At 38.3% G+C, this 288358-nt stretch overlaps 4 protein-coding genes and 1 long non-coding RNA gene across 12 annotated transcripts; 2 read left to right on the forward strand and 3 right to left on the reverse strand.

Annotated features, from left to right (window-relative positions):
- Positions 1–5098: 5098 nt before the first annotated feature.
- On the reverse strand, positions 5099–127310 carry LOC139133036 (heparan sulfate glucosamine 3-O-sulfotransferase 1-like). 5 transcript variants are annotated; one of them, XM_070699426.1, is made up of 4 exons: positions 127136–127310; positions 92844–92921; positions 54782–54948; positions 5099–15996 (listed from the first exon to the last, which is right to left on the reverse strand). In XM_070699426.1, the coding sequence occupies exon 4, from the start codon at positions 15934–15936 to the stop codon at positions 14905–14907; it is 1032 nt and encodes a 343-aa protein (XP_070555527.1). In that variant the 5' UTR covers positions 15937–15996; positions 54782–54948; positions 92844–92921; positions 127136–127310; the 3' UTR covers positions 5099–14904. The 5 variants fall into 5 exon arrangements, with proteins under 5 accessions (XP_070555527.1, XP_070555529.1, XP_070555528.1 ...); XM_070699428.1 differs by lacking the exon at positions 127136–127310 and adding an exon at positions 99313–99457; XM_070699427.1 differs by lacking the exon at positions 54782–54948.
- Positions 127311–127561: 251 nt separating this feature from the next.
- LOC139133037 (small ribosomal subunit protein eS12-like) lies at positions 127562–134518 on the forward strand. The gene is made up of 6 exons (XM_070699431.1): positions 127562–127660; positions 127792–127828; positions 128950–129081; positions 129651–129753; positions 130886–130987; positions 134309–134518. The coding sequence occupies exons 2-6, from the start codon at positions 127812–127814 to the stop codon at positions 134369–134371; spliced, it is 417 nt and encodes a 138-aa protein (XP_070555532.1). The 5' UTR covers positions 127562–127660; positions 127792–127811; the 3' UTR covers positions 134372–134518.
- Positions 134519–139959: 5441 nt separating this feature from the next.
- Positions 139960–152390, reverse strand: LOC139133038 (uncharacterized). 2 transcript variants are annotated; one of them, XM_070699432.1, is made up of 4 exons: positions 152135–152390; positions 147781–147896; positions 145670–145757; positions 139960–144421 (listed from the first exon to the last, which is right to left on the reverse strand). In XM_070699432.1, the coding sequence occupies exons 2-4, from the start codon at positions 147797–147799 to the stop codon at positions 142387–142389; spliced, it is 2142 nt and encodes a 713-aa protein (XP_070555533.1). In that variant the 5' UTR covers positions 147800–147896; positions 152135–152390; the 3' UTR covers positions 139960–142386. The 2 variants fall into 2 exon arrangements, with proteins under 2 accessions (XP_070555533.1, XP_070555534.1); XM_070699433.1 differs by lacking the exon at positions 152135–152390 and adding an exon at positions 148219–148327.
- A 2529-nt stretch (positions 152391–154919) lies between these two features.
- LOC139133039 (MAM and LDL-receptor class A domain-containing protein 1-like) lies at positions 154920–173315 on the reverse strand. Of its 3 annotated transcripts, XM_070699435.1 has the most exons (11): positions 173179–173315; positions 172277–172392; positions 169283–169429; positions 168218–168489; positions 165763–165838; positions 165422–165574; positions 163720–163982; positions 162418–162502; positions 161259–161396; positions 159164–159257; positions 155491–155880 (listed from the first exon to the last, which is right to left on the reverse strand). In XM_070699435.1, the coding sequence occupies exons 2-11, from the start codon at positions 172356–172358 to the stop codon at positions 155622–155624; spliced, it is 1569 nt and encodes a 522-aa protein (XP_070555536.1). In that variant the 5' UTR covers positions 172359–172392; positions 173179–173315; the 3' UTR covers positions 155491–155621. The 3 variants fall into 3 exon arrangements, with proteins under 3 accessions (XP_070555537.1, XP_070555536.1, XP_070555535.1); XM_070699436.1 differs by lacking the exon at positions 173179–173315 and having other exon boundaries at positions 154920–155880; positions 165422–165571; positions 172277–172493; XM_070699434.1 differs by lacking the exon at positions 173179–173315 and having other exon boundaries at positions 172277–172443.
- Positions 173316–182951: 9636 nt separating this feature from the next.
- On the forward strand, positions 182952–256724 carry LOC139133056 (uncharacterized). Its single transcript, XR_011552522.1, has 3 exons — positions 182952–183345; positions 252654–252985; positions 254943–256724. It is a non-coding gene; the product is annotated as an uncharacterized lncRNA (long non-coding RNA).
- Positions 256725–288358: the final 31634 nt, after the last annotated feature.

Consider the following 288358-nt stretch of genomic DNA (forward strand, 5'->3'; position numbering starts at 1 on the left):
TACTAGTTTGGTTGCCTAATTCGCCAAAGTAAGCAAGGTAAATTACTAATCTGTGGACACTGTCACCAGATTATCACCGAATTAGCTTTGACAAAGTCAACAACGAAACAAACCTTTTGTTACACCACAGTCCCTCTATAGAGGGACTGTGGTTATACCTTGCTGGCGCGTTCGTTGTGGACTTTGTCAAGTGTATCCAGTGATAGTCTGGTGACAGCGTCCACAGATTAGTAATTTACACTTGTTTACTTTGGCGAATTAGGCACTCAAACGCTTCAGATAATAGATGCAGCATGTTGATAAAAACGTTTACGCAAGATTGTCAAGGGCAGTGCAAGACCAAAACACTAACGTTTGGTAGAATAAACCTTTATTAGCAATACAACAAAACACCTACCCGCCCCTGGGGACGAACACGTAGGTGACCCCTATGTTCGAACACATGTTCGAGTCGTTATCCTAATCACTCGCTTCGCCATTCCAACTATTTACCACGCCATCAACGTCGATTGAGTCCGAAGCAGAGTAGGGCCCGCCGAGCCAAAGATTCTGACTGACGCTGGTAAATGGGAAGATGTTCGTTGGATTACCATGTGCCAACGTACACTCTTCGGACCATTCCTGAGCCATAGCTGCCAGATCATTGTCCCATGACTGACAAGGCAACTTTCCATCATTACTTTTTAATTAAGTACGAAATTTCTTATCCATGATTGGCTTGATCACAGATTAGCTCGATAACTAATCAAGAAAACCCTGCAATAATGAACAAATTAACGTTTTCTGTTATTTTAATGCTTCCGCCAACCTAACTCTCTTCATATCCCTTCAACACGACTATTATACATAAACAACGATATTAACTACAACAACAACCATACTTCTGGGTCCCCTGTGCAACATGTGTGCATACACCTGAAATACTGTGTTCTGTTTGTACCGACCTCGTCATGGCAACAATTCCACGCTATCCTTTGAATCAAAAATACAAAATTACCAAACAATGTAGAGCTTGTGCAACTGAGCCCTGATTGTAGAGAGATTAGTTCATTGATGACTTTTACAAGGATAGTTCAATCTATTGTTTTTACGCACATGTATTGCACAGTATTTTACTCAACTTTTTGTATAATAAAAAATTACTTGTCATCAAAAGGTTAATTTCTTACAAAATCAACCTTATGATCAGTGCTTTGTGACTAAATTTACCCCAAACGTGCAGGTAGAATAGGAGTTTTCGAATAATGAAATATGGGTAACTTGAATAGGACATTTTGGCAGTCTCTGTGTTATATTTTCATATGATTTCTTACCAAAAAGTGAACGAAAAATAACATAAGGTGAACCGATGACAAATTTGGACCAAGCAAGAGCATGTGCTAGGGCACTGTTTTCAGAACATCGACAACGTATGTCGACATATTTTTGATCGATAGAGGGCGCCTTTTTAGAAAACTCGTGGAGACAAGATTTGAACATTTCTATATGCACAAAAGGTTTATTTTTTCTGTGGATATATGCATTGGAAAATCAAGTAGACTTTTCTTTGGTGTCGTGTTATATAGGAGACGCATGTAGGAGCCAGTCATCCATATCATTCGGGATGTAAACCAAATAGAAGGCCACTGCAGTATGTGTCTGCATGGAAATGTTAATTTTCAGGGGAAATTTTTTCACAGGGTAGGGGAAAATCGACAGGTTTTTTCATCTCAGGGTAGGGTAGCTTCATGTCTGCAGGGGAAATGCATCACCATAGACAGAAGCAACGATATCTATCCATGGTATCACATAGTATGCATTATTTACCGGTATTTTCATTCACTTGACGTAGGTCGATAAAAATAAAATTCTAAAACTTGTTGCCGATTAGGGGGGGGGGGGGCTGGAGGAATCACGACTGAAATCTAATTTTTTTACAGATCCCACCTCAATACCCTAAAAAAATTCAAATGCCCCCCCCCCCCCCTCTTTGTTTCGAGACGGAATGTTACAACACTGACAAAAGATTATTTTTTCCATTGAAGTTTGTAAACAAGGGGATTGAGGAAATCAACATCAGCAATATTTTTCACAATAAGCAAGTTTAATATTGATAAGATTCCAATATAGTTCAAATTTCAAGAACCCCAATCGTTTCCTATTTATACAGTAAGACCATTGGCAGGAAACTTTTCAATTATAATAGGGTCTTGAAGAACTTGGATACCAGCAATATTAATAACACCACTTGCAATTGTATGTCATCTCCCTTTGTTACGAACCTCTTGTTCATGTAATAACCGGTGACTTTAACATCATTGATATGATCAATAAATGTCTTGTATTAAACTTCTTTTCATTATACAAGCCTTACCTGTGTCTAGTGTGTGCCTATTACTTTACGCTAGCTATCTCTGTATAGTATTTCAAAGAAAACAGTCGAGTCTATATTTGTTAATTGCCCTCCCTAATCCCCTTCATTAATTTGTTCTGCCGATCACTGACGCGGGGGGGGGGGGGGGCTTATCGCTCTGACGCAATACTCGTTAGCAGCCCATTAGGTAGCTTATGAGCTGCTAACGAGTTATTTGGTCAGGGCGATAAGTCCAGCGTCAGTGATCGGCAGAACAAATTAATGAAGGGGATTAGGGAGGGCAATTTATTGATCATATTAAGACATTTATTGATCATATTCATAACTTCCACACTTATAATTGTTGCCACGCCCTGTGGATTCCCCCACCGTCGACACTCTACTCTTAACAAGAGTCTAACAGTTTACGTCCTCCGTGTTGTCACAGTGACTATTGTCTTTCTATTCAAGATAAAGAGATCCTGTAATACATTTTCTTCTCCGAGAGCTTTAACATCCTTGTATGTATCTTTAATTAGTAAGAAGCAGATTAGAGTACTGCTCTGTGGTCTGGTCTCCAAACTGTCAATATTTGTGTGATCATGTTAAGAAAGTCCAAAAAAGCTTTCTGAAATATATGTCTGAAGTTTATGTGGTACTATAATAGTGATTACAAACAGTCCTGTATGCATTTTAATCTCCCTTCTCTCTCGCTTCGGCGGAAGGTTTTAGATCTGACTTTTTTAAACGGAATAGTTTCAGGGAGATTTTCTTGTCCTTATCTTTTATATCAATTGCCATTTTATGCACCACTAAGACACCTCAGGGCCCAGTCTTTTTCAAGTTCCACGTTGCAGGTTGAATCTTAGAAAATATGCTTTTATCCCAAGGTCTATTACACTATGTAATGACATTTCTGTGGATATTTTTTACCTGGTACTGCTTTTAAGATGTTTGTGTCCAGATATTTTTATTCTTAGGGTCCTTTCTGTGCATATTGTATTTTTGTTTTTTATTATGTTTGTTGATATTGTACTGTTTGCTTGTTTTGTTTGTTTGTATTTATTTTCTCGGAGTCTGTTTTTGGGCCTTCGGGCCTTGGCCTGTTGACCCGTCAAATAAATAAATAAATAAATAAATAAATAAATTCAGAAAATCCGTACCAAACAAAGACCTGACACTGCACAGTGATGTTTATTATTTGATCTCCAGCAGAGATATCGGACAAAACTCTATACCGTCAGCGATAAACCATTCTCGCGAGCCAGAGCAATAATTTCCGCTCCACTGACCTACGCAAAAATCTTTACGGGTAGCGCTGAGCTGTTGCCGTAAAGAGGCGCGTGGTTTACGACGATGCGATAAACCAGAAAAGTACACACTACCGCATATCTGCCGTAATAAGATGTCCTAAGAAAATTTGCACAGAAACATCGACGTCGACGAATTTGTGTGGAGTTCCTCCACCAATGAGTCGCCTAAGCCTCAGGCCGCAAAAAGCTGCATGTGTTGTTTTTTTGTCAAACCATGTCTTGGCAACGAAGCACTGTGGCCCAAATATACCCATGTCAGATATACCGGTGAAAATTAGATCAGTCACTTACAAGCCATTTAATCTGCACATAAGCTTTAATACGTTGGCCAATGAAGCGAAACGACTGCTACTAACTGTTGATGATAATGATTAAATAATGAAAGGGTTCACGATGATTAGTAGTAATTCTGTTAACGAAAATGACTCTAGACACGTCTTTAGCCCCTGTCCGACGGTCCTGTTGCTACCGTGGCAATTCCTTGCTTAATTGTATTCTAACTCCCCGCATACGGGATGAGAACACCGCCAGAATTATCTTGAAATCTTTATTTAAACTTAGCTCATATTATTATTCCATTATTTGGTGATAATTTTGTCAGTATTTGGCCACTATTATGCAATTATTTGATCATTATTTGGATATTATTATGACATGACTATGAACTTATTTGGTAATTTGGTTGTTATGACATTCGGCATTGATGTCTTGATTTGGAACTTATTTCATCATTATTATGCCATTATTTGCTGATTTGGTCATTTTTATGTCATTATTTGGTCTTTATTATGCCATTATTTGGTCATGATTATGACATTTTCTTGGCATTATTATGAATTTATTATGTTAATTCGGTTCTTTGCCATTATTCGGCATTGATGTCGTGATTTGGAATTTATCTCAGCATTATTATGGCATTATTTGGTGATTTGGTCATTTTTATGTCATTATTTGGCCTTTATTATGCGATTATCTGGTCATGATTACGAGCTAAGCATCCCTGGTTACAGACTGGAGGGATGCTCAACACACCATGGGTATGCCTTCTCCTTCATTCTTGCATTTAACACTGTAAACTGACCTTTAGTTTCAATCGCCGCGTCTACTGAGAATAAATGTATTAACCCCATTGAGAGCTGTCATTCTTCCAATCAAAATATTTGTGCAGTGTACATTTTACCAAATTCATGTATATTTCTATATTTTTTAAACATTTTGGACCAATGAATATCACTTTTCATTGGGTATAGTTTTTGATCAAAATCTATGGAACAATCCTGAAAAGAAATCGTATGCTATATTTTTTTCAAGGTGACAACAATTAACATTGGCACTTACAGGGAATTCTGCTGCAGTAAGACCTTGAACTTGGCAATGAGCTGAGCACTTGTGTTCATACAAACTGACATACATCATGCACACAGCTAGACAGAAACACGGAAAATAAATAATATTAAACTTGAAAATAAATGTATTTTATTTCATTTTTTAATCACTAATCTACACAGGGAAACAAATACTGAATTTTTAGAATATTTTTGTCTTTTTAGTAAAACACCACCTGAAACAGAGACGGTGATGGTATATGTAAAGTGAAGACCTTGTTACAAATGAGATGATTTTTACAAAATAAGAAACCATTCATCACGTGCAGATTCTCTCCATTTTGGAGATAAATGACACAACTTGAGAGGACTAGCTACAAAACTTGATACAAGCCATAGTTCACTTTAATCGATACAGTCTCCTTTATCCTTTGACACTGACCCTTCACCTCATTTGCATGAACTTGTAGTGCACAAACACTCACATTACTATTGGGTAGTAGGCTGTTATGTCACAGAGGAAGTGACCAATCAGACACTTACTTGAGACAGTGATCTACAAAGGAGAGGGCAAAGTGTACAGAAACTATTTTGAAGTTGGCATAAATTTGAAATTATAATCCATATCGTGATCGACCATTCAAATCTACAAATTCAAAGGTCACTGTGCCAGTTATTACAAAGTTGAAAGGTTATCATGGGTAAAAGTGCACTGAACTTGCCTTCACTGAAATGAGAAGACTACACATATAAAAATCAATATATACAAGTCTCTCCATCCTAGTTGTCATGGCGACAAGGCAACCTGCATTGACTGACAGAAATTATAGAATGGATGGTTATATTTGGCAAATGAAAAATGAGCTGGTGTTCTTATATGAGGAACTTACTGACATTTGTATGGTACCCTGAGAGCCACTGAATGACAAAAAATCTACAATTGCACCAATGTATGGGCTTGGAAATACTGCTTTGAAGTTGAACGTTGATTTTCCTCTCTCTAAAACCTATCGATGCTGCTGTCCACTTTTGGAAATTGTTTTATTTACAAAATATACACGTACACTGACTGGCTTAGCATCCTCTGTCATTGCCTATACTAAACACAGATTCAACAAAATATTTATTCCTCTGCAATTCATGGAAGAGCTCATCTGTGCAGAGTACAGTCAAAAAATACCATCTTTGAAACTGTGTAAAATATTTAAACCGACGCATTTGGCAGAGGAATATCACAACAATAATAATCTATGGCACAATTTATCAGCAGATTATATGCCAGTACCGAATATTTGATTTCTTAACATCTGGTTCTTGCAAAAGAGACTGAAACATCTGTTTAACACCTGTACACTGGCCACACATTCACAATTAACGGACACCCTATTAACAAGTCACTGCTTACAAGTACAGCATTGAAAACCAGAGAAATGAAAAACATGTTGATGCTCACATTGCTGGAAAAGGGAAAAGCAATGAACAGAGGTTGCTATCACTAGTTGCTGATAAAATTGATCTGTTCATTACAGAAAAGATACACTTGAAAATTTGACAATGAATGCTGCCCTCATGAGACAGCTATGAGAATCATTGCAATTCACATTATTGGCGAGTGAAAGTTGGTTGTATCATGGAGGTGCCACTTCTGGTACCTCCATGGTTGTACATTCATTTGCTTGAGATCACTTGGAAAAAACTGATCATAAAATCAAATTGCAGAATACAACTAGTGTCATGACTTGATTGAAGACATAAAGTGAGCAAACCAATTACATTACATGAGGCTTCTTCACAGTGAGAATGAAACTGGAAAAAGAACCATTGACCTGAATTTAACGGCATTACGTCTGCCAATTGATACAGCAAGTGGGATACAATTCATTCGGGAAGCAGTATTTCACCTCTATTTGGAACAAAATTACCTTGTAACGAGCGCAAGTAGCAATGAGAATGACTGATATATTTTTCATCGGTAACAATAGTATTATCCTTGGCTTAAAACCTCTGTACACAGCCATTATGTGATGTGTTTCACTTCTGATTTGATTCGAAAATGGGAAACTTCAAATGTAATGCACAAACTTGGGTCAGTAATATTTTGCTGTGACCATGACAGACTACATTACATTGTCTCTGAAATGACAAAGGTAACACAATGCAGTACACACATACAGCAATGCACTGTACGTAAAATGGTACACTTATAGAGCTGATATCGACTTTACTGTCTCGGTTTCACCAGCTTTAAAGTGGAGATTTTTTCTTCCCTGTGAAAACATTTCTAAGGTGTTGACAGTGGCTGACTTAATTTATGTGTATATAATGCAGAGCTGTACTGGGGAATACTGGGTCCCATATTCCATAGAATGAAAATCAACTTGACTAGGGCATTCATGATACACCCAAGTTTGACTTAGAAATGTAATACGGCTGAGTCGAACCCAGTACTCATCAGTCTTGCTGAACACTTCATTTACATTACCGTGTTGCAATAAAATCTTCATGAAATGACAGAATATTTGTAACTTTTCTGTTCCAAAGCCTGGCATCAAGACACATTACAATCTGGCAATGATACATAACTAGGAGGTGAGAAATGGCTGTGAAATGCATTATTACCAGTGACTGACAGACTGACCTTTAGTAAAAACACTGCCACGCATATACATCAAAACAATTAGCAAAACAGGTATAAACTCTAGAACAGTGCTGATAAAACAAAATATTGTTTCTAATACAACGAACTAAGTGCTAATAGCAAAAATGTGCAAGAATTCTTAATAGGTGCATTTAATGTAAAGGAATTTGCCATTAAAATAAAACTCTGCAGTAAAAAGGCGATCTCTTATGATTCAAAGCAGAAATGTAATGACAGGATCAATGCATGTCCATGAATTTGGACCAAATCATCTTGCTGTGGTTAAGATCTAGTGCACTTTTACCAGAGAGGGCGCCCTTCATAAGACTGTACTGGTGAGGAATTTACCTGTACAAGTCTTTCAGGTTATCATGTTGACTTCTGAATCAGTTCGTACTTGACTAAAAGTGAAATATTTCAACAACATATGAAGATGGAAGTCAAAGTTCACACTTTCTATCCATTTCCATTCAGCAGCTCTCCAAAAATTATACTATTTTTCAAGAAATGGCAAAAAAACATACCACAGCAGTGCATTTTTAAGCTTACAATCACTAAATTCTATCACAAAATATTCTTTACCATAATGTCTGTGCAAAAGGTTACTTTGTGGTTGGCAAAGAACATCACACTTCACATAGAGAGTCAACAATGAACTTTGACACTGTGACCTTTGACACCTTAAAAGTTCATGCAGTGGGTTTTCCATGCATCTCAAATTTTATGCTATGTTTCTTCAACTAACAGCGATAACTTATTCCAGTCATATTTGATCACACCATTTCTAAAGAGTACTTGCTGCTTGAAGGAAGAACCACAAAAGGTGTACACAACAGAACCAAAAGAGTCAATTGCCTTCAACCCCCTTTCACCATGAATGGTTTGGTCCAATCTCTATTGTTTTTCTATGGTGAGGCTGGACCAACTTGCAGAGAAATGGGGGTGAAAAGGGGTTACAGTTACGGGTCTTATGATGCTGGGCAGGAGTTTCTTTTCATTATAGTCTATCCTCTATCTTGAACATGCAAAGTATAGCAATCTAAATTTTACACACGATTTGACTAAATGCTGTAACACATCGAAGAATGTGGAACCCAGAAGTACATTTCTACTCTTTGCTATATTCATATAAAAATACATAAAATGTTTTACCACGATGTTGTTGTTTTTTTGTATGTACATGTGATCATGAAAAATAACTTTGGAACAATTAGGACTGCTGCACTTTTGGGTGTGAGTTCAATGGCAGAACAAGTTTGGAAGGTACAGATGTAATGACATTCTCATTTTTGCAACAGTCCCACCAGTTCTGGAGCAGATCTACAAGGTCTCCCAGAGAGGGCGTCTATCATTACTCACAGCAGACAGAGTCATCTGTGGCTTGCCAGTTTCCAGGAAATGCTAGGGAACTTTTCCAAACTAAATCTTGCCCAACAGAATGACTTCAGCTCTTTCTAAGGGAAAAGTTGACACCAAAAAGTGCAGCATAAAGTGTTCATAGGCAATGGCTGCTCTCTGTCAACCTATAAACTAAGTTGGCAACAAACTAATTTTACCATTTTGAATGCACCTCTGTGACCCACTGGACTGTCTTTGTGTACATCTTGAAATAATTTGCCCTTCATCACTGTGAGAACACAGGACTATCAGATTACCAACCTACTCTAACCCTGTGACCGCTTGGGTTCAGTTTGAACCGTCTTGTACTATCCAGGTGAGTCCACGTTCAGGTAAGTGGGGGTGGTAGGCTACCATATCATGAAAACAAGATGGGCAAAACTGAGTCCCACAAAGGTGGTACCATATCTTGTGAAGACAGCGATATTGCATTACATTACATGCACCCAATAGTAAACTACAATACTCTAGCAAAATCAGAGTTTAAAAATATAAAAAAATATATCTGGCATGTTAAAACAGACTATGCAGTGTATTTGGAGGTGCCAAGCAACTTGTTTTTGCAAAAACTGCTAACACACATTGAAACATCCAGCACATCAGCTTTATAGACTTTCTTTCTGCATGTCATTAAGAAATTTATCCAGATATTTGGGAAATAGCATAATTTATATATCTTTTAAATTTGCCACAAATTGTTCTGTCAACACAAAGAATATAACGTAGACTTGCATGTGACAGCTCCAATACAGACAAACTGTGTGATACAACACGATTTCTTCACAAAGCCATATTACACAGCAAAATTACCAGGACAAGTCTACACAGACATTGCTTGCACAGTCAAAAGAACAGCCCTACCCAGAAACTGAACTTCTTACATAAACCACTGTGTTGGCACTACTGTCGGGGGCTTACGTTCCTTGCATATAAAAGCAACGCTCTACAATCCAATTTTATCTTTTTTTTTTTTTTTCAACCGATTACCACACACAAACCGTTATATCATTGCAAATTCCCTGAATGTTCCCATACAGTGATTTCAGGTCGGCACCGAGGCATGAAATAAAAGATTTTTTTTTTTTTTAAACCCCCTATTTCATGATAAATTGATTCTATAATACTGTTTGATACCATATCTGTTCAGTGTACACCTATAATAAACATTCTATGAAATACCTAGACTACTTCCATACATTTGAGTTGAAGTATATCAAAGTATGATTCCCTGAAGAAATAAAAATACAAGAAAATACCAAAACAGAAATTGAAACAACATAACCATATAATAATACCTGAGAAGTTACTGTATATCAAATAATATTCAATGCACTACGTAAAATGTAGTGGAGTTCATTCATCTCAATCTGAGATAGGTCTGAAACATGTGGTACTCTCTGATTAAAAATTTCACAGTAACAATATGTCTCTGGCCTGGATTCAATTCTCAATGCTCTGATGGGTCAAACCACTTTCTTTCTATCTACATACACTGAATTCGACACAATTTTTTAGGTACACTTATGCTATATAAAATTTCAAATTGATCAAAACACTGTTACAATATCTAGACTATTCTACAGCAAAAAAAAATTCAAATATATGAGAAAGAATTTTTCAGAAGGAGTTGGAAGTGGTCATTGGCAAAAGATGGCACTTGATCTTTATATTGGCAATCTTTGAGTTTGGGGACCAATCAGACTCCAGCTGATGCTACTCATTGACCAATGAGAATCAAGCTCATTTTACTCATTGACCAATGACAATAAAGCTAACACTATTCATTGACCAATGAGAATCAAGCTCATGCTACTCATGACCAATGAGAATCAAGCTCATGCTACTCATTGACCAAATAGAATCATACTGACAAATCAATGCCTACTGCATATTCATGTGAACAATTTAAACACCATCTCTAAGAGCATTGTTGACTTTACCAAAGCTTGGTCATATATGCATCTATAATGCAGCAATACTAAAGAGCATTTTGAAAGTTCAGAGTGGTTGAGAAATGAATCCAAGCAAATGGGACTCCAATGAAAAACAGCTGAAAGTGGTAGTTTTCAGTCTCTTCTGGGCTGTTATCAGTTTGTACATTGTAGAAGAAGCAAGCCATGGTTATGAAAGATGCATTATAGAGATGCTTGTGATATGACATAGAGAAGGGAGAATTATTTGAAGCTAGATTTGGGTGTGTACAAAGCACAGGCCATAGCCAAATCATATGAACATTGATATTGATAAAAATATCGCAATTTGAAAAAAACTTTTCAAAGACCCTTAACTAACAAAATTACACACTGTACCAAATTTTGCATTTGAGGGGTGTTTGACCTTTGTCCTTTGACCTTGAAGGTCAACAGAAATTAACATGACATTGTGATAATACAAATCAAAATCAACAACAGACAATTGTAGTCTTGCTTTACACCTCAAAAAAGTTGAAAGGTTGGTAGTCTTTTCCATCACTACAATTTGACACAGATCCATTGGTTCAAACTGACGGAAGGATCAGATCTGTAACTGCGCTGTCCTTGTCAATCAAGACTGAAGCAGTCTTATACACTGTAATGTTGTAATTAGAACACACACAGAAATGTTTTTGTAATAATCTCTGCAGTTTGTTTTTCTCTTCTAAAGTGTTTCTCTTGCCCAGACAGCTAGATAATATGCCTTGTCTGTTGTGAATCTGATATGGGTTTGTGCAGTCAAAGGTCAATCTCAGCTAAGTGTTAAAACCTGACAACTTTACGGATCCCTGTGAGATTATCGTTCATTGCCTCTTCCTTTCTGCCAACGGAAAGCAATCTTTTCCAATTTTTCCTTGCTGATAACATTACCCCTTTTTTTTCCATCTTTGCCCTAAGCCCTCACAAGTGAATACTGACGATAAGCTTCTTGACTCGATGAGTAAAAATAGCTCTGATATTAAACAATTCACGCAACATGACATGGTCGGAAGCATTTTGCGAGAGTTATTTTCCACAAATGTCAATCAAACCCTAACGTAAACACGTCACTTCTGCAATTTCACTGGATCCAAAAAAAATACTTGAAAAGCGTGCGCAGTATCACGTAATTCCGTTCAGAAACAAGATTGGACATGGTGAGTATTTTGTGTGACTTGCTCCAAAACTGTCATGAAGGGGAGTCATATCTAGAATGACACAAACCAGCTTAAAAATTTCAAACCTTTGTTTTCTCTATACTTGAGGTAAAAAATTAGCACACAGTGTTCTTGTCTTTACGTTAGGTACACTATAAGCCAATAAAGAAACTTGCGACACCCTTGGTGTAATATTGTTAAAAATTTAGCTCTTTGGTTAGAAAATACTCCAAAGTGAAATATATTTTTTTGCATTTTATCAGATTGTTGGCACATCGTTAGTATTTCGTCTGTACAGCTGTATTCTATTACTTATATTTTTTTAGTTCTTTTTCTTATATTATCAAGACTTGGCTGAAAATAAACACCTGTTCTGATTGGATAACATGAGTCATGTGACCACAGTGCGACAAAACTTCAACTAGAGAATAATGGTATACAACAGCACTATAATGATTGCCAGCTGATATCAACATGAGCCTCTTTGAACAGCCTAAAAGAGCTAGGCATTTTGACAGTCTGAGCAAAGTTAGGCATTTGGACAGTCTGAGCAAAGTTAGGCAAAGTTTTAGCAGTTAGGCGTAATTGGTTAGGCTGAGAATGGAGAGAGTCAAATAGTGAACAGACATCAATGAATAACCTTCATGGAAAGATTTTCAAGTTCAAAGAAAACTCACTAATGGCAAAAGGATGCAAAGTGTGAATTTTAGCTTTCAGTATGGTTGCGCATAACTTCATCTTTGGAATGAAGTTTGTGAAATTTCTGCATGAAATCAACCTGATAAACCTGGTGAGAATGGTTTGTGTTCTCTGTCCTGTATGTAACTTTAACCTGTTCACCCAACCCTCTTTCCCTGTAGACATGTCCACACTCACCATTGAGAACAATGGTTTAGGACCAAACCATGGTGGTGGAAGGGTGACAACATTTATGATTTGACACAGCCGGGGTCTGAATTCGCCCCAAGGGATTCCTCTGCATCAAATACCTGGCAAGGCCAGATAAACACGAAAGTGGCAACACACTACCCTGATTAGAATCTGGTCAATGTTTTTCCTTCAGGGAGGTACGGAGTTATGGAATGATGCTGGAATGACAGATAAAGAACATTGCATCAAGTGAAGTGTCAACAAGTATTTTAGGCATCAGCTCTAGAATTTGTCTCTTCATGCAAAGACTGATCAACATGACAGTACAGATGGTCTAGTGTCTAGTCATCGGTTTTGAACTCATGAGATTTCAAAACACACGGCTACTAACTAGACTACAGTACAGAGGGATTTGATGAAACTTGATGAAATATTCTGTATTTCTCACCAGGATTTCACCAGACGGCTCTTTATTATGCATTGGAGTGGAAGCGCTTTCCACTAGGCAGAGCAAACGCAGAATTAATTTTATATTTTTTTTTTCTTTTTGTTTTTGTAGGAAATTTGTGTTTGCACCTTAATGTACTGGGAATGCCACAAGAGACATGGCCAGAACACTTAGATGCAGCGTTTTTATTCTATATATTTCAAGTTATAAATATTTTGACAGAAATGACGCATCTAGTGTTATTTCATGGAAATAGTGGAAAAATTAGACTGAGGTACTGAAACCACAAGACATCATAAAAACCCTAACTTAACAACCAGACTTAATTAAGGAATGATCTGTTCAAAGGCAGGGCATCTCCACTGCTTGTTCTGAATGTGATTGGCAGTTTGTGGAGACTGGTTTAATTTGCATATATATGAACTGTTAACCTCTGGACAGGGGGGGAGAAACAGTTACCATGGCAGCTGAGTGGGATACTCTGTTCTTCATCACTTCCCGTGGAGTTGTGATGTCAAATATTACGTCAATTATCAATGTTTCAGACTGCACGGATGCATATTGCCCAATGACCTATGTGGGAAAGTATCCTTTTAAAATGAAGTTTATTGAATGCCGCGTGAGAGCTCGGAGACCAAATTGATGTATAATTGGACTGCTTTCTTTCATTTTCTTAAATGGCACTTAATTTTTTTTACACAATTGCCTTATAGCTGTTTGGTGACGTCATAAGAGTGACTGCTTTGATTTCAAAATTTGAATGCAGATACCATTACTTTCATACAAGACTGATTTTCACAATTGTAAAATCTGCCTGTGTCTTGGAAAGCCCTATTTGGTTGACTAGCAATGCAATGTGCAGAAATTTTCTTGGAAAATACTCTTGTAGAATTCGATTCAATTTTCACAACAAAGATCATGTTAGAAAGAGCATCGGAGAAGACTGGCACGGCTTAGGCAACTTTAATTAAAACGGTATTTTTCCAGTAAGAGTGGGGCCAACCAAATCTATGGAGCAGACAGCTGTCAGTAACGTCTATTTTTTTTGCCCTATTTGGTAGGCCCATCATGTTTCACCCGTTCCTCTGCAAGTGAAATATCCCATCCCATGAACCACACAAAATGGATTATTCCATTGCTATTTGTACAAACAGGGGGGATATGTGGCCATGCAATTATTGTTCATATATAACAGTTGGTTGAGGCCAGAAAGATATTGTACCTGTGATACGATCTATACTGATGGCTACACTGGTTTACGATTTTTGCAGAAAAATGTGAATTTGAAGAATGTTCTTACTTTTTCTTCTCAAATCTAGCACCACTTAATTGTCTTGTAAGTACAAGATATGGGTAATACCCCAACAACATACCCCTATAACACACCCCTCCCCCTCCAACATGACACTGGGGGAGAAAGTGTCAGGACCAGAACCAATATTAATAACTTTGCGATGGCTGCTCCCACTCATTATGGCCAGTCAAATTTTTTCCCGGTCATTTCTTCAAATTTTTCATTGAAAGGCTGGTAGAATTCCTGGAGTTTTTGCATAACTCTTGGTTCAACATCCGGATGCTTCCGGCCTTTGCTGTCAGACAAGCACTTGTTAGTTCTTTCATCCTTCATACAGTAAAATCCACGGGTTTCGTTAAAGTAAAAATTACTGTACGAAATTTTGTGTTCCAGACCTAAGAAGTCTTCCACCTCTTGCAACTGTGGTACGGGGTCTCTGATCAGTTTGTCCCCGTCCACAATGTGGATTTGCTGTTTGGGAAATCTGCTGTACCATCTTACCAAATGTTTGGAGTACATGGACGTTCTGACGGCCTTGTACTTGGTGTTGATGCGGCTGCCGTCGAGCACCAGCTCCTCAAAAGATTCATGCGGCTTTTTCCTCTCAACTTTGTTCGTATGAGTCTGTGTGTAGTCAGAAAGCACCCGTGTCGCTGGGTCTCGCACTATGAGCAGTAATTTCACTGAGGGATCCATTTTGTAAATTCTCTCTGGCACGTCGTCAGTTATAAAATAGGCAGGGCTCTTTTCCATGCTGATTTGATCCGGATACGAGTACGGCATGTGCCGCCGGTACCAATCCAAACCCCTGCTATAGTTTTCATCACGATCAAAGAAATGAATTTCCGCCGAGGCAGCTTGGATCTTCGGATGCAATTTAAGCATTGCCAGCAATGCCCGTGTTCCACATTTCCGTACTCCAATAATTATGGCTTGTGGGAGTCGTCTTTTCATTCCTTTTGCGTGAAAGAAATCCATGGAATCGTCATCCTCCAAGTCCAAAACGCCCGTGAGTCCATCGCGGGTCTGATACGCCGTCAGTGGCTTTGGTCGCATGAAACACAGTATATCTTGATTGGTATGGTACAACACATTTCCGACAAGCGCGAGCACAAACAGGCTTGCCACGACGCACACGACGAAAAACTTCGTTTTAATTGTCATTGTTTCAATCCCATAACCTGCAGTGCACCATGGGACACATGTCATAGGTCAATTCCTCTGGACATTGGCTGTATCACCGCCGGCAAACAGATGCTTCTCTAAAATCTGAAACAAACAAAGCAAAACATACCAGTCAGTGATATTGTTTCTATCTGAACGAACAGGCAATGGCGCATCTCTCTGTACTGAAACGATTGGACTACGGCAGCTGCGTCGGAGAGAAGACAGAATCGCCTGAATGGAAGCAGTCTCTTTATCTGCAGACAAGCTGAGAAAACTGTCTGCTTCCGTGCAAATTTCTGACTGCCAGATATATGTTGTGCTCATGAAATGGGTCAGGTACAAGCCATTTAATTTATGGCTGTGATTGGACGATACAAAAACTATGCTGATTGGTCGATATACTTTTCAGGAAGCTGAGAATGCAATGTATTACTAATTGACATAATGTCTTCAAAATATTATGCTTTTATATTTTTCTACTTCTGTAACTCTTCAATTTTCCATAAAATTCTATTTTTGCTATCTGATTATACCACATGATAGGTATGTTGCTGCTCTTAGTACAACAAGATTAGAGACATGTGCCTGATGCCGTTCTTGAGCAAAGCAAAGCCAACAACAATATGAGGCAAGGAGAAACAGAAGATGAGATAACGTTGAAAAGACACAGGTACCACTATGCCCTTAAAGTTTTACGATTTTTTGGTTATTTGAGCCAAATCAAGAATTTCTTGACCTTTCTGGAGCCAGCCCTTTACTCATACATATATAATATGGCACAATGTGCTTGAGTCATAGCAAGGTCTTGTGAGTCAGTGTGCTATTAAAGTGGCTTGGAGAAAACTGTTCGGTGTCGTGTTGTTGCAACGATGCTATACAGCAGACAGATTTGGCCTTAAATTTTCAATTTTTTCACAAAATTGTAAATTAAAAGCTAGAAATTTTGATCTCCTTTCAACTATTTTGCTTCAGAAACACGTTTCTCAATCTGCTCTCAAAATTCACGTTAAAATGCATACTGTTTAGCTTATCAACACAGCCTCTGTGAATGCCATGTGCAACGCCCAATGTTGTTGACAGCAAAATTATTATACTGACAAATCTTGCACAATGTACAGTGAGATCTTTTGGCAAGGCTTACAGAAATACTTTGTATATCAATACATTTTTGGAAGAAGAAAACGTGCGTGTTTTCTGAAACAAAAATGATAAAAATATTATCAAGACGTATACCTATTGCCCTTCTATGTCATAATTCATATTTGAACCTCTCTGTAAGGAATGCCAGTTGCATGCATCCTTTACAGCTCAATGGGAAACGTAATTCCCTGTCAAGAGTGAGTTGTGATGAGTATTGATAGCATATACCTGCACACGAGGCCTGCCGGTGTTCTCAATCAAAATTACTATAAATATTGGTTTGAATTTACATGAAGTGAAGGACTATTGCATGGAAAACTACTGACAGCTGATAAAGCCAGGCTTGGCTATGTGCAGATAAGATATATATACCCACTTGGCAAGGTCACATAAAACCAATTATGCGTGAATAAAAATCTATGATGGTAATCGTATGTCAATGGCATTTACAACTGAGCTGGCACATTCAGCCTGTGCGCCAGTTTATTTGTCCAAGGCTCAAGTATGTCGGACCGAACGGATGAATGACTTTGTCAAAGACAACATGAACCCAGTATAGCCTCTAGGGATGTTCTGTGGGTGACCACACATTATTCATTTTGTACACTTATTCCCCTACATGCTGCTGGAAAAACGCTGCCCACCGCGCTCCGGCCCTCTGGGCATTGGCCGTCCAGAGTGTCGCAATCCATGAATTACAATCAGCACCCTGCATGCAAAAAGATGTGTTTGCATTGAAAAGCTGACCAACGGCAAGGTGAATTTTCTCTGCTAAACTCAAGGTTTCACTTTTACAACTGTGTTCTGGTTACCAAAAGTTGTGCGTAGACAATGCTAAATATAAACAGCGCCCTCAATGCCAGCTGTGCCATTCAGTTTGCTGCTATTTTGACTTCTGCGTCTTTTGACATATGGAACTTCAGGAATATGAGCAGTACACAATTAATCACAGTCACTTTGAAAAGCTAATACATTTGTATATATCAAAAGCTGACCAATATATTACAACTAAAATACTGATGTTTATGATTATCACAAATGTCCATCCATAAAACATTCTGTATTTGACAAAACACAGGTACAACCACAGAAATTGATCTGTTGATACTCATTGCAACTGTTTCAAAAAAGAGAGCAGAAAATTTGCAGACAAAGAATTTACATAATTACTATATACATCAAAATTCAAAGTAACTGCCAGGTTGTCGCTACCTACTTAATTACCATAAAATTGATACATTCAAGACTTCTTCTGTTTCATTTGGCTAGAATTACAAACAGTACGTCATTCTCACTTCTTCTCTTATTGTTACATAACTGGACAAGTCATCAACCCCACACAGAGATTACCCTAAAGAGTACAAACTAGAGTTCTCGCTCATAAAACCTCACGCGAAAACAGCTCAGCTATGCCCTGCTCAACTCATTTTCAAACACCTCTGAAACATCAATTCCACACGCGCACTGACCGATCACATTTAGTTTCTACGTCTCTGATAGCCTGTCAAGTCTATTGACACACCAGTTCAAACCAAGCTTTAATTATATTCCACAGCGTCCCTGAAGCAACTTTATTTTTCTTTTTAATTTGAACCGGGGTGAACTGGCGAGTCTGTATCAGCTTCCAATGTACCGTTACAGAACAGATTAAATTAAACTTCTTTTCATTGAGAACAAAGCCGAATAGAATACCCAACAATGTCAATTCAACTCAATTTAGCAATCTTCTTCATCTCGCTGGTAAGCTGCAGCTGCTACTGGCCGTGCCAAGCTTTTGCTGGGGCGAAAACACCGTCGCAAAGTTTTGCAATTTCATTGAATTACAGTTTCCACCATTTTTCCAAAAGTTCCCCTAATGAAGGAGGCTTCAGTCTGTCCTAATTTCTCAACTTGATTACATTAACAGCCGTAAAATGACTGTTTCTTGCCTAAACTGTGACCGTAGAAATGCAATTTGCTCTCAGGGTGTTGCCATCATTTATGTAATTATCACTTGTGAGGATGCATGGCTTTTTTCTAAGACAGCTTCTAGACTTGTTTGCACTGGGGCTGGCTTTGATGTCCTGACATCATACACACTGTTTTGCAGAAGGCTCTAGTATTTCTCCTTTCAACTAAAAATCATTATATGAAACCAATTTCAAATTTTCTGTAAATTTTTATACTTTTTTTCAAAAGGTGGAAAAGAAATAAGTGAAAATCAAGTTCAACGTTGATGAAAAAGCTACTTGAGGTGTATCCTTAAAGTCGAACTGTCTCTCCTTGACTTGACTTGAAATTCAATATTGTTCCTTGCCATGAAAAATTTATCTGATATTGAAATAGAGATTGTCTTCTCCTGAAAAAAATTACCTATAAAGCTTTAATAATTTACAGAAAATGTAAAGATTCCATGGCTGAAAACATGGTCGGCTGCTTGCCTTACGGGCGCTGTGCCACATCAAGCATTCATGATAGAGACTTGTGTGTGCAAATTGAAATCAACTTTCAACAATCCTCCTTGTCGTCATAACTGGATCTTAAGTACACTTGCGATGGAATATTACGACACTCATCATACACCAAGAGGAAATGTACAACTCCCTCCTCCCATGGGGGGAAAACCCCCCCTATCTCCTGGGTTATCAAAGAGAACAAAATCTCAAATTATATTACAGAGAATAGAGGAAGTAATTCAATTTCCTGGACAAGCTTTTAACTCATTGCTCACTCGGATCGACTGCATGCAAATCAGATGCAGAGACACGCCCGAGGCAGACTCGCATGTGCCAGAGTATAGGAGTTGGACCATGATAAGCTATACAGCCAAAAAAAAAAGGAAAACCTTGAGAATACCATGAAAATCATTGTGGGACTTACCCCCTCGGGAGTGGGTTTTGAAATGACAGATTTTCATTAAGCAGATGTGTGGCTAAGTTGCAGTGTATTAACCCGACCTGATCCCAGGGTTGTACATTTGAAAAGACAGCCTTGTGATAGCACTGCCTAAGCTTTTATAGAGCTGGTATTTTCCCATACAAGGGTCATATCATGTTCAGGTAAGGTGCAAGAGAAGACAATTTGGACAAAGTCAGCTTTAGATTACCGAGTGTGATGATCGAACTTTCCCATTCCAAGTCTTAGTGGAAGTGTCTTTAACTCGCACGTTTGTTCTCTCATGATAAATATAGTCTGTTCAGAAGAGCTACTGTGATCATGCGGATAAATCCCAAACTGGCAAGAACATGTTTTTAGCAAAAACAAATTAAGACACTCAAGGACAAACTAAGGTTCTGTAAATTTTTCAGCAATCGAAGCCATCTGAAGATAATCAAAATATACCAGAAATAAATTATAAAGATATATAGTTTCTGTTTTGTTTCATTTTAACATTAAATATGTATATGAGGATGCAATATCTCAAGTTATGTTACATATATACACAAATGTAAATATACATACATACATGATACATGTACACTGTATATACATACACACATACATACATCCATGTACATACAAAAAGACATACATACATACACAGATACACATATACATATATACACATACATATAAACATACGTACATACAACCATACATACAACCATACAACCATACATACAACCATACAACCATACAACCATACATACATACATACATACATACATACATACATACATACATAAATACATACATACATACATGTATACATACATGTATATATACATACATACATACATACATACATACATACATACATACATACATACATACATACATACATACATACATACATGCATGCATACACACACACAAACATACAGACACACACATCCATCCATCCATCCCTCTATCCAGCGTGAGGAGAAATGGATTCATAGGACCGACCGGAATTCACTATTCAATACGAGACTGAAGAGATCCCTTCAAAATTTCACAACTCTTAATATCTGACAGGAAAAATTACAACAAATGAATGCAAAATTAGCCATGTCCTCTTCATAGAGTGTAATATCTGAAGCAATTTGCAGAGAAGCTGATTCAGACTCTCAGAGGCAATTATGCAGAAAAATCCACAGTTGGAGTAATCTGTGCAACAAGACAAAAATCCTGTGAAAAACTGTCTATGGAGTTCCTGTAGAAATCAAGAAAATGAAAATGGGCTGAAATACAAAAATTACCATGACACAATATTTGTTCACACCAATAGCATATCATGGAATCATTTGAGTTTTGTATGGAATAGAAGTCGCTATCTCAGAGTCATGGAAGATATTTTCTCATTATCCTCATCTGGTGTCGGTTTGTGTGCTTTAATAACACCTACATACCAGTGAACTAAAAAGTCATCATTCCACGGCAAAGACAACCCGATGCTTGTTGAATAACTTTTGTAAGAAAATCGGAGAACTTTTGAGCAAACGCTTTTCAGACAATCTGAAACTGCATATCAGGTGATTGGCAGCGATACTTTGATGTGTTGTGTTGCGTTACTTATTTGGCTCGCAGTGAGCTGGCATTCTTGGATTTCACGACAATGCAGCGGCGGCAAGCTTTTAGATTTTCCATCGTTCGTCACCCTCCTCAAGAAATGCTTCTACAACCACTCCTTTGAAACAACCACCTTTCTCATCCCAGTTTTTGATAACAGCCAACAGGGACATGGTTAAGTGGAATAAAATTCAACATTTTGGAAACCACAACAGAGAAACACCGCTCAAGGCTTTTACTTTTATTTTAAAAAAGTTGAAACGAAATTACGTATCACCTCTGCACCAGAGACACATGGTTAGTACAAGGCCAAAAGCGTCCTGAACACCTAGGCCCCATGCAGTTGTAATTGTTCGTACACTCTCAAATGGAAACACGGCCGCCTGAGCTCAGCTCTTCATTCACATCACTGTCCACTGGTCTCTCAGGTCCCAATTACCTTTTATTGGCAAAATTACTTCACAAACGGCTCAGTAGGGTATCAGGTTTCTCTGCTAAATTTGTTTGCTTGCCCTCATGTTTGGCAGCTTTGTCAGAATCGAGAAACTGAAAGTGTGGTTGGAATTCCTCAAATCCTCGTCTCCCGACGGTTTCCTAGCAACAGACGGTAGTTGGAGCGGTGGCAAGACACTTTGTCTCACCAACAACGCTGATAACGGCACACTCTTGCTTGTTAATGAACGCAAAAGTAGATGTTTTGTGCAAACACTTAGCGCATATCAGATAGAAGACAGTGAAGGGGGCCGATAGTTTCTAAAAAGTAAGCCCTACACAATCTGTTATCAAAAACACTTTATCCACACTGCAATACAGTTTGTTTTGTACAAAGTGAAGTACCGCCTAATATCAAGCAGGATTTTTTCTTTATACAGCTAGCACTACACACACTGTTTGACAGAGTAAATGAACGGTTATTATCTGAACATGTCAAGTTTTTTTACTACGTATCAGTCCCTCTACATCTGGTGCATTATGAAACAATTCTCCGTACATAACACCAAACTACGTCAAGCTTTCTACAAGCAGAAGGCTTCTGAATGATATGATAACTGTCCTGGCTAAGCTCTTTATACAGTCATGCACTTTGGCAAAACTTCTACTGCAGCAAATTGGTGTATTATATTCAACAAGTTATGGGGTCTGCTTTACCCTGTAACAAGTCATCGTTGATGACAACAGTCCCCGCTTGTCCATTTGTTATAATCTTTGGTGTCTAGGTAGCTGTGGTCTAGGTAGCTGTGGAATGACATTGATGCAACAGGTGCATCAGGCCTGTGACTTGCATAATAAAGTAATCTGAGGAACGTTCAATAAAATGACTCATCTCTGCCGGTAATGACAACTGAAGGAACTTTTGATTACATCACACATAACGATGCCCTCACTGCCTCTAGTGTCATGATGGCACATACTATACACATGGTTTGGTGGAATTTTCGAAATGGTATGGGATCGGTATGTTGTTGTAATCAGCCATTTCGGATCATAGAATGAAACAAATTAATGTGCACAAGAATGCAGCCATAGTATTTTATCTTTGTATCACGTTTGAACAAAATCAGTCCATCGAGGGACAGTGACCTATGTTTATGTTTTAAAGACATAAAAAAATCACACCGAAATTGAAATCAAATGGCTGTCTATTGACCATATGGATCATAGCATAAAATTAGTAGACATGCATATGTATGCCATAGTACTTTATCTTTGTACCAAGTCTCAACAACATTGGTTAAGGAATATTTGCATATGATTAAGCCTAAAAGACATGAAAAAATCCAAAAATGACCATCTGGCAGCGATATTGGAAAAAAATGACAATCTGGCGGCCATATTGGAACATGTCACGAAGTAAATTGACATGTATATGTATGCCATAGTGCTTGATCTTTGTGCCAAGTTTGGACAAAATGGGTGTAATGACCTTTGAATTACGCTTCAAAGACATGCAAAATTCCAACAAAATGGCAGTTCTGCAGCCATATTGGATCCTATAACAAGGTTAATTGATACATGCATATGTATGCCATAGTGCTTTGCCTTTGTGCCAAGTTTGAACAAAATCAGTTCAAGGATGTTTGAGTTATGGTTCAAAGACATGAAAAATCGCAACAAAATGGCCGCCTCATGCCCATATTGGATCGTATCGCAATATAATTTGACATGCATATGTAGGCCATAGTGTTATGCCTTTGTGCCAAGTTTGAACAGAATCGGTTCAAGGATGTTTGAGTTATGGTTCAAAGACATGAAAAAATCGCAAACAAAATGGCCGCCTCGCGGCCATGTTGGATCGTATCGCAAAATAATTTGACATGCACATGTAGGCCATAGTGTTATGCCTTTGTGCCAAGTTTGAACAGAATCTGTTCAAGGATGTCTGAGTTATGGTCCAAAGACATGAAAAATCGCAACAAAATGGCCGCCTCGCGCCCGTATTGGATCGTATCGCGAAATAATTTGACAGGGATATGAAAGCTATAGTGTTATGCCTTTGTGCCAAGTTTGAACAGAATCTGTTCAAGGATGTCTGAGTTATGGTCCAAAGACATGAAAAATCGCAACAAAATGGCCGCCTCGCGGCCATATTGGATCGTATCACAAAATAAATCGACGTGCATCTGTAGGTCATAGTGCTATGCCTTTGTGCCAAGTTTGAACGAAATTAGTTTAGCAGTGTCTGAGAAACTGTTGATGACGGACGACGGACGGACGGACGGACGGACGGACGACAGACGGGACCCAATCTATAAGTCCCCGCCGGACTTCGTCCGCGGGGACTAACAACCACCATTTGTATCTGCCTATCGTGTTTTCAATTGTTCTGTTGGACCTGTGCACTGTGACGTAGGTGTCATTGGGCAACACAAAGGATGGTATAAATACCATTTTTTATTATCAATAGCGTTGGTGGCGATTCCGGGTTTGTTACTAAATATAGCTGCACACGCGCGACTTTCGGACAAATAAGCTGAAATTTGGACAAATTTTGTCATTGTATGCGGGGCTGTTGTTGCAGCTTGTAGTCTCAGTCATCAATTCATACGAATAAGTGTGACGCTATATAGCCAATTCTAACACTCGCAGGTTTTATTTTCGTCGTTTACGCAGAAAATGCGGACAAACTATTTATTTATGCATATTAATGAGAGAGAACAGTGACGTCATTTGCGATCAGCGCTGTTAAGGTAGAATGCACCCTGAGGACAGATATTTGGACTCTCAATTTTTTTCAATACTTAAATTTCTGGTCTACCAATCGTGGGGATTCATTTTAAAGCTGTTGGAGAAAGAAAATATGTCAGCGTCTGTTTTTTACAACAATAAAAATCATATTTTTTCCCCCGGAGTTATAACAGGGATGGCTGCAATTTTGAATTTCAATTATCAATAAATGATAGGCAATTTGTTTTCTCTGTGCACAGCGATCCCTGATTTTTATTATCGATTTGGTAAGAGAACGGTTGAAAGTTTCATTGAGAAAAACGTGCCAAAGTTTAATGAAATTTCCAGTCGCTGATTACTTTAAAGAGAAACAGTCATTTCTTGTTTACAAACAATGTATTTCCTGCACGATATCTAGATGCAACTCATCATCATTGTAACATTTTAATTATACCATGTTAATTATGACAGAGATGTTTTCACTTTCATCAATCACCATCGTACCTTGGATACAGTGTTTACATTGGTCTTATGGGTCCCACACAACCTTTAAGCACAGTTGCGATGACTGTATCCCTTTAAGTGTCTTTTTCTGACATCTTTTCAAATCCTTTGAAAGTACCAACAGTGGTAGTGGGGGCTAGGTCATCCAGTATTGTCTAGTATTTGAATACGGTAATTCACTGCTTTTTGAACAATTCAACCTGACTCCCAAACAGCCAATCCGAAAGAGAAACAGTATTCAATGAAAAGCAAATTTACTGATTTAATAACTTCATCGGGTCTTTTTCATTTACCACTAAATCATATGAATAATGCTACAGATAATGTTTGGATGACATTTACTGTATGAAACACGCATTCTTCTTGCTCAACTTTACCAGGTGTAACGATCATTAACGGAAAAAGGATTTCTATAGCTAATATCATATACGGTATTGACAGGAAATGCAAAATTTATCTTGATAGTCCAATAACTAAAGAACATTTCGCTGTCTGACGCCAGGAAATGAGTTTGGCAACAAACAGATATTGATGATGAGGTGAGCGACTTCATGAACACTTTGCCGTAAATGTCAAGCAACTGATATATTAGCATGACCTATCTTTTCAGATGAATTATTCCCCTGATAAAAGAATGTCACAACACTTGTTTGACGCTTCCAATCATGAAATTTCAGTACACAGTTTTCAAGTGGCCGTTATTATCAACTACGCTGTCATTACGATTTCCGTTGTGTACACCCTTCCCTCCTAATCATGAGGCAGATCTCCCACAGCATTGAGAAAGAAAACATGCAATTATCAAATTTTGAACTTTGATGTACACCCAGTAAAATTGATTTTGATATTCCACAAACTGAAAGGCTGTATTTCTCTTACACTAGTATGAAGACTGCCATTCTCCATGTGCATGACGGAACTAATCAAACCAGAACTCTTCTTATTTGCCTATTATTGCCACATCATCAGCTCACAGTTCGGTTTCTTTCTTGTCGCTGTCTTTGTAAAGAAATCAGAGATGAAAAAATTGTTCTTGTTTTATTCTACTCAGTTTGTGAGAGATCCTGGTTTCCATGGTTTCAACAGAGTACACTCTTTGGCATCTGTTGCTGCGCATGGCGTGATAGACTCCCTATTAATCTGCTCGGTATTCTTTGTCTAAATTGCGAAAAATATGAAAAAAAACCAGCCAAACAAACAGATCGTTATCTGGTACTTCTTAAGTCAATCTTGATTTTCCCTGTGTTACTACAGACTACATACTTCCACCAAGATCAGGGTGGGAAGTGATGGGTTGTGTGGGTCGATATGGTGAAGGTTAAATTTTCAACAATGCATACAGCTTTTTCTCAAACCTATAAAACACTATTCAAACTGATTTACTGGTCCCCCACTTGTTTATATATGTGTATAGAACCAATATTGATGCTATATTCAAAAGTTGCTATTCAGAATATTCGTTATTGGTTAAAACATGGCAACACTGTAACTACATATTACATACATTGTTTTAAAAAAGGACATAATTTATGACAAAGTTAATAAAAAGTATAACAATTTAACCAATTCAGATTATGCTGTCATATTAAATTTAAATGACAATAGTTTTACCCGAAGAAGTTGTTATGATTTGTGCAAGAGCGCCCTGCACTGTATATCGCTCAATTCTTTGTAAGTTGTGTAAAAGCAATACTACAATTTATGTTTGATATTATGCCAAACAAGATTGGCTGTCATGTGAAATACCTCTCCTCTGAATGTGTAATCAGACGGGTGAAAATGTCGCCAAAGTTGCTAAACGGGGAGGATTATCCAATGAGAGAGGTCGTCTGCACAAGCGTAAGGTCACTGCCCACATAGCAGGTGTGTCGCTTCAAGTTGTTAATCACTTTTACAAGGGTGATAGCCCATCTGGAGCCAGGTGGACGCCAAATCATGTCTCCGTGAATTAGAGTCTGGCACTGCACGTTCCTGAGCTTTTAAATGTGAATACTTCAGCGGGCGCACATAATAAATCTTTGAAAACAATAGGCCGGAGTGAAACTCGTGCAAGAGGAACAAGTCTATGTCGCATTTATATTCAACCCTCTTGGGTAAACAACTAGCAAAACGAACAACTTGTAAAAGCTTCGCTCTAGATGGTGCTCCTCCCGCGGGTGCAATACACACTTTGAAATTCCAGTAAAAAAACTAAAATGAACTGACTCAATTCCTACCTCTAATAGTCTGACGATCGAAAAGACCCGATATTTTAACCTAAAGACTTTGTTTTTCTCCCCCTAGTGTCCAGAGCTCACCTTTGTAAAGTGAGTTTAACTGAAGAATGAATCTTACAAGTTAGCAGTGCCATAAATTATGAACCTAGCAATCTAACGTTTGAATTGGAAATACACACATTTTGGTAATGGGAATGTGTTTTTTTCCCTTTCCAGAGTCTTGGAGTAGCAAGGGAGAGTCTCTTGGCTAATCCAAGACAATTTAACGAGGGGATGCTATCTTTCTGTGTCTAGGATGGGTAATGCCTTGTCTGATTGTGGGATCAACAGAGGCTATCTCATTCTCAACACACTCTGATCTCCCTTGAATTGCTGCGTCTTGCACTGTTCAGCAAGGTGTTAGCCAAACTCAGAATTTAAATCTCCCATTCTGTAAATATCAAGGCCTTGTGACGACAAGCAGGAACTTATCCCAATTTCAAGTCCACATGCATATATGTAATTTGCAACAGCAAATACAGAAGAAAGTGATTTGTATGCATATGAACTGGATAGTGGAGGTATTTCTCGATGACACGGCTTAACCTTTCGGGGTCATGGGTCGTTAAGTTAATGACCAGGAGTCTGCCCTCATCCATTTTTTCCCTGCTGAAAGAAACAACCATGAAATTGATGAACATTTCTGCAAATTGGGCTAACAGCACGGCTGACAAAACAGAGCCACTCAAGTCGACATAACAACCTCATCAAAGGCACTGCAACATGCCAGTGCAGATATCCGAGGGGCGAATTGAACACCTGTCCTCGGGAAATCGATGACTTGCTCTTTGACAGTCGTGAAAACAGCAGTAAAGTTTGCATAAAATGAATGTGTTAGGCACGCATTCATTCACGAAAGAGATCTGAGAGCGGAGTCGCATCTTGGAGGAGTGAAAAGTCTGCATGTGTACGTCTTGCTGAACTGCATACATTGCTTTTTTCTATGCGTACATCTGTCAATCAGTGCCAGCGTAGTATCTCTGTATGAATCTCACTGACGTTATGATCCAATGGAATAATCAGAGTCATCAGTTGAATTTCAAAATAAAATTCTAATCAATCTTTAACTATGAGTACAGAAGCAAGAGTCAAAACACCCTACAGAATAACAAATAAGACGACACACTGTACACTTGATCAAATATCTACGCTGTTTTGCCAACAAAAGATATTCCTTTTGTGATGAAGGCATGCCAAATACACAGGTAAAGAAATGGCAAGTTTGCTATGATGAGTGAGGTGACGTCTACTATCCACAAAGTAAGACAATTTCTCCAGCTTTTTAGAACATCTTCTCATCACAATGTAGCGCAATGACCATCGTATATTAGTATTCGTGAAGTACAAACCCCTATCCAGGTACGACTCATTCCCCATTTCATTATGCTCCATTCAATACTACTAGTCATATTTTTTATTCGCCAAATGGGTGCTAGAGAATGCGACTGCCTGCTGAATTCCAAACCAATCCCCTCTTACAACCGAGAGTAGGCTTATATGGGGATGAGCCTGGTAATTATGTTGGCGTCAAATCTCGTAACGATAAGTCGTGGACAACTGCTGTTTTTATAGGACGCCGGCGTAAGTGCGCAAGTGTTTGTTCACATTTGGTGAGACTGATATGTCAAGTCCAATGACTGTGCAACTGATATTGGCAATTTGTCCCCCTTACATTACAGACAGAACACTGACTTTGCCTTGTAATTAATTGGCTGTGATGAAGAGAGAGAGAGAGAGAGAGAGAGAGAGAGAGAGAGAGAGAGAGAGAGAGAGAGAGAGAGAGAGAGAGAACAAAAATGGAAATAAAATACATTATAGCATCAAATATGTATCGTTTTTTATTCTTGTACAGCATAGAGATATTCATCTCTCTTCTGAACATGGCTGCAAGCTCAACAACCAATTCATCTCCAGCCTTACAAGCTAGAACAAGCTCCTTGAAGGAATCATTGTTTTAGTATGCACGGCCTCACTTCGGCAATAAACATTCAAATTTGCCATATTCCGTGCCGAGTCTGTAATACAATCTTATTGTTAATTTCACACCCTGAAGAAGTCTTGCAAGAACTCATTTGAGGAACAAATTACTCCTCAGGTTGAAATTTGCATAGATTTTTCAGCGTAGTGGAGTCGCCGTAAAATTGCCAGCCCTGGGGGCCTCGGCGGTTAAATTCCAAACAACGATAAATAAGATTGGTATAAATAATTTCCATCGGGATTAAAAGGCAGAAAATTACAAAAACGACATTTGGCTCAAAATGTCAAAGAAAGAAATATACTGGATGCAACATTATTAAGACAGATGGCCTGAATAAGGGCCCACTTTACTCCGACTACGACTCAATTAAGTTGGTTGCAGAGAATGAGAATACAGTACACTGACATTTCATGCAGTTGTGGGTAATCTCATTCCTGTTTTATGGAACCCAATAAATTAGCATATATCATAATCTAAATTGAATTTCATTCAGACATTTTGGGCAATTTAGCCTGTCTGCAACCGCCAAGGTTCCTCAATGGAGGTGAGTGATTTCCACCAGTAAATAAATTGTCGCATTCGATGAGTATTATTGCTGAGATTTAGTCGTTACGAGTTTGTCTCACCTGATAGGGTGTTTACTACTGGGAAATGAATTGAATGTAGAAGTTTATGAACTTTAAACAAGGCATTTCACAGATGAAGACCTTTTAGTCGCTCCTTTTAATGAAATGGCATTTTGTTATCAGCCCAGTTTTTGTAAGGTTTTTAGTAAAAACATGGCTGCATAATTTTATTTTTTCCAATTTACACAGGAAATTAATATTATCTGTTGGAAAAGAAACTTGTTGATTGTACTCTGGAAACTTTTTATGCAGTGTTTGGTGAATAAAGCAAACATAAAAGCATCCCTCAGAAGAGATATTATCACTTTCATTTTATCCTTCTATACAAATGCTTTTTCCGTTCACACCAAGTCACGACTCGGCACCAAAAAAAAATATATGTGTCCTCAATTACAAAGAATTCAGAACCCACTTTACATTTGAGGTTAAGTCTCCTATAATATTTGTGTGTGCGGGCAGATTTCAGAATTCCACAAAGCCAACGACGTTACCTATCAAAAAGCTGAAATGTGAGTTGGCATGGCGATAGCACCACGGGGCATTTATGCTAACAAAGTTTTCACATGCGATATTGCACCGGTCCGGCAGCGGTACAACGCTTGATGCAAGGCAGCATTGGAAATGAAGCAAGAAAAGCAATTTCTGGAAAAAATCTTCAGTGCACTTATATTGCTGCTGGTAAAACATCAGTGAGCGCCAGCTCCATGAATACAGTCATTATATGTTACTCTTCTGAAAACACATTTTGCCTGAAATATTGGATTTCTGCGACTTCCTAGGATTTTGCCTTCCTTTTTCTCACCGATTGATCATGCCGGTATTAGAGGGCAACAGAGCTATTTAATGGCTTCCATTATCACAGCAATCCGGAATGGTTACTTTACTTCCATGCTTGACTTTCGGTGTTTTCGCTTTTGGAGGGAGTTTTCAAGCTATCCGCCGAAGAACCAGAGAGGGTATATTAACAGAAAGATTCAACAAACCCATGGGAGTTTTTCAACAAATTAAATTCTGCCTATTTTTGAAATGTGCTAGCATTACATATCAACACGCTCTATTATTAACAAAATTTCCTGCTTGTCTCTTATGAACTGAAATGTTCGTTGACCTTCCTAAAATCCTTTATTGAAAATTATAAATGTTAAAATTAGACATGATAATTCAAATGTTACTTTGGTTCTGGGAAGATCAGCATCATAAATTTCTTTTCTCAATGCATGATAACGACCAATCTGATTTATTCTCTGCCATCGTTGACGCCACAGGCTCTTAATCTTGTCTTCCACGCCACGCAAATTAAGACTGCCACCTTGGCCTATTCATAACATGAAACTGCTGATTCACACAGAGGGGTAATAATTTTGAAACGGTTTGAAGTTGATGTATTCAACATCTTTACCTTTCGCAGTTGGACAGCGGACACCTTAGTGGTGTGACATTTCGTGCCAATTGCAGCTGACTGGTATGGTTGCACACAAGAAATGATCTCAGTTATAAAGCTGTTTCTGATTGGTCAAAGTCTTTTTTGCAAGACCAAGGTGTGAACAAGGTGCAAGAATGATATAATGCTATGGATTTCTACCTTTGGTAACAGATGTGCAAATTGGCTCAAAAACAAGACTTCTATATAGTTTGGACTACACATTTGCTTTGCAAATCCATACTTCCAGCCCAGTGCATGCACTTCTGGTCTTCCATCCCCCTCCGCGGTCTATGGTTCTGGCAAGGAAGACAAAACCTCGTTGCCAGACAAAGGTAACTGTTATGTTTCTGCAGTCTAGGTAGTCGTGAATATTCATGACCATGGCACACGCCATGTACAATTTATGAAAAGTAACAAGATTAAAACAGAAATCCTGTTTAATATCGCCAGAGGGTATTTACAAAACAGACAGGTCTACTGTGTGACTCATATCATGTCTGGGTGTTATATAACCATGCAAGTTTATCATTATATATAGTCTTGGAGTAGTACTGACACTTTGTGGATGACAGCAAGGTAGCCCTACGAGTATGGCGAGAGTGTCCGGCTTTGGGTGGGAGGCGGCGTAGCCAAAGCCGGACACTCTCGCCATACTCGTAGGGCTGACAGCAAGGATGATCAATGCTTTCATAAACCAGGTACAAATTCCAACTGTAAGGTTGCCTGTGTTTGGTCCATTTCTTCATATTGTCCTATTGGCACATGCGCCTCATGGCAATGAGATTTTTCCTTCCATAGCACTCTATATCATGCTCCTCACATTTATGATGATGTAAAACAGTAGATAGGTATGGCTTATTATATACAAATTAGAACGTCTCCACATGTGAAAATACGCCCAAAAGAATATGGGAATTACTGTAAAAATATTACACTGGACAAAATGGACAGGTAGAGCATGACCTTGATGAAATTAATATAAATGCAAAAATAGCAACACACGTTATAGAAAACTCATCTGCTGATTTGGTAGACGGTCATTTTTCTTGACTTGCTGATGAAAACTCAACCATTACTTGCACTTCATATTAAATCAAAAAATGTGACCCATGAAATCAATTACAGTTAGAAATGATGGCAGAATAATCTCCGGCTGGCAAAAAAGCAAATTTTTTTTCCCCTGGAAATCAAGATTTCCGATGAATTTACTGGATGTGAAATCTATAGTATGTAATGACAATACCATGTAAAAATCACATCTGATTTCCCAGTGCACCTGAAAAAGACAGGAGCAATATAACGTTTCAAGAAACATATTTTGAGAATAATCCACTGTGGAAACCTTGAGGCATATCATTGGATTCTATGGTCTTAAGTTTCTTCAGCCAAAAGTACTGAAATATGATATCCATGTTTGGTGATTGCTGAGAAACGACTCAACCACTCCTACGTAAGCTCAAAAGACGGGATAACATCCCCTAATTCTTGAATCAACCACTGGATAAGCTCTTAATCTCAAGGAGACATTGCCTGTCCAAACTTTTGTTGCAAAACACTGACAATTTTCCACAGCAAAACACACCGATCACCAAATTGAATTTATGAGAAACGAACGGGTTGTAAACTTTTTAAAGAGCATTTCTCAAAGCAAAAATGAATAGTATTTCATATTTTATGAGTCAACTTGGTACCTAAACAGTTTATTGAGTATTTAATCATTTCTCAATAGAAATCCATTCATCAACTTCCAACATGGAATATTTATTATTCAATTACCGTATTTAGAATTTAATGAACTTCTAGCTTCATGACTGCACTTTGATGTAGTAAATACGCTCCTAGCAACAACAACGTTTTAAGTATGAAGTCATTTTTTTTAAGCAAGCACTGGAAACATGACTGTGATATACTGAGCTCACGTGAGACCTTAGACCCAACTGCAATTCAACTCTACAGTAGGGTGTAAATTTCCATTTTTTCAGACATCCTGAGACCAGGAGATTACCACAGACCTGGAGTTTACCACAGTAAAACCAATTAAAGCCCCCTCCACAATACCTGCTTTTTTGCATTTACCACTTACATTTAGCATCTACTTGGTCTTAGTCCTTTGTTTTCCTTGTGAAAATTTTCATCAAGTTAAAGTTATCCATTGCAATTTGAGATAAATCTGACAAACCACTCATCTTTTATTCAGGTGTACTGTCACCTGTTTCAATTTTGCCACAGTTACCATGGAAATAGAAAATCTGACCAATCACAGATTTTAAGCGGTGGCCGCTTTTTAAAAAACAGTGCCCTCAAATGGAAATTTTGAATACCAAGGAACGCCACTTTGACCATATATGGGCATATTTAGATTATAGGTGACTGTATACCATTAAGGTAGAATGCGCCTCACGCACAAAATTCGGACTCTCAAACTGTTACAATATTATTTTGGCCTACCACTTGTGGAGTTCATTTTGCAAGCTGATGGAGTAAATAAATTTTTTACTGGCTTAATTTTGTGAAAATCAGCAATTTTATTTTCCCCCAAAGAGATAACACAGGGACAGCGGTCATTTTGAATTTCAAACATCGGTAAAAGTCAGGTAGCTTGTTTCCCTAGTACCAAAATTTGCACCTCCGATTTTTATTCTTGATTTTGAAAGAGGATGGTAGAAAGTTTGCTTGAGGAAAGTTTAAGCAAAAGTTTAAGTTTTTCATTTTTGGGGAGCAAACGACCTACATCTTTAAGAGCCCCTCATTAGAGAATCATACTGAATTCCCCCCTGGTGGAATAGACTGGCCCTATTCAACAATGCAGCTTGTCGATTACATGACTAGTGTAGGGGGGTTGGGGGCGTGGATGTTTATCATGACAAGCTGAATTTAACTCAATATTACAAATACTAGCATTGTGAACAGTCTGGTACTGTCAATATAATTGATTATTGGGCAGGTACGCTCTATGTATTGATGAACAATAATTCAATTACTGTCTGTCTAATGAAAAGAAAAGTCTGACAGACCCTAACTCGATACAGCTACAAAATTCCAATAAAAAGTGAATCCCTTACTTGAGATTTGAGGACAGTACAATGTAAGTTTTGTATTCCCTCAATCAAAGCTACGGCTTGATTCATCAACAACTGGATTTTTGAAATTCAAAAGGTATGAAAAGGTAAGTTGAAAATTTATTAAGCTTCAGAAAATGCAATAAGTCACCAATATTCACTCCAATTTTTTGCCTGTAATTGCAAATTTGTTTTTGACGCCACTGAGTATAGACCCTGATCTACATTAAAATCTTTATTCACAAATCTTTTCTTGGAGAATATCATGATTAGAATATCAACAGAGAAAATACCATTTGGAGGTAATACATCGGTAACTGTAATTTTGACTTTACAGAATGAGACTAAAGCAAATTACTTTTAAACTTTGTCAATACTGTCGAGTTGGAAAAAATCACTGATTTTCACCAATGTTTGGGTAATTTTCAGATCGGCTTAAGTCAAATATATTACATCCTTCAACAGCATAAGCCAATGAATTAATTTCAAACACCTTCAGTAACCCAGATTGTAAACTCCAGTCATGTCATACAGAATGCCAGAGAAACTTAAACTTTGACATACATGTATTAAGGATTTTCCTTTCAAAATTTCAATTTACGTCACAAGTCTGAATTTCACACATCGTGCGAAGGATTGGTTGCAATAATTTTTTTGTGGTTTCTTACTTCGGAAGTTTTGTAACAATTATTCAAAATATAGTAGTTTTTCCTGATGAAACATTCTGAGGTATTACACATTTGCACACTGTATGAATGTACAATCTCAAAATGGACCTTCTCGTCTGCAATACATCATTCTTGATATCCTACGTTAAACACCTCGTCGTCATAATTTTTGTAAGGAGACACAACTGTAGTTGATGTGTGAAGTATGGACTAGAAATGTTTTTCAAAAGTATACAGTTTAAGCAATAGACATTAAATATTGTTTTGAATGTGTGTTACAATTTTACCTTCACAATAAAATTAATCATGAAGAAATGACTAACAAGCCTGTGTTTTCACTGCAGCAATCAGGTGTATCCATGGCTACCAAAGATGGTATACCACAGATCGGCAAAATATGCAAATATGCCATATTAGGCTGATTGCTCATGTTTATTCTTGAATAATTGAACAGTATATTTTCTCCTTCCTGCAAAAGTGTAATATTTGCAGTTCTATTGAACAAAGTGGTGTCCCTGTCATTGTCTTTGCCTGATTACTGATTAAGTAGTAATCAATGACTATGAAACTGATATCTTAATCAATATTTTTTATCATCATGTTTATCGCTTACTTCCGCACCAAGTAAACCAGCTGCCTTACATCTTGCTTTATGCAGTGATACCAAGTCTCAATACAGCTTTCTTATCCTGTTCCTTTCGTTGCCTGTGGCAACCACAGGTAAGTTGTAATTATGCTACACTGTGCATTACAGATGCACTCTGACCTTTTGACCCCCATGTGACCTCACACTCCCCATTAAGGAGACTGCTGTACAATGCAAGACAATAGGGGTCACACCAGACACATGAAAGACGAGGGCGCTGGGGTTAATCTCGCTCTGAGCAAACAATCTCTGAAAATCAAGACTTTGACATCTAGCTACTCATTCCTGTAATGAAGTGATGGTGGGGAGGCACTGGTAACCATGGCAACCCCCTTGTTCAGCTATATCACAGTTTTGCCTGCAGGATAAAACAAGGTTGCTATATTATTCTGTTCTTCAAAGATAAATCTAAGATTTCCCAAGCATAAGGAAAAGGGGCTTTGCATTTTTTTTTCCAGAACTGACGTCCTCAAGTCATTTGGGAATGAGTTTTACTGTGTAAGGCAGCCAATCCAAGCTTGGCCAGATTATCTGTCATTTGCTCAGGCGAATTCTTGGAGGAAATCAGAGCAGTACCCCGTACAACAAAATAATCCATTAACATTGTCAGAATTTCATAAACCGCAGAATCTGCGAGTAATGACGCTTTCACGTACAACAGATTTTTAAACTGGTACAGGAAATCCGCTTTAAGTTTGCTTATTCCCAGGTCCCTTAATTTTTGTACGGCAGAGTAATGGTGATTGTCGTCGTGCAGTGCCTGCTTTACTGAAACATGCCTATCAACTCTTTCATCATTACACGTCTTGGTATGACCGTATTACTTGCCGGTATTATGTTAGACCTCTACGCGGGAAAATAGGGATGTGCGGATTTGGAAACCAAAAGACGGCAAGGAGATCAGACAAAAACACTCTGGATTCGCAAATTTGAATGTTGAGTAGAGTGTTAATAGACAGTGAACTTCGGTGTCAAAACTGTTATCAAGACGGCTTGACTTTTACATCTGAATGCATGATGCTTGGCATTTAAAGGGTAACTCACCATCAATTAGAAACAACTTACTCATTTTTATTTTACATTTAACAGTTTAAGATTGGTATATTTTTTACACCCATAAAGGTCCGTTGGGCCAGTGATAATGACCATTTTAGTCACACTTCAAAAGCCTCAGCATTGCTATTATATTCTTGTTGTCTGTTTGAATGGCAAGGGGCTAGGCTAAATAACACTGATCCCACAAAGTTCAAATCACCATCAGGTCAAGTTGATGAAAACTAGTGAGGCATAATATATGTCTCACATGTTTCATGTTAACACAGACTTTTACATTTGAAGGCCTCTGAAACATAGATACTGTACAGTGCGCATGGTTTTTTCTTGACTAAACCTACTACACCATATCATGCCCAGTTAAGTTGAAAATACTGAGATTTTTGCCCAATACTACCACTTTTCCTGACATAGCAGATATGAAAAAGTGATACTGCTTGCCAGGATAAGGGTTAAGTAAAGCTGTGCATCAAATATACATTTATACATTTTTAAGTTTATAAACATGGAATATACACCAATTTAAACTCGGACCAGTATCCTCTAATGGTGAGATGCAACAAGCACAGCATGGTAAGCATAAAACTGCAAGAAAACACAGGGAAAGTTTAAAGCCAGATGCAGTGCTTGTATTCACTGCACCATCGGTAAAGCAGGATGGGGGCCTTCCTCTCCTAAAACAGAAACTTTTGAAAATTTGACCTATTGTCATGTGGTTTCGTTCAGCATTTTTTGAGCAACCCCCTTCAGCTATAAATAATGATGGCTCCCTAGTAATACCTTACACTATTGTCAACATTCTAATATTTATCCTAAGAACAAGATGTGCGATCATGAGTCATTTGAACATTAATACTCACACAATATTCATTAATTCACTGTGCATGAGTGAACACTACGCATCAGTTCAGCATTAGATACCAAAGACACATCATCTTAACAAACATCACGAGATATTAAAATGCACTGAGAAGTGAGGAACTCTCGTTCTGAATTCAAGTTGATCACCTTTGTCCTAAGGGATTACAGTTCGCAGCCGGTGCGTTGAATTGAGTTCACAGTGAGCATAAAATACTAAATTAACTTTTGTTGAATCTAAGTACTATTCACTGATTCCATCATTAAACTGACATGGTTTCGGTTGTTTTAAAGTCGCATTTGTCATATCGGTTGAAGTGTCTTGGGCATAGACAGGTGTTTGATGAGATCAACTCAGCCAGACGAAGATTGAAGTAGGGTGTCCTCGGTCATTTGGTGATCATCACTTCAAAGCGACTGAAGTGAACTCTTGAATCTGCCGACTGCAAACATGCAGAATACGACACTATGAACGATGCGACGGGGGTTTCACAGAGCTGTCAAAAAAACTTTACGATACGAAGCTGACCGTGTGCCCTTTCATCGGAGATAGCTCCGTGGAGATCCGTCACATCCGCCGGGAGAGACTTCGGATGTATCCATATCCATGACATGCATATGTATTACCTGTCTTTGTGCCGGGCAAGGTCAAGGCCAAGTTTGACGGATCTATAGGTAACAGGTGTGCAATGTGACATGTCATGGAATTTTGAAGCATGGGAATGTATTACCAAAGTTTTCGGCACGGAGAACACAATCTGACAATAAAGAAGCGGAATTATGTATGCAAAATAGTATGCCAGCTTTATCATACAATACTTTTGAATTCAATTGTACTCCACATTGTTTATTCATGATGGGGATTACGGCATTTGAAAGCTATATAAATATTAAAATTTAACAGTATGTCTGTATTGCATGGAAATAATCTACAACAAAATATTTTCCCTGAAATTTAATAATGTCATTGTTAAACACTGGTGGCTGGTTTGTGGATACGAATCTCCACATACGTCAGTCACACACAACGTCACCATTACGTGCTCCTGTTCTGGTTTTCTGATGCACATGGGCGGCATTCACGCCTCTGTGAAAGATACACTACCATCTTCTGAATACATTCTGGACAGCAGACCATCACTTGAGATATGTTAAATCTAACTCTTCCCAAGGACATCAACAATCATTGCAGTCTATGATTTCGTTAATGACGGTACACGTGGCTGCTAATACCGTATTCAAACTGTCGTGATCTCTTACTATAACGGCACAACTCACTAGGGATTGTTGATATCCAGTTAATCATTCTCTTAGCATATCAGAATTCCCCCAGTACATCAAAACACTGACGTAATATTATAATTTTCACAAATTTACCAAATCTATATTTCATGACTTTCAAGAATTTTTTTTCTCCCCGCGATGGCAGCTGTGTTGGAAGCACACAAAGGGGAGAACCTTAAGTATAATGGATGAGCCATTGTGGAACCACTGGCATCACAAAGTCTGTGCCCCCACTTCTGGAAATCAAATTTTGATTTATTGTTCCATGTGAGTTATGGAGTCGGGTCGGGGTTGGGATTTGGATGGGGCCATGTCGCGCAATCCACTCATTAGGAAATTATCTTTAAGGAGACCTTGAAGATGTGATTACAACCTAAGAAGGGGATTGGGAGGAGGGTAGGGGCTTATCAAATATTTATCAAACAAATTTTCCTTCTGGGGCATGTTACATCTTGAAATGTGAATCACACAATGCTTTCCTTTATGGCCAGGCGGGGTTTGAATTTTATTAGCGGTAGTCATCGAATTCATTGCAAAATACTGATTGCAATTCTTTCTTTTTTGATTAATAAGACAAGAAGCACTCATGCTCGCTTGTTGCAAGCCAGAGATCTTTTCTTTGCTGTGTGATAAAATTGTAGTATATGGCACAGAATATCAATTTTTCATTGTGTTATCACAACAATAGTACCCACAAAGCCTTTTTGCCGTCCTTTTGGTATGCATCACCAGACAGATCAGACATGACTGTTGTTTGAAGTCAACGGCTAATTCATATTCATGAGAAGTGTGACATCACTTACGATCAACGCCACTCGAGCAATCTGACAAGTAATACTGTACTCACTTGTACGGACGTAGATAAAAGATGATATCTCTCAAGCAATATATGAATAATGCTCGATACTCGGACATCTCAGAACTTTCATTTGGAAAGCCCTCTGGAGCAAAACAACCATAGTGCATTTTATTGGACAGCTCAAGTGACTCCAAGTCTTGACAATTTCTCAAATATTTCTGTTCCATCTGTAAAGCACTGACTTATTTTGTTTTATTCCTCGCAGCATTTGGGACACGCAGCACTCAGCTTGTCAACACAGCCTGTCCCTGTATTCAGGGCCTTCCCTTAAAGACTCTGTGATGTGACCCAACCCTCTGATACACAATACACATCAAAGATGCTGTGATCTCATATTCTCGTTCTCAAAGGATACTGGCTTGACTTGTTTTTGCTTATAATGTGGACAAATGTTGCACACAGTGTGAACAGAAGTCATGAATATTCATATCCACTATGGCTGTTGAGAAATATGCAGTTACTCGAATTTGGTGATGCAGTGCGATCTCTCGTACAATTCTATGCCAGCTCTAAGCTAGAGAGTAACCTGGCCAGGTACAGTGACTGTGTATTCTAGCCTTGTTTATAAATGGATCAACTTTTGTGCAGAGTTGAACTGAATAGTCGACAACAACAGTGAATTTCACAACAATCATACACTTGAGGTCAAATACTTGAAGTGTTTCATCATAATCTGTGTAGTATTAGGAGATGTGTAAACACATAAAACACAAATTCTGAACAAATCATCCAAATTACAGTTACCCTGGTTTTTATTTTAACTTCCGTTGCACACAATCACCAAAGGAATACCTAATGTCCATGACACGGGTCTAAAGGAATCGATGGGTTGTCAGCCACAATAAGTAATTAGATCAAAGATGAAATATGAGACACTGGAGACATGATGGCATTTCAGTACAAACTAACAACCACTTTGCCTCACTCAGAGGTCAGCATGTGGCATAGGTAATCAAAATTGGATTTTGTGTGAATATAGCAGGAATGACAAATTGTTCGACCAAACTTACAAATGAATAAAAAATTTTCTGATGATGCAAAAAATGGTTACTGTGGGCCACAACAATCTCAATACCTGCATGGTTTTCATGTACAAAAAGTGCTGATTTATTTTTCAACTTTTGGCTGTATACATGTATTTTCAATTTCAACACCGTGTAAAATATTTCTCTTACCTACGACAAACTAATCCATATTAGACTAGACACTGAAAAATACAAGTACACGTCTTTAAAAAGTGAATAGGGATCATTAAAACATCCATACCACAAAATTTTGATGTAGGCAAGCCATTTTCATTGACATGTGCTCTACAGTGAAGAATATGTCCAGAGGTATGGCAAAGGACAGTGTAATTGCACAAACCTTGCATCATTTTTAAGGTTCTTACAAGGATTGGTGTAGACAGCTTTTGCCAGATTTTACAAAATCATTGAGATGTGCTTTGGAAAAGTACAGCCAATTAGACTTAGACAGTTGGGTTTCACGTACCAATGTTTAATGCTACCAGAACATTTGCCTTGGGATTATCATGCTAATGTTTTGATATTTTACACAGAGTTTACTGCTTATGGTACGGTAAAACATGCTTCAGAGACAGATATTTAGACTAAAATTTTTTCAATTCTTTTCTGATCTACCACTTGTGGGAGCTTGTTTTAAAGCTCTCGGAGTAAGAAACATTTTTACTATCTTAGTTTTTCAAAAAATTAAAAATATAATTTTCCACTGTCGAGTTGAATTAGGTATGGCGGCCATTTTGGATTCAAATATTGGTAAATGTTAGGTGATTTGTTTCTCTAGTACCAGACTTTGCATGGTGATGCCTGAGTTTTACTAGTATTCTAGAGTATGGGTGAATGTTTGAAAGTTTAATTTAGGAAAGTTCCAGCAAAAGCCTTTCACTTTCAAGGTGCATACTACCTTATTGCCTATTCCATTATATATGTGAACATCATCAATCATGCATTGTCTGAAAACATCTGTGACTGAAGTGGCAGCCTACCAAAAAATACATAATTTTGAATTGGTAATATGAGCCAGTCATCCTACTAGCAACTGAAACTGCAACATTGCCTGCAATGCAAATATCTGTTATTGCCAAATCTACACACGTGACACGCGGGAAAGGATTAATGGATTGCTGAACGGATGAATGTGTGGAATAGATGTAGATGAAAGGACATGGTGATGACTGAATTGCAAAGTGGCTGACTATATTGATAACTACTTTAAATCTTGATTGTATATAAAATGATAATTAATATTATAAATATTCATAAATATCAGGAACTTTCTTAGACATGAATGTCAAGATTGAAGTAAAGAGGCATCTCAATGAAATGTACGTATTGCTGGTCTCACTCTACACACACTTGTAGAATGAAATCTTTGGTATCCTCCAGCAGCAATTACTGTTCGGTGACCCACAACACTTTAAAAGTCTGCATGAAAATAGTACCATGGTGGTCCACTACCTCCGTGGTTTACTTGGGACTCTGTCAGTGTCAGTAATTTTGAGTTGAAATAGACGCTAGCCAAGAAGAAACATGAAAGATACTGATCATTGTCATACACTACAGGTCTCGTTACGGCAGCAGCTACTCGCATGACCATTGATATTTTTTTGTGTAAGTTCATGGAGCAGAAAAAAGTCCGGCTTGCAGCAATGATACAGATGGCTGTTCAGTGGGACAAACACAGTGAGGATAATACGATACACCCGGTGATTGGAGAAACTTTTGATTTGGGCCAAGTTCAGGGTCATCAGCACCAAACTTGTTTCTGGGACAGATACTGCTAACACCCCCCCCCACCCCTCACCCCCAATCCACTTCCATAGCCAACCAAACACTGACCATACCCTATCCCTAACACGATATCCAAAACGTCAAAGTTGAAAACGTCCATGGAATTACTTGCACAGCACCAAACTCCATAGTTTTGCAATATTTTTATCCTACAAAATGAGCAAACAGGGGCTTTGTTTATGATCAGTTGAAGGCCTGGAAGGCAATTATAAGAGTTGCTTCCCGAGACAAAAAACATATAAATTACATCAAAACTGTACGTGCAGTTTGTCTCTGAGTCCACTGCACTTAGAATAGGGTAACAGTATATCGTATATTTAAATCTACCATACATACATATTGTGAGCACATTTTCACAGTTTTGAAAATTTTTGATAATATTCTCATAAACCTGTGTATGCATTTCATCTCAGGTTTTGTTGTTCTAAAACAATGGTCGAAAAAGGGACATTTCCACAAATACTTTCTTTGCAAAAAATATATCAAAGTGATCTTCGCTGAAAGGGAACCCGGAGACCAAGTATTGATTGGTAAAAAAAATATGAACAACAGTCAATGTTGGAGACTGGGAGTGGTTAAAACGCAGATAATATTGACACCAGCCTGCAGTAACTGCAACAAATACAATAAAAGAGTATTCATGAACCGGCAAGCAGCTGCGGACATAGGGTTCTCTGCAATAAGACAGTGTGAATGCGCTCTTTCCTGTTTTCCAGATTAGGTTTTTTGATACAGGGTAATTTTTCACATGCTGCTTGATGTATATCGGTTGATGATTGAGCTTCTGGATCTCAGAGGGATGCCCTATGTTTCATTATGATAAATTAGCCATGATGCACACAGCTATGTTGCATCTGCAGAATAATTTACGCACAAAAAATGTTTCAAGTATTTTTTACCTTTTATCGCAGGTATTCACTACATCATGATCTGATCAGCCCGATTTTGAGCAGAGAGTTGAAAGATAAATTACATGCAGCCACTGTGTCTTTGAAAAGAAGATTGAAACTGTTTTATCTCACCACAAGCTGAGGCGATTAACACGGAATCTATCAGATCGGATGACTTCCTACCTTCAGAGAGATATCAGTCCAAGGAAATTACAAAAAGGGTCAGAAAAAGCATGTGAAGAACTTCACGGTCCATGTTGCTGTCTCGCATAAAGCACTAAAACACCCCATGTGTTTGAAAGGACATCTGGCTAACACACTCGGAGCATGATATCATTGAAAGGAGAAGAAAAGAAATTGGCAGACTTATAAATTATTAGCCAATTTCCTTAAAAAATACCCGAGTCTGGGCCAATCTGAAAATATCTGCCTCTGGCGTGTTGCTATTCAGAAAACATTAAAAACATAGTTCCTGCATTTTACGGAGCAAGCGCCTGTCGTTGAGCTTTCTACGCGGGGATTATTAATAAATGAAATTCTTTGAATCAGATATCCCCCCTCCCCCCTCCTGAATCCAATACAATGCACAGGGTTGAGCATCGCGTGATAAAAAATTTATGAGGAATAGCAGGGATTTTAACATGAATGAGCTCCATTGATACTGCCGCAGTTTATCAGGAGTTATCTCAGTATGAAGTGACCAGACTTCTTCACTTTAATGGTCCTGCAACAAAAGGTTGAAACATTTAGATGGAAATATCAATGCCAAAGCACTTGAGATGCGATCAGCGAGAGGTCCTGGAGCTCCCTAAGTAAGCCGGAAATAAGACTCCCTCTCGCACTGAGCACGGCTTTCTGGAAAATAGCAAAGCTTTAAATTAAATTACCTGAAAATATACATGAAATACTGTCAGCTGAAGTGAGCTGTCAATTTGTTGCGCCTATTAAGGTTGTATTACATGAGAAGTTCATTTCCTTTGCTGGTGGATTTGCCGTGACCTCTGTGGACGAAGGTCGCAGGTAATAACAAGTTTTTTTAAGTTTCAGGTTGTCATGGGAATTGGTTTCTGCACTGATTGTATTGTTAATAAAAAAGTTATATGGAAAAGATGGGTGAACAGTGTTTCTACTTTTGTAAAGAGTGATTTGCTCACACCATTAGTCACAAATATGCCTCCAAGTCATATCTGAAATACCCTCTCATGTTAATATTCTCTGAACTTAATTTCTAAAAGGGGCACTACTTCACACTTCACTGTAAACCATTAACATTTACCAAATATAAGAATTTGTACCTTCAAATTTTCAGACATGGAGAATGTTATTAATGGACAAACATGCAATTTTTTAAGACTGATGCATTCTGGGAGTTATTTGATACTCCTGTTGCTAGGAAACCAGGAAGAACATATTAACAAGTTACAAGCATTCTAGGTTTTAGTTTATTATAATTTCATGAAGTGGCCTTTTACAATCTGCCACCAAATCCTGCACAGAAGGTTTTCAGTCTGCCAGTTCAACTACCACACACTGCAGCCAGTGGTCTGCTAGTTCAATTACCACACTACAGCTTGTAATCTGTTAGTTCAGATACCATACTGCAGCTTGTAGTCTGTTAGTTCAGCTACCGCACTGCAGCTTGTAGTCTGTTAGTTCAGCTACTGCACTGCAGCTTGTAGTCTGTTAGTTCAGCTACCACACTGCAGCTTGTAGTCTGTTAGTTCAACTACCACACTGCAGCTTGTAGTCTGTTAGTTCAGATACCGCACTGCAGCTTGTAGTCTGTTAGTTCAGCTACCACACTGCAGCTTGTAGTCTGTTAGTTCAGCTACCACACTGCAGCTTGTAGTCTGTTAGTTCAGATACTGCACTGCAGCTTGTAGTCTGCTAGTTCAGCTACTGCACTGCAGCTTGTAGTCTGTTAGTTCAGATACCACACTGCAGCTTGTAGTCTGTTAGTTCAACTACCACACTGCAGCTTGTAGTCTGTTAGTTCAGCTACCACACTGCAGCTTGTAGTCTGTTAGTTCAGATACTGCACTGCAGCTTGTAGTCTGCTAGTTCAGCTACTGCACTGCAGCTTGTAGTCTGTTAGTTCAACTACCACACTGCAGCTTGTAGTCTGTTAGTTCAGATACCACACTGCAGCTTGTAGTCTGTTAGTTCAACTACCACACTGCAGCTTGTAGTCTGTTAGTTCAGATACCACACTGCAGCTTGTAGTCTGTTAGATCAACTACCACACGACAGCTTGTAGTCTGTTAGTTCAGCTACCACACTGCAGCTTGTAGTCTGTTAGTTCAACTACCACACTGCAGCTTGTAGTCTGTTAGTTCAGATACCACACTGCAGCTTGTAGTCTGTTAGTTCAACTACCACACGACAGCTTGTAGTCTGCTAGTTCAGCTACTGCACTACAGCTTGTAGTCTGCTAGTTCAGCTATGGTTTATGGTATTTTTTCAATAAATATTATTTCTGAAGAGAAAAATGTATGCTACGGCATGATTTATTTATTATTTTTCTTTTTTTCAACATCTTTACCTATCTGCTGATCATATCTTACACTTGTACATTATCTAAGCATGCAACTCAAAAAAAACTTACAGAATGTAGGTTCATACTGATAAGGCAAGATGCCTTTTGAAGGTATTTCAGTCTGATTCTGTTCTTTGCAGACGACAAGTGAAACCATTAGCGATGCGAAAAAGCTGAAAATCCCAAGCAGCAACACACCAGTGTATGAAATAACAGCCTCACGGGCAAGAAACTATCCAATTTCCTCGAAGAAATCCCGGAATAAACGTCAAAATTGAACAAACGGGAACGATGAAAGAACCTCATCTGATCCAGGTCTACTCGAAATCCATGTTTCAATTAAACGATAACCCTGTTTAATCTTTCTCTTTTATTTGTGAGGTCTGATACAATAAATCAGTACAGCCCACTCTCCATATGGGATTTTTTTCCCCCCAGTTGCAGGCAATAACAGCATTTTCTTTGTGAATTTCTCCAATCTACAGGAACTGGAACTCCAGTGAAATTAAAAACCTGTATTGGATGAATACCACAAAAAATAACAAGCAAATTGAATCGAAGAATTTCTACGGACATCATCCGTCAAGAGACCAAATAATTGTAAACCAAGAGGACCCTGTATCAGATTACTGTGTATATCTAGATGAATTTCTTCCTAAAAATTTTGATTTTTCAGAAGAAGAGATAATTGCGATACGATATTCAACTACCTTCTGGCGATTGCTTCAGTCATTAGAAAGTAATAGACTGTACAGTTAATGAAAATGTTCTTCCTAGATAGAAATCATTCTTTTCATCAATGTTGATATCCGAAACTAGTCCCCAGAAAAAAATAATCATCAACTTTAATAACGTGGGCTGGTTTCTCCATGAAATTATAGAAGTGCTTAGAAACTTTTTACCAAAGTTTCCTGACTTGAGGGTTTCCAATAAGATCAAACTTCATAATTATTGCAATCTGTTTGGTTAGCACAAGTAATAGTGTATATTTTATGCAAGTATGGAATTACATGATTAACTATCTGCTAGATCTCAGATCTGCTAGAATTTCAGCAGTGACGACATAGAAAATGTAAGTCATGTAATTTATAATATCTCTCTTCTACCATCTGATTTGTCAAGGGATATCTTGACAAATGGCGTTCCTTGTCTTTAAAAAGTGGGTATTTAAAGTACTAAAACATCTCGCGCATGAACTTTCCCTAACCAGCAGGAAAGTTAAGTGAGCAGAATGGAGTGCCACTGTTCCTAACTGATACAGCCAAGCTGATTGGTTACTTTTCCATTATCAGTAGAGAGACTACCAATCAGAAAAGAGCACCACTGCACTTAAATGGTACGGCTCAGTTGATTGGTCACTTTACCTGCAATGTGATTCTTCAAGCGAGTTTTTGGTTTGTTGAAGAGTAGAGCTCTGTCAAAGCAGAGATGACTTAAAGATGATCAGACTCAAATCTGGAATTGAGAATTGCAACTGCTGTACAGCGTGACTTGAGAAATAGCTCACCAAAAGACTGAAATTTCACACCCAACATCAACAGATGCATCTGAAATTTAATATGCGGAATACTCTTAGCATGTAGCAACGCACATTGTAGTTTCGTTTTACCTGTCTCACCCTGCACATTTACATCCCCTGCCAAGTAAAACTGCATGCAAGACGAAAACAAAATCTGGCAAAAAGTTTTTTGTGAACTTTGGTAAAGTCGGCAGATATAATATTGCTTTCTTTTCTCATTTAGAAAAAAATTTCCCTCAACACTGGTGCCACAGATGGTGGGAAATAAACAGGAACCAGACAAGCACCTAAGAACTGGTGCACTCTGGCACTAAAACATACAGATGAGAATTGGAAAGTCTGTTGTTGACAGAGTTGAGTCGACTGGCTCCAATAATGTCTAATTAATAGCGGTATATAACCCTGCGAAAAAGAGGCACATAATGATGAATTGGGTACCATCACTTGAATAAACAGCTTGACTGGCAATGAAACCTCTCCAACCTGTCAGAAACGTGTCCACCTTCCAATAGCATCATTCCCTGGGATGGAACGGTTTACTCTAGAAGGGAAATAGGGGTGACCTGGGGTTAACGACTCTGCAATATAATTTGGAGAAATCAGACATTAAAATGTCGGGAAATCTGCGGTTACCTAGCAAAGCACTCACGCAATGACAGACGTGGGAGCTGCTCTGGAAGACCAGCGATCACATTTTTCATGGCTGGTCTCTTTTCTCACATAAATTCCTAATCCCCATACACTACTCTTTTCTGACTTCTCTCATCGCCGTACGCTTTGATCCAAGAAACAGAAAACTGCACCCATATGTGCTCTGCTGAGATGAACAGAGCAAATGAGAGTGGTGTAAATGCTTGTCTGATCTGCAAACACTACTTAAGTCACCTTTTCATATTCACTTCAATTTCAAGTTCAATTAAATACACCTGAATATATTTCAATGAAATAAGTTTAATTTTCCTGAGAAGACAGGACAGAGGATGTTCTTAACACATCACTTAAACCTCCTAAAAGCTTCATCTGTAATAATATCGTGTGGGGCAGCAAGTCACCTTGGCAACAGGAGAGCATTATTCCATGCCAAACGAGAACAGACAGCAAATCTTGTAAAAGGAGACGCTCACTAAAGTTCCCTTTCTGAGATTTGGGGCACATTATAAGCAGGATGAAAACGCATGTCAAGGACGGTAAAAGCAAACGATGTTTAACCCGTTCTAGCTGAGAGAAAACCAGTGCAACAACCAATATATACATTTTTGATGGTTTCATAGAAGTCGCATTGCCATCTCTATAGAAGGAGACATCAGAACAAATGCTGACCTGAACCAACGGCGGCTTTCTTGTTTTCTCAAGCATCAACGGCCGTACTTCAAACGGAGAGAACGCAGACGCCAGGATCGGTATGAAGTCATTTGTCAAAAGAAAGGAGAGACTTGATGATTCAGCCTGACTCTGCATGATAGCAGCAGAGCTGACTTCACAGCACCAGTTACGAACCTTGATCGTCACACCAAATTACTCCATTTTATCTCCTCCTTTGCATCCGATTCTCAGAGACGGTTGTCATGGATTCAAACGCATTAGGATGGAGATGTTCTTCCTTCCTCTCTTCGCATCACTTGATCCCACAGGCAGGGTATCGGTCATATCATCCACAGCACCTCTTTCTCATTGACAAATGCAAGTCATCGCGATACAACCTCATCACTAGGAGAACCGGTTCAGGCACAAGATATAAACATACAGTAAAAAGTTACTAAAATAAAATTTTGCTCAAATTTGGAAAAAATGAACTCAGCACCATGACATTTTCCATTTCACGGTATTCCTCCAACAAAAGATCACAGCTGCTTACAGCCCCAGAAGCTCAAACTTGACACAATTTGTCGAGGGTGGGTGGTACTATCACCAAGGCAACACATAAGTGAATCTTCCTCTGACGGCACTATCACTTCAAACTCACGGTTCAAGGTTAGCATACTGGCCTTCTGCTAGTCTATGAATATTCATTATGCCTACCTGTTTTCATCTTACAAAGGTTGGTGAGTATACCAAGTACAGGAACGCTATCCATTCCTCTTTGTTTTACGAAAAAAATACAGTGGAATAATCGAATAATTTGCACTGAAGCCTCAACTAGACCACATTGTATCAAAGATTTTCTTTCAAGGCCCACCAAAATGCTTGCAAACAAGAACACCTCCCGTACAAACCTACTTCACTCTTGTGAGAGTCACAACCATGCCTTGTTCTCTCATAATGGACACCGTGTAGCTTACACTTCGGGAAGCACGATAATGTCTCGCGCAATTAAGCCATTAAAATTGCCATTATCATCGTCACTGCCGTTCACAAGCTCACAACGGACAGGCAGAGTGTTGTGCCTCACCAGCCAAAAAAAAACATCACTACACCTTCGCTGCCACTGTGCACATTGCTTGAGGGTGCCGGTGCCTTCAGCCATATATTTCCATGCAGAGGTTGACAATAGACACACAAGTAGTCCCGACAGTTCCATTAAAACCTATGGATGGCATCATTTGCATACTAAATTGAACTGACTGTTGACAATTTGACGACAGTCTGGTAGCTCTTCCCAGACTCCTATTGGTTCACCGACAAACTGACACACTCTCAGCTCCCCAAACATCTGTTCCTGGAGTTCTCCATTGTAGAACTAACACGGAAAACATTCTCTCGAGCAGAAAGAAATTGCTAATGAGGAGGCCGACTGTTAATTTTCTACCTTGCGTCACTTTAACGTGATTGCCTCAGCGAGTGTGCGTGAGTTCAGATCCAATTTGCACCAATAAACCATTATACAGATGCACAGGTAGGCAAAGTGGTTATTAGCAAAACCAACATTAGCCCAGAAATACCACGGCTACAAAAGCGCAGATAAGTGTTTCAAAAATGGGTATTCTCATCATCTTAGCAAATCGATGGTGCAACAATACTGAAGAGCAATTTCCCTTCGTGATTTAATAAAAGACGACATTTCTTTGCAGCCTTTAATTCAGTATGCTTAACCAGTAGAACTAGCATTAAATAACGAAGCATTTAATCTGCCTCACAAATTTTAAATCGCTGATCGAGTCTGCATTGACTGCCATCAATTTCGCTTTTTTAGCATGACGCAAGAAAATTAGACGCACGTGAATGGAGGTCTAATGTCATTTCATTAATATAAAGCCCTGACAAGTTCTGAAGATTGTGCAGAGGAGTTTTTCTGATAAATGCATTTGGAGGATAATGGAACACATTTCACAGCTGACTGTAGCAGGAAGTAGACCAGTGATGGATAATACGGCTATTTCGCTGTGGGGTTCTTATCAAGCCATTTTTAAGTAGATCTGGATGTGTTCCTGCTATATTAACACACTAAACGACGGATATACTAACATTCCGAGGCCAGGGGGGAGGTAGCAGGGAGGTGGGGGGTGTGTGCATGCGTCAGATACAGAAAGATCATTGTTCACAGCACCTTGTGGTATCGCTCTTAACTTAATTGCATTTGGGAAGCAAGCCTGCATTCGACAGAGAAAATTTCAAATTTACCATCCATTAGTGCTGTATCAAATTCATTTACACAGACTAATATTATACAAGTGATGATTAATGAGGTAGTCTTATTATCTTTTTTTTCAGAACCAATTTTCAAATACATTTAATGGCTGGGGTGCCTCCAATGTTCAATAACATATATGCAACCAGATTAAATTGGGAATGGCCTTTAAATATTATTATAATAGCCAGCTCTTTTGAGCTCTTTGTTAGCAGCGTGTCACGGCACAATATTAAAACAAAGAAAGGTGGCAAATTTAAGTAGCGAGAAGGTTACACGAGAAACAGGTCACAGCATCCTGTGCAATTAAGGGATGCACATGTAACTGCTTTGAAGAGGATAAGCTGAAGAACACATATCAATCAGCAACATTTAGAAATTACGTTCCTTCTTGGTTTAGAGCCTGTCTTTGTTTGTACTGCATTAGTCTGAGTATTACAGAGGCCGAGCAGAGCTCAGAATGAAAGGTCACGCTTAATGCGGGTCACAGCCCTCCCGAAACATAAGAAGTGTTATTATTTGGAAGATGTGCGGATACTATAAACTGAAAATATACCTCTAATTAGGAGCTGAGCAAATACAGAGTTGGAGTCCTGAAGATTCAAAGTAAACACTGGAGTATATTAGAGTTAATGAAAAACTCCCTGTTAAAACTGTGATTTCTAGCTTTCACCCCCTCATCTTAGTGTAGTAGTCTAACCCATCAATTAGAAACAATACTGGTCTGATCCATCAATTAGAAACAATAGGACTGATTAGAAGACCGATGAAGTAATGGTTTCTATTGTAGTTACTATGGAATTAATATGTTTCAAAATTTTGCCTAATAGAGCAGGCTCTTGACATTTTAATTAAATATCACATATTTGGTTTGTCATTGCTGAGCAAATACATGATGTATATCCTAGTATTTGCTCAGAGTAACTTCTAATGGAAATTCAATATTTGTCATACAATAGGAGTGAAATTGATGTTTGACTTGACAATCTTACGCATTACGACGTGTGTCTATTTATCACGGCAAAACGATGACAGTTTACGAACACAGAAATCTTGGGCAGGCTTCAATGTTGCCCTATTTGTAGCTTTTTAATGATTAAACACGGCCACATTTTGAAGCTCTTCAAGTGAAAGATGCATATTTCTTGTATTTTTGTGCTCAATAGAAATTTACTGCGCTGTTTAACTATCCTCAGCAAGACTCTCATTCTGATTAATTCTAGATATGTCCTCTGGTAATATTCTTAAAAAGTTCTGAGAGATAAACTCATTCTCCTGTACAAACACAAGGAGGATTTGTAGGCATGATCACTGCATCACCATGACTAAAACCAACCAAATGGTAGATGCCAAACATCACGTGTTTCTCAGAGTGTCGGTTGCTGCTTGCTAAGGGAAGGCTGACCTTCAACGTGTCTGCTTTCACCATTGGTACATTTATTCAAGGTTTTTGGCTGAGAACAAACAGTGTTACCAAATATTGATGAGTATACTTGCGAATGTTGCGCCAGTATTTTCACAATGTGGTAAAAAAAGTGGCCCTGTAGATAAGAAACACTAACAACCTTACCGCATGACACACGCTTACATGGTATCTTCAATGTACGAAAGCCAAAGCACTAGACATCACCCGCCACAGCTTGGCTATATTGCCGCATGAACCGGTTCACTTGTACTTGAGTCTTGCTATTAATGAGCTTCTAATGGTGTCTCACCTATTTAACTTGTTTAGTCCGGAAGCACAATGCACATGGCTGACCACTTTCAGACTGTTATGCAACACACCCAGGCCATGCACTGGGAACAGTGTGAAACACGAAAAAAGTCCATCCTTGATTGGAACATCTGGCCTCACACTAACTGTCCTGCCTGGCTCCCTAATGAGGCCAATGAACTCTGGTTGCCATGGAAAGCATCACAAATTTGTTCAGGGAATTATGGGTAGACCTCCCATTGTAGTCTGTCTGAAGCTGAGTTCTCCTTTTGTTCTTCTTTGATATTTAATGTGTACCTGACTACATAATAAGACTGGAGAGTCCCTCTCTCTCTCTCTCTCTCTCTCTCTCTCTCTCTCTCTCTCTCTCCCATTAGCACACATACGTACAACCACACACCCATTCAAGAGCTGAAGTACGGTATGTGATCTCGAAATTACATCACCCACACCTACATCTCCCTCTTTGTGGCAGTACCATACTCACACCTGCCAACTGAATGAGGAAAAACACCAAACACACCAATATTGACATCCTATGTACACAACTACAAGAAAGGCGAGAGAGAAAAATTATGATTTTAAAGACGTTACAGTTCACAAACTCTGGCAATCACGTCAATATCACGATACCAATCAGTGGCGTGATTTCAGGATTACAGGGAGCATGACAGATGGGCCAGAGTGAATGAGATTGAAATTGACCATGACGTAACAGACACATGTCTGTCACATAGAGTTACAACAGCCTTTTGTGTCTGGTTTGAAGGTTCTTAACCCTTAGAGTACAGCAATTTTCCCCCAAATCTCAGGGCAACATTTCACTGATTTTTATAAATTTTTCCATGATTTTGGACCAAATGCACATAAATTTTCATGTGCTACACCTTTTGACCAAAATTTTGGGAAAAGGTCAGAAAAAAAATGTCTAGATATGAAACAAATTGTTGGAATTAATATTGTATAAAGGCAACAACAATTGCCAGACTTTGGCACTCAAAGGGTTAGAGTGTATACTGGGCACTGCACACACAACCAAAAACATTAGAATCAAAGTCAACAACATCTTTAGAACTGTTCAGAAAAAAAGTCAAAACGCCATTGTTGATCTGGGTAAACAGTCTGGACTGAATAAACCAGTGAAAGAAGACAAGCCGGGCAACACATTTCCCATGGGCCACTTGATTTGTATGCTGGAGCACGGATTTGGAGAAAGACAAGAGATATGAGTACGTTGCTGTGATCCATGGCCCGACGAATACCTCGCGTGTGTTGTGTTGAGGAATGGAACACAGCTACGGATCATAGCAAACGGGTGTGCTGCTTGGGTGTGCTACGTCCAGTGTTGAATTTATGTACATGTAGGCAACACAGGGCTATACATACATCACGACAGTATACATTTGACAATATACATTCAACATATACCGCTATACATTCACCTTCACTTTTCTTGCTCTACAAAGAACTTCTTTAGTCTGCAGACTACAATTCAACTCAGAGGGCACAAGAGTATAACAGTATGTCTATGTAAGCGTCAATGTTTTTGTTACGTGGAACACAGGTTCACAGTCTGATGGGAAAGTACAGTAACAATTCAACTGATTCTGTTCCCTAATTTGATTGCTTTGGTATACAACACTCCGTTGAAATGACTGGGCTACCCCAGTGAAATTTTTGGACCTACCGCCCAGGACAAATAAACTGTCCAATGCTTGCACGAATAGTCGTAAATACACATGAATGTATGTGAATGTACGAGAGGCTGTTTAACAAACTAAACAGCCCAAGCTTGTTCTGTGCCGTCACAAGGGGAACGGTAGCTACTTGAAGAAAAATGATGAGTAAATAGAAGCAATTCTGACCTTATAACCCAAAGCAGCTTCTGGGATGTACAGTGTCAATGACCCGATGACTCCTAAAGAGCTGCTCTATAATAACAGTTCTTAGTGTGGACAGACACACGTGTACACGTCTGATATTGCTGCTACCCACCAGTGGATCTCACCAACAGCTCATTCAGCCCTGTAGCCTGGAATGTAGAAATTTTAAACAATGTTAGAAATGTCACGCTGGCCTACCTCGCCAGTATGTCCTGTAAAAGGAGACTCATTAGTGATTCATGAATGCGTGTTTTTAGTTTTCAAAATAGCACGCGATTTGTCAGTGTCTTTTGTTGACGAGCTAAGAGAAGGCATGTGCTATGTAGTTTTGTTTTTGTGGAGAGCTACCAAAATAAACTCTTCCGTGATTTCGAACAAAAACCAGTTTCCTGTAGATACAGGTCATGTCATATCAACAGGTGTTTTGCAAAATTACGTTTACTTCCAACATTTCTGTTGTGTGTGTTATCAAGTACACAAATACATAACATTTTTAGTAAATGTACTGTCAGAAGTTGTAATTTCGGCTGACTTCCCTTCCATCATTTCAGAAATGCTGCGATGGATTTTTTCCAGTTGTATCAGCTGCAGCATAGAGCATTGCAGACTCCATTTGTTTACTGAACTCTATCAAAGCAAAGACAACACTGAATTCAGACAAGACTGAAGAATGCTGGGGGCCTTAGCCAAGCCATATTACAAATCTACTCTAACCTATAGGGTATGTTTCTGAAAGGCATCCCCAGACAAGCAGTAAAGAGGCTTGGCTCACACCACTCATAAGTACCTACTCAGATCTATTTGATGTACTGTATCATTGACACAATAGTGATATCAGTGACTCAAATTTTTAAACATTACATTTTTTAGTAGTGAGCTGAGACAGTAAACTTCAAAAACATTTCAAAATTAACTCAATAAATTCACAAATTTTACAAATTCAGAGTCAACACTGTTCACAAAGTGAACTGAAATTCATTTGCCACCAATGATAGGACAAAATAAATATAATGATTTTACAAACTGAATATCAGCGATGATACAAGGGACAAGAAAATATGTAATGCTGGAGATCCTATCAAAAGTTTCAACTCCTGCCACACTGGTCTCATACTCTCCCCTCTAACTCCAGAAGACTCGGAGCTATAATTGGAGGGATGATATCCCCCAATACACTCCCTCAGACAATCAGCTCCCTTATGTGATTAAGTGTAGTCCATATTAGCTTGACTTTTCACTAATAAACACTCTATTCACGTGCACTTAACTGTATTGATGGCGTGGAAACAATATCCCATCCATCTTATTTGCCCTGGCTGATCTCACCCTGGATATTACAATGGTTTGTCTCTAATTACAAACTTTTGCACAGACGGCTGACTTTTATTGACATCCAGTGACTAATGGGAATATATTCCTTTCGTCATTGTCCTCTTTCAATACAGCAATGTCTATTTAATCATCTGTAGAATGGAAATTTCATTTTTATGATAATTTTTCCTCATCAGTAGACATCTTTGCTCTATTAAAAATTTGAGTTAATTACATCATGCTCATGATGAAAAAATGTACATTTATCCAAAAGTTGCCAATGACGATATTTCTACGTGGAAATACGTGACCATCATATTTGATATTTATCAGGATTATACTCTTAACTGACTTTTTCTCTGTAGTTGCATTCATCAATTCCTTTTGAGAGAATTGAGTTTACAGACAAAGCTTGTAAAGTAACCCTTTTCCTGCCAGACAGTATCACTACCCCATCTGCCAAGTCAGTAAAATGCAATATCAAACAAAATTCACATGTATTTTCACTCACTTGGTTTGGTCTCTGGTATAGCAGCAGTAGTCCGTAAAAATCATATTTATAAGAATCTGTTTTCATGGGCCTTCAAATGTTCAAATTTTTGTTAACACTTTGAGCCCCAAAGTTAATTTTTGTTGCATTTATAAAATTTACTCCAATCAAATTTTTTCAGATTTTTGCCAAAACTTTTATGAAAACTGTACCCAATGAAATGTGATGTCCGTTTGATCCAAAATTATCAAAAAAATTACAGAAAAATTCACAAAAATTGGTAAAATGTAGCACTAACATTTTGGTGGGAAAAATTACAGCACTCAAAGGGTAAAAAGAACCGTGCAGGACACGTTTTGACCAACTTGATCTGATGGTGAAATACATCTATGAAGGCAAAGTTGAAACAAAAGTACATATTTGACAATTTTGCACAGGCAGTATTCTGTACAAATATTATAGTCAAGCTGTTCAAATCTGTGGTTTAATAAAATTACTAAGTCAATGATTTAAGTGCTTGTCTCAAGAAGCTATTTGTCCAGTTTAATGTTCAGAGAAGACATTCAAATAATTAATTTTGGCTGTTGAGATCTATCGTAATAATCGGTCTGACATCGATATTGAGTGTGCTATAGGAGATTCATTTCCTGGTTGGAAACTTATGCCTATCATGGCTATTTCATTGCTTTCATCTGCGTGACGTGGTTTTTTAGGTCACACAGGCTCACTGCAAGGAAACAGAATTTCCCCAAGCTGAACTGAATCATATGCGTATAGCATGCAAAACAGTGAAATCCAGCCCTATACTACTCCCACCACCATACTGAAGTAACCCATTTGTGTTCATATTTTAGAAAAGCCAAAAAAAGTCACGACCTTTACAAAGGAAAATTGGGTGACAGGGTTAAGATAATACAGAGACCAAATTTATAAATATCAGTTTGTGGACAGGTAGTCATGCTATTTTCCAATGACACATAAATATCAGCATACACATTCCGTATGTTGTTTTATATTGATGAAAGAGGCTGTTCTTTACAGAAATACTTGCCTCAGTTCAACAGATATATCTGGAACCTCTTTGCCTGTCAATGACAAATATAATTCTTTTCCACTGCCCTTATTTTCATAGAGATGTAAATTCATGCGGGATACCTTTCCTTGACATGATTGAATGCATGCATTCTGAAGGTACAGGAGGTTCCGTGTTGTTTATGTGGAAATGAAAATCAATTTATCAACATGACGAATAGCCCCATAGAAACTGAAGTTCCGATACAGATTCATATATAGAATATTTTATTCAGAAACATGAGACATTTGCTGAAAAACATGCACGATTCAACCTGGAATTTCCATTTTGCACAGGTTTTCTTCTCCTTTCATGTAAAGGTGTGCCTACAGATAGGAAAACAGGTCAAGCGAAAATTCCCTGATAATAAAAAGTACAAATAGTGTACTCTATGCCATTGCTAAATGCTAAATTGTCACGACACATGGATTTTCTGAATGCCGTGATACTGAGGAACTGCGCGATGAATATTTGTGAAAAAATCATGCATCAACTTCACATACAATCTGCATGGCCCTGAGTGAAGATTTGCTTGCTTGATAAGAACTGCTTGTAGAAGTTTGCAATTGTTTTGCAGCCTCTGAGGAAATTTTCAGTAAAAAAAATTTCAGTCAAAAAAAAGAACTTATCTGTGTAGGCGGATGTTTTATATTTTGATATTTTTAAAAACATTTCTGCTGGGGACAAAATCATGAAGTAGTGTGCATTAACTGGTCATAATTTCACAGCATTAGGAACTGTACGTGGGGGGTTTTAAAATGTTGCGGTAACATTTTAGAGAAATACACAATTCAGTGTTGACTAGCTATCTTTCTTTCAAGTATCACAGCAAAATGTATTGTATGTGACATCAATGAGAGCGATGCAACAATACACGGTTTATTCCGCTCGAGTCTCTTCTGGGAAAGGCTTGATACAAATGCGTATATAATTTGACAAAAGATGTCATTTATAAGATGGCTGGCGCGACGCAATCAATGAATTCCACACGTCCCAGGTGAATTGTGGAGAGCCCTCCAAAGTAACAATCCAGAGAGCATTTTTCTTTGAAGGAGTGATTTCCCTGACGCAGTGTCCACTACTTGTCGGCTGTTTACCACCGCTTCAAGCGACACATTACCGTGTTCTCCTCCTCGGCTCAATGGGGGAGGCTTCACTACCGCCCCGGGTGCCGGCCGTTGTCGCAAGAACAGACAATATTGCGGACAATGCGAGGTGTTAGGAGAAGACTAAACACTTCGGGGTTTCACACTGGGAGGCTCGACTCTTGGAAGAAATCCATCGCTTTGCAGGTGTGCCAAACAGGTACTCGTCGATCTACTTCTTACCTCAGACAAGCCGAACCCAGAAGACACAAACACAACATTTAGGAGCTATACACAGAGGGGAAATTCACCCATTATGTGTAACACTTTACTCATTCACACGTTTACTCATGCAATTACCAAAGACACCTTTCCTGGGATGCCATTTAATCGTTCTGCTATTAAACTCTGTCTGAACATTTTACAAATCACATTGCAAATCGAAAATTCCGAGGAATTAATCGAAACATGGCAGGGATGGGCATAAAGCACTGCTTTGATTAATTCAATTACATTTTACTCGTGAGACATATAAAAATATCATGTTTCGTTTAACTTTTTATGTGAACTATATATTTGATCTTTTTCTTTGCTATTTTCTAAAATTTCTAGTCAAAGGCACTCGTAAATGAAATTTCATGAATAAAAGTCATCACCAAATACAGGCATGGAATATTTCTCACATGAGGCTTATACAGCGCAGTAAAACTATTTTAGAAGTTTGATTTTTATTGCATCTTAAAACACTACTCTAAAACATGGAAAATACGTCAATGGTGATAAGCTTTAATTTTATTTGGCAGGAAATTTCAACAGAACAGAGTCTAGTGTGTTGGAAATTTAGAGGAAGTATTAACTGATTGATTTTTGATTTCACAAAATAGAAGTGAAGATTGTACCACCATAAACTGCAATTGATCAAGTAGCTTGCTAAAAAAACTCAAGTATTACGGTTAAAAATGTCTTTACTGGCTCACTGTGGTAAGATTTTACAACACTAAAATCTGTGTGAAGACAGTAATTTCAAAGTACCGATATATCATCTAACAATTTTTTTTGCCTTGCCTTCAGAACTTTCCTAAATGTCAGTTCAACCAGAAGCTTAGAGAGGAAAGCTTCTGAAAAGTACAATACTATTTACCTTTGTCCAATCATACGTCAGAAGTTTGCATAAATGTCATGGAAACGCCCAATCAGAAGCACTGACCGAACACATGGCTGATGACACTGCCAGAAATTAGCAAAAAAGTCATAACGATGCCCAATCAGATACCTTGCCTAAAGCGAGTCCGACGATAGTGACAGAAATTTACATAAAATGCCTTGACAACGCCCAATCAGGTGCAGCGCGCAAAATCAGTTGGATGACGGTGCCCTCCTAGACATTATAGATCAACCTGATCTCTTTGATAGAACATCTTGATGCCTGATTGTTGCCAGGAGTTTGTTTCCCTGCCTGATTTCAAAAGATACCAATCGCCGATAGTTATTTCAAAATTACAGTGGCTACGGCAAAATCTGCATCCCGAGGCGACACTCATATGAAGCACAACTCACTCACATCAGCTATCGTACAATCCAAGCTGAAGTGAGGGTTACAGAAGCACATGGTATTTTTAGAATTGGATATCAACTCGGTGGCTTGTTCCCGAGATTGTAATTTTCAATTATTCTGCTATCTCTTTCAAGGAAATGGCCACGCGGAGAGGTGGCCTTGTTCCAAATGTAATCCACCAGCAAAACTGCAGGTAATACAACATGGATTTCCTGTTTGAGAATACTACAGATCTACCACGTAACTCACTCTTTCCTGCCTAAAAGCTCAAAGGTTATGCGTAAATAAAATTGTGAGGAAATTATTGAGAAGAACCGTACAACTGCATTTAAAAATAACCTTCAATGAATTCAAAGGTATTTCTAGCAGAGCGGGATGTTTTTTTAATCAATAACAGAACAGCTAGGTTTGCCCCAGTATTTCCTATACATGTACATCATCGCAAGTTTTCCATCGCTGTCACGGTGCAGCCCTGTATCTTGATGCGCACGTACTACCCTGGGAACGGCACGCAGTAAAGTGTAAACTGATAGATACAGCATACCAGGAAATGCCAGTACATCAGGGAAAAACCCCTGTTTGTTCCAGCCTTTGGTTGTATTTCCTTGGACCAAGAGAGAGATATGATATTCACTTGAAAGGAAAAGATCTTATGATCCCAATATCTCTGTGTCTCTTCAACACGGAAAAATGCGTCTGTCGTCCAGTAAAACTGGTTAACAAATTCATAGACACACATGCACAGAAATTCTTAAAATAAATTGGCCATAAATTGAATTTAATCCTGTTTATCAATTTGGGTAATTTATTGTCCTGAACAACTGCTAATTATCTCTTCCCCAAGAGGTTACAATTTTAGCTTGCAGACAGAATTTTAATGACTGACTGTGGCTCCCAGTATGGTCTCATGACATAAACTCTCTCTAAAGCTTCATTTAGTCTGATGTCCACGTTCAGTGCATAAATTATCATAAAATAATTGTTTGAAATATGAAAAACAATTTTATTTGTTCTCAACTTCAACTTGGGATATTTTTGAAAGCTTTCGTTCATGTGAGAGGGCTTAACAGGCTAATCCTGAATACATGAACATGATCCACTGGCCCTCATGAAAGACAACTGAAACAGCTGAATGTCTAACCCTTTCACTATCATGGTTTTGCCAAAATCCATTATTATCAATGAAGATTGTGGACCTGTATACTAGGAAATGGGGGTGGGCTGGGGTGGGGAGAAAAGGTTAAGGTGAGATACAATTTACAGCATTATGACATGAAATCCCAGTGAAATACAGTGTTCACAATAATTGACTGTCTGTTTATTGCAAGCAAAAAACAATGATAAATCCTGGCCAATGAACACCGATTGCCCTAAAGATGTATCCAGTATCCAAACCTCTTAAAAACATTGAAATTTTGTACCAATTATGTAGATAGATTCGAAATGACTTACAAGATGTGGTTATTACCCTTCAGCAGCTAATTACAGGTACCATTCAATTGAGTCCACAGCTAAACTTTACGACTCAAAATCTCATTTGTCAAAGTCACGAATGCTGAGAAATTTCCAACAATAAAATAAAACACGACTACTAAACACTGCAAGGAAAATTTAATCTCCGGTATTGCAAAGTAAAGACTAAATTTATCTTTATAAGAGTGGACACTTTTATTTTTTTCTCACTGAGATAAATGTTTTTTTTTTTCCCTCTTCTGGCTTGAATTTAACAGTGAATCTAAACACAGTGTTTTATTGACTGTGTAACACTTAATGATCTTGCGGTTTTGCAAAAGTGAATTCTACGCATATACATGTGTAAGTACGTGCTAACTGACACCTTATCGGTCATTTGCCGTCCACGCCACTGATTGGTCCCCGCTGAATATGGCCTTGATTACCGCATGATGACGAGGCCACTTTCACTCGCAAAATACGGCGATAATGAAGGGGGCACAAATGCCCATGAAAGATTCAATTCAAATATTTATTTGGGACAGCTTGCCGGAGCATGCTTGATTAAGTGCGCGAGGACGACATAAGCCACGTCGAATTAATTATTCATGCAAATTTCATGACACCCAATGGACTTCACTGAAGTATCGGTTTATCTTGACTTTATAATACTCATGTAAATACTCTTCATCCCCCAGCGGGATTCATATCAGCCTTCATAATATTACTACATGCATACTATATTTACATTGGTAAAAGCTGATCATTCCCAACTGTCAATGTAATTGTAAGGTAATTGGTTGACAGCAATGCAGAGAACACCTGGTGATGGTCTCAAATGTGTCTGGGCGAAATACTAACGACCAATGAACACATTCCAGAAAGAAGAAATATTCTATCAGTACCTCAGATTGAACGATTCAATGATGTGTGGGCACTCCTGGGCTTTGTGACCTCTGACCCTAGTAACACCCAGGAGTGCTTGAACATGACTACATCTTTAAATCTATCAATCTATTTTTTTGCCCTACTCAGTACAATGAAGGCACAACACTTGTTCATTTGTTTTTTTCACATAGACTTGCAGACACTTTCTATCATTCTGCAGTCACCAAGGACAAACTAACTATTCACACGTAAACAACTTCTAAACCATTAATTCTCATACTGTCTGCTGTCACTGTGTCAGTATTGGTATTATAGCAAAAGAAATTAGTTTCACAGAACGCTTATAAATCTAATGAATCATATGTAGTGTTGAAGGAACAGCTTCAATTTCCAAGCATGGACTACAAGTGCAGTATAATCTTTTTGTCCGATTTAGAGCTATAACATCAAAAACTGTGGGGTCATGGCTAAAGCATGTATTGGAGGAACAATTTTGGACATAGTTCATTTTTTCAACCATTAACACCCATACTCTGGTTTACAGGCCGACACTGTATAGTATGATTCATATATGATTTTGTACATATACAGTACAGATCCTGTCACTTTGCAGATGTACAGAATGGCTCCTACAGAGTGTTTGCCAACAGTACAGATCCTATTCAGTTTACATATGTACTGTGTTTCCTCTGCCACTCTCAAATTCGTAAAATTACTAATTTTTTAGTTTTTTTTGTAGATGATTTACTAATTTTTTTCATTGTTGATTCGTAAATATAAGAATGCAAGGAAGCAGCTAGTTGATTGAGAGCTGAAGGCCCCAAACCTCAAAATAGTTCTGTCTAAGCACATGTTGTACTTAATTTGAATTTGATTGAATGATATTCCGTATTGGAACGGTTAAGTTGACTTATGAATTTCATAATTTACGAAAAGTTTCAATACCCAGTTCTTAAATTTACTAAAAAAATTTCAGAAGCCAGAGGAAACACAGATACAAATATATGTACTGCATGGCTCTTATACAGAGTTTGCCAAATGTGCAGCCAGATCCTATACAGTTTATAACCCCTCACAACACTGTCCCTATATCTTTATTACAAATCCTGTGTACAAATTTGACCCATAGTATGGATCCTTGAAAAACCTTGCCCCTAGAGTGCTTAAATATTCTTAATTATGGTTACAATATTTTTCATAATATATTAAAGATCCATTAGCTGTAACTTTCGTCATTTTTAAAATTTTGTTTGTTCTGTGTATCATCTGCAGTGTCTAGTTTGAATCCCTGAACCATGGAGAAATTCCTAATATTTAGCTCATAAATATACCCTATATGAGTATAATCTGCATTGTTATTGTTTAAATTTTGTATTCAGGTCCGGACTAGAATACATTTATCAACAATAACAATACACAGGCTGTGTTGGAAAGCAGGACACCGGGCATTGGTCATGATGATTAGATTATAGTAAAATTCTGTAGTTGATACATTGAAACAGAGTAGTGAAAAATTAGTCAAAAGTTACAGCTAATGTCCCTTTAATTGAGATTAACCTTCAGCAGAAGCGATGCGTCTTTGTTCAGGCTATCATACAGTTTTCCAGTTCATACAGATGACATAAATGACGGTAAATTACAGCAACTGTCTCCTGTATGACTTCACATCACAATGGCAGTGAGCTGAATTATACTGTGTAAGTTTCATGTTAGCCACGGTGCAAAGTACTGCTTCTATTGTATGCCTACATGGTAAATCGCAGAACACAACATTTTTTTTGGTCCTGTGCATTGACCAAAATATGAAATTGTGCAGCAAAAAATTGCATTTGAGCTATTGTATAAAATTTCACTGTCATGCATTTATGTATGCATGTATGACACCCAAAGACTTCAGATAATAACTGATGATTAGAATAGAAAGCACTTGGAACACGGACAAGAAGGATACGACATCAGATAGAAGAACAGAAAAGAGGCCATTCTCTGCATTGGAAGACAGTGATCGGTGCACAGAGCTGGCATGAATACTGCAACGGAGGTGTTCATACATTTTTCAGAGGATCAAACAAGCCCACATGCATCACTCCTATCTTCACAGTTCCCTGAGAATAATTACCATAATGCACCCTTTCCATTCCCTGACCTTTGACCCCATCTTCCACCCGGTTCCTTTAATGGAATCGTTATGAATTATTGAGACTTTAATTTTCGGCAAATTTTATCAGGAAAAAAATGAGCTAAATTATAAATTGGTGATTGCTGACGGCTGAAAAGTCAGTGGTGATAACCAATTTCATGTGATTTCAGTTCTATAAACTGAATTACCGCTTGTTAATTCTTTCCAAGTTTTCATTACGGTGGGCTATCTTGCTTGACAATTTTTATATTGCCTGGCGTTTAACTGTTGGCAAAACAGCTAGCAAAAGATGAAACTATAAAACCAGATTGGATAGAAAAAGACAGAGGTAGTTTTTTCCTATGATATTGGAGAAAGACTTATAAAATTTTATGTGGGGCACTTCTTCCTATCATAAGACTGTATTCCACACAAAATGCTTTAGACTTTGTGCAGTTTTCACCTCTGGCCAATTTTTACATATTTGCTATTTTCTCCAACATTGCTGGGCATTACTTTGAAGCTGAAGGTCCTAATCTGCTTTTTTTCTTTCCCTGTTTTGGTTTAATTTTTTATGGCACTGCGAGTTAATATTGCCAGTAAACAGTCTGACACAGCTGAACAGCACTGAGTACCATGAACACTTGTCCTTGCTAACCATTCACAGTGAGCACTCCTTTCAATGAACCCTTACACTAATGTTGACATCTGAACAGACCTGTGCATGGTGAATGGTCTTCCTTACAAACTAAACACCCATGGTGAAGTCTGGAAGGACCTGTATTAACGTGAACACTCCTTTTAAAAATAGTCGATCAAGTTCACCCAGGACAGCAAGATTGCTTGCGCCTGAACTGAACTAAGCAATATGCATCCCAGCGTTCTTAATGTGTGTCACTGATTTAAGCCAAACAGACAATAATTTTGCAAACAGGTGGAATTGAAATCACAAACTATTCCTTTCAGAGTAGTTTATTTCCAAATTTGCATGTGAGAATGTCTTGAAGTCAGTATGTATGCTGCCCACTGCACTGACTTGTCCTCTTCAAATAGGACATGTACCAGGACTGCTTTTTTTTACAAAATCTTGAATTCATGAATGGCGGTGATTACAGTCTTCAATTCCACTGTTCATTTCATCACAAAACTCATGCTGCATGCACAGGTGAGATAGTCTCCCACTCTGACAAGAACACATCTTGATGATAGATTACAGACCAGTCTACAACAAGACACTCCCTTTTCACTAACCCACACACCAATGGTGATTACTGGACCAGTGTTGCCACCAGGACGCGCCCTTGCGACAATGTCCCCAAAACGGAACCCGTTGTCCCGCACTCTTGCGTACTGTGGGTCACCTCGGGCGCACTTGTGAGTCGACTGTGATGGGTGTAGTCTACAAGTAATATCTGTTACTGACGATAATCTTTGTTTTGCATAATTATTTTGAGGCTTACACTTATGTATTTTCAGAGCTAGCTATATGATTAAAGGTAATTAAAACACTGAACTTGACATCATAATTTGCTTGACTGTAGTCCGTCTGAGCTCTGATTTGCGGCTGATATGGTATACTGCTTCAATTGCCTGAAATTCAAGCATAGCGACGCGGTCCTGGTAGCTTGAATTTTGTTTAGTGAAACTAATGTGTTATGAAATAATGCAAAATTTGCTTGTTGTCCCCAAAATGTACAAAATGTCCCCAAAATAAATGGTAGTGGGACACAGTGTCCCCTGATCTAAAATTCCTGGCGCAACACAGCTGGACCTGTCAACGGTGAACACTATTTCTCACCAACCACAACCCCACCATCTATATCTGAACAGACCTGTATACAGCTGAAAGTTGCCTCTACATGTTAATTTCTAGTCTCCTCATCACCTTCATTTCATTGAAAAAAATAACTGCATCACAGAACTCCAGTCGAAAAAAGCTTACGGGTGTTGTGATGGGGATTTACCCTTCAAATAAATTGACCACCTCTGTACAGCTTACTTGACGCAGGTCTCAGGTTTGCTAACTCTATGAAGAACAAAAATCCCCTAATCCGCACACCCAATAAGTTACATTTCTTTACAGACTGCAAACCTTACCCTTATTATATTTGCTGCATTCAGAAGCTCAACCGTAATCGAAAAACGCCAGTACATACACAGTATTAATGTGTCTCAATCCAACGCTAATCCCTGAAAACATACACAATTTGCACTGGGATTCCATGTACAGGCAATGCGGTATATGACCTATGTCTCTGAATGGCTGAGGCATAGTGCGCAGAAACTTGGCATTTTGTGGTGAGTTTCCTCAGCTCTGTTTCTGTAATTAACTGCTGATTTCTCAAGACAGGTATCTCAGATAGATTTGCACATCCCACCTACCCAATCCAGGGCACGTTGGAAGGTCCGGAGATGGTCTTGAACTGCATACAGCTCTGTCGGCTGATGCAGATTTCTTCAGACATTGAGTACAGACCTACCCATCTAAACATGACAAGTGAATTTGAATCTGTCGGTTCACATTTACTCAAGAACTCTCAGTCAGTTTTCATATCTCGGCCTCGGCGACGTCTTCGCAGACCTGGGTGAACTGCTGACATCATTGTTATGCGCGTCAGGTTTCTAGCAATCACGCTTTGTTCTGGATCAGTTAAGTAACTCTATACAAACTCGGCAAAGAAAAGCTTTCAGTATTACAAGTCAACCTATTACGGCGCAATGACTTAATTAACAAAGTGGGACAATTTTCCTTCTCTCTGAGTTGTTTTCTGGTTATACATAATCATTACCTTTCAGTTACAAGCATGTTGCATTTTGGCATGAAACCTATCTCTGGATCAGGTTTGGAAATGCGACAAAGGAACAGGGCGAGCAACATGTTACCTAAATACCTTTCTTTTAGCTGCATTATCACTCCACAGCTGGAAAGAAGTGGGTAGGCTCCCTGCGTATTATCCCTCGACAGCTACGACCGTTCATGCAGTTACAGCAGTGGAAGCTTTTAATGAGCTTTGGGAGGTGGCAGCTGGACCAATCAGAGAGCCTGTTTGAATCAACCTCCACTTGTTGATACTCTGCCAGGGCTCAAAAGACCATTGGGTGAATGTGACAGCGCGTAGGTGGGTGAACCGTTTTGACCAAAACATCCAGCGAACATTACATCCCATTCTCGCCCCCAAAATAAATGGATTTCTGAGAGTCGCGTTCACTTGGCTGCGATTGGCAAATATTCATGCTGGATCTGAAAGTATTTATTTTTCACGTCTGAATAAACATGGAAATTGGTACTGCATCTTTGGAAAATCCGAGTTTCATCAATCACTCTCACACGGCATTGCTAACTTCCCCTACTACATTTACCTAGATACGTTTGTCCTCATTTGCATATCTCAAGTGCACATTCACAGATAATAGTTTCTGATTATGTATCTTTCGGCGCTGCATGGTTTCAAATTCATTTCCGTTTTGAGCTCCCATTTCCCCGATGTTTGTCTGTGTTTACTACACTGTTTTGGCAAAGGATTTTGAACAAAGGTAAATAATTTTAGAACGCAGTCATATTACTCTCTCTATTATGACTGCATTGATATACAAAGGGTAACTACTAACTATGACAGGCAAACCCTACGTACCTCCACGGATTATAAGCAATCAATGAGCACTGTTTGTTTCTCGCCATTATCGAGAGCATGTTCAGAAACATTACACATGTATCACACCATTTCTACACTTTTTTGCTCACAAAAAATTTCATCAAACCATTTCTGGTCAGTTTATATTTTGTGTACTATTTCCACATAGAGATCATTTTGCTTCATGATCCAATTCACTAACTCGTGTTTGTTCTCCATGTGAAATGTATGGTCTATCGTTTATTTCTTCCCAGTGTAGTTTATTTCTGTTTTTGCAATAAAGTATACCAGGACACCATGATTGTTTATTATTTACGTCATCTTTGTTTTTGCTTATTCCTACTTGTCCTTAGTCAATCCCTCATGTGTCTGTGGCTTACTTGGCATTTATCTAACTAAATTCCATTCATCCAAGATTTATTTATATTTGCCCCAAGTGCACTTCATGTTTGTATGTTGCTTATTTCAGTTTATGTACAGTTCATTGGTGGTATATTATGTCTTTGTCTACTGGGGGTATTTTCCATTTCTTGACAAGGTTATCCAATCAAGCTATCAGGACAGTTATGTTTGTGTTTTCAAGAGGTTGAATATACACCGAGTGTTAAAAACTGGTGGGTGACAAATTCGTGCCTTGGGATTGTATGTAACATTTGCGAGTCTGACACTGCAGTCACACCGACTGTTCAGAAAGTGTCAATTCTCTGAAACGCAGCAGCTTAGCGAAGCCTTTTGACTGTGAAAAATAAAGCAAGCAATGCCATTCAGTTAGCCGATGATGGATTTTTCATGTCACATGCTGAGAAGACGTACCACTGAGATGTTCCTGGGCTGTATGTGTGCAGGATGGGCATAGCACAAGGTGATATTTCTTAACGGCCGTTTTCCCGTCTGCTATTATGAGATTATAGAAGGCAATTTCAGCACTACCAATGCTACTTCACTTGAAGTCTAAGTCAACTTTCTGCAGTTTTTACAGTAAATAGGGAGTTCTTTGTTGTGGTTGCTTTCTTCACAGCTTGGAAGCACTACCATGCTGTGTGCCTATGGTCAGTAAACTTGTTATCTGTCTTATTGAAAGATCTCACATCATTTCTCGATGATGAACGACACCTTTAACATCCACGTCTCGAACTCATTTTAACTTGTTCGACCAATTTCCCAGTCATAAGGTCAACAATTGTCATTGCTAACAATGGATCAGGGCCAAACCATGGTAGATAAGGGGAGTCAAATGTTCACTCCCATATCCCTCCAGAAAGATTGATCTCTAAGGGTGAACCTCTATGACGGAAGATAATAAGGCTGTACACCAATTTGTTGATGCAAGGATAGAACGAGATTTGTAGTGTGTGTATGTGTGTCAGTGATTTTCAGTCAATTGCCTTACGATGCATCTCTACAGTGAAATTGTAAAAAAAGGATATTCATTGTACTCTGCAGCATGCATTGCTGTTTTCTATTCTTCATACATTATAGGGCCAGTGGTTGTGTCTTTTGATGAACTAATTTTTCACTGTTTTTTATTTTTTTGTCGACCATCATCTCTAATTCTACTCCCTTTTAGTTTTAAAAGCATGTTAAGGTACACAGTATTCAGTTTGTCATCTCATCCTGTACATGTGTAGACTTCATTGTCATTGTTGACAAGTGAATTCTGGTCCGGACTAGAATTTAAATGTAAACAATAACAGAGTTATAATGTACATGTACACATACAGACTCTGTGTGGACAAATAATGGGCGTTTCAACATGTTTTTGGGAGTAGAAAAAGAATTTGTGATTGACATGCAAAACAAAAATTTTTCAACAAATCCTAAAAGGTTACAGCTACTGGCCCCGTAAGCATATACGCCAAACTCTCTTAAACCAATTGCCAGACACGCTTGTTAGACTGTACATCAGAAAGAAACGGAAGTTGTACCAAACCATCTAACAGCAAACAGATTGAAGAGCCAGAGACTATTGACAGCTTCAACCCATACAACTGAACACTGACGACAACTGTGTTTTGTAATCTTATCTGCAACTCTCAGCAATGGAAACTTATCTGAGGGCGGTGTGTTGATGGTTTTGGTATCGACCCTAAATATCTGATATCTTATTAAGACTGAAGACATCACACAGTAGGATTGACAAGCTCTCTTCAAGACTCTGAAAGTAACCAATAAAGCCACCTATACTTTGATATAACAACACTTTCATTCAGTGACACAAGAGTCACACCCTAATCCCTGAAAAAAAGACTTATTGTTACGTATTTTTGATTAGTTTGTTTTGTCAAATAAAATTCCTTGTTCTCAGAAACTCTTCAAATAATGTCAAAATGTCTGATGTTCAGTGAGCCAACATAGCCTGTGTATGTACAGTACAATGTTATTGTTGACTTAATTTTTTTGTAAGGATAAGAATCCATTTGTCAACAAACACATATTGTACACAATATGCATCCTGTTTTAAAGGCTGATACTCAGTATTTCAATATAGTTTCATAAGTACAAGAAATTGAAGTTGTTTTCTGGAAAAAAAATAAATGAAAATGTTGCAAGTTATGGCTAGTGTCCCTTAAAGGGACCTTTCAAGAGATTTTTGTCAAAAAACTTCAGTGGACGTATAATTGTGTCAGCAAATAGCCTTCTACACCATCAGCTTTCAAAGTCTTAACGGAGTATTCCCCTGTTTGTCACCACAGTTCCTGAGCTATAATCCCGGCACTTAAAAACAGGACCACTCAAAAACAGCTCCCCCTGCCTATCTCCCTTGCAGCAACCTTCTTAATCTTGGATAAGCAAGGCATCTGACGCACAGTAATTGGACAACATCCTTGAACGCAGTCCCTCATTACTATAGTTAAACGCTGCAGCCACCTAAAGCCTTTACCGCATGTATGTAGTCTGTCTCCACGCGCATTTAGAGCGCTGCAAATATACACGGCGGACCTAATATTGCTGACTGTAATGATGAAAGTAATGATATGACGCCTTTAAATAAACATAATCCCCATTAACAGCCACTTACATAGCACAAACCTGATGAGTCTATTTCACAATCGGGACTTCCAATCTAGCTTCCAAGCACAGACATGCTTTTCCAATTTAAAGCTTGGTTCCTTCGAGTAGCGAAGACAAGCTCACAATGCTAATATTTTTTTAATGGATAAGGCTACACCACTATTTTGTTTTTTTTCTATGTTTTGTGAGCTAGCTGGTGTTGACCAAAATGATATAGCTTTGAGTATTCAAATCAATAAATTTCGTGTCAAATAAATATGGTTGGGAGAGATATTTTATCTTTTTGAATGGGTATGTTTTTATATTTAACCTGTTCACCCCATTTCTCTGTAAACAGGTCCACATTCACCATTGATAACAATGGATTTGAGGCAAACCATGGTGGCGAAAGGGTTAATGAATGGACTGACCTTGCCCACGCTGAAAGTACAGAATTGTACTTGGTAATTGTTCATCTTACCCAGGCACAATAACTTAACTCTGTCAGACTGCTTGGTTGGTTAGATCAGTTGGTTTTCTGCTTGTTATACTGTTTGGCAGTTTGAGACTTTCACTTTGTTAATGCTAGGTTGGCTGGTTAGTTCAACAGCTATCTGGCTTGTTGGTTGGATTCAAGACTGGTTTGTTATCTCGGTACCTGTCAGTATTAGCTTCCTGGTAGGGTTTTAGCCATCTACCTGTCCAGCTGACTCATTCATTTCCTGTCTGTTACTGAAACACACTTTGTTGTTAGCAGCCTGTGTATCACTAAGTTTAAATTTTGCAGCAAGCTGCCTACCTGTCCATGTAAAAGGTTGGTTGAAGGTAGAATGTGCCTGGGGGACAGATATTCGGACTCTAACATTTTTCCAATACTTTTCCGGTCGACCGCTTGAAGGGGCTTATCTTAGTAAGAAGAAATTCAAACATCCTAGATTTTTGAAACTTGAAAATTTTATTTTAGGGCTAACACGGGCAGCCATTTTGAATTTCAAATATTGATATTGAAATGTTGGGTATTTTGTTTCTCTAGTACCACACTGTGCAAGGTGACCCCTGATTTTTATTCTCAACTTGGTAAGAGACTCAATGGTTGAAAGTTGCTTTGAGGAAAATTTGAGCAAAAGTTTAAGTGTTTTCACTAACTTACCAACCTGTTTGCCTCCCTGCTTCCTGCCTCTTCAGGCGTTCTCATTTCACGGCTCGCTATTCTCTCTGATACCCTCCCCTCTTGCTCCTTACCTCTTGCTCCTTGCCTACGCTGATCTCTCTTCATAACAACCCCATTCTTTCTCATTCACGAGAAAGGTCAGATCTCCAACACAGTCTACCAGAGCTGCGTGCACGCCCCTGGGCCTAGGATGATTAAGATATTTACTGTTTCCACACAGACCACAAAAATGTGCAAGGTGTGTTTATAGCCAATCTCATCATCTACAACTGACGATTGTGTTCCACAATGATCAACATCTATTCCTTTATTTGCTCCACTCATCCGTGTCTACTCTATGGATCCCGGAAAGCCACCATCCATTCTCATTCTTTCTCAGGGGATGTGTCACCTGATCTGCCGCAATTTTGGTCCTGTCCGCACCAAAACAACCAGGTTAATAAAGATAGCAAGGTTTATCATGGACCTTTGTCAGTCTTGTGTGACACCGATTTGAAAGGCACATTCAATACTGACTGAGAAAAGAATCCTTGAGTAAAAGACACAAGATGTTCATTGATGTATTGTGCATGTGAATCTGACACCTCGGTGAATTTCTGTCACATTTCCCATCAAGAACTCCGCGACAGTAAATTTATCACCTTCGACAAACTGTCAGTATTTTCTGTCAACAAGTCATTCTCTATTCCTCTCACAGATCGAAGTGTGAAAACAGTCAAGCCATTCGTATCTCCCGCAAGACCGTTTCAAATATTCGTATCTCCCGCAAGACCGTTTCAAATTTCTCCTCACTTACTTTTTACAGACACAATAAGATGTTTAGGAGCAGAAATACGACAAAACTGCCGGCGAGACGCTCGTCATTTCACAAGATTATGTGTGATTAGGCAGTTTATTTCACTGGGACAAATGTCCTTATAAGATACTAAACATTGGGTGGTCCTCCTTATGAGCCAAAACCTTGAGTGTATGATCATAAAAGAACTTTCCCAGTTTAACAGATGTAATAGCTGTAATATCAGTTGGGGGATATCAGATATTAAGTGCGTCATGGTGTGTCATTATTGCCAAATATAGTACATATAAATTGCCAAATTACCTGCAGTCTTTCCAATAAATGTCAACTTGTTTGGTTAGTTGTACTGCCAACCAGCTGACCCTTGTAAGTTCAATTAGCAGTAACTTTAAATTGTCCACCACTTTTTGTTCTGTCGGTAAAATTAGGTATCTTTTTTCTGCTCAAACGCTGTCGACACTGCCCGCACTGGTGTAATATTTAATGTCAAAGTTGATGACTGAATTTTAGTCCAGACTAGAATTCATTCATCAACAATGAAATTGCACCTTGTACACAATGAATGAATCCATTTGGCAGGCCTAATACTAACATATTATGCCGAAGAGAACCCGAAAGTTGAACTTTTTTCTAGAACAAGAACCATGAAAATATCATGAGCAGTTACGGTTGTGCTCACTCTGCCTTCTTAGAAGTTTTACAAGCCTTCCAGTGTTGTTCATCTATCCACGATAACATGGTTTAGTGAACTTTCACTTCCAAAATTTCAGTAACACTGACAAATTGCATGAATATCTTTGTCTCCATGTTCAAAAGAAATATATAATTGTTCAGTGTAGACTGACGTACAGCATGATATGCTCAGTGCAAATCCATACACACAGATTTAACTAACATACCTAAAATACAAAGACAGGGGAGATGAAAAAACATACCAACACAGTGTTGCTTCTATGTCTGCACTTCTATCACTAGTTCTACAGTTTGAATATTTAAGTAAACTGCCAAATTCTAAAAGTAAATTTGGCATTGAAAATTTGCTGGAGCTGTAACTAAAACTACTGCTGAGAACTTTAAAACTTCTGTAACCGGCAACTTCTTAAAAGTAACTTTCACTGGTAAAAGTTCAGCATAAAAAATCACATCGCTATTCTAACTCTGCCACACCAGCTTTCTTCAGTCTGTTACACTGACTTCACGACAGTAATAGTTCAACACGGACACTCACTGTGCACCTTGACTGATCTCAGTCGCAAATGACGTCCAAAAAACAGCAGTCTCTAAAAACAACCTCTTCTATCTCTCTTTTCGGCTCAATCACACTACCAGAGTTCATTAATCATTGTCTCACATGGCTCCATCTTTCTCTCTCATCTCCTCTCCCAAACAGCTTCTGCATGATTCCTGCAAACTGACCTCCTATCCATCAAGTCTTCCCTTTCCCACGTTCGTCATCCAGGAAGTGCGTCCCTCTATCAGCACATCTATTGGTTTTATCGCAATATTCATCGGGTTGGTTTTATCGCAATATTCATCGGGAGGGCTGTTTTCTCAGAATAAAATCAATCACACAAAATATACTTTGCCATCTAGGGATGGATTCAGCTCTTTTCTTCATGTATTACGCCAGTGCCTGCATGTTCATTGGAGCATGAATTATCACTGCATCACACGCCTCTGGCCATGCGAGATATTATACCAGCCTCAAACATCTCCAGAAATTGTTTCTAGTTCTGAATTTTCCATGATGTGCCTTAAATGAAACTTGGGAGTTGCGGGGCACATGAAGTAAACCAGCGTTAGAATTCCACTTTTTGAAATGAGGCTTTGAAACATGCATGAGTCCGAAAGAAACAAGTGGCGGCATGTACCTCGCGAAAAGCAGCTCGTGCAGGGCATTCGTTCAGAGATGGCAACTGACAATACATCACCATACCTGTGTTGAGAAACCAATTACAAAATGCTTTTTCATTGATAGGGATTCATGATATCCAATTTGCTTGCCATCACTTCATTTCAATGCCACAAAGTAACCTGTATAAGCTACAGCACCAACAGAGCCTCGCATATACCACAATACTAACCTCATCTATACTGTACTGCCACCATCTTCTATTGTGTGGGCTCTCTATACACCTATTGTCATCAATATTTCTTGTGTTAACCCTTTCACCACAATGGATTGACCTCAATTTATTGTTATCAATAAATAGTGATCACGAACATGGGGTAAACAGCTTGATTTGAAAATTATCTCATTGAAAAATATTTCAAACTTATGTCAAAATCTTACTGTACATAAAGCCTGTTGACTTATCAACTGATTAGAATAAATAAATAAATAATTTATTCATTTTATATGGTTGGGATGCACCGTTATATTTCTAGATGGTGTTAAAATTTGATAAATAATATCTGTTTTGGTGATGATATTTTGAAACCAACTCAGGGTGTTTGTTAACAGTGTAGATTGTCAGTATTGATAATGTGCAGCTTTTTTGATAATATATATACCTGGCATATACGTATATTATCAAGCTGACCTGCTCTAATAAGGAATCATATATAGTTTACATCAACAGGTGGCAGGGAACAAAATGCAAAATTGCTAGCTGCAAAAATATCCACCACTTCGAATCTGTGCCATAGTCTCCATGATAAGAAGCACCACATCCAGCATGATAAAACTCAATTACTCTTGGCATAAATCCCCTTTCAGATGCTACGGAAGCATCCGTTTAATACTAACTGCTTCACTTACTCTACGATTATCGGTACATGCGCAGGTAATGAGCTTCCCTGACTTCAGAAACACAGCCTTCACTCTCAAAACGATCTCTCTTTATAAGTTTCTGCCTTTTTCAACACATTTGTCAGCCCACCACTGGAAGTGGCTCAATTCCTCTTTCACTCAGCATCTCCATTACCACAAACTTATCTTAATTTTTGTACAAGTCTCCGAGGGATTGCGTTTTCCAATTTTTTAATAAACCAGCTGAACGTCTCATCTTGTTCCTTAATCTGGCCATACATCTCAATCTATCAATATCGCATCTCCTTCTTTCCAATCGCCCTACTTCGGTGATCTCTGGCCCTCGCTGAGGGGGCCTCCAGCTCTTCACTAGCTCCCCCTTGTGACCTGTCAATTCTGTTGAAAAGCCAAGTTAGGCAACACCTATTTAAACACGGCAGCAATTTGAATGATGGGCAAGCCACTATCTGCTGAATCCGTTTTTAATGAGCCCGCGTACATGACGTGTTCAATGCTATCCATCTAGAAATCGGAATCGATTCATCTTGAACCAATTCAGCCGTGCCTATCTCAAACTCCGTCCTCCTTGTCGGATCTCTGTGGACGACTCTCTTTTCCGTGCACACTTCCTGCAGGCGTTTGGGCAATTTCTTCTTGAAAAGCTCACATTTGGTTACGGCTACTTTTCTTGCATCTAAACTCTAGCCATGTTTGCTTCTGATTTTCCTCTTTGTTGTCCTCATTCAAGTGGCCAGTGGGGAGTTCATTTTACGACCTTGTGCCTTTGAGTGACGTTTCTAAAAAAGATTCCCCATTCACTACACTCAGATTCAAACGACACCACACTATACAAGGTATCAAATATTTAGTGTTCCATCATCTTTCTTGATACTTGTCTGACTACGCATGTCAACAACCCTCATTTTCTTTAGTCGGAATTTCAGAAACTAGTAGTGAAGTCAGGTTGGTTTGGGATAACATTGATTTCATCAATGCATAAAATTGGCTGCTGTTCTACAGTTTTCCCAATACAAGCAACACACTTATAAATAGCACATGCTGCATACAAATACCAGTAAACACATTCACAAACCTGTTTTCTCGGTACATGACTGGTACAGGGAAGTGTACAGAGATCCCAGGGACCGACATGTGCACACAATAGTACTTGTATCCTGTACAAATCTGACCATCCTTCCAGTGCCTAGCCTCAAACCTCAGCCAGCACATGTAAACAACACCGGCATGTAAATTTGAGATGCCACTTTCAATGTTTTTGTTTTTTTCCATGGAAGTTTGATACATTGCAAGGGGCTTGTTTCCTTGTGGATCATATTTTATGTCAAAAACCATTGAAACTGTCACCTTCAATCATTTGTTTTGATTTTGTATCATATTTAGAAATCACGCCAAGAATGAGAGAAGTAAAACACCGAATTTGATACTGCTCCCATGAGATATGCTATAAGCTACCCTGGAGGCATTGCTATCTCTGCTTAGGACGTGTCTCGCTCTTTAAATCCTTGAAATCTCTTTTCCTGAAATCCCAGAACAAGGACAGGGTATTGGTTTCCTTGCCGCGAGTCCATCCACATTCTACGTTTCAACAGAAACTGGAACAAGGTTCAAATATTCCCACAGAACTATAAGCGGATACGGTCTCTCAAGTTGTGTGAACAAGTTCAAATTTCAAATGCTAATCACAGTTTGTAGAAGGGACTCCGAGAGTTTTTCTATAACATGAGATGATACCACATTTCTACGAATAAAGTATCTTATTCATTGTTTAAATTATTTACAGTAAAAGTCGTACATAATTCTGGACTGAAGTCGTGCCAACACTTTCATATATCAGTCGCCAACATACCAGATACTAATATAATTTAGGTTTCAACAATTCATAAACATTTGAAACCTCCGTTTTTAATGACACTTGCCCTTCTCTCCTTACACATACATGTATTATATTTTCAAAAGTTTGAATATTGCAGTTGTAAACTATACATCAAGTGTTCCGATATTCAGGCCATATGAATCAATTGCGATTGCTTTGATTCTGAACTGTTTGTTTATCGAAAACGACAATTAAAAGTACAATTGAATGAACTTTGCTCTTGAATTAGCTTAGCATACCACCAAAGATAAATATTTTTGCATTCATGATACAACATTACTGGATGCAGCAGTAAAAATATCGCCTGCAGCTCCCCCAATGTATTCCTATGGAGAGGAGGACTTTTTAAGCCCTTCCTACAAATACCAGGATACTGGGGGAAAGCTGCAGGCCACATAATTGCAGCTATACTGCATAGAAAATACACAAAATCAAACGTACGTAAGACGTCGAGTAGAAGAACTTTGACACCGTGGTGGCATGGACCGTACATCACATCGAAGACTTTACGAAGTGATTCATTGAACCTAAGAGATACGTCATTTTGTGAAAGATCACACGACTGACAGTAACTCACTGTCAACACAGATGCAAATCTAAGGCTATGATAAGCTACAGATCACTTCTGTGTGACCCTCTTCCAGCTATCCACAGCAGAGAAGCAAAATGCACCTTTTTGGAACAGAAGGGGGCAGAAGATTGAGGTAGCACTGACAAGACCAAGGTCATTGACATCATTGCCATGAGCTAAATTCAGTACATTTGATGCGTTTGTTCAGATCACTCATTTCATACCCAAAGAACAAATTTACAGATTTGCTGTTGAAACAAATACACTGTAATCTATCACAGCTCATATATTTATCAGTTCTGTAATCTGTATGTCATAACAGAAACTGTTCTCCAGGAAAAATGTTGCTCATATCAAAATAAAACATATGAAAAATCTTGTATGTATGGCTTCACAATTTGTGTGCTAGACAATATTCAAACAATTTTCTCTGTTAAATGGACCATATCACTTGCAAGTAAAGGGGAGCCGGTTTACTATGAGGGTGTTTGTGAATTTGTTTTACGACACTAAATGGAAGTCTTCAATCTTTTTTTACCTACGTGAAGGAATTCCAATGGCGCATTTTAGACTCATAAATAATGTCACAGATTTGGTTACGCTAGCAATGTTGGGTCAGACAACATATTTACATGTATCAGGACAATTGCTTTTTAATTATATTTTTGTTATATTTGTTTTAAAATAAAACATTTTCTAACACTTCCTCCTAAAGTGTGTTTAAAGTACAAATCATCAGTCTTGTAAACACACTGAATGGCACGCAACATACAATGCTATTATTGACGCAGGAATCCTAGTGTGGATTAAATACAGTCGTCTAAAATAACACTGGAAATCCCTGGGTTGATATGTTGAACACACATGTGTGGATATCAGATTTTAGGAGAGGAATGAGATTCTATATTTAACTGACATCACAACAACTAAAACTCTTCAAAATGCTAATAGATAGTGAAGCTTTGATTGGAATAGAAGCTTCAACCATTCAATCTAACCCTTGGAATGCTGTAATTTTTCCCACCAAATTTTATATGTAACATTTTACCAATTTTTATGAATTTTTATGCACTTTTTAAAACACTTTTGGACCAAATGAACAACACTTTTCAATGGCTATAGTTTTTTATCAAAATTTTTGGAAAAAATCTGCAAAAAAATACCTGGTTTGTAATTTTAATTTTATAAAGGGGACAAAAATTGACTTTGGCACTCAAAGGGTTAAAAGGCACAGTTGATATCTTACGCCAATTTGAAGCACTTCTTATTGTTTATTTATCATCCATTATTTATTTACTATCAACTCATTCATTCATTCATTCATTCAATTAAAGTCATTTTATGAGTGATAGAAGCATTAGTTTTTCTTGTTGGAGCAAGATGGAGGCGTCCAGTGCCCATTAAATTAATAAAGTTCATAAAGATTCAACCCGTGCAGATGTGCCGTGAATTTTGCCAGAGGAGCTCTGAGCACGACGTGACCTTATGTCACTGAGTGACAATAAAAATACAAACTCTGCATATAAAGTCTTGTTTTGACAAGCTGAACACACTTGGAATTCAAATACAACTGAGCAGAACGAGCAAGAGAACTGCAGTTGATGGTAAAAAATACCCCACAAAAATTACGGTTATCTCTGTTTTGAGACCTCGACATGAAATTCAACAGCACTGTTGTTTCTGAATACTTACAATGTACCCACATGATTTGATCATTGCAATATCAACATGGGGTACAGACAGAATTGGCAATGCAATGAATGAAAATTCTGTAAGGTACTGATGTTCTCACAATCCACATCGGCAAAATACTTTTTAAAGAACAAAAGGATTCAAAGTTGCAATGTAGGTGTTCACTCGGCTGAAATGTGTGTATGCATTTCCCACCATTTTTTGTTCTGAAATGAACCATTTCCATTTTCCTGTTGTACTCCAAAAATTGTACCAAAATGTGTAGGCAATGATGTTAAACTTGTCACTACAGCATATATGTGTACAGTAACGTCCACTGATATTTGTTTATGGTTGAATTTTGGTCCGGACTAGAATTCATTTGTCAACAACACCACTGCGCACTACGATGTATGTGTAGTTTTCGCCCAGCTTCTAACTTTGCATTTTACAAAATATACTCCGGGGACATGAGTACGAGAGTATGGTTGTTTTATGAAGTGAAAATAATGAAAATATCATCAAAAGTAAGTTAAGATTACTCTTCAAGCAGACATTATTGATATTAACTTATGATTCAAACTTCTGGTTGAAAAATGAGTGGGACAAAAATACAGTAACATAAGGGATGCGACCATTCAGCTTACTCAACAATCAACCATCTTTCATTCCAAAATCTCCTCTCTCTCACTCCAGACATCTTCTCGGAATTTGATACTCCGGCAAATTATGATGGACAAATCAAATTAGTCATGTGCCCTCATCCATTGCTCTTACCTATGCCATATGGGTTATGATTCGCAGTCATTCAAGTGGACACAGATTTGCACTCGCAATAAAAATGATTTTACGGCGTCTGCATGTTGTGCAACTTTGAATGTTTGAGCAAACACTCTTAAATAATCAATACTGACAGCGGGAAGCAAATCCCATCAACTGATATGTACATTTCCATCTTATCCATTTACAAATATTAGCTCACAACTTTATTTTATTACCATAAATGCTTTCTCTTTTTTTTGATCCAGCCTTCCCTATTATCCATTTTTATTGTACTCACTGAATTGCCAATTTGTATATCATGCGCTGGGCTTGATGTTCAGATGGAACCTCAATGCATGTCTTGTCGAATCATTTTTTTTTCTCTTTACCGATTTCACCGCTGAAACACGCCGCATATTGCTGCAAAATACGATACTGCTTTGATGCCCTTTTTGTTTTAATATGAAATGTGCACATCCCCTTGGCAACCATGTGTTTTAGAGTGTTCCTCACCGAGTTTGACGTCATTCAACTGTTCAAATCTGAAGTTGGACGTTTGCTCTGCACATGGAAAGTAATGCACGCCTGGTGGCCATCAACGAAGAAAGACAAACGTTAAATAATTTTCCGTCAATGATTACCATCTACCAACCTGGATGTTTTTCTTTGACATTTAGAATTGAATGGAAAACCCGTCTTCATTTGGAATCATATTCCCAATCAATACAGTGTAACAAAACATTAATATGACTATGTTGAAATTTATTGACTCTTAATTCACAGAAACATATTAGACTATAATTGAGTACATAATGAATTTAAGTAAGAGATACTCAGGTATCGGTATCCGGTACTCAGGTTATCATTAATGGAAATTGTGTTTTTTCTTCATATTTAGAGAATATTAAACTTTCACTGACTGGTTGTCCTTCTCTATATACCCTTACATCTGCAAAATAATGAGACCTGATTTTCATCATGTTTATTTTTGAGAAATGACATCGTTTATTTTTTCAGTTCGTGTGAGTATGCTGTCCCTATGAAAACAAGAAAACAAGAAAGTTTATATGTGGTGGTAATTCTGACATGGAGCACCATGCACGATGGCAATATTACACAGTTCAGTCAGGACTGTGCACGCAGTCTGCGTGTGTGTGATTGTACAGACACTGATATTTTTTGTCATGTGTAATACACACAACACAATCAATTTTTCAGCACTACATTTTTTTCCATGCCACTCTGGAAAATGACCGGTGTGACTAGTCTCAATATTCAACAAACCTGAGAATGAGAAACTACCTTTTTTATTTTTTGGCCCAAATGTGTCAGACTGACAACTCTCCTTTTTTCCGAAAGTATTGCTGCTGACATTTGAAACCTGCAAACAGAAAAATATACTTTCTGATATCATCTCAAATTTCAGCGACAGACACATAAGCACAGATTTCACTTCTCCCACAATGCATTGCTGGATGAAGTGACATGGTGTAGCTCCAATTTCTCATTTGGGATTCGGAATTCAAATTTCACAGACACCAAAAAAAAATTTGTTATGATTGATTTCACAAACTGTTTTGCCAGAAAACACCACGGTGGAAAATAGATTAAATGAAATAACACAACGGACAGCTCTGGCGACATTTGCTGGTCATAAAATGGAAACTAAATGTATTATAAATAATAATTAGTTCCTGTTTATTAGACTCAGGGGACTGAATACAACTCGCCTCAAAGGCAAAGGACATGGAACGATAAATTTACGACAGCAGCGAGACATTTTGGAATAAATACATCACCGCTTCATAAATGTTTAGACCAAAAAATGAATAGTGCAGTAGGTTGGTTTATAAAGAGCATACAGACCACTTTGCATATACTCCGCTACAATCTTTGCAGTAGTAATAGTAATATTATGAAATGTCAAAGTCTTTTATTGCATCAGACAAATTTCAGCTGCACCAAAATCTATGTATTTTGGTTTATGTGCACAGTAATTTCACTGTTTATTGTCACCTATAAGTTTTTCTATAAATAAATGTTTCACAATCGCCACACTGAAAATGCATGTGACGGTGCCTTGTTTCATATATATTATGCAACAAACATATTTCACTACAGACCTAAATCAGATTTGCGGATAGGTAAATCTTGTACAAGGTCTTCATGGGTCAAAAAACTTTTCGCAAATCCATAAAGATTTTGCGGACGTGCAGAAGTAAAGCAAATTATGGTAAAATGACGAAATCACTGGAGCTGTAAAGCTGTTACTGAACATTTTCTGATGAGAATGTTGCAATGAAGCATGTCTGTTATGGTTTACAAAGATGCTTGCTCACTGTATTGAGGTACATTCTGTTAAAAAAATTGACCACAGATATGGAACAAATATTTTGTTTGTTTCAAAACTCTGCTCCAGTCTTTTGAATGAACACATTTGTTTTATAGGAGATACCCTGACTCATAAAATATTGTTGATAAGAAAGATGGACCTGAGAAAGCAAGAGAATGCACTGAGCATGTCAACTAATTCACTGAGCATGTCAACTAATTCATTACCATTATTATAATGACATGATCTGTCTCTTTTTCATAACAATATTAGCTTTTTCATTAAGTAAAGGTTGGTACATGAAGGCAATATGTTTCACAGCATAAAACTCTAGAACAGTAACTTATGATGATTTTTTTACAATTTTTGTTTTTAATATCAACTGCAGTTTCTTGTTCTACTCCTTGATGCATGCTGAGTGTTGGCATTGTCAACTCAGCCTGTATAAAGGTATAGACTGCATTGTTATTGTTGACAAGTGAATTCTGGTCCGGACTAGAATTCAAATGTAAACAATAACAGTGCATTTTACACGTATATAGACACTGTATTGACAAGCTACACGGTGGGTGTTTCAATATGTGCAGAGGAGTACTGATATAACAAGAACATGGAATAGTAAAAAAAATGATCAAAAGTTACAGCTACTGGTCCTTCAACTGTACATACGCATAAAACTATAAGTTAAAACAATATTTCTTCAAAAAAAAGCACTGGATATAGGTAAATGCAAATTTTACATTAACCAAGATATCAGCGTTCATCCGTCCGCTTCTACTGCGAATATATGTGCTGTGATTACTACAGCAAACAGATGACTTAGTTTGAATTCTATTCGTGATCTGTGTATTTGTCTTGTATTTACACAGCAGAACATTAGTTTGCTTCAGTCAGCAAATAAGTCTATCCTATGCGCCGGTTATTACATCCAAGCTGCCGATGTAAAAAGCGGGCAGGGAATCGATTTTCGATCGGAGAAGTGTAGATTTTACCTGTGCAAATGAACTTATTGTGTTTGGACTAATGTTTTATCAACAATTAAAGCGCTGACATCGGATATACATTTCCTATACCACGTGAAGGAAATCAATTTCTGCCGAGTGTGAGGATTCATGCAGCATCGTTCCCTGTCCTCAAAACGTGTGTGGGGTGAACATATATGTGTGTGTGTGTACACTGCTTGTATCTTTGTTGAGATGGACAAGGAGGGGCACTCCTGAAGGATTGTGTTTGTGTAAGCTGTTTATAGAACCCATTTGGAATTCTTGTACATGCGGGATACAATTCAATTGATCTGAAAAGCTCTTTCACTTCAAGCGGTCCTTTTTTCATTGCTGCAAACTTGGCATGCCATCACAGACTTGGTTTACAGAGCGGTGTGACCCTGAAACACAACGAAGCCACTTCCGAATACTTTCTTCCCTCGTTTGCATGTACGCCGGTGTATACACAAATTCCAACTGGGTCGACTTGTACACATGTTTCACTGAGGGAACAATATTCTCACCAAATGTTTCCCAATTTGATCTCTGACACCCTGATGTACTTTACGCATAATTCCATGCCATAAATTCCACGCAGCCTGTTCCCGCTCAGTCCAATTTATGCGCTCTCGCTTCCTGCCTGGCAGAATTATAATACACAGACTACCGGTACATCATGGTGCACTGACAAAGCAGTCATTGACAATCAGCACTCACAAACTTAACTGTCCCTGCCATCTCTCACCTTTGGCATGACCCTATATTATTTCCAGCGGTAATGTGGGACCAAATACCAGAAAACAGGGGTGGGGCGGTCATTAGATAAGAGAAACTGATAATTTTTCACAAACTTCTATAAACTTTGTATTCGTTCGTGTGGTAAGTAAGAGAGGAATTAACGACAAGATAGCAAGCTTCTTGATGACTTCTGTATTCTCATATCCAAAGGAGGGCAGCCATTTCATACACATGTATGCAGTCTAGAATCACACTTTCATTAATGGCTTTAGTAGGGATACCTGTGTTTATGATTCACGGAGCAAAAAGTGATGCTGAGAGATTCTGAACTGTCCTATACACTGCTAGTCTAGGACGGCTCCTCGGATAAGAGTTTACAACGCTCCCCCCAAATACCCTCCCACCAGAGGGTTTCAGTGACAGCATAGTGTACACCATAACTGAAGAGAGGTTCTAGAATAATGCAGTGCCATTAAAGGATGAGTAATTTCCAAGAATTGCTGAACAGAATCTTACTGAACCAAGACCCAGCAAGACTATCAGACTCCTCTGTGTAATGTACCATCCCTATAAATTTTCACTTTTTTTGACAAGCATGCAAGGAAAATGATGAATACACGGAAGACTTAGAGGAAACGACTGCCAAGGAAGATTTGCAGCTGGGTCTCCAGTGGCACAACACTTGCAGAGGTGTACATGCTGACCTTAGTAAGACATTGCCATAATGATTACGTTGGCCTATATTTAAAACTGCAGGGAAACGAGGGGGGATGTCATAAATTTAAAAGTATGCAGTTCGTGTTTCTTGCATATCATGATTACTGTAAATTGGATACAATAGTGAGATCACTTTACATGTAAAGGGACAAAAGCTGGAACTTTTGGTGATATTTTTGTTTATTTTGGTGTTTTGAAACAAGTACGTTTTCTGACTCCTGAACAGGATGCAATAGACAGCATCAGCCTTGCAAAACACACTGAACAGTGTGCAAGATGCAATACTACTATAGACAAGAGAATTCTGGTCAGTACTAACAATTCATTTGTCAACTATGGTATTTGGCATCACACATGTACAGGCTGTGTTGACAACTTAAACACTTGCGTGTTTTACCGTGAATTGAGGAGTAGAACACGTAACTGTATTTCACAAACAAAACAAAAATCTGGAAGACATATATTAAAGTTACAGCTAATGGAGATTTACAATGTACAGTACCACTACGGAGCACAGTAAGAGTAGGGCAAAACTTATACAGTTTAAAGGTTACATACTGAATATTGACAAATTATTATCAGGCTAAGCTGCTGCTTCATTGGAGGAAACATACAGTAGTTGCTAAAGCACACCTGTCGAACACTGGACCACATCCTCTCTATGGTACAAATCAATACTTGTCTGAGGGTGCCTTCAATGGTGAATAAATATATACACACCCCTAAGATAGCTTGAATTGTACACTTTAGGTTAGCACAAGTCCAGTATTCTTAAATCTTGCCCATTGTGTGGTTCATGGCCGCAATTTCTACAAAATGACCCGTGTGTTTGATGACGTTGGGTAAAGGTCTGTGGCATGTACCTTTATACAACGGTACTGTGCTACAGTACATAATAGAAAATCCGTCTTAGTGACAGATCTTTTTTCGCATGCTGGAGAAAATCACACACTACACTCTGTACATGTTTGCCTGATCAAAGGCACAAAGAGAGTGGAAAACGGGGAATAGAGACACCATTAGTATCTTTGATCGCAATCACAAGCTCTGTACACAACCTGCACAATACGCTGACATGCAGACATTGTGTGGACGTGACATGTAAGGTCAGCTGCCTTTGCCAGCTAATAGCCTTGAATGGAGGGCGGTGGATGATCTAGCCCTAGCAAAAGTCAATCCCTGGGTGTTACAAGAACCCACATCCTCCTCCTCCCACTGCCTCCCTCCCACCCGTCAAATAGGGTAAAGAACACAGTGTCCTCTTTTTAACTGAGAAATACCAACATATAAACACCACAATGACAAAGTCAGTACAATTGTTACATAACTGTTCCTTTCCTATTTTCCAGTATCCGAGTCCAACTTATGCATAGAAAGCAACTGGGTTGAACCAAAACTCTGCTGCTGATGTGTAGCATGCTCGGAAGGTTATATCTGATTGGTTGATTGTCACTATTCACAGCAACTTAGGGAGTCTTTTTGTATTATTTTATTATAACGGTAAGATTCAGCCACCCAATTGGATATCAGCTTCCAACACGCTGCACATCAGCCCAAACTATGTGGCGAAATGGTTACATAACCTGGCTGGCACTGATACTTACCACGCCATCAATTTTGACAAATCCTGTCTGTGAGAGAAAGCACTTCTAATCATCCCTAAGCCTAATGCTGACAATTCTGAGCGCTGGATTGAAGAAGTCATAATATCCTGGCGCCATTCTCTCAACCTGTGACAGATTCAAAACTGTTTTCGCCTTGTTTTGGGTTCTTTTTTGTAGAACAGTCGAAATAACAAGGTGGGTTGTTGACCGTGGTGGTGCATTTGCGTCTTTATTGCTTGTCAAGGAAATTTTACAAAAAAATTTTTGTGGGTCGTTAAACACTAGCATCAATTTCCTTTTTGGGAAAAAGAAAAGGGTCAGACAAATCACATGATGTACGACAACAGACACACAGACAATCCCTTTGCTCTCTTGTCTAATACACTAATACCAGACAAAAGAAGGTACTAGAAATAGCGAGGGAAAACGTGGTCACTTGAATTGCTGTCTGCAGACATAGGTACGTTGTAAGTTAACTATGCTTTGCTGATGTTAATTAAAAACCTGACTAAAAAATCTTGTGTCCTATACTGATCCCTGCCAGGGGACACATATTTGTTTTTGTTTCAAGTCAAATCTGCCTGTCATAATATTGAGATTCAGAGTTAAGTATTACCATTGCAAAAATAACAACTTTCAAATGAAAAAAGAAGTCAAATTTGTCAAGACCGTGTTGTCCTTATCCAGTTTTGCTTTTATGTTTATTTTAATGCTACATGGGAGAGAAGTGAAATTTGCCATGAAATACTTCGAATGCCAATATTGCATAAGTTCTCGGGGTAACAAATAATATATTCTACAAACCCATGAAATGTTTTCCTACATATTACAGCTCATCTACATGTAGCTATGTTTTCATTTTCCGCAGTCCTGTATTTTCTTCACACACGTGTGTTTGCGTGACGAGCCTCTGTGTTACGAAGGCATTTATTTTCCGTATGAAAAGATAGGAAGTGTGTGGGAGAAAAAATTCCATTTTCACTCCAAGAATATTCCACAGAGAAAAAAGTAACTATTGATCATGACCCGCAGGTAAAAAATGTTTCCACAAAGCAGTTGGGAGGAAAAAACAGCGATTCATGCAGGACCAGGGAGAAGTGTGTTTTCAGACTGCCTCCGCATTCCTCTACCCACAAACCATGATATCATACAGTCAAGCCCTAAAGACGTGATGCAGCTGTTCCAGGAATCTAATAATGCTGATAATACTAATTAGGCAGACATCTCTCTCAGAGTTGCACTGAACTCACTTTCGCAGAGTAAATTTTCTATAATTTCCTTGGGGTGCTGCGGTGTGATGATAGAATTTTTTAAGTGAAGGAATGGATTGTGCGGTTATATCTGAAAACTCTGTTTCGTGACAGTAATCTCGCTGGGGTTGGAAATGAATCATTAATATTTGACAGTTGCGACTTTTACGGAATCACCGTTACTGGTGTTTTTCCTCATCCTTCCAAACCATCCTCCCTCCCCCTCCTTCCCTCCTCTCTGTCTTAGCCGTGGATCTAAAGTCAGGCAATGAACGCTGGGTATCAAATATTGAACGGTTCTGCCAGCCCACGGCTACGTTACATAATAGCAGAGTTTTTCAAAAGTGGAAGCATTGGGGTCCATACAAACGCACCGCTGGGTGATTATCTTGCTGGGGCGAAAAGCAGCGATGGAGTCTTGAGAGCTGCAATGTGATTTGGCGAGTACAAAGACATCACACGGGTGCCGACCAATTGGCTGGTGAAGTAGCCAAGGGGTGCAGTGCACACACCAACTGGTGCATTGACACAGGCTGAAAGGAGCCTGAGCCTGGCTGATAAAGCCGTGTCGTACTCTGGGAAAAAAGACACAAAAAGGTCTGGTTTACATCTGCGGGAGTTTCTTCCTAATCTTGATTCTGTCCCATGGCCGTACATGTATTCACACATCACCATACAATACCTCGCAAGAGTCATTACAAATTTATCAGAACGGGGGTGCTAAAAATAACACAGGCCGTATTCTCTCCCCCGATATCAATTTACTCACGTTTAAAATGGCCGCCCTGTTCAACCACAGTTTAAAACACTTCTAAATGCCGCCTGAAATAAAAACTGCATAGGTGACTAAAATCTCATAAAAAGCCAATCTACAAAACAGGTGATTTACACAGCGTTATGCATTGTTCGAAGGAATTGGGCGTTTATGTCTGTCTTCGCGTCAAGAAGAAAACTCAATTTATCTTCATATGGAAATGACATCTTTAATTTCATTTTGATGTATTTTGCGCGCAATACAACAGACTGAATGTGATAACAAAGGAAGGTTGCCAGTTAACCTTATTTACCTCACAACCCCTGTCTGGGATATCACTTCTTTTTCCATAAATTGCGAGTTGTGCTGGCTTTGCTACAGGGAACTGAAAAGGTTACATGATCGAGTGTGTTTTTTTTCCACTTTTTTCACTAACAAGTCATCGTTGATGACACAGTCCCCACTTGTTAATCGGTATTTTGATTACAGGTCCTCAAAGAGGATAGAGTCCTCTTCATTAGGTCTGTGATAAAAATACTTTTGAATGAATTCGCTTGATACATGTCTGAGTTATGGTTCAGGACATGAAAAAAATCGTAACAAAATGGTCGCACAGCGGCCATATTGGATCGCATCACAAAACAAATTGATGTGCATAGCTATGACATTGGTCGATGTCCTTGTACCAACTTTGAATAAAATTGGTCAAAACATGCGGATATGCCTGAGAAATGGCTCTGTACATGAAAAATCGTAATAAAATGGCCGCCTGGCGGCCATATTGGATCGTATCACAAAACAGATTGACGTGCATATGTATGACATAGGTCAATGTCCTTGTACCAACTTTGAATAAAATCAGTTGAGATATGCCTGAGTTATGGCTCTGTACATGAAAAATCGTAATAAAATGGCCGCAGAGCGGCCATTTTGGATCGTATCACAAAACAAATTGCCGTGCACAGCTATGACATTTGTCAATAAGCTTGTACCAACTTTGAATAAAATCGGTTGAAACGTGCCTGAGTTATGGCTCTGTACATGAAAAAATCGTAATAAAATGGCCGCCTGGCGACCATATCGGATCTTATCACAAAACAAATTGACATGCATATCTATGACATTGGTCAATGTCCTTGTACCAACTCTGAATAAAATTGGTCAAAACATGCCTGAGTAATGGCTCTGTACATGAAAAAATCGTAATAAAATGGCCACACGGCGGCCATATTGGATCGTATCACAAAACAAATTGACATGCATATCTATGACATTGGTCAATGTCCTTGTACCAACTCTGAATAAAATCGGTCAAAACATGCCTGAGTAATGGCTCTGTACATGAAAAAATCGTAATAAAATGGCCGCCTGGCGGCCATATTGGATCAGATCACAAAACAAATTGATGTGCATATCTATGACATTGGTCAATGTCCTTGTACCAACTCTGAATAAAATCGGTCAAAACATGCCTGAGTAATGGCTCTGTACATGAAAAAATCGTAATAAAATGGCCGTCTGGCGGCCATATTGGATCGTATCACAAAACAAATTGACGTGCATCTGTATGACATTGGTCAATGTCCTTGTACCAACTTTGAATAAAATCGGTTGGAACATGCCTGAGTTATGGCTCTGTACATGAAAAAATCGTAATAAAATGGCCGCCTGGCGGCCATATTGGATCGTATCACAAAACAAATTGACGTGCATCTGTATGCCATATAAAGTAATCCTTGTATCAAGTTTGAATGAAATTGCTCCAGGCATCTCAGAGATATCTGCGTGAACGGACGGACGCACGGACGCACGCACGGACGCACGCACGGACGCACGCACGGACGCACGCACGGACGCACGGACGCACGCACGGACATGACCAAACCTATAAGTCCCCCCGGACGGTGTCCGTGGGGACTAAAAAGCACACCTGCATGCAGATTGATAATTTTCGTCTGCCATCTAGTAATTCATTCAAGATCTTATATCGACCACGGTGATATTTCTGTCAACCTGCGGACTGTAATGATTGATGGGCTGTGCAACAAAATATCAAATTCGCTGCGTGGCAATCTATCAACAAAGTTTCTTCAGGTGTTCTGGTATTGATCAGCATGTCAAATTAAAATAAATGTTTGCACTGAGGTGTACTGGAAAAGTGGTGAGTAAAGCAGACCGATGGTAAAAAGTTTTGATTTCCATCTAACATGATGACTCTGCTTTCGATACTATATTGCAGTTCTGACGCATCAGAGTCATTGGATTCTGCCTTTAACCCTGTAACCACCATGGTCTGGCCCAAAACTATTGTCATCAATCTTGAGTTTGGACCAGTTTACAGGGAATAGGGGTGAACAGGTTACAACTTTCATCAAAGCAGTGCCTTTTCACGTTTTCGGCATCCATTTCACTTGTAGGTCCACCTACATGTACCCTACTGAAAACACTGGGGTAACAAAACCATGGTAATTGGAGTTAGCTCTTTCATCACAATGGTTTGGCCAAAAACCCACTGTCATCAATGGTGCTTGTGGACCTGTTTACAGTGAATTGGGGGTGAGCAGGTTAAAGCATGGCATGGGATTCATTCAGACCAACATGGTACATATGGAAATACTCATGCATCTGTCTGAACTGCATCGCAAGAGAAGTTTGCACAACTTGGGCGACTTTGCATGACTGTTGTGTTACATGTTAACCATCACGTAAGTTGGTCTTCAGAACAATAAAGAAAACATAGTGTTGGAGGCCAAACACGTCCTACAATCATTGTTACAATGCAGGCCTTTGGAAAGGGAAGCCTTACCTTGGTTCAGTTGAACAGAAAGGACATGGGGCTTACCTTTCTGCTTGCAAAAAGAACTGCCAATGCTTGAACTTTCAACGACAGCAGATGATGAAAAACACAAAAGTCCCTGTCATTCAGAATCAGGGGCAAGGGAAAAGCAAGGATGTCAGAGAAACTACATGATGGGAGGAAGGGATAGTCTAGAACCTGTAGTTTTGGTGCACAGTACAGGTTCTAGACTGTGTGTGGTGGGGGGAGAGAGAGAGAGAGAGAGAGAGAGAGAGAGAGAGAGAGAGAGAGAGAGAGAGAGAGAGAGAGAGAGAGAGAGAGAGAGAGAGAGAGAGAGAGAGAGAGAGAGAGAGAGTGTGTGTGTGTGTGTGTGTGTGTGAGTGTGTGAGTCTAGCCTCAGTCTAGATCCTAACTGGTGACTATAGCTTTGCAAACCAAAATTGTGCAGAGTCACATCATGACTGGCAAGATTCTGAGCTCCAGAGCTCTTGAATCACGCCAGTCATTTTCAGTCTAAGCTGCACACCCCCAAAACATTCTCAGAGCCACAAAGTTACCAGCTAGACCCTAGACTAGACAGAGATGGACAAACGGTGATACACAGACAGAGGATAGACTGGTTAATGCATTACATAGAAGACAGGAAGATTCACAAACCTGAATTGGCAGCCAGCTTACTGTGGTTCCTGGCTATCTTGGCTGTTCTTCTTGGATGCAGTTAGATGGAGCGAAAACCTGTTATGCAAATAAACAAGAAGAAGTCAGTTTACAGTGGTAAAGTCATTACCTAACCATCATTGGGAGAAATATATCACAGAACTTACAATACAATACATTGTTGGTGCATGCATTTGTATATAGATCTGCCATCCTGCAATGTATCTGGCGGACCTGTGTGAACCAGCCATGAGACACAAACCACTTTTCAAATGCGAGGGCATGACAAGACTTTGTTCTGAATGCTGTTGCAGTGAGATACGGTATCTCCACATGCACACTTATTGCATACACATACACGTAAAACATCCTGAGGACAAATTTTGCAAAAAAAAACGATGAAAACTTTGGATTTTTTCTGTAAGAGCTTGATGAAGAGAAAATAGCTGACCTGGTTTTCTCAAACATGTCAAAGAATCTGCCGACTGAATTTGAGCTTGATTTTGATTGGCTAGAAATGTACTGTATGATTTCGTTATCTGCAAGTTCATATATTTGTAAGCACTATGATTCATGAGACCCTATCCTTCAAGGCCACTGCTTTGCATATTTGATGAGGCTAACATCTTTGCAGGGCATTGCACCTGAACTTGCCAGCTTTCCAAGCCTTCTAATTGGCTGTCTGTGACTGCAGTACATTTCCATAGAGGTACAACCCAGCCAGGCACAAAATACAATGAGAATTGTGGAAATTGTCCAAATTAGGATCTACATGTAGGAGATATTTGAATTCGTACAAGTAACATTTAACAAAGTGTATTCAAAGTCAAACTTAGTATTAATGTTGGTACAGTGTACTTCAGATATTTTTGCTGTTACTCTATGTGTAAAGTGTACGCATACATACATGACTAATAAAGGTACGACATTTGTCATTAATCGTATTGTATCTGATTGCTACAATGCAAGAGATCTGATCAATGCCTATACACTTTCCTATACATACTATTTCCTTCATAGCACAATTTTTTTCCTTTTTATATGTGAAACCTGCAAACTGAAAATCTCTTCTTAGCATTGTCTGAACTTTTGGATAGCTTCACAAGAAATTGTGTACCGTCCATGAGGAAAGGAACAACCTGGCATTTTTGACAAAATGTTCTCAAAGCCAAAGGATTTAAAGTGACTAGACACCTAACAATGGTAAACTCTCCACAACACTCTGTTATACCTGTGTTTCATGAGCAATCACACTGACTGTGCTGACACGAACAAGATGAGCTTGCAGTTTTGGTGAAACCTGACCACAACCATCCTCTGCACCTCACATCAAGTCAAAACACGAGAATGGAAGTGTACGGCTGATTTACAAAACCTTTCTCTCTAAGGTAGTATCAAAACCTTGGAAGAAAAGATGACGTTACCCTGTTTCCATGACAACCAAGTCGTCATCTCTCTTCCAGGGTTAGAGTTTTCCCATGGCGGTAATGAAGAAGTTTTGCATTTTGCAATCTGGTTGATATTTTATCACCAATCTGTGGCAACACCGCGCCGAAGAACATTCTGATATGAAAATTTTATGATGGAAGCAGAACAAGTCACCCGAGACTCAGAGGGGTACTATGTATGTATGTATGTATGTGGAATGGTTCAATACAACACACGTTACATGTACATCACTCAATGGGCTCTTTCTACCAGCCTGTACAATTTTTTTCTATTTTGTAATATTTTTTTTATGGAAAGCCACATCCCTCATTAGAATACTGGTAGTCCTTTCACTTACAAGATGAGACAAAATAATTTTACAGAATCTCACATATTGTAGTATCAAGTTTCACAGTCATGTAATGCTTGAAGTGCAGTAAAATAGTATTCATTTATGCAAATTGTATCATTGAATATGCAAATGAGGAGAAAATGACTCATTGTTTGTGATAAATATTCATGTACATGATTATGTAGTTACATAATCACAGTGGGGTGTCATTTTTCAGTCGTGTACTTGGAAATATCAAGGAGAGACAATTTTTCTTGGTGTGTGCACGGTCCCTCCACAAAACTGTGGTGTGTGTGACAAGTGATACACATAGTAGGCTGATATGTAAATGTAATCAGGGTATTCTAATTTTTTTGCAAATATGTAGCAACATATGATTGATGGACGACCTGGGTCAGGCATGAATTCATAGAGGGCATGCGCATCCCCTCCTTGGATGAGAAATTTTGAGGCAATTTTTATGAAGGAGAACAGCAAGCCCTGGTACATGTACATGCATGTTCATATACAGTAAGTGAATATGCGTATGTTTGGCTCTCAGCCAGCTAAAAATAGCTGTCAGCCAGCTAAAAATAAACACTTTGTAAATAGAGAAATACTTTAATGATGTGATTTCTGGTATTTCACCTATAACAGAGATTTGGTCATGAATCCATACAGTACATTGGTGTGGTCCATCCCCAAAACTTCAACAAATATTTTTGACAAGCAAGTACTAACCACAGTTGTGAGGGCAATTTTGCCCTTTTTTCCCAGGTTTTTCTTTCTCTGAGTCAATCATGATGTTGATGACATACATTTTATATTTAATCCTTTTCCAAACAAAATGTTAGTGCAACAGTTTTCATGAAATTTTCTGTAAGTTTTTGATAATTTTAGACCACATGGTCATAAGTTTTCATTGGCTACTGAAAAGTTTCTGATAAATTTTTTTTTGGAAAATCTGAAAAAATTGTCTGGATCTAAAAATAAGTTGTCAGTGTTGTATCTTCAACAGGCAACTTCAGCACTCAAAGGGTTAACGAATATGACCTTTTAGTCATGGTGTGGTTTATGCCAACATTTGTAGTTTGTCAGATCGACAATCAGCTGTGTAGCATGCATTTCTGGTAATGTCTGTGCCATCTACTGTGTCATGGTATTCTTTTGGTTAGTATATATATTGTTGACCACTGCCTCTACAGCTCTCACAGTTCAGACCAATTCTCACTACCACAAATAGCTTTTGTCTTGTGCTAAGAGGCAAACTACAGGATATTGAAATGCATTGTGGGTAACAAGTTGATTTTTCACCAAGCTGCAAGAATTTGACATAGTGATCTAGTGAATACTTTTAATGCAAATGTATTCATTTCATGAAAGGGAGTTCTGTTTGTTCATGAAACTAGCAAAACTCATGCATCTTTTCAACGTTTTTAGCATTTCTGGTATGAAATTCCTGTATATCCTTGGAAGTTGGCTTCTTTAATACTATATGTGTTTTGCATGTAGAAATCTGCCATATTGTAAATACGGTCAACTGCCTGAGACTTTTATGACTCACGTAGGCGGCAAAATCATATTTAAGGTATCAAGAATTACAAATTTAATGACTTCTCAAATAATACAATATTGCTAACAGTAATGAAACAAAAACAATGGCTTTGCTCCTTGAGTCATTGGGATAACACTTTTGCGCAATGAAAAGAACATGAGAAGATGGCACGTTTTTCCATTCAGTTTGACACCCCTTTTTTCTGTGCAGAAGACCATCTTTATGATGAAAAACAATCGAATTGGACCAAACTATGGTTGGGAAAGGGTTGCATCCCAGTGCGTCTGAACTAAAACAAGACTGACGGTCCAAAAAATCTGTAACATCTGTTTTAACAGTCAAGAGCTTCTATGTCAATTTTATGAGCCAAGATTTGTCCTCATTTTATGTACACATCCACCTCTCCACTATTGATCAAAGATGCTTCAAAAACTCTATTTGATCACTGCAAGCACATCATCGCATATTTTACAAATATAAATACATGCTATAAAATCGAAACACTTCTGCGATCAATTGTTCAGTTTTAACGAGAGTTGTTGTTTGAGAGAGATGAGCTATTTCCTGCGTACCAGTATCAAAAGATGCTAACTTTGGAATAATGTCCTCATTTCAAATATATTTTGCTTATCTCTATTGGTCAAAACTGCTTTTCACACGCGATATCACAACTAGAATGATATGGGGAGTTTTGATATATATTTCATATACATGTATAGCTGTCATAAAACCCAAAGACTTTCGATTCAAATTCATTACACTACGTTTCATGGCAGTTTATACTGCGGCTTGATGAAAAGAGACTTCCTGTTTACCACATTGAGGAGGCTGTATTGTGGGTGCGAGTTTTCACAACTTGCAGCAGTCCGTCCAGCCACTCTGTATCAAGATAACCTTTACAGTTACCACTTCATCAGTTGATGGCTCATTAAGTAGCTACATACCTATTAGACACTTTCAGATTTTTATTTTTTTCTCAATTGAACACGTCCCAAACCCCAATAAAGTACACATTTTCTGAAAGCCCTGATATAGAGCTATACGACCAAGCACAGTACACGGTCATTATTTGCATAAGAGTCACGTGACAAGCGTTTTGCTGAACCTTCCAAAAACCGGTTTTTCCCGCCTTATGCGAACACGCTGCAAGATTTCCGGTTGGAATTTCTTCATTGACAAGCCTTGACAATATCCTTCAAAACCGTGTCTGGGATTTTCTTTATATGGCTTTGTTTTTTTTTAATGCGCTCTTAAAGGTGTTAGATGAAGGTGCTTTTCAAGGAATTTTAATTATCATGCCATATAATTTGAATGGAGCCTCCAGGAAAAAATCGCAGACACAGTTTTGAAGGATATTGTCAAGGCTTGTCAATGAAGAAATTCCAACCGGAAATCTTGCAGCGTGTTCGCATAAGGCGGGAAAAACCGGTTTTTGGAAGGTTCAGCAAAACGCTTGTCACATGACTCTTATGCAAATAATGACCGTGTACTGTACTTGGTCGGATAGCTCTATATCAGGGCTTTCAGAAAATGTATACTTTATTGGGGTTTGGGACGTGTTCAATTGAGAAAAAAATAAAAATCTGAAAGTGTCTAAAAGGTATGTAGCTACCTTAAGCAGCCACTTTGACCGTCTTCCTCTTTTAGCCCTCACAGCAGTTAAACACAGGGTTGCTTTCTTTCACAAGCAATGGCCTCGGATTCTTTTTTTTATGCCTTATTAGTCGGCAAGTTATCAGGGCCTGGCCTTGAACAAAATGGTGCTGACTGATTCCTGGGCTATGGCTTCAGTTTGCGCAGGGTGCAAAGGTTACAGATCTTATTCTTCTTACTATAACTCCATCACCACAACCTTTATCCATCGTCACAACGGAATAAGATTTTCAAATGTTGTTTGAAAAAAAAAATCCTCTTCAAAACAGAAATTTTTCATGTTGGCTTTTAAGAACTTAAGCATTTTTTCACTTATGATAGTTAAAGTGTCATAGGGACAATAGTTAGCATTACCTGATTTATTTGTGTCACCCCCTACTTTGAAATGGTACAGTCTACCAATCCAAAGAACACACTAGGAGCACAGTGTATTATTGCTGGATTAAGGGGAGTGCAAGCAGTAAACAAAAGTCAAAAGTCAACGAGGAAGAGAGATCAGACATCACTTCACCAGAAAAAGCATTGACAGATAGTGTGCTCTCTAAGTTGTGAGATTTTGAAATTCTTTGAGACAATCAAGGAATTTCTTGAACTTTCCTTGAGTAAGTTGTGTACCAATACGTGTGATCTGCAAAATTTCTCTTGAATCGTCAAGTCGTCTCCCGAGTCAATGGTTAGTTAGGTACACCAAATTGTAACAAGGTACACCGTTGAGAGATATGCCTTTTAAAAATATCACCAGTACAGCCAGACTTCTGGAATAGTTCATAACAGAAGTATGAGGAATGGCTACCCTTTTAGTCTTCTACTGTCCATCGATTTGTCAAAACACATTCCTGAAAGGCAAGTTTCTTGTCACTCGCACAGAATGGGCCTGCAGGGTGATGACATAAATGACACTTGGACCGACGTGTGATGGATTCGGGTACAAATTGGAAGCAGTGCTGATGCTAAAGGTCTGTCTTCACCATGTGCAGTGATGACACCAACACATGTCTTGCACTGTTACACTGTGACATTCACAAAGACAGAGACATGACCAAAACAAGTCATCGGAAACACAGGGTCGGACAGTTTAGCAAATATGTGAAGCAGATGCCCGAGGCCGAGGTGAGACCATTTGCCGACTTCAGAGCACATCAAAAACTGGTGTTGACACTTAATCATTAATGGCTACTACCTTCACAAAACTAGTTTTGACCACAGCATCAAGGAAACCCACTTGATTATAGCCCAGAGTAAGGCTACATGTATCTTGAAATATGGCATAATATGATATACACATGTATGGACAGTGCAGGTGTGGTGGGAAACGGCCGTCAAAGGAAAGTATCACAAAAACAAGTCTAGTAAACAGAGACAGCTGCTGCACACACGTCATGACTTACTGGGTAGTGGTGGTGTTCAAAAGATTAACATGCCAACACACAATCTAAGACAACAACAGTCGTAATATTCTGTTTACCAACTCCACAAACACGCTTCTTTCAGCTACATTTTACCTGTATTGGTATTCAGCCACATTCCACACAGAGATGATGATAAGAGAAATGGTTACTCGGCGATAGCCCTGCACCTTCCACATCCCTAATGGCAATCACACCACCAGTGAACTGTGACAACACAGCATTCACACTGTGTTTGTCTGAAAAGTTAACCTGGTGAAGGGTCAAAGGTTACCGCAGCCTCACATGAAGATGGACAACTGGATCCACTGTGCTGACCAAATCTTTGTTACATTATACAGCAACATAGGAATGAGACACTTGGGGCAGAATGGATATCTAGACAATAAAACTCAACCGCCATGTTGAGGTAATTTACACAATTTCACTCCCCCCTAAAGTCACAATCCATATGATCTGCCCAGGCACTGAGTACAACCACTGAACCCTGTCGATGTTTGCTACTGATCGGCTCTTCGAGAGTGTCTCCATGGTGACCAAAAACTTTGTCGTCACTTACTGCTCAGAGTTACCATGGTAATTGATATGCCAGCACTGGCGATGCATCCCGCTTCCTGTCCTTTCAGGCTGATGGTAGGATAGCAAAACTCACCAAGGTACATCATCTGATAGGACTCAAAAAAACCCCAGGAAAGTCTTGCAATCGCTGTTCTACAATCACGACTGCTGACGATAAATACGCCCTCAGCCACACCCACATACACCTCGGCTTGAGATCAATCCGTCTACTTCAGAGCATTATCAAGAACAATCCAACGTCACCGAGAAAATGGTTCCACCTACAACGACATATTTCCTACAGGTGACAAAACTCAAAAGAACCGACATATCTGATAAAGACGATGCCGATCTGCTCGCTTGTAAAAATAAAACGATGAATGATACTGGAGTCTGTGATTTATGGAAAGGTGCTTCATGAGTTCATGACCTCTGATTTTCTAAGACACATAGTTCAATCAAGATGTAAGAACTGTTTCCTGCCAAATTACCATCATTCATACTTAAAATCTTCTAGTTTTATTTCTCCAGTGTAGAAACACAAATGCCATTTTCACAATATTCCATAAAATTAAAAACAAGAAATCACACAGACAGACTGGAATCATTTAGGTTCTTAAAAGCATTGGCGTCACAGGTTTCATTTTAATACAATATTTTCATGTTAAAAATACACACGCTATCTGTTTACAACGGTAATATCCAGAATGCTTTATTTCAACAGTCTATGGTCTCTCCAGTGCCAGTAATTTTGGGGCACCAAAAATTCAGTGTGAGAGCTCTTCAAAACTCTCTCTCAAAAAAGAGTTCTTTCACACAACTATCTCGGAGATTTGACAGTGGCAATGAGCAGTGGTTTTATTTTATCATCATCATGTCAGCACATAAACCTTACAGACTATTACAGAGAGGAATTTTTATATACGCGTGTATTGTTTGCGCATGTTCTCTATAAACAAATTTTACCATACTCTAGGGGGTACACGTAGTGTAGCTTGGCTGTCTTGTGCCAGAGGCATGCTTCAAATGGCTCTGTGGAGGAAAGTTTTCTTTTAATTATGTCATTTCTGAACTGTGGATAACAGGCGGTCGGATCAGGTTGACATATTACCGCCACGCTTTAAACCAACAACTACTCGGCGAAGGCACTCCCTGGTCAAAGTTGGCGAAAGCTATTCAAAATAAGCCGGCGGGGAAAAGAAACCCATGAATGGCATTCCTCAGGGTGCCAAATCCACATGCTTACAAAAACTCATACCAACATCTCATACGGGTTTGGGTACAACGATGTCAACATGATCTGATGTATGGTCTATTACAGGGCTTGTGGCACACTGTTGAGATAGGTTGCACAGGTCCCCGGCACAGAAAATTTCCTGCTTGCAATGCTCATTCATTGGTTAATAATAATGTACCGATAAACTAGAGATCAAATTTTTACCAGATCATAAAACACCCCGGAGGTAACAATACAAGCAGCCATATGGCTATTTACAAAGCATTAAAACTAGCGCTTTTCAATGAAGTATCTACATCATCAGTGTCTAAATGCTCCAAGTCTAACACATTAGCATTCAGTGTACAAAGTGTACAGTAAAGGGCCAGTAGCTGTAACTTTTGATGATTTTTTTTACTATTTTTGTTTCATTAACTGCAAGTTATTGTCTACTCCCTAAAGCATTGTGATACACCTGCTATTTTCACTTTAAACACAGCATCTAGGCATGTAAAATGCAATGTTACTGTTTACATTTGAATTCGAGTCCGGACCAGAATTCACTCGTCAACAATAACAACGCAGTCTACGAATGTACAGGTGGAGTTGACAAGTTGAATACTGTGTATTTCAAACATGCTTCGGGGAGTACAACAAGAAATTGAAGATGACATTAAAAAACAAAAATAGTGCGTAAAATATCAAAAGTTACAGCTTCTGTCCCATTCAAAGGTCCATGAAACTGCACCTAAGTCTAAAAACTGTGCACCTCACAAACCTTTGCAGATATTATTTTAATCACACCAATACACTAATGTTGACTTTAACCATATGTGTATATACCACTACAACAATAATTACGTATTTGTGATAAAAACAGACCTGAAATCAAACAATTTCCAGTTTATCTTCAATTTCCTGCCATTTGCAAAAACCTTGATAGATTATGAAGAAAACGGAGAATATGACACCAAACTGGACGACATTCAATCCAATATGGATGACACTGTGTTGTGCTGGTTCTGTGAAGATTCCAATCTGTGTGTGCACCATCTACTTTGTCTCTGGTGCTATTGCACAGAGCCAGCAATATTAACTAATAATCTTGTGAAAACTTACATGTATGCATGTGGTTCCATTCAATAATTTACAAAATATACATCCTCAAGTAAATACATGTACAACTATAAGAACTAATTTCGTTTTGAAAGTAAATCAATGAAAAATCATGCCATCATTAGCAGTCCAAGTGTGTTGTTAAATGTCAATCATAGACCCTAAGAAATCCATGGCATTTAGCTACATATGGACATTATCAGGATAGGAGTGGAGAAAATTCATGTACCTGGGATCTTGCACTACATACATAAGAGCGACTATTTCTCCGTGAGTAATGCCAAATATCTTGGGCCTTATGCCAACCATGGCACTTCGACTACTTCTCTCTGTCTGCCAGACCCTAACTCCATTTCACAGCAAAACATCCTTTCAGTCTACCAATTATCCAATACTGTATTTTCTTGGGTGTATGCACTGCTAAGCTTCGTTACCTACCCATGCTTACTTCATTATGTATTTCTCATGCATGTTAACTACCGGTACTTAATTTGGTTACTGACACAAAACAACATAAATGACTGACTGACTTATCACTTTATTATATAAAAGCATTTGCTACATAATCTGTGCATTTGCTACCTAATCTGTCTGAGAACCTGTGCAAATATACTTGCTCACTGGGATAAACACAAAAACTATTCTGTCATCATTGGTTGCAACCTTCGAAAATTCTTCCAAAAATTGTGTTCCAAAAATGACAATTTCTCTTTTTCCTATTTTAGCGTTGAATACAGATACATACAGTTCAGAACAAAGAATCCTCTCTATATTTAGTGTATACACGTACACTGTATGCTCACAGTGGCAGCAATCTGGAGATAAGTGATGGATTCTGGCAGGAAAGGAAAAACTTCTTTGCTGAGCAAGTCATCTGATAATCATATATCTCACGTTTTATGCCTTCCAATGCAAGTCAAAGTTCACCTCATTATTTATGTGAAGTAAGAATGGAGTGCGATCGCTTTGAGATCTGAACATATGCCTGGGAAGGTATTCCCCCCTCATGCAAAAGTAATGTCACAATTTGTCCAGTGTGTATTCTCTGACATAGCCCAGGGCCAGCGGTGCGCTCTCAATGCCCATGTGTGGGTGGATTTCTTAAAAGGCTAGACTCGCACCTGTGCCTCCGTTGCAGACAAAAACCAGCGACGCTCTAAAAACCTAAATACGTTGTTACTTCATGGGCTGATAATATCAAAGTTTGTATATTTCTTGCCTGAGAAGCAATTTTATTGGTTAAGAAACAACATGAAGTCGATGGCACTAACTATATGCAGTCAGTATCTGGCTTCTCAATGAGGGGATCTGTACTGGCGGGCCATCTTTTTGTTTTTGGAGCAATATATTCCACAGAAAAGAACACATCTTCATTACAAAAGAATATGCAAATTGTGTATTATTATGTAAATTGGTCATCTTATAATATTCCACACTGAAGGGAACACTAAGATTTGCTGCAATATTGATTTGAAATACGTATTTTCCATTTCAGATGTCCACCTTCATTCAAAGGGAAATAGTCTGAACCTACTCCGTATTGTACCATGTTGAACACTATGTTGATAGTGAAGTTTGGATCAAACTTATGAGAAGTCCAGGTACGATGGGGCAATAAGATATATCTCCCAAAAATTTTATCGTCGCAAAATTTACTGTGGAAAAACTTCTTTAAGTGACGTACATTTTGTTAACTGTAACTATGTGTATCTAGATATACCATCTCTGGCACAAAATTCACTGTGGTGGTGCAATATATTACCTATTTCACAGCAAACAGTAAAATAACAAAATTTTACACTTTTACAGCCTACAAAAACAATGTCGTCGGGTGCTATGATATCTTGGTCAGGATATGAAATTTCACAGGAAAATCTGACGGAAAAATTCTCTAAAAAATGTTGCACATTCACTAACAGGGATGATCAAAATCAAATCTCTCTGGTTCAACATGGCTTCCAATATTTTATCTTTAACGGTTGCATTGCATGTCTTTTCACCATCACCATAAATATTCCTCAGTTGTCTACTAAATAGCATTCGTCATGCAACAGCACCGGGGATGGGTAAATATTGTTTTGCTGACCCAACATATAAAATGTGAAAAAAGATCAGGAATAGCGATAGAGGAAGAACAATCTGTGCTTTGTGTTTGTCCCAAGGGGCGGCAATGACTTTTGAAATGTGCCCGACAACCGACAGCAGGTGTGCCATGGTAATCAGGGCAGCTTGGAGGAGAAAGAATTACTGAGCTAAACATGGGGTGAGTGATACAGTGTCAGACAGACAGACAAACAGACACAGACAGACAGACTGAGCCACATCAATTCAGACTTTATATTATAAAATGGTATTGGTTCTATGCATCACTGAACACACCGTGACTTTTTTCCAGGCAGGAGCTCCCCGGTATCCATGGAAACATCTCATCCAATCAGAATGCTGAAGCCTACCTTGTCATAAATCAAGTCAAACAGAGAACGCACACATGGGGTAAGTTTTGGATTTTGACTCCAGGTTACAATCTAATCAGCACGGGCTGTCATCAAGGGACGTGCAGTCTCTTACCGGGAAACTAAAAGATGAAGAATAAACTCCAGATTCATGATTTCGATTCAGCTTTCCTGTATCGCAATATTTGATGCTGTTATCTCCAAACCGTTCAACTTTAGGAGAAGCTACATGGAAACGTTACACGAGAAATGGAAAAGTTCTGCTTTTTTCAGTATTTTTCTTCAACTCTCTCGCAATTCAATAAAGCTGCTTTCCCATAAAACCTGCATTATATACATTTATACATTTCAGTCACAGAGGATCAGCGATGACAATCTTGACATAAATCTAGAAACACCATAATAAATATTGTCAAATGCTTTTCAATTCCGGTGATAAGGGATTTCAGGTTTCATTGGCATTGTAATATTCTGAAAAACATTGCAGATAAGTTAAAATTGAGATAAGAGCACACAAAACATGGACTCAATTCCGTATGACAGAATAATATACCATACCCTACTTTTGAAACGAAAATACCATTTTATTAACATACAATTTGGGGAAACTGCCTTTCTCTATTTCTTCGCTGAAAAGGTCTTAAATAAAATATTTTATCACACAAATATCGCAAAGAGGATTTTCCATTTCACATGGGAAAGCTCGAAGAGAATTCAGAAGTCTAGGCTCTATCTGTCGTTCGGTAACCAAACAATGGATAGATCATAGATTAAGGGTTCAGAAAAGGTCACTGATCTGACAACATGAAAATTGGGTGCAACATTTATGCTATCTGACTGAGTGATTTGCAATTCTCCATCACTGACAGAATGGCTCTGATCGGAAGACCTTCAAACTTTACCAAAACTCAGTGTCAAAAAAACTGATGTGCAGAGATTCATGTTCTTGCGTTCTGCATGTCTGGAGTGGCAAAGATATCTTTAATCTTTGCTGGCCAAGTAGTGTTATGGAAGCTTTACAAAGGTGACCATCATGAGCCAAGCCATGTGGGCCAGATGATAGCCCCTCCCCTTTCACAAACAACTATCCTCTACAAGTAAAATGCGCAGGATCATGTGAAAAATCTTTGAGAAAATTTATAAAGAGCATCTATAGGTCCTGCATTACCACTGTACTTGAACTTTCCCGTACTGTACATCCAAACCTTATGAAAAGTAAGATTCTTTCTGATTGTAACTAGACAAAGACTTTGGGAAGTATCTTTCCTGTGAGATAAATAATTTGTTTTGTAACAGAGAGGCAAAAACGTGTTTTCTTTTATTATTATATTAAGTCAAAACAAGTACAACAGACCCCAGTTTTGTTTGTGGAGGTTGGTTTGAAAGGAATGGTACAGAAGTTACTGTAATAACAATGTCAAAGTTTGGTAATGGGTCAGTGGCTTCAGTCATAGCTAGTCAGCACATTCGTCATATACATCTGAAACTTGTATTCATGGGCACACAGCTACTGCAGAAACTCCTTGCCGAGTCAACTGACAGCAATACACCAGTTCTTCACATGCCAACCCGCACAAACATCTTGTTGTCTGTTGAAATCTGCGACACCAGTGGTCGTGTACAGCAACAACTTATCCACAAATGTCTCAGTCTTCCGTGTTTTGTCTTTTTACCTTTCTGAACCACAACACCACCAAATCAGAGAAATAGAGAGATAAACATTACATGGCGACAGGCTTGTCTGAAGTAGAAAAGTACAAAAGCTTTAATCCTAATTGACTTGGCGGATTTGATCTTAAAAGTACCACTCGCTGGAAACACGACACTAAGAAATACCTCAGGATCGGCACACAAATAAGCAAAATATTTTCTTCTCTTTGGCCTTCCACAAGTACCACCTGTGTTGCCAGCCACTTACAGGGAAAGATGATACCAGTCTAAAGCCGTGGGGAGCCCTTAGCATTTCATTAAAATCATGAGATCTTGCATGCGACCCATTAAAGGCCCGGCACCTAATTTATCCTAGCACATCTTGACTTTTTCTCTGTTATGGTTCACAGATCTCTGGCTTCTCCTGCAGTCATGCTCTGCTGGTGGAGAAACTGAGGAAAAGCAGAAGAGCAGTGACACAGCAATGATAGGAAACCCTTTGTAGCAGTGTGTCCGGAAATACTATTTTCAAATTTCTCAAAATCCCTGTGTGTTGTTATTGGTCCCTCTCACTGCAAGTTTCAATTGAAACAGCTACAGCATTAGTAGGGACTTGTGTTTATGGACGATTGCCAAACGTTTCATTTGACAACATATAAAATCTGTAAATACTTGTATTTATGGACAACTGCCAAATTATCTTATTTGAAAAGTATATAAAATCTGTGAATACTTCATGAAACCACTAATGTGCTCGATATTGATCTCCTGAGAAATGGCGGCAGGTTGCAATAAAGCCATGCCATGGTTGTGATTGGCGACTCTCCTTTACACTGCCCCTTCCGCTTTGTCTTGTTTACATTTGCTGACCTAATTCTGGTCAAAGGATGAACACCATACAATTCTGACACCATTCAGCGGTTCGCATTACATCTGAATGACCCCTCTGCTGTATCTAAAAGACAGTTATCACAACCTTAAACTGGAAGGTCACTGAATTCCACATTGGAAATTTGAACCAAGGTTTCCACCTTCCTTATGAAGGGAGGAACCAAAGTGTGTTTCGAATCGTGCGAGGAGTAAATGGACATAAATAAAAGTCACTCGTTGTATATTGATTCGGGTAAATTTATTATTGATTTTCTTTCTAAAACATACAATGGACTAAACAAGTATTTTTGTAAACGGCAGTGTAAACCTGCAATTGAAATGCTACTTGACTCCCCATTCATATTAGAGTTCTCCTGACAACTATTAAAGCATAATCATACATACACTGTACACGTATTGGGACAGTGTTTCTGTGATTCTGAGATCAGTACAGTATATAGTCCTCAATCTTTACAAAAAATATTGTTGTTAGATGGTTGCATCTGGAGGATGTAGAGCAAACATGACCAAAAATTTTTGTATTTGTCAGCAGAACTCATCATATTAATACACAAAAGTCGATATTCTGTTGAAATAGCTTCTCCACTTTTTTGGTATTGCTAATATCTTTTGTTTCATATTTTAGATTTTCATGGATATATGATGATATTACCATATTTAAGATGGTTTTTTTTGATATTTCAAACACATAATGACCTAAGCATTCAGAATGAGTCAATATATGATAAAAAATTGCCCAGGTGAATGCAGAATTCCTGTGTTTTTGCCGTTTCCTCGAGCAAAACAAGTATGCCTATTTTATCTACACCAATCAGCCTGCAAGGTTCAAGAGAATAGAATATCTACCACACTGCTATAATCACGTCGTTTCATGAAGGTCTTCAGAAAATCAATCTTGTGAACAAAAAAATGAAAAAAAAACAGACACAGAGAATGAATGATGGCTTATCTATCAGTTGTTGGCATACCTTTTAAAATTTTCATAAAATTTGACTCCTGGTGAAAGACACAAAGCCTGCTATTGGAGTATGAGACCATATATCTTGATAATTTATTTTAACCTACAAGGTACGCTAGAAATTCTATTATTTTCCATCCTTACCCAATCACGAGTGGTGCCAGGAATCTGCGTGCTAATAATGGCCGCATATTTCACTGACAAGTTCCCAGTTCTAATTTGTGGAGAAATTTCCCTCGACTTCGCCAGCAGCAACTCAGCCTTTGAATGCAATCACAGATGCATTTCTACTATCAATTAGATAAGAAATTTATCTTATAGTTGATGACTGATCTTAATTGCAGAGACTGTCTAGTTGTGATCAGGTGACTACCGTACAACGACTTTTCAACTGACTACCTTTATTTTAAGACTGCTACCTAATCTACCCCGTCCACGGCTCATAAATTTCTGACACTGCTAATTTGAGCAGCGCTTTCAATTGACAAGATAGATTTTTTTACTGTTGAGGAACTCCTGGTGAAATTTATGTTGAAGCCTTTATTTCAATTTGAACAGCATGCTGCTAATTCGCACCGTTTTACGGTACACCGTCTCCTGCATACATGAATAGGCCTTCCACGAGGCCCATCCTTCACCGGAGCTTATTCAAATTTGCCTGCTCTACCCAAGCATCTCGTTGTAAATCCTGGGGATCACGGCTTACTCCTATATTTACATTACCTATTTACATAGTTTTTCTCTCTTTTTGTACATGGAAATTGTAAACAAGTAAATCAATTGGCTGTCAAGCAAGAACTGAAAATTAAATGCTCAACCTTTCATATAAATCACGGGAGAATCTTTGAAAGATTAGGGATGTGTGTCAGTGCAAATGGTATTTGGTGTTTATTCAGAAGGTAACTAAACACTAGAGTTTCACACAAAGAATGTAAAATGTAGTTTCTTATGTACATGTAAAAATGGGGTTTGCAGACATCTGTAAAGAAAAGAATCGCAGCAGTATGTGTAGCTTTGATACCTGTGTTGATTTGACAGCCAGGGTTAATGACCGGACAAACTCCGATGCGAAGTCCGTACCATGCTGATACAGGCTTTGCACACAACTCCTCATGTGAAGGCATTTGACTTGTTTATTTATAAATCTGTTTGTTTCAGCAGCTCATGGAGCAAACAGCAAACACTGCTCAGCCGATGCACAGAGGGCAGCATCCGTCCTAGTTGTAACTGTCACTTGTTCTTTAAGTACGGTCATGACAATTACCTGGCTCCTACATACATTTGCATTTCTGGGTCAACTACTGTGGACAGTATGTACATGTAAGTACCTGGGTTTCCCAGACTGAGAAGACATTTGTAATCAGTACAACACACTCATTCTTGTGACTGTTTAACGTGTTCATAACAACTGTACTTTCACCACAGTGAATGAAACATTTCTTGTGAGGTATTATGTGCCTCAGGGATACATGATATTTGGACTCTAAAACTTTCACAATATTCTTTTGACCACTTGTGGGCATTTATTTTGAAGCTTATGGAGTTAAATAAAGTTTTGACCAGCTTAGTGTTGTGAAAATTTGGAATTTTATTCCCCCGTCGAGATAATATAGGGATGGCGGCCATCTTGAATTTCAAATATCACTCGGTACATATTGGGAAACTTGTTTTGATAGAGCATGACCGAAAGTTTACTTTAGGAAATTTGTGCAAAAGTTTAAGAATTAAATTTCGTTACTACCTTAACCTGCATGCATCTTGCAAGTCCACAAACAGTTTCTCTGATGAAAAGAAATTGTACTCAACTACATGCATCTTGTGTCTTGGTCATATTTGCAGCACAAAACTGACTGATTTATGGAAAGAACAAAGAAAACATAAGAAAAAATATTCTTGAAGAGAGTGTAAAATAATCTATAAGTTGGAAAATACATCAACAACATTTTTCCTTAGATTTTACATGTATTTTTATGATTCAGTATATGTACCATCAAGGACAGAGTTACAATGTATAAGAGATTTGTACGCCGGTTATATATGAGGCAAACACATTGATAAGAGCAAGACTGGAAAGCGATCAGATAAGCATTACGAAGACTTGAAATCCTGCCTTCAATATGACACTTTGGATTCAAGACGTGCATTTCCAGGCTCTTCACAGATCAAGAAACACAGAGAATGGAAAAACACATCTGTCTGCGTGATGACAACTATGAATTATCTGGTGTTCCAGATGCAGCATCTATCCAGCCAGTTCATTAACTTGCAAGATAATTTATGGTGTCTTTATACGTAGTTATTCAGCTAGCTTGCTTAACTTAGAATGTAATTATATATACTGCGACACTGTAATTACATACATTGCGTTCTCTCTGGTTCCAAATTTGTGTTGGAGGCAGCAAACAATGGGTGTGTTTTTCTGTTTTATGATACTGACTCGCACAGACCCACACTCAGAACCACCCTGTACAGAATCTACACCTGACACACTGAAAAACCGACTAGCTACTTCTGACAGTAATTCAACACGCAGGGTTCCACAGCCTTATATACATTACATAGTGCTCTCACAATTTTCATCCCACATGTAATCTATGCATACCTGAAGATAAGAGATGACTTTCACAGCAAATCCTGACAGCACTGTAGATACACATGCATTTGAATACCAGACCACTAAAAGTACTCACGGCTTATTGGCAATATCTGTTTCACCAAAGTACACATGAATTGACCCCTGGTGGCTATATCTGTGGTGGAGGTTACATGTAAGTTTTCCACCACACATCACAGTTGCTTGTGGTTTGCTACACAGTGAATGCACATTTGAAAGTAGTGCTGCTTGGCTATCTCCTGTCAGTGCACTACTTGTGGGAACATTTGAATTCGGATATGTTGATTGAGCCAGTGAGTGTACAATAGCTGTGGTTAGTGAGGGTGCATTGATAGAACGGGTCCCCTCAGAAATTGTACCCCAAAATGCACAGATCTCAGTGATGCAAACAAGACAGACAGCATGTACAGATTTACAGGTGTAGTGTGAACCATAGATGCTGGTTTATTGAATACATATTCTTGTGCCTTTTAGTGAGGGAAATCCGTCTACCAACTAAACGATACCTGTGTATTGTGGCCATTTTGTTTCCATACTTCCAATCTTCCTAATGCATACAGCAACGTTCGAACAACAAGCAACTGTACTATAAATGTCCATCGTATATACCCCCGGTAGTATAGTATTTATACACCCCAACACATAGAAGTAACTTTATTACAAATTTAAATATGCAATATTGTAAATTATTTCACAATAGTTCATTTTGCATTCAAAATGGAAAATAAATTCAAATAAAGCCATAACAAGAGAAAGGTTTTGTTTTTCATCTTCACCATATTAATTAGATCTGGCAAAAAACAACCTTGTTCTCCACATTCACTCAAAAATTTAAATGTTAAAATGGTACTGCACTACACAACCAGCAGAAAATGTCTGTATCTGAAGAATCATATTATTAATTGAACACACTATACAGTTCTGAACTGATAATTTACCATCATCAGTTCACCTTGCACTTCAACATTCCTATTTTTGTTATCTCTGAGTTAGTAGTGGGATCTTGTTAACTAACAAACACACAAATGCAGGAGATAATTGCAACTCAACAATTTTTGTCAGACAACTATCAAATCTAAAACAAAACTTTTTGTGGGGGCCTTATGAATGTTTGGCAAGATTTAGAATACAATTGTGTACAATGTGCTAAAAAACTACAGTTATTATTGGGGGCATGGTAAATTTGGTAGCACTTTATGACCAAAGACACAAAGCTTTTACAGGGGAGAGGAAAACACTTCTGGTGGAGGTTTGACAAAAATGTAGGGTTAGGGTTTATCGCAAAGTTCATGTACAGCCGAGTAATATCTCCATGTTTACCAAAATTCTCCAAAGTATAGGGTTAGTGTTTCAAGTGAAGTACATCTCTATAGCACGTCTCCTTTGTCTTGAAAAAATGTGACCGACTAAAAGTGAGATATCATTAAGGTATTCCCTGCTGTGATAAGAAACTGCTTTTGCAAAGTCTGTTCATTGTTTCTGTGAGGCAGGATTTGCCAAAACCTTGACTCCTTCTTTCTGTTCAGTCTGAGAGGAGAGTCCACAGATGGCCGACTCCTTGTGTCACTGATTATGTAATTCAAGCGACCAATACTCTGCAATTCCTGATTCTACAAAGGGTACTGTATTTTGAGATGTATTTCTTGTTAACTCTTTTGATGATATATGAATGAACTGTTGGTACAGCAAACTCTCTGTAGCTTATATATTTCAAGAAATCCAAAGTCCTTAAAAGACTCAACAACATGTCACACATCTCCATACGGCACACAGTCCATGTAGCCGACAATTAGATGCAAATAATATGCAGTTAAGGTCTCCTCAACTAACTTTCAGCTGGTTGTTCACTTTCTACTATTTTTATAGTATTTTATACAAAGGCACAGACTTATTCTACCTGCAACTTAAAACTGATAGTGATTTTGTAGCTCATTCTTTACCATTTTTCATAGTTTTCGGTAGCCGGTAACAGACACTTCGTGTTCGTGTCGGCTACATGGACGATCTGCCCTCCATACGGTAGTGTAGACCTATACTTTGTACAGATCATGTGCATTATGACCAAAGGTAACTTTTCTCTAGTACATGTGTATCTTGGAGAGCGTAATCTACTAGACAGGAAGATGTCATTCTATTAGACAGGAAGATGTCATGAAAATCCCATGCTATTTGCTATTGAAACATTCAATGAAAACACATGTACATTTTATCTGCAATGTAGTAGACAGCAGCTATATTCATATGTATATTGGGTATCGTTTGCAATTTACGGTCATAATTACGGGAAACACTTGTCATCAATTATCATTGGTGAAATTTAGGTCATTCTCACAATTGACCTATATCACTTCCCTTCTGTTCTGTCTTCTCTTTTTCAAAACTAAAAAATATCAAAATGACTGATGAATCCAACACTAGAATTCTTCCTATTTTTTTGTAACAGTAACAACAGACATGGAGTGGATGTGTGGTCAGTGAGAAGTGATTTGCATATAAATTCAAATCACCACCTGGCTGTGATCAAATCAGGATGCAACAATACCGTGTTCTGCTGACCAATAGGATTCCTCCCTGAGGAAGAAACTTTCATGCCTGATAGCGAGTAGCCTGGAATCTTATTCGTCCGCTTGCCTCCGTACCTCTGACTACGGAGGCAAGCGGACGAATAGGATTCCATGCCTGATAGCTAGCACTATGATCTATAAAATGACTCAAAGAAATTTGGAAAACTCTCCTACATGTCTCATGTTACGAGAAATCCTGTTGGTTGTACGGTATAAGACATATTAGCATGGAAAAAGCTGACCATGGGTAAAACAGCTTTTATATTTGTTTCAGTATAAGTGATGGTAACATCTGCATACGATCTCAATGTGATTTTGTCAGATGCTCTTAATGTACACTGGTTTCTTGTTGCCAAATTCATGGATAATTGCGAACCACTTTGGATGATACAGGGTAATATCCGCCTTAATAAATCAGGCAAGAAGTATTTTCCTCTTTGCTGTGATGTTTCAATTTAGATAAAACACGCTTTTTATTGAAGCTATTTTACTGCGTGTTCACTACTAAACCATGTGAACATTTGCATTTCGTATCGACAAAATATGTGCTTCGGTGACTGTACATTCACCTCTATCATACAGGGTACCCAGCAATTTATGAAGATGAATTTCTCTCTCCAGCCACTGATCAGCTGCAGATCGTAAAGGGGGTAGGATCAAGTCAAAGGTCTGTCACTCTAAATAGTAAAAGACATCCAGAACACAATGACCCTATTGAAGTATTGTGCCACACTTTGTTACAGACACTGTTTTTCATCCCGGCGACAGGATAGGGGACAGGAAATAACTGAAGGAGTTCACGCATAATAAGTATCTGGGTGGAAGTTTCTTTCAAAAGAATTAGCCACCAGAAGACATATATTACGTTTGTCTAAGAAAAGAAATTACGCCTTCTGGTGTGGTCTTTTCAGAAAGAGATAGTCAACACTGTCTGTAAATTGCAATGTAGACGGTTATTTTCAAAGCAAACCAGCAACCGCGAGGTACTGTGACGGCTTGTTTCAATATTCTACATGTAGTTGGTTTATTAATAGGAGATGTGTTCAAATATTTTATCCACATGGTGAAAGTATTGATGACAGTGATGTTGGTCCAAGAAACATTTGTCCTATAGCTGCTGGTTACAGCTTGCGTACCACTTAAAAAGGCACCACTGTAAGATACTGTATCTGTGATATACGTGTTGCGTAGCGTGCACATTCATATGTAGCAGTCTTGGAGCATGGTTAAACCAACGTTCAAAGTCATCATTGAAATTTTAGTTTACCATATAAATCACAGGCCTGTAATAATTAAACCTTTGGTTTGAGAAGTGCAATTGAGAAACGTTCAAAATTCAGTTTAACTAGTAAGAAATAATAAATGCTCCTGAAAGAAAAGTAAATGGACATGTAATTGACTGCTTGATTATTGAAGTGAAGTATTCATTTAATTAATGCGAATATTTCAAAAAACATCACATTGATATTTGTGGAAACAACAACAATTTAAAGGTCTCTACCTAAAAGTTTTGCGTGTTTCGCTCGGCGATCATCAGATGAATAATCAAGTTGTACGTTAAATGAATTTACACAGCTCACAGCCTCAGCTGAGGCTTTTATCAATACTATTTCAGTTGTAATGCTCAACACTTTTGAATCAAGCACTTTCCTTCCCTGAAATGGCACTTGAACCTTATGTGTATGTCACTCTGCAACTGCTTGCCAGAATGTCTTCCTTATGTCTATTCTCAAGGTCTCTTCTTGTACACATCCTGATCAATGGGTCTGGGTCTGACTACCTCATTTCAAACCTTTTAAACTCAGAATGGATGCTGCAGCAGAGTATTTGTAACGTACTTTAGGGTTCAGAAAGGGCCATTGAGAAAGGAGTGGACGGGTGTAAGTTCTAAACAATACTGACCACAGTGGCAATTTGCCGTTGTTTTCCTCAAATACATGTACTGCATTCAGAACAACTTGGACAAGTCTCCGCATAGTGTTGGCAATCAAATGCATACCTTTCCACAGTCCCTGTGCGACAGTCCCTGCAGGGGAAGGGTAGAACTTCACTACGTCCTGTACTTTATACACACTGTATGTGTGCTCTGCAGTGTTCTTCAGCTTGGAAAAACTGAGGAACTGCCAATTTACATCAAAATGTGCAAGTTGTGAAGAAAGTATTCCAGCATACATGTACATGTGACCAGCAAAACAACATACATGTAAGATTTTGTGCGTATTATCTCACGGTCACATTGTGATGAAATTCTACATTTTTTCTCTGGAAATGAAGCAAAGAAATAACAAGGCTACTTTTTACTGGTTCCTCTTCCTTGTAAGACTGTGACATTTCAGTTTCATCCTTTGTAACACGGATTCACACGATACATTTAATCACTCTATATAAAAGGTCAATCCAGGCTTCCAATGCTGGCACAAGGTGTCACATCCAGGTATGCAAACATCTCCAGCCCTGTTAATCATGTGTCCATCTTTTAAGACTGCAGTATGACTTCAGCTTGAAATTTGAATAATCGATGCAGCGGGGGGGGGGGTTCTGAGAGCCATGGTTTGTCAGCTTGAATAAGCAATGGAAGATGCTGTCAGTTAGTATAGAATTTTGGGTGAATTCCAATGTAAATAGTGATTCAAATTTTTACATTTCGCCAACTATGAAAGCTTGAACCCAATCAGTGTCACTGATGTTTGCGCACCTGATACAATGTGATTTCCTGACTGACAATGTGCCTTTTCGGCCAAAACAGAAAGGTTTTAGTTCACATCTTCGAATATGTGTCGATCTACATGATCAGCTATCTACATGTAGTTCAGCTGTATCAGCCATTTCTTCAGTGTTCATTTATAAAACTCAATGTTTAAAAATTTGCGGAGTGTTGCAAATGGTAGAAAACGTCGGTAGTATAATGAGATTGTAAACAGTACATGCATAGAACAGTTCTCTGCAGTGAAGTTATCGAGCCATCTTGCTGCATGTCACATTTACCGATGTATGTACATATTCCTGTTTTGTAGTTGTTGCAGTACAGTGCATGTACAGTAGTGGGATCTCGTCAACTCATAAAACAAATGAACGCCACATTGTTGCATCACTTTGGTACGAGTCTGAGGATGAGAAATGAAAGTATTCTGGGAGGTCAGAAAGACTACAAATAACCCTCCAACTACCGACACATTGAAGCAAACTCGCACATTATTGTTTTAATTACATTGACAAATATCACAATAAGTACACAATAAGTACACATGATGATAGAGGGGTTACATTAGATTCATTTAAATCCAATTAAATTAAACCTCGCTACATTGAAAACCCACTTGAATACACTCATTTGAACTTTGACCCACTGCATCAATCTCTCTGTACAGGGGGTGTCACCCTAAATGGAAGATTGAAAGTTCTGACAAATGTGCCGTGCTTGAAGGAAGAAATCATTTCCTTCAGTCAGAATGAAATACTGCAGTGATTTCACCTAAGTACATATCCGGAGGAACTAGGGTCAGAGGTCACTCATAGGAACCACTGCAAACCATTATTTTCTGCAAATCCCTAAAACAAAGTACATATTACATAATTCTTCAAGGAAAGACATGTCCAGGAAGTTGGAACATCATTAACTATGTCGCCGAAGGAAGGAAACATCATTTTTCAGTCACGACGCGCTCCCCCAGTTTCATAACCCATTCACTGCAGTATTTGTACAAAAGAAAAATGCCTACCCAGTCATGACGACAACTGTGATAGTACCATAGTAATACATTTTTTTCCTATACTGACAATTGTACTTTACAATTACATGTTTCCCCAGTCACGACAACGAGTACTGGTTACACAGCAGTTTTCCTTTCAGGTTTGTCACAGCTACAATAACACAACAGACAACTGCCAGATTGTAATTTGTAAATAATGCCAGAAAAAAAACCAAGCGAACCAAGGATAACATTCATTTGCATATACCTGGTCTGCTGATACATTTGGGCTATGGAAAACATGTATATGTATCGTACATCCATGGTATTTTCCGTGATCTTTGCCAGGTAATACTTCCATAACACAATGTAATCACTGCGTTAATGATTTTCGCTTCTTTTGTCTGAATAAATGATCAGAAATTGTAGGTTTGCACTCTGGTATTTTTCGTGAAAAAAAAAGATGTGTATCACAGAAACATAAAAGATGTCACAGATACATGCATGGCTTTCTTGGAATTCAACCGTCTTAAAAGGTTCAAAGTGACTCAGTGTTCTCCAAAGCTTGGAAAAACCATGGAGGTAGGAAAAACTAAGGGGCGGCCGATTTACATAACAATGTACAATTTGCATATTCTGTTGTTGTGAAAATGGAGTCTTTAGTACAGTTATTAACATGTGCATAAATTGCTCCAAAAACAAAAGGATGGCCCACTCCTGAAAAGTCCCTTGTTGAGAACCCTGTGACTACAAATTTGGCAAGAAAAACTTACTTTTCTTAACTGTAGGGGTGGGTCACTACTGTGTTCGAGATCATTTGGGATTATGTTGGGTTGAATTAGCTTGAACGAGCATAGCAAAGATGTCATTATTTGTTGCACGCCCCCCCCCCTCCTTCCCATCCACCCCTCCCAAGCCAAGTCCCACAGAAAATGTTGAACTTAAATATGCATGTAAGAGTCTAAGCTCTTTGTTAAACATTGTTGTCAGGGACTACAAAGAAAAGCTTAAATCAACATTAATGATTTGTCAATTTTTAAAACACCATTAGGTGTATTCATAGGCTGCATGACTCATGCTTCCCCCCCCCCAACCCCTAAAGTCATTAACTCTAGCTGAGAGCGTAATTACAGGGTTATAGCGCCAGTCCAAGTCAGTACCAGCTACTGTAAAGCTTAGCATCCTACTCTTCCTGCCCACCTAGTTTACATGTTTGGGCAGATCGTCCATGTAGCCGACACGAACACGAAGTGTCTGTTACCGGCTACCGAAAACTATGAAAAATGGTAAAGAATGAGCTACAAAATCACTATCAGTTTTAAGTTGCAGGTAGAATAAGTCTGTGCCTTTGTATAAAATACTATAAAAATAGTAGAAAGTGAACAACCAGCTGAAAGTTAGTTGAGGAGACCTTAACTGCATATCATTTGCATCTCATTGTCGGCTACATGGACTGTGTGCCCATGTTTGAGCCAGCTCCCACACATTTAGTATTTCCTGGACAAATTTCCCTTGAAATATAACCAGCAGTAAAATGTTGTATACATGTATGAATGTTTGGTACCTGTAATGGCTATGTGTAGACTTAAGAAAGGCACCACATAGAAAATGCTGTGTTTATCTCATGTTTTTGTAAGTTTCAAGATGACAGATGCTGCATAAACAAGTAACTGTACACCATGAAACAAGTCTTTACCTGGGCTATTTACTGAAGACCTTTTCAGGCCAAATCCAGCAGTTTATTTTTCTTGGTAACCATGGGTACCCTGCTACACAAATGAAGGAAGATTATCTGAAATTCACAATGTTTTCTCGCTGGGATTCAAGAAAAGGAACAGAATACACTTCAACTTATCTTGTCGTTTTGTGCAATGAGAGAAATACATAAAGACCTTATTCTGTCAAGCCTATTTTGTGGCCTTGCTTGACCTCGTTGTACTATCATAACATGTAAAATGTACCAAGAGATCAGGGGAAAACACATTATGGCGTTGTCTCCAGAGCGCTGAAAATAGTTCCCGTCGTGGATCAATGTAAAGTTAATAATTTGCTGAACATGTTGTAGGTGGAACTCATGAGTGGGCACAACACACCTACACATACAAGGCTATTCAATGGTAGTTAAGGGGTATCCCATTACGACAAAGTCAACACTAAAAATATGAAAATAATTGCTCGCTAAGAAGATAGACAAACATGTTTGTGTTAGAAGAGTACAATGTAACATGGAAACTCTTGAGCACGCTGACCGGAGAGCATGGGTCACCAGATACTTCTCTTTATCCCGCCACAGAAGCAGAAAATGCGGCCATACACGTCTGATTCAACTAGGGAGCGTGTGGCAGGAAAAGTCATTTGTAATGGTGCGTCATACAAAGTCCTGCCAAAACTTTCCACAACTTTGAGTTACACTTTGTGCTATCTATGGATCAACTTGGCAGTGGCCACTGTGGATTGGACCACTTTGTTACACCTGGCTAATCTTTACTTTACAAATTGTTCAACCGAGGGAGGTGTTTTACAATGTTTTAGGATACTGCAAAACGATAACCTTTTGCCACTTACTAGTGGTTCATTTCACAAACGTGGAAATTTTACTGGCAATGGGAAATTTGAAATGACCGGATTGAAGGCAGATTAAGTTTTATCTCAGCTCATCTAGAACGTAAATTGGTCTGGTTCAACGTCTTCAGGTGGTAAAATTTGCAAATTTCCAACAAATATCTCTCATCTCAGTCAAGATCAGAAGTCTGTTGGGAGTTGTGTTTCAGCACCCTGATGTGATTGGTAATTTTTTCTATTCTGATGGAATGGCATTGATGATTTATGTGTTACGGACTCATGACACGTTTTGAATTATTGAAACGCTGCACAACTTCCATGCTTGTAGTCAGCAGTGACAACAGGTCGCAACACAATCTTTCTCCATGACAATTTTCATCTCAGGAGTGTTCTGAACAATGGCAATCCTTCGACTAATTTATGTGATATTTGGAGGGAGAATTTATTAAAAGTAATGATGCCGTCGTGTTGCTTATTAATCTACATCAAGCTGCCCAAGAGGGTTGTAATTAGCTTTACAACTGGAGTTCTGATTGGCCATTTATAAAACAAGTCTATAAGGGATTGATTACTGCCATCATATACGTTGAAGGGAAACACACATACATTGTTCACACACTGCTATTTTCACCAGTACAGTATACATGTAGCACCATGGTTTGGCCCAAACTATGTGATATGGACCCTTTTCACTGAATAATGGGGGGGGCAGGCTGACGCTGAACAGCAGGGGGGAAAGGACTGGCTGTGGTGTGAGACACAGAAGGAAAAGACTCTTTCTACACTGAGAATTGCCTTACTGATTCCCTCTCTGGCCTTGTTTGTTCCAGTAGCCATTACTTTCTTCAAATTGTGTAAATTATCTAATAAAATTTCCTCCTTTCAGACAAAACATTCACCGATGTACAAACCGCCACGCCTGAGAACAAACTTGTTTATCTAGACTTTCACAGTTTCTCATAATTCAGCCTTGAATACTCCAGTCCATGCGGTTTTGGCAGAAAACATCTCAATGCCTTCTTGACTGCTATTCTTCCATGGCCTTCCTTGACAATATAATAGATTCCCAGACCTTACTATTAAGATGACTGAAAATCTGTTCAGCCTTCAATACAAAATGACTTGCCCTCAAAATGAGAAAAGAAATCCAAAAGTAAAAAGAGAAATACCTTACTGCATTTTTCTGTATGGCAACAGCTTACCTAGCAACCAAGTAACTATGTTGGTCGCCAAAACATTTTGAGGTTCATCATTATTTGTACATTTGAGGTTGAGGCGCTGTCAAAAATTCCCTCATTGTTGCTGTTTCCAGAAATGTTTTTAATCAGCATTTGAGTGTACAGTGGTGCTTTTGTCCTCGCATCTATTATCTGATACTTTTTTCTAATTCTTTGTAATTTCAGCAGGTTTCTCAAAAATAAATCCAAAAAATATCATATTTTATCACATATCAAGAACAGTGCCTTGGACCTACATTTGTATTTACGGTAAAGGGTCTTCACAAGGATGTACATAAGAAGGTTTATCAGACAGCAAATTTTTACACTCCCGTGGTTAGGAGTCAGATTTGTCACTTGTTTGAAAAGGCAATCTAACTAAAAACTCTGACCACTATTATTATTAGACTCTGAGAGAAGCAGAGTTGGATGTGAAAAGTTCATTTTCCCAGGCTTTTACATAAATGTCAGTAAAAAAGATACCCAATTTTTGATGCGAGAGCTCTGCGGAGAAAAGAACTTCCCCTTTCATGGTCGCTTGAAAAGACTCATTACTTCACCGAGAATGGCACAATCTCCTGAATGAACTCTGAAAGTACTTGGCAAGCTACAAAATGCTTTGTTTTTTACTGAGTTTTACTATCTAAAGGAAACAGCTTCTCCATTTCATCTTTGGATGGAGGCATTTTGCTGAAAAGATACTTCACTTTCTGGGATGTTTTCGATGATCCCTGTTTGGAGCAGTGACACGCTGATGACATCAATCATCTGCAGCTCTTTCGCTTCCTTCAGTTGATTCACAAAATATACATTGACACGCGGTAAAGCAGCTCAACTAGCTTGGGTCTTTTTGTGTTGGGGTCGGTGCAAAATTTGCCGAAATACACGAGCAATTTTAACAGGAAATTAACATTTTGCAGTGAAAAATTTGGTTAATGAGTCATTACCTCTGTGGAAACCAGAAATAATTGCATAAAATGACTTCTTTCAGATGAGCTTAACTCATTATAACATTGTTTCATTCTTCTAAGTAATGGCATCAAAATGCTTCCGCATTGTGAACACGTGTTTGTCAAATTACAATCTCAAAATTTTACTACCACTTGCCATTACCATCGTATTAATTAAGATTTACATTTGAAGACATTATGCATTCCTTATAAGATTACACAGACATAAAATTACTATGAACTATGGACAATGACTTGGAAACCGCGAAGGCTGTAGCATATCAAAAGATAGCCCTCTTTAAAAAAAAACGATCGATAGAATTTCCTATTTGTCCCCGTTGATTTAATTTATAGCTTCACTTTCTGTACCACAATGATATTTTCTAGGATTAAAAACAGCCCAAATGTGAATGATCGAGATTGACTGGTATTTGTATGCAAATTATTTCAATTAACTCACCTTTGCTTGAGTTCGTCCTAATTAAAACTCGATCTGTGTAAAGGTAGCATTAAATACCAATTTGAAACCCATTGGGCAATTTGGACTGAACCATTATACATATGCGGGGGTTGACAGACACGCAAATCCCTCAAACACTGAGGGCTCTTGTCTTTTTCTTTTTAACTTGACAACCAGCCAAATATCTCTCTTCAATTACCTTTGCGACTTGGCTTTTGTTATCTATTTAACCGCAATTTCCAACTGTATTGAGGGAAAGAATATAACTTAGAAACCCCCCCCCCCTTTGAGAAAAAACCTGAAACGGGGCAAAAACATTCCAAAAATGCTTAGATGTAGCAGGGCTCTCCTCAGTGTTTGTGTTAGACTGTCCGACTGTTATTTTGACTTGTTCTCCAGAGCATAAACTTAGCACTGCAAAGTTTCAAGTTTCTGCGGAGTGAAAACGTTGAGTTTATCCTCTGTACGATATGGTTCAGTGAATTGCATGTGGCAAGAAATCTATCCATCAACGGAGCATGGCAGCTTTACATTTCACATTTGACTGACGTGAAATTTTTGCACTGGACTAGTGCTATTGCATGGTGGTACACAGCTTTCATGAGGACATTATCACTGTGAGAGACAATCACATCTACTCATTGCATTCAAAGTCAAAACTTCACAAGGTCTCATTCTCCAAAACATTTTGCTATACCATCATAACCACAGTTATGTTTGTTAAATCACAGATGACCTTTGGGTACCCAAACAACTTAGGTATGACATGTTTGTATTGGATAAGCCAAAAGCAAATGTTTTGTCTAATTACATGTAAGGAGGATGTGGGTTTTATAGGTGCTACCTCAGGTCTTTGTGTCTGCACTCTGTTACATAATCAAAGCCGGAAAGCTGCCTGAAATTCTATTAGGGACGGAGTTTCATTGCACTGCAGCTCTATGCATGGCTTGAACCATTCTATTTTTCTGATAACTGAGCCTGTCCTTTGATATAATGATCACCCAGTCTTTCAAAAGACACTCAAGATATTGTGGTATAATTGAAACCCTACAGATGCTGAGTTCAGTCCACTTGAACACAAGGAAGTCACGCCCCATGGGGTTGCATTGTTCTGGTATGAATCAAATTTGGGAAACAAGACAAAAATTGAAGAGATTCTTGGTTACATGTAGCTGGAGCAAAAGAGGTCACTCTGCCTGTGTTTCAACTGTAAAGAGTTGTGCATGAGAAGTGGAAGTCAAGCACATATTGTGATCGATGCTTTCATCTGCAAAATAGTGGTCCATCAATGCTTGGGAATTTGAACAGACCTGAAAAAATAACCCAGCGGTGAACAGAATGGCTGGCTGGGGCTATTGAATTGTGAGGCACCCCACCATTGATTGGCCCATTCTTCATTGCTTTTCATAGGCAGCCCAAGACACTTGGCCGCCTTCCTAGCAGGCCTGTGGCTCCGTGTAGAAGACAACACATGACGGGGAGACTACAGGCAAAATGAAGGAGGCCCACCCAAGCATGGTTGAATAATCTCGGCAGGGGTTGTTTATCGCCCCAGAAAACGCAGCAGGGACTAGAAGTCGCATTACACTGCCAGCTCCACTGGTGCACGAACACTGGCCATCGGTATCTCTGAGAATTGTCACCCATCCCCTCATCAAGAAAGCTACACACGGAAGATGCTCGCTGCCCTATCACTTTAGATTGGAGTTATCAAAATTATAACTCCCCTCTGCCTTCGCGATTGCCATCAAAGTTCACCCCATTTTGATTCTACAAGAACACTTGAAATCTCTCCACCTGAGTCAATTCTCGCTTACACCATTAGTCATTGCACTAACAGTTAGTTATGTGCTTTCCCATCTATTACTTCACTTTCACTCAAGTGAATTTTCACGCCGCTCATGTTAATTATAATTCACTTTTCTTCAGACAATCTTTTCACTGATACACGTTCAATATAAACCAATAAACCAAACATCATTAATGCTAGAATTTCACATTAACAGATCCTAAGTGCTGGTTATTTTATTTGGCCTAACAAAATCTATCTGGTACATGTATGACTCAAGGTACTATGTTGTGCATTAAATTTAATTTCCTTCAATTCCTCCACCCCCCCCCCCCCTCCCCAACCACCACAATCTTGGGCCATCTTTTGTTATAATTGCCACTACCACAATTTACACCACATGTCTGTCCAACCTGTCTAGCTTCAAAGCCACAACAAAATAATCGTTCTTGTCAGGATTTTCTGTTAAAACTGTTTGGAGAAATACCACTTTTTGAACAGGCATGTGTAGCCTCACTGTATGCCTAACAATTGTTAATGGGGGCTGCAATCCAATCAGTTTTATTTTGACATCCCATTTGCCAAATACCTAGCAAATTACATTCCAAAGGGACCCTTAAACCCGACATACTGAAAAGGAAAACAAAGCAGATATTCAAAAGACACTATCTTCCAGTGCTATCTGTCTTGTATATCGCCATTGATGGGGTGGAAAAGTCATGACTCTGACGGAGAAGATGATTTACTCTGTCGCCAAAAGTCTATAAAAAATTATTCATGAACTCCCTAGCTGGTGTTCTGACGAGAAGAGAACAAAGCTCCTTGCATATCGGAGAATTACGGCTGTAGAAAAGAAAGAGAGAGCTTCTTGGGGATGTAGAGAATCTTCCTGCACTGAACTGTGCAGAGTGTCGAAAGCGTTATTTTGCATAAGCAGAGGGTATCACAATCCACGGCTTTTCCATTACAGATCACAGTGTGAAGAGCATGTGAAATTCTTAAGTAATATCGTACAGGGTGGGGGAAAAAAAATACTCTGTGTGAATCACTGATGCTACCACAGAATGTGTAAATCAAACCGTTTGATGCATAAATGCATTTTGAATTCTAAATCATGGCAAGACTGCTTGGGAGTAGCCCTTCTTGAACTCCGCATCTTAATGTCCTTGAAGCTGCAGTCATTTATATAGCTCTTGTCACGCATGCATCTTTAATTTTCAATATTTCTCTTTCTATTCATAATTTTCTCAAGGCGTATTACAGCAAGTACCAATATCACTTGGTGCAGAATGGTGTGTGTGTGTGGTTTTCGCAGAAATGAAACTGTCATGTGCCTGCTTCAGCTACATTAATTTAACCTAATTTGTTATATAGATAAGAGCAGCTGTCTACATTTTATCAAATTTCCTCCACTTTATGAATTTGTGATGATTGAGAGAAGAGAGGAGATGAATTGGCTCCATTGTGTCTGTATCCTTCCATACGCTTGCAAAACAAAACCACATGAACCTGCAAAATATCATCCTGGGCAAGTTCTATATCATTTTAACACTACCAAAATCCTCTGGCCTCCCACATTGTGTTTCTGAAAGCTCTTCCAAATAGTCTAAATTCCCCTTTCCAGCTTTTGGTCTAAACTAGTAATGATATTTCCTATCCGAGAATTCATCTACCCTCTTCAGATATTTTTGCAACAATACGTTCACTCAGTGCAACTGAAAATTATCTTTTTGTTGTAAATGCTAGGTCAATACAGAACTTACCATACCATATGAAACATCATTTTCTCTGCTTGATTATCTATCATTAGGAATACTTCATACTAAATTGTTGCTCCTAAAGGACACAAACATGCGCATATATATATATATATATATATATATATATATATATATATATATATATATATATTATATATATATATATAAACAAGCATACATTATACACAAGCATCGTATATATATATGTATGTATATAAACAAGCATACATTATACACATGCATCATATATATATATATATACATATATATATACATGTATGTATATATGTATATATATATGTGTGTGTGTGTGTGTGTGTGTGTGTGTGTGTAAACAAGCATACATTATACGCATGCATCACATCATATTTTACAATCACAGTGGATGCCCACCTTCATAAATGCCCCTACTACCCCTCCCCCACCCCCCACCCCAGTACTAAATATGTTTGGGATGGAACATGAGGAAATGTCACCCGTAAGTCATACGACTTTATTAGCTACCAAACACACCACTTCCTTGAACTAAATCACAACTCTCTCATTGCATAGTAATATTTCCCTACTCGATGGTCCCAATGCAGCATTTCGGAAGCTGTGCTACCACACTACGGTTCTTCTTCACTCATAAAAACAAATCATAATTTTTGAGTAGGGAAGTACATGTACGAAGCGAGGTTCGTCGTGATCGAATTTTTCGTGGTCTCTCTTAGCGACCCTACAACCCTCTTTGAACGGCGTCGTGGGGTTACACTGTACATGTATCTGGCTGCCTGTTTTCGGGGAAGTACCGAGCTTGAGTCACACTATATTACGAGTCCTACGACAGGAAGAGGAAGCGCTAGCGACCGAGTCTCGACAAAACCCCGTGTAAACAAGTTTCTTCATAAAACCATCGGGTATACATACTGTAATATAGGGTAAAGGGACCGTGTTTTCGTTTATCCACTCAACCCAATAAATGTTAGAGTTTGCTAACCACTTGTCCTTTTCTAACTCATGCTTTTGGTGGTTTATATTCTTTTTAGAAAGGAGGGAGCGTAAACAGTGCCCTTACGTGTGTTATATATTTGACTACCTACTGACCGTACAACACCGTGCGCGATCGCGATCAGCAACTGATGAAACGCAGGCCTTTCACGATGAGGAATGCGTCCGTCTCGATTAGAACTTGACAGTTCTCAGTTGTACACAAGGCGAATGGCCACGATCGAGAATCTACGAGTGTACGAAGGATATATCCTCTACAACTGGACATAAAGCTCCGTGCCCGATAACGAGAACCCTCCTGCAGTAGTAGGCAACGTGATCTCGCTGAACATAGCACAGCGACAATGCAAAGATTGTGGTTGGAAAGGCCACAGTGCAGATTAGCGGCCATGTACATAATGTACACAACTTCAATAATAAAGTTTTTGACTGTCGTGACGGCGTTGTTCATCAGTAGCGGAGTATACAACTTTAACACTCACCTGCCGAAGATGCTTTGGCGCTGTTTAATATTCCCTGTGACTATAGCAATCAGGCGATTCAAGAACGACGTAGAAGTGCGCACAGTTCCACGTAAACTTCACATGCACTCGTGATTTCCGTGGTACTGTTCAGTCCACCGATTCAACATGGCGTTACAACACTCAGATAATTACGCCCATATTTGGGAAGGTCATGAATACCAATTAGGCAGGAACTACACTTACCAAAAGTGGCGGGAGTCTATTTGATAAAGGAAAAGGCGTACATGAATTAAGCCCTGTTTCAAGAATCAGAGCAAAGGATAGTGAAAAATTATATTTTATGGGTTTGCTAGGGTAATGAAGGTAGTTGTGCATGCACAGCGGTGACGAATTCGCATGAATTCAACATGACTTATGTTGCATCCCCTATTAAAAGACCTATAACCCCTATTTAAAAAATCAATGACTTCTGATTTACCAGAATGCAGTTCGAGCAGCCATATTGCTTCCTTTCCTAACCTGTGTGTTTTGAGGGTGATCAATGTAAGTGAAGGCGTCCGCAAAAATCAGTCGCATCTTTGCCCCAAATTACAAATTAGTGTCTCTTAAACACGACAAGATTTAAGTATGATAACTTTAGACTAATTATGTCTGTTTTTTGCTTTCATTTATAGCGAGGACGTCCGCTTTTAACATGTCTGACGCGGAAGGGTAAGTCAGTATGTATGTGTTGAATAAATAAAAACCTGCGTTAGCCGACAGTCGCTCTCCGGTGCAGAATTTTGAGATACGGTCCGAAAATGCGTATCGTGACAGTTCGGACTCGATGCGACGTTCCGACTCTGTCATACACATTATTCATGTAGTGCGATATACGAGGTCATAGCATCCCCGTAGGCGCTACCTGGATCCGTGAGGACGTCTGACGCCGTGCCAATAAAGTCTGTCTGCTATTGATGAAAGTGACTGAACTTCCGTGGCGCCAGATACATTCTCATTCAGGAGAGGAGAGGCAGTTAGAGTGATGTTTTGAATACCTACAAACCCTCATGGTAGCCACAGATTGTTTCAAAAATAATAGTTTACACCCTTCTAAATATCCTACAATTACACGTGTATCGATTATTGGGCGCAATACCTAAAAAATAGCGCCCTCATGACACTGGCTGGCATCAGGCCCCGACTTCCGCAAGCCGTGCTGTTATCAATATTTCACCAGGACAAAGTTCAAGTAATTTTCACCGTATGAACTTTGAGTAATAGCTGTCACATAATTATAGTCATACAGAACTATCGATTACAAATATCTAGCATAACATTACTGAAATTTATTTTGAATTTGAATGTTTGCCATACTAGATTACTAGTATTTAAAGTTCCGAAAAGTTTTTTAACTACATTCGATAAAAGAGGCTTATTTTCTCAGAAATAACCATCTGCAGGGATGAGCCTATACTTAAATGCCTGGCAAAAGTTGATATTACCTTGGTAATGAAGTACTTTACCCCAAGACAAAACTTCAGCGCCCTTCTCAATCCCAGGTTCTCGCATTAGCGAATATGTCACTAGCCCATTAACAGTTTGTCATTCTTTTGTTTTCCATTGAATATCTCATCAAGTAAATAATATTTATATTAGGTAAATCTGATAATTGAAGGGGGCTTTAAGGAGGCAGAAGGAAATTTATATAGTATATAGATGACCAGGGAGATAATGCTATAATCAAAATTTGACAGAGTGTAGGAAATTCCATACTATTATGACAGGGAAATAAAATCCATGTTTGTGTAACATAGCTTCTAATCACTTATATTTTGTGTGGATCTTCTCAGAGATGACACACCCGTTGCGGCCGTTGGGGGTCCTATGTCCATTGAAGACGCATTGCAGAAAGTGTTGAAGACATCACTGGTCCATAATGGTTTAGCAAGGGGTCTGCACGAAGCAGCCAAGGCTCTTGACAAGTAAGTCAATACTGTCTGCTCACCACTCAGTTACAGCTTTTACCTGCCTCAGAAGGGTGATGTGTTGACAGTTAAAGACTCTACGGGGAAATGGTGTTTTAGAATGCAGACACACAATAATTTAGGGTGGCTAGTGACTGGCATACCTATGGTTCAGTAAGCTCACCTTTGTTCAAAGCAACCTGTAGCATTTTGAAGTTTTGTGTTGAATGAAATCGATGGTGGGGGGGAAGGGGAGGGCAGGGCAGGGGAGGTTGCAGCTGAATTTTATCGTTTTCAACTAAGCATTATCCAGGTGTTCCGTTAAACATCTCTTCATGTCTCTGACACTTATTTACACGCCTGTTCCATTGTAGCAGATGCACAGGGCATGTGCCATCATAGTCTAGAGAAACCTTTGGCAAAGTAGACATAAATTATAGTTGTTTGCCCTGTGGCAATTTCACACCTGTTTCTTTGACATATCACAGTTCAGGCATTCCCTGTCTGTAACAGACATAAGTCAGAGTTGATTGATTTTGTGCAGAGCCTCTTTCATTTGTTTGTTTGTTCTATCCATTCATTCTCAGACGTCAAGCACATTTATGTGTTCTGGCTAACAACTGCGATGAGCCGATGTACGTCAAACTGGTTGAAGCACTCTGTACAGAACATAACATTAACCTACTCAAGGTAAGAAATCATACTGTTCCCCTCTCCTCATTTTGCATAACTTGGGATAACCCTTCTTTATTGTCATATCTATTTTTGTGTTCCTGGCAAACAGTACAACTCACAATGAAGATCAACACATACAAATTCCAAAGGGAGGTGGTTGTTGAAAATGCACTCAAGGGTCATATGAGACCCAAATGACCGATGTGAACACTGTGTTCAGAGTAAATTGTCTATTGATCATGTCGAAAAATTTTTGTCAAAATGATCATGATGAAATTTGAATTTTGTGGGTATGTTGACATGATACAGCGTGATAGCATGACTGAAATACAGTGTTTGTAAACAACAAAAGTTAGGCAGCCAGAGTTCCCACAGCCACCTCCCTCTAAATATTCACGCCACTTTTGTCCTGAGTCCTTGATTACTTTTCGAACTACATTGCAATTTTCTGAGATAAGCTGTAACAAAAACACGAGAGCCAGCGGAGATGTGAAGAAGGGAGTTGTATCAAGTTCTCTACAAAAATACAGCCTGTAGGAGCAAAATACAAGGTGTATTCGCCTGTTACATTGAATTGAGTTCAAGGATATAAGAAAATACAGTGGGTTTCAATTCGGTGCCGCAATAGTTTCAGCTTCAGCAAACATTTTCTTACTTTCAGCTCTAAATGTTTCTAAAAACTGCTATGTTTTGGATCAAGTGCAATCAACTGTTCAGCTGTTGGTCCAGACACAGTTGCCCCATGTTTGTTTACTGTAATCAATGAGTGAGCAACTTTGAAATGTGTAGTGATAACCAAGCTAATCATTTGTGTTGTACATACAATGTGACTGTGTCATATACAAAGTTGTGGAATTGAGTTGAAACCCACTGTAGAGATTTTTATGCTCTCTCTCACTATGAAGCAGGGATGTAGAAACTTTGGTTACAGGTAGCAAAAATAAAAGTACAGGGGGTTACAATTAGTGTATGTGCACATAAAGATGGTGCAAAATGTCCTGATTTTTAACTTAAACTAAATTTTGACAGCGGGTTGTTTTTGCCAGCTGCTGGCTATTTTTCTACATCCCTGTGAAGAAAAAGTATTGAATTGACGGTGTCTAGGACACACATTTTTGAAACTATTTGAACTTGTGTTCTTCTTCAGGTTGATGACAATAAGAAGCTTGGGGAGTGGTCTGGTCTGTGTAAGATTGACCGTGAAGGCAAGGCCAGGAAAGTCGTTGCCTGTAGTTGTGTTGTTGTGAAGGTAAAAGTTAATAACTTGTCTAGTCTCTATTGGCTGCCAACCTCCCCTTTGATTGTGTCTAAGTTACCCTCAGTATGCCAAGGCTGTCAGAAATTCTACTGCAGTAGCTAGTCCTAGTGTCTTTATTTTCAGTACTAGCAAAAAGAACCCAAAAATAGTCCACCCTTACTGTTGTTCTCTAACACTACAACTTTTGAAAATGCACATCATTGGTAGGCTGTCAGAAAATGATGTGAAACTGTCACTCTTTTTCATGTCCCATGAACTCAGTTTGAAAGCTGAACATCAAAATTTCAGAATTCCATGAAAATATATGATCTATGTGACTAGCTAATACTGATAAGGTGAATGGCCAGCTACCCTTTGTGCCATCAAACCAGAGGAATTTATTTTAAAGTCTATCAAACAAATGTGAGCAAAGTTGAGACCAACTATTATTGAGATTTCAATTAGAGACAAGCTTCAGGTAATGAGAATATTTTAATAAGATGTTACACTCACAGTAAGTGGTTTTAACAGTAAGATTGTCAGATTGGTCGAGGAAGAGATATAAAAACACAAATTGAGAGTTTAACTAGGAGTGTTACTGTGCTAAAAGGTAAACCATGATTGTAAAGAATGGCAGCAATTCTGATGGAATTTCATTGTTTGTTATTGCATGCGTGAAAGCAAGCATTCTCCCCAGACTGTAAATATCAATTTTCATTTTTCATGCAAAGACTACATGCTTGGTTAAGATCGTTTAACCCTTATACTGCCAACTTCACGTGGGTCATCATGTCAAGTTGGTAGAAACCAGTGAAGCGCAACACATGCCATATGTTGCATGTTAACAAGACTTGAATATTTCAAGGGTTTAGAAAACACTGACATTGCACACATTAATTTTACTGACTTAACAGGCTATGACATACTGTCTCAAGTAGGTGAAAATATGTATATTTGTTGGCTCAATACTGCTATTTTCTGACTTGGCTGATGGGCAAGTGATAGGCACAAAGCTTCTCAGATGATCAGTGTACATGTGAAATTTATCTTCTTTGTGAATCTAGTCACTTCCACAATAACAGAATCATATATTTTGTCAGTGTTCTAGAATGGCGCGTGACAAAAAGCTCTGAACAGTAAGACTTCCTGTTCTTGGTTGAGTATTGTATGTTTGTTTCACATGCTTGAGGGAGCAATGCTAGAGTATGTGTAAGCTGCATAAAATGCCTTGGTTAAGCCGTCAATTTAAAAGCAAGCTTTTTGCGGTTCACGGGCAGTTCCTGAGTTTTTCTGCCCTGCTGTACTCTGAATCCAAGATCCGAGGAATCCCCAGAGGAGGGCTTGCAGATCCTCCCGCAGTGCAAGGCCAGCATGAACGACGAAATCGTGGCTCCAGCAACTCTGCCGAGCGACTCACCTCGGGGATTTCCTGCGGCAAGGCAGACGAATGCTGATGCAGGAGTAGGGCAGACCTGTGGTTATTTTACCCATCTCTCTTGGGCTCTCCCCGACCAGCTCGACTCCTCCAACAGGAAGCCCACTCGCTGTAATCATTCAGTCCTAAAGAAGTGCAGGAAGTAAACTTGGTCACTTCTTGATAGAGTATTCATGCTCTGTTTCAGTGTGCTTGTTACATCATAAGTGACTGATGGGCCTCTTCTAGGAAATTTCTAGACTGACTGACCACATATTGTCCTTTCTATGATTCTGTAGGATAAATGTGTTTTGTATGAAGCTGTTGCTGTCCCACTGTTATTGCATTTCATGCGTGCTGAGTATGTTACTTTAAAGTTCGAAATTTGCATTTTCTGTATACAAGGGGAAAGTAGATGAGCAATGTGGCCAGGCAAATGTTGCAAAAATCAGCAAAGTGTTCAGGCGTTATGATTCCAGTATTGGCCATTACGGGCCAACTGCAAGTCATGCGTGATTATTGTTAGCTGCCCTTTGCTGTAATTACAAGGATATCCCGCGCTGTTTTCCATGGTTTTAGCAATTCGAATATTGCAGTCTGTATCCTTGCTTCTGTATAGTTTCTGTTGTGCGATAGGTGTGTTGTATGAGAGGTTTTGTACTGACTAACATGTTTAGCTGTCACTCAGCAGACTTGAGGCTTTGCCTCTGTATGCAGGCCAGAATCTTATTAGAGCACATTACAAGAATAAGCACACAGTATGTGTAAAGATTAAGGATACAAAAAGCTTTCTGACGGGTTTGCACTATCAATAAGAGAGAATAAGGGGTATCCTCGTTGGTATATAAGTTACTTCTGTTTTCTATATCGTTTCTATTTTACACTTTTGATGAATTTGCAATGGAAACCCAACATGCCAGTGACTTGGGCTGTAAATGCTATTCAGCATTCTGGTTCAAATCCATAGTGTGTTAGAGGTAATCATGCAGTTTTTAACTGCAATGCTATTTCTAGTCGGAAACTTCAGAGAAAATCAATGAGGCATTGATTAAAGCTCTCTCGGATCAAACAAGTACCACAGGGCCGATAGGAAAAGTAGACTCGCATTGTCCCGGCAGCCAAGTTTTGTCAATAAATGTCTTAGAATGAAACTCTGGTGATTTCAGTACCGGTTTTAGTATCGAGTGACAAATGTTACCAAAAACACATGTTCTGAAAAAAAAGTAGTGTGTAAAGTTACAGGCATTAGGATGCATAGCATGATATACAACACATTTAAAAAGATACCATTATCAGTTCACATTTGACATTTCATTCTATTGATTCAGCTTTGCAAGGAGCCAGAGATACGCAAGAAGTCAAATTGCTGCTGGTGTGAAATTACTATATGAAAACTTTTTGCCTTGAAATTTTGCATTTCAATGTTCCTCACGCTTATAGTCATCGCTTGTCAAAGACCGAATTGAAAAAAAAAAATGAAAGGATTGCCCCAGCCTCCATGTATAGTGCAAGACAGAATGTGATCTCGTGGCAATGATACCCTTTACTTTGCTAGTGTATACAGTGTCGTATATACCAGCAAATAAGATGCAAAAAGGCACGTGATTGTCTATTGGTCCTTTCTGTTCCGCATTACCTTCTCAAAATCAAGCAACTGAGATACCGTTGATCATACACCTGTGGCAATCTGAAATTTCCCATAGCAACCAGAAATTTTGTCATTTGTATCTTTCACTGTAACTGGCTTGGCATTGAAATCAAATTTCTGTCCTTTATCTCCCTAAACATTTTTCAAGGCTTGCCTCTCACATGCAACTTCTCTGATACTGCTTCATAGTCTCAGGTGGTGTCAGTCGCACAAGAGTTTGCCTCAATTCTCTGACAATAATCCTGGCTTTTTATCTCTCCATCTTTGACAGGATTTCGGCAAAGAGAGCGAGGCACTTGATGTCATCAACGAGTACTTCAAGTCCAAACGATAAGCAGTTGGAATCCAAGTGTGTCAGACCGACAGTGACAACTTCTGCAACAATGAAGAAAAGAACATCAAGCAAAAAATGACATCTTCCATGCAATGTAAACAATGTTGATGATTTTGTCACTGTATTAAAATGGTGTGAACACCGAAATTGTTGTTTGCGGTCTCGTTTTTGTGTGAACAGAATTTATCAGTGCCCAAGATCAGTATTTTTCTGTCGCATCCAGCCACACTTTACAGCATCCTCTATTGTAGTTGCTAGCCAGTTCTTTCATTTGCAAATATTAGAGATGATGTACAGATATTGCTGGGTCAAATAAGGAACTATTGATCTCAACAATGATGATGGCGATTGCCATGGTATCGCTCCTGGTGCAAGATGTGAGGTGGATTAGTATTTATTTATGCAAATTACATCAATGGTATTGCTTTTCGTATAAAAATTGTATGCTAATGATGCTTTATCAATTGAATATTCTTATACCTCACATCTTGCATTGAATATATGTTGATGCTGGGGATGTAAACTGGTAAGCGATATTTTATTTATATCTCCCACATGGACGTTAGGGCAGCGTGTGAAGACATTTTCATTCTGAAGAGAAAATGACACTCATGTTTACCCATCTTCAAAACATTCCATGCTTTTGAGTACGTTTGCTTCCCTTCTGAGCGCAGGGTGGGCCCAGATGAGTGGAATGTTCCAGTACTTCCAAGGAGATGATAATAGTTCATGAAGACTTGTGAAGTGGGCACAGAAATGAGAGAGAGAGTGAAAGGCCCAGTACTTCAATGGAGATGATAGGTCATGAAGCCATGTGAAAGTGTTCTTGTATTCATTAGAACAACACATTCAAGGCCATGGTGATCCAGCTGCCAGAAGGGGTAGAACCTGTCCAGGCTTTGCCTCAGATTCAATGTCGATTTGAAATTTGCAGGAGTTCGGATGAATGTAATCGTACATATTTGCGTGATTTTTGCTTTTTAACATGTACAACATTAGTAACTATGCAATGTTTGTTATGAAGGCATTTGCAAAATATTATGCACGTTGTGGAAACCAAGCTATAGGCACAAAAAATATAAATTGTGCTGTTCGGATAACATGGTTTTCAAAAATAGGGTAGGTAGGTCGGCAGTAATTTTTTTTTTCAAAAATATTTTTATTGATAAATATGCACTTTTCAGGGGGTTCAGGGGCGGTCAACCACTGGCTACAACATTCCCAGGAAAATGTATCGTACATATAAAAAGAAAAAAAAAACAAAGACATCCTTGTTCAAGCAAAATTCAAATGTCAAGTAACGAACGCGTGATTTTACGGTTTCTTTTTTTCAGTTCCGTGTTTACTTAGCTCTAAAAAGTTTAGGGTCGGCAGGTAAAAAGGGTAGGTCGGGTTATCCGAACAGCACAATTTATTTTGTTCGGCCTATTAGAGATATTTCAAAGTAGACTTGATCAAATAAGTTGAGCTATTCACTGCAATCAGTTGAAGAAACTTGCCTCTTTTGTTGCACTTATGGTAGAATAAGATGAATTACATGGCTCATCTCAATTTTTGCAAAATATGCCAATATTTTGGTTCCAAGGCTGTGCTCTGTTCATAAAAAACCAACAACATGGTCTTTACAAGCTTTCCATACATTGGTATCAACATTTTTGTCTGTCTTTTCTATCTTTTCCGTTAGGTTTGATAGTAAAGCACCAGGGCATGTAATATACAATCCTCGCATCAAAATTACATGAAAAACTGTTGGGCTTTCCTGATATAGTGTCATTGTAACAATGAAGGCAGAAATATTTGGTACATGTGTAAACAGCCACTGGCACATTTAAGTCCGTGAACCATATTTGGGGGGAGGGGGGCTCATATGGAATCACAGGCGCTTGTGGTCCGATCACACAGCGAAGGCACCGGTAAGCATGAGAAAGATCCAGTTTTTCTAATGCACACAGGGGCCTTTGCCATATGTCAACCCACAAGCTCTTGTACATTGAAAGGGATCGCGGAGAAAAAGATGGAACTATCGGAAAGCTTGGCTAGACCACATGCAGGATTGGCGACCAAGTTCCACCTAATTTATTCCGATATTAAAATTAAGATAATAGTGAGCGCATCCAGACGATCACTATAGAAACATGGACACGTCCTGTCGTCTCACCGTATCGGGGAGCTTGTTTCGGCATCGCGAAGATAAGATATCGATCGGAGATGCCGATCTTGTATTTGTTTTGTTTTGTATTGTTTTGTTTTGTTTTTTCAAAATGATCACTCAAACAAAACGGCCGCTCTCTTACTGAACATTGCGTAAGCAGTGATGCAGATTCCCAGTATTTTTAGCGGAATAAATTAGGTGTAGTTGAATTTATACAGCAGGCGATCTCAAAACAAGTCATTGAAATATTTTAGGACCGTCAGAAGTGCCAATAGAGTCCACATCGTGGTTTAAATGTCGGCTGACATGTCAAAATATATTCCTGGACACCATGTCGGTTCACGGGGACATTAATTTCAGCCATACTTCCTACCAATACCTGATTGATCTTGATACCAATCTAAATGCAGTTTAGTGTTCCTTACACTTATGTATTAAAATCTGCAGCCGACAACGTTTATAGGTAGGCCCGAAGGTAAATTGAAATTTGCCGCAATGCAAATCTTTCGTGGCAGTCCCTCTATGATAAATCTCACAATCTCAGCGTACAGTAATTTATTACTACTTTATTATACTTGCAATATGCTTAAGGTAGAAAGCGCCTCGGGGACAGATATTCGGACTCTAAAATTTCTACAATTCTTTTCTGATCTACCACTTGTATGAGCTCATTTTAAAGCTCTTTAACAAGGAAAACTTTCCCCATCTTAATTTTTCGAAAATCCAAAATACAATGGCCGCCATTTTTAATTTTAAATATCGCAAAGTGTTTGACTAGTTCTAAACTTTGCGCGGTGACCCCCGATTTTTTATTGTTTATACTTGGTAAGAGAATGGTTGAAAGTTTCATTAGGAAAGTTTGAGCAAAAGTTTAAGCTTGAGTCTTCCACCTTCGCGGTGCATACTGCACTTAACCCATATTACAGCCTATACTGAAATATTTGCTGCATCTAATTAAGTCATTAGTATTGAATCCAATAAAATTAATGTTTATACATAGCTGTTGATTTTTCGTTATCCCAAAGTCGCGAAGATATGAGGGCACCTCCGGAGCTCCCCCCCCCTTTTAAGGTTATAATAATGGACGGCTCTGACAACGAAACATGTTATACAAGAAAGCATGCGAAATAGAATTTTCAGTTTCTCATATCGACCAGTGAGAACATAAACAGCAAGAAGGGGTTACTTTATCAGTAGTAATAATACCACGAACAGCACTGGGCTAGCGCTAAACCCAGAATTCCGAAGAAGGACAGTACATACAAAACCATAGAAGTACGTGTATTCGCCTTCGCGATTTTTTACACGAGGGGCTTCTCGGAGGTACTGAGTCTGTTAGAACACATCACGTCCTCTTTATTTTGGAGTAGAACCATTACTGAGCCCCCAGCTCATAGCGTGGTCGATGTTCCATTGCAGTGTAGATGATTTCCTATATCATTGACAACGAGTCGCCACTCCTGTCTGTACAGCAGTCCTGCCAATACTAAACGTCAGAAAAAGGCAAATACTCGACAACTCCCAGGCAAAAGCTGAACAGAAATAAATGATTACCTGTGAGCATCAACTTTTTAATGAAAAAATTGTACCAGAGAGATCGAAAATGGAAAATTAAATGCTAGCTGTTGACGTCACCTCACCAAGCATTTCGCTAGATCTCATCCATTTTTTTGGTAGGTTTGCCGTTCTATAATGCTATCTGCAGGCTGGCCGATTCGTGTATTGAAAAAAAGGAAAGTCGATATTGCGAACACCCTCCAGTATTGTCTAGAGACAGGATATCTGCTATATAGTCAAACGAATATCATGCACAGATGTTGGCGAAATCAAAATTTGTGAAATTCTAAACGATGGGATTTTACTGTCCAGTTTCGGTACGAATATTTCGCCAAAACATCCCTGAATCATCAGTATAACCTCAGAATAAAGAAGAAAGCATTTTTGAATGCTGTCCATTTTGTTCAAAGTATGGTTTTATAGTTTAAATGGCTGGAGGGTCCAAAACTGAGAAAGGTCTGGAACAGACAACGATAGCACAATGGGTCGATTGGATGAAAGAGAACGACAACGTTGGAGAAACTGGCGCCCTCAAACAGCGATGTTATTTTGCAATGCATGTGCACCAAATTCGATGCAACTGCTGTTGTGTCGAGTGTGAAACTGCAATGGAAAAAGTAAGCAGAGAAGAATCCGTTGTAGACAGAAAATTCATGTCAAGAGAGGATAGAGCCATACTTTGAAACAAATACCTTCAAATCGATACGGCAAGTTAACCACAGTCAGACTTTGCCTTTACAGTAAGGGACTGGCCTCTTAACAACCGACCCCAGTCAGATGACGTTGTGAGTGATGCAACATGAATTGTTCTGGTTAAGAGTATGTGGATAAAATATAAACATTTCACCCTCAAACATCAGTCCAGCCGCTTGAAAATTTGTCCAAACCACAGTCTTTACACAATTTGAGGAGTGAATCATTAACTGTGATGGTGTGCAAATGCGTACCAAATTACAGACAGTATAAGTATAAAGTTTCACTTTCAAGGCAATGCGAAGGAAGTGCGCCGCCAAGGCTGTTGTATCACTGCTTTTGACGCGCAACATGTAAATGTACTTGACACGCCTCTTTTCCTATATCATGGATGCGCCAATGTATAGACATTTTCAGTGATCGAGTGCGACCTTAACCCCGTCAATTGGGACAAGAAACATGAGATTAATTCATAAATAGAGTAATATAAATGTCAAATATTAAATATTGGATAAACAAGCGATGGAACTGTGTACCTCTCTTTCACGGTGTTCCTCCCACATAGACAGAACACATCCACTGTCCACCCAAATCTTTTAAAACATTGAGCGTTATCGCCCAGACTACTATCTTGCAGCCGATGAGATAGGTTCACGCCGAATATGAGCGCATGCTCTTCAAATTTCAGATTTTGTTTTCTAATCGTTCTCAAATTGATCCCTGTTCTTAACGCACCATTCAAATTCCTTCGGGGCAGCCAGCCGGCTAATTTTCAGAGAAACTGTCGCCAGACGTGTTTTATTAAACTTTAAAATATGCTACTATGGCATAATTTGAACACGATAGAAATTCGGAGTGTAAAATACATGTAATTGCTGTTCGTAAGTGTCTTCCCACTACGATTTGAAATTTCTCCCACCACCCATTAATTTTCCCCTCTCCTCCCTCCCCGCCAGGATTCTGAAATCCCCCAACCTCTTCTCCTCTCGCAATCAAAAACTCCCCGGTGAAGGTGTTATAGAGTAAATGCCCCCGACTATATATAATATTGTACATGAACTGTACGCTTTGTAGACATTTATTTGAAAACTGCTATATAAGACTCAGTTTCTTGCTCGGATGTGGTTGATTGATTTTCACTCAGAATAGAATGCCTTGTTAACAAAACGTAGATAGAGATTCAATCTTTCAACTTTTCATTTGTTTTAGTTTATTGGACCACTCAAAAAGAGAACAGAACTGAGTACCAACATTTTGATAAGTTTTTGATAAGTTTCGGTGGAGTGCTATTTCAATCCAGCATGTCCCTGCACCATTCGGCGCCAAGCTGCAGATAGACAACTCGACATGAGAAAGTATTGGTAAAATTGTCTGCATCAAAAGAGAACCTTTAACTCAAAGATACGCAACAGCATGGTCTGTATCATACATCCAAAAGTTTTAGATCTTCAAATAATGTCACACAGCAGTAATACGGACCCCTCACGTTTTCAAATAGTCAAAAACTAGAAACATTCATGAAAGTGAAAAGTTGCAATAAATAGTGAATATTTTCAAGTCTTCCTGAAGACTGTTATGACATGCAGTCATGTCGGATAGATTACGAAGCTGCATACAAGTGAAACATACTGTAAAAGTATAACATGTTTTCGAAAAGAAACTTTGTATGAAAAAAAAACACAATTCAGCAAAACTACATTTTATTGTAGAATAGCACATATCAGCGAATATTGCCCGACTGATGTGACATTGGTGACTTCATGGGTCTTGGATGAGGAAACCTGGTGACGTATGAAGACGATTTTGGACGTATATTTCAGATGTTCAGCCATAGAGTCCAAACAAGATCTTACTAGGCTAGTATGAATCCTACCTTTAGAGAGCGTCTAATAGGTAGTCGGTTTCTTATGTCCCAATTTTTATGTTAAAAAAACCAAAACATTTTAACCTAAAGCCATACGCAGTTTTGAGTCAATGAGAAAAAAAGTTTTGACTCAACAAAGTCGACGTTATTCTGTTTACTTTTGACAAAGATCATGAAGATGGCGGGCTGTCATATTGCTAACTGCAAGGGTAGACTGGAATTGCCGTAGCGAGAGGGCTCTCCAATACTCTCTTCCGTTAGCAACCGCAGGAATTAACAATGACAACGACGACGACTCATCATGTTATTTACTTTATTATTTTCTATGTGAAGTACACAATTTGGAATATAATAGATTCAGTTTGATGGGATTAATAGCCAATCCTACGTAATGCAACTAAAATGATATTTGTCGTCATGTATAAACACATAATTTATTTATGAGATGATGAACAAAGTCGAAGTTGTCATGCAAATTGTTGCTTGGCACTCACATCTCGCGCATGCTCAAATGGCCAAGTCCTTTGAAGGGAAATCCTCTTTTCGTAAACTTTTCGTCATTTTGTTCCAAGAAACGATTCCCTTCTTTTCCTACTCCCCAAATGTAGCTTGAAAGATCTAGGATTTGTTTTGGTAACACAAAAGCACTGTGTACAGTAAGCAAGGTTCTTGATAAATTGCATGGTTCCAGTCCGTATCAAAACACAATTGTCGACAAGAGCATTTGAATATTAAACACATATTGTATTGACAAGTTAAGATATTTTGAGATGATTCGGGGAATTGAAAAGAAACTGCACAATATAGACACAATTAAAACAATATAAAACACATTAAAGTTACAGTTAATGGAGCCTATGCTAATTCTCCCTTTACACGTGCCATCCTTTACTTGAAAAATATCCAAAGATATTATAGGAACGGAATGCACAAGACAGTTTTCTATGCGAGAGCTAGTTCCAAAACATATATTTTATGCTGAAAATTCCTATCAACGCTATTTCATGAAGAATGTAAAACAAACTCTTGTAAAATCCTATTTCGCAAACGAGGCGGCGGGGTCTGCGTGCTTGTCCGTTTGAGGAACGATACGCACATTCATACCGATTTTTCCCTTTTCTTGTATGCAAGTTCAGTTGCTGAAATGACCCATTCCAAACAAAAGGTATTTTGACGGTATTGTTATAAAGGTGCATGGTGTTTGACAAGTCTCGCTACTGATGTGGCGAAAACAATTCAAATTTTCCGTGTTCTTATGCAGGGCATTTAAAGTGTCGGCGCCCTGTTCCTATACACGCGTTGTCTTTCAGCTGATGGCACGTTTTCAGTGGAAAATTGTTGCTGAAGTTTGGCCGAGATTGCACGGCGTGGACCGTATCGTTGAATCCCGCGGTTTTGCCTCTCTAAATTGTCAGTCCCTTCGAAACTCGGGACAGTACATATGGCTAGCACTGAGTAAGGACGCTGAATATCTTAACGTCAGCCTAGGTTTAGTTTAAGAAAGTTTGTCACATGAGCGTACGAATGTAAATGCGACTGAAATAAAAATCACTGACACCACAAAATAAAACATTTTTCGCGTGTCTGAGCTATAACCTGCTAATAGCACCCTGATGTCTGTCGCGTAGCACCACCTAGCAACAGAACTTGAAATTAAAAACAGCAAAACAAGGAAAAGTGCTCGGCGAGTGAAAAATGTAGCTTTATAAATATCTGATGGCAGAAATAGGCCTACTTCCACTGGTTACGTTACAGCTCAATTACTCCATCAGTCTCATCGCCGCCCGTGTCGACGTTTTCAGGTAGTTCATTGTCAGACACGGACTTTTTACTTTTATTTTGAATTTCTGTCGTTGTCATGGAAATTGCCTGTTCTTGGTCTGAGTTTGGAACAAACGATTCGTCATGTATCATTTGCATAGTCTCTTTGACATTTTTGTAGAATTTCAACATTTCTTCGTTTTCTCCGACGTCCGAGATTTCTACCTCCGGAACTTCAATCACTGTGGACGTCCGCTCTGGCGATTTGATCTCCCCGCTCTCCGTGATGTCAGGCATATCGACCGGCTCTCTGCGGTAGCGAGCTAAATCTTCGTAGTCATACTCAAGTCCGTGCGCTTCATCCTCCGTCACTGCTCGACTTTCGTCACCATGGAGACCAGCGAATACCGAATCTTCCTCCCAGTGTTCAATGATGCTCATCCGTTCCAGCACGCTTGTAGTGTCCCCTTCCGGACGTCTCAACTCATAATCATCCTCGCTGTCTCGGAGTTCGTGGATATGGTTGTCTTCACGGTGATCCCGAGTATGATTCCCTTCTCGTCCACCTGCTGATTCATATATTATGTTATCAACCATATGAACTGATGAGGGCGTGCTTCTGTTAGAATATTCACCCGCATTCTGCAGCGTCCGCGACTCCATTTGATGTTGGTCACTATCTTTCGCATCTTGTATCGTTTCGTACATCCGATCAGGTCGCCGATATGGCACTGGCCCCTTCCTTTTCTCGGGCGTTCTAGGGGGCGCTTTGTCGTCATCTGATATATCCCAAGAGAATTTCTTGGTCCACAGAGCTTTACCTATATTTGGCTTTGTCGGTGTGGGCAAGACTTCGTCAGTATCCTCAGCGGCGGATAGTTCCTCTTCTGAAGAAAATCTCCGGTACGAAGTAGGAATCATTTTGTCGAAAGTCTCTGACAGTTTCCTCCCATGGCTATGATCTAGAGAATCATCAAGTGTCCGTGTTCCATTCTTTTCCAAGGTGACATGCTCATAATCGGGAACGTACCCATCATCAGAATGGTCTGTGTCTTGCACATTTGTGTCAGAAGGCTGGTCGCGGCTGTCTAAGGACACCGAACTCGCAACGCTCTCCCGTCGAGACGTCTTTCCTTTCTCCTCCGGGATTTGGTGTTCTTCAGCGTTGTCGATTCCTTCGGATATCGTCGACCGAATCGCCGACGAGGAATCCCCTTTCACCGTCTCAGCATCATTTGCTGCCGTGGGGGTCGAATCACCTTCGACGCCGTGTACATTCTCGCACCCGACTTGGTCACCAGATTTTGGTTCATCAGTAATGACTTCCCCGCCTTGTCTCTCACTTTCACAGGAACCTTGCAACTTGATCAGCAGTTCACGATGGGTGCGGACATAGCCCTCATCCACTGGCATGCTGGGAACAGACCGTATATCCTCCGGAGACGGCTCGAGGAGATTCTCACAAGATGGACCGCCCTCCATCTTGTCTCCAGGTGGCCTCTCGTCATCGCTACTGCAGCTTGAATTTGGTTCCTTTTCCTTTGCCTTCGTCACCGCTGCATTTTTCCTTCTTTTCTTTCTCTTTCTATGCCACTTGTAGGGCCCTCTGTCGTCCCGCTCGCTTGCCGGAAACTCTGTCTCCGAGTTCCAATAGGGCCCTCTGATCAAAGGCTGTATGTAAATATTTTCCTTCTTGTTCGCCGGATCGTCGATGTCTTCACTGAGACACTCCTTCGAAGGCGGACTGCTGGGATACGTGCTCTGACTTACCGCACTCAATCTTTTCTTTTTGTCCCGATCCAAAGAGTGCGCCCTGCGGTTCAATTGATCGAGGGACGCGTAAATGTTCGAACTCATGGTCGAAAGTCGCGAGGAAAAGGGCCTGTCACCACGGTGACCTCCTGTTTCCATGATGCTGGCATTGCTAACTGACCTTCCTGTTCTTGGATCGTAAAATTTTGTATCGTAGACATTAGGTTTGGCCTTCCGCGCACTTCGTGTCAGCGACCTCCCTGCACTGGTTCTGTTACAGTAGAAATACACAAGCAAAAACATAAAGTCATATTACATAAACAGTAAACATTCGTCGATAAATATATAAACAATGAATATGTTTTAAAAGTTCATTTGTAAAAATGTCTTTTTTGCACACGCCCTTTTGAGGAGATATGTAACCCAGGCCAAGAATAGGAACACGAGATCCCAGATATTATGTGCTGTTCCTATCGTCTATAGGACCAACACAAGAAGTTCAAGTGTACTCCTGTGATTTTGTGTGAACATGAGCATCTGGATATTGGCAATATTTGAATTAATTTGACGTCACCACGAGCAAAACATTGACCAGAGACTGCTGTGACGGTCATTTATACACAAAAATTTGAACTTTCACCTTTTTCTAGTCCACAAAACAAAACTATATGCAAAGTGTGTTTGAAGACTATTCGCGATAAAACACTCCAAATGACAGCTAACTTGTGTTCTCCTTTCAAGCACTGGAAAATGCAACGTGATGGGAGCATTATGCATGACGTGATCCAAGTTGTAAGATGAAAGATTAACATTAAGATAGCATGCGCCTCAAAAGTGTAAGACTTAAAGATTTGTTCAGACATCCCTGAGGAAACTTTCAACCATTATTCTTACCAAATCAAGAATGGAAATCGTGGGGGGGGGGGGTCATCATGCAAATTTAGATACCAGAAAAAAGAAATACCTTACATTTACTGATGTGTGAAATTCAAAGTTGGCGCCACCCCATATCCTGTGTTAATTGTAGGGTTGGGCGGGGTGTCATTTTACGATTTTCACAAAGTTTATACGTTACAATTACATTCACTCCGAGAGCTTCAAAATGAGTCCCATTAGTAATGTAAAACTTTGAGATTCCGGGTATTTCTCTGTACATTAAGGGGTATAAGCTGTTACTCTCGATAAAAAACATTTTCATTGTCGTTGCTTTGTGATAGAAATACACTCATTACACCCCCATCATATGCTGAAATAACAAGTATACTATAGCCTTGCTAACAAAATGCAATGTGTACAGTATACAGTATTGTTGACAAATGAACTCTAGTCCTCACTGAAGTTCAATTGACAACAATAACAGTGCATACACACATACAGACTGTGTTGTCAAGATGGATACTAAGCATTTTGCAAGATTTCGGAAGTAGGATAAGGGATCCGAAGTGCAATTTACATACAGAGCAAAATTTCTCGCAAACAAATCGAACGTTATAACTTATCGGGCTTCTGTTTTACTCACAATTGATCCTTGCACTTGCCCCATAGGCATATACAGAGTGCGATGGCAGCAACAACAAAAGCCACGGCCAGTGCACATACCACTATAACTGAAAGAAAGAATGCGGAAGGGTTAATGAAGGGAAACCAAATAATTGTCGATGAAAGCGCGTTGTGTACCGATAGAATCTCTCCTTTTCGTTTTGAAAACGACCATTTTCTGATTATTTTTTTTTCTTGTTCATCCTTGAATCGATATGTGTCAACTCGTAAAAATGTACAGAAAAGGTAACATGATTGCATATCCAATAAACATGGATAAAAAACGGAGGCAGGTCTGACAACGAAGTAATGTGCATGTGATATGAACTTTCTAGTGTTAAGGTAGTATGCGTCTCGAAAGTGGAAAACTTTAATTTTTACCAAACTTTCCTGAATTAAATTTTCAACCATTCACTCACATCAAGAATAAAAGTCAGAGGTCACCGTGTAAACTTTGGTACTAGAGAATAAAACTACCTATAACATTTACCGATATTTGAAATTCAAAATGGCCACCACCCATATGTTAGCTCTGTTGGGAAAACTAAAAAAATCGATTTTCGAAATAACTAAGATGGTGAAATCTTTTCTTCATACATGAGCTTTCAAATGATTCCCCACAAGTGATAGATCAGAAAAGAAATTTCAAAAATTTGAAAGTCTAGATCTAAACATCTGTTCCCAATCTGTGATGACATGTGTGAAGCTGAAACCTAAAAGATTCTTGCTATTGGTCGTGCCACAGGCATTCGACTCAATGCAAGCAAATCGTCACTCATGCAATCAGTACCTTTTAAAGGGACAAAGTCGGCCATTTTCATGAATTTTGTTTGATATAAGATACTACTTATATTGTTTGACATGATGAAAGATACTGAATGAATGGGTGACCATGCATATATTCGACCCCGGTTTTAGACACGATACATGAAAGCATCGCGAAAATGAATTAATGGTCATGACCATTAATTCATTTTCGCGATGGTTTAATTTAATTTGTCTAAAACTGGGTCGAATATATGCATGGTCACCCATTCATTCAGTATCTTTCAACATGTCAAACAATATAAGTAGTATCTCGTATCAAACAAAATTCATGAAAAATGGCCGACTTTGTCCCTTTAACTGGTTGCGTCAGTGACGGTTTGCTTGCATTGAGTCGAATGCCTGTGGGTCGTGTTGTCTATCGGTTGCATTTCAAGGCTGCTACAAATCAAGTCGGATATTTTTGATATCTTGAATTAACTCTTGCCATACCATTGAATCAAGAGATAACCTTTGTCTAGGCCAGTCACCGATGACGCCATGTCAGTAAGGTACGAATACGATAACAAAACTTCCATTGTTGCGGCTGATGACCCCTGACCCCAAACAAGCTTGCCCACTTTACCATAACGAAATGTTTCCGTAGCCAATTACATTATGATTATTTTTAACAAAAGGAACTGAGTTTCTCGTCTCCTGTAACTATTATGTAAAAAGTCACAGTATACAAGTTAAATTACTTGAGGTAACGAAAATGTTCAAGGAGTGGAAGACCAGCTGACATCTAAAACAGCGATATCATTCTCGATAGGCACAATTTTGCTTCACTTTAATAATGTTAAATTAACGTTGGTAAGCACCTTTGAACAGAAAACTTTAAACTTTTACTAATATTTTCCTCAGGGAAACTTTAGACCTTCCTCTTTCATGATCAGGAATGAAAATCAGGAATTGTCGGTCGAAGTTTGAGATTAGGAAAGAAATCACCTTAGATATTCACCGATACTTGAAATTCAAAATGGCCGCTATACCCTGTGTTGATCGTATAGGGGAAGTTACATTTTCGAGTTCATAAACGGGTCAGTTAAAATCGAAAACTTTCCAATAAGACAGCACACGCTGCAAGCCAAAAAAGTTCAGCAAACATTTCAGTATATGTCCTTGAGGCGTGTTCTGCCTGGAATTATAATACACAGTGTTATCCCGTACAAATTTAATGTCATATTTACTCGTCTAATATTTGCTCTCGGGACATAACAACTTGAAAGGTGATGGTTGTATGGGGTGGAGCTGATACGAACTTGAAATTGAAAATATATACCTTACCTATGGCTACATCAGACATTATTCAAATCCTCTGTATAATACTACGGCCTAGTGAACCATCAATGCTTCGAATATTTACACGTGACTTCGACAGACCGTGGTGTTCCAAAACCAACCTGGAAGATAAAATTATGAAAATATGTGATAATGGGACATCTGAACCGCGCCAGCGTTCCATTGATTCATTACCATACCGGCCAAGATGTGCGGCGTGGACCCAAGGGAACTCGATATCATTCTTTTAAGCAAACGTTTCAACGCTTGTACATGTTCAGTGTGTGAAATAACAGGCCACGATCACGGAGGGATCGTGAACAAACACGGAAAAAACATAGTCTATGAGATTCTAAGAAATTTGGGTCGGTCGAAACTAACGTTGCTGGCACGGTATTTGTTGATGATTGCGATCAAATGTTAAAAATAATGTTCGGAAAATACCGTAAAACTAATTTCCTCCACATTTTTGGGTTGCCGTCTACTATGTTACACATACTATATTTGGATTTTCACTTTCTCGAAGAGCCTGGCTGAAGACCATTGTGAAAACCTAACTGGTAGGTAGACAATCTGGTGCGTTTCACTACGCAACCTTTAGGTGGTTGGTTATTGTTCACTTTCCTGGACAAGCTTTCGAAAAACAATGTGTGCATTTGGGTTGTTTTGCTAGATAACTTGACCCGATACCAGGTTCAAACCACAGTGCCAACACACAAATAGACTTTCTGTCATCTGCGGGCCGCTACTCGAACCGCAAATCAATCAATGTTTAAGTTATATATCTGACGCTTGTGTGTCGCACAAGCGAGATTACGTCATACATCTGACACATTTATTTGAATATACTCGACCTCATGACATAGCAACGAGCCAAATAGTCTATCCTATGGGTAGGCTGTAGTTTGGTGTTTGCCACGGTACAACAACGTCTCTTATGAACAACACATATAGATAAGGTGGACATAGCTGACTGACATGTATAACTAAAACCAATTTTGATGCCACTCTCGAGACAAAGACAAATCGGTGACTCTTTATCAGTCACGGGTGTAATGATGAATGTCAGTCACTCAAGTCGGTTAAGGTTGTTCGCGCCCACAAGTAAAAAGACTTAAACTTTTTACTGAAACTTTTCTCAATGAAACTTGCGACCACTCTCTTACCAACTTAAGAATAAAAATCGTGGGTCACGGTGCAAAGTTTTGTACTAGAGGAACACATTACCCAACATTCACCGATATCCTAAATTCAAAGTGATTGCCATCCCTGTGCTAACTGTATGGGGAAAAATAAAAAGTTTTAAAATAAGCCCCCACAAGTGGTAGATGACAAAAGAAATGGTAAAAAAAATTGAGAGTCCGAACATCTGTCCCCGAGGCGCATTCTATACCTTAAAACCAAACAACTAAAAGAAAAAAAGAAACTGTATTTTGCCATCGTGTGGTACTTTTACTTATGACCATAAACCTTATATTATAATGTTGGCCTCATACTTTTTTCGTTTGTTTTATAATGGTTTAACTGGCTCGCCTAAACTGCGCGGGCGATTTTATTGTTCACAGCTCACTATAGTTTTCACGTTTTTAAGTCAAATTATTTATTTGCTTGTGCAGGATTAGTTACCGAGGACATTGAATTGCGTCATGCCCACCCGCAGTCCAAAGTTCGAATACAGAACAACTCTCCTTTTTGGGGTTTTTGAAATAACTACCAGTAAACAATAGACGTTTCTTATAACAAATATTACATGATATTAACAACATTGTTAACAAAAATGATATACAACGACTTGACACTATGGACTTTGTAACACGATATCAAAAGACGTGATATGAGAAATATAGAATTATTAGAATGAATAAAGTTGCTGCCATAGATCAGAGATCGATTGTAGGATCAAGGTTAGAGTAATTGCGGTTGGGGCAAGTGTTGCCGACGCCTTCGTTAAACATTGCAGTGCCGAGCTGATATGTCCAATCTTTCAAAGTAATCATATCAATGAAGTTTGATTATCAATGAAATCGTTGCAGCGGAATGATGCAGGTGAAATCATCACTCTCTATAGCTCATTAATAATAATATAAATATAGAACAACCTGTACCGAAAGTCTCTGTTTCTCAAAAGTAAACGTTTCCCTTCTGTATTCAAGGCCTATTTTTATTGATAACATTAACGGTGTAATAGTTATGAAAATTAGGCGAAACACACGGTTCTTCTTAATTGTCTCTGTTTTTATTTTCCGGCACCTCGTCTCGTCTGTATAATCAAATGTTTCCATCCGTCTGACTGATTGACTGGTGGAATGACTATCTATCTATCTATCTATCTATCTATCTATCTATCTATCTATCTATCTATCTATCTATCTATCTATCTATCTATCTATCTATCTATCTATCTATCTATCTATCTATCTATCTATCTATCTATCTATCTATCTATCTATCTATCTATCTATCTATCTATCTATCTATCTATCTATCTATCTGTCTGTCTGTCTGTCTGTCTGTCTGTCTGTCTGTCTGTCTGTCTGTCTGTCTGTCTTCTGTCTGCCATTCCATCCATCTGTCCGTCTATCCGCCCATTGGTTTGTCTGTCTATCTTTCTGTCCGCCCCTCTATCTATCTGTCTATCTATCTGTCTGTTTATCTATTTATCGATTGATGTGTCTTCGTGTGTCCTTAACTTTATCATGGTATCTCTCTGTATGTATGTCTGCAGTTAGTATGCCTGTTTCGCTCAGTCCCTTACCTATCTTTTGTTCTTTCTGTCAACATGCCTCCGCCTCTTTTCCCCTATATATCTCCGCCTCGTTCTCTATCCCCTTCTGTCAATCGTTAGGCAGTAGCTATTCAAAAGGCGTTCGTACTCTTTGTAAAGTGTGGTAAAGCCTGGAATGGTTTCGTCCTTTGTTAAAGGTATTTTGTAAGATTTGTGTTTACATTACTCACCACCGATCAAAACGTATTCACTTACAATGTAAATATTTGCATAAAACAAGAATCGAGAGCCCATAACATAAAAAAAGTGCATGCCAAGCTAGATTTATTGCCATGCTTTCATTCGAACACTGAATAAATTTCCCTCTTCAATGGTTTATTGAACCCGCTTGATGGATCACACTTCATAGTAACGCCTAGACTGCTAACAATGTGAAAAACTTTTTGGAAGGAAGTTGAACATACATGTGAACTTTGACGTCGCCCAGTGCTCGAGCAAAACCATACACACATAAAGATGAACGTGTATTTGACTTAAAAGCTGTTCATATTGACATTAAATATCTTTTGCATACGGATATACATGTATAACATTCTGAGCGGGGTAATCAAAGTGTGGATCAACTTCTCGTCTCGATCGCTTGATGTTTAAATTCGTTAGGGAAACAGGTTTAAGAAGAACAAAGTTGGAGATTTTGTCGTATATATTGTTATTTAACAACGTTCTGTTTGTAAATTCCGAGACTGGATTGAAACGGTTTCCACGTCTCAAGAAAAGCGCGCACCTGTGGAATAGTGGGCTCAATCATCGAAATATTAATAAATCTAGCTTCTAAGGGAGCTTGAAGCAAGCAATGAGTAGAAACATTCTGCTTAAGATGATGTTCAAGGTTGAATTGTATGCCGTCTTAGTCTTAGCCACCTATCAACATTCGTGCCAAAAATTATCCTTCTATGGACTTTCTTTTTCGCTGTTTTTAACGTCAAGTTCAAAGTTGATGAAGTGATATGTCGAGTGTTCGGTTTGTGAGGAGACGAAACGGTTGGCTCGGAGCACCTTGTCCAGTAGGTCGCGTGCAGTCAACAACCGTTCTGTAACCCCACAGGTACAACACTAACTACATGCTCCTATAGTCACATAGTATGACTTTGTACTCGTGCCAAATTAAACACTATATTGACAATACCGTCATCACAGAACCACGCATACATACAATCATGTTTAAGTTACATATCTTTCCCACACAACATGAACAAAGGGCACGCTGACCATATTACACGGACAACTTCGAATTCATGCCCACGCCGAGCCTTTTTACATCCTTTTATGGCAAAAGTAAGCAAATAGCTAAAGTGAAAATTGTTAGAGTTTTTTCTTAATTATGTAAAAAAGTGACAAATAGCTAAGCAAACATTTTACTGTGGCAATATGTATATTCAAATGTTGTTTTGCCTTTTGTATTGCTTACCTTGCGATATCGTCAAACTTCTCAAGTTTCAAGCCCCGGCGAAGGAGAATTAGTTTTGTTTTTCAAACTCTCCAGTGAAATTGAATGTTCGATCTGATAATCAAAGTCAGTCAACATGGCGGGAGACCGGAGAAGTCATTGTTGTTAGCGACACGGATATGACTTACCCTTGCTCCTGTACTCGTTAAAGCCGACTTTCAGCCTCTCTGCGTCGGTCGATAGTCTGGTCCAACCTTCGTCCTTCAGAAAACGTGATCGTGTTCTCGGTCGGCATCGTTTGGAGGAAATACTGCCATAAAGGCATCACGGTTTCGTCCATGACATGTCATCGGAACGAATGAGGCCAAGTGTTGTGTTCCGTCGGCTCTGTTTTAATACTTGGTCAATGATTAACCATATACGGGTCAGAGGCGGTCATGAAGTCGACTGTTTCACCTTTGTATAGTCAGTATATGATGGCTGTGCCGGCAAGAGCTCAAGTGAATCCACTGGGGAATTTAGCAGACCCGAACTGGTATGCGAATATTACCTTTACGTATTGTGATGTAACAGATTCTGATTTCATACTATATTTGTAAACAATGTGCAAAAGTTTTGAGCCCAGGTGATTTTCGTAGAAATATTTTTTTGGAAATACGGAATGTGGTTTATGACATGGGAAATTCCTTTTATCCATCCCACTTCGAATACTGGACTGAAAAAGCAATTTCGATAACGAGCCGATTCCTGGTTAGAAAATAGCTTGACATCGTGCGGTTCAGATTTACATGAGTACCCATTCCCACTGTCGGTCGAAGTTCAAAGAGTCCGCCAGACAGTGCCTCATTGAATGACATCATTACAGCAAGCATGTTTTAGGCATGCGCAATGATTTCGGGCCTGGAGAGCCGCGATGGATCCTCCGCATGCATGATCTTCCCTGTCGTCTATGTATGACGTCATTCCAACGGTTCAAATTGAAGTAAATTTTTCGTATTTCCTCATCACATACACCATTTTGAGATTTATATCCATTTTGTATTGCATCATCTGCTCACTGTGTACCAACCAAAGATTATGCCTTCGCATATTTCCTTGAAATGTCCAGTAAGCTGGTATGTTTCGGAAACAGGTACGCGCATGTGTTCTCATTATTGATCAGTCTACAGTCATGGCAAAATGTAAAAACGGGGTGTAGTTAAGTTTCCAGTTTCAACGATTTCTGAATTAAACAAACTCAGCGCGACCACCCCTTAACCTGGTTAAAATTAACATAATAATAGAAATAATAGAAAATATGAACACACACATTACCCTGACAGAATGACAGACCGACCGACTTAACAATCGGGCAGGCAGACAGACATACAGACAGACAAACAAACAAACAAACAGACAGATACCCGCACGTCTATTTAAATCAAGGAAGCAATCACTGATGGACACTGCACGGACGAAAACTTCTTGAAATCACGCTCAACGCGGTACACCCCACCTGACCTATGCCTCATAAATTCTGCCATAAATTGAAACCACAATTAGGCTAATTGTGGCGATACTGCTCTGTGTAATGCAAGCCACACAAGCTGTAACACATATCCAGACACTGCGCATACAAAATTGTTTCAGAAGACACTATATTATTTTAATATCAACGTCAACTTATGCAAATTTACAAGGTGTATCGATTCTGTCTAAATACTTAGATTAATTTCTGACTCATAAATCACAAAACAATGAATCAAATGTCAATAAAATTGACAATCAAATATTTGCATATCAATCACCGAGAAGCAAGGAGATAGGCTCGGTAAACAATATCATGTCAGTTATCGATCTTTAACCGCTACTAATACTTAAATGCCGTGTATCGGTGACTTGAAACCGAAACCTAGGCAATGACGTCACCATGCTGTAAGGTTACAAAAGCTTAAGCGGTATATTTTTAGAACCTGATTCAGTGTCCAATTTTATGCGATTATTAGATAAGTTCTGGAGTCAAACTACCAAAGGAGGTGAAAAACAATAAACAGGTGTTCCAGTTGCCTGTGAAGCACACACACACAATGGGTGAAATATGCGTTCATGAAATGTTGACACGAACGTCTCTTTATTGCGGCTCTAAATATCCCAAATATATAGTGAACGCACGTGACAAGGGCTTATCAACGAAAGTGTGTAGACTATATGATATCTGGATTCAAAATGATAAATTGTGTTGAATAATCAAAACTCATGGACTGTCCATGTTGTTAATGACTCGATGCAGACTGCCATGGGCGGCCAACTGGAGGTGATGGTTTTGGTGTCAAACTTTCTCTGGTGTAAATACGGTGAAAACAGCGCAGACCTTGCTTCTTGGATAAGTGATATAGAGTAGGTGTGTCGACGGAACCGCTGACCCATGCTTTGAGACCGTAGGTAAACACTAGAATGTGTTGAACACGGTATTACGACTGGCACCCCTTGAGATTTACGATAAGGCCATTCCCCACCCACGATCTAGGGTTAGGGTCAGGGTAATGTAAAATGTCTAGTTGTTAATAATGTCTAGGGGCAACTGTCCTGGAATCGTCGAACAGAACTCGATATAAGTGTATGACTACTTGCATGGAGCTGAAAATTTGATCGCTTTGCGCACGACTCATATTTACTCAAATAATAATGCAACCAGATAACTGGATCCATGCATCACGCAAAAAATAATTGTTCAATCGTTTATTGCAGCCGGTCAAACTGACTCGGCATGCACGTGGCCGCTTTCAGTACTAGCTAAGTTAGGGATTTTTGGCTAGCTCGCGTAAAGGTCTAACCGTTACAGGTATACAGTCACCTGTTCCAATTTTGCCACGGTTACCATGGAAAGAGATAATCTACCCAATCACGGATTTTAAGCGGGTGGTCGCTTGTTAAAAACAGCGCCCTCACATAGGCCACGGTCCCTCCACAGGAGGGACTGTGATACTGCTTTGGCAAGTTGAACACAATTTTTCCACATACATTCGGAAGGAAAAATAAACTATATGTTACAAAGAACATAAACATTTGGAGTTCAAAACGTAAAAATCAATGGAACTCTATGCTTTGACAATTATTCTACTCGTGGAAGACATTAAATTCGTAAATACACATAAAATTACTGTTATTTACAGCAATTTTACGCATTGCTTAAGGTAAAGTGCGCCTCGAAAGTGAAAGACTTAAACCTTTGCTAAAATTTTCCTCGATGAAACTTTCAACAATTCTCTTACCAAATGGAGAATAAAAATCAAGGTCACAGTCCAAAATTTGGAACTAGAGAAACAAATTACCTAATATTTACCGATATTTAAAATTCAAAATGGCCGTCATCCGTAGGTTGACTCTATGGGGAACAATAAAATTATCGATTTCGGGAAAACTAAGACCGTGTAATATTTTCTTACTCAACTAGCTTTAAAATGAGCCCCCACAAGTGGTAGATCAGAAAAGAATTGTTACGAATTGCGAATCCCGATATCTGTCCCCAAGGCGCATCCTACCGTAAAATAATTAAATTAGATTATTACGCTTCCTTTTTCACAAAGATCAGTAGAATATATATTAGAGAAAAAATCTATGTGTCAAAAGAACGTCTGATTGATTCGGTATTCATAATCCCCTGTCCACAATATCGAAACAGTCACACCACACGTTCTATGCCTTCGAGTGATTTTCCAGGGTAACGACATTCTGTTCCTTAGTCCCGCCGCTATTCACGCCTCGTTCCTCGCGAGTAGTCTTCTCCCCGCCGTCGTCCATCTTGCTTGCCGCTGTTGCCGAGCTGTTTTTCCCAAACATGTTGTGAAAAGCCGTCGCGTCGAACACGTTGACGGAAACGTTCTCATCTATTTTATTATTGTACTCGGCTTCTACAATCGTGCGTTGGTCGTCACCGCCTCTGCCGACATTTATTCTGAGGGAGGATACAAAATAGGTCAAGGTACACCATGAAATAAGTGTTACTGTATCGGATTAACTCGCAAATCTATTCAATAACATGGTTGCGATTTATAGAGAGAAACCCAACATTTCATTATTTCCTATTAAAAAGGCAACGGCAAGACACGTAACTTCTGATTCTGTCCTAATCACATAACAGTGTTGCTTTCCAAGAAGATTATACATCTGATGTCGGCATGACAGAGGGTATTAGGGAGTCACGCAACATTCTTACGTTTCGGTTTTCTTTCTGCCCACCAAAGAAACCGAGAATAATCACACACACGCACACACATGGGAAAAGGGAACGACTGCATTTGACCATAAAGTCTGCTCCCCTCGCCACAACGTAAGTTGAGAAGTGCGAAAATCCATTAGCGAAATTCATCATCCCCAGATAGCCAAACAATATGTATTCGGGTAGGGACCCTCCCTCAAAGCATTCTGGGAAAGCATGCACGGCCGACCTATCCACGCCTTGCGGATCGAGCGACGGGCGAAGTGATGATCTGGGCTACCTTCAGACACGATAAATTATTGAAAATAGGGTTGTTGGAAGTTTAAACTACTGGCAGGTTCTTGTACAGCAAAAATTGCTGAACAAAATCTGAACGGTGACTAGTTACTACGCGTATGCAGGGTTTCAATTCATAGCATGACTATATTTAGTGCGAAGTTCAAACAATTATCCATGATGATCAAAATTGAGCTAGATCCCTTCGCTTACAACGCAGAAAGTTTCATTTTATGTCTCAATTATCCACAGCCCCTTAGTACCCGGCTGGAAATAACAGGGAGCGGGGTAGGTGCTTTTCAAAAACCGAATTCCTGAAAAATACTGACTCATGTTTGTTCGCACAAAATATTGCTTTTCCTCTCTCCTTGATAAAAAACAGACTCTTTCAACCACACATTTTGCTGAATATATTTCCTGCATTTTTTCAGTTGTAAATTCTAATTTCGGTACAGCAGAGTTTCAAAAGTTAGTAACTATTTTCCTTAATCGCGCAAAAAGAGATCACCCGTTCCTGATTCATGCACAGAATGACATCATTCTCACATAAATCATTGCAGTGATCATCTCCTAAATTGACCCCCGCCCCCGATGATGCTGTCCTGGCCCTAACGCGGGAATGACGACCTTCGTCCTCGTCCTGCTTGTGCACAAGGACGTATCGTGATCGAAAAATGCTGTCGGACCTATTTTTGATATTCTCTATGTACCAGGGTTCACATTTTACGCGGCTTTTAAACACCTGTTGATTCGGGGGCCACGACAAACAAAGTGTATATGAGTTTATAGGGGGTTCACACGAATTCAGTTGATGATCGCACGCATACCCATGGCCATATAACTCCATCCCTAAACCAGTAAACTGTGTTTGTTTGCTAGTATGTAAACATTTCAATATATTAGACTACGTAGTGCCGAGTAAACCATTCCTGGAACAAGACAGTGGGTGACAGATGGCTACCATGCTATGTCAACCATTCATCCACTTGCCGTATCGAAGCAATGGCGCATTACTTCCCCAAAACATTAACTAACAACAGAACAAAGCAGGCATAGTGTACAGCCAGGCACCCAGAAACTTCCTAAGGACTGGTCAGTTTCTTCGGCCTGGGGGGGGGGCGGTGGATTATTTTTTGCCGACGTCAAAAAGTGGCTGACCCCCCCTATTCCAAATTTTGAAAACAGGGTGACCCCCCCTATTCCAAATTTTGAAAACAGGGTGACCCCCCCGCACGCAACAACTGTAATATGTAATAATATAATACTGTAATATATATATATATATATATATATATATATATATATATATAGATATATATATATATATATATATAATATACATATATACATGTATACATATATATTTTACACACATTTATATTTTAAGTCATTCTGTGTTTTAATGAAATTGTAGGCATGTCAGTTGTAAGATGGGAATTTCAAAGTGTCAATCTAAAGTTTGAATACAGTACATTTTGAATGAGCTGTGAATGTATTTCACACTTTCTATGCTTAACCAGATGTCCTGAACTGTTGTACAGAAATGGATGTCAATCATTAATATCAAACAGGAAAAAGCAGTAAATCAAAAACTTTGATGGGTGTTAAGACTTGCCAGCCATCCAATTAAATCTCCTGAGGAACAATAGAGAGGCATTTTAGCCAAATCTGATGTGTGCAGAGTCTGAGATGACCTTTTCTTGTTATTTGTGCATGTTGCTTTCTCATACTGAATTCTCATAGAGAGAACAGAAAAGTATCAGGAATTTGTCATGCTTTTCATATTAAATGCAGATTTCATAATAGTACACTTTCACTTAGCAAACATCAAGATATCTCTGGCATATATCTCTGATTTATTAAAGTATGGCACCCGAAGGGCGCGGAGAAAAATATGAAACATCCTGATATCTCTGATATATATGTCTTGTATATTAAAGTAATGCACGGGAAGGGTGTGCTGAAAAATGTCTGATATATTAAAGTAATGCGCTTGAAGAGCACGCTGAAAAATATTGAACATACATATATCTCTGATATATGTATGCCTGATATGTTAAAGTTGGGCGTGCTGAAAAATGTGTCTGATTATTAAAGTTACGCGCCCGAAGGGCGCGCCGAAAAATGCAACTGGATGAAATTTGTGGCTGACACAATGCATTTTAGGCAATGATGAGCCTGTGTCGAAATTCAAAAACACACTGACCCCCCCTATTGGGCATTTCAAAAACATGGTGACCCCCCCTATCACCAAAGTCAAAAACAGGGTGACCCCCCCCCCCCATGAATCCACCGGCCCCCCCCAGGCCGAAGAAACTGACCAGTCCCTAACTTTGGCTCGAATAGTCCGGACAGGCATCTATGGTAACACTAAATTTACGTTAACTTCTGACGTCATCTTATCCGTTTTCTTGGTTTCAGGAAATCAGCGAAAAGAACACAACACTGAGTCGACCAATCAACACAATGCTGACGACAGATTTAGGAAATCCCCCTACAGATCAAAGCGGGAACTGGTGACGTCAGTTTTGTTTTCTGTATACAAACTGGCTGCTAGCACATAACAAACTGGAGCTAGGGATCAGACAATGACTACCAAAGCAAGCACAAAAAGTGGAAATGGAAAGAAAATCAAGGAACATTGTTATGAACATGGAGGTTAAACTTTTTACCTCCATGGTATGACATAAGTCAGTCAGGTAATCTACAAACGCCCTCTACGTTCGATCTGGAGATAACCTACCTTTTCCAACGATACAGCATATAAGCCATGATGAGTGCAATGGAAATGATGGCGACGGCTCCAAAAACACAGCCAAAGGTCAGAGCTCGCGATACTGAAAGTGAGAAGTTGGGTGTCATGATCAAGTTAATGACTGTTCCGAGACGATTTAACGATCTATCGTAAGATCGGCCAAGGCCAGTCCGATTCAAGAGATGGCGATCTTTGCTTTTCTTATTAGCAATTAGTCACGTCTCTACAGCAAAGGGAGATAAATGTCATTTCTACATCTTATGTTAACCATATTTGGTCCAAACTAGATAATTTACCGTCAGGATTGGTTTCGTTTTTATTGCACATGTTCACTGCGTCAATCCAATGACCTTTTCTGAAAGTTTACAGTCACGGTTAGGGGAAATTTGACCATGACTTTGTACCATATGTTGTTGTGTCAGTGGTACGCTTTATTTATAAGATATTTTGGTTGTAAATGTTCTCAACTTGTTTCAAAAGCCGGCAACTACTCAGAGGATAAAAAACAAACAAACAAACAAACAAACAAACAAACAAAAAACAATACACCGTGTTACCACTCTGGACGGGTTTATTACTGTTATCACTGATACTCAGTACAAGGCCACTGATATGCAATTATGTTGCAGAAAGAGACTGCTGATGACATAGGCTTGAATCTGGAAGAACCAAGTAAGTTCTTGTCCGGTATTATATGTAGCCTCAAAATATTTTGCCATTCGCTTGTCAAAATCCGAGGGTAGACACTAGACTTAAGAAAATCTTGTACTGTACGGTTTCAATGCATTTTATTGCTATGAGTGTCATGAATTTTCAAAATCACAATGTATTTATCTCATCTGAACAGCAAAATGTTTGAAATACAGCAGTAACAGACTGACATATTTGAAGTAAAAGCTTCACATTTTTTCAAAATATCCATGAAATATGGGAATGACATACCCAGAAAGCTGACAGTCTTGTAGGCATCTATATCACCATGGGTACATTCTGTGTACCAAAAACTGCTACATCAAGCAGATTTTACTGAAACCGTGGACAATGAAAATACTATCTCAATCATTTACGTATATCAACACATTGATATACAATATGAGATACTTTCAGTTCAATGTGATACATACAGTGGGAGAGAAATTTTCCATAAATATTGGCAGACATGTTGAATTTCAAACTTCAGTCGGCATACATGTATATAAAATATTTTCAATGGATTTCAAGACAGTACTGAAGTCTGCAGTCTCTATTGTTACAATGTTTTCCCGTATTTCTCTGAGTACACATTGAAACAAGTTGAGAACATTTTTGAACCAAAATGTCTGATGCATACCACTGGTATAATAACAATATCCTGTACAAAGTCATCGTCAAATCTCCTCTAACCATGGCTGTACGTTATTCCGTTTGGATAAGTAACTTTAGCAGATAAGTGGAACGTAAAAATATGGTCTTGGGAAGTTTAAATACTGTAATTTAAATTAAAGGAAAACTTTCCAACCGTTCTCTGAAAACCGATCAGTCAGGAGAGAGAGAGAGAGAGAGAGAGAGAGAGAGAGAGAGAGAGAGAGAGAGAGAGAGAGAGAGAGAGAGAGAGAGAGAGAGAGAGAGAGAGAGAGAGAGAGAGAGAGAGAGAGAGAGAGAGAGATGGGGGAGCCCTAGTCTGAACATTTTGCCGGAAATATGATCTCTGTCAACGCTTATAACACAAAACAAGACAGGGAGGGGTTTAAAGGGCTGGTCAGTAGCCGTAACGTATAGTGATTTTGTCTCTGTTTTTATTTTGTACGTCAATGGCAAGTTCTAATCGTACTCCAAAAGCATGTTAAAATATGTAATACCAGAATTTTGGCTTGCCAATGCAATGTCTACACTTGTACAATGAAATTTGAATTCTAGTCTAGACCAGAATTCTCTTGTTAACAATCACAGTGCAGTGTACACGTGCACAGGCTGCAGTTGACAAGCTGAAACATGCTTTAGAGCGAACGAGAATCTGTAGTTTACATTAAAAGCAAAAATAGTGGAAACAATCAGGAAACGTTATAGCTACCGACTCTCGTGCATTTTGGTCTCTTCCCATTACCTGTAGAGGAGGTCCGTTGAACAGCAGCCAATGGTTTGACAGTCTGTGCCGCTTGTTCCTTTTCTACGTGCTCCTTAGTTGGTTCTGGTTTTCCAAGGGGGATATGAGGTGTTATTACAATGGTTGAGTTCAGAGTGTCTGGAAAAAATACAGGTCAATGACTAGCTAAGTTATCAATTCTTAGTAAGTAAATAAAGCAAAAATGTACGAATAAAAGAAGCAAGCTAGTAAGCAAGCGAACCAACCAACCAAACAAACAAACATATAAACATACAAACAAACAAACAAACAAACAAACAAACAAATAAATAAATAAATAAATAAACAAATAAATAAATGAATAAATAAATAAAAACAAATAGACGAGCAAATAAGTTAATAATATTCATGTTTAATTTTCACGACTTTAGAAAAATTAAGATCACTTTCGTGTCTTTCTAATATTATATATTCATGAATATAAAGTGTTAATGTTATAAAAACACGATTGGAACTAATTTGGGATAATTGGATGGTGAAGTAAGGTCGTTTTACCTGCAAATGAAAGTGCATCTGCCATGCTTTTTAAGTTACACACTTGTAACGCGATTGGAACTAATTTGGGATAATTGGATTAACATATTTTTCAAATTTCTCAAAAGCATTAGATGCCATACAGCTGAATGTTGTAATATTACAAATTACTCATAAAAACAAGTGTGTAACGTAAAAAGAAAAGCAGATGAGCTTACATTTGCAGGTTAAAACGACCTTCCTTCGCCACCCAATTATCCCAAATTGTTCAAATCGTGTTTTGTTTTTATGAGTAATTTGCAATATTGCAACATTCAGCTATATGGCACCTAATACGTTTGAGAAATTTGAAAAATATGAAGATCCGATTATCCCAAATTAGTTCCAATCGTGTTTAAATCGAACATTGTGGTACTGGAGAAACAAATTACCTGATATTTAACGACATTTATTAGTAAAATTCAAAATGGTCGCCATCCCCGTGATAATTCTATTTGGAACATAAATTGCCAATTGAAAAAAATCAAGAACCACAAAAGTCCACAAAAGCACTATATCAGAAAAGTATTATCAACAATTGAGAGTCGGACTATCTGTCCCCGAGGTGCATCCTACCCTAAAGACACCTAAACTATCTCACTCTTACCTGCTGTATTATACGTACTGATACCGAGGTCATCAATGGCAATGTCACCGTGACGATAGTCCCCGATGACGCCCTCAAGTATGATCTGTGAGTATTCAAAGTACACCATTTCTTAGCTCCCCTATAAAATTCGATTAGCTTTTTATATTATAGAAATAACGGGCGACGCGCTGACCATTAACGTTTATTTATGGGCGCGGGCTCGAGGAAAGCCAGAAATTAACGGGCGAGGCTTGCCGAGCCGTTAATTTGGCTTTCCTCGAGCCCGCGCCCATAAATAAACGTTAATGGACAGTGCGGAGTCTGTTATTTCCATTATATTATCAACGAACCGGAGAAAACCGTCAAAATTTCCGAAAATTTTCGGAGCGAACGACAACTAGGCCCAAGAACTGAGCAATACGCGACGCACTGTAAAATATTGGCAAATCTGGAAATATTTTCAGAAAAAAGTATCTCAACCTGGCCCACAAGTGCTCCATTTTATTTTGTGATTGATATTATGATTTACGTTTTAGCTGTAAAGTTACGATACTTTGAGTTGTTAATCTTATTATTCATATCCACGGGCCCATTACTGTTTATTTACGGTCAGTCACGTGGTTCAGCTCGACCAATCAAAATGCGACAGGCAGGGATGGTAATATATTAGACAATATTGTGTATATTGGTTTTACATTTTGCTTACAAAATTACCATCCAATCTTTGGACAGATTTTTTCAACTACGTTATTAAGCCATATTGTCTTTTCAAATGTCACTATTAGACTACTACTAGTATTACAATCCATGTTGATGGATTCGGTCACAATTTATGTGCTCGCTCGAGGCGGCCATGTATGACTTCCGAGTCGAAAATAATTCAGTTGTTATAATCTAAGTTCGTCGCCATGTTAGAAAACAGATCTGTGGTAACACTTCGATAAGTATTTTTACCTTAGTTACTTTTGATTTCAAACCATCTTATCGAAAGAAATGGGAAAAGATACAGCAAACGATGGCTTTAATTCAAGAGTGCAACTACAAGGACGAGAAAGTCAGCCGATACAAAGAGATTTGAAAATTTACAAGTACAATTATATACCAGTTACGTCAAAATAAAGGCTGTTAGCCTACAATGTGACGTTTTTCTTTCAACTGTTCTCTGATTGGACCTTGTCAAACGGATTGTAAGTTTATTGATAATATTCTTTGCAATCGAATGACTTGTTGTGCAAATCTTACGAGGTATTCCATTAGTTTCTCAAAAAAAAAAAAAAAAAAGATAACGAAAAAAAACACCCTCCGAACAACCTCCCTTACCTGGTAGGTTTGATTATTGTATACAGCGATTTCTGCATAATGCCAACTATCACCTTGGTTACCAGCACGTGACCAAACCAGCTCCTCACTTTCCATAGTTGCTAAATATACATTTAACGCCCCTATACCAGAGCCGTACATGTGATAGTTGAAGGAAAAAAATCTATCGAATCTCTCGTCTTCCATTGTCACGAAGTGGCTGGACACAAGTCTGGCGGTTTGACCTTGATTTTGTGATGTTGCCTCGAGGTACATGTAGTGACCTGTAGACGCAAAATAAAACTGTCGATGAATGAACATTATCACCGAGTAACAATAGGAACGGATGAGTATCATCAATATGAATAGTGAAAATGATTCCTGGGTTAGGATTCGTTCTCAAAGAAGTGCCAATCTTGAAATCATGCATCTCTTAAAGGGACACAGTCGTCGGAACTGCGGCCCAATGTCGTATGGGATCCATATAACCAATGTAAACACTCTATCCAAGGTACGATGGCGATTAATGAAAGTTTAAACATGTCTGTCATAATCTACATCGTATAATTTAAATGTTGCAGCTATGATGATAAGGTGTATCTAGATATCGTGCACGAAATATATTGTTTGTAATCAAGAAACTCGCACTGGCGCAGTTCCGACGACCGTTTCCCTTTAACCCTTTCACTACAATGGTTTGGCCCAATCATATTGTATTATATGGCAAAGTTTGACCTCTGCAGAGGGACATGGGGATGAAAGGGTTAAGGAAGGATGCGCCTTTTCGTCAGTTATCGGGACTCTCAAATTTTAAAACATTTGGTGGTGTGCCGCTTGTGTGTGCGCATTTAGTTTTGAAATTGGTTTAGTAAATGAGGTTTCCATTGCCTTGTTTTTCGAGAAATTGAAGATCTAATTTTCCTCACGATAGAGTAACACAGGGATAGCGGCTGTGTATCGGTAAATGTTTGCACATTGTTTCTCTGGAACCAAAATTTCCGTGGTGAATCCCGATTTTTATTCTTAATTTTCGTAGATAATTTTTTAAAGTTTCTGTAAGGAAAGCTTGAAGAAAAGTTTTCAACTTTCGGTTTCAACACGCACACTTCCTTAAAGAAGAGAATGTCATATTTACAGGTGTCCAGGTAAGTTCTATTTAAGGAAGAATGCGCCTCGGGCGACAGATATTCGTACTCTCAAACTTTTACAGTTCTTTTCTGATCTACCCCTTGTGGGGGCTCATTTTAAACGCTCCTGGTGTCATGAAAATTTTCACCGTCTTAGTTTATCGAAAATCGAAAATTTTACTTTCTTCATAGGGGTAACACAGGGGTTGCGGCCATTTTGAATTTCTAACCTAGGTAAATCTTTGGTAATTTTTTCCCTAGTACCCAAATTTGCACGGTGATCCCCGTTTTTCATTCTTGATTTTGAAAGAGAATGATTGAAAGATTCCTTAAGGAAGATTTGAGCAAAGTTTATCTTTCACTTTCGAGGTGCATACTACCTAAAATGTATGAACATGAATGTCTTTCGTTCGTTTGTCACTTTCTTTACTTATTCTACCGTGGGCCATACGAAAAACGGCCGGGCATGCTGATATATAATGGTATTTACCGTCTACTTTCCTGGTTTGTCACGTGGTGGCGAGCTTTTCGCAAACCACAAGGCTTTACTCCACATATAGAGCGAAAAAAAGACTAAGGCCTGAGGGCGCAGTTACCTGTTTCGTTCTTGTATGTGTTGTCATACATGGGCCCCGTCATGTACGTTGGCGTTGCGGCCGAATTGGACGTCCAGTTCAGAACTCCGTCACGGAATTCTTGTTTGAATAGGCTACAGTAGGACTCAAAATTACACTGCAAGGGTGAATCTGCTGGCAAGAGAAAACAAATTTCAGGCAAACATATTTATATCTTCATGTCATTGGAGCGGAAATCTATTGAGTCTATTGCATTCAGCTTCATTGTTGGCGATGTTTGTATTATATTAGATTTGAACAAATGTCAGACACTGACTCGGACGCTACAAGCACAGCAAACGATAGTCACGGGGTATGCGTACCTGTTCTGAATACATGGACATCATCAATGGCCATATCGCTCCTCGAATTAACGCCTCTGATTCCTTCAAAAACAATCTGCAAACGGTAAGGAAAACGAAACGATTTACTAAAATAGGCACATTTCATCTTACAAGAGATCTTACATCTGAGACAGGAAAGAATCGGTTGGCATTTACTGTGATTTATCCCAAAAGCAGTGTTTGTACAAGGATATAGGTTGAAAGGCAGCATTAGAATAATATCAACAACGTGACGATCGGCGTTCGGCCTTTCCCACTCCACGGAAATGCTAAATGACCCGGATGGAAATTTAGCGTCACCGCTGTATGCAAATCTGTGGCTCTAAAACACACTTCTATCAGAAATTTGTCATCATAAATAGAATTTGGTGAAACAGGTATTTTAACTTTGATGTTGCATCCAAACTGTGAGAAAATATAAAGTTCAGAAGGGTTTAAAACATGGTGTCAATTTTCGGTTTGACAAAATACCGTTTGTTGACTCACTCAATGACAACTTGGTGTAATACAGCAGAAAATAAGCCACTCGGCCACTGCAAATTTTCACATGTCTATATCTGAAAAAGAGGCGTACCGGTAATGTCTACTCATGGAAACTTATCGTAAGTATAGAATATTGGCCGCCCACTTTTTTGCATGTTCATCATATTGGTAACCATTGCCTGAAGACAGGTGACCGAATTCCTTGAAAAGGTAGGGTACATTTCGGGTCAAATTTTACAACTGTAAAATTTTCACCCTTGTTTTCAGATCTACAGGTTGTCTGAACTCAGTCATGAAAATCGGTCGAGAAATTTCATCTTGTTTTCTGTAAAATCGTAAAAAATATTTCATGCAATACAATTTACACCATGTATAACACTTTGCTGTAGAGTGAATAGGGGTAACGGCGGCCACTTTGAACTCAAAAATCAACTAAATTTGAGTTGACTTTGAAGTGTTCTATTTTTAAAACAATTAACGGGTTTGTATTGTACACACCTTTCAACATGTCACCACTCGTAGAATCTACGCCAAGAGATGGACTAGGTCAAAGAAGAGGGGGGGGGGGCGAAATAACAGACAGACAGACAGACAGACCATACATAGAGTGAATTGTTTTAGGTTAAAATTGAACTCTGAAAAGATATTGTCAGATCATGCGTACTCTCAATTCACAGCTCTGGAAGTATGTAAAACCTTGACGGGCAAAGGATGGTATGATACTCTGAACACGCCTCGTAAGATTCTGATCACCCCTTCCGAGATCTATGGTCGATTCCTAAGATCAAGGGTATGTCTTTCCCCAGTCTTATTGGCGTTAGCCGTTTGAGTTTTAGTGATAGTCACGTGGATTTAGCATCGCTGCATACTCCCAAGCCGATAGGGAAACGAATAATACAAGACTGGAACGTTCGTTGCGCGCGCTCTCTCTCTCTCTCTCTCTCTCTCTCTCTCTCTCTCTCCTCTCTCTCTCTCTCTCTCTCTCTCTCTCTTCTCTCTCTCTCTCTCTCTCTCTCTCTCTCTCTCTCTCTCTCTCTCTCTCTCTCTCCGCACTGCTGACGGAAGGGCGCGGCCAAGGTAGTCTATTAATGTTTAAACATGGTCCTTGGTGATATTTGTCTAGACCATTTTTCTAATGATATCAAACATGCATTTTTTAGTTCAGGGTTGGTCATTCTACAAAATACAATGTTTTAAATCCCTTTCCAAATAGTTCAAGTACAATCGAACTGTCTTCGATTCAGTTGCGAGGACGTGATAGTCAAGGTTCTATTACTACGACTCAGGGAGTCTTGGAGGTCTCTCAGGGTGACTTGTACACGCAGCCTGAAGGAATTGTACAGAGAACGAACTTCAAATTGTTGATCCGAATGACCCTGTCAATGCTAGGTCATTACGTTTAAGATAACAAAACTCAAAGTTCACAGAATAAAAACAGTTGAGCAACGTTTGACAAATATATCCTAAGATTACACACTCTTCTCTGAATATGTATTATGAACAGATGACTAACCGTTGAGAAATATTTCCATTTCATGTTAAAAGATCACATACATTTCAATGTATATATATATTATGAATGGTCGCAGGTACATTTCAATGTATATATATTATGAATGGTCGCAGGTACATTTCAATGTATATATATTATGAATGGTCGACCTGCAATTGAGAAACTCTTTGTCTCATCTATATTTTTGAATGCAGTAAATAAATAAGCCGTCATGAACAGAAGACTCAAACGAAGGCAGGCACACACAAAACTGGGAAAGACGACGGTACTAAAGAAACTTACAATGCAAAAGCAAAGACACCGTAAATGAACAGTGACAAAGTGCAGTAAGCAAATAAAACATGTTAAAAGGTATACATACAATAGATTTATCATTAATGCTATCAATATAGATCTCGGAACCAATTACCCATGCATCTTTGTGGCACTCAGACTTACCCTAAAGTCTTGCTCTATGTCGAGTACCAAGTCTGCCCGATGCCATTCACCTCCCTGGTTACCAAGTTCACTCCAGAGAAAACGTTCCCTACTCTTTCTGCCATCGGTTCTGTCATCAACGTAGGTGTTCAAGTGACCCATTCCTCTGCCGTACATGTGATAGTAAAAACTAATAACAAATACTTCTTTCGTCTCGACCTCAAACCATGGTGACATCAGACGCGCTTCCAGCTCTGGGGATATGTTGCTTGCCTCAAAATACATATAATACTCTGTATGGTAGCATGAGAAAAAAACATTGACTTATTTTACATCAAGATTTTGCACGTATGTCAGAGTCTAGAGAATCGACATTTGGTCCTCCATTGACTCACTTAGGGGTTCATCTTGGTCCGTGATCTTCGGAGGAGTAATTTGAAGTAATTCAAAATGACGGAAATGTTGCTGAGCGAACATTATTTATTCTAAATGTAAATCTACCTGTTTTTAAAAACAATTCCAACGACTGAAAAAATGGAAGTGCCACAGAAAAGAGTTACAACGTCAAATCTAAACAGTGATCTTCAAACACTAATGCATCAACATACACAATCACTCTCACCTACATACACAAAGAAACGCGGTCATAAATTATACACTGAGCACGGTCATTTCAGTACATTAGACACAAATCTATATAAAATTATTTTGGAAAAGTCAAGTTACTGTGGAATATTTCCCTCAACAATTAAACTTAACTTTGGAAGTGCATCGTAACTCAATTTAAACGATTAAAGATTAGCGGGACTGTGGATCAGAGAAGAATTGCGATGGAATTCTGTGTCAGCTATGTGACGTTTTTGTTACCAAGTTAAAATGTTATTTTTTCCAACAGACAAACTAGAGTTGTCGTTTCTTGGACGATTTCGTGATAGTAGTCACAAGCGTTATTCTTTGCCCTATTTAAACGATCGGCATTGTCAAGTGGAGTCTATATGTTGCCATAGATTGCACATATTTGATGACTAGTTCTGTAGCAAAATCGACTACGTCATCGTTCTTTACGTATTGATGTAGTGCGATTACCGCCATTCGGAGTGTGGTCGTCCCGTGGACCCGTTCCTCTTGAGTGCGTCCTCCCAGAGGCTCTATGCCAATCAAGCACATCTGCGGTGTCCTGCGAAAACCCGCAAATATATTCTGTTTCGAAATCACAGTAGAAAACTCTTTCCCCTGTAAAGGAAAATAATTAAAACTATACAGTGCATCGGGCTGATATTAAGTAACACCACGACTGAATCATTGTTGTGCAAAATTGATTATTTTGTCCCAAGGCTTTCCTAAAAACTTTGAAAGTCTGGTGTTAAAGAATGCAGAAAATATACCTCTTTCCCTATCGACCTTTTTGAAAGAAGTATATTTGTGAAAGGACCGGACAAGCTGATGCAATAGTGGCCCACGGAGGCGCAAATCAAACAAAATTTGTCCAAATGTCAGTTGCGACAGGTCAATGTCACGATGCTATATATAGTAACAGGCCTACAATGGCGATCTGCGCTATTGTAACTCACTTTTACGTCTGCGTAAAGTCCGTCGGGATTTACTGACCCGCATTTGTTCAAAGAAATATAAATTCAGGACAAGGGTACTCCCATTGCATTAAGCGTGTATATAACACAATAGGGTTTCACTCAAACCCGGGTTTTTGAAGCGTTGCAGTAGAATAATTGACTTCAGCAGAATTCCGAGGTACATAGTGACTTGCTATGGATGGCCAGAACAGGCGCATGACAAACGGAACCCATTGCGTTTGTGATGGTGGCGGTGGTTTACCTCTTTTTCGATCGTAATGTGCAAATTCGTTTAACCTGGAGGTTACGTCATGTAAACCATAAATATGTGTATATCATTCAGTCACTGTCTGGGTTGTTTTGAAATGTTATTGTTCAAACTTCTGTTTGCAGTTTGAACTGTCAACAGGATATTTCAGCAATTTATCGTCTCTTTGAGATGCTAAAATCATAATTTCATTGTTTGATTATGGTATTCCAAAACTTCATGGTAGGGGTTTCCGTGTCAAATGCATTAAGTTCATTTGCCATGCGTGTGTCGTGCTAGTAGCTCTGACGACTTTTTCTCTTCATTATTGTTGTTTTTATGTCAACTAGAGGTCCCTAGAAACGAAAGCAGGTTTCCTTCAGGTTGTAGAATGACATTTTACCATGCGGCACTCCTGACCATTGCAAGATGGAGAATGGACCAAATTCACTGCGAGAGGTCGGATGTTGTCTGTGCAAGAGCACTGTTGTAGTACATCCACGTCTTGAGCAAAGAATATCCGGCTGTAAAATGTCTATCAGTCACTTTCAGCACGGATAACTTCGCTTGCATTGAAATAAAATTTTTGATAGTGCAATGCTGGATGGCCTTGCCACAGGTACACATGGTATTCTGGAACTGTCCGCAGACTGACAACCAAAGGCAAAGCATAAAACATTGAAGGCAATTTTCCTCGGCACAACAAAATGTTCAGCAGACCCTACGAGCAATATCTTTCGTTCTAAATCATGTGGGGTTGAGATTTATGTTCAATTCCATGTTTCGACCTCTGAAAGGTAGATTATACTTCAATATCCTCGGAGCGGACAATGATCCCGAGATAACTTTGTTTTCATAACCTCCGCTAAGAGAGTATCGCAAACAAAGTCCTTCCGAGTGATTTGTAAATGGAATAAAGTTGTCTGATCCCAAGATACATTGAAACTCAACAGGACTAAACACCCGAAGAAGGTCGTCCTACCCGTGTCGCTTTAATTTCAGAGTGTGCATAATTCATAACGCAAAGACTTTTACTCATACAATGTTTCAGCTATAGCTGTTGACTTTGGTCAATACAATATAGAGGCTATTGAATCATTAATTGAGGCTAATTTTCAGGCTGGACTGTTCCTTTTGAATCTTTGCTTCGACGTGATTTCAAGGGAAATGCAAAACGTCTTGAGGACGGCAATACACAACACATAATGGTTCGTATATTGTTTCCATAGAGACTTCTATTGTTTGTTTTCAGGCAATGTGATTTACCTTCTATGGAAAACCGTTGGGGACAGCTCAGCGACAACGCATAGGTAGAAAACAAAAACGTTTTCTTACGAAATATACGAAAAAATGCCACCCGACTACAACATAACTTTCAGAAGCGCAGACAAAATCCGATGCGACAACTACAACTTAACGCCTGTTTTGTTACGTGGCCTCAAAACATCAGTCAGCGCCGGCATCGAAGAAAATTAGGCATACTAGCTTCCCGACTAAAAGAAGAAACTTTAAGAGGGACAATATGGTAATACATGCAATTTATCCACTGAAGATGAATTTGAGGCGACTGATGATGACAGTCTGGCAAACTTTCGAAACATACCGTTAAAGGATCATAGTGTTATACAATCTCTCGACTTTGGAGTAGAGACTGCACTGAGACGCAGATTACAGCTGTGTCTCGCTGTGGCTGATCAGTACTAGTTCTATACAGTCACAAGAAAGCGGAGCATAAAATACACCTTCAAAAGACACTAAACCCGAACAACCAAGATATGAACGCTGTGCAGAGTTACTTTCTCTCTGGTCAGCCATTCACAGATCACTCTGCATGTATTTTGAATTTTGAAGAATTGTCCATATTTTATATGGTTGCAAGACCATGAACAGGGCAAGGACACGTTCATATCTTCTTGTTTTCCATTTACAAAATCTTTTTAATTTTACAGAAATGATAACCGAATGCCCACAATAACAATTTCTCAGACAAATATTGTTAATAACAGATGCTTTCGTATTTTTTGACAATCTTAGAACCAATAGCTATATGTCCATCTTGCCTTGCTCGGTCTCAGCTTCAGCGGGAGCCTAACTATAGGGAAAGGAGGGTAAAAATCTGCAGCCCAAAAATTAGCCAGTAGAAAAGTTTCGTCATATGATCAATAATTGGACGATTTACGCATTTACTTTCTATGGAACTCAATTATGTGGTCTCCATTACATGCCTACTGGAAAAGATAAAACACAATAAAGTTTACTCACATCTTCCATGCACAGCGTCTAGAAACATCACCGACAGAAGAGCGATCAAACTCCAACACGCTTTCTCAAGGAACATCTTCATGTTCGAATGCTCGGGTTAAACGATCCGGGCTGGGCTGCGACAAGCAAAGCAAAATATCGTCGTCACTACTCGCTCAGGGGACTAAAATGACATTGTACTTCAAGTTCCCTGCACAGGTGTGCGGTGAATCTAGACACAGTCTACACTTGCAGTGCCCTTGACACAAGCTGAGTTTACTTTCTGAATGTTGTTGTCCTTCTTTGAAAAAGACTTAGCCAATCGTTCTCTATTGTGAACAACAGCTACTGTCGCCCTGACCTTCAACTATGTCCAAGGTCACTAACAAAGGGCGGGAAAGAATCCCAAAAGAAGAATAATTTCACCAGTCTTAACCCCAGTCACAGTCCATCGCCTCTGTACTTTTTTAAGTGCACGAATATCGCCAGCCTTGATACTGAAAAATCGCTATTGTCCAATGTAGTGCCATCTTACTGTAAATATGGTAAATTTGTTTGTTCAGTCGCTGCATTTGGAGCGCACTTATTCGACAATGTTATTATTTTTCACTGCTTTTGTGAGGAAAGGTGTGCAGTACGGTGGGTTTCAGCAAATGTGCGTTGAGTACAGCAGATCCGAAAACGAATTGACCAATACAACCCACCACTGTCTACGTCCGTCTCGGCATTGTTGGCAGAGCGTAGAAATAAACCCGAATTACATACGTTACCAGGGGCTACAACAATAAGAAATCGACCATTGATATGAGCACATCGACTGTCTATTCAAATAAATGCAGACTTGAGAATGATGATATGACCAAAAAAACATGGTTGGCTCTATGCGAGAGGGCAGTCCAACAATAAAATTTCATAAGCAATACCTGCATCGACGCGACAGAAACTACAGAACAGCCAGTCAGCAAACGAGAGGCCTGGTCAGTGGCATGGTGATGGCATTTCCAAGGCTAGCGGATTTTAGAGGCAAGACATCACCACCATTGGGTGGAGGAAATCACCGGCAAGAAGTTAAACAAGCAAACATGGATTTCCGTCAGATTTTCTCCTCCTTATCGACCTACACTACCTGTGTACGCGTCAGCTGTTATTTTTGGTTTCGGTGCTTCATTATATAATATTTTAATTAGGTGAAACCGTTACGCATATTATGGCGTAAGCCGACACAACATATTTCATTAAAACATACGGAAGGATATGAAAATCGCATGACGTTAAACATTTGCAAATGGTCTCTGCCAATGCAAGGTCTGGCCAGGTAATTGCCATCACAGGTATGCGGTGACATCTTAGAAGGGTAAACACGCATTAGTATCGTAAGGCCTGGCAACTAAAATTGTTTGCGATTTGGTATTTCCGAAAAAAGCCACAAGCAATCAAACCCAAAAATATTACTGAATTTAACCCGTCGGGCTTTATTCCTTCTATACATTACTTTTATATCTTCTCAGAGAATTTACAGATCAGTGAATTTCAATAATAAAATTTATCCAGACGTCCCCTCACACCGCGTTTAGATTAAAATGCAAACATGAGCCCATCCTGGCGAATGCCGCTTTCATAATTATAGTGGAATATACCACGAGATAGAGGCACATTTGCAAAACCACAAAATCGGCATTCACCTTTTATGAAATCTCCTCTGTATGTTTTACGATGTTTCACTGTCACTCTTCTTTGTTTTGTCTATGTTGATGATTGCCGTTTATGGTGATGTATACTCATACATCTCGTAAGATGTGTGTAGTTGATAGGTTTGTAAGGTAGATTGCCAATGTGCATACTTTTACAGGTAATCAATTGTGTTTATGTCCAAATGGAAGGACTATAAGTAGGGACGTATGAAGGGCCATGCTTATCAAATAGAGAAAGACAAAATAAATAAATAAATGAATAAATAAATAAATAAGCAAACAAGCAATACACAATAAAGAGAGTCCATAGTAATAAATAATAATAATAACGTATAAAGACATACATACATACATACATACATACATACATACATACATACATACATACATACATACATACATACATACATACATACATACATACATACATACATACATACATACATACATACATACATACATACATACATACATACATATATACTATATGTACGTATGTTCATGCATATATATATACATAGAGACATACAGACAGACAGGAAGACAAACAGACAGGATTTCGAGTAAACCGAAAGTTCATGAATACACAAGTAACTTAAAAGAAAACACGACAGGATTTGTGATTGGCTCTTGTGTGTCGCATAGGAATACGGGTAACTGTTTTCCGTTAACAGTGTGCAATTTTTGAACGAACAGTCAATACATCATGTGGCTTGATTTCTCAAAGCATGACGTGAAATCGATTATATTGAGGCTGTACGCAGACAACAATATTTGTTTCAACTCTTCGAATTCTTTTCATTGTCTGAGCGGAATTTTGTACAAAATAAGATATCATAGCATTTTAAAATGACGCGGACATTCTACATAATGTATCAAATTAGAGATGGAGGTCTCAATAATGTATATTCGGTATCAAAATCTGCCATTTTGCGCGTCAGCTGAGCAACACATGTATGATCAGAGTTTGCTGGACGTTTGTCACCATCACATTTTCACTTCTCACCCTTGAACCTACCTTGCCTGCAAACTGCCAGTACTGTGTAAAACTACACACTATAGCTCAGCGAACTCAGTCCATCTTCTTGGCCCTCTCTCACTCTGCCCCTCCCCTCCTCCCTCTCCCGGTTGCGCTACTGGCTGTCAGACTGTGGCAGCAATGTTGCGGAGACTTTGGACCAACTTAGAAGAGAGACTACCTATCTAACAAGTAATGTACTTTGTATGTGACAATGAATAAGTTGAACTACACAGGAAACAACTCCTACATCCTACAGTATCACAGTAAAATCCTCTAACCGCAGAATCATTGTTGTACGTATACGGACAGCCGCGCATGCGTACTACGACGTAGGAACCGGAACGGAATGTGCACAGAAGTTGCCATATTAAGTGACTGCAAACTGTGTGCTCAACGACCAGTTCCTCAGTGAATGCAAGTGTAACCCGGAATTGCTGGTTCACACAGATTTTGCAACAATTCCCCCAAATTTCAAACAGGAGTCAGGTAAGTTTACAATCGCTTTATTTATAGATCAGACTCTCTTTTACGCCATATTACATAAGAATAAATCAGGGTATTAATTTGTAATGGGCATGTATGTGTGGAGTTCTGTTACATGGCTTTGATTGCTTTGTTCTGTATGTCCAGTAATGGTTGATAGAAATCCTAGCCTCGTAATTATATTACCCTATAAATAATTGATATCACACCAAAAAGTATTAAAAAACGAAAACTGTGAATATACACAAATTGCATGGCCCCTTCTTCATCTTCTTCACCTTCATCTAAAATAAAAAAAGTGAGAAAAACCTTGATAATAAGTACAAGAGTTAATAAAATATTTCTTGCCTATGATTTCTCTTTTCGTGCACAACCGTTAAACAGAATGTGCCTCGGGGACAGATATTCGGACTTTCTAACTTTCACAATTCTTCTCTGATCTACCACTTTTGGCGCTCAGTTTGAAGCCCTTGGCGTAAGAAAAAAATTCACCACGGTCTTACTTTATCGAAGATCAAAAAAACTATTTTTCTTCATATAGGTATCACAGGGATGGCGGCCTTTATGAATTTCAAATATCAGTAAATCTTGGGTAATTTGTTTCTCTGGTACCCAGATTGCACGGTGACCCCCGACTTTTTATTCTTGATTTTTGAAAGAGAATGATTGAAAGATTCCTTGAGGAAAATTTAAAAGTTTTAAGTCGTTCATTTCCGAGGCGCATACTACCTTAAAGGGACAAACCATGAATTTTGTTTAATGCGAGATACAATTTATATTGTTTGACATGTTGAAAGATACTAAATGTATGGGAAATGCGATTTCTACAATGAATTAATGGTCATGACCATCATTCATTTTCGCGATTGTTTCATGTATCGTGTCTAAAACCGGGGTCTAACATATGCATGGTCACCCATTCATTCAGTATATTTCAACATGTCAAACAATATAAGTAGTATCTCGTATCAAACAAAATTCATGAAAATGGCCGATTTTGCCCCTTTAAATCACGCGTTCAACGATGATTTAATACATCCTACACAACTTTTGACGTTCACCACATTCAAAAAGCACTCTAGAATGGAAGCACTTGAGAAGTACTTTGACTGTGACCGAGTTCGTCACGTGGAAAATTCGACCAAATTACTAAATCATCAACGGGCAATATGTATTACTGTTTATAATGCTGTCATGAATATTGTTCTGTAAAAATATGTTTTCCCTTTCTTTTTTCTCCATAAAGCATTTTGAAATACAATAAAATGGCCTTGCCAACACAATGCATGGTGCGTAATATGCACTTATATTGTTCGAGGACCAGTAGCTGTGACGCTGGTGATTTTTTAAACCAATTTTGGTCTTAATTTCAAATGCAGTTTCTTGTTCCACTTCCCAAAGCATACTGGGTGCTCGGCTTATTAACTAAGCCTGTACATTGCATTGATTTTGTTGACAAATGAATTCCGACCTGGACTCGATTCGAATGTGAACAACAACAGTGCACTTTTCTTTTTCTTTTTTTTAAGGAATGTAACACCAGATCAACAAAAAGAATATACATACTGAAAATATCTGGTACAGTGTAAACGTTAACAACAGTGCACTTTACATGTATAACTACGTAACATGTAAACAATACGCTTATTTTAGTGCGAATATAGGTACGATTCAGAATTCATGAAATAATTTACCGATTGCAGGTTTTGCTCTGGCACTATGTCGAAAGGAAAACAGCTGTAACTGTTTTATTCTTTTAGAAAGCAAGACCCTTCGCACTGTGTGCAATCTATGCGAAGTCCCTGATGACAAACGAATTCCAGTCTGCATTACTATGCAGTTGCCAACGATTGCATTTGACAATGCAACGCGTGCATGCAGGCAGTGCTAACAAGCTGAACACTGTGGAAGAACAAGTTGGGTTAATGTGAAATACTATATCAATAGGTACAGCAAATGAAAACTTTATGGTGATATTGAAGCTATGTGGTTTTTCTAATCGAAGGGATGCTAATGAAAGTCTGGCGGCGGCACTCACAGGATGGCTGGGTGCGCATGCTTGTTCCGCAACATTTCAAAACAACGCTTATCTGGGATTTTCTACAAAGAGACACCCTTATTTTGATATAAATGGGAGAAATTAGACCAAAACCATCCCCAAAATTAACAAAATCTACGAGAGGGAGAGATAATGTCAAAATACAGGTACAGCCATGTCAATATTGTATAGAGCAATGAGGTCGTTTTAATACATCAGTCAAGTCTATTCTTGTCGTCCGTCCCAGTTTACTTTCATTAGAGTCTGAAGCAATATGACAAATTTTGGAAAAAAAACTTTGCATTAACATCATTAATCAAAACAAATTTTATCAAATTTTTATTTTGAAACAAACTAATTTAGCACTGGCATGGCTGTAGATCTAGGAAAATTAATTACCAGGTTTCAAAGGGGTATTCTAACCGTTTCATGGGTCAACTTTTGGAAAAAGTCTCAATTTTTTTACGGATTGTGATGGTGAACTAAAAACACCCGATTTACAGTGATTTTGGGAACAAGCACGAGTACTCATATGCCCTCAGAGTGCAACCACCGGGAATTGAAAGTAATTTTTTTTCAACCAGGTCTGTGAATCCGGATTGTGTTTGTGATCTGCGATATCACACTGTAATTGCACATTATTGCCATGCTTAGTTGTGGCAATGCTTCGCTTCTTATCACTGATCATGTGATAATCAAACCAATATTTAATACTAAGCTAAGGTGGATAACGAATGTAGTGAAATCTTGGCGCCGCTTCCACGCCACTTCGCCGACGGTGATGTTAGACATCACTAAAACAATGATGTACAAAATTAGTGTTCTTTGCATCTAGTATTAATTACACCCGTTGCCACTTTAGTGTTGATCAAGCCTGTCTGGTGCAAGCAGAAATTCTGTCTGCAGAAGGGTGATAAAACGGTTACTTTACCCTGTATCAGCGGTGATAATGAGCCTACTATCGGTACCTCATGGACACGCCGATTAGCCTGAAATTAGGGAGTGATTATAAAATACACTATACAAATGATATTGACCACAGCATTTGCCCTATCAGTATTTAGTTTCAGGTAAAACTCATGTGTTTCAAATGCAGTCAGTGTTACAGAACATCACACATTTTGTGCCGATTTCAATATTGCAGTGAATGAATACCAACGATACGATAGCGTGTATCGTAAGTGTCGTGTTCAGATTTTGTTCAGACGCGGGAATTGAGAAAATGCCACTTTGAAAATGTTAGCAATTAAATTACAGACATCGCCCGTCTTGACTGCAAAACTTTCGAAATAAACATTCACTTGCACTAAGCCATGTTTCTTTCCTACAAACCATGAATAAACTTACTCCAATTTCACTTGGTACGAGAGAAAAGGTAAGAGTAAAGTACAGTCGAGGTAGCATTTTACATGTACATGTATTCACATGTGTGTAACCATGAACGACACTTTTCTCATCCCGGTTGAAGGGAACCTGTCCTGATACATGTATATCTCTTCCAAACTTTTCTGGCTCCCTCCACGCTTATCTTAAAACGGTCGCTTGCTTGTTATTTTGTAGCTCCTCGTGGTACCTCGCTAGATGCCAAATTGCCACCACAATGTCTTATATTTTGAACAATCAAGCTGCCCACGTCCTTACTGAAGGACTGATATTCGCGACCGTTGTTATTGATGTTCATTGTCGGAGTGCAGACTTACAGCGTGTCTACAGTGCAGTGTTGTGATTGATTTGAATTGGGCAGGCGAGACATTTTAGTAGAACGTTATCTCAATCCTAACAGTGGGGTGCCGATAGTGAACCTTACATTTATTACACCGATCACCACTTTGTTTCGTTTATACAAACAGAATTTCTGCTTGCACCAGACAGGCTTAATCAACACTAAAGTGGCCACGGGTGTAATATGATTCCCAAATCTCTGTTAGGTTAATTGGCAGCGGCTGGGGAGGTTATAGCTTATTGGCATTGCTAGGATGTAATTATTTACAGCTACTTAAGGAGTCTCACACCAAAAGCTGTTTAGCTGATTCATTAACGTCAATTATTCTCAGCCAACCAATAGGCTACAACCCTCTGAGACACTTCCAGTCTATGTCTTTCACATGTATCTTACACGAATACATTAAGACAAATTATAAAGGTCGATCATCTAAATAGAATGATAGAATCGCTGGCGAGGGCTTCTTTTAAACAGAATTGGTTCGATTACATAGGTATAAAGGAAATCCTTTTTCTTTCTACATGGCCATGATGCCGACATCTTGTCTTAGTTGAAAAGCTTCACACTGACAGCTATCCACGATTACGTTCTTATAGGTTTTCACAATACAACGGTGCTGTCGGGTTCTGTCAGCAGTACGAGAAGATCGCGGAAGGATGACGGTACACACTGACCGGAATTCCCAAAGCGTTCAGGAGACTAAGCATTTCTGCAGTCACCTTGGCTAACAAGAGTAGTAAAATTTTTGGAGCAATCACATTCCATCCTTCCAAGTTCAAGGAGCTTTCGACATCGACGGTTAAGAGATAACCTTTACATGCCTCTTCTGGTATTTTCTCGAGCATTAGCCGGTGGATTGATAAAACAAAGGATTTGCTGCTATTTACATTATTTGATTTTGATTATAATGTCATGAGTTTTCTAAGAGAGTCCAAAATCACAAAATGTCATGTAGCGGTGACTAAAGAACAAATAATTGGACCTCGAAAACTTCAAGTTGGAAACGGCAGACAACGTTGAACTGATGGTGTCGGTTCTGCAGTTGGCCCATAAAACGCTCGTACCCTTCCTTTGGCTTAAATGATGTGTTATCATAAATATGTACAGCGGGCATCTCATTGGCAGCGGATGGAAGTAATTACATCGAGTGCAGATCAAAACTCGTCATAACTCGAGAAACGCTTCTGATTTATTTATAGACTTATGGTTATAAAGGTTGAACGTCTTTATATATATATATATATATATATATATATATATATATATATATATATATATATATATATATATAGATATATATGTGTGTGTGTGTGTGTGTGTGTGTGTGTGTGTGTGTGTGTGTGCCATTTAAATGTAACAAGTTCCTCCAATATTGTGTAGCGTGGAATATAATGCATAAGCTAATGAGAAAAAGACACCACGACTACATCTTATTGTGTCTACTCTCTCTCTCTCTCTCTCTCTCTCTCTCTCTCTCTCTCTCTCTCTCTCTCTCTCTCTCTCTCTCTCTCTCTCTCTCCTCTCTCCAGGCCATGCTATACTATCCCTTATTTACCCAAAAAAAGTTAAAATGTGGCATCTGAGCCCTTTGCTCGCGTGGAAAGCTTACAATTGTGGCGCATCCCCCAACATTTGGGACCGAGGCGATGTGGCACACGCGCTACCGCGCCACAGTCCCAAATTAGTGGGGGAGAGGAGGTAAGCTAGTGGGTCCGCGCCATAATCCCTAGCATTTTTGGTAAGCTAGAGGGCCGCGCCTTGCGCGTCTATCTCCGCTGTTCTTTTATTATTTATCGTTGTTCTTGTATTCTGTATTGAGTATCAGATTAGAGTGGTACGGCTCAAACATATACTCCCGTCTGTACACAACTTTCAAACATTGTTTAATTCACAGGCATTGACATATTCTCAATGTAAGCAAACACAATGCACGAAGAAGTAATTCAACTAGAAAGCACTAGGATTCACAAAGCCCTCTTCAAACGAAATAAAGCATTAAAAAAACACTAACACAATATTTGATAATACTGCTGTGACTCATTCTCTACTACAACAGCTTCGAATGTAACAGGACTATTTCCGCCAAAGCCGAGGCTGTAGCATGGGATCAAATGAGTCACGGGGAAATAACTGGCATTACTTTTAATGAACTTGAAAAGAAAATCATTTCGAATCACCCCAACGACATTCACTTTTGGGAAAATCTGGAGATGATATTTTCGCTATCAAGGAACACAAACCGAACAAACGAATTTCACCTATTCAATCTACACAATTCACCGGACATTCACGGTTTTCGTCTGAAAGCTCAAAACAGGAATTCACATTCCTTGATGTGGCAATTCTAAAAGGTGCAAGATTTCAAAAAGAAAATATTCGCGACACAAAAACCCACGCTAAACCAAAAGCAATTTCAATTTTTTTAGTTAGACAATCTTTTCATTTAACAGCAACCTTTAATGGTTTCGTTTAAGGCGAAATCCTCAGATACCCACGTACATGCAACAACAATGTCGACTTTCCCCAAAAAGTCATATTTTACACGAGCAAACTGCTCTATATAGAATATAAGAACAACGAATTCACTAGTAATAAAATAACAGCGGAGATAGACCGCAGTATAGAAATACACAAACGAACCTCGAAGAGATGCGAAAAAAACAACGAACAAACTTATTTTCATCACAACATACAGCCCATACATTAAAACAAAAGTTCTCAAGGAAAGTCTTTTGAAACACTTGACACCATCCCTTGGGCGGGCAACAAATCGTGATCTTGCCTTTGCTTGTGTGTGTTATTAATTTTATTACACCGAACAAACATTTTTGTTTTCGAAACTTTGAAAGAGAAGACAGTGTTGTTCGAGCCTTTTCTAGTATAATGTAGCAAATGTCGTCAGATTCAAGTCGAGCTAACGTTATGGAAAGCCGTCGCTTTACAGAAAATACCAAGAGAATATCCGATGATGTGGTACACGTAGAAACGTGTAAGTATTCACACTTTAATCACTACCGTGTCGTATGATATCTAACGGGAGTTTAACATGTGTCGATCCGTACTTCCGGGGATCGTACACGTGCTTTTAATTTTGTACCACAGTGAACGACAATTAATTACGCGCAGAAAAGTTGCGCGCGGTACGTCAGCGCTGCAGCAGCGGTGAAGATCACCTTACCGGACACGGAAGCGATGTGCGCAAATCTAAGGCGCATCTTCAGCGGTTAAAATCACCCCAACGACCAGACAAAGTCTCTGTATAGTTTTTCAAAGAAAACAGTTCGTACACTCCCCAATCGCCCGGCCACATAACTCGTTAGCAGCTCATTGGGTAAAAGACTGACAAGTGTTCTGTTGGTGCTAGAAAACAACACATTAAATTTGTAAGGGGCTGACGCACTGAAAGTTCGGGGAACATTTAAACGATGCCTAACTAATCACACTTTGTAAATATGCTCACGTGAGCACGATTTACAATAGTCTCTAAAAATAACGCTTTACGGAGACGAGTAAATTGAACAGAATGACATTTTCTGTTTAAAAAGGAAACGAACTTCCCTGCGAGTATCTACAGGATCCGGGTGTCGTAAAAACAGGTATATATAAATATGTACTTGTCCAAGGGTTATGACGCACTTTGTGATTCGTGACTTGCAGTCCTCTTTAAGTCCACCACTCTCGTGACCTTTACATGCCCCCATATCCCGCCTTGTTGTTGTTATGAATCCACTGGTCCCCCTGAGCACTCCATCGAAGCCAGACTCTGAAATCTCTATTGCGTCGTGATTTTAAGTCATTCTCAAGCAAATATTTGCATTTTCTTGGACCAAACTGAACTCAGAACATTACGTACCATGAAGAATACAAAATGTATGGTCAAGCAGGGGTCTATAAATGGCCTTTCCTGTCAGAACAAGCGAACTGACGGCAAGACACGGGCTATCAAGGCTGTCAGCACCCGCTACATTGTAAGAGCCCTGAACACGACAAAGGATGAAACAAAATGCGTGCGTTTCACAAACGACACCACGTGGAGTGACGACGTCAGCTGGTAACTTCCCTGGCCACCGTCAGCTCTGAACCGATGAACAGTTGGAAACTGCGAATAGATTTGAAAATGCTCTGTACATACAGGTGAGTGTATGTTGCTTTAAAGAGGGCCCGCCAAAAAAAACTGTTCGTGTAAGAAGAAGCAAAAGAGAGATCTCTTTTCCTTGGGGTATTCGTTTTTAGGGGGCGTCAGAGATATCTTCGTCTGCTTGGCTGTCGTGTTGGGGAATATCATGTAGCAAGATGATAGCAACGGGGAGAGGGCTGTGGGGAGCTATTTAATGGGGGACCAAGATAATTCATTTTTTTGCGGGTAAGCAATTCTAGATCTTTTCTCGTATCATTTGGTGGGTAAAAGGGAGTGACCACTAATTCTGCGCCTCTGGGATAGAGATCAAACCCATACATCACATTGAGCCCTCTGGCAAGGTGTGCGTGTCAACACGATTATAGAAGACGCAATGCAGACGCCTTCACAACAATGGTACATGCATCATCGGGCATAGTTCTAGTCTGTGAAGCATGGCATGATCAAGGCAGCATGGGCTGATTCATCAAAAGCGAACCATTTTGAGAGGCGTTCAATCCTTTTGGTTGTCATTCCATGGAAGAGGTGGATGATTTTAGTTTCCTCGTGACGGAACATGAGTAATCTTCATATATTACTCTGTCGTCTGTCACAGTCCTCATTTAAATCTTATTCATTGCTGAGAGTAAAACCTTTCCGTACTTTCAGTAACATTACATCGTGCATCACTTAAACCGTGGTTCCGGGGAAAAGTTCTGTTCAACTTGCGCTCAGGTGGTCGGGTCGAGGCCCCCGCTTGTATGCTATGTCATTAACAAACTCCCCGGAGCGCGAGACGTTTGGTGTATGGGGCATACAATCAAGAGCGTTCACTGCCCTCTCCCCACTGAGGTAGAATGCACCCCGGGGACAGATATTCGGACTCTCAAACTAATACAATACATTTTTGTTATACCATGCAGTAAATAACGTTTTCACCCACTTACTTTAGTAAAAATCTAAAATTTGAGTTTTCCCAGAGAGGTAACACGGGGATGGTGGCCACTTTGATTTTCAAGAGCCGATAAAATGTCGGTAAGTTCCTTCTCAAGTACTAAATTTTGCACGATGACCCCGAGTTTTACTCTTGATTTCGAAAGTAAATAGTTTAAAGTTTCCTTCGGGAAAGTCTGGGCAAAAGTTTAAGTCTTCAATCTACCTTGAATGAATTTGTCTTTCACCTCAAAATATCTGCAAACAATCGATTTCTCCTCCATGCCTACCCCATTTATGCCTTTGGCGCATGTATGGTCACACCTCGCATAGTTGCAATAACTCTTATCAGGTTTGTGTGCACGTTTGTCTGCGTCTGTGTGAGCGTGTGTCCATATGTCTTTGCATGTCCGTGACAACATTTTTGATCCATTCGTCATAACCCAAACGTTAAATTCGAAGAAAATACATTTTACATCTAGCGTGTTCATAATAAGATCTATAACCTTCATAAATTCAATACTCTCCATAACTGTAACACTGACTAAAAGTTTAATAAAGAAAGTACATCCATAAAAGTAATATCGTTCATAAATTTAATGCAATCAATAATAATAAAAAAACAATCTTAATTCTAATAACATAGTTACCATAAATGTAATAAAAAAACCACCTGTTGATATACTACTAATTACCACAAATGTAATAAAATATACCTCGTTATCACCATTCAAGAATTGGTTCTTAAATTTTTCTATTAAAAGTGTAATTATATAGATAGTTTCTGTGTTTGACTCTGCGCATATATATATATATATATATATATATATATATATATATATATATATATATATATATATATATATATATATAAACTTTTTCAATACCCTGTGGCATCAATGGCAAGGAAACTTAAGATTTACGGGGGATGTCTATTTCTCAACTATATAGCTTTCTCCCATTTTATCTATCAATAAGAAAAATTGTTCTGACCTGGTCATAAATGTAAGGAAAGCAAGGCTACATTTTGTGTTTCTTGTAGCAATGTATTAATGAAAAAATGTTTCTTCGCGCATACGACGACGTACAGGTTGTTATGATCACGTGATGGTGAGTTATGTGGTGAAAAGCCGCTGAATTGTACTTGTGTCAACTGACCTCATCTGTAATCGCTCATTTTTGTGATTCGTCTTAAAGTGCGTTTGGAAACATCGATGTGGTCTTCATCACTCGCTACGTAAGGTTTGGCTTTTTCAATTGTTCCTTTACAAGAGGGACTAGAATCATTATGTTGCTTGTTTACTAAATTGTTTGTTTTTGGTGTCAAGATTGACCAATCTCTGGTAGATTGTCTTTTTTTGCGATAAATTTCAATCTTTTGCATTATGCATGTATTTCATCGTATGTAAAGGGTTGTTGTAAAGTTGTTTTAAAGAATACGAATTGTTTCAGAGATGTTTTGTTGTTTCACCTTTCGTTTGCTTCATGTGATAGAAGACATTCTGTTTTGTGTTTATGATAGTTGTCTCTGATGGCCTTGAAGAAAGCTGTTTGGTTGCAAAGAAGGGGGGAGGGGACTTCGTTCTTCTTGAGCTTCAGGCGGCTCCAGAAATTTTGCGATTTGTTTTGCCTAACACGATTTGTGCTTTGGTAATCCAGACTGAATTACTGTTAACCAGAATGCAACTTAAATGAAGCCAAGTTTGAGGCAGCAGGTGTGCAATAATGCCACGATAGTCATATAACAATGTTTATCATTTACTCAGGACAATTAACAAAAAAATTGATTACATTCGGATTCAAGTTTATTATATTTATAGTGACTTTACATTAATGCTTGATTTTTGTATCACATATATAGTTGGTAGCTGTTGTATCTATGGTTAACCTGTTTTAATACATTTGTGGTTGATTTACGACAATTGTTGTTGGTATTACATCAATGGAAATTATTAAATATACGAAGATTAAAATATTTGTTTGATTAGTTTTTGGAGGCTGTGGCTTGCAAAATTAAGACTACTTTGCGCCATTCGTATAATGGCTAATATACAAACAGTATCTCAAGAACTACATAATGAATATATTGGGACTTAAAAATTATTAAGGGCCAAGCCTACCGGCTGGGCCCTATTGGTTTTATAGGAGTTCAATATTCTTCTTCTTCTTCTTCTTCTTCTTCTTTTCGTTCTTCCGCTCCTTTTTTGGTGACCTAGAACTCAAACACCGCTCACCGCAGACTTCTTAAACTTGCAGGGCTAATAGGTACCTATAAGCTCTCGTGCACCTGGGTATGCAAATTTCGATTGGTCACGTGACCTGGCGGCCATATTGGATTTTTTAAAATCCTAAAAACGGCTTCTCCTGATGATCTAGGGGTCTGGTAAATTTGAATTTTTTTCTGTAGGAAGCATGACCTAAGGTCTTCAGATTTTGTAAATAAAATCGCGTGCGGTCACGTGACTTTGGCCGCCATATTGGATTTTTGAAAAATACCCATTTAATCTTTAAAAATCTTCTTCTCAAGAACCGAAACACCGTTTGAGCTGAAATTTTATTCATGTCATCCTTAGAGTGATCTCTTTCATGTTTGCAAATAACGTTTCGATCGATCACGTGATTTGGCCGCCATATTGGATTTTGCGAAAATCGCAATTTAATCTTCAAAAATCTTCTTCTCAAGAACCAAAACACTGTTTGAGCTGAAATTTTACTCATGTCATCCTTAGAGTTATCTCTTTCAAGTTTGCGAAAAAGATTTCGATCGGTCACGTGATTTGGCCGCCATATTGGATTTTTTTAAAATACCCATTTAATCATTAAAAATCTTCTTCTCATGAACCAAAACACCGTTTGAGCTGAAATTCTACTCATGTCATCCTTAGAGTGATCTCTTTCAAGTTTGCAAAAGACATTTGGATCGGTCACGTGATTCGGCCGCCATATTGCATTTTGCGAAAATCGCAATTTAATCATTAAGAATCTTCTCCTCCAGAACCAACACACCGATTCGACTGAAATTTGACATGTAACATCTTAAGTGTGATCTCTTTCAAGTTTGCGAAAGGCGTTTTGATCGGTCACGTGGTTTGGCCGCCATATTGGATTTTCCGTAAATATAAAATTCCAAGTGAAACGTACAGTAACCAGTCGAATTTTGCACAAAATATCATTAGTGCAAGATTTTTTCAACCATGTTAACCGCTTGGGCCCCGCCAACGCTGCTTGCAGCTTTAATTATTATTATTATTATTATTATTATTATTATTATTATTATTATTATTATTATTATTATTATTATTATTATTGATTCTATAGTTTCATTGTAAGAACAGACGTGGGAGGTTAAATTGTATCATTTACTCAGGACAGAATTGACGAATTTGTTCTTAGTCACTCTATCAAAACCGTCGTGTGAACGAGGAAGACGGCGCTCACGTTCGTGTGCGGAGCAATTGCCAGACGACCTCTGATCTACACGTGCCTTCCGCAAAAATTATACACGATTTCAAAGATAACATAGGCCTACAAATTTACCTAAGACAAAGTTACGCTATTTTTCGAGAACAAACTGAATGTCGACGGTGCGAACACTGTAACGTAGCGTACCCTGCTTGCAATGCTTATGGAATCCACTGTACTGCAACAAGATTATAGTTCATTGTTTCTGGAAATTATTCACGTAATTCCTCGGGAATATACAGGCGTTGCACTCTTAATTACATGACTTTTTGGGACCTAGACAAAACACTTGACAGCTCACCTTTCATAATGGAAACTGTATCTCTACCGCATGAAAGTACTCTGTGCGTCAAAATTTCTGGCCGCGCTTGGATCTATACAAATACGAAGCCCCATTTTGGTGACAAAACTAAAAGACAAGGACTAAACATTTGCCAAGTGGATATACTCGTTTAGACTGTAATAATCGTCGCTAATTTCTGCGAAAGTTTCATGTCTATTAAATAAGTGTTGATAAACACACTGAGATGTATGAACCAAAAAAATTAATCAGAAATATGTAAAGGAATACTTACAATCATTTGATTTTCAATTATAGACTCAATAAAATAAACAAAATAATGTAATGTAGCTTAACAACAGTAAAACACATAAAATGTAATTTTCATTATAGTATATAAAATATTGCTAAAACCAGAAAACTATAAACTTGAGCAAGATACCTTATATTGCTATTACTTTTTAAAGGCACAGAAGCTCAGACTGATTGTGTGTAAATGGCTATTTTCTGGGTCTGATCTACTCCACCTTATTCTCCTGTAGTGTCTGTGTAATTCTTGGTTGTATTCTCTAGGCTTAGTGCAGAATTCTGCTGAACTGCGACCGGGCACCCACATTCTTCCACTATGACGTTCTCGTACTTTTTATGCTTAACACGATGATCGTTTTTGTTTGTAAACTTGATACTGAGGTTGCTAAAAACCGTTGGCACACAGCTGCGTCTGCTTGCCAATGTACAAGCTTCTCGGCTTCCGGCTGCTCGACAGACACCACTGCATATTAACGTGTTGACGAGCTTTGGGGAAACTATATTGTACTCGCCGCCAATATCAATCAAGTCGTCAACTCTCACCGTCACATTGTAACTCTTACAGCTGCTTGCTCGATCATTGCCGAGGACTATCTGGAAACAACAAAACCCATGATGCATTACTGTAGAATTCAAGACTGATATTGAAGATTTTTTGACTATTTGTGTATGCTAGCAAGAGAATTACATTAAACGATGTTCAGCTGTAACTAATTCGTATAAATATGTATGAGTAAGTCATATAACGTGACCAATTCTTTCTCATTGGATGAATTTTAAGAAGCTTCTGACGTGTGAGAGCTCAGCATAGCATGTAGTTAAATTATTTGATTTTTTTCTCTTACCTATTAGCCAAAAGGGGAACGCCAAATCACATGGTGAGTACACCTACCTGGTATTCATGAAACAATGATGAGTAAAATACCTTGCTAAATGTTACATCATCTTCTGACAGTGAGTTCGGTGTCTTATCACTGCCCCTCGATATGTATTATCTAAAAACTCCACTAATATCTCATTCATATGAATTGCTTCTGTTTAATTGGCATAGGTATCTATTTTCCTGCAGAAGATGTTTACCTTCAAAGCTTAAATATTAGTTTCCAAAATTCAAATATGCAAGTTTGACGATTAAGTCTTCCTAGGGACAAAGAAATAAAATCAAAAAGCATCTGGACAAGTGTTTTAAGAGAATAATATGTTTTGACCAGAATGCGAATTTTATCTTGAATTAATGCAAATTTTTTTATCACTGAACAGATCTAATGATCAAATCATTGTGAAATGATTTTAAGCTATTTTGAAAGACGGTTACGATTAAATAGATGTTTCGATTACGGGAAGAAAATTGGCAACGCGTAAAATTTCCTTTCACAGAGTCAATTATCATTTTAGAAACATTTACTTACATACCGAATTAGAAATTAGATATTGGACAGAGTAGAAGATTTGAAAATAACTATAATAAGAAAATAAACAGACCTATGCAAATTTCATTTTCATTTTAGAAATAGTACGTTTGAGCAAAGTTGCAAGCTACTTGAAGCTTGTTTCATATAAGTAGACTTTTTGAAAAATAGACTTAAATGAAGAATCAATATATGTATATCGTGAAGTTTTGTTGATAAAGCTTTGTTGGGTCGTCCGAAAGATCCTATGAAGCACATTTTAATTCTATTGATCAGATAATCAGGAAGATTTTCGAAGGAATTCTTCATTTTGTGCTATTTAGAACTGATCTCTATCCTTAGTGGCATATGTACCTAATATAAACATAACCAGATAAGTTCTGTGTCTACCTAGTACAAACGTAACCAGATAAATTATATGTCCGTTTTTACCTTTGCGTTTTTCAAAGGACATATGTCCGTCTTCTGTCCTGCTTGATAACCTGGTAGGGCGTCCACTATGATCTGTAAACGTGTGCGGCGTGGTTTTATGAGTTTCTGTAGATCTTCCGTCAGATCAATATGTAAATTACTAAAAGTACCTGGATGCACGGTTGTATTATACCACCTCGCCCGACTTTCATTTCGATTCCTAGTATCTTTTAACTCTACGTGAACTTCATAAGGCTCCTCCATCCTGCGTTTCAATACCAGTGCCACTTTTATATTACTACGTCTTCGGTAGAAACCTGGTTTCAAATTAAATACCACGTGTCCCTTCGTGCAGGCTGTCAAATAAATCATAGAAGGATAGCAAAAAAGATAAGGACCATTCATTGCACAGTCAATGGTTTCAGAAATGAGCGCATATTTCGTCAATTAGTGTCGTTAATTTGATGTGACGTTGCTAAAATGCTTGTCATGAACACTAATAAAATGACTATAATAAATGTTGTAGTTTACTTCTGACTGGGTGGAGGATCGAATGTAGAATTTAAATTAAAAGAGTGATATCGGCCATTTTGAATCTAGAGTGTCGGTAAATTTTGGAAAAATTTGTTTCTCAAGTGTCTTATTTTGCATGGTGACCCCCGACTTTTGTTCCTGATTTCGGAACGGAATGGTTTACAGATACCATAAGGAAGTTGCCATAAGCAATGTTTGGGCAGAAGTTTAAGCCATTCACCAACGAGGCGCAACTACCTTAGGTAATTTACAGTTGGAGATGATCGAAACATCCTCCCTCCAGCTCAAAGTTCGGATAAGTTACAAAATTACCGATATGCTGATTAGGACAAGACACAGACTAGAACCTCCATGCGCCTTTCTAAAACATTAGCATCTTCCGAATACGTCTGTTTCGTGCTTGCAGTTTTTAACAATAGTATCACTCCATTTTATCAGAATCCCATTTTGACTCAGGAATACACGAACGTCAAACCGAAAAAAAAAACACATAACCGATCGGGTAAACAGGATAAATAACACCTGTGAAAAAAGTGCGCGACTGGCATTTAAATTTTGTGGGTCAAGAGTTGTAACTTTTGATAAAAAACACCCATCTTTTTTTGAAACGTTTACAACTTGTCCTCTGGCTTTGGAATATCGTGGAATAAATTAACTAACCACTAAAAATAGCTGTTATTGTGAAGTGATCAAAAATATGTACATAAAATATTTGCACATAACACATAGTATGTTTTATTTCATAACGAGGCTGAACATGTTTTATTTCATAACGAGGCTAAACATTGTTTGTCAATCCTAGCTCCATTCCTTTGCTAATCCTGGTGTCTACGTGTTGAAACATTGAATATGTATAAAACATCAACTTCTGTGACGTTCAGAAGCACATGGCCTCGGATATCCGACCGTACCTCTGTTATATATTGATAATACTTAAGTATAGTAATTTTGTACGTTTTATGAACATTATATTCTTATTAATTGCTCATTAGAATGTTTAATGAATTTCTGTAATTAGACTCTATATATCAGTACAGAGTTCAACATTTTTGGACCAGACCTCTGCAATTTCTTAATCTTACCTTTGTACAGATATTTTGTATGTTTTAATGAGCACGTATTCTAATTATTACCTCATTTGCATAGTGAATTAATTTCTTTGATCAGGTTATATAAATATCAAATTTGATGCATGATTTTTATTGGACCTCTGCCATTCATTATACTACCTAGTTAGCTCACGTGTTCACATACATGAGGTAATGTCATAGCGATGTCTGACTGTCCATGTGTGTGTGTGTGTGTGTGTGGGTGTGTGTGTGTGTGTGTGTGTGTGTATGTGTCTGTCTGTCTGTCTGTCTGTCTGTCTGTTTACACGATAACTCAAAAACGCCTGAACAGATTCAAGTCAGATTTGGTAGACAGGTACCATATGCTACTTGCAAGAACTAATTAGATTTTGGTTAGTGTGGCTTACATATTAATGACATATAATTCTTATATATAATGGTTTCCCTATGGACCAGTAATGACAGTGTGGACATAAACAAGAAATTCTGCACGAAATTTTCATGAAACTTTTCACAGATGACAATTTCAGAACATTATGATGATACTGTGAGTGTCATGTCAATTATCTGCTCATTTGCATATTTAATGAACTTTGTAATTAGGTATATGACTCTTAAACTACGACACAAAATTGATGAAACCTGCTACAGGTATGATCTAATTATATCTAATTGTGCTATAAAACATTGAGCAGTGTCAATTAATGAAGGGTTCATTTGCATATTTAATGAACTTTATAATTGGTGGGTATTACTCCAAAATTACAGCATTAAAATTGATGAAACGTGCTACATATGTTGATCTGATAGAATATAATTGTTCCATGAAACATTGAGCAGTTTCAAGTTAATAACAGCTCATTTGCATATGAAATAAAGTTTTGTAATTAGTGATTTAACTCTGAGAGTACTTTGCGAAAGTTGATGAAACCTGCTACATATAATGGAATCTCTATATACCTACGAGTTTGAAAAGAGAGCACTTCCATGGAGGCGGCCATTTTGAATACTTTTACACGGATTGCGTGAAATTAAAGATATCATCTACCACAAATCCTACTCGACAATGTGTATTTCCGACAAAGAATCTCTCTATCCCAAAGAAAGTGTGAAATTTGGTTCAAAATGACTATTTTCGATCACTTTTGAAAGCCTGGTTCGGTCATCACTAGGCGCCGCCATTTTGAAAGAAGCCAACTCTCGCGAGAACGAACGGTCAACTCACGCGAGAATTAAAAATCGTGTGGTGCTGTAGGAGCTACCACGGGAATATCAAGTACGTGTTTTACATTAGACTGCCTCTGTTCCCGCCCCTGTTACAATAAACTGATCGGAATCATGTAATTTACCAGTTTTAAATAATTTTCGTTAGTGAACTTGGCATTTCCGAGTTAAATTGCTAATAATAATAATCTATAAATGTTATTCTAGAAAACAATTGACAGCAATTCAACCTCAATGGCCAAAATATGCATCATGCATCAAACACAGAAATTAGCATGCTATTGCCTGAAAACATCAATGACGATATACCCTACGCTGCGCTCGCTCTCAGGTCAGACCTGTTACATATTAAATTCTAGTGAAATCCTGTGTATACCAAGTGCGTACCTATTCAGTATAAATTACAACAAATTGACATCACATCACATTTTTGTCCTTCTTACATCTCGATTTCAGCCTGGATCTCTGTTGGTCACGTATTAGTGCGCACTTTTCTTTGCGCGTTCTAGAATTCTGCAGGGAAACAAATATGTCAATCTGCGACGGGAAGCGGCCATCGCGTTTTTTGAAAAATTGACACAAATGGCGATGAACTGTTGATATAGTACGTATTTTTATCTCGAAAACGATGCTGAATGTTATGTAAGCTACATATTTATCATTCCATAAGGTATATGATAAAACGTTAACGGCCAGATACGACTTTTGCGGCGCTTGGTCGTACGGCGTACGGGCCTTCGCTCGCTCGGGCCATTCCTCCTCATGACCTCGGTCCGCAAAAGCCGTATCAGAGCCGTAAGTTTATTAATGATCTATTATCAAGTCATTGCATAGAGCTATTGCAGGCGTGTGTGCAGGCGTGAACAGGCTTATCTCGTACTGTCTGGGCGTAGCGGGGACTGACTTGGCAAGCCGGGCTGTTCGAATTTTATAAGACCCCTAAAATTTGAAGATGATTACTTTCTGGATATCGAGCTATTTACGTGTTGAGTCTCTATGTGCGTCAAACATCAATAGCAGCATAATGTGCGTTTGATGCAATGTGACATTAATTGCTCGTTATGTCTACAAAGGAGACAACTAAAGCAGAAAATTTGATCGCATTTCAGTATTGTTTCTTCGAATTTTATGTGAAAATTTGGTTAGCCTGAGAATTAAATGGATTGTTATATTGTTATATCGGAAGATATTTCAATTCACAAAAGATGAAAGAGCCCTGAAAAACTGCGGTCAAATTTAATAAGTAGCCATAACGGTCAATTTTACTTGTGGTCAGCTAATCATAAGCCTGCCGCGCTGGACAGCGTTGTCAGTACTTTTCACGTGGCTTTGCTCCACGTCGTCTATTTTGCATCGGTCGAATTTTCATTCACATCGGAAAATGGCATCGTCACTGTATCAATCGTTCAAACAAGGCAAGCTTTGAAATTGCGAAAACTGACTGCTCTGCTAAAATACAATCATGGGGGTTCCTCCGTGATATGATATTATATTCTTTTTCATATAGAAGACACTGACGTACAGATAAGAAAGTAGGGACGGACGTGAAAACTAGAGTAACTGGAGGTTTTTATAGGCTATCGGATATATTTTCGGGTTGATTGATCAGATATCGGGCCCTATATGCTAAAACCCTTTTGAAAGACCTCTGCATACAAACTGCCGGAATCGGTAGGATGGTTTCGTATCCTGGCTAATCTAAAACAGACCACACATTTCAACAAGTACTGGGTCGTTTTTGTTGAAACACGGTCCCTCTACAAGACAGACATTACTACTAGCAAAAATCGCTATATTTACAAATCTCTGGTTAGGAACTGGCGAGTGTACAAAAGAGCGCAATCGATCTAGAACTAGGCTTTATCAGCGAATCCCAATAAACGAGGACCAGTTAGCACCTCAATAAACCTCTCCTCCCAGCAACTGAGGGAACCTTACTTGATAGTCTGACGTCATAGGCTCACTGTATGTGAACACGTAAACAGCCAGGCAGACCGGTCATTTTCTGGTGGTACTTTTCTCATGAGGGTTGCATGTATGAATTTAGGCATGCATCCTAGGGCACATGCAATTTGAATGCACCGTTGTAATGCGAATAGCAAGTAAAATTGGTACGAGATGCTCTTCACGTTGATACCATGACTTGGAAAAGGTTGGAAATGGGAGATACTGCTCAGTTTTGACACAGTCCCTGTGGATAGAGAGACTGTGGTTGGGGATGAAATCTTGTCTCATGAGTAAAAGCGCTCCAACAGAAATCGTGCCAGGCATGCTTCTGAAAGGTACGCATCTGTAATTCATAGTATGGTACTTACCACCAGTGCCTTGCTCCGTTTTCAAGTGCCAATATTTCAGAAGAGTCTTTTTGGCCTGGATGTTTCTGTATTAGAAAGAAACCCTTCTTCTTCCCCAGAAAAACTTCTTTTCTTGATTGACGTGAATTTTAAATTCTTCGCACTTGCATCTCCGAGTCCGTCGTGTCGGAGGCTTGTATCCTCGCTTCTGAGACCTCGAAGGCACATCGTTGCAAAGAACAGTGCAAGTAGTGCAGCTAGTTTGATCTGACACATTATGACAGTGGGTGATTTTGAAATCATCAAGCAAAGTCAAATTCTACCATACTGACAGGGTCCACTGGAATCGCATTTTATAGTAATTACAACGAGTGGGCTACATCATGAAGTGGGCCGCATCCAGACAGTAAGAAGGCGACTGAATCAGGATTTCCCGGTCGTCAGGCACTTAAATAATACTTTTTGTCATTATTTTCTTTAAAAAGATTCCGTTTTAATGTGTTCCGCCATCGCTTTTTTGCCGTTTGCGACCGATGGGTGGCCCGTATGGAATAAGGGCGGAAGCCAAGAGCGCTAAAAGCAGTACGAGCCAGCCAGCTCCTCAGTGAATGAAATACTAGTAATAGAATCCCTGTGTTGTCGCTAGATTTCGGGGTAACAAACATACAATCATCGGTAGATTTTGGAAAATTTTACAACCTGTTCTTTTTCGGGACATTACACGGAAGTTTTTAATCTTTCATTTTTGTCAGTCTGGCTATCTCTCTGCGTCTCCATTTTGTGGGCTAATTTAATTTACGATTTCTTTCTCTGACTTAACAGTCATATTGGTATTATCTGCACACAATTTTACAATTTGTTACTTTGCTGCCTTGGCGCTCATAAAATCGTTTTCAAAATTGTTCCCCAATAATATTAAAATAACTCAACGTTATGTTTTATACGGTCTTAACGGCCACCTCTTTAGGTAAAACAAGGCCTTCACGAGGTTACGCGCGTCCTTAGGATGTACCCCGAGATTTGCTTTCCTACCCATGGTCAAGAAAGCGGACTTTTCTCGAGAAGTAGAAAAAAGAAAGAGCCTTCTCGAGAAGTAGAAAAAAGAAAGAGCTATCATTAAGGTTGACTTTAAAAGTACCTGTACAAGTAAAAATTTCCAACTTTAGCAGCGCCTACAGTATTTATGGACGTTGCTTGGGTGTTTCCTCGCTCACCAGCGATCTATAGTAGAACATAATATCGAAAATGAGGTTATCTTTATATATTGCATAAAATTACTTAAAAGCGGTATAAAGTATTTTATACTTTTAAAAGACAATAAAGTTGGTAATATCTTCCCCAAGGTAGTCCCGGTTAGTACTTTGTAGAACGAATAAATACTTGGAAAAAATATTTGTGCAGGTCTATTACCGGTCAGCCCGTCTACACCTGGCCCACTCATGGTGTGTGAATTTGCCATTGTTATGCTATGACTGTCTTCTTCTGCTCGTCCATTTCCGTCCTTTAAAAGTGTCTATGACTTGCCTTAAACAACATTCCTTAAAAACTTAGAACTGAGAATTTAGTAAAGAACCTCCACGGGCTTTAAAAAAGAATGAGTTGTAACTGTGATGGATCCATGGAGTTATAGTAACTCCATGCTCTCACTAAGGTACATCACAATTCAAGCAAACTTAGGCCAAACCATTATTTTGTGAACACCTGTTGAGTAATACGAAGGCACAAAGGAAGGCACTTTTACATTTTTATTAGGACGATCCTTGACCTACTTCTACATATCTCAAATAACTACAAACAAGAGGTTTGGATTTTGTAAGATATTGACTGGTATTATACACAATAGCGCTGTTCACGGTTACAGGTAGGTTTGTTACTAAATATAGCTGTACGCGCGCGACATCGGACACGCAGCTTGAAATGCGGACAAATTTTATCAATGTTGCATGCGTGGCTGTTTTTGCAGCTTGTACTCTGAGTCGTGAATATGTTTTTAGTATTCACTGTTACACTAGCAGTCGCCCACTGAGATGTATTTTCGTCGTTCTTGCATGCGTAATTTTCAAAAGCGTAATCTAAAACTGCGGACAAATATTTATTTTTGCATATTAATGAGAGAACAGTGACGTAAACTGTGAACGGCCCTATTTCTCCGCTAGTTTTTGGATGACCCTGGTTTACCTTTGGCCTTACTCAAGAAACTTGGCAATAAAAATAATACAAGTTCAGGTTGTTTTTTTGATGTCTACTACTATGGCACGAAAAATCCCCCTCCCCAAAGTCTGTTGATGACTTTGACGAACTTTTTGATAACTCATGAACTAACAGAGGTACAAATTTAAGGTAGTAAGTGACATTAGATACTTTGTAGATATTCTCTCTGAAATGATTAATCAATCCATTAATTATGTGCATATGCAAATTATAAACTCAATAATAATAGGACTAGATACCACGTTTTTCCTCGATGGGGATCAGTATTGGACTAAAATTTGTTCCCAAATTTGCAAGAGTTACGATTACCTTGTATGACCTTTGACCTACTTTCACACATAATAATAATAATAATATTTATTACTTTAAAAACGCCTTCCATGAATGGAACATCTCAAGGCGCCTCACAAAACACAATCAAAAAACGAAAATTACAAGAGTTAATAAAACCCCAAAAAACAAAAAAAACTGACAGTCACAATTGAATAAAAATTACAAGAGTAAAAAAACAAAACTGAGAGTCACAATTTAATAAAATGAGAAGACAGTCGCTGATTAAAAACTACACAATGTCATTCCTAAAAAGATAGGTCTTGAGATTTGACTTAAAAACATTAAAATTGGGAGACGTTCTGACCCCAAAAGGCAGTTTGTTCCACAAACGTGGGGCACAGACAGCAAAAGACCGCTCACCATAGTATACTGTGTTACAAATCGGTTGATGCAAAGTTATTACCCCCTCAGTAGTTGAACGCAGCAAACGGCCAGGAGTGCGGACATTTAGTAAATCCGTTAAATAGACAGGTGCCATACCATGAACAACTTTATATGTTAAACATAGAATTTTGAATTCTGTCCTCTTATATACAGGAAGCCAGTGCAAACTAGACAGTATTGGCGTAATGTGTTCTGTCTTTTTGGTTCTAGTGACAAGCCGTGCCGCAGAGTTCTGAATTAGTTGAGGTTTTTTTTATTTGATGACTAGGGAGACCATACAATAAGCTGTTACAATAGTCAAGTCTAGATGTGATGAAAGCATGTACCAATTTTTCAGTTGAACTCTGATCAAGAAAATTACGAATTTTACCAATTTTCCACAATGCAAATGATGCTGATTTGCAAAGACTGGTTACATGAAATGACATAGATGCTGATGCATCAAGCATAACACCAAGGTTACGGACTACAGGTGACGAGTGAACGCTGACTTCTCCCACCTGCAAATTACACTCACGTGACCGGCCCCCATCAGCAAACCTTGAAGAAAAATGAATTACTTCAGTTTTACCTTCATTAAGTGCTAACATGTTGTCACCCATCCACTGACGAACATCACTAATACAACCCTCAATTTGAGTAATGGGAACAAAGTCACGGGAGCAAGTTATATACAGTTGAGAGTCGTCAGCATAAAACAGAGAATCTAAGCCATGCCTGACAATAATATCCTCAAGGGGTGCTACGTATAAACGAAACTAAACCCTGGGGGACGCCACATTCAACCGGCTGTGCCTCCGATACCGCCGACCCAACACAAGCTCTCATTGTTCTATCCTTCAAGTAAGATTTAATCCACTCAAGCACAGTACCATCAATTCTAAACCAACAGCGTAGCCTATGTATTAAGATATTGTGGTCGATGGTATCGAAGGCAGCAGACAGGTCAAGAAGAATTAAAATTACGTCATTACGTCTGTCTAGAGCACGCAGCACATCATTCTGCACACGCACCAATGCAGTCTCTGTACTATGAGCCTCGCGATAAGCGGACTGAGACTTAGCATATAAATTGTTATTACACAAATATGAATTAATTTGAAGTAAGGCTGCCTTTTCAATCAGCTTAGATAAATAGGGCAAATTAGAGACAGGCCTATAATTTTTCAATGCATTACTGTCAAGACCTGGCTTCTTAAGCAATGGTCGAACAATGGCAGATTTACATGAATGGGGAAATATACCATTAGCGAGTGAAGAATTGATTAGTAATTGATAGTAGGGGCAATTTGATGCAAACACTGTTTTAACAAAGAAGCTGGCATTGGGTCAAGCTTAGAGGATTTCACTGGTAAATTACTTATTAATTTCACTACAGACTCATAGATATTATCTCAAAACGACACAAACTAAAACTTGAAAATGTCAAAGGGTCTGATGGTTGAATAAATGGCAAACTCTCGCGAATTCTATCAACCTTGGATCGAAAGAATTCTGAAAAAAACATCTGGTAATATAGCAGGGTCAATATCAGGTTTAATCAAAGCCAATGCTCCCTTCGTACCAATCGAATGATACTATCAATGATGCGGAAAAGAGTTTTAGTATCAGCACCAACAATACGGTCTCTGTGATAGGTAGCATGAGCATCCCTCAGTTTACTCACATACATGCAACGAGCCGATTTAAAAATCTGTTCGTCTACAACAAGTCCGGATTTCCTCCATCGTCGCTCCAATCGCCGAAGATCCTGGCGTGCTTTGATGAATGCTTCTGTAAACCAGGGAGCACGGGCTTTGTCCAAAAACTGTTTGTGAACAACTGGTGCAAGATCGTCCATAATTCCGATTAAAGCACTATTGTAAGAATTTACAATATCAGTTGGACAACAGTCACTCATTGAAATTACCGATTGCAGTGATGACGTAAGTTTTTGTTGGAGTTCCAGTATATTGATGTTCGCAAGCTTTCTTGAAGACCTAGACCATCGAAACACAAACACTCAGTTCCGGTATGAAATGCACAAAGCAGGCCGAGTGCTGGATGGCCTTCTCTTGAATGTATTAAATATCTAATTCTCCCTGAACATTTGAACCGATAACATTGGTTATTGTTGCATGTAAGCTTGGTCAACGCTGCTTGCAGCTTAAATCTGTATCTATTCATGATTTATTGTGAGTAAGGCTGAAGCTCATAACAACAGCAAGCATGCTTGCAATTTTGTATCTCACTCTCTTGAATCGGCGTATATTTCACTACCACCATTTTGTTATACTGTGAGATATTAAGACCTGTAGGTAAAATAGAGGTGCGATCTTCGGAAACTCATTCGACATGATATTATATTTTTAGAAGTCCCTTTATTTGACTGACCTTTTAAAACACTGTTTACTGCTGCCAGGAGATTAACCAGACTCTAACAAAACATTCATTCTAAGCATTCTTAGGCGTTACCATGCACGGCTATTGTAAACGCGGTTGCCTGACATTCCCTACTTATCTTGATCTATGCCGCGTGACCTACACTGCCCCATTAAACTCGTCACCCGTATCACACACCACGGTCCTGTCAAGTTTGATTTAATTCAACATGCCTTGTGAGCAAGACGGGAGTTCATAACAGAAGCAAATATAAATTCATGAAAGGAGTACTAGGTGATTTTAAGAAGTTCGGACGAGTTATTTGGATTAAGCGCCGTCGTCTTATGAGAAGCTATAGAACAGAAAAAACGTTGCAGCCGTCCTGTTTCATGAGTGGGGTCCGAGACACATTTACCGCCCACAGTAACGGGTGTTTGTAGGTGTTTGTAGTCCAAAAGGTCCGCTTATGGCGCACTCATTGGCTTGACCCTGTAACCTCCATAAATCTCCATATATGTCATAGTAACCACAATTGTAATAAAATCAACCACAAAGGTAGTAAAACAGTTAACCATTAATGTAACAACCCGGAACCACATATGTTAAATACAAATTAACCATAAATAATAAAAATCAAATATAAATGTTATAAACTTGAGCTTGTATGCGATCATTTGTTTATCAATGCCCTGAGTAAATAACAAACTTTAAAAAGACCAGTGTAGTGTTATTGCATACTTTCCTGAAACTAGGTTTCCTAAATTCCAAAACACAGAATAGAATACATTGAGAACACTATCAGAAAACGGCGAAGCACCGATCAAACCGTTAGATAAAGGAAATGGAACAGTAATTCTGGATACAAATGATTACATGATAAGGAAGCGTTAAGATAGCTCGTCAACGAGTGATACCTCATCAAGTTTACAAGAGATAACTGAGAACAAACAACAGAAAAAGATACAACCTTATAACAGAAACCTACTTTGATACAAAACATGTTGATGAGAACATTTTATTCTAGTAACAAAATCGAACATTACCTTGTACACAGAAGAACAAAATTAGCCTCCCAAGTGAAAGAACAAGCTTCATGTGGGACAACATTATTCTACACATTTTATCCATTGAAGATGGAATTTGAGGCGACTGGTGATAAAAGTATGGTAAACGTTCGAAACACAGCGTTAAACGATCGCAGTGTTATAAAGTCTCTCCCATGACACACAGATTACAACTGTGTCTATCCGTGGCTAATCAGCGAAACGTAAAATACATTTAAACATGCATTAAACCCAAAGAACTCAGATATGAACGAAGCAGGATTTGCTTCATTTTATCACGTAGATACATACTTTAATTCTTCGACTGCGATGACAGTTTGTATTTATGTGTTTTATTGTATTTATGGTTGATTTTTGTCACATTTATGGGCGATATGACATTTATGGGTGCATTTTATCACAATTATGGTTGATGTTACCATCTCTCTTAGGTCTCATTAGGATATTATATTCACCTCATCTGAAGAAACGCTAAAATAGTTAAAGTGATTGTAGTGTCCCATTTACGTCGGGAAACCGATACAGTAACCAGTCATTCAGGATGTCTGCATGTTGATCGATTACGAAGTGAAGACAGACACAGGACAGACAAAGACACAAATTCCAAAGAGGAACATCAAGTAATTCATGTTAAGAAAGTTGATCTTATATTGCAGGCTTGGTTTTAAGTGATTCAACCTTTGGTGATGTTGCGATGTAGTCGGTAGCATAAAATTAAGCAACCATATTTGAACTGTGTGTGCTCATGTGTTTTACTACAGGTTCATTAATAGTAGTACGCTTCACTGAACAATAACTAAGATATCTGTACTTCATTATATGAAGCGGGTTTCATCAACTCTCAGACTTAAATCACTGATGACAAAACTTTATTTAATATGTAAATGAGCTGTTTATAAACTTGACACTGCTCAGTGCTTATGGGACAATTAGGTATCTATCAGATTAACATACGTAGCACGTTCATCAATTTAATGCTGTAATTTTAGAGTAATATCACTAATTACAAAGTTCATTAAATATGCAAATAACCCTATAATTAACTTGACACTGTTCAATGATTCATAACACAATTAGATATTTATCAATCAATATCTGTAGCAGGTTTTTACTAAATTTGGTGCTGTAATGTCAGAGTTATGTACCTAATTACAAAGTTCATTATATATGCAAATGAATCCTTAATTAACTTAACACTACTAAATGCTTTTCACCACAGTTACATATCTGTCGGATCAGTATCTGCAGCAGATGTCTTCAAATTTGGGCATTTATTTCGGAGTTATATGACTACTTACAAAACTTCATAAAATATGCAAATGAACTGTTCATTAACATGACACTGCCCAATTCTTCTCAGTACAATAAGATATTTATCAGATCAATATCTGTAGCAGAATTCACCGAATTGGGTTTCGTATTTCAGAGTTTTATAGCTAATTACAAAGATCATTAAATATGCAAATGACCCCTTAATTAACTTCAGACTACTAAATGCTTTACACCACAGTTATATATATATTGGATCAGTATCTGCAGCAGATTTCATCAAATTTGGTGCATTTATTTCGTTTTATGACTTATATTTATGAGTTATATGACTAATTACAAATGTTCATGAAATATGCAAAAGAGCTATATTTTAACTTGACACCGTCCAATGCTTCCAAGTACAATTAGATATTTAAAGATCAATATTTGTTGCATGTATCATCAAATTTGGTGCAGGAATTTCAGAGTTATGTCACTAATTCCAAAAGTTCATTAAATATGCAAATGAGCAGATAATTGACATGACACTCTCAGTATCATCATAATGTTCTGAGATTGTCATCTGTGAAAAGTTTCATGAAATTTTGTGCAGTATTTCTTGATATATGTCGACACTGTCATTACTGTCTCCATAGGAAACCATTGTATGAAAAAAATGATATGTCATAACTTCATTAATATGCAAGCCACACTAACCAAAATCTAATCAGTTCTTGCAATTAGCATATGGTACCTGTCTACCAAATCTGACTTGAATCTGTTCAGGCGTTTTTGAGTTATCGTGTAAACAGACAGACAGACAGACAGACAGACGAGATAGGCAGACATCGTTATGACATTAGCTCACTGTTGTGAACACATGAGCTAAAAATCACCGTCGTAAAGACGAAATTCGGGGCAGTGCGCGACATATAGCGGGGGCCGCTAGGCAAGTGATAGAGAAGCGAATCATGCCAAAATTACCGTGGTAAGCGAATCATGCCAAAATTACCGTGGAAGATAGCGACAATTCTCCTCTCTGTTTACAATTTCTCTGCATGGAGACGTTCTCCGCACCTCGACTGTCAGAAAATTTGCTTTTCTGTTAAAAGATTCTCTGCTAGGAGACATTCTCCGCTTTATGTTTCAAATTTCACTCTACTGTTATAAATTTGTCTGCTAGGAGACAATCCGTGACAAATTGCGTCCAACCCTTCTGATGTCGCGATTCTTGATATATCATATCACTGTTCACAGTGATAAAACAGAAGGTAGATAAGAGAGACATCTTCTTTTAATTTATCTCAATACAACGGCACCAGACTTTAAATCAAATAAGTCAAAACGTCGTTTTAGCGTGACAATCGCGTCCAGGTGATGTGTCATCTTCAGCTGTTCTGGGCAATCATCCGGTAACTATATTACTGGGCACACTGCGTTTATTCCTTCTGGCCTATACAAATTTAACATTCGAATTCAATAAGGCCAACTCTCAATCGGTTCTTGCATGTAGTCCGTGGGCTGGAGGGGCCCACCGTGCACCCCCCCATAAACCTACTACATGGGTATTTTTTTGTTCTTTGGGATCTGCTGAACTAGAAAAAAGATGTTAACATTAGATATTTTGGGATGCACTACCTGTCTGCACTGGTTTTTGATTTGTATGTACCGCAAAAAATGGCGAAAAAGGGGTAGGGGTAGGGGGTACTATATCCTCCCCTAAAATTGAGCAAACCAGCACGAAATAGCACAAACCTTACATTTTTGGAAAGCTCAGATACTGTTCTTTCTGAGGAATACCAACTTTAGCAAAATTGATTTGTGTACATAGAATAGGACGACTTTAAAATGAATTTTTTTGGCAATTTTGAAATTTTTTACCCAAAATACCATGTAACAATTGTGATTTACTTTTTATTAAGCAAAATTTTCACAACTTTTTGTGTTTAAATTATTTATTCCAACATATTAAACAAGAAAAAAAGTGTTAACATCAGATATTTAACTCTACACTACTTCTCTGGAGTCAATTTTGAATTGCGTGTATCTGTATGGGATGTACAAAAGCTAGGGGTAGGGGTACAACATTCTTTCCTTGATGAAGTAAACTGGCTTGAAATGCCATATACCTTATAGTTTTAGAAAGCTGAGATACTGGTCTTTCAACAATGCATAAGTTTTTAGTAAAAAAATATGACGTCATAGAATTGGATAACTTTAAATCGATTTTTTCTGGTAATTCAGTATTTTTAACCGGAAGAAAATACGATAACGATTGTTTCCTCCCAATGAAGCAAATCAAACAGATTTATGGATGTTATTTACTAATTGCAATGTGCTGAAGAAGAAAATAAATGTCAAAATTGGGTATTTACAATGCATAATTGTCTCTACTCACTAAAATTGCAAGTTTTGCTACATTGGTATATCGTGAATGGGCATTTTATTGTTATGAAATGAACTAATGCACAGCCTTAAAAGAAGACTTTAGAAACGCGCACACATAGTCATATTGCCAATTTGTCCTTAAAGTTAATAGATTGTTGATGACTGTCTATTTTTATAATTTACTTTTTAAATGTTTTTTTATAAAATAATTTTGATAAGACGTATTTGCAAAATTGTCTGTGCCTCCTCGTCTTACTTATAACAGCAAGCATTACTTGCAATCTATTAGGCCGTGGGCTAGAGGGGCGTCTACGTGCACCTCCCCCCCCACCCACAGGATAACAAACCTGTAATTTTCAGAAGCCTTGGGATCCCTAGAATAAGAAATAGGATTTTAACAGACAAAATATAGGGAACTCAATAGCTGTTACGGTCATGTTTTGAAGGGTACCGCAAAATCACGATTTTGTGACCCACATGGATTTTTGTCAAACCTGTCTTCATGTACGTATCTGCTGAGCTTACTGTTTAACATGACCTGGCTTATGGGGTATCATTAGAAAGGTAATTTATTCTTCTTAAAAATGGTATATAGTAATATGCAATATCTTCTATAGTTTTCATCAAATAGGGCCATAATTTACCCCATACCCCAAAGTTTATGTCGCAAATTACTGTCAAAACTAATCTAAATTCTACCAATTATTTACCTAGACATAATACAAAGGGCAATGCTGCGTATTAACTTTGTGTTATTTGCTACAGGTACATGTTAGAAACCTGAAATAAACTTTTGACAGAAAAAATATTGGGATCCTGTAGCTGTAACAGTCATATTTTGAAGGGTCCGCAAAATCACAGTATTACTGAATCACATTCATTTTTGTTAAACCTGTCTTCTTGTAAGTCTTCTGCTGAGCTTATTTTGAACATAACGAGGCATATGCGGTATCATTAGAAAGTTAATTTACTTTTCTTTAAAATGATATATTGCAATACGCAATATCTTCTATAGTTTTCATGAAATGAAACCAAAACTTACCCCATACCCAAAGTTTTATGTCGCATTACAGTCAAAACTAATCTCAAATTCTACCAATTATTTTCCTAGACACTTTACAAATCGGGTGCTTTGGTACAGGGACATGTCAAAAATATGAGTTAGACTTTTAACAGACAAAATATTGGGATTGAATGACTGTTACTTGCATGTTTTGAAGGGTACCGTGAAGTCAGAGTATTACCGACTCGCATATGTTTTTGTTAAATGTGTCGTCTTGTAAGTCATCTGCTGACCTTACTTTTATCATAGCCTAACTTATGGCTGTCATTGGAAAGACAATTTATTTGGTTTTAAAATGACATATTGTAATATACAATATCTTTATAGTTTTCATGAAATAGGACCAAACTTTACCCCATACCCCAAAGTTTTATGTCGTAAATTACTGTCAAAACTAATCTTAAATTCTACCAATTATTTGCCTAGACATATACAAAAGGCAATGCTTTGTATCAAATTTATTTTATTTGACACAGGTACATGTTAAAAACTTGAAATAAACTTTTAACACAAAAATATCCGGATGCTGTAGCTGTAACAGTCATATTTTGAATGGTACTGCAAAATAACAGTATTGCCAACTCGCATACATTCTCGTAAGACCTGTCTTCTTGTAAGTCGCCTACTGAGCTTACTTTTTAACATAACGTAGCAAGTTGGGCCTCATTGGAAATTTAATTTACTTTCTTTAAAATACTATATTGCAATATGCAATATCTTCTATAGTTTTCATGAAATAGGACCACAACTTACCCCATACCCCAAAGTTTTATGTTCCAAATTACAGTCAAAACTAATCTCAAATTCTGCCAACTATTTACCAGGACATAATACAAAGGGCAATGATTTGTATTAGATTTAGTTTATTTGCTACAGGTGCATGTTAGAATCTTGAAACGAACTTTTAACAGAAAAAATATTGTGATGCTGTAGCTGTAACAGTAATATTTTGAAGGGTACCACAAAATCACGGTATTGCCAACTCGCATACGTTTTTGTTAAACCTGTCTTATTGTAAGTCATCTGCTGAGCTTATTTTTTAACATAAGTTGGCTATTGGGGTATCATTAAAAATATTTTTTTTCTTTAATATAACGTATTGTAATATACAATATCTTCTTTAGTGTTCAGGAAATAAGACCAAAACTTACCCCATACCCCTAAGTTTATATTGCAAATTACTGTCACTACTGATTTCAAATTCTACCAAACTTTAACTAGACATATTACAAAAGACAATGATTTGTATGAAATCTGTTTTATTTGCTACAGAGACATGTCACAAATATGAGATAGACTTTTAACAGACAAAATATTGGGATTGAATGGTTGTTGCTGTCATGTTTTGAAGGGTACCGTAAAGTCACAGTCTTGCCCACTCGTATGTGTTTTTGTTAAATGTGTCATCTTGTAAGTCATCTGCTGAGCTTACTGTTTACTCTAACCTATCTTATGGGCTATCATTGGAAAGAAAATTTTGCCTAAAAGCGACCGACATATTGTAATATGCAATATCTTCAATAGTTTACATGAAATAGGACCAAAACTTACCCCATATCCCAAATTCGCAAACTGCAAAGCTTGGAAAGAAAAGTTTGCCTAAAAGTGACCTACATATTGTAATATGCAATATCTTCAATAGTTTACATGAAATACGACCAAAACTTACCCCATATCCTAAATTCGCAAACTGCAAAGTTTTCAAACAGATGTAGTTTCAAATCAAACTAAGGGCTGGGGTGATGAGTTTTTTGCTATTTCATTACAACTTAGCACTTTATGATATGCTAAAAATAAGAGTGATAAAATCTTTGTAATGATACCCTACAATCTGGGTTACGGATAAAATAAAGGTTGGCAGATAAATTTCATGGAAACCTGTTTAATAACATTTCACGGGTTTCAGCAACATATCCTGCTATCCTTCAAACCATGATGCTAACAGCTATTAAATCCCAATAATTATCCTGTTAATGGTATCTTTCATAGTTGGAAATGTCTCTGTAACAAATAAAATAGGTTTCATACAAAGTTTGTCTTTTTTATAGAATTTATCGAAATTAAATGCTAGTTTTGACAGTAATTTACGACATAAAACTTTGGGTATGGGGTAAGGTTTGGTCCTATTTCATGAAAACTATAGAAGATATTGTATATTACAATATGTCATTTTAAAGCCAAATAAATTGTCTTTCCAATGGCAGCCCATAAGTTAGGCTATGATAAAAAGTAAGGTCAGCAGATGACTTACAAGACGACACATTTAACAAAAACATATGCGAGTCGGTAATACTCTGACTTCACGGTGCCCTTCAAAACATGCAAGTAACAGTCATTCAATCCCAATATTTTGTCTGTTAAAAGTCTAACTCATATTTTTGACATGTCCCTGTACCAAATCAAATATATTTTATACAAAGCATTGCCTTTTGTAAAGTGTCTAGGAAAATAATTGGTAGAATTTGAGATTAGTTTTGACTGTAACTTGCGACATAAAACTTTGGGGTATGGGGTAAGTTTTGGTCTCATTTCATGAAAACTATAGAAGATATTGCATATTGCAATATATCATTTTAAAGAAAAGTAAATTAACTTTCTAATGATACCGCATATGCCTCGTTATGTTCAAAATAAGCTCAGCAGAAGACTTACAAGAAGACAGGTTTAACAAAAATGAATGTGATTCAGTAATACTGTGATTTGTGGACCCTTCAAAATATGACTGTTACAGCTACAGGATCCCAATATTTTTTCTGTCAAAAGTTTATTTCAGGTTTCTAACATGTACCTGTAGCAAATAACACAAAGTTAATACGCAGCATTGCCCTTTGTATTATGTCTAGGTAAATAATTGGTAGAATTTGAGATTAGTTTTGAAAGTAATTTGCGACATAAACTTTGGGTATGGGTAAATTATGGCCCTATTTCATGAAAACTATAGAAGATATTGCATATTACTATATACCATTTTTAAGAAGAATAAATTAACTTTCTAATGATACCCCATAAGCCAGGTCATGTTAAAAGTAAGCTCAGCAGATGACGTAAATGACGACAGGTTTGACAAAAATCCATGTGGGTCACAAAATCGTGATTTTGCGGTACCCTTCAAAACATGACCGGGACAGCTATTCAGTCCCTACCGGTTTATGTTGTCTGTTAAAATCTTATTTCTTATTCAAGGGATCCCAAGGCTTCTGAAAAATACAGGTTTGTTATCATGTGGGGTGGGGGGGGGGTAGAGTGCACGTAGACGCCCCCTCTAGCCCTGGCCTAATAGATTGCAAGTAATGCTTGCTGTATAAGTAAGACAAGGAGGCATAGACAATTTTCCAAATACGTCTTATCAAATTATTTTATAAAAAATATTTAAAAAGTAAATTATAAAAATAGACAGTCATCAACAATCTATTTACTTTAAGGAGAAAATGGCAATATGACTATGTGTGCGCGTTTTAAAGTCTTCTTTTTAAGACTGTGCATTAGTTCATTGCATAACAATAAAATGCCCATTCACGATATACCAATGTAGCAAATTTCCAATTTTAGTGAGAAGAGACAATTATGCATTGTAAATACCCAATTTTGACATTTATTTTCTTCTTCAGCACATTGCAATTAGTAAATAACATCCATAAATCTGTTTGATTTGCTTCATTGGGAGGAAACAATCGTTATCGTATTTTCTTCCGGTTAAAAATACTGAATTACCAGAAAAAATCGATTTAAAGTTATCCAATTCTATGACGTCATATTTTTTTACTAAAACCTTATGCATTTTAGAAAGACCAGTATCTCAGCTTTCTAAAACTATAAGGTATATGGCATTTCAAGCCAGTTTACTTCATCAAGGAAAGAATGTTGTACCCCTACCCCTAGCTTTTGTACACCCATACAGATACACGCAATTCAAAATTGACTCCAGAGAAGTAGTGTAGAGTTAAATATCTGATGTTAACACTTTTTTTCTTGTTTAATATGTCGGAATAAATAATTTAAACACAAAAAGTTGTTAAAATTTTGCTTAATAAAAGTAAATCACAATTGTTACATGGTATTTTGGGTAAAAAATTTCAAAATTGTCAAAGAAATTCATTTTAAAGTCGTCCTATTCTATGTACACAAATCAATTTTGCTAAAGTTGGTATTCCTCAGAAAGAGCAGTATCTGAGCTTTCCAAAAATGTAAGGTTTGTGCTATTTCGTGCTGGTTTGCTCAATTTAGGGGAGGATATAGTACCCCCTACCCCTACCCCTTTTTCGCCATTTTTTGCGGTACATACAAATCAAAAACCAGTGCAGACAAGTAGTGCATCCCAAAATATCCAATGTTAACATCTTTTTTCTAGTTCAGCAGATCCCAAAGAACAAAAATACCCATGTAATAGTTTTAGGGGGGGGGGTGCACGGTGGGCCCCTCCAGCCCACGGACTAATGTGAGTTCGACCCAAATTTATTTTGATCGAAACTGGCACCACATTGCGGGGCTACGGTTCTGAAACAATGATTGTTACACTTTGTCACTTTGTGAGATTATTACATTGTGTTTTGATTGTTACCATTTCTTACCCATGGTCTACTGTACGAATGATTGTATGAACCTATCACTTTCTCATATTTTATTAGTTAGTATACACGGTTCTATTGGTCCTCGATCGCTGAATGAAGAAAACGTTTCTTTACTAGAAGCGAGGAGGTCTTGGTGACTGATACTATTTTGACACTGTCTGAGAGTTTTTCTACTCATTTGTTTTTTATAATGTTTACAATTTTAAGTACACCGCAGATTGTCAAATTAAACTCAATGTAACACTCCTTTATTTGCCATTTTTATAACTAGAAACAGTCTGCCAATCGGTTCTATATTTTGATTCGCTGAAAGCAGCAACCCTCATCAACTAATTTTGAAACGAATTGAGACAGACCGTGGCACAGCCGATGGTCATGGAGATGAAAAATCTTATTTCGAAAGACGAGGTCAGATCAATCATGGACGCTTCCATTGTGATGTCAGCATTTTATTACAAACAAAATATCCTGGTATTACTGGGATATCTGAAAGGAGTTTGCACCTATTCTGTAAAAGACACGATATTCATCGCCGTACACACAAGGAACTTGACGAAGAAGTTGCTAGAGCTGTGGCGGAAGTAGGCCCGTCACACAGAAGGAAAACTATGACTTGGTTGCTGCGAGCTGGAGGAGTACACGAGGGGAGATAACGCATTCAACAAAGCTTGAAGCGTGTGAACCCGACATATCACCGTCAGCGACAAAATGATACTGTTCGCAATTGAATCCGATTCCATATTATTGAATCCGATTCCATATTTTTCACCCTATCACTAACATAAGCTTCATATCTACCAAAATGAAAAGTTTGTTTATTTTGGGGTCAGGCATGTGTTGTTTTTGATGGATACAGCAGGAAATTGTCTCCCATATAACGATGCCAGTGAAGAATCCCATCATCGTATATACTGCGTATAGAGATCTCCTATTACGCGAAGGAATCTGGGATATGGTTCACTTTTGTCCATTCAGTGTTGACATCTGTTGTGCTATCGAAAAACATGGCCACTGATAATAATTCAGCGTTATATGAAAGTACTGGCATTGAAATCTATTCCAATATTCGCTCTAGGAAAATTTATATGCGAGTAAAACCGCCAATTTTCACATTGAAACAGAATTCCGAACTACAAGCAGACAGATGTCCCTAAAACATGACAGCGTCCCCAAAAGGATGATGTATCCGTTCCTGCACTGACAAATTGAATTGGCCCTGGAAGGAATTTTCTGCAGTAAGTTTTATTTTGAAAAGCGTGTCCTGACCTGTATCTTGTCATGGTGTGCAACGTGATCAAATCAGTTGCCAGTTTTTGCTTGGTTATTACCTAATTTGAGGTCACTAAATTAAATACTAAATTAAATACGACTGAATACCAGATAAAATGTAAGTATGTTATTTATTCTCCCGGGGCAATGGGTTTACAAATTAAAACACCATGTACGTACCTGCCGTGACGGGGCTATCTATGATTGGAGTATGTGTGCGGTCCAATACCAGATGTCCCTAAAACATGACAGCATCCCCAAAAGGATGATGTATCCGTTCCCGCACTGACGTCTTCATCCCAATTTACGGCAGATCTTACTTTATTCCATTACCTCTCCATGCTGCAGTTTTCTTCGTCCAGGGAAACGATAATAACGTTGTTGTCACTCGACCCATCTGAATCATACGATAGGGCATGGATGGCTTCATTTATGAATACAGCTAGTTTTCAATCGGGTTCGAACCCACAACATACGGCATCAGTCGCCTAGCGGAGAGGCCACAGAGAGAACCGCTCGGCTAAATCTCCACTCCCAAAAAGAGTGGTTCAATGGCCGGCTAAGTTGTTACATTTTTCTGACTGAGACCGCTCCACACGTTGTAGAGTTCGTGAAGCACTCACGCACGCATGCTCACTATCATACATCGCACATACACACTTTGTCGAAGCGAAGAAACGAATTTCATCGCTATAACTGGGCGAACGATAACCTCGGGGACAATTCTGTCCACCAGCAGAGTTACCAACCCAGGGTAGAAAATACGGCTAGTTTTCAATCGGGTTCGAACCCACAACATACGGCATCAGTCGCCTTGCGGAGAGGCCACAGAGAGAACCGCTCGGCTAATCTCCACTCCAAAAAGAGTGGTTCAATGGCCGGCTAAGTTGTTACATTTTTCTGACTGAGACCGCTCCACACGTTGTAGAGTTCGTGAAGCACTCACGCACGCATGCTCACTATCATACATCGCACATACAAACTTTATCGAAGCGAAGAAACGAATTTCATCGTTTTAACTGGGTGAACGATAACCTCGGGGACAATTCTGTCCACCAGCAGAGTTACCAACCCAGGGTAGAAAATACGGCTAGTTTTCAATTGGGTTCGAACCCACAACATGAACTTTGGTTTAGGAGCACTTGCGCCCATAAACCGGGTGGCCGTATTCCAAGACCCCTCGACTGCGACGCCATACTTTGATTAGCGGTCATTACCGAAGGGAGATTGTCCAGGCGATAATCACTCGCCAGTGTTGTTCTTGTTGTCACAGGGGTGTTGTTTGACACCTGCGATTGTTAATGTCGTGGACTGCTTGTTAACAGCATTCGCGTCCGCTCTACCCCTCTGACCTCGTAGACAGCGGAATCACCATCATCAACAGTGACCCTTCCTTGATGGTCTTGCCAGACCACTCGCTGCACTGTACTTTGGCGACTCGTAAGAGTTGTCCGTTTCGCTGCCGGACGTTATCGTGTTTTCAACAGTCACCAGGCACATAGTAGATGGCTCGAATATATCACTCGTCAGTACATTGACGCGATCAGCCGACACGGAACCAGCAACGCTGAGTACTTCTCCATTTTTCTGCAGCTTCATGTCAGACGACTACCTCTCACCGCTGTACCATAACACGCGTGCGATATAGACGGACTCAGCCGCTAAATGTGACACTGTATGCTTCAATGTGGCCATGGAGTTAGAGACTGGCGGAGCTGTATATTTTGGCCACGCCCACAAAATAACTTCAAGCCACTCAGTAACTCTTTCTATCATTCGTCATAGCTTTATCGGAAGCATGCGGCATCTTGCAAAATCCTGATAGATGGCATTGGTGACGTCTCTGTGTTTGAGAATAGAGACTTTCCCACACTAGTCTCCTTGAGTGAGCCACGGAAAAGCAATGATAACGATAAAGAAACATTAAATAATCTCACTGTGTAGCAAAGCCGTTTTAGCAACATGATGGCCCTTTATTCTGCCCCGTTTCCATCAAACTAACGATAGAGGGCGCTTTGGGTCAAACTCACATGCAAGAACCGATTAAGAGTTGACCTCATTGAATATTAAATTTGTATAGGCCAGAAGGAATAAAAGCAATGTGGCCAATGATATAGTTACCCCGATGATAGCCCAGAACAGCTGAAAGATGACACATCACCTGGACGCGATTGGTCACGCTAAAACGACGTTTTGACTTATTTGATTTAAAGTCTGGTGCCGTTGTATTGATATCTTGCGTCTGTTTATCAACGTTTAAGGACTAGGGCATTGTCACGACTTAGATCATTGAACTTTCAATTCGAAAATGTCAAAACAAGTGTTTTAGAATATGACATATCAAGAATCACGACATCAGAAGGGGTGGACACAATTTGTCACGGATTGAGATGATTGTCCATCCTCTTTACAATTTCTCTGCCAGGATACGTTCTCTTATTGTATCCATGACCTTAATAGATAATTAGATCTAAAAATATTATTTCTTGAAAAGAGCTTTCAAACGAAAATTTGGAAGTACGATGCATTTTGTTGATATTTGATATGAATTCATTGAGCTCGTATTGAGCTCCAATGAAAGTCAGAAAAATACATCGTCTCTGAAACTAAGAGAGAGCGATATTTGTTCTATGTTGCTGTGTTGCTCTCATTTCTGTCTCATGAAATGTAATGTCGGCTATATTTCCGGTGAATCTGGAGATCCCATGCTGCACCCACATATCTAATGGTAAAATTCATTATTAATTAAAATGTATTGTTTTTTAAGATTAATTCTAGCATGGTTGGCATTTATTTTCTTTGTATTTTTAGCTCACGTGTTTACAAACGTGAGCTAATGTTATAGAGATGTGTGTGTGTGTGTGAGTGGGTTTGTGTATGTGTCTGTGTGTTTACACGATAACTCAAAAACGCCTGAACAGATTCAAGTCAGATTTGGTAGACACGTACCATATGTTACTTGGAAGAATTGATCAGATTTTGGTTTGTGTGGCTCGCATATTAATGAAGTTATGCAATATCATTTTTTACAATTAATGACAGTAAGTAATGACAGTATCGACATATTTCAAGAAATACTGCACACAATTTCATGAAACTTTTCACTGATGACAATCTCAGAACATTATGATTATACTGCGAGTGTCATGTCAATTATCTGCTTATTTGCATATTAAATGAACTTCTGTATTTAGTTACATAACTCTGAAACTCCTGTGCCAAATTTGATGATACATGCAACAAATATTGGTCTGATATATATCTAATTGTACTGAGAATCATTGGGCAGTGTCACGTTGAGAAAGAGCTAATTTGCATATTTTATGGTGTTTTGTGATTAGTCATATAACTCCGAAAAACTGCACCAAATTGGATGAAATCTGCTGCAGATACTGTGCTGACTGATATCTAACTGTGGTGTAAAGCATTTAATAGTGTGAAGTTATTTAAGGATTCATTTGCATATTTTATGAAGTTTGTGATTAAGTGTATAGCCCTGAAATTACGGCATCCAATTCAGTGAAACCTGCTACAGATATTGATCTGACAAAATATCTAATTGTACTGAGAAGCATTGGACAGTGCCAAGTTAATAAATAACCCAATTGCATATTTTATGAAGTTTTGTCATTAGTCATATAACTCCGAAATAACTGCTCCTAATTTGATGAAATCTGCTGCAGATACTGATCCGACAGATATGTTACTAAAGCATTTAGTAGCGTTAAGTTTATTAAGGGTTCATTTGCATATTGAATGAACTTTGTAAATAGCTAGGTATATAACTCTGAAATTACGGCACCAAATTCGGTGAAACATGCTACAGATATTAATCTGATAAATCTCCATTGTGCTATGTAGAGCATTTAGCGTGTCAAGTTAATTAAAAGTTAATTTGCATATTTAATGAACTTAATAATTAGCAATATTGCTCAAAAATACAGCATTAAATTTGATGAAACGTGCTCCAGATGTTTATCTGATAGATATCTAATTGTACTGAGAAGCATTCGGCAGTGTCAAGTTAATGAATAGCTCATTTATATATTTTATGAAGTTTTGTAATTAGTCATATAACTCCAAATATAAAATGAAATTCGATGAAATCTGTTGCAGATACTGATCCCACAGATATCTGAATGTGTTGCAAAGCATTTAGTAGTGATAAGTTATTTAAGGGTTCATTTTCATGTTTAATAAACATTGCAATTAGGTATATAACTCTGAAATTACGGCACCAAATTTGGTGATGCCTGCTACAGATATTGATATGAAAAATACCTAATTGTGGCATGACATATTTAGCAGTGTCAAGTTAATTAAGGGTTCATTTGCATATTCAATGAACTTTGTAATTAGTGATATTACTCTAAAATTACAGCATTAAATGTAATGAAATGTGCTACAAATGTTGATCTGATAGTTATCTAATTGTCCCATAAAGCATTGAGCAATGTCACCTTAATAAATAGCTTCTTTGCATATTAAATTAGTTTTTGTATTAGTGATTTAACTCTGAGAATACTATTCCAAAGTTGATTAAACCTGCTACATATAATGATATAACAGATATCTGATTGTTCTATGAAGCATACTACTATTGATGAACCTGTTGTAAAAGACGTGAGCACATTCAGTTCACATCCGGTTTTATTATGTTATCGTTTGATGATATTTCCTGATAGCTTCCTGAATGCCCTTCAAAATGATTCAATTCTTCATTGTGTGGTGTGTTGTTGTACATTGACACTGTGTCGAGTGTTACCAGTGTCGCATTGTCCGGAACTTGATTGTCTCAATTTTCCGTATTGATCCTCTCGTGTCTTTGATGTATGTTGATTGTTTGTCCACGATTTGTTTGAAAAATTGTCAAGGAATTCTGGTATATAAAAAGTTGGACTGACCACTTATATTAATCGGGCGTCGTACGAACTTAGTTGCTGATGTGGCGTTTTGTCTGTTTTTGCAGTTTGTTTGAGTGGTTTTGTATTTTCGGTTGTTAGGTTTCGATTTGTGTCGCATGTGTTTTTTATTATTTTTGACGGTAGTTCTCTTTTTCGAATATTTGTTGACCTTCATAAAGGCTGTATGTGATTTGGTTTTGTTTGGCGAGCGCAGTTAGTTAATATTGGCAAGACTGTTTTTTGTTGATTTTATCTTTTGATTTTTTCCTAGTCAACGTATTATTATTAACTCAATAGCACGGCCAAAAAGTTGATGCACTTCCTTCTCTCAGCTTTGGTTCGGACGGCTCCAAATTCTTGATGAAGACTCTCGACAAAGGCTTTTGTTTCGAGTTGTTGTTCTTCTTGACGTATCTGAAGGTCGTTGTAAAGAAGGGTGGCATTCTCTTACCACAGTGTCTTTCTAGCGTAAAGCCCTCCCTTGTAGAGATTTTATCTCGAAGCGTCACTTGTCGAAGGCGTGTGAAGGTTGATTCAAGATCGTACGAGAAGGAGATAGGAGATAGCGTCTGTACTGCGGCATTTTGTAATATGACGCATTTTGTAACAACTTACGCAAAATGTAATAAGGGTATCAGCATTTTGTAATAAAATGGTCTACGCATTTTGTAATAAGGGTATCAGCATTTTGTAATAAATTATTGTTTACGCGATTTGTAATAAGGGTATCCACGTTTTGTAATAAAACGCGTTTTGTAACATTAGTTAACGCGTTTTGTAATAATTATAAACATCCGCTGATATTGTATGTATTTTAAAATGCTTTGTGGTTTCTGAATACGTAAAAATGTAATAGCATATAATGATATCGAGATTATATCTCACTACCGGTGCTAGGTTATCATATTAACGCCATATAAGGAGGTCCTGAGTTGACAGTCAAAATGCAATTGAAGACAGAATGAGATATATTGTATGCGATTTATAATTGAGAAAACAAACTGAGAAAGTTTTAGTAGGTTTTACATACAGTACTGTACTTTGAAAAGACAATATACTGCAGACCTTTCTGCATTTTTTTCCTCTTCAATGTTACTGTTGGTGGATGAAAAGAGGAAGGCTTGGAGATGACATGCAGAGCTCAGAATATGATAAAAGACAGCGACATCATCAACATTGACAGTGTTGTGTACTACGACCTAATTTTATTATACTAATGATGTACATGCCACAAAACCAACCTTATCCAGAATGGTTCCCTTTGACATTTTGAGGGTTTCGGTCTGATTTTTTGGGCGTTGCTACATTTTTTACTTTTTTTACTAAAGAAAAACAATATTGTTTTTGGTTACAATAAAATTGTGTATCTTATGTTCTTGAATGTATATTGGATGAAGTTTGCAAAACTCGAATAATCAAATTCTGAGTTTTGCAAAATGATTGTAATGTTAGTGTACACTGTGATTTGAACGAAGCTTTTATTGAGGTCATAAAAATGATGTTACAAACATTTTCCTGGAACCATTAGTTGTAGACAACAGAATCTAATATACATTTATAATTGAGAAATAGGAAGTGTTAAAGTCTTTAGAATGTCGTCAGAAAGAGAGCAACATGTGAAAATCATTGTAAATTTAGAATACTGGGGGCTATTTTGAATATTTAATGAGGTAATGTGACCAGTATTTGCATATATTGGGGGCAATTGTAATACTGCAATTCCAAAAATATCTTGTAATTGTGGACAAAGTTGATAAATTCAATTATCATACATGCTATGCCTGTATTGCCATTCTTCTATTGTTCAGACGGTACGGATATGAGCCCATATTTTAACTAGTGAAAATACGAATCATATTTTCACTGTAACCGAACTATATACAGCGACGCGGACGCGTGACCTTCGCTGTATGCATGACCTTCGTTGGTATATGTACATATAAAACAGCTGAGCGAATAAGACAAATGACAATCCGAAACGTCATTATGATTATGGTCAAAATTCTGTTGTTTGCAGTCACTTCATGGGCATTGCCCTTAGGCACAAGTACAGTTGTACCAAAAACAAACAAACGTATTGACAATTTGTATAATTTGCCGATACTTCTGTCAATTCACGGCCGGTCCCGTGGCGGTGCACGGTTGCAGTGTTTTCGTGTCGTCTACGCTGCTGAATATTTACACCATGGAAGTATCATTACACGTAAAGATATCGGTTGACAGAGCATCATGATAGAATCGGTTTAAGACAAGTTTCCTGTTGATGAGCTTAAAGTATCTGGGCGGTGAATTACATCGTTTACAGTCGTAAATGAGCCACGAAATACCAACCGCACTGAAAATACTCGCGACAGACAAAGTTGAAGGTGCACATGATATTTCCGATTTGTACCTGTCAGTTCACAGGTCATGATCGTGTCTGGTGGCACCGATGCGGTTCGGGTTTCAGATACAATGTGCCATCTAGGGAAAGTCAAACTTTCGCTTCGGTTGTTAAAGGAAGTTTAGTTCTATTTAGGCAAGCCAGGAAGGAAAATATACGAGCAGACGACGGAAATACCTTTGAAATGTACTTTTATTCGTACAGCAACAAAATCACGACACGATTACGACACTACAGCTTACAGTGTACTCACTTCATGTTTTCACTAATCCGCTTACTGAGATGGTAAATTCGGCATATTTGACGTCTGGGAACATGTATAAGTCTTCGAGATAAACTGACTGGTACGGGTTTTATATCCACTCTATGTGCAATCATAGATATCGCAGGGCTGCTTGCTCTGTGCTCTCAGCTGTTGAGCGTGGCGCGAGTATTTTGACCCGATTTTGGCGGCCTCATACCTTTCACGCAGGGATAAGGTTATGTATTAAACACAAAAAACACACCCATTTTGTGGACTCCCGCCTATGTTTTACATCCATCGTCATTTTAAACTAAAAATAAATCTTCTTCAAATTGTGAAAACCTGTGTCGACATCGTAATATTTAAATTGTTTGCTGTAAAGGTGCTCCATAAATCCTCCTTTGCCATGGAATGGCCCAATAGCGGAATAATATCAAGAAGTGATACGGTTGTCATCACTCCTTAGCAACCAACTTTTTATATGTACAGCCTGGAGGAAGCAAGGTCGATTTCAAGTTGATTTCGTTGCTAATTTCGGGACGTCTGTAGGAAAACAGTCATAACCAAAGCATGCATGTATGATAAAGGGGTTATTACACGAAGTTAGGGCGATACCGCGTCGTATTCGCGTGATGTGTCCGTATTTTGACTCGTTGGGTTATTTTGACTGCGCAACTCGTCAAAATACGGACACATCACTCGAATACGACGCGGTATCGTCCAAACTTCGTGTAATAACCCCTAATAGCAGATGTTATAAAATAGGATACCTTGACCTGTCTGACCCCTATTCAAGGGCGCTGTGTGTAATTCTTCACTTATGAGTGAAGACCAGAAAATCTGTGTAAGTTTTATCAAATCTTTGTAAAGTTTATCATAATATATAAAGTTTACATCAAAGTCCATGGTCATGGGACTATAAAATGTGATTTAGCATTGGGATATGATACAATATTGATTATCTTTTACTGGAAAATTGGAAAACATGTAAAAATAATGATAAATTTATATTGTTTGCGGCCATTTTGAATACCTAATCAGGTCACATGACCAGTATTAGCATATTTTTGGGACAAGTGTGTCATTGTCATTCAAAATATACATACTTACTGTGGGAAATATTTCATAATATTAGGTGCTGGATGTTATGTTACATTATGCTTTGACCGACCTAACACTTATACAGAGCCTTTGTTTACAGTACACTTAGCAGGTCAAATGTTTTTTCAAAATTTTTGTCACAATTTCATTTCAGTCCATGCTGACGTGATAGAAAACAGGTTTGGTGATGACAATTTATGAATAAATGAGGAATATTCCTAGGAAAATTAAATATATTGAAAAAATACAATATTTTATATATTGGCGGCCATTTTGAATACTTAATGAGGTCACGTGACCATAATTTGCATATTTTTGGGACAAGTATTTTATGGTGATTCCAAAAATATAATGGTATGGTAGACAGTCTTTGTTAATTTAAGAAGTCAGAAGTCATGCTACATGGTACTTCCAAATGTCAACTCCACCCCAGGGCCTTAGGGTGCAAAGGGTTAAAGTGGAAAATAAATGTACGAAAGGTTGCAGTATTCTAAGCAACTTCTATAGGTATGATATGTGATTCCCTAAAGTTGATTGTCGATAAATTAGGTAATTAGATGGGAGGGGCACGTTAATATGTCAATGCTGACAGCTGATATTTATCAAAATATACTGCCGTAAAGCAGTCAATTAAATACTGAATCTACGCTATCGCCAAATGGTAAAATTTGTCTAGCCAACGAGCTAGGATAAGCTGCCCTGCAATACTAAGATTAAGCTAAATTTGATTCGTTATCCTACTGGTTATACCTGCTATCTGTCACTATGATTAAATGATAACAGCCATAGAAAGATAGATAGACAGACAGACAGACAGACAGATAGATAGATAGATACACAGATAGGCATGCATACTCAGGCACTCTTTCCTCCCCCCTCCCTCCCTCCCTACCCACATACATACATACATACATACATACATACATACATACATACATACATACATACATACATACATACATACATACATACATACATACATACATACATACATACATACATACATACATACATACATACATACATACATACATACATACATACATACATACATACATACATACATACTCAACAGGTCAGATATACTTCCGCTTAAGTAGCTAAACAAGTCAAATCACTAAAACATCAGATTATTCTGACTATTTAGTTTAGTTTAGTTTAGTTTAGTTTAGTTTTAGTTTTGTTTACTTTAGATTACTTCAGTATAGTTAAGGTTATTACGAAAATAACGCAAAGAATGTATAACGACACATAGATGTAGTCATTAGCGCGCGTTTAGCGCGTCGGGCGATGCGTTGCACTAATGTCTGAGTGCTTACTTTGCGGTATTTTCGTAATAATAATTATTATATTACCATGCCCTGCCCGTCGCATTTTGATTGGTCGAGCTAAACCACGTGACTGACCACAAATACACAGTAATGGTTTGATTACATGCCCGTGAATATGAATAATAAGATTAACAACTCAAAGTATCGTAACTTTACAGCTGAAACGTAATTCATAATCAATCACAAAATAAAATGGAGCACTTGTAGGTCAAGTTGAGATACTTTTTTCTGAAAACATCTCCGGCTTTGCCAATTTTTTACAGCGCGCGTGACAGTGCGTCGCGTATTGCTCAGTTTCTGGACCCAGTTGTCGTTCGCTCCTGACATGTTCGGAAATTTTGACGGTTTTCTTGGGTTCGCTGATAATACAATGGAAATAACATACTCGGCTCTGACCATTAACGTTTATTTATGGGCTGCGTAAGCCTCGCCCGTAAATTTTTGGCTTTCCTCTCGCCCTTGCCCACAAATAAACGTTAATGGTCAGCGCGTCGCCCGTTATTTCTATATCATTCATCTCCTTTTTTATCAAGAATGTATGCACCCGTCGTTTCCGATGCATTATTCCATACACTTTAGAGGCTTATTCTGCGAGCGGGTTAAGGGTAAGCGCCATCTTTGTTTACATCGCGCGCGCAAAATGAAATAAAGGTATCAGCATTTTGTAATAAAATGGTCTACGCATTTTGTAATAAGGGTATCAGCATTTTGTAATAAAATATTGTTTACGCGATTTGTAATAAGGGTATCAGCGTTTTGTAATAAAACGCGTTTTGTAACATTAGTTAACGCATTTTGTAATAATTATAAACATCCGCTGATATTGTAGGTATTTCAAAATGCTTTGTGGTTTTTGAATACGTAAAAATGTAATAGCATATAATGATGTCGAGATTATATCTCACTACCAGTGCTAGGTTATCATAATAACGTCAGATGAGGGGGTCTGTTTTCAACTGATTCCCAGTATTAGGCCAACAATTATGAGTGTAATTGTTAGTAAAATAATCGTCCACTGGCGTTGGTTTCCTTATTTCAAGAGTCAATTCAACTTTCAACACTGTTACGAACGGTTCAGAACAAGTGATCACGTACTTCTACCAAATCAACCTCAGCGGGCGTTGTTCGGACAATTATTAAGTCAGTTTAACTTTTTGTGAAATCAAATGTCAGGCAGCTGGAACTACATTAAGGTAACGACTCTGCTCTTTCCCTGAAACATTTTTTCAACCCATATTGCCCAGTCAAGACAACAAGGTCACCCCTAAGTGTATTTTTACTTTCAAGTACGTGTAGCTGAAATTTATTTCTATATGTATCTTTACTTGTAAACCAGAAATGGATCGCTTCTGGGCAAATAAATCCATATGTCAGTATGACGGTTCAAATTTGTATAGGTACATCAGTCACATTTACTTTTTCAGACTCTTTATTTCATTCAAGACATCAGCTTACGTGGGAAAACAAGGTCAAACTGTCTTCCCATATTAGCTGTCGATCATGATTGGCAACTCTCTACAGATTTACGTTTTATAAAACTGATCAAGTATACGTGATTGCTCATAGCACTGTTCTAGCTCTGCGCAGTTTATCACAAGACGTTTCGTACACCTTTTCTATAAAGAGCAACTGAATATTTTAGACAAAATTACCACGCACAGCCGAATATATTCTTTAAATTTATATTGCACGTCAAAATTGAGGCCGAGATGCACTTTTGTGACAGGAAACTGCTTTCTCATTGATCGTGCTCTTCATAATCGGACTACTGCTAACTGAAGACATGCTCTCAAAAGTAACATTTTCACATATATGAAGCGCGATGTCATGACATTTTGTTAGAAAAAGTGAATTTGACATAAAACGGCCGATTAAAGTGGAAAATAAACGTACGAAAAGTTGTAGTATTTTAAGCTAGCTTTGTGGTCACTTATCCCGGAAAAGCTATTTTCGCCATTTATAACTCGCGCGATTTTTTACAAAAATTGATAAAAATACTGTACGGGAAGTTGCATTTTAGGGCTTCATGAACTCCATATAATTTGAATCATGGGAAAGGAGCTCCAGGCTTCGAGCATGCATCACATGATATGGAAAGGACCATCTTCCAAAGGGTATGCCATTGTCTACTCACCCACGCTCAAACCAGGCTGTGAGTGTTTACATTACTGTTGTTTATACTGAGTATCCTTGCATAAACAATGAATCATTTATAATAAACTGTCCACTGTCAGATTTTGTGTTGCTATTTACTACTAACCGCTGATTCTACCACAAGCTTCAGGAACATATGGTTATAGGGATATAGTCAGAACTATCACTCCACTCCATAGTTAAACGGCCAGGAAAGCTTTTGGTAGATATTATGTGATGCAAGCTCCAAGCCTTGAGCTTTTTCCTATGATTCAATTACATGGAGTTGATGAATCCATAAAATGCAACTTCCTGTACTATTTTTATCAGTTTTTGTAAAAGTTCGCGCCGGGGTAAGTGACCGCAAAGCTAGTATATATGTAAATATCATCCTTTGTAAATTTCCCCTATGATTATTTGTAAAAGTTAAATAATAGCACTCGAGTACGGCGTATTCCACGGTGTGATCTTCTTTAATCTTAAGAAACAATCAAAGGCTGGCGGGGAATTTCAACGCGATGTTTTATTGTATAACGATGATAATTTTGTAGTTATGTAAGTTGAGAAAAGGTGTATAACTTTGTAGTGAATGTACAATGACGATCAGAATTTGAGACGTGGAGTGTCACAAGTCATATTTAAATGTGTGCTACAATCTACATCTTTAAGGTGAAGGGCGACGAATTCGGACGCGCACACGCTTTAGAACGTTTCTGCGCAGATTTAACTCCAGCCTGCCGCAAATGGGTTATTTTGTAGCGCATGTATTTAACATCACCTGTCATTGTTGAAATTGCGCTTTTACCTAATTTTTTGACCCAGTGTCTTAGAAATGCATGTGACCTATAACCTTGTCATATTTTGACCCCCTAGGAAGCTGGTTTTTATTCAATATGAGCGAAAAATTAACATTTCTCTCCTATTTATATGGCGCAAATTACCCATTCACTTGGAGATATTGTAAAAAGTAGCGTGGTGACACCCTTTTATTAAAAGTGTAAACTAAATGGTATTATGTCAGGAGTTTATTCGCCAAGTTTGGTCAAATGACACCATTCAAAGCGACAGGAAAAAAGTTCGAAAATTATATAGTGATATAATTTCGATATCGTCATTTTGTAATCGATACTTATGTTAAAATTTCTTCACAAACATCATGAAAACTATACATTCAATAAATATGGATCTTAAGTCTTGGTATTTATTAAAATTAACTCATTTACTAAACGTTTTATAATTGCTTTCTTTAGTTTAAGTGAATTATATCATTTTATTTATTTCTAACGACGCCATTTTAACGTCCGTTTCCATGGAAACAAGCGTGGTGACCCCCATTTTTTATTTCATTTTTGCACTTGCACAACTTCCAAGAATATTTGTGCAAAGTTTCAAGAAAATGACACCACAACTTAATTTTGACGTAATTCATAGTACTTCACCTTAAGCTTCAGTTACTGAGAGCGTTACGATCAAGACTGGTACCTTAACTCATGAGGGGATTGGCCGGCACAAACCATGTATCTAATCATCTGAAGACGGAAAAATTCCGATTTACCGAATTAATGGCTTCTGACACCCAGAGAGTAAATAAACCACCGATCAAGTAGAACAAAAGATCAAAATGTTTGTGAAAATGACACCACCCGACGTCTCTGACATGACTTACAGTTCAAGTCGCGTGTCGAAGACATGATTGACACTTTCAGTCAATGCCTGATGAATAAATGTCACTATTTCACTAGCCGCTTGGCGTTTTAGGTCTCAATAAAAACTATTGAATGAATCGTTTGTTCTACGTCTCCTTTATTGTATCACATCTTTTTTACTATGTGCTCCGCTCTGAATGTTTGCTTCGGCTGGATATGCATTTGTTCTCACCAAACAACAAGAACTCGGGAGGTTCTAAAGTCTTCTATACGTGATCCCACCAAGCTACACTACAGCAGGAAGTACCGCTGCCGTTGAATCAGATTGTACGCTTTGACGTAGCTGCATGCACCAACCATGTACCACCGGATGTGACTGCAAATCTGACGAATAGTCCCGGCCCGACTGGCCAGGAGTTTGTCGTACATTGTCACTAGCCAAATGAGAACATAACCAACCTCGTTATACCAATGCAAACGCTATCGGTTTAATGTTTACGAAAGGAAAATAAATATATGATTTTCTTTTACCATAGCTAGTACGTAATATGTTTATAAGGAGATTTAGCAGATTTGAGCTGGACTGTTATTCAAAATTTTGAACATAAGGACACCTTAAAAATTTTCAATCGAACGAGGCTGTTATTTGTCACACATGGTAACCAGTACGCCACTATGGGCATGCATGTTTCCAGCCTGTGGAGGAACTTTTCAACCGTTAAAAGTTGTCAATTACTGCTTGCAAAAAAGGCTAGTCACGCCTGCGGTTTTCACATTTTTTGTATTTTAGAAGAGAAATTTTTATTTGCAGTGTTTTCGAGTTGACATGCTCAGTATCCTGTTTTGTGTGTACGGAGCTGTGAAATGTCATGTCACGGACGGATGGACGTAAGCGACGGAGGGTTTGAGCACTGAGACTAGCTGTTGGCTAGCCGTAGCTTATTTGTTCGTACCATGGTGTCACTTTGTGGAGGATATTTTAATAAATATAGATAACAATATTAATATTCCTGACAAAAACTATGCATGGAATCCGTCTAAATCTAAAATCAATCAAACCTATTAAAATGCCTTTTGTACAACCTTCGGGCAATGAAGTCGTAAGACTTCGTAACATTTTCTTGTCAGGGGTCGCTATACCATTTCGAGCCTGAAGGCGGAAGACTGAAAAACTTCTCCTCCCATTTGCGAATACACAAGAATCACAATTAACTCAGGAGCAAACAGTGATATTTGCAGAGCAATCACCAATTGACAGTCAGTTCACACCCTAATTAAGTTATCGTTCCATATGAAAATGTTTTCGAACCAGCTACATCGTTGTGCCGGGGAATCTTGGTATGTTGACGTCGTAACACCTTTCCAAAGTACGAGTGCAACAAATTGGTAAAGAATCCGGGTAGCTGAAGCAGCACGACTTTATGATTCCAACATCTGGTGTTAGAGTCAACAAGAGACGAGTTCGAGAGATGCAGACCACTGAACCAACATCAAGATCGACTGCATGGTTATAAGTAGCGGTTGATCAAAGATGCACTTCAGCGGATGGAGCTGAACCCAGACTGAGAGAGGGCGGGTTGCAGACATGGACGTCCGAGGTAGGCGATTTGACATTTTTTAATTTTAGTGCTAACGTCGTCATGCCTCGAAGATACACTGGCCGAGAGAGTGGTTGTCCACAGAAATGGCTGAAGTTTGAATCTTGTGTTAGCCCTAAACAAGTACGACCAGCCAACGTCAGCGATGCTTGTGGTTCACCTTCCAGTCTGCATTTTGATATAATGACTGACTACCTGACCAATGAACTAAAATGATAAGAATCAATATTTAGGGGTTATTACACGAAGATTGGGCGATACCGCGTCGTATTCGAGTGATGTGTCCGTATTTTGACGAGTTGCGCAGCAACGAGTCAAAATGCGGACACATCACGAGAATACGGCGCGGTATCGCCCTAACTTCGTGTAATAACCCCTTTATCATACATGCATGCTTTAGTTACGACTGTTTTCCCACGGACGTTCCGAAATCGGCGACGAAATCCACTGAAATCGACCTTGCTTGCTCATCGCTGTACTGATAAAAAGTTGGTTGCTAAGGAGTGATGACAACCGTATCACTTCTTGATATTATTCCGCTTTTGGGCCATTCCACTTCAGAGGAGGGTTTATGGCACACTTTTGAAGCGAACAATTTAAATATTAAGATGTCGACACAGGTTTCATACTTTGAAGAAGATTTATTTGTTACTTGAAATGGCGATGGAAGTAAAAAATAGGCTGGAGTGTGTAAAATGAGTGTGTTTTCGTGTTTTGAAACATACACTCATCCCTTCGCGAAAGTTATGAGGCCGGCCAAAATCGGGTCAAAATACTCGCGCCGCGCCAACGTTCGATTTCAAACTCGATCGAGCAGCTGATCAGCGTAATGCAAGCAGCTCTGCGACATCTATGAATGCACATGGATATAATAGCCGTACCAGTCAGTTTATCTCCAAGAATTATACATGTCCTCAGTCGTCAAATATGCCGAATTTGCCATCTTAGAAAGGAATTAGTGAGCGGATTAGGGAAAACGTGAAGTGAGTACACTGTAAGCTGTAGCGTCGTAACTCGTTCGTGATTATGTTGCTGTACGAATAAAACATTTCAAAGGTATATTTTCCTTACTGGCTTGCCTAAATAGAACTAATTTTCTTTCACGACAACGTAAACGAAAGTTTTACTTTCCCTTGTATCTTACATTGTCTCCGAAACCCACACCGGTGCCACCGGGCACAATAATGACCTGTGAATCTCACTACTGACAGACCTGTAAAAATCGGGAATATAATATAATATGTGCACATCGTCTGTCGCGAGTATTTTTAGTGCGGTTGGATTTTTGTGGGTCATTTATGACAGTAAACCATGTAATTCACCACTCAGATACTTAAACTCGTCAACAGGAAACTTTTCATATAGCGGTTCTGTCAACCGAAATCGTAATCTTCGGCAGCGCAGAGCAGACGACATGAAAACACCACCGTATGGGACTGGCAAAACATACATATTTTCAATACGTTCATTTGTATGTTTTTGGTACAACTGTACTTGTACCCAAGTGCAACGCCCATGAATTGACTGCAAACAACACAATTTTGACCATAATCACATTCACAATGATGTTTCGGAGTGTCACAAGGCTATTCGCTTAGCAGTTTTACATACATGTATTTGAACGTCCCAGCGATGGTCATACGTACGCGTAGCTGTAAGTAGTTCGCTTATAGTGAAAATATAGTTCGTATTTTCACTAGTTAAAATAGGGTTCATACTAGTACCGTCTAAACAATAGGAGAATGACAATACAGGCATAGCATGTGGCACAAGACCACTAATTCATTTCCCATAGGCCACCACAGTAGCGTTGAGCTCGATTTTCCTATTTTAAAACATTCAGCGGCACGAATCCTCTTAACAGGTGTTAGGTCAATGTCAGCTTGACTACTGATTAATTTTTCGTGTGGGCAAGTCCACGGAAATTTTGAGATAGCGATGAAAATAGCGCCCTCAGTGGTGTTTTTGACAAATTTCAGGCTCATTGTTATGATTTCTATTAGCCCTAGAACTCCTCATATTACCACCAAATGCTTCAGCCATTATTCACAACAGTCTGCATTTTGAGTCAGGCAGAAAAATATCTTTACAAAAATTCTTGACGTTAAAGTTCAAACTAAACAAGCATCCATGCAGATATCAAAACTTCAAGGTCTGCACTATTTTTCTTCCGAACTATCTTCGTGGGTAACGAACCGGAAGTGAATTAGTGATCTTGTGCCATGTATGATAATTCGGAATACACCCAATCACAAGGTTCGACAACAACGAAAATAAGGATGCATTACTTTATAATTTTAGTGAATTTTCTGGTACTTCGGAAATCATCCCTTTTCATAGGTTAATACTCTGCACTTTCGTTTAAGTATCGCTTTGTCTTGTTGATGAAGTGTTGTTGTATTTTGTTGTTGTATGATGAGGTACGCGTACAGGAGTTTTAGGTTCTCTGGTTGTTTCTCTCCTCAGTTTGGCTAATAATGCCAGTGCTAGTGATCCATTAGTGATACAATTGTCCCGCTTGACCGAATGGCCTGCGGCATTGATTTTTGGAGATGTAGCGATATTGAGGTTTATCGCGTTTATTTTGGAGTTTTTGCAGTAGCTTGATGATATTTTACGTGTTGATGTTTTGCTTTTGGTGTTATGTTTTATTAAGATAGTTGGAACATCTTGGAACAAGTGTTTGTGGATCAGTTCTTTCACCTGTTGTTGTTGTTGTGATTAAGAAAATTATCAATGACAATGAATTTTAGCCGATTATTTATTTCAATAGGTAGCGTAGCTGAACTTTGAGTTTGTAATTAGATGACATTTTTAGCTAACGTGTTCACACACGTGAACTAATGTCATAGCGATGCCTCTGTGTGTCTTTCTGTCTGTCTGTCTCTTTACTCAATAATTCCAAAGCACCTGAACGGATTTGAGTCAGATTTGGTATACAGGTACCATATGCTTATGGCAAGAACTAATAAGAGTTTGATTAGTGTGGCTTGCATATTAATGAAGTTACAAAATATCATTTTTTTCATAAAATGGTTTCCCTATGGAGACAGTAATGACAGTGTCGACATATATCAAGAAATACTGCACACAATTTCATGAACATTTTCACAGATGACAATCTCAGAACATTACGATGATACTGTGAGTGCCATGTCAATAGACCCTTTCCTCAATGTCACCGGAAGTTTCCTTGCGCATGCGTAATTGTATGCACGTCGCCGATTTGACCTATTTCCGCTGCAGTCAAAGTCAACCCTCTGGAACGTTCGTCGTCTCTCTACGTAGAGTTCGTGTATGCAAACTCTGCTCCCGTATTTCCTGGCGATTTTTGCCGTTTCATAGACAAAAGCCTCTGCGTGAAAGTCATCACACTAATTTTGTAATTTTTCTGTGGTATTAGCTTGCAAAAATGTTTCTCATTTCTGACAAAGTCGCTGTGGTCAATCGTGTCATCTGCTTCAGTTTGATAACCATATGACAGTCCAGATTTTGTGGAGGAACCGTGCCTGATGTTATAGTACTAGCGTACTCTGACAAGACCAAATGCTTTAAAGTATGACAAAAACTCAGATATTACGTTTACATATGACAACTTTCAATTTGATTAAACTTTTGTAATAAGTAAGGTTATCAAACAGCACAACAACCATTGGTCTGGCTGGAGATGGATCCTTGCCGTTAATACAATGACTAATAGTGACAGTTCCCGATGATATTTGACAGCCGTTTTCTTTCCTTGTCATCAATTAGTCTTTAATAGTAAAATGTCCATTGTATTTTGGAAATAGATGAAATTACAACAAAAAATGACACAAAATAGCATCGCATGCACGATGTTTCAAATTGGTGTCGATCCCAATATCATATCCGCCATAGTGTCAATACGGTCCAGCTAACTCAAAGGCCGACCATTTTCGAATTCTCTCTTGACACGAGAGATTTCATCGTTCACATCATGGTCCAAATGAATGATTTCTTTATTTCGAAGAGTTATACTGATGAATACAACGAATTTCACAGCAATATTGTTTTTATTTTGATCTTTGAAAGATCGGTTTTTTCATGCTGCAAATTACTTTGACCAACTCTGCATAATACTTGATCCATATCATAAGTTGATTTTTTACGTAGATGCTTGACATTTTCATGCATAATTTTGTTGTTTTTTCGAAATAGAGGCATTCTGTGTGTTGATATCCAAGTATAAACTGTGGAAATAGATGAAATTACAACAAAAAATCACACAAAATAGCATCGCATACACGATGTTTCAAAGTGGTGTCGATCCCGATGTCATATCAGTCAGAATGCCAGTTCAGCTACTGTATCTCAACGGCCGAACATTTTCTCTTTGTAAAGTTTAACACGAGCACATCGAGCATGGTCAAAAGAATGCTTTTTTATGTCGAAGAGTTATACTGATCACTACAACCAATTTCACAGCCACATTGTCTTTATTTTGATCTTTGAAAGATCGGTTTTTTCATGCTGCAATTTACCAACTCCGCAAAATACATGATCCATATCATGAGAGCTGATTTTTACGTAGATGCGTGACATTTTCATGCATAATTTTGTTGTTATTTTGACATAAATTTCAAGCTGTAATTTCTGATAACTACGTTTTTTTATCCCGGAATTGCATGATTTCTTTAATTTTGAGCTTTAGAGAAGAATGTTACGTCAGTTAGGCTTGGCAGGGAGCTGGTCTCCATTTCTTGTTCCATCAACTCGTAAACCATCCGTCTTCATGTTCTCTTTGCTTCTGTATATGGTTTGATGCTGACTGAATTTGCTACTCTCTAAAATTTACGGAAGATTTCAGTTGTTTTACTGTCTGCTTCCAAAGCAAGGACGTTCGAAATGTACTAGTATTCTCATCGATTGCCATAGCTGTGGGTCCATAGCTGTAGTGTTTTCGGGCGGGATTTCTGCCTTTAACGGGCTGGTTTTGACTTAAACGTTTTTAACTTCGCGTAAAAGTAAAGACCAGTCCGTAAAAGGCAGAAATCCCGCCCGAAAACACCACAGCTATGGACCGACAGCTACAATCGCCATAGCGAGGACGTTGGCAAGGCGACTTCCGCAGCTGAACTAGGTCAAATCGCCATGCAAATGATATGCTAATCTAACTTCCGGTTGAATGAAGAAACGGTTTATTATCTGGTCATTTGCATATTTAATGGACTCTTGTAATTAGTGATATAACTCCGAAATTCCTGCACCAAATTCGAAGATACCTACGACAAATATTGATCTGATAGATATCTAAATGTACTGAGAAGAATTGGGCAGTGTTAAGTTAATAAGTAGCTCATTTGCATATTTAATGAAGTTTTGAAATTGGTCATGTAACTCCGAAATAATTTCACAAAATTTGATGAAACCTGCTGTAGATACTGATCCAACAGATATCTGTGTTGTAAAGCATTTAGTAGTGTGAGGATTTCAAGTTAACAATAGCTCATTTGCATATTTTATGAAGTTTTGTAATTAGTCATATAGCGCCGAAATAATTGCACCAAATTTGATGAAATCTACTACAGATATTGATCTGATAAATATCTTATTGCCGCGTGAAGCACTGAGCAGTGTCAAGTTAATTAAGGTTCATTTGCATATTTGATGAACTTTGTAATCAGTGATATTACTCCGAAAGTACAGAATTAAATTTGATAAGACTTGCTACAGATGTTGATCTGATAGATGTCTAATTGTCAAATGAAGCATTGAGCAGAGTTAATAAAGAGTTCATTTGCATATGAACATATTCAGTTCACATCTGGCAAGTAACTTTATCAGCACTTCAGTAAGTATTTTAGATGCGTTTATGTCAGTCTGTAATTTTCAATGTACAATAATTTACCATGAAACTTCCTGCTAACTCGTAAAATATGTGATTAATGCGTAATTTAAGCAGACTGCCTTACAATTCATGTTTTTTTTTAAATTTTAAGTAGATTGCAATTGTCTGCTATAGCCAATCCCCCGTCATTCGCTTTGACCATTGAGGACGCTGGTAGGTTAAAAGGGTGGGAGAGTGTAACGCCCTCAATTGTAGAGATTTTATCTCGAAACGTCCCTCACTTGGCCAAGGCATGTGAAGGTCGATTAAAGGTCGTACGAGAAGGAGATAGGAGATAGCGTCGTACTTTTATTAATCATTTGTAAAAGTTTAATGAGAACAATCTAGTACGGAAAATTCCATGGTATGATCTTAAACGGGGAGTTACAAGACCGTGGGCGCACAATAGGGGATTACTGATGACGCAGGCATTTTGCATACACTGGGCGGGATTTTTTGAATACTCATAGCATCGCTTTGATCGTATGAGAAATTTGAATAATCATGATGGGCACTTTCGTGACATAGGCAAAGAGGGGTCAAATGGTCGTAAAGGGAACACATTTTGAAACATATGTGTTCTCCGACAAAAAAGTAACATTTTTCAGTTTCTTTTTTGCTCAAGCTTAGTCGCTATTGTTACGTTACAGAAAACGAACAAAAGGTGAACTCAGCAGTTTCCGTATAAAACGAAATTTATTAGAAAAATAAAACTAATCGCTAAGTCAAGGGATAGAATACAAACTGTAAAAGTGTACAGGCTACTTATCTCAGCTGGGACGGCAAAGCTCCAGTCTCAGAGTTGTAACAGTCAGTCGGATGAATGAACAGTCCTTTGGCTTGCAGGCTTGAAATTGCACAAAGTCCACAGTATAAATCCAGCATGGCAGTGAAGGTCTTGAAAAGTCTTGAAATTAATACTGCTGGAGTTTCCAAAGACTTGAAGTAACACACAAGAGACACGATCCCAAATGTCTGACTGCAAGCTGTGCCGGTCCCCTATTTATACTCATGTGGTTATATAAGAGCATATAAGAACAATCTAGAACTTTTATTGACATGCTAATTACTGCTCTAAAATTATCTCTCTTACACAACTAATTAAATTTCCAGAACATTCCGAAAATGAATAATTAAATTCAAGGTCATGAGGTCGTAAAAGATAGTGACCTTGAGAATGTTCTAGACTGATTACTCTAAGGTCACGAGTGTGGGGAAAAATAACCTACAAAACACAACCCCTCATCGAAAAAGAAAACTTTTCAAAGATAAAACTTTCTTTTACAAATGTGATATTAAAAGTGTGAACAAGAATAAACTCTAAATACGAGAGGGACAGTCTGCAATTAAATTGTCTCTGCTCTTGATGTGTCTAATGTTAAGGTTAAACTCCATCTTAGCAATCTCTGATTTTTGCCTTTTAATTTCTGCGGGAAAACAAGAGGGTTGTGATCAATATAAACCACTATTGACTGATTTGAAGAAGTAACATAAACTTAAAAATACTGTAAAGCTAATATTCAATTACAGAGTAGTTTCTCTGAGAATTGTTAAATTTGCGTGAGAAATAGCAAACAGGATGATCGATCCCATGACTATCCTCTTGTAATTTGATATTGGAGACTTTAAATGGCACTGAATTTGGCATAAAGTATGCACGGCAAAGTCCAGTTACTTTTATTAAGTTCGATAAAGTCATTGTTCCGCAAATACTTGACTTCTTCCTGGTTATATTTCGCTTTCGCTGGATTCAATCTGTATGGATGTTGTTCCACAGGATAACTGTCGCCGACATCTACGTTGTGCTAGATGATGTTTGTCTTCATTGGAACATCTTGGAACAAGTGTTTTTGGATCAGTTCTTTCACCTGTTGTTGTTGTGACGGCTGGAGGTGTGCCAACTTTGTAGACTCAAGATTCTCCAGGATTTCTGAATTCTGGAGTTTGACCGAGCCCAGCTTTGAATTTAGAGTATTTTCACTCAAGTCAGTTTCACTATCGCCACTTTGATAATGTTTTGAACTGACTGCACTGACAGGTTGTGTTACAGTAGGATTATTCCTATCCAAATATGGCTTAAGCATATTTATGTGGCATAACTGTTTTTGTTTTCGCCTGTCAGGTGTTATTATGATGTAATTTAAATCACTTAATTTCTTATCAATTAGATATGGCCAAAAGTAACGAGCATGGAGTGGTTTGCCAGGAACCGGAAGAAGAACAAGAACTTTTTGACCAGGTTCAAACTTCCGTTTTGAGGTGTTTTTATCGTATTTGATTTTCATGGACTGCTGAGATGACTCAAGGTTTTCTCTGGCTAATTCACATTCCTTAGAGAGGAAATTGTAAATATTTAGACAAGCATTATCGTCTGATAGAAATTTCTCTTTAAAGAGCTTAAGTGGGCCACGGACTGTATGTCTAAATACAAGCTCAAATGGGCTAAAGCCAAGAGACTCTTGAATTGACTCTCTAACAGCAAAGAGCAGAAAATGAATTCCTTCATCCCACTGCTTCTCTGTGTCAAAACAGTAGGTCCTAATCATATTTTTCAAAGTTTGATGGAACCGCTCGAGCGCACCCTGACTTTCTGGGTGGTAGGCGGATGACCTATACTGTTTAATGCCTAGCTGATCCATGACTTGTTGAAAAATTCCAGACATAAAGTTGGAGCCTTGATCGGACTGGACACATTTAGGAAGGCCAAATAAAGTGAAAAAATTGACTAAAGCTCTCACTATAGTCTTTGCCTTTATATTTCTCAGTGGTATGGCTTCTGGGAACCGAGTAGATGTACACATTATTGTCAACATGTACTCATTTCCTGATCTTGTTTTTGGTAGGGGCCCAACACAGTCTATAAGTATCCTACTAAATGGTTTTTGAAATGCAGGAATTGGCTGTAAAGGGGCCTTTGGAATGGTCTGATTTGGTTTTCCTACCGTTTGACATGTATGACAAGTTTTACAGAAATGTGCTACATCCTGCCTGAGATTAGGCCAATAAAAGTGACTGAGAATTTTATGATAAGTCTTCCTGACTCCTAAATGACCAGCCCAGGGGGTTTCATGGGCCAGGCGCAATATTTCAGCACAATAGGACTTTGGAACCACAATTTGATGTTTTATAGCCCAATCGTCATCAACCAAGACATCTGGAGGTCTCCATTTACGCATGAGAATACCAGATTTTGTATAATAAGAAACAGGGCTATCTGAAGTTTTACCTTCATCATCAACCCTGTCAAACAAACACAAAATATCTGGATCTTTGTGTTGTTCTGCAATGAGATTTGATCTAGAAAATGTCTGACCTTGGTCAGCAGAAGTTTTACTGGAAGTTTCAAATCCACGAGGGATAACGGAATGATTCGTGTCAAACACCTGACTGAGAAAGGTGTCATTTAAGTCAACATCTGTGACATTTTTGATAATATTTTGATTCTCAGAAGTTTTCTTTGACATGGCTCGAGTAACGGCACATGAAGTATATAAAACCAGGAATTTCCTCCCCAATTGTCTCTGGATCCTGATCTAAACTAGGTTTATCGTCACAAGTGGATTAGTAATGACCTTGTCCCCAGCAAGGTCGTTTCCAAGAAGAAGGTGAATCCCTTCAAAAGGCGAAAATGGCCTAATACCCAAAGTCACAGGCCCAGAAACAAAGTCCGAAGACAAATATACATTATGGAGAGGAACAAGAATGTAATCATTACAATCTACCCCTTAATTAGAACTTTAGAACCTAAAATGATTTTCAGAAAACGGCAGGGTATCTGCCCATAAAAGAGACTGGGAAGCCCCTGTATCTTAAAATTTTGACTGGGGTAGCAGAAGACAAATCTCTAGAAAGTGATCTAAGACCATCGAGAATAAAAGTTTCGAAAATACCCATGATGCTATTTTGAGATGAATGGTATCCGGGGCATGATATCAGTTTTAGCCATTTAGCATGCCCTTATACGCGGAGAAAAATCTGGTTCACTAAGTACAAATTCTGCACAATTCTGATGGGAACAAGGGGCTGTGAGACCAAAAAGGTACCAAATAATTGTATGAAAATTAAGTGTCATGGTTATAAACATATTTTCAAAATACAAAAAAATAATAATCTCATTAATAGACATTTTGTGGTCATCATCATATCACGAAGAGTACACCTCACTATATATATTGAGTTCACATCACCATTTTACAAGAATACATTGCAACATAACAAATATAAAGATTGCAAATCACCATATAAAAATTCTACATCACAACATGATGATTGAACATCACAATAAAACATATGTGCATCAAAATATGAGGAATACACATCACATGTAACAAATGACCATCACAAGATAAAGAATGCCTCATAATAAAATGAATGCTCATCATAATATAAAACATACACATTACAATACAGCAAATGCCCATCACCACACAACAAATGCCCATAACAATAAAACAAATGGACATCCTAATATTAAAAATGCCCATTATAATATCACGAAAGCCCTCCACCATGTAACATTTGGTAATCACTGCATAACAAATGCACATCACGATATAAAAAAATTACAATGCACATCACCATATAACAATGTTCATCACAAAATGATGACAGCCGATCACAATGTAAGTAATAACTAGTGACAATTTTACAAAGACACATCAGAATACAAGGATTGCCCATCATCATAAAAGAAATGCGCATCAAATATAAGAATGTCCATCACTTTGTAAGAAATGTCCGTCACAATATAGCAATATAAGAAACACACATTATATAATAAGAAATGTCTGTCATCATATAAAAAATGCGCATCAAATATATAGAATGCCCATCACATTATAACAAATGCCAATCACAATATGAGGAATGACCATCACGATATTGAAATGCGCATCACAATGTAACAAATACACTTCACCATAACAATACAAATGTACATCAAAATATAAAGAATGAAAATCACAATATACAACCAATTGCGTTTTAATGTATCGAAAAACTGATGAGATAACAGTAAAATCGATGTGGTCAACGATTTTTCAATTTCATTTTATGAGAAAAGACTGCTTCACATTACACAACCAGGTGCATAAAGGAATCAACTCTGCAAAAGTTGAAACATTGTCGAGTATGGGGTCAGACGCCAGTGCTAGTGTGTGTGGATCAGGTGTTGTTGTTTTGTATATACGTCTGACCTCCTGCTAGACAATTTTCAACTTTTGCAGATGGAGTTGATTCCTTTGTGATCGACTCATGTTGCCGCATAGCTGATAATTGCACCTGAACGTGTAATGCAATGCAGTCTTTCCTCATACAATGTTATTAAACTCGTTGACCACATCGATTTTACTGTTGGACTACGTCGATTTTACTGTTGTTCTTATCGGTTTTTCGATACATTACAATACAAATGGTTGTAAAGACGGAACATCACAATAAAACAAATGCACATTACAGTTTGAGGGATACATATCACAATATAACAAATGCCTATGACAATATAAACCATATATGAACTGAAAATGCTCACGTGTTTCAGTATATATTGCAGTTGTCTGTGAATTCAAACTTTTGCCACATATTGCAACGCCATTGAAAGTGTTATGATCAACCTTAATGAATAATATTCACCACAGGTTAATTCAACAGGTCATTTAGTATATAAATATGCAATTAGAGGCCTACATTCATTCTTCATTTGTATATAAAGTACGCGAAGCAGATGTGACGCACTCAGAATCTCTCTGGTTGGAGGTAAAAATTAAGAACAACAACAAAGTAATAGTTAGAATTATTTACGAAAGCTTGGTACTGACATTACTGAATTTCAAAACAGTCTATTCGATGCCCTTGGTAAATTCAAACTCGATAGAATTCATTTCATTCAATAACATTAATGCGAATCTCAGAATTTTTTCCTAAAATACTGATTCTTACTTCACGTCGTTAGAATGTCTTGGCGTACATCATTTAATGTCCACACCAACCGGAGTGACTTGTTCATCTAAAACGTTAATGGACCAAACCAACATAAGCAAGTATCCAATTCATGCTGGTATTTTAACCAAAATATCTCTGATCATTTCCTGTCTTTGCCATCATTGAAAACTTCCTGTCAAATTGTCACATAAGCAAATGATCTTATACAGAAATTACAAACAGTGTGATTCTTCTAGGTTTTGTGAGGATCGTACAAATGCCCTCTGGGATTGTGTCCAAAACTGTAGTGATGTGACTGGGTTCAGGCAACTTTCAATCAACTTTGCCACTATTACCACAAAAATCATCAGTAATAAATAAAGAATTCCTAGACTACTAGAGCAATAAACCAGATATGAATTGAAAATGCTCACGTATTTCAGTATATATTTCAGTTGTCTGTAAATTTAAACTTTAGCCACATGTTGGAACGTCATTGGAAGTTTAATGATAAATATCATGAACAATATTCACCAAAGTTTAATCCCAAAGGTCATTAAGTATATAAACATGTAACCAGCTGAAATAAAAATACTAAATTTCTTTGATTGCTGTCCTTGTATTACCACTTTATATAGCAAGTGTAATTGCCTTTGGTCAAGTCCTTCTAGTAATATATATGCCACACTGTGAAACTCATTACATATGCAAATGATAAATTAGCAGACATGAAATTGCGAAATATATTTCACTTATGCAACATAATTGTCCCATTAATATACATTGAAGTTTTATTAACTTTTTAAGGGTCCACCCAGTCTATATCCCTATTTGGGAACATTAGTTAAATATGCAAATTGCAAGTTTTGTCACCTTCGGTCATGTCAATCCAGATATATCCCTAATAAGAAAAGTACGTTAAATATGCAAATTAGTAATAAGTTTATCAAAAAACAGCTAAAACAACGTTCATGAATGTTATGTCAGTGTATCTCAAATGTAACTGTATTAATATTTGACGTGTGATCTCATGACAACATTCTTTCAGTATGTAAATGGGCTAATGATATACTTGTCGAGTCCATCAAACGGTAAGCATTAGTGTACTTAGCAAAGGACTTTATGAGTATGATGAATTAGTGTCTTAAGGTTGACATGTGTACTAATTAACATGATTAGAGCGTGGCTTAGTGTTACTAACGCAAGCACACTCTGCACTATACGGGCCCGTCGTTGTTAGTCACCACGGTTTTGGTAATGTCCGTCCTATCCTCCGCCAATCCGCAAACTTTTTCTCGGAGACTCTTGTACCGATTGTTTCTAAAGTTGGTACAAGGACACCAATTGATATTATAGAATACACGTAATTTTGTTTCATGATATGACTTTAATATGACACAGCAGGTTGGAAGTTTGTTTCAACTTTTTCATGTGTGGAACTAAGAAAGCGCCTGGATGAAGCGGTTTGTTCAAACTTTTTGCGAGCTACCGACTACGTTGAAATATCATCAAAAGTGGAATCACCAAAAACCAAGTGTAAATGTCAAACCAAACTTATTAAAATTAATGACTTGATGTTTCTCAGTGGAATTTGCGTCTTTGTCATCACGTCGTAATCGATCCAGGTGCAGACATCCTGAATGATTGGCTACTATAACAGTTTGCGGACGTAAATGGGACATTACAATCACTTAAACTATTTCAACAGGTCTCAAACATCTTCACATGAGGTGAAATTAACATCCTAATGAGACGCAAGGGAAAGGGGTCAAGCCAATGAGTGCACCATAGCGGATATTGTAGGACTACAAACACCTACAAACACCTTTCACTGTGGGCGGTACATGTGTCTCGGACCCACCTTGTTAAACAGGATGATTGCAACGTTGATCCTGTTCTATAGCTTCTCATAAGACGAAGATGCCTAATCCAAATAACTCACTTCTTAAAATCACCTACTCCTTTTATGAATTTATATTTGCTTCTGTTATAATCTCCCGTCTTGCTCACAATGCATGTTGCATTTAATTAAACATGTTAGGACCGTGGTGTGCTGAACTGTGCTCCGTATGACAATTTTATGGGGGCAGTGTAGGTCACGTGGCATAGATCTAGCTTATAACGAAGTGTTAGGCCACCATTATCCGATAACCATGTCTGATAATACTAAGAATGTTTTGTATAAGGTGGGTTTACACGTGTATTTTTTTAAACCTGAGGGAATCTGATTAGTCGTTCTGTAAATATTCCTTATCAGCGATCTAAGCGATCTCACGTTTACACGTCATACACAAGGTATGAATTTAGTTCGGGTCAAGCGCCCTCAGCGATATCTGGGCTAGAGAACAATCGCTTGCTTGCAATGGCGGACCCACACATCATGCAGCTGCTGTCTACGCTATTTGTATTCTGTCAATCAATCGAGACGCCTTCGGCGAAGAAATTTACTAGGAGAGAATATTGTTGGCCTCGCCCCATCTGATGTCGGTATCTATTTCATGTTAAGATCAGACTTTTATACGGAAAATTGAGACAGTCAAAGTTCCGGCCAATGCGACACCACTAGTAACACTGGATGTAATTTCCATGTACAAGAATACACCACATAAGGGACTGGTCAGTTTCTTCAGCCTGGGGGGGGGGCGGCTGGATTCATGGGGGGGGGGTCACCCTGTTTTTGACTTTGGTGATAGGGGGGTCACCGTGTTTTTGAAATGCCTAATAGGGAGGGTCAGTGTATTTTTGAATTTTGAAACAGGCTCATCATTGCCTAAAATGCTAGTGTCAGGCACAAAGTTGTATTTTTCGGCGCGACCTTCGGGCGCGTAACTTTAATAATCAGTCATATTTTCAGCACGCCCAACTTTAACATATCAAGCATACATACATCAGAGATATCTGTATGTTCAATATTTTTCAGCGTGCTCTTCAAGCTCATTACTTTAATACTAGTAAATCAGACATTTTTCAGCATGCCCTTCAGGTGCATGACTTTAATTTACAAGGCATATATATCAGAGATATCAGGATGTTTCATATTTTTCGGCGCGCCCTTCGGGCGCAATACTTCAATAAATCAGAGATATCTTGATGTTTGCTGAGTGAAAGTGTACCATTATGAAATCTGCATTTCATATGAAACGGATGACAAATTCCTGATACTTTTCTGTTCTCTCTATGAGAATTCAGTATGAGAAAGCAACATGCACAAATATTTCACAATATATATTTGATACAGTGACTTAATTTAGGGACAGAAAAATGACAAGATATCTTTCCTTCTCATTGATGCAATTATTTTCCTTTGTGTCACAGGTTTTCTGTAGAAAGATGCTTTTTTATGAACAAAATAACAGTTAAAAAAGGCAGTTTTGTCATTATTAGCTGTGCTTTTATGGTTTCAATGTTACAAGAGAAGGTCCTCTCAGACACTGTACACATCAGATTTGGCTACAAAAGCTCTCTATGGCTCCTCAGGAGATTTAATTTGATGGTTGGCAAGTCTTAACACCCATCAAAGTTTTTGATTCACTGCTTTTTCCTCTTTGATATTAATGATTGTCATCCATTTCTGTACAACAGTTCAGGACATCTGGTTAAGCATAGAAAGTGTGAAATACATTCACAGCTCATTCAAAATGTACTGTATTCAAACTTTAAGATTGACACTTTGAAATTCCTATCTTACAACTGACATGTCAACAATTTCATTAAAACATAGAATGACTATTTAAAATATGAATATATGTAAAATGTAAAATATAATATATATGCGTATATATAATATATAATATATATATATATATATATATATATATATATATATATATAATATATATATATATATATATATATATATAATTTATGTCCACCTTTTGTTTTACCTATGTCGGCGCCGGGGGGGGGGTCACCCAGTTTTGAAATTTGGAATGGGGGGGGGTCACCCTGTTTTCAAAAATTGGAATGGGGGGGTCAGCCACTTTTTGACGTCGGCAAAAAATAATCCACCGCCCCCCCCGCCCCAGGCCGAAGAAACTGACCAGTCCCTAATGAGGCATTTGAATAAGTCGGCAGAGCGTTAAATCAGGAAAGATCATCAAAAAATTACATAATCAAGTAACCACCAACGAAATACATGATATGATAGCGCTGCTAGAAATAATCTTAAACAACACATTTGAATTCAACGATGAATTCTACCAGCAAATATGGGGATGCTCTTATACGGCAATAATCTCGATGGGGTTGTTCGCCAGAAATAGCAGATATTACATTTCACGAGACAGAAATGAGAATAATAGTGAAATACAAACAACAAATACCGACCTGACTGATGTTCAGGGACGATGTTTTTCTGATTTTCATCGGAACACAACACGAACTCAATGAATTCATATCAAACATCAACAAAATGTATCCTACTTTCAAATTTCGTTTGAAAGCTCCTCTCAAGAAATCACATATTTAGACCTGACTATCTATAAAGGTCGTCGATACAACAAAGAGAATATTCTCGACATCAAGACACACACAAAACCAACAGATACTTTCCAGTTCTTACAAAGAAACTCATGCCATCCGGCACCAACATTCAAAGGTCTGATCAAAGGTGAAACATTACGATACATCAGAACACGTAACAACGAAACCGATTTTACACAGAAAGTCACAGAATTTAGTGAAAAAAATTTAGTGAAAAATTACAAGACCGACAATATAAAAAAAATGAAATAGAACGCATTATCAGAGAGACAGATCATAAAAGCAGGAAAAGACTGCTTGAACAACAAAAAGAAAGAAATAACGCGCGCCACCAACAATACAATAGTCTTCATAACAACATATAGCCCGTACATCGACACGACAAAAATCAAGCAAGCCCTGACATAAAACTGGAGTGAACTTGAAAAAGACAAAACACTAAAAAAACTGTTCCAAAACCAACCAGTAATCGCATATAGAAGGAACAGAAATATAGGCGACACACTTATAAGCGCCAGACTTCACAAAAACTATAATACCTCAAACTCAGGTTCACACCGAACCCACACAAACACAACATAATCAAACAGTAGACATTCTGGCTTCCTACCATTGCAAACGTAAATGGAACAACATATTACCACCAATCAAAAATGAATTTTAAGCGATTGATGAAGAAAACTCTGTTTTCGAAACGTAGCGCCAAAGGATCGTAGTGTCACAGTAGTCTCTCCGCTCCAGTGCGGATTAACACAAGACACGTAGATTGCGTACGTCTCGCCATGGCTAAGCAACATTTTACATAAAACAGCCAAACATGATATACACTTATATTATACACAATATGCAAACAACGCAAATATGAACGATGTGTGGAGTTGCTTTCCCTTTACTACCAGTTGCTTTCTCTTTACTACCTACAACTCATCGTAAAATGGCATCGTTTTGACTAGCTCTGCCACGAGGACGGTTGTTGTCGGACACGCACTTGAACTGAGCTCGCAAACCTTTGTTTTTTTTTGTGGCATTGTTCCGCTGTCCTCTCGAGTCCCCAAACGCCGCCATAGCTTCGAGTCCTTTTAAAGAGAGGCTCCGCCTTTAAGTGTTCCGATCACGTTTTATACATACAGTTTGTTCCCCTAATTGAATTTGTAACAGTCACACACACACACGCACACCCCACTTACTTTACTGCACTGTTGTGTAATGATGATGCGGGCTGTGTTTGTTTACGTTTTGTAACATCAAGTTCTTTGAAATTTTGCTGCGAACGGTCTTCCGCTGTGCTCTGACGAGCGGCGCGGCATGTGCCAAAATTGGACTTACAAATGTTGACTTAGATCGGATTGTCCCCATTCGTTTCTGGCCGGGTTGGGTGGGTTTTTCGGTATGCCGTCTTGCTAATTGACTGCGCATGCGGCGGTACAATATTCTATGCGAGTAACCGGAATTGCACCCGACAAAATTCCAAAATTCATGGCGCCACCGTGTTTTTGAGTGTTTGTAAAGTAACAAATACAAAACATGCAAAGTATACTCTTTTTAACTCGCCATTAATAAAATATATCGTAGCGATTCGCCAGTAAATATTATTTTCCACCTCGTAATCGATGCAAAATATCGTTATCATCATGCCTTAAGGTAGTATGCACCTCGAAAGTGAAAGATTTAAACTTTTGCTCTAACTTTCCTCAAGGAATCTTTCAATTAGGCCTATTCTCTTTCGAAATCAAAAATAAAAATAAGGGGTCACCGTGCAAATTTTGGTACAAGAGAACAAATTACTCAAGATGTACCGATATTAGAAATTCAAAATGGCCGCAATCCCTGTGTTAACTCTATGGAGAAAAATAAAAATTTTCGAATTTCGAAAAACTAAGCCGGTGAAAGTTTTCTTTTACAAAGAGCTTTAAAATGAACCCCCACATGTTGTATATCAGAAGAGATTGTAAAAGTTTGAGAGTCCGAATGTCTGTCCCCGTGGCGCGTTCTACCTTAAACAGAAAGAGGGAGAAAACTGTTGTGCATATGGACGAGGACTCAGGCCAAGAATGCTGGGATTGAACTCAAATCAGAAAAGCGCCCTTTGTGTAACTAACTTGATGAAAATTACCAGTTCGGACAGAATCGTTTTCAGCTTGAAATACTAGATTTTGGGCAAGGCAGTTGCTATGGCAACGATAATGATGGCAAAATACGCCTTTTGTAGAAAAAGGAGATTGTTATCATGGCAAATGCAAATGTTACATACAAAATTGCCATTTATGTCCAACTTTTTGACAAATTAAACAGGAAAGCTATACTTGCCTGGGTCTGATTACTTGAAGCGTATGTGAACTATGCGCATTAGTTGGTAACCACGTAAACCGGGTGTGTGAATATGCTGTTTTATGCAATGCGTAGTGGTACTACTAATATATAGCAAGTAGTAACTATTTCTATTTTATTCGTTCTTATCATGATTCAGTGCTATTATTGGCCATGTGAGCGTCGATTGTGCATCATCAGACGAAATTAATTGCTCATTATAATCTCTTGCGCGTCACCAAGCGCTGGGCCCTATATGATATTATTAGTGAAAAGAACTGAACGCTTTTTCTGCATGTTTTGTGACTGTGGGACCATGAGGGCCCAAAGAGCGATTTTCCGATCATCGGCATAAGGGGCCTCGGTCGTCTTGGGTCGACTTGGGTTTTTCCGATTTTCCCACTAGTGACGTCAGGGACTAGGGTGCGGTGCTTTTTAGAGGTTTTTTGTCTTGCCATGAACATTTTTCACTCTAACGTTTATTCATCAACAGGAAAAGTAAAATTACACCGACATTTAGAATATCATAATTATTATTTATCGTCAAAAAATTAAAAAGAAATATCATATAGGTGACATATACACTTTAACATGTTCATCCCCAATTTTCTGTGAATAGGTTGACAGTCATTATAGGCAACAAAGGTATGTGGTCAAACCACAATGAAAGGGGTGAACACTGTTTGGAACGTTAGGGTGTGAGTTCAGAATCGTTGCACACACTACCAAATAAAGCAAGAAAAAACACTTCGAAATACTGTGGAATGCTTGGCAGGTTTTGGAATAATCTGAAGAATGATCGGTATTCATGTCATACGATTTTTCATGTGTCGTGATTGGCATATGACGATTACTTTAAAATCTTGGCGGATGCGGATGTATCGCACGATGGCCGACAGGAAATTTGTAAGTTGGATACTGTACACCTTTCGGAGAGAGACTGACGGTTTAGGCGGAAAAGCGGAAAGACATTTTAACATGGGCTGTGTCTTCACCTTACGTAGTGAAATTGATATGACATTACAAGGTACGACCGTGTCGGGGTCTTATGAACTTATGCCTTGTGAGTCGGGTCCTGTCACTCGCGCACTGCACGGGACCGTAATTAAGCCCAGTGGATAGTTAGAAAATAAGTTTATCACCTTGTCAAGACTTTTAGTGAATCCCCTAAAATTGCTGTACCGTACTATACTTTTATTTATATTCTCATTGTTAATATTACGATTTAATATCGTCGTCTAGAGCCATTTATTACTCGGCTACGGATAAGTGTTATTGACGAATGCTATTGAGAGAAGAACCCTGGCCACTCTAAATAATAATTTCCAAACACATCAAACCGTCTGTGTCATGGGAGTTTCTTTTTTAATTATTTAGCACAGCCACAGCAAGTGAGATGTTGCAGCCGAGTGGGGGGGGGGGTAATTTTTAAGCTTGTGGAGTTTTACCGGCTTGTTTTTCTGAAATCGAAAATGTCATTTTTCTCTCAGGGTTGTTAAAGAGACCTTGGCCATTTTGAATTCATAGTGCCGGTAAATATTGAGTAGTGTTTTTCTCTAGTATCAATTTTTGTTCTGTTTCCGCCGATTTTTGCTCTCGATTACGAAAGGTAATGGTTGAAAGTTTCCTTGCGGAAAGTCTCGGCAAAAATTTAAATATTTTAATTTCGAGGCGCGTACTACCTGAATAGAAAATAACAAGGATAAATAAAGCAAAGTGGTCTATGTGGTATCTCGACGGTCAGTGCGACTATTAAACTGATATGCTGAGAAATGGGAGCATGGTAATATTCCCATCTTGTACTTTATTATTCGCCATGAAATTGCGGCTACATCTCTTAAAATGTTATCTAAGAAAGCCATCTATGTGGGGCTAAATAGGCTCAGACCTTGAACACTCGTGCCGATTTGGGTTTTAAAGATACCTGCTGTTACCAGTGTACAATTTTCTTACTCGGACTGGGAAGTCGTCGATTATAAAAGTTGACGCACTAAAAACGTAATTCTTTAGTTTTGGTGTCTATCTCCCCTCTCCCTCAGAACGAAGCTCCGCAATGGGAAATTGATTTCAGGTTTCAGAAAAGCTGTGTTGTTTATCATGTATTTGGAATACCATCCTGTCTTTAACCCTTTTAGCACCAACGTCAATTTCTGTCGCCTTAATAAAATATAGCCCAGTCTCTATTTTTCAGATGTTTGTCAAAACTTTGATAAAAAACTGTTGTCAATGAAATGTGATGTCCATTTGGTCCAAAATCATCGAAAAAATTACAGAAAAAATCATAAAATTGGTAAAATGTTGCATTAAAAATTTGGTGGGAAAAATACAGCACTCAAAGGGTTGATGCAGGTGTTGTGCAAAATCTTCACATGAATGTAAACAAACTTCACGTCATTTGATTTTTTTTCACAGTAGAATCCTCATTGCGATTTTGATGCACACAAAATAAACAGGGGTCTCACCCCCCATGAGCTAAGTAATTTCGTTTCCAGTGTGTCAGGTTTGATGGGTGACGGCCTTTACTTTAGCCTGTCAAAGGATCCAATGTCGCGTCGTTAAGGTAGTATGCGCTTCGAAAGTGAAAGACTTAAACTTTTGCCCAAACTACCCTTAAGGAATCTTTCAACCATTATCTTAATCAAGAATAAATGTTGGTACTACAGAAACAAATAACCCAAGATTTACCGATATTTAAAATTCAAAATGGCTGCCATCCCTGTATTAACTCTATTGATATAGAGAAAATTTTTGAAAAAAAACTAAGCAAGTGAAAAGTTTTCTTACACCAAGAGCTTTAAAATGAACCCCAACAAGTGGTACATCAGAAAAGAATTGTAAAAGTTTGAGAGTCTGAATGTCTGTCCCCGAGGTGCGTTCTTCCCCTTCTACTGTCTATGGTTCTACCTTAAGTTCTTTGACATTTGAGAATGTCTCTCTTTGAAAAGACTGAGTAATCTTTTGTGCTCTTGCAACCACACATGGGTTTGTCCAGGTCACTCATTCCCATAGTAGTTTTTCTACAAAGGTTAATCCTTAAAGTTTGTACTAAAAACACCACTGGTTTATTTTAAGTCATTTTGGACAAATGAAGACAAACATCGTTCTTTCTGTTAATTGAGGACGTTGACGACGTGCACAACATGCATCTTAGGGGAACAGTCTTGTTGAGAGGCACTCGGGATCATCATTCAGAGTAATGTGAGCTTCGCATTTCGTTATACAATTATTTTAGAGGAGTACCCCTCACCATGCCTTTTCCCACTTTCGTTCCATACCGTGTGCCGGCGTACAGCAATACCCTTTCCATGTAAGGCGTAAGAGAATAATATGTGTTTCCATCAACAAGCCCTTCGGAGGTAAACTTTTTTCTGTGCTTTTAATTTTCATTTTATTGTGACAATCAAAAACAGCAAAATTCGGCAAAATCATGAGTGGTTTTTGATAATTAGAAAGAAAGGTTTTGGGTCGGAAGGTCTTAAATAAGGTAGGTCGGGTTACCGGAAAGACATCTTTTATAATTTTTGCCTATTACGACATTTTATACACGTCGATGTCTAACCATATGTAAGGCAGTGCGGCATTAGTACATTCGGCTGTCAACTTTTGTCTATTCCCAAGCCGCTCTGAGCGATAACGCCAGGGCTCGATTGCAAATCAAACTGCACTTGGTAAGGATTTTGTTCTCATGAGTTATTTTAATATTATTGAAGGAACGATTTGGAAAATGAGATTTCTATGAGCGCCGAGGCAGCAATGCAATAAATTGTAAATTTGTGTGCAGATATAGACAGAAATCGTAAATTACGGAGTTGGGCGCCAAGGGCTGCATTCACTATGTGGCTAGCAAAGCAAAAGAAATTGACATTTTTTTCTTTTAAATTAGCCGACGAAATGAAGACGCAGAAAAATAGACTGATGGAAATGAAAGTTTGAAAACTTCAGTGTAATGCCCTAAAAAAAGAACAGGTCGTAAATTTTCACAAAATCCAACGAGGATTGAGTGTTCGTTACCCCTAAATCTAGCGACAACACAAGGATTCTACTTTTAAATACACTTAGGAGCTGGTATACATTTCGGGTATAAGGTTAACCATGAGAAAATTTTGGTCCGCTCGTATTGCTTCTTGCGCTCTTGGTTTCCGCCCCTATTCACTGCGGGCCACTCCTTGGTGGAACACGGCAAAGAGCGATGGCGGAACACTTAAAGCGGACTATTTCAAAGAAATCATTGACCCAAAATCATTAATTGGATTAAGTGGCAAGACAACATGGGAAATCCTGATTCAGTCGCCTTCTTACTGTTTAGATACAACCCACCTGTTGCCCACTCGTTTAAAATAGCTATAAAATGCGATTCCAGTGGACCTGTCAGTACCTTCGAATTTGACTTTGCCTGATGATTTCAAATCCACTTGCAGTCATAATGTGCCAGATCAAACTAGTGTCATTCACAATTGCACTACTTGCACTGTTCATTACAACGATGTACCTTCGAGGTCTCATAAGCGAGGTTACAAGCCTCCGACACGACGGTGATGCAAGTGAGAAGAATTTAAAATTCACGTCAATCAAGAAAAGAAGTGTTCAAGGGGATGGAGATTTCCTTCCCACTATAGAAACATCTCGGCAAAACAAGAAATTTCCGCGATATTTGCACTTGAAAACGGAACAAGGCAACGGTGGTAAGTACCGTACTGTTGATTGCAGGAGCTCCCGTATTCTTTAAGAAGCCTGCCCCGCACCGATTTGATTTTCTATTGCTAAAATATTTTTTCTGAAATGGTTAGGCCAAGTTCCACAAGCTGTACTATCAAACTATTCAACGGGTTTTATGTGAAACAAAGATAGTGGACGACCACTGCGATCGACGTGTAACACGTTTAGCGTGTATTGCTTGAGTAAAAATCGGAATTACAATGGACAATTCTATTGGCAACTGCAATTGCTGACCCCTATGTGGTGACCTTTATTTCCGCCAATGAAAACGTGTGTACTTACACCTCTAGGCCCTCATAAGCTCAATTCACAATGACCGAAACGGGTCGAAGCGATCGCGAGGTCAAGCTTCACTGTTCGATCTTTGGTTATTAAACGCACCAAGGAACAGGAGAAGAGTAATTACATGGGTTTAAACTGTTTTCGAAAGAAACGTCCTGATTTATTTTTTTTAAACTCGGTTTATTACAGTTTGAATTTTAGTACGCATGCGTAGCACAGCCATAGGCGTCATGTATACATATAGCTGGAGGTATGATATGAACTGATTTTCGGTCTAACCAGGGCAATAGGAATTTCGCCCCGAGTGGTTTAAAATACGAGAGGACCTTCGAACTCACTTCAACAACGATCGTCATGTTAAATCCAATATGTGAGCTTCTGATTGTACAAATTTTTATATCCCATATCAAGGTTCGTACTTTGCTTTTATTCGTGAAATATGGTCAACATAATCATTTTTAATTATTATGGATATATACATTATCATTTTACCTCCCTATAAATTATAATGGTATTAATTTTCTTCATTTAATGTTCTTCATCATCAGGGCTCTTAATTTCAAGCACAACATAGTACAATAATGAAAAGTATATCGTTTTCTGTGTTTAAAATATCACAGTGTTTCATCCAGGATGACATAAACAGGGGGGGGGGGGGTTTCTCCTTTTACCAGAAAATTTAGGGGGTTTCACCAGTTCAAATGTTCTACTTCAATCTCAAAGGTGTGACTGGCACCATTTCTGGTGGGGGGACTGGCCCCCTTGACAAATTACTTGGGGTGCCAACATGTCAACGGGGGGTGGAGGGTGGAATCCCCATCCTCCTCTCAAGATGAAACACTGTATAATATAATCTACAATATCAAATTTATATCATTAATAATAATGAATGATTATAGTTTACCTGCTAAAAGCAAATAGAGGTTCTTAACATACCGATTTTCATACCATACATCAAGGTATTATACTGAGCAATATTGTCAAACTATTTCTAGATTTTAGTTTTCATTCTTCAAAATATTTTCAACATTATCCAATTTTAATCATTTTTAATTACTAATTATGATATTTAATCTCCCAGGAAAATGGCTTTTATGATATGAACGCTGCTGATAATACTCCTGAAAATACTAACATTTCAAGTGACTGTGAGCTGTAAAAAGTAAATTTTTTAGCTGATTATCCAGGGCTTTGAGCAGGGGGTGGCCGTTATGATAATCTTCAACAGTAAATTATGTACGGGAAATCCCGCCTCGAAATTGAATAGGCTAAGTTTTTGCCCAAACTTTCCTTAAGGCAACTTTATGGTAACTGTAAACCAAAAACAATGCAGAATTTGGTACTAGAGAAACAAATTTCCAAGAAATATACCGACATTTGAAATCTAAAATTGCCGCAATCCCTGTTTTTAAATTCTTATTCTACATTCAATTCTCCACTCAGTCAAAACTAAACCATCACATTTATTGTATTGACTTAATTAATTTTTATGATGGGTATTTTAGCAAAGTTAATTAAATTGACGACACCACTTGACATTAAAACATTGATTGCTCAATAAATGACCCTCAAGTCTTATTGTTTTTCCTTTCCTTCTATGATTGACTTGTCAGCCTGCACGAGGGGACACGTGGAATTTTTATTGAGACCAGGTTTCTACCTTAGACGGAGTAACGTAACACTAGCACTCGTACTGAAAAGCAGGATGGAGGAGCCTTATGAAGTTCACATCGAGTTGAAAGATACTACAAGTCGAAATGAAAGTCCGAGGTTGTATAATACAACAGTGCATCCGGGTACTTTTAGTAATTTACATGTTGATCTGACGGAAGATCTACAGAAAATCATACAACCACGCCGCACACATTTACAGATCAAGGTGGACGCCCTACCAAGTTATCAAGCAGGACATGAGGCGGAAATATGCCCTTTGAAAAATGCAAAGGTAAAAACGGACATAGAATTTATCTGGTTATTTTTATATTTGGTAGACACAGAACTTATCTGGTTGTGTTTATATTAGTTACATATGTCACTATGGATAGAGATTAGTACTCAATAGCATGAAATGAAGAATTCCCTTCGAAAATCTTTTCTGGTTATCTGATCAATAGCATTGAAAAAATGCTTCATATGATCTTTCTGACAACTAAGCTTTATCCAAAAACTTCACGATACACATATATTGATTCTTCATCTATTTTTCAAAACGTCTACGTATCGGAAACAGTGGTCAGGTACGTAGCTTGCAACTTTGCACAATAGTTTCTGAGGTACTAATTCAGTCATCTCTCAAATGAGAATGAACTATTCATTAGTCTGTTTATTATTTTTATGTTTATTTTTTTGTTTCTAATCAAATCTCCTACGCTGTCCAGTACCTTTCTAATTTGGTTAGTGAGTAAATGTTTCTAAAATGATAATTGTCTCTGTGAAAAGAATTTTTGATTCGTGGCCAATTTTCTTTGCGTAATCAAAGTATTTATTGAAATGTAACCATTTGTCAAAACATTTCAAAATAAGTTCGCAAGAATTTGATCATTCAGATCTGTTCAGTGATAAAAAAAAATGCATTTTAAGGCGAAATTTGCAATTTGGTCAAAACATGTGATTCTCTTATAAAACTTGTCTAGATGCTTTTTAATTTGATTTCTTGGTCGCTAGGGAAGACGTCATCATGAAATTGGCATATTTGAATTTTGGCGGCTAATATTTTAGCTTCGAAGCTAAAAATATTCTGCATTATATTACCATGCCCTACCCGTCGCATTTTGATTGGGCGAGCTGAACCACGTGACTGACCACAAATACACAATAATGGTTTGTTTACATGCCCGTGAATATGAATAATAAGATTAACAACTAAAAGTATCGTAACTTTACAGCTCAAACGTAAATCATAATCAATCACAAAATAAAATGGAGCACTTGTAGGTCAAGTTGAGATACTTTTTTCTGAAAACATCTCCGGATTTGCCAATTTTTTACAGCTTGCGTGACAGTGCGTCGCGTATTGCTCAGTTTCTGGGGCCCAGTTGTCGTTCGCTCCTGAAATTTTCGGAAATTTTGACGGTTTTCTTGGGTTCGCTGATAATATAATGGAAATAACAGACTCCGCTCTGACCATTAACGTTTATTTGTGGGCGCGGGCTCGAGGAAAGCCAAATTAACGGGCTCGGCAAGCCTCGCCCGTTAATTTTTGGCTTTCCTCTCGCCCTTGCCCACAAATAAACGTTAATGGTCAGCGCGTCGCCCGTTATTTCTATAATGTATACTTATCTATGCAAATAAAACAAGCATATTGATGAGATCTTGTATCTTGGAGAGGTTTTTAGGGCAGGCATCGAGGGTCAGTGATTATCAGACTCATTGTTACAGGATGATGTGACTTTGAGCAAGGGACATTTTATTCCATATTGCTTCATTGAAGAACAGGTAGTGGGTACCTCATCATGTAATTTGGCGTGCCTCTCTAGGGTGATAGGTTGGACAAAAAGGAAATGGAATAATTTAAATACGTGATATGTTGAGCTGTCACAGCTTCTTAATTCACTCATTGAGAAAGAAATTGGTCACATTAATCAGTAGATTTTTTGATCGGATTCGAACTCCCAACGTACGGCACGCAGTCGCCTAGCGAAGATATCACAGTTAAAACTGCTCGGCCAAATCCCCTCCCTTACAAAAGAGTGATTCAAAAAACCGAGCTAAGTTGTAACAATTACTTACTTGTATATATTTACACAAATTGAACAATCTTTTAATGTACATCTCATTCTCTTGCTAGCATACACAAATAATCTACGAATGATTAGTTACAATAGTGTTTATAACATTCTTGAATTCTACAGTAATGTCTCATGAATTCTACAGTAATGTCTCATGGGTTTTGTTGTTTCCAGGTAATCCTTGACAATGATCGAGCACGTAGCTGTAAGAGTTACAATGTGACGGTAAGGGTTGACGACTTGATTGGCGGCGAGTACGAAATAATTTCCCCGAAGCTCGTCAACACGTTAATCTGCAGCAGTGTCTGTCAAGCAATTGGAGCAAGCAGACGTAGCTGCGCACCAACAGTGTTTAGCGATCTCAGAGTAAATTATAAAAACAAAAACGATCATCATGTTAAGATAAAAGATTTCGAGAACGTCATTGTGGAAGAATGTGGCTTCCTGTCGTAGTTCAGGAGGATTTTAAGAGTAACACCGACACTACAGGAGAATAAGGTTGAGGGGATTAGACCAAGAAAATTGTCATTTATACACAATGAGTTTGAGCTTCTGTGCCTTTAAAACCTATTAGCAATATAAGGTACCTAACTAAAGTTTATTGCTTTCTCTTTTAAGCATTATCCTTACTGTTTTGAAAATTACATTTTATGTGTTTTGCAGTTTTTAAGCTACATTACATTTATTGTGTTTCTTTTATTGAGTGTATGTTTTAAAATCAAAGATGTATTTATTTTCTAATATATTTCCAGTGAACTACTTTGGCTGATACATTTCAGTGTATTTATCAACACTTATTTTAACAGATATAATGTCTATTATCTAAAAATTATATGATTTTATATCACAATTGATGCCGTTTTTAGCCTATTTTCTGGGACACGTGATTAAGCTGTAATGGGAGAAACACACCCCACAATTGCATGGGGAATTCCCTCAGATATCCTTTAACTCACCATATCTTGATAAAATACAGTGATAAACACCAGTATCAAGTTTTTAACATGGAGGTACAAGCGAGAAATCCACACAGTTTTGAAGATGTCACTGATTGGTATAGAGGAGCCCCACGAGTATGGCGAGAGTGTCCAGCTTTGGCCATACCGCCTCCTTGGGAGGTGGTGTAGCCTGAGCCGGACACTTTCGCCATACTCGTAGGGCTAGGTACAGAGGACTTTCATTGTTTAAATGTAAAACGCGTGCGTGTCCGACAGACAAATCACTCACTCATTATCTTATCAAATTATGAACAAGCAGCCGGGATATCTCTGTAACTGCACAGATATCGTAGCCCCATACAACAGGACTGTGTGGAGATATAAAACCTTTCGACAATGGGGATCGGCATGTCGTGTATGGGCAACGATCTGTGCCAGCCAGGCGGGATCGCTGTTGCATTATAGTACATGTTTATTAAGCCGTGGGCTAGAGGGGTCTACGTGCACCCACCACAGGATAACAAACCTATATTTTTCAGAAACCTTGGGATTACTAGAATACGAAATGGAATTTTAATAGCAAAAATATAGGGACGCGATACCGCAAAAATCATGATTTTGCGACCCACGTGCATTTTTGTCAAACCTGTGTTCTTGTAAGTCATCTACTGAGCTTATTTTTTAACATAACCTGACATGTTTGGTATTTTTAGAAAGGCAATTTATTCCTCTTAGAAATGACATATTGTAATATGCAATATCGTCTATAGTTTTCGTGTGTTGTGCATTCAAGTAAATGGCATCATGCTTCTTATTATAAGATCGTGATTGTGCAGGAAATACTGCATTTTTTGTACTTTTCAGTGGGGCGCTATTTTATGAGTGCGGCACCCGTTAAGTGTTAAAACACGTAGGCATGGTCCAAATCAGAAGCAGTGATACTTCTATACATGTCCTTCAGTTATCACATTTAGAAGAACCAATTTTAGCTTGAAAATAAAATCATGAAATAGTGCATAAAATTCGCAGCTACTGGGGATTTAATTTCTGAGTGGTAATAAAATAATAACACATGATCGCGAGGGCAATATCACGATTTTTTGCCTGCCAAAGTATGTGCCCTTGACGGTACTATTGATAATATCCGAAACAAAGCCGAGGGCATTATCAATGCAACCGTCATGGGCAACAGCCCGAGGGCAGGCAACAAATCGTGATATTGCCCTCGCTATCATGTGTTATTAATTTTATTACACCAAACAAGCACTTACACACATGATCGATAACCCTGACACTTGTAAATGTTCTTGTAACGTAACATTTTATTTTATTTCACTTGCCGGCAGAAATAGGCCGACAGCCATATATACACGTTCTGCATTGTCAAAAATACAAATGATTCATATCATTAGGCATTTGAAATGTTGACAGAATTTTCAAATTAATGTATTTAAAAAATCAATTGATTTTAACGTATCAAATATTGCGATATTTAAATATGTACATCATTTATTAAAACATGGTAGGTGTCTCTGTTGAAAACCTGTTTCTTTTCGAAACAATAACTGTTAAATACGATAGATAAATATCAGTCATAGGTCAGTAAAACAGGAAATATTAAATTTACTATAGTTTTAACGGTTACAACAATTTAAAAAATCAAGCACTATGAAAAAAATGTCATCGCCAAATCATACAGGTTTATACGTGACCATGATCGACTATCGTGACATGGCACAAGACCACTAATTAATTCCCCATAGGCCACCACAGTAGCGTTGAGCTCGATTTTCCTATTTCAAAACATTCAGCGGCACGAATCCTCTTAACAGGTGTTAGGTCAATGTCAGCTTGACTACTGATTAATTTTTCGTGTGGGCAAGTCCACGGAAATTTTGAGATAGCGATGAAAATAGCGCCCTCAGTGGTGTTTTTGACAAAATTCAGGCTTATTGTTATGATTTCTATTAGCCCTAGAACTCCTCATATTACCACCAAATGCTTCAGTCATTATTCACAACAGTCTGCATTTTGATTCAGGCAGATAAATATCTTTACAAAAATTCTTGACGTTAAAATTCAAACTAAACAAGCATCCATGCAGATATCAAAACTTCAAGGTCTGCACTATTTGTCTTCCGAATTATGCTGGACAAGGCCCCACATCACTGGTAGTGATGCTGTGCCCCGGCCAGCTGCAACACCGGCAAAATTAAGGAATACCCAACTCATGTCTCTGTGGGTGAAATGGGCCACCAAATGGGTGACCATTTAATAAAAAATTATAACTGTAAAATACATCAAACAGGCCACTAATTGATGACACACAAACATAGTACAAAACATGTGACCTTACAATAACTAACCTACTTATACATGTGATAAAGTTCTAAAGGTGAGATACATCAATTAGGCCACAAAATTGGTGACAAATAAACTGACACACGAACAAATTTCCTTACAATAATTAACATGCTCATAACTGTGAAATACACAAAGTGGGCCACAAAATGGGTGATCAATTAAAAGTCTACCAAAGAATTCACCTACATATGTAACTCATCTAATCTTGCCCAATCTTGTGGGGCCAAAACACGCCACAAGACACACCTTGTGTCGGCCCCACAAGAAGAAAGTCCACACCAGCCACTGCAGCCCCTGCGAACAGTGGCTCGTCTTGGGCGCTACGTTGACTTGTGCTGTGTTGAGAAATTGGCAAATGAACTGTGACACATGCATGTTGCACAGATGTATGCCACATTTATACTAGCACAGTACCAGTGTCTATCTAGCAATAACTTAGCTATCCTACTTATATACTGTGCTTGGCTACGCTACCACCTTCTGTTTTATTGCAGCAACAGAGGGAAGGCCGTAACAATTGTAAAGTCTGAAAACTACGTTTTGTACTCTATCTACAAACGAGTCTTGTTGACCCCCCTCTTCTTATTACTACCTTGGGAAAGGAGCAACAAAACTCAAATTGAGAACCTGTATTTCCTAATGTGGCTAAACACAAACCAAAGAGAGACTTGCTCTAAAACAGAGATTAAAAAACCCTTTTTGACGGAAAAATTCTCTCTGAAAAAGCATAGTCTACCATATGGAATCACAAGCAATGTGAAATGGAATCTGCTAGTCTGGAGGAAGCGCATAGTGTGTCCTAAAAACTTCCTGTACTTCATTAACATATTTCTAAATAGCGTCCTCCCAACCAAACAAAACATTATTTTCTCCTTGTAAGTTGTCACTTGAGGAACATTCTTAGGGACACCAGATAATAAGCTAGAACGGCACAACTCACTGCAGCCCCTGCGAACAGTTACTATGCTTAACTTGGCCTTAAACTGATGATCTATATGTATACTTTGTTAACAACTTAACTGAATGTACCCAAAGGCCATTTAAAAAAATGAACTTCATACGTCCAAAATCTCTGGATGATTGCTGGATAGCCTGTTTTTAAAGTAGCAGTAATGCACTGAGATTGATAAATGATGGTTAAAAAATTGTCACACTGCCAAACCATAAAACACAGCTGATTTCCCGGTAAATTGACTTTACTTAAAAGGGAAAGCTAGCTTACAACATTTGACTCTGTACCATGCACGTTGCACAGTTGCTGTACTAAATTGGGTCTTCAACTGGCGAGTAGATTTCAAACATCTGAACCCTCTGATCGGTTATTGGAAGGCACTTTATAAAGTTGATGTTGTTGATTGTTGCCTTGTAGTCCTAGTGTCTGGTGCAGCATTTGAATATGCTGAGTGTTAGCTGCCTTCTCTTTGTACAGTTTTTTCCATGAGCCATGCCTGTTGGTAAAAACAAAGGGAAAAACTAGGCTGAAAAGAATTCGGCAGTCTCGATAAAGTGGTTGCATTATACCTATTACATAGCTAATAGGTTGAGTGGTAGACAGAAGCAAACGTGAGAAATTCATTAAAGGAGCTTGAGCAGTACCATGCTGACAAAACCTCCCACATATATGACAAGCAGATGAAATGACACTGCTGCTGACCCAGCCGATCCAAAAATGAGGGGGAAAAACACACAGCTGGAAAACGAATTCCACAAAGGGAAAACGCTGTACGCACAGCAACACCCTACATAGTGGACCAGCACAGCCGAATCCAACCATGAGGGGAAAACCACACAGCAACACCCCACATTGAGAACCAGCCAGCCAGCCAGCCAGCAAACTTTATGAAGTAAATTCTTGACAAATGTGATCTGGCTAATCTTGAACACACTGCCAGTAATGGTAATTCAAAAGCTCACTAGTTGTACCTCAATGTTGGGCAACAAGTCTCTCGCATAAATGAAGTCCACAGCGAATTTATTGTATCTCTACTACTAAGCCTTACTGCTCTCATAAACTTGAACTGACACAAATTACTTCGCGTATAACCCTAAGACTGACAGCATATGAATACTCCAACAGTAGTGCAAGCATCATTTGCCTCAACAAACTTGTTTTACTTGTGGGTGAAAACCAGTATCATATACTACTTTAACCCCATTTGTGGATAAGGTAATTGTTACCTACATAGAGTGATGTTGGCGTGACTTTACATCTGCCGTTTGATTAAAAGGACCGCGTTATGGATAGTGTTCTGCAGATGTGCCTGTTGTTGATGCTGTGGTGTCTCAAGTAGGCTGTTTTGACTGTGAAGAAGCTGAATGTAGAAGCTGATGACAATGCTGCTGTTAACTGTCTGCTGATGAAGACAACTACCATTGGCAGGAACAATACCGTTTCCGGGGTCTCACCCTTGCAATTAGTGATATTACTCCAAAATTACAGCATAACATTTGATGAAACTTGCTATAGATATTGATCTGATAAATATTTAATTGTTCTGAGAAGCACTAGGCGTGTCAATTTAATAATGAGCTCATTTACATATTAAATAAAGTTTTGTAATTAGCAATTTAATTCTGAGAGTACTGTGCGAAAGTTGATGAAACCTGCCTTATTTAATAATATAACAGATATCTGATTGTTCTTATTACACGCCTCACACTGGTGTCGATTATATTGGTATGATTTGCATTATTGACAGGAACATTAAAAGACATAATTCTATATAATAGTTTCCAAATACATCAAACCATTTGTGTCATAGGAATTTCTTTTGTAATTGTTTAGCACAGCTACAGCAAATTAGATGTTCTGGCCGAGGCGCGAATCAATTTGCCGCGGGGCCATAAGTTCTCTCCTTTTTAGCTCATGAGTTCATACACGTGAGGTTACGTCGCAGAGATGTCTGTGTGTCTGTGTGTCTGTTTGTCTGTTGGTCCGATATCTCAAAAACGGCAAATCAGATCAGAATCAAATCTGGTACATAGATTCAGTTAGCAAATAGCAAGAACTGATTAGTTTTTTGTTGGTGTGGCCGGCATACTTTTTGCTCATTGGAATTTTTCATTATTTTAGAAAAAATGAATATACATTGAGAACGACTGCAAACAATTTGATGAGATTTTTTACAAATGTTGATCACTTCAAGATATATCAGCTGTAAAAGTTATAAAGGCATGACATGAAATATAATTCCTAATTTGTATATTTAATGAACTTTCCTAATTAGGGATATTTATCTGAATTGCCTTGACCCAAGTTGACGAAACTTGCTACTACTACGATATAACGTTATTAGAATTTAATAAGCATTTTTACTTCAGGCATTACCCAATTGACATATTTAATGAACTTTTTTAGTTAGGGATATATACCTTGATTGACTCAACCAAAGTTGACGAAACTTGCTACGTACATTGAAGATACTATGATACAACAGTATTAAAGGTCATTAAGCACTTCTATATCGGCGAATTCCGAATTTACATATTTATTGAATTTCTCTAGTTAGGGATATTATCTGAATTTACAGGACCTAAGTTGATAATACTTGCTATTTACATCGAAGATAAAATTATATAACATTATTGAAAGTCGTCAAACATTTTTATGTCATCAAATTCCTAATTTGCATATTGAATGAAACTTTTGCATTATGGATATATATCGTGATTGACTCGACCATTAGCAGTTTTTAAACCAATTCCTTATTGGCATATTTAATGACTTTCTCTTATTAGGAATATATATACTGGGATTTCCTTGATCAAAATAGGTGAAACATGCTATGTACATTGGTGATACCAGGTAAAATAATATTGAAAGTCATTTCGCATTTCCATGTCAGGTAATTTATAATTTGATCATGAACACTTTCAATGAAGTTGCAAACATGTGGTAAAAGTTTAAGCGTACACAAAACTGCAATATATAATGAAACACGGGAGCATTTTCAGTTCATATCTGGTTGCTAATAGTTTACTAGTATATGTACAATTACACCCATGCTTTACCGGTATTACAATAGTTCACTGAATAACTTTGCCAGTTTTTCATCTCCCCTCTGTCCTGGTAAAAGGGTTAAATATGTTGTATTTGACAATGCCTGTCATGTCAATAACAACGAATAACGCTTCCTTCCCACATTTGCCTTTATCTTCCCTTCAGTGGGGCATTTTTTCGACGTGGAAATCTTGTGTGCTATGTGTATATATCTAATAAACATTTGACACATGTAAAGTTAATTTTAAATTCCGTGAAACTATTTGTCTTCTTTATACATTGATCTGGAATACATCTGGAACGCTTTTTCTGTTTTCCTTTCTTTGCTTATTTCACACTATTTTAGTTTGGTCAGCAACTTGTTGGGTGAGGGGATTTTTAAGCTCGTCGAGTCTCACCGGCTTGTTTTTCTGAAAATAGAAAATGTCATTTTTGTCTCAGGTTTGTTAAAGAGACCGTAGCCATTTTGAATTCATAGTGTCGGTAAATATTGAGTAATCTTTTTCTCTAGTATCAATTTTTCGTTCTGTTTCCCACGATTTTTGCTCTCGAATACGAAAGGTAGTGGTTGAGAGTTTCCTTGCAGAAAATTGCGGCAAAAATTTAAATATCTTAATTTCGAGGCACGTACTGCCTCAATAGAAAATAACAAGGATAAATAAAACAAAGTGGTCTATGTGGTGCACACAAAATAAACAGGGGTCTCATTCCCATAAGCTAAGTAATTACGCTTCCAGTGTGTCAGGCTTGATGGTTGACGGCCTTTAGTTTAGCCCGTTAAAGGAACGAATGTCGCGTCGTTAAGGTAGTATGCGCTTCGAAAGTGATAGACTTAAATTTTTGCCCAAACTATCCTTAAGGAATCTTTCAATTATTCTCTTTCAAAATCAAGAATAAACCAGATATGAACTGAATATGCTCACGTGTTTTACAACAGGTTCATTAATAGTAGTACGCTTCACAGAACAATGAGATATATGTTATCACTATATGTAGCAGGTTTTTTCAACTTCGCACAGTACTCTCAGAGTTTAATCACTAATTACAAAACTTTATTTAATATGCAAATGAGCTGTTAATTAACTTGACACTGCTCAATGCTTTATGGGACAATTAGATATCCATCAGATCAACATTTGTAGCACGTTTCATTTAATTTAATGCTGTAATTTTAAAGTAATGTCACTAATTACAAAGTTCATTAAAATGCAAATAAACCCTAAATTAACTCGACACTGTTCAATGATTCATAGCACAATTAAATATTTATAAAATGAATATCTGTAGCAAGTTTCACAAAATTTTGGTGCCGAGATTTCAGAGTTATATACCTAATTACAAAGTTTATTAAATATGCAAATGAACCCTTAATTAACTTTACACTACTTAATGCTTTACAACACAGTTAGATATCTGTCGTATCAGTATATGCAGCAGTTTTCATCACATTTGATGCAGTTATTTCGGAGTTATATGACTAATTATAAGACTTCATGAAATATGCAAATGAGCTAATTATTAACTTGACACTGCTCAATGCTTCTCTGTACAAGTGGATATTTATCAGATCAACATCTGTAGCAAGTTTCATCAGTTTTAACGCTGTAATTTGGAGTAATATCACTAATTACAAAGTTCATTAAATATGCAAATGAACCCTTAATTCACTTCACACAACTAAATGCTCTGCACCACAATTAGATATCAGTCGGATCAGTATCTGCAGCAGATTTCATCACATTTGGTGCAGTTATTTTGGAGTTATATCACTAATTACAAAACTTCATAAAATATGCAAATGACCCATTTGTTAACTTGACACTGCCAAACGCTTTTCAGTACAATTAGATATTTATCAAAACAATATCTGTACCCAATTTCACTGACTTGGGTGCCGTAATTTCAGAGTTATATACCTAATTACAAAGTTCATTAAATATGCAAATGAACCCTTAATTAATTTCACACTACTAAATGCTTTACACTACAGTTAGATATCAGTCGGATCAGTATCTGCAGCAGATTTCATCACATTTGGAGAAGCTATATCGGAGTTATATGACTAATTACAAACCTTCATAAAATATGCAAATGAGCTATTTATTAACTTGACACTGTTTAATGCTTCTAAGTATAATTAAATATATATCAGATCAATATTTGTTGTAAGTATTGTCAAGTTTGGTGCAGGAATTTTAGAGTTATCTCACTAATAACAAGTCATTGACAATGACATAGTCCCCACTTGTAATAGGAGTATTAGTCTTGATGGGGCAGGGAAATGTGGTCATTAAGAAGTATCACTGGAGTGTGGCGTTCAGATCTATGAACACATAGGTCTATATCATTGTTCCCAATTTGAAACAAGAGGCATGTCTAAGTTATGGTTCTAAATCAGGAAAAAAGATCAGACCTCCAGCTGTATTGGCCAGCCAAGAAATACATATGCGCATAATAAATGAGGTACAAGATGTGACATCTTAAGGTCTATTATCCTATCAAAATTGAAGCATAAAGAACTTGTGGTTACTGAGTTATGCATATATAAGTATAATCAAGGTCAAAGGTCATCAAGGTCATGTGACATTTCGAAAAAAAAATTGTATTGCTAATTAATCCCTATATGCAAAAATCCAGACCTCTAGCTCTATTGGCTTGCCCAGAATTATATATGCACATAATTAATGAGGTAAACTATGTGTTGTCAAAAGGTCTCCCATCCTACTAAATATAAAGGACATAGCACTTGTGGTTACTTATTGACATAAACATGTATTTTAGGTAAAAGGTTATCGAGGTCACATGAAATTTTGTCAAAAAATTTCTATCCTATAGTTATCCCTATATACCAAAAATCAGACATCTAGCTCTATTGGCTCGCTCAAAATTAGATATGCGCATAATTAATGAGGTACACATGTGGCGTCATAAGGTGTCCCATCTTACCAAATATGAAGGGTGTAGCACTTGTGGTTACTGAGTTATGGACAAATATGTATATTTGAGGTCAAAGGTCATTGAGGTCACGTGACATTTTCTCAAAAAATTGTATCGCTAAGTTATCCGTATATACCAAAAATCAGACCTCTAGCTCTATTGGCTCGCTCAAAATTAGATATGCACATAATTAATGAGGTACAATATGTGGCGTCATAAGGTATCCCATCATACTATATATGAAAGGTTTAGCACTTGTGGTTACTGAGTTATGGACAAATATATATATATTTGAGGTCAAAGGTCACCAAGGTCACTTGACATTTTGTCAAAGTGTCTGAGCTATCTGCGTGAACGGATGGACTCACGGACAGACATGACCCAATCTATAAGCCCCCTGAACTTTATCTGTGGGGACTAAAAACTGTGTCACTGCATCCTTTTTGCAATATGAATACCATGAGAAACTAAATTTTATTTTTCTTGGCCTTATCTTATACCCGTACATGGGAGTCTACGGAGAACAGCCTTATACATGGGAGTCTATGGAGGCGTAAACTAAAAAGTCCTCTAACGCGGCCAAATTTGATCGCATTGTGAAACAAATCGATGTGCATCTGTATGAGGTAGGGTACTATCCTTGTACCAAGTTTGAACGAAATCGCTCCAGGCGTCTCTGAGATATCTGCGTGAACGGACGGACGGACGGACGCACGCACGCACACACGCATGGACATGACCAAACCTGTAAGTCCCCCCCGGACGGTGTCAGTGGGGACTAAAAAGAATTGGCACAGGAATATCTCAGATATCTGCATTCATAAGCCCCTGTGCATGGACACAGCATTAATATTAATTTCATCCTGGGGACCCTGTGGATCATACCTGGGGACCCTGTGGATGGATATCAAAGACAGGAAAGAAAATGGCCGTCACACAGCCATTTATGATCGAATCATTACAAAAATCGGCGTGCATATATATGTGATAGAGATTAATATAGGTATCAACTTTCAATGCAATCCCGCCCGGCATTGCTGAGAAATTTACGTGAACGCCCGCACAGTCGTAAAAGATAGGAAACAAAATGGCCGCCACGCAGCCATTTCAGACCAGATCAAAACAAAAATCAAAGTGCATATGTGTAACATATAGAGTAATCTATGTACCAAGTTTGAATGGAATCGCTCCTAACATCACTGAGAAATTTGCGTTAACATACGCACTGACATCAAATACAGGAAACAAAATGGCAGCCAGACGGCCATATTGAATCAGATCGTAAAACAAATGTCCCGGGGGGGGGGGTAACTCCATGGCTAATAGTACGGGGGGGGCTCCGCACGAACATGGAAACCCAAACTGTTGTGATACCAGTTTCGAGCAAGAAAACCTACCCTTTCTGATACCTAGTTGTCGAAACGCAGCTATCTCTTGGCGGGGTAGCGTGAGTTGCTATGTGAGTGGCGGGGTTGACCTTTGACCCGCATAGCAACTCACGCTACCCGCCAACAGATAGCTGCGTTTCCACAGCTATCTGATACCATACAATACCATACGTATACAGATACGACTCACTCGCCTTGCGTACCAGGGGTACCAACAGTCCAACCGACAGATCGGAAATATTGATGGTAGATCTGGGATGTAGATACATGGGTTTCCCGTGTTGACAGTATGATTTTTTAACAAATGTCAGTTTGTGTTTAAAACCGGATCCTTTCTCATACCAACACCTCGTGAAAAGTATACCCTTTCTGATACCAAACAGTGCAAAAAAACAACCCCTTTCGCGCGGACCCTCCCCGTATAGCCATCTATGGGAGTTACCCCCCCGGGGCATATGTACGGCATAGGTGATAATCCTCGTACTAACTTTGAATGAAATCGCTCCAGGCGTCTCTGAGATATCTGCGTGAACGGACGCACACACGGACGCACGGACGTACGCACGGACATGACCAAACCTATAAGTCCCCCCGGACGGTGTCCGTGGGGACTAACAAAAGTTTATTAAATATGCAAATGAGAAGATAATTGACATGACACTCACAGTATCATCATAATGTTCTTAGATTGTCATCTGTGAAAAGTTTCATGAAATTTTGTGCTGTATTTCTTTATATATGTCTACACTGTCATTACCGTCTCCATAGGGAAACCATTGTACGGAAAAAAACGATATTGCATAACTTCATTAATATGCAAGCCACACTAACCAAAATCTAATCAGTTCTTGCAGGTAGCATATGGTACGTGCACATGTGTACCAAATCTGACTTGAATCCGTTCAGGCATTTTTGAGTTATCGTGTAAACAGACAGACAGACAGACAGACACACACACACTAACACACACACACACACGGACAGACAGACAGACATCGCTATGACATTAGCCCACGTGTTTACACACGTGAGCTAAAAACGGGGGTCACCGTGAAATGTTGGTACTACAGAAACAAATAACCCAAGATTTACCGATATTTAAATTCAAAACGACTGCCATCCCTGTGTTATTTCTATGGATAAAAAGAAAATTTTCGATTTTCGAAAAACTAGGCAAACGAAAGTTTTCTTACACCAAGAGCTTTAAAATGAACCCCACAAGTTGTACATCAGAAAAGAATTGTAAAAGTTTGAGAGTCTGAATGTCTGTCCCCGAGGCGCGTTCTTCCTCCCCTACTGTCTATGCTTCTACCTTAAGTTATTTGACATTTGAGAATGTCTCTCTATGAAAAGACTAGCAACCTGATATGACAAACCAGTGAAAAGGTCTTTTGTGCTCTAGCAACCACACATGGGTTTGTCCAGGTCACTTATTCCCCTAGTATTTTTTCTACAAAGGTTAGTACCCTTAAAGTTTGTACTAAAAACATCACTGGTTCATATTCAGTCAGTTTGGACAATTGAAGACAAACACCGTTCTTTCAGTTAATTGAGGACGACGTGCACAACCTACATATTAGGGGAACAGCCTTGCTGAGAGGCACTCGGGATCTTTATTCAGAGTAATGTGAGCATTGCATTTTCGTTATATAATTTTAGAGGATTACCCCTAACTTTATTTGGGTTTCCAAACGATTTTCCCTCATCATCAAAATTTGACAATACTGAGGCGAGGAGGAGGACTCACAATGCCTTTTCCCACTTTCGTCCCATATTATGTGCCGGCGTATAGCAATACCCTCTCCATGTAAGGCGTAAGGGAACAATGTGTGTTTACGTCAGCAAGCCCTTCGGAAATGGGTTAACTTTTTTCAGTATTTTTAATTTTTATGGTGATAATCAAATATAGCAAAATTCAGTAAAATCATGACTGATTTTTGATAATGAGAAATATAGGTTTTTGGTCAGATGATTTTAAATATAAAGGTAGGTCGGGTTACCTGAAAGACATTTTTTATTTTTTACCTTATACGACATTTTATACGCATCGATGTCTAACCATTTGTAAGGCAGTGCTGCATTAGCACACCCGGCTGTCAACTTATGTCTATTACCAAGCCGCTCAGAGCGATAACGCCAGAGCTTAATTGCAAATCAAACTGCACTCGGTAATACGGTGGTTTCAACAGGGTTCGAACTCACAACATGCGGTACCCAGTCACCTAGCGGAGAAGCCACAGACAAAACCGCTGGGCCAAATCCCCAATCTCTCATGAGTTATTTCAATATTATTGAAGGAACGATGTGGAAAATGAGATTTCTGTGAGCGCCGAGGCAGCGATGTAATAAATTGTAAAATTGTCTGCAGATATTACCAATATGTTATGTCGGAGAGCGAAATCTTAAATTACGGAGTTGGGCACCAATGGCTGTATTCACTATATGGCTAGCATAGGCAAAGATATTGACTTTTTTCTTGTAAATTAGCCGACAAAATGAAGACTCAGAGAGATAGTCTGACTGATGGAAATGAAAAGTTGAAAACTTCAGAGAAATGCCCAGTAAAAAAAGAACAGGTCGTAAATTTTCACAAAATCCAACGAGGATTGCGTGTTTGTTACCCTAAATCTAGCGACAACACAAGGATTCTACCTTAAAATACACTAAGGAGCTGGTATACATTTCGGGTATAAGGTAAACCATGAATAAATTTTGGTTCGCTCTTGCTTCCGCCCCTATTCCATGCGGGCCACTCCTTGTTCAAGGCAAATAGCGATGGCTAAACACTTAAAGCGGACTATTTTAAAGAAAACATTGACCAAAAATCAGTATTTGCATGGGAAATGTTGATTCATTCGCCCTCTTACTGTTTAGATACAGCCCACCTATGATGTTGCCCACACGTTTAAAATAGCTATAAAATGCGATTCCAGTGTACCCTCTCAATATGCTAGAATTTGACTTTGCCTGATGATTTCAAAACCACTCACTGTCATTATGTGTCAGATCAAACTAGCTGCACTACTTGCACTGTTCATTACAACGATGTACCTTCGAGGTCTCAGAAGCGAGGACACAAGCCTCCGACAAGACGGAGATGCAAGTGAGAAGAATTTAAAATTCACGTCAATCAAGAAAAGAAGTGTTCAAGGGGAAGGAGATTTCCTTCCCACTATAGAAACACCCAGGCAAAACAAGAAATTTCCGCGATATTGGCACTTGAAAACGGAACAAGGCATCGGTGGTAAGTACTATACTGTGAATTGCAGGCGATCCCGTGTTCTTTAAGAAGCCTGCCCCGCACCGATTTTCTATTGCTAAAATATTTTTTACCATCTGAAATGGTTCGGACAAGTACCACAAGCTGTGCTATCAAACTATTCAACGGGTTTTATGTGAAACAATGTTTAGTAGACGAGCACTGCGATCGCCGTGTGACACGTCTCGCGTGTATTGCCTGAGATAAACTCGGAATTGCAATGGACGATTCTGTAGACTGTTGGCTACTGACCCCCATGTGGTCACCCTTATATCCGCCAATGCTTACTACACCTGTCGGCCGTCATAAGCTCAATTCAAAATGACCGAAACAGAATAGAAGCGATCACAAGGTTAACCTGCGCTGTACGATCGAGGGTTTTTAAAACGCACCAAGGAACAGGAGAAGAGTAATTACGTGGGTTTAAACTGTTTTCGAAGGTAATGGCCTTATTTTTTCTTACGAAATAACTACTCGATATTACAGTTTGAATTTTAGTAGGCCGACATGCGTTGCACTGCCATAGGCGTCATGTGTACGTACAGCTAGAGGTATGATATGTACTGATTTTCGCTCAACCTACGCCGAGTGGTTGAAAATCAGAGCAGACCTTCCAACGCACTTAAAAAACGATCGTCAGGTTAAAACCATTATGTGAGCTTCTGCACGTACAAATTTCCATATCCCATATGAAAGTTCTTATCTTGCTTTTTTTTGAAATATGGTTAAGATACCAATTTTTGTTCTATACATCAAAGTACTTTACTGAGCAACAAATTACAGGGGGGGGTGGGCCGGTGTTTTTTGGGGGTGGGTCGCCATTTTTCGCGCAAGCATTTTTGAAGGGTCATAAAATTTTGTGCAAGCCTATGGGGGAGGGTCACCTTTTTTCATGCATCAAAGCTGAAATTGCATGTGCACGTTATGGAATACTGAAAAAAGAAAAAATACCTCCTGGCACTTTCATTTTCTGCCATTACCATTTTCGGTGCGCCCTTCGGGCGCAAATTTCAGGTATAATAAACAATGTATTGATGATCCAAGCAGCCACATTGATTTAAGTTGTCATGATTTCTACTTATTCAACACTATTGTGCATAACTGTCCCCTATAATGACTCTTTCAATAACAATTAGGGAGATTACTTATTTGACATCATTCTCCCATTGACAATACATTGGGTATAGGTCGGTGTCAAACGTTCATGTGCTGTATGTACATTTTTTAATTTTTGAGGACATTGACAGAATACAAACTGTTCAGAATAGTGCATAGTGTCATCAATAACAACTGGAAGCTTCAGGTCGAACAACTTTTGAATAACAATTTAGGATCAGATACCTATGAGTTATTTGTAGTTTCCTCATAGCCTACAATGTATAGTGAATCAACATTTTGGTGAAATTCCAAAATCAAATTTCTTGCACAACCATGGACTTAAAACCACTCTAGTCTAATCATGAATATTAATACTAATAATTAGGTGTACATAAATGCACAGGTTTACCAAGTTTTGTATTGGAAAAAAAATTATTCATAGTTTCATCATAGACTGCCATGTATAGTGAATGGACATTTCAGTGAAATTCCAAAATCAAATTCTTGCACACCCATTGACTTGACACTACTCTAGTCTAATATGAACATTAATACCAATAATCAAGTGTACATAAATGCACAGATTTTCCTATTTTTGTATTGGAAAAAAATTATTCATAGTTTCATCATAGACTGCCATGTATAGTGAATCGACATTTAAGTGATATGCCAAAATCAAATTTCTTGCACAACCATTGACTTGAAACCACTCTAGTCTAATCATGAACATTAGTACCAATAATCAAGTGTACATAAATGCACAGATTTACCTATTTTTGTATTGGAAAAAAATTATTCATAGGGTTTCACCATAGACTGCCATGTATAGTGAATCAACATTTTGGTGAAATTCCAAAATCAAATTTCTTGCACACACATGGACTTGTAACCACTCTAGTCTAATCAAGAACATAAATATCAATAATCAAGCATACATAAATACACAGATTTGCCAAGTTTTGTATTTAAAAAAAATGATTCATAGTTTCTTCATAGACTACAATGTATAATGGATCCAAATTTCATGTGAAATTCCAAACACAAAGTCATTGTACACAGATGCACGTGTTACCACCCTCTTCTAATCAAACACAATTATGTCAATTATTCAGGGTCATATATACACAAATAGTGCATATTTTTAATTGTGAAAATTTTTTTTACAGTTTTGTCATAGACTACAATGTATAATGGATCAACATTATATGCGAAATTCCAAAAACAATGTTATTGTACACAGATGCACATGTTACCACACTCTTCTAATCAAGCACAATTATGTCAATTATTCAGGGTCCATATATGCACAAATAGTGCAAATTCTTTATTCTGAAATTTTTGTTTTACAGTTTTGTCATAGACTCCCATGTATAGTTTTGTCATAGACTCCCATGTATAGTGGATCAACATTTTGACAGAAATTCCAAAATCAAATATCTTGTTCACATGTGCACTTGTAAACAACCCATGCTAATCAAGTATATCTATATCAGTTATTGAACATCTGTATATGAACAGATATAGCTAGTTTTATACTGGAAAATACATGTTCGTAGTTTTCTTATAGTCGACTACATGTATAGTGAATCAACATTATCGATAAAATCTAAAAATTACATTTTTTGTACGGGCATGCACTTTTACCTGCAACTTCAAGCAAAGTACATTTACATGAATAACACACATATGATTTGATATTTTTTGGACAATGCGTTATATCGGCCACATTTTGCCTTTCTTTCGGGAGGGCGACTTAAAAAGTATAGCAAGTCAGAAGGGGGTCTTTAACACATTGCGGGGGGTTTTTTTGGGGTATTGAGTAACAGGGAGGGTCACTTATTTTCAGCACGGATAAGGGGAGGGTCACTAATTTTTGTGCATGAACTGTTGAAGGGTCACTATTTTTACGCAGCGGTTTTTCGAAAAAACACCAGCCCACCCCCCCTGTTATTTATGTCCAGTCCCTTACTGAGCAATATTGTCAAATTATTTCTAGATTTTAGTTTTCTCTCTTCAAAATATATTCAACATTATCCAATACTCCTAAAAGTACTATAATTTCACGTGACTGCCAGGTTGAGCTGTAAAAAGTGAACCTTTTAGCTGATTTTCCAGAGTGTCCGGCCTTCGACCAGGAGGGGGACACCCTTCTCCCGCACCTTCCCAAACGACCGCTTGGCGGTCGTGGCACGAAGTTGCAAGCCGCCTTCAATTATATTTTAGCCCCTACTTCAAAACTTAGTGAAACCCCTGCAGACTTCTGATCAATATTTATGCAGACGTAATCGGAATACGCTTCCAAGGATGTTTAAGAAATCTATGGAGGTTCGAATCTGTTGCTTGTTTTGATAAACGTATCTTTCTTTTGCCAGTGTGCATTTGTCGGAACCTTGAGCAGGGGGTGGCAGTTTTGATCATCTCCAACAGTAAATTACGTACGGGAAATCGTGCCTCGAAATTGAATGGCTTAAGCTCTTGCCCAAACTTTCCATAGGGAACTTTATGGTACCTGTAAACCAGTTCGTTCCAAATCAGGAATAACCAGATATGAACTGAATATGCTCACGTGTTTTACAACAGATTCATTAATTATAGTAGCACGCTTCACAGAACAATGAGATATATGTTGTCACTATATGTAGCAGGTTTTTCAACTTCGCACAGTACTCTCAGAGTTTAATCACTAATTACAAAACTTTATTTAATATGCAAATGAACTGTTAATTAACTTGACACTGCTCAATGCTTTATGGGACAATTAGATATCCATCAGATCAACATTTGTAGCACGTTTTATTTAATTCAATGCTGTAATTTTAGAGTAATGTCACTAATTACAAAGTTCATTAAATATGCAAATAAACACCAATTAACTTGACACTGTTCAACGATTAATAGCACAATTAAATATTTATCAAATCAATATCTGTAGCATGTTTCAAAAAATTTTGGTGCCGAAATTTCAAAGTTATATACCTAATTACAAAGTTTATTAAATATGCAAATGAACCCTTAATTAACTTTACACTACTAAATGCTTTACAACACAGTTAGATATCTGTCGTATCAGTATGTGCAGCAGTTTTCATCACATTTGATGCAGTTATTTCGGAGTTATATGACTAATTATAAAACTTCAAGAAATATGCAAATGAGCTAATTATTAACTTGACACTGCTCAATGCTTCTCTGTACAATTGGATATTTATCAGATCAACATCTGTAGCAAGTTTCATCAAATTTAACGCTGTAATTTTGGAGTAATATCACTAATTACAAAGTTCATTAAATATGCAAATGAACCCTTAATTAACTTCACACAACTAAATGCTCTACACCACAATTAGATATCTGTCGGATCAGTATCTGCAGCAGATTTCATCACATTTGGTGCAGTTATTTTGGAGTTATATCATTTAGTACAAAACTTCATAAAATATGCAAATGACCTATTCGTTAACTTGACAGTGCCAAATGCTTCTTGCCAAATGCTATTTGTGTGTGTGTCTGTCTGTTTACACGATAACTCAAAAACGCCTTAAGAATTCAAGTCAGATTTGGTACACAAGTACCATATGCTACTTGCAAGAACTGATTAGATTTTGGTTAGTGTGGCTTGCATATTAATGAAGTTATGCAATATCGTTTTTTTCCGTACAATGGTTTCCCTATGGAGACGGCAATGACAGTGTCGACATATATCAAGAAATACTGCACCAAAATTTGATGAAACTTTTCACAGATGACAATCTCAGAACGATTATGATGATACTGTGAGTGTCATGTCAATTTCTTCTCATTTGCATATTTAATGAACTTTTGTTATTAGTGAGATAACTCTGAAATTCCTGCACCAAACGTGATGATACTTGCAACAAATATTGATCTGATATATATCTAATTATACTTAGAAGCATTAGGCAGTGTCAAGTTAATAAATAACTCATTTGCATATTTTATGAAGGTTTGTAATTAGTCATATAACTCCGATATAACTTCACCAAATGTGATGAAATCTGCTGCAGATACTGATCCGACTGATATGTAACTGTAGTGTAAGCATTTAGTAGTGTGAAATTAATTAAGGGTTCATTTGCATATTTAATGAACTTTGTTATTAGGTATATAACTCTGAAATTACGGCACCCAAGTCTTTGAAATTGGGTACAGATATTGTTTTGATAAATATCTAATTGTACTGAGAAGCATTTGGCAGTGTCAAGTTAACAAATAGGTCATTTGCATATTTTATGAAGTTTTGTAATTAGTGATATAACTCCAAAATAACTGCACCAAATGTGATGAAATCTGCTGCAGATACTGATCCGACAGATAGCTGATTGTGGTGTAGAGTATTTAGTTGTGTGAAGTTAATTAAGGGTTCATTTGCATATTTAATGAACTTTGTAATTAGTGATATTACTCCAAAATTACAGCGTTAAATTTGATGAAACTTGCTACAGATGTTGATCTGATAAATATCCAATTGTACTGAGAAGTATTGAACACTGTCAAGTTAATAATTAGCTCATTTGCATATTTCATGAAGTTTTATATAAGTCATATAACTCCGAAGTAACTGCATCAAATGTGATGAAAACTGCTGCATATACTGATCTGACAGATATCTAACTGTGTTGTAAAGCATTTAGTAGTGTAAAGTTAATTAAGGGTTCATTTGCATATTTAATAAACTTTGTAATTAGGTATATAACTCTGAAATTTCGGCACCAAAATTTTGTGAAACGTGCTACAGATATTGATTTGATAAATATTTAATTGTGCTATGAATCATTGAACAGTGTCAAGTTAATTTAGGGTTTATTTGCATATTTAATGAACTTTGTAATTAGTGACATTACTCTAAAATTACAGCATTAAATTAAATAAAAAGTGCTACAAATGTTGATCTGATGGATATCTAATTGTCCCATGAAGCATTGAGCAGTGTCAAGTTAATTAACAGCTCATTTGCATATTAAATAAAGTTTTGTAATTAGTGATTAAAATCTGAGAGTACTGTGCGATGTTGAAAAAACCTGCTTCATTTAGTGATAACATATATCTTATTGTTCTGTGAAGCGTACTACTATTAATTAACCTGTTGTAAAACACGTGAGCATATTCAGTTCATATCTGGTTTTTATTTGGTAGACAAAGAACTTATCTTGTTAGTGTTCATATGTCACTAGGGATAAAGATTAGTTCTCAATAGCATGAAATTAAGAGTTCCCTTCGAAAATCTTCTCTGGTTATCTGATCAACAGCATTGAAATATGCTTCGTATGATCTTTCTGACAACTAAGCTTTATCCACAAACTTCACGATATACATATATCGATTCTTCATCTATTTTCTCTAAACGTCTTAATATCTGAAACAGTGGTCAGGTACGTAGCTTACAACTTTGCACAATAGTTTCTGAGGTACTAACTCAGTCATCTCTCAAATGAGAATGAACTTTTCATGAGTCTATTAATTTTTTATGTTTATTTTTTTGTGTATCAATGTTCCACTCTGAGCTTGTAAATCCGAGATATTTCGAAGGGACTACGCCCTTCTTCTTCATTGGGTCCACTACAGTCACTAATCTAGAACTGCCACTGTCAAGTTCAAAACTCCTTGCATGACAAAAGAAGAAATATGTAACAATTATGTAACAGTTTCTGGTGCCTGTCCATGCCCTCTGGTGGGGGTGGCAGCCTATTTTTTTCTGTTGATTCCGTTGTTTATTGTGTCCAGTTTTCTAATCAAAATGATTCTCTTAATTGTCTATAAATTTTGTTATTTCGATGCTGTTTTTCTATACCCGTCACTCGGAAATTTTATTATTGTGTTGGGCTTCTCATTGAAGTGTATCGGTACAGGTTCGGTTGTTGTTTCTGATAAGTGAAAGATGGTTTTGTATGCGGTTGTACAGAGTGTCACCTGTTTCTCCTACGTAGACAATTTTTTTGCATAAGTTGCATGAAATTGCATATACCAGGTCGGTGGATTTGCAGTTGATGTGGTGGCTTATGTTATAATTTGAGCTATCGTGACCTTTAAATGTACTAGTTCTCTTCCATATACGGGCAGGTGGCGCATTTCTTGCTGGTACACGGTGCTGATCCTGGGTTTGTCCCCGTGACTGTTTTCAATGCATGTGTGTTTGTTTATTTTTTGTTGTTGTTTCTAATCAAACCTCCTTCGCTGTCCAGTACCTTTCTAATTTGGTTAGTGAGTAAATGTTTCTAAAATAATAATTGACTCTGTGAAAAGAATTTGTGATTTGTGGCCAATTTTTGTAGCGTAATCAAAACATCTATTGAAATGTAACCATTTGTCAAATTTCAAAAGTTCGCAAGAATTTGATCATTCAGATCTGTTCAGGGATAAAAAATCTGCATTTTAAGATTAAATTTGCATTGCGGTCAAAACGTGATTCTCTTATAAAACTTGTCCAGATGCTTTTTAATTTGATTTCTTGATCCCTAGGGAAGACATCATCATGAAGTTGCATATTTGAATTTTGGCGGCTAATATTTTAGCTTTGGAGCTAAAAATATTCTGCAAAGTATGCTTATCTATGCAAATAAAACAGAAGCATATTGATGAGATCTTGTAACTGGGAGAGGTTTTTCGGGAAGGCATCAAGGGACAGTGATTAGATACCAGAGTCATTGTTACAGGATGATGTGACTTTGAGCAAAGGACACTTTATTCCTTATTGCTTCATTGAATGGGTACCTAATCATGTAATGTAAACCTTTTTGCTGCTTTCTCTTTTGTCTCAGTGAAATTAAACTCTTCCTTGGCACTTCTCTCAAATACATGACACAGCTACAAAATAGACTAGAACAACAGTGTTGATTTTACACACTGTGCTATTCTCAATAAACACGGTGACAGTACATTTTTAGCCATTAAATAACACACCCAGTGTTTCTGAAATAAGTCATTGTATTTTGGTACGTAATTTGCCGGACGGCATCATACACGGCAACGGGTAAGTTAGCATGGAGGAGACGGTGATATCTCTCTGCCTTCAAAATTTTCTTCACCTTGCTGAAGCATTGTTCAACTGGGTTCAGATCAGGGGTATACGTTGGTGTAAAACTACATATTTACTCAATGCCAAGGGTGTCAAAGCCAGTCGGATAGAATCAGTTCACCTTCGTTGCGATGAATCGGTGCATTGTCAGCGATTAAAATGTCACCTTGTAGCAAAGCACGCTGTCCATCCTCGCCGAACGATTGCACAACTTTGTGGATAAAATGGACATATTCGTTGGTGTCAGAGCCGCCTTCAATTACACGATAATGTTTCACGCCGTCATATCCAACCAGCAACTACAATGTGTACATCGGTGACTTCATGTATCGGCAAACTTCTACGCACGGTGTTCCAATCAATGAATGTCCATACAGAGGTTGACCTGCTGTCACTTTAATGCCAGCTTCATCCATAGATTTTAGTGTGAATCGGTTACGTTGACTTACAAAATCAATGAACACTTGTATTGAGTGTACTGCATGTTTCGCAAAGTAAAACCATCTGGCAATGGCGTTGTCATCTTTTTTAATGTCAATCTACCACCACTCCTTTCATTTCTTACTGTTTTTCCTATCGTGGAAATTGAGACGTCTGTTAGGGACCGTTCAGTTTTTTACGGCCGGGGGGCCGACAAAATCCAGGGGTGGTCATCGTAATTTTGGAATCCGCAAAGGGGGGTCATCGCTTTTTCACTGGTAGGAAAGGGGAGGGGGGGTCACACACATTTTCAAAAACATAATACCAACAATAAAATTCACTTTATGCCATTGCCAGTGATCGACCCTCTTTCCGGCGGGCCGCCTTAGGCGGCCCACTACAATAAATATACATTATCTATTACCCATGACCCTCTTAAGGGGCAGACACCTTTGGCGGCCCACTCAAATTAGGTTTACTTCATCAATTTTTTTCGTCTGACAAAGGGGGGGTCATCTTTTTTTCACGAAAAATGCAGGGGGGTCTATATTTTTTTTGAACACCGGCGACAAGATTTTGCCGACCCCCCAGGCCGTAAAATTGAACGCTCCCTTAGATAAGTCACGGTATGCTGTAAAAGTTATTCGCGAATTTCCTTGTATTGTATAGATGGTCAAGAATATTTCAAAGTCTCTATGAATTCAGTGTCTCCTCTTCCTAACCTTTTTGGTTTCCCGCCACCGTGTGGCTTTGGTTCCACAGAACCAAAGTCGCAATGTCGTTTCCACAGTCTTTGTACTCCCTTTACTAAGACAGAAACAGTGCGGAAAATGTCATTTGTATGGGTCACACAGGCGAGACAAGTGTCCGAATGGATCGAGTAAAACTGCCGAGCAATGCGGAGATGTCAACGCAAAGGGTCATGGAGTCGAAAAAATAGAGCTGAATGACATTGCGTCCAAAATACAGAAAACCAAAAGTGACAGCTGACCTTCGACATAAAACGTCAGGCACAGAACAGCGTAAAGAACTCTTTCTCTGGGTGTGTCATGATCACCTAATACGGAGCAATCAAGAGAAATACCTCTTTTTGACCAGCGCTGGTGAAGTTGTTTTGCGTACCAAAGAACTAGCCTCGGACAAGGCAATACTCTGGAAGTATTATAAAGGAAAAATACCTGACAATGTAGAAGTTGCAAGTGGTACATTTCGAGCGATTATTGAAGAGTTCAACAACTCTCATCGACAAGACGGCGTATTTGCCAAACCTCCGAATAAGCCAATCATATAAAAATTGGAGTCGAACCCAGTATTTACAGTGAAGTTAACCACAAGTCGTGCAACTTGTGATAGTTCAAAAGATACTACAATGTAACGTTTCAAGAAAGTAGGAACAACGTCCTTTGGTGTCGATTTAATTGCGAACACAATTGGAACTATTTTGTGATTATAAGATGAACAGTAAAAGTCACAGAATATGCTCTCTAAGAGAGGGTTTACACAAAGCATTTAGTAATTATCAATTTTTCTAGTGAAAATATCAAAACTGTAATTATCGAATTAAATGTTAAAGTAGTATAAAAAAAATTGTAGTATTTAAAGCCATCTGCTTTTCAAAAATTGTAAATTTATCCTTTTTGACAATTTTTAAGGATAATTCATCTCATTGATACACATTCTTGAAAATGTCAAGATTAAAGGTCAAAACTTGATGATTGCTGTATTGTTTAGAGGACCTGGATGCATTTGAAGGTTTCGGGATCATATCTGATTGGTTCTTTACTATTTCAAAGTGCCTCTCTAGGCCAGTCCTTAAAAAAATGTTTAGGGGTCATATCTAAGTGGTCCCTTAAAAAGATTAAGGGACACATCAGGGTGGTCCCTGAAAGTTTCAAGGTCACATTAGGATAGTCCTTGAAAGATTCAGGGACACCTCAGGTTGGTCCCTGAAAGTTTCAAGGACTCATCCGGGTGGTCCCTGAAAGTTTCAAGGTCACATCAGAGTGGTCTCTAAAAGATCCAGGGACACATCAGGGTGGTCCCTGAATGTTTCAAGGACTCGTCTTGCAATGGCGGTCTTTGAAAGTTTCAAGGTCACATTAGGATAGTCCTTGAAAGATTCAGGGACACCTCAGGTTGGTCCCTGAAAGTTTCAAGGACTTGCTACGATCACAGTTGCTGACACCATTATCGAGATGGGAACAGCACTGTCACTCCACAAACAAAGGACCGTTGTAACAGACATCAAATTCATCGGCGATATCCAGTATTCCGTTGCTTTCCATGTAGTCCTGTCATTAAATAATTGGGGTAATGGACGTCCTACATTCAGAATTGGTAACCTTTCCCGACGAAGGAATTAGTGCAGTGGACAAAATTCATTCGAACGTCGCGCCGTTTACACACTCGACGTGAAACAATGCAGAGTCTCACAACAATGTGACCCGTTGACCTTTACTATGTTAATTAGCAAGGACCATATTAGTTGGTGTACGATTCGGTGTCTCGCTTAACGAGAAAAGTATCATTGACTACATCTCCAATTAATCATGAAGACTGTAACATACAACCACAGTATTTTAAACGGTGGGAAAACTTTACAGCATAAAAGAGCAACATGTACCTTACCCGGGACCTTACACAATCGCGCGATGCGCCCTAGGTGTCCCTGTAGGTTAAAATGGAATATGCCATCATGAAATGATTGTTTGCGAATTGTTTACTATTCAGACCAACTCAAGACTGATTGTCTAAATCGACTGAAGGTTCAGCCACTGCCCAGTTCATCACATTTATGCCAGGGAGAACATGCCTTGTAGATCTCGTCGTGTGATAAATACGCAAAGACGTGTTTCGGCGCCGGCCGACCAGTCACACATCGGAGCGATGAGGACGCCGGGTTAAGCCATTACATAATCTTAACTTCGACCGTCATGAATATTGACGCTGTATGTGCAGGAAGTTGGACCAAATCTTTTCAGTGATTCCTCTGCCTGTCAGCTTTACCAAGTAATGCTTGTGAATGCACAAGCTGACGAGCGAAGGTCACATCAGGATAGTCCTTGAAAGATTCAGGGTCTCATCTTGGTGGTCCCTGAAAGTTTCAAGGACTCATCCGGGTGGTCCCTGAAAGTTTCAAGGTCACACCAGGATAGTCCTTGAAAGATTCAGGGTCACATCTGGGTGGTCCCTGAAAGTTTCAAGGACTCATCTGGGTGGTCCCTGAAAGTTTCAATGTCACATCAGGATAGTCCTTGAAAGATTCAGGGTCACATCTGGGTGGTCCCTAAAAGTTTCAAGGACTCATCTGGGTGGTCCCTGAAAGTTTCAAGGTCAAGTCAGTGTGGTCTCTAAAAGATTTAGGGTCTCCTTGGAGTGGTCCCTGAAAGCTGCAAAGACATCTCTGTACAGTCCCTAAAAATTCCAGACAAAAACTGTTGGTTCCTGCCGTTAATATTTTAAGGTTTCAACAGACAGATGATATTGATTACATTTCTTTGCATCTACCAAAATAGTTCATTTTTAATAGAAGGGCTGAAATAGTTCAGTGATTTTTAAAAATTTTCCAGCATTAATTAGCACACTCACAAGAAAAGGGAGGTTTAATCAAATTTACCAGGTCTCATTTCCTTGTATATGAAATAAATAAATGTACAAGACATTTTCTTAACATCTACCAAATCATTTGAAAGAGAGATCACCTAAAAAACATACACTACAGCAAAAACTGATTTGGGTAGAGGTAGAAGGCCATTTTCCCATCGAAAATTTAAAATTTTATCATGCATCCTTTGGTGAGAATATCAAATGCCTAAAAATCAACCTTGGAAAGGGAATTTGTATTTTGACTTAAACCTAAACAAAATTGACAAATCAGTTACATTTAACGGGTTCTCCTTTCCTGAGAGTGCGAAAAGCTAGACAAAAATGTAAAATTTGTTAGAGATGTATTTGATGATTGTGCAATTATCAATACGTTATGAAATTTGCCCTGCGTCTTCACACAAAACACTGTTAGATTGATGATTTTTAAATAGATTATAACAAAATGCTCAAGATCTTATAATCATAAAATAGTTTCAATTGTGTTGGCGATAACATAAATATTGGATCACAGGGCTACTTAAAATAATTAACTTGGCGCTATCAGTGTCTGTTGAAGCGCGGGGGGGGGGGCTGTTTATTACACTCTAAGTTACGATGTTTTCACTGCACTGGTAACAGTGGACAACAAAAATGCCGACACCTACAGCTCAAAGCCGGCACCTACAACTACTGCGAGCTGGCTCGGCAGTGGTTGTTGGCTCTTGAGTTGTCGGTGCCGGTTAAAATTTTGTTGATGTCGCCGGTGCTGTCCATAAGATACGTGTAATAGTCGTCGTCGGTGCATTCCTATGTAATTTTACATTGGTTCAACTGTTGTTGCAGGGGGGGGGGGGGTCTCGAACGGCTTTCCATAGTACAATGAAAGTGCGCAGTGCTGCCACTGCCGGGCCAGCTAGCAGAAGTTGTAGGTGTCGGCTAGCAAGTTGTAGGTGTCGGCTTTTAAGTTGTAGGTGTCGGGTGAAATTCTACAGTTGTTGGCTCTTGAGTTGTCGGTGCCGGTCAAAATTTTGTTGTTGTCGCCAGTTGTACTGTCAGATTTAAGGAACAGTTGACGCCGCTACATTCCTCTGTAATTTTGCATTGGTTCGAGTGCTGTCGCCGGGAGTCCCGAACGGCTTTCCATACGAACGCCTTTCCATAGTAAGTGCGCAGGCGTTTCTCAATGAACATTGCTGCCGCTGCCGGGCCAGCTGGCAGTAGTTGTAGGTGCCGGCTTTTGAGCTGTAGGTGTCGGGTGAAATTCTATAGTAGTCGGCTCTTGAGTTGTCGGTGCCGGTTAAAATTTTGTTGTTGTCGCCGGTGTTGTCCATGATACACGTGTAATAGTCGTCGCCAGTGCAGTCCTATGTAATTTTGCATTGGTTCGACTGTTGTTGCCGGGGGTACCGAACGGCTTTCCATAGCTTTCCATAAATATCAGCTCTGTATGTACATTTATGGTTGTTTTCCCTAGACAGTGTATTGGGAAACGTTCGCCGCGCTCTGTAATATTACACCAAAGACAAAATTTGTTGCAAATGTTCACTTTTCTAACGATAGGCAACATGTAGACTCGTCGAGCTCTGCAAGGCAAACCGGACACTGTCAAATTCCATTCTAATTCTCTTGCTAGCATACACAAAAAGTCTAAGAATCATTACATGTAGTTACAATAGTATGTTTATAACAGTCTTGAATTCTACAGTAATGAATCATGGGTTTTGTTGTTTCCAGATAATCCTTGACAATGGTCGAGCAAGTAGCTGTAAGAGTTACAATGTGACGGTGAGAGTTGACGACTTGATTGGCGGCGAGTACGATGTAATTTCTCCGAAGCTCGTCAACACGTTAATCTGTAGCAGTGTCTGTCAAGCAATTGGAGCAAGCAGACGTAGCTGCGCGCCAACAGTTTTTAGCGATCTCAGTGTAATGTATAAAAACAAAGACGATCATCTTGTTAAGCAAAAAGATTTCGAGAACGCCATAGTGAAAGAATGTGGGTTCCTGTCGTAGTTCAGGAGGATTTTACGGTCAACCAACAGAATAAAACTAAGAATAACACAGACACTAAAGGAGAATAAGGTTTACGGGATTAAACCAAGAAAATTGCCATTTATACACAATTAGTCTGAGCTTCTGCGCCTTTAAAAACTAATAGCAATATAAGGTATCTTACTCAAGTTTATTGTTCTTACTGTTTTCAAAATTACACTTTATGTGTTGTGCAGTTTTAAGCTGCATTACATTTGTTCTGTTTCTTTTATTGAGTGTATGTTTTAAAATCAAAGATGTATTTCTTTTCTCATATTTCCAATGAACTACTTTGGCTGATACATTTCAGTGTATTTATCAACACTTATTTTAACCGAGATTATGTCAATTATCTAAAAATCATATCTCACACGCGATGCCGTTTTGAGCCTATTTCTATTTTGTTGGACACAATTGGAGAAAAACCCACCCCACAATTGCATGGGGAAGTCCCTCAGGTATCCTCAGATATCTTGACAAAATAAATACTTGTATCAAGTTTTGAACATGGAGGTACAAGCGAGAACTCCATACAGTTTTGAAGATGTCACGGCTGGGTGTAGAGTAGCCCTACGAGTATGGCGAAAGTGTCCAGCTTTGGCCATGCCGCCTCCTTGGGAGGTGGTGTAGCCTAAGCCGGACACTTTCGCCATACTCGTAGGGCTAGGTATTATTATTATTATGGTTTATTTCACACTCAATTTGTGACCCAAAGGTCAAATAGAATGAGTGTACAATATATTAAAAACGTCAAAATGTACAAGACAGCTTTTTAAAAAAAATCTATATAAAATACATATAAAATCCTTGAAATAATCCAGTTAAAAGATTGATGTAAACATTAAAAAAGTCCACAGATGGACAGACGGCAAAATAAACTGATAGATAATAACAATTAAAATCACAACTGATGCCGGAGAAGGAATTCATGAACTCTTGAGCAATCTCATACTGTAAACCACTGGACTTAATTGTTTACGTCTTGTACGGGTTTTAAAATTAATCTTGTTTTTATTCCTCGTTGAATACCTATGACATGATGTAGAGGGAATATTATAATTTAGCTTATGATCCTGTTTCAAGATTTCACTGGCAAATTGTTTACACATTTTCTGACGTCTAATTTCAAGCGTGTCGAGCTTCAACCATGAAAGCGATTCCCTGTAAGTCAGACATGGATAAATTATTCTTAGAGCCCTTTTTTGGATTTTTTCAATAGCTGATCTGTTCTTTTCTGGAAGAATACCTTGCCAGACAATGCAGGCATATTCCAAAGTTGACCTAACCAATGATATGTAAACTTGTTTGAGTTCATGAGCTGCTGCTCCAAATCTAGACAAGACACGGAGAATATGCAGCCTTTCTGACCTTTCATCAATATGATTGATAGAGGACTCTCATTGTTTACATGTAAAACGCGTACGCGTCCGACAGACAAATCACCCACTCGTTATCTTATCAAACTATGAACGGGCAACCGGGATATCTCTGTAACCGCACAGATATCGTAGCCCCATACAGTAGGACTGTGTGGAGATATAAACCTTTCTGCAATTGGGATCGACATGTCGTGTATGTGCAACGATCAGTGCCGGCCCAGAGGGATCGCGGTTGCATCATAGTGCATGTTTATTAGGCCGTGGGCTAGAGGAGGTCTACGTGCATCCACCACAGGATAACAAACCTATATTTTTCAGAAACCTTGGTATTTCTAGAATACGAAATTGAATTTTAATAGAAAAAATATAGGGACTCAATAGCCGTTACAGTCATGTTCCTAGAATACGAAATGGAATTTTAATAGAAAAAATATAGGGATCATGATTTTGCGACCAAAGTACATCTTTTCAAACCTGTCTTCTTGTAAGTCATCTACTTTTCCATATATCTTTCTTTCATGAATATGACTTTGTTTGTGTACCGTCTATTTACTGTCTGTTCTGTGCTGTTTTGTGTCTATGTTTACAACTACTGTCTTACGAATTCTGACCTACTGTCATTGGATTATGGATTGGTATGATTGCGATTATTTTAACATAACCTGACATGTTTGGTAATTTTAGAAAGGCATTTTATTCCTCTTAGAAATGACATATTGTAATATGCAATTATAGTTTTCGTGTGTTGTGCATTCAAGTAAATGGCATCATGCTTGTTTCTTTAAGATCATGATTGTGCAGGAAATACTGCATTTTTTGTACTTTTCAGTGGGGCGGGCCGCGGTATTTTATGAGTGCGGCACCCGTTAAATGATTGTATAAACACGTAGGCATGGTCCAAATCAGCGAGCAGTGATACTTCTATACACGTCCTTCATTTAGCACATTTGCACGAACCAACTTTAGTTTGAAAATAAAATCATGAAATAGTGCATAAAATTCGCAGCTATTGGGGATTCAAATTTTGTTATATATTTTTTTCTTAGTGATAATTAAATAACAACACATGATCGAGAGGGCAATATCACGATTTGTTGTCTGCCAAAGTATGGTGCCCTTGACGGTAATATTGATAATACCCAAACCGAACCAGAGGGCACTATCAATGTAACCGTCATGGGCACCAGCCCGAGGGCAGGCAACAAATCTGGATATTGCCCTCGCTATCATGTGTTATTAATTTTATTACACCATACAAACACTTACACACATGATCGATAACCCTTGTAACGTAACATTTTATTTTATTTCACTTGCCGGCAGAAATAGGCCGGCAGCCATATATGTACACGCACTACATCGTCAAAATTACAACTGATACATATGTCGTGTATGGCTAGAGGGATAGCGGTAGCATAGCGGCCATGATTGTATCATTAGGCTTTTGAAATGTTCGCAGAGTTTTCAAATTATTGTATTTAAAAAAATCAATTAATTTTAACGTACCAACTATTGTCTTTTTCCTTTTTGTCCATGTTTTCTTTGTTGTCCTTGAATGTGAGAGGTTTAAGAGATAGGAATAAGAGGAAATCCATATTTAGATTCGTAAGAAATAAGAAAGCAGATATCATTCTATTACAAGAAACTTATAGCACCCCAGATATAGAGAACAAATGGCGCAACGAGTGGGGTGGATCAATAATTTATGCCCATGGTACAAATCACAGTTGTGGCACAGCCATTCTGATCAATCCCAAATCAACCAAAATCCAAATAGGTGAGGTTACAAAACAGAACCAAGGAAGATACATCATGGTTGAAGTAGTTACAGAAGAATTTAATTTTTTATTGGTAAATGTTTATGCCCCAAATGATGAAAAAAACCACATTTCGTTCTTCCAGTCCTTGAGTAGGCTTATAAAATCAAAATTTCCGTATCATAAAATTTGTATGGGTGGAGATTTTAATGTTGTGTTGGACCCAATAATGGATAAGAGAGGGGCACACATAGAAAGTAAACAAAAATCAAGAAAGGAAGTCCATCATTTAATGACGTCATTGCAACTCACAGATATATTTAGACAGCTTAATCCTGAGATATTCAGGTATACCTGGAGAAGGCAAGAAAGTTACTCAAGGCTAGACTACTTTTTAATATCACACGGTATAGAAAAGGAGACAAAGAAAGCCGAGATTATCGGAAGTATTAAAACAGATCATAGTGCAATAACATTGACGTTCAATATCCCTTACACAAAAACAAAAGGCCCAGGATTCTGGAAGTTTAATAACTAGACGATCCCGAATACATGAAATTTATGAATGCAACCATTGAGGAAATTATTAGTGAGAATGATAGACTACACATAAATCCTCAAAATGCCTTTGAGTATATGAAATACAAGATACGAGAAAAAACTATCTCATTTAGTAAAATAAACAACATAAATTAGAGACGAAGAAAAAGATCTACAGAGACGCCTTGAATTATTAGAAGAACAATTAGACGATTCATTAAATCAACATGTGCTAGCAGATTATGAAAGAACAAAACACCATTTGGAAAAAAAAGTGTTAAACAAAATTCAAGGGGCGGCAATTAGATCACGGGTAAGATGGTATGAACACGGGGAAAAAGCAGTAAATATTTTTTAAACCTTGAAAAACGAAATTTCAACAGGAAAACTATTAACAAATTAAAAGTACAAGAGAGAGAAATAAGTGACCACCAAGAAATACTTGCTGAACTTAAACGCTTTTATATGGACCTGTATAAATCAAAAGACCAGAACATTGATACAGATGACCTTAATATTTTTTTCAAAACAGAAAATACACCAAAATTAACACAACCCGAACAGGAACTTTGTGAAGGCCTTCTGACAAAAGAAGGATTGAAAAAAGTTTAAATTACTCCTATACAACAGGCCAGCTTTCAAATACTCAAAGGCAAGCAATAATCTCTCCTTCCCAAATCAAATAAAGATACCAAAGATATACAAAATTGGCGAACCCATATCATTGTTAAATACTGATTACAAAAGTCGCAAGCACATGCATATACGGCTAGTTTTCAATCGGATTCGAACCCACAACATACGGCATCAGTCGCCTAGCTGAGAGGCCATAGACAGAACCGGTCGGCTAAATCTCCACTC

This window comes from Ptychodera flava, chromosome 5, assembly GCF_041260155.1.
Source record: "Ptychodera flava strain L36383 chromosome 5, AS_Pfla_20210202, whole genome shotgun sequence".
NCBI lineage: Eukaryota > Metazoa > Hemichordata > Enteropneusta > Ptychoderidae > Ptychodera > Ptychodera flava.

What these genes read in the sequence shown, in the direction of transcription:
- LOC139133036 (XM_070699427.1), bottom strand. Translation starts at nt 15,936, where the DNA reads ATGACATGTGTCCCATGGTGCACTGCAGGTTATGGGATTGAAACAATG.
- LOC139133037 (XM_070699431.1), top strand. An exon ending in GCAGCCAAGGCTCTTGACAA is followed by an intron (nt 129,082 to 129,650) that starts GTAAGTCAATAC and finishes ATTCATTCTCAG; the next exon opens with ACGTCAAGCACATTTATGTG. An exon ending in ATAACATTAACCTACTCAAG is followed by an intron (nt 129,754 to 130,885) that starts GTAAGAAATCAT and finishes GTTCTTCTTCAG; the next exon opens with GTTGATGACAATAAGAAGCT.
- LOC139133038 (XM_070699432.1), bottom strand. An exon ending in GGCAAGTGCAAGGATCAATT is followed by an intron (nt 144,422 to 145,669) that starts GTGAGTAAAACA and finishes CTACTGTAACAG; the next exon opens with AACCAGTGCAGGGAGGTCGC.
- LOC139133039 (XM_070699435.1), bottom strand. Translation starts at nt 172,358, where the DNA reads ATGAAGATGTTCCTTGAGAAAGCGTGTTGGAGTTTGATCGCTCTTCTG. An exon ending in AGACGCTGTGCATGGAAGAT is followed by an intron (nt 169,430 to 172,276) that starts GTGAGTAAACTT and finishes TTTCCTTTACAG; the next exon opens with GGGAAAGAGTTTTCTACTGT. An exon ending in CACATACAAGAACGAAACAG is followed by an intron (nt 163,983 to 165,421) that starts GTAACTGCGCCC and finishes TTGCGTCTACAG; the next exon opens with GTCACTACATGTACCTCGAG.